The sequence below is a fragment of the Carya illinoinensis genome, chromosome 6 (genome assembly GCF_018687715.1).
Source record: "Carya illinoinensis cultivar Pawnee chromosome 6, C.illinoinensisPawnee_v1, whole genome shotgun sequence".
Taxonomy (NCBI): Eukaryota; Viridiplantae; Streptophyta; class Magnoliopsida; order Fagales; family Juglandaceae; genus Carya; species Carya illinoinensis.
The window spans coordinates 31,887,277-32,124,059 of NC_056757.1; the positions used below are offsets into that span (position 1 = coordinate 31,887,277).

At 36.6% G+C, this 236,783-nt stretch overlaps 24 protein-coding genes, 1 long non-coding RNA gene, 1 other non-coding gene and 3 pseudogenes across 32 annotated transcripts; 12 read left to right on the plus strand and 17 right to left on the minus strand.

The window, feature by feature from the left end:
• Positions 1-4,252: 4,252 nt before the first annotated feature.
• Positions 4,253-6,977, minus strand: LOC122313725 (basic leucine zipper 23-like). Of its 3 annotated transcripts, none has more exons than XR_006243475.1 (3): positions 5,479-6,977; positions 5,226-5,367; positions 4,253-4,655 (listed from the first exon to the last, which is right to left on the minus strand). XR_006243475.1 is itself a non-coding variant. In XM_043128915.1 (2 exons), exons 1-2 carry the CDS (start codon positions 6,266-6,268, stop codon positions 4,627-4,629), a joined length of 819 nt encoding a protein of 272 aa, XP_042984849.1. In that variant the 5' UTR covers positions 6,269-6,976; the 3' UTR covers positions 4,253-4,626. The 3 variants fall into 3 exon arrangements, 1 of the variants encoding a protein (XP_042984849.1); XR_006243474.1 differs by having other exon boundaries at positions 5,226-5,370; XM_043128915.1 differs by lacking the exon at positions 5,226-5,367 and having other exon boundaries at positions 5,479-6,976.
• A 2,570-nt stretch (positions 6,978-9,547) lies between these two features.
• On the plus strand, positions 9,548-15,674 carry LOC122313097. The gene is made up of 3 exons (XM_043127829.1): positions 9,548-9,999; positions 10,411-10,729; positions 14,541-15,674. Exons 1-3 carry the CDS (start codon positions 9,919-9,921, stop codon positions 14,969-14,971), a joined length of 831 nt encoding a protein of 276 aa, XP_042983763.1. The 5' UTR covers positions 9,548-9,918; the 3' UTR covers positions 14,972-15,674.
• Positions 15,675-15,856: 182 nt separating this feature from the next.
• On the minus strand, positions 15,857-19,297 carry LOC122313096 (serine/threonine-protein kinase CDG1-like). Its single transcript, XM_043127828.1, has 10 exons — positions 18,833-19,297; positions 18,648-18,721; positions 18,443-18,561; positions 18,236-18,351; positions 17,590-18,147; positions 17,258-17,506; positions 17,006-17,169; positions 16,689-16,916; positions 16,461-16,610; positions 15,857-16,340 (listed from the first exon to the last, which is right to left on the minus strand). The coding sequence occupies exons 1-10, from the start codon at positions 18,984-18,986 to the stop codon at positions 16,083-16,085; spliced, it is 2,070 nt and encodes a 689-aa protein (XP_042983762.1). The 5' UTR covers positions 18,987-19,297; the 3' UTR covers positions 15,857-16,082.
• Positions 19,298-22,691: 3,394 nt separating this feature from the next.
• On the minus strand, positions 22,692-24,363 carry LOC122313099 (ubiquitin-conjugating enzyme E2 10-like). Its single transcript, XM_043127831.1, has 4 exons — positions 23,748-24,363; positions 23,522-23,649; positions 23,292-23,396; positions 22,692-23,032 (listed from the first exon to the last, which is right to left on the minus strand). Exons 1-4 carry the CDS (start codon positions 23,815-23,817, stop codon positions 22,889-22,891), a joined length of 447 nt encoding a protein of 148 aa, XP_042983765.1. The 5' UTR covers positions 23,818-24,363; the 3' UTR covers positions 22,692-22,888.
• A 416-nt stretch (positions 24,364-24,779) lies between these two features.
• Positions 24,780-29,744, minus strand: LOC122313098 (rac-like GTP-binding protein RAC1). The gene is made up of 7 exons (XM_043127830.1): positions 29,476-29,744; positions 27,918-28,005; positions 27,722-27,831; positions 27,205-27,268; positions 25,629-25,693; positions 25,409-25,474; positions 24,780-25,317 (listed from the first exon to the last, which is right to left on the minus strand). The coding sequence occupies exons 1-7, from the start codon at positions 29,572-29,574 to the stop codon at positions 25,213-25,215; spliced, it is 597 nt and encodes a 198-aa protein (XP_042983764.1). The 5' UTR covers positions 29,575-29,744; the 3' UTR covers positions 24,780-25,212.
• Positions 29,745-33,240: 3,496 nt separating this feature from the next.
• On the minus strand, positions 33,241-43,238 carry LOC122313396 (protein MCM10 homolog). Its single transcript, XM_043128354.1, is given in 13 exon segments — positions 33,241-33,564; positions 33,654-33,726; positions 33,807-33,871; positions 33,960-34,130; positions 34,227-34,273; positions 34,395-34,428; positions 35,214-35,338; positions 35,426-35,523; positions 35,526-35,662; positions 40,238-40,245; positions 41,310-41,376; positions 42,504-42,687; positions 42,953-43,238. Coding segments are annotated over 13 exon segments (1,269 nt in total). The 5' UTR covers positions 43,047-43,238; the 3' UTR covers positions 33,241-33,398.
• Positions 41,306-54,710, plus strand: LOC122313395 (annotated as a pseudogene).
• Positions 54,711-55,208: 498 nt separating this feature from the next.
• Positions 55,209-67,618, minus strand: LOC122313394 (E3 ubiquitin-protein ligase UPL3-like). Of its 2 annotated transcripts, XM_043128352.1 has the most exons (19): positions 67,429-67,618; positions 66,251-67,329; positions 65,902-66,012; positions 65,666-65,782; positions 65,407-65,577; positions 65,108-65,269; positions 64,568-64,816; positions 64,359-64,480; positions 62,828-64,259; positions 61,089-61,184; positions 59,294-60,823; positions 58,959-59,180; positions 58,749-58,853; positions 56,670-56,750; positions 56,503-56,571; positions 56,278-56,406; positions 55,993-56,115; positions 55,648-55,846; positions 55,209-55,413 (listed from the first exon to the last, which is right to left on the minus strand). In XM_043128352.1, exons 2-18 carry the CDS (start codon positions 67,139-67,141, stop codon positions 55,781-55,783), a joined length of 5,676 nt encoding a protein of 1,891 aa, XP_042984286.1. In that variant the 5' UTR covers positions 67,142-67,329; positions 67,429-67,618; the 3' UTR covers positions 55,209-55,413; positions 55,648-55,780. The 2 variants fall into 2 exon arrangements, with proteins under 2 accessions (XP_042984286.1, XP_042984287.1); XM_043128353.1 differs by having other exon boundaries at positions 55,209-55,425; positions 66,251-67,618.
• A 2,500-nt stretch (positions 67,619-70,118) lies between these two features.
• LOC122314171 (synaptotagmin-1-like) lies at positions 70,119-75,562 on the plus strand. Its single transcript, XM_043129586.1, has 12 exons — positions 70,119-70,552; positions 71,006-71,104; positions 71,226-71,276; positions 71,376-71,499; positions 71,871-71,989; positions 72,093-72,194; positions 73,478-73,552; positions 73,849-73,925; positions 74,013-74,259; positions 74,343-74,693; positions 74,886-75,020; positions 75,249-75,562. Exons 1-12 carry the CDS (start codon positions 70,442-70,444, stop codon positions 75,375-75,377), a joined length of 1,620 nt encoding a protein of 539 aa, XP_042985520.1. The 5' UTR covers positions 70,119-70,441; the 3' UTR covers positions 75,378-75,562.
• A 1,072-nt stretch (positions 75,563-76,634) lies between these two features.
• On the plus strand, positions 76,635-81,621 carry LOC122313335 (L-ascorbate peroxidase 3-like). 2 transcript variants are annotated; one of them, XM_043128229.1, is made up of 9 exons: positions 76,636-76,873; positions 77,583-77,707; positions 78,309-78,358; positions 78,540-78,605; positions 78,682-78,730; positions 79,223-79,305; positions 79,397-79,476; positions 79,581-79,683; positions 81,167-81,621. In XM_043128229.1, the coding sequence occupies exons 1-9, from the start codon at positions 76,761-76,763 to the stop codon at positions 81,362-81,364; spliced, it is 867 nt and encodes a 288-aa protein (XP_042984163.1). In that variant the 5' UTR covers positions 76,636-76,760; the 3' UTR covers positions 81,365-81,621. The 2 variants fall into 2 exon arrangements, with proteins under 2 accessions (XP_042984165.1, XP_042984163.1); XM_043128231.1 differs by lacking the exon at positions 78,682-78,730 and having other exon boundaries at positions 76,635-76,873.
• Positions 81,622-83,864: 2,243 nt separating this feature from the next.
• On the plus strand, positions 83,865-85,237 carry LOC122313336 (MYB-like transcription factor 4). The gene is made up of 2 exons (XM_043128232.1): positions 83,865-84,395; positions 84,531-85,237. Exons 1-2 carry the CDS (start codon positions 84,133-84,135, stop codon positions 85,009-85,011), a joined length of 744 nt encoding a protein of 247 aa, XP_042984166.1. The 5' UTR covers positions 83,865-84,132; the 3' UTR covers positions 85,012-85,237.
• Positions 85,238-91,450: 6,213 nt separating this feature from the next.
• Positions 91,451-94,656, minus strand: LOC122312866 (annotated as a pseudogene).
• Positions 94,657-108,108: 13,452 nt separating this feature from the next.
• Positions 108,109-111,634, plus strand: LOC122313145 (amino acid permease 3-like). The gene is made up of 8 exons (XM_043127898.1): positions 108,109-108,261; positions 108,360-108,495; positions 109,536-109,769; positions 109,856-109,949; positions 110,047-110,261; positions 110,375-110,532; positions 110,627-110,854; positions 110,949-111,634. Exons 1-8 carry the CDS (start codon positions 108,214-108,216, stop codon positions 111,372-111,374), a joined length of 1,539 nt encoding a protein of 512 aa, XP_042983832.1. The 5' UTR covers positions 108,109-108,213; the 3' UTR covers positions 111,375-111,634.
• A 1,575-nt stretch (positions 111,635-113,209) lies between these two features.
• LOC122313146 (actin-depolymerizing factor 5-like) lies at positions 113,210-114,525 on the minus strand. Its single transcript, XM_043127899.1, has 3 exons — positions 114,364-114,525; positions 113,988-114,247; positions 113,210-113,570 (listed from the first exon to the last, which is right to left on the minus strand). The coding sequence occupies exons 1-3, from the start codon at positions 114,382-114,384 to the stop codon at positions 113,420-113,422; spliced, it is 432 nt and encodes a 143-aa protein (XP_042983833.1). The 5' UTR covers positions 114,385-114,525; the 3' UTR covers positions 113,210-113,419.
• Positions 114,526-116,223: 1,698 nt separating this feature from the next.
• On the minus strand, positions 116,224-120,053 carry LOC122313144 (CTL-like protein DDB_G0288717). The gene is made up of 3 exons (XM_043127897.1): positions 118,802-120,053; positions 117,259-117,604; positions 116,224-116,638 (listed from the first exon to the last, which is right to left on the minus strand). Exons 1-3 carry the CDS (start codon positions 119,845-119,847, stop codon positions 116,378-116,380), a joined length of 1,653 nt encoding a protein of 550 aa, XP_042983831.1. The 5' UTR covers positions 119,848-120,053; the 3' UTR covers positions 116,224-116,377.
• Positions 120,054-120,880: 827 nt separating this feature from the next.
• LOC122314240 (peptidyl-prolyl cis-trans isomerase CYP21-1-like) lies at positions 120,881-124,551 on the minus strand. The gene is made up of 7 exons (XM_043129714.1): positions 124,202-124,551; positions 123,073-123,151; positions 122,197-122,244; positions 121,890-121,913; positions 121,624-121,806; positions 121,437-121,512; positions 120,881-121,244 (listed from the first exon to the last, which is right to left on the minus strand). The coding sequence occupies exons 1-7, from the start codon at positions 124,301-124,303 to the stop codon at positions 121,082-121,084; spliced, it is 675 nt and encodes a 224-aa protein (XP_042985648.1). The 5' UTR covers positions 124,304-124,551; the 3' UTR covers positions 120,881-121,081.
• Positions 124,552-129,063: 4,512 nt separating this feature from the next.
• Positions 129,064-130,259, plus strand: LOC122314370. The gene is made up of 3 exons (XR_006243692.1): positions 129,064-129,157; positions 129,243-129,335; positions 130,111-130,259. It is a non-coding gene; the product is annotated as an uncharacterized LOC122314370 (long non-coding RNA).
• A 606-nt stretch (positions 130,260-130,865) lies between these two features.
• Positions 130,866-137,471, plus strand: LOC122312505 (protein NUCLEAR FUSION DEFECTIVE 4-like). Its single transcript, XM_043127131.1, has 3 exons — positions 130,866-131,417; positions 131,716-132,557; positions 136,790-137,471. Exons 1-3 carry the CDS (start codon positions 131,067-131,069, stop codon positions 137,322-137,324), a joined length of 1,728 nt encoding a protein of 575 aa, XP_042983065.1. The 5' UTR covers positions 130,866-131,066; the 3' UTR covers positions 137,325-137,471.
• Positions 137,472-138,863: 1,392 nt separating this feature from the next.
• Positions 138,864-142,360, plus strand: LOC122313362 (endo-1,4-beta-xylanase 5). Of its 2 annotated transcripts, XM_043128293.1 has the most exons (8): positions 138,864-139,382; positions 139,487-139,521; positions 139,702-139,849; positions 140,382-140,554; positions 140,634-140,735; positions 140,903-141,049; positions 141,146-141,784; positions 141,963-142,360. In XM_043128293.1, the coding sequence occupies exons 1-8, from the start codon at positions 139,310-139,312 to the stop codon at positions 142,296-142,298; spliced, it is 1,653 nt and encodes a 550-aa protein (XP_042984227.1). In that variant the 5' UTR covers positions 138,864-139,309; the 3' UTR covers positions 142,299-142,360. The 2 variants fall into 2 exon arrangements, with proteins under 2 accessions (XP_042984227.1, XP_042984228.1); XM_043128294.1 differs by lacking the exons at positions 138,864-139,382; positions 139,487-139,521 and adding an exon at positions 139,533-139,619.
• TRNAE-CUC lies at positions 139,944-140,016 on the minus strand. Its single transcript has one exon. It is a non-coding gene; the product is annotated as a tRNA-Glu (tRNA).
• Positions 142,361-143,084: 724 nt separating the features above from the next.
• Positions 143,085-145,574, minus strand: LOC122313363 (thaumatin-like protein 1). The gene is made up of 3 exons (XM_043128295.1): positions 145,171-145,574; positions 144,352-145,021; positions 143,085-143,894 (listed from the first exon to the last, which is right to left on the minus strand). The coding sequence occupies exons 1-3, from the start codon at positions 145,241-145,243 to the stop codon at positions 143,573-143,575; spliced, it is 1,065 nt and encodes a 354-aa protein (XP_042984229.1). The 5' UTR covers positions 145,244-145,574; the 3' UTR covers positions 143,085-143,572.
• An 8,646-nt stretch (positions 145,575-154,220) lies between these two features.
• On the plus strand, positions 154,221-158,178 carry LOC122312529 (auxin transporter-like protein 5). The gene is made up of 8 exons (XM_043127171.1): positions 154,221-154,587; positions 154,700-154,885; positions 155,003-155,115; positions 155,238-155,421; positions 155,575-155,672; positions 156,458-156,665; positions 156,850-157,107; positions 157,725-158,178. Exons 1-8 carry the CDS (start codon positions 154,426-154,428, stop codon positions 157,998-158,000), a joined length of 1,485 nt encoding a protein of 494 aa, XP_042983105.1. The 5' UTR covers positions 154,221-154,425; the 3' UTR covers positions 158,001-158,178.
• Positions 158,179-162,068: 3,890 nt separating this feature from the next.
• LOC122314419 (glycine-rich protein 2-like) lies at positions 162,069-163,126 on the minus strand. The gene has a single exon (XM_043130009.1). The coding sequence runs from the start codon at positions 163,044-163,046 to the stop codon at positions 162,441-162,443; it is 606 nt and encodes a 201-aa protein (XP_042985943.1). The 5' UTR covers positions 163,047-163,126; the 3' UTR covers positions 162,069-162,440.
• A 7,084-nt stretch (positions 163,127-170,210) lies between these two features.
• Positions 170,211-177,722, minus strand: LOC122312771 (annotated as a pseudogene).
• Positions 177,723-185,970: 8,248 nt separating this feature from the next.
• LOC122314140 (chaperone protein dnaJ 11, chloroplastic-like) lies at positions 185,971-186,859 on the minus strand. The gene has a single exon (XM_043129556.1). The coding sequence runs from the start codon at positions 186,467-186,469 to the stop codon at positions 186,146-186,148; it is 324 nt and encodes a 107-aa protein (XP_042985490.1). The 5' UTR covers positions 186,470-186,859; the 3' UTR covers positions 185,971-186,145.
• Positions 186,860-190,429: 3,570 nt separating this feature from the next.
• LOC122314388 (U6 small nuclear RNA (adenine-(43)-N(6))-methyltransferase) lies at positions 190,430-194,764 on the plus strand. Of its 2 annotated transcripts, none has more exons than XM_043129929.1 (9): positions 190,430-190,780; positions 191,362-191,567; positions 191,780-192,128; positions 192,214-192,421; positions 193,040-193,147; positions 193,238-193,387; positions 193,471-193,540; positions 194,160-194,254; positions 194,487-194,764. In XM_043129929.1, the coding sequence occupies exons 1-8, from the start codon at positions 190,551-190,553 to the stop codon at positions 194,219-194,221; spliced, it is 1,383 nt and encodes a 460-aa protein (XP_042985863.1). In that variant the 5' UTR covers positions 190,430-190,550; the 3' UTR covers positions 194,222-194,254; positions 194,487-194,764. The 2 variants fall into 2 exon arrangements, with proteins under 2 accessions (XP_042985863.1, XP_042985862.1); XM_043129928.1 differs by having other exon boundaries at positions 190,432-190,780; positions 191,672-192,128.
• A 1,500-nt stretch (positions 194,765-196,264) lies between these two features.
• LOC122313082 (translocase of chloroplast 120, chloroplastic) lies at positions 196,265-200,539 on the plus strand. Its single transcript, XM_043127809.1, has 2 exons — positions 196,265-196,483; positions 196,830-200,539. The coding sequence occupies exon 2, from the start codon at positions 196,848-196,850 to the stop codon at positions 200,358-200,360; it is 3,513 nt and encodes a 1,170-aa protein (XP_042983743.1). The 5' UTR covers positions 196,265-196,483; positions 196,830-196,847; the 3' UTR covers positions 200,361-200,539.
• A 997-nt stretch (positions 200,540-201,536) lies between these two features.
• LOC122313083 (dirigent protein 23-like) lies at positions 201,537-202,442 on the minus strand. Its single transcript, XM_043127811.1, has one exon. The coding sequence runs from the start codon at positions 202,327-202,329 to the stop codon at positions 201,751-201,753; it is 579 nt and encodes a 192-aa protein (XP_042983745.1). The 5' UTR covers positions 202,330-202,442; the 3' UTR covers positions 201,537-201,750.
• A 1,668-nt stretch (positions 202,443-204,110) lies between these two features.
• Positions 204,111-205,212, minus strand: LOC122312772 (mitogen-activated protein kinase kinase kinase 20-like). The gene has a single exon (XM_043127426.1). It carries the CDS (start codon positions 205,210-205,212, stop codon positions 204,118-204,120), a length of 1,095 nt encoding a protein of 364 aa, XP_042983360.1. The 3' UTR covers positions 204,111-204,117.
• Between the last annotated feature and the right edge of the window lie 31,571 nt (positions 205,213-236,783).

Here is a 236,783-nt window from a genome sequence, read left to right on the forward strand (position 1 = left end):
GTGCTACAGACCACATTATTGTAGCACCTTCATGTTTTCATCAATTGATTCCATAGTTTCATATTTTGTTAAGCTTCCTAATGGGAGCTCAGCATTCATGACTCATGTTGGTACAGTTCATTTAACAAATACTCTCATTCTCATAGAAGTTCTTTGTGTCCCTTCTTTCAATTTTAATCTAATTTTTGTGTCAAAATTGACCAAATCTAACAACTGTTGTTTCCTTTTTTTTTTCTTCTTCTTCTTACTGTTTCATTCAAGACTTACATTCTTAGATCACAATTGGGAAGGGTGACCTACTGCATGGGCTCTACCACTTCAACTGTTCATACGTGCCCCCCACTGCCCTCACCAATTACGTTTCCATTTACAAACACCAATCACCCACTGAACTCACACACTTTGCTTTTGTTGCACAGAATTCTATACCATACAACCTATGACATTCTCGCCTAGGTCACTTATCCAAAAATAGGCTTCGCTTGATTAATTATCTCTATGTAAACACTCACAAATCTCATATTAATGAAATATCTTGCACCTTGTGTCCTTTAGCAAAATTTCACAAATTACCTTTCCCTGATAGTGCACATGCTTCCTCTAGAATATTTGAAATCATCGACTGTGATATTTGGGGGCCTTTCCTAACTATTGCACACGATGGTTCCAAATATTTTTTAACCATTGTGGATGATTTTTTCCATTCAACATGACTTTATTTACTCAAAGCCAAAGTTGAAACTCGCAAGTGCATTGAGTCCTTCTATCATTTAATTGAAACACAATTTAACATGAAACTTAAAATCTTAAGAAGTGATAATGGTGTTGAATTTCAAATGACAAAATTTTTTAACAACAAGGGCATTGGGCATTATTCATCAAAAAAGTTGTGTGGAAACCCCTCAACAAAATGGCATTGTTGAGAGGAAACACCAACACTTGTTAAATGTCACTAGAGCTCTCATGTTTCAATCTGGTTTGTCTAATAAATATTGGAATTATGTTGTCCTCACAACAACCTACATCATTAACAAACTTCCTACACCCATTTTGAACAACAAGACACTATATGAACTACTTTTTGACCAAAAATCAACATATGCTCATATGAGAATTTTCGATTGTTTATACTTTGCTACTACTAATTCACAAGGCAGAACCAAATTCCAACCTAGAGCCCGTGTTTGTGTTTTCATTGGCTATCCTTTTGAAGTTAATGGTTATAAACTTTTAGATATTCAAAACAACACCATTTTCATTTCAAGAGATATTATTTTTCATGAATTTGTGTTTCCTTTTCATAACATTAATTCCAACCTCTCCCCCTCTACAGATCACCCATTACCTTTCAATTCACTTCCTCCACCTTCAACATCACCAATTGATCCTTCCTTCCCTTCTCCTCTGCCCCAACACCACTACAACCCTTCACATTTTCCTAACCCTCTCCCTACCATCGAGACTCAATCACCTACACCTAATCCTGCACATAATCTTGCACCTACCCAAACACTTACAACTACCCCTTCCCCTACACAGTCCAGCCCACCACCTAACTCAGTTCCTTCCACACTTCCTACCACCACCCCATAACCTATCCTTAGAAGATCCTCTCGCCTTAGAACAGCACCCCAATATCTCAAGGATTGCCATTGTCACCATGTCATGCAGCACCCTTATGAGCAATCAAGTTCCAAGCAAGTTCCTGTATCAAATGGTAAACCATTTCCTTTATCTCTTTGTTTATCTTATCATCAATTTAACCCTGCTTTTCAAGCATTCACTACTTCCATTTCCTTGCACGCCGAGCCTCACTCTCACAAACAGGCCATTAAAGATCTTACTTGGTGTAGAGTTATGGAAGCTGAAATTGCAGCTTTGGAAAACAACCACACTTGGATACTTACTGATCTTCCTGTAGGTAAAAGAGCAATTGATTGTAAGTATGTTTACAAGGTAAAATTTCATTCTGATGGCACTTTGGAAAGATTGAAAGCTACGTTAGTAGCTAAAGGCTACACTCAAGTAGAAGGTGTAGATTATGTTGATACCTTCTCACCTGTAGCTAAGATGGTAACTGTCAGATTTTTACTCAGTGTGGCAGCCATTAAAGGTTGGTTTTTACATCATTTTGATGTAAACAATACTTTTTTGAATAGTAATTTAACCAAGGAAATTTACATGAAGAAACCACCCGGATACACTGAGGGTGAACCACATCAAGTGTGCAAGCTTCTTAAGAGTCTTTATGGCCTTAAGCAAGTTTCGAGACAATGGAATTCTAAATTGACCTCCTCTCTACTTGCGTTTGGTTTTGTTCAATCCAAATCAGATTATAGTTTGTTTACCAAGCAAGAAGGTGATTCCTACATTGCCATCTTAGTTTATGTTGATAATATCCTCATTGCTAGTAACTCAAATAGTTCCATCTCTTCCCTTAGAACATTTCTCAATAATCAATTCAAGATAAGGGACCTGGGCTGCTTAAGGTATTTTTTGGATTTAGAGATTGCAAGATCATCAAAGGGAATTCATTTATGTCAACGAAAATATGCCTTAGATATCCTTTCAGATTCAGGTATGTTGGGTTGTAAACCTTTAAAACTTCATTTAGAACAAAACTTCAAACTTAGCAGAGAGGATGGAAACCCTATTTCTAACCCCTGCATTTATAGGAGATTTATTGGCCGCTTATTGTACCTCACAATAACTCGGCTAGATATCAGTTTTACTGTTCAGTTGTTAAGTCAATTCATGGAAAAGCCCATGTCCACTCATTTGGCTATTGTGTACAAGCTTTAGAGATATATCAAAGCCTCCCTTGGTCAAGACATTCTCCTCTCCTCCTCCTCTCAAATTCAGCTAAGGGCATATTGTGATAGTGATTAGGCCTCTTGTCCTGACTCCTGCAGATCCATTACCGGCTATTGCATACTTTAAGGCCATTCACTAGTCTCTTGGAAGTCCAAAAAACAAAATGTAGTCTCTTGGTCTTCAGCAGAATCTGAGTACAGATCAATGGCCACCACCTATTCAGAGTTGACCTGGCTTCGTTATTTATTACAAGATCTCAGTTTTCATCACCCACAGCCTGCATTTCTCTTTTGTGACAACCAAGCTGCTTTACATATTGCTGCCAACCCAGTATTCCACGAGAGAACAAAACATATCGAGCTTGATTGACACTTAGTTCAAGACAAAATCCAAGATGGAAGCATCACCACTGCACATGTCACTTCTCAGACACAATTGGCTGATTTGCTTACCAAAGATTTGCCCTCCTACCTCATGCGGTCACATTTATCCAAGATGGGAATAGTCAATCTCCATTCTCCATCTTGCGGGAGGGTGTTAAATGATAAATGATAGAAAACTACAAGTCGTTTATATTTTTGTTTTTACTTCGCATTGTAGTTTAAGAGTTTATATTTATTTATTCTTGATTCTTTCTTTTACACAACTGTAAATATGAAATTGATTTTATTTGTCTGTTAGTTTGTTACAGAGTAGAGTTGTATATAGGCTACGACCTCCTTTCATTTTCAGTACATAGAGAAAATATACAGAGCAACTTTTGCCTCCATTACTGCTCTCTGCTTCCATTTCCTTTATTTTTCTTTCACTTACACAATGGACTAACAGTGAACTTTCTTACATTTTTACTTTCAGGTGTATAAAGCCTTGATAAACGAAATCAGTTCTATCCCAGGAGCAAAGGTGGAAAATTGGTTGTTCCTCCATATTTTTTCTAATGTAAATTTACAGTAATCTACCAAAAATTTTTTGGACGGAGCTGCAATTACCAGTTTAAAAAATCTTCCCTAGATTTCTTTCAAATGTTAGCGTGAAAATTTTTGGGTAAAGCTATAATTTTTGTATTTATAAAATACAGTACAATTTTTATAAGATCTAGATAAATATTGAATGGGTAGGATGAGAGAGAGAGAGAGATAGAGAGAGGGCGCTTGACGGGGCTGGGGACGTGCGGTGGAGTGCAAGAAATAATACTGAAGTGAATATGTTCTCTATTTTTCTAACGTATTAGATTTTGCTATCCCCTATAATGTGGTTCGTGATATTTAGATGAAGATTGCTCACGTATCTATTTATTATTTGTTGCCATTAAGGGACTGAAACGGCGTAACAGTCCAGAAGAGGGCCTCAAAGGAAAAATAAAGTTTTTTTTTTAATTAAAAAACAAAAATTCTTAATTACAAACCAAAATCAAGAGAAAAGTCAGAACATCAAATAATACCATTTTAATTGACCGACGTATGTGTGCGGCCGTATAGAATATTACTAAAGCTGAGACTGAAGGGCATTCAACTTCATAGAAAATCATAAAGTTGACCTCAACCACAAGTTCCACGAACTACATTATACATCTACTAAACTCTCCACTTTACAAAGCCATAAAGTTACCAAAACACTTGCTAAAACAGCAGCAAGCCCAGCAAATCTCATGCTTGATATAGATAGCCCATGGCACCCCCAATAACCCAACAGTGGGTACAAAATGAAACAGAGAATAAATCACAAAATGACGATGCTGCAGTCCAACAAAACTACTTATTGGTAGACCATATGTACCCTCGAGGATAAACACAATGACAAATAGTCAGCTCTTCAACTTGCTCTGGCTGCCCGAGCTCCTCCTAATAAAACAGACATCATAATAATCAGATCATAAAAAGCTAACAAGCAATATGTTGCAAAAATCATAAAATACGTTCAAGTACATTAATTTCTTAATCAAAAGAGACAAAAAGGATCATGCACAAGGCAAGCTAGACAAGTTCATTGAGCACATACCGCCCTGCCCTCCCTTCTAGCTTCTCACCTTTCCTCATTTTCAGTTGAAGATAAACAAATAGGCCTTTCTAATCTTGCTGTTTAGCCTTTCAAGCATAATATCCTCACACTCTCTAAGGACACGCTCAACCTGATTAGAGACAGACTTCTTCGAACATAGTAGCGTGTCACACATCTCCCCCCCCCCTTCTCTCTCCTCCTGTTCTCTATCTAGATAAGCATGTCTGTGTGAGATAGAGAAGACAAATAACTGCAGAGTTTGGGATATCTTAGCATGCGAGATAATAATGATTCTTTTTACGACAAATCAGGATATTATTGACTTTTTTTTAAGATCTTCGCAATAAATTTATACAACCAAATAACGTCCCTACTCAAAAAATCAAACAATAAGAGCACAACTAAAATTTTACCCGTTACAACTAGCTAAATTGCTTGACCCAATAGCCATCAGTTGATTGCCACAATAATAAGCCCCATGCTCTTAACAAGTTATTAAAGTATTCCCCACAGGGTGAAAACAGACTACACTGCTGTCAGAGTCATCAATTTGCGCTGCTAATAAACAGGCAACAAGTTCCACATCACAAAACTAATTCAAAGAACACAAGTATATATGACATTAAGAGATAATTAATAAAAAAAGGAAAAACAATGAAGTATCACCTTTCCTCTTATTTGTGCCGGATGAATTGACATCGGATACTTCATTCCCAACAGCACAACCAGGAAGCTCCTTGGATACCGAATTCTGATTTGCCAAACACTGGGGATTCTCAAACTCACAGCCACTAAAGCCTTGGCCGTTTAATGTTGCGTCTTCTCCACTTTTGCCATCCGCCACTGGATGAAGACAATAGACCTGGTCTCCACTCTGCATGTTACATGGGTTCATCACATATGCACCAGCCATGTTCTGATTAGGAAAGATGGGGGGGTTGACCGGTTTTTGATATGGGAACGATCCAATCTCCCCTTCGATTCTTCCTCGAATGTCCACAAGCAAACACTTCAGCCTTGCAATCTCCGCTTCCAACGCAGCTTGACCCTGCAACCTCTTCAACAACTGCTGATTCAAACCCCGTAATCTCACAACCTCGTCTTCCAATGATGCAGCTCGAGCCTTCTTCTTCTCACGGTACTTGCGAACCGCTTCCCGATTGCCTAACGGTCGTTTCACTTTCTTCCCTTTCTTTTCGGTGGACTCTGCAGTATCATCCGTCGCAGCCTTTTCCTCACTTGATGCCGGAACAATTTTAGTGTGTACATGAAAGCAGGTGTGGGTATGCGAAGAATCAGGGCCGGGTGGGTTGCAAGTGTGAGTGTGAGTGCAAGCATGGGTGTCCTTGAGAAGTTCATCAAAGAAACTGTCCATCGAGCAACTATTCGGAAGCTCCCCCATATTCGTACTTGAAAACATTTCCTGGTTCGAGAAATCGAGCTCCCCGTCGTCCATTACAATATCAAAACCCACCAAGCAAAGTGCCAAGTCTTGTGGAAAGGTAACAAATTAGTGGTTTTAAATTGACCCAGATGAAGTTTTGAGCCCAAGATTCATTCTTGGCGGGAATTAAACAATAAGCAGGTGGAAAATCGCAATTCCCAACAGATTCAAAAGGCCCAAAATCAAACTACTGAAACATACCCAATTGGCTTTTTGCACCGTTAAATTCAATAACCCTAGAAACCAAATACTCAAAATTCAGCCATATCAGCCATATCCCAGATGAGATTTCATAGCGACGAAGCCTAAAAATTACTTAATCAAGCCAAGAATAACGGAATTCCAGTTGGAAGGAAAAAGGCTCACCACCACAACCACGGAAGATTCAAATCACAGTTTGAATCGATTGACTGGAAATGCGATTAAAGTTCTGGGAATTAAAAAGTGACGAAAAGAATCGAAGAAAGGTCGAGGCTTTATAAAAAGAACATGAAACCCTACTCGGCGGCTCAATACGAAACCCTAGGTGGGCGGCTAAAGAACATTACCTGGGTCCATCAAAACAAAACGAAAAATGGACAATACCAGAGAGAGACAATTGATTTGAGCGATTGGTTCAGAGTTTCCAGGGGCGCTTTCACAGACTCGCAGCCTTGAGGAAAAATTCACTTCCCATTTATACGCATTTGGGAGGGCTTTGGTGCAGAAGATTGAAAAATTAATGAAATTATGCAGTGGGTGAGGAACTACGTTAAGGTGATTATTGTGGGTCCCGATAAGTTGATAAATATCAGTCAACGTATGATCTTGACCGTTAATTGAATCTTAACAAAACACCTATCTTAGAATGTTTGGCCAAAAGTCTTCATTTGGAGTCGTTGTCTTATGTCAGTGCATATTTGAGAGTACGGTGAAAAATATAGATTATAATTTCATAATTTATAACTTAATTAATTAATAAGTTATATAATTAAAAAGTTATTTACTGTTTGGTAACTATATATTTAAAACACTTTTAAATATATTACTTTTGTTTGGAAATAAATTAAAAAAATATTTTATAGAGTAGAAATGACGATTATTTAAATTTTTAAAAATTATGATCATATTCTTGAAAGTTTGAAAGTTTTAATTATCTAAAAATTGTATAAATATTTTTATCTATTCACAGTTTCTTTTTTTGAAATTCAAATTATGTTTTGCATTATCTGAAAAAGTACGTTTGAAAAAAAATATCTAAATGATGTTTTTTCTCAAACGTATTTTTTAGCTTATTTGAGATTAAAAGTATTTTAATATGTAATACTAATTTTTTAATAATAAAAATATCTATTTTTTATTAAAAATTTTAAAAATATTTAAATATTTTTTAAGACTCTTAACGCAACCTCAATCAGGTCGTAAGGTTTTTTTTTAGTCTTATATTGTGGCTGGTTACACCATGCTACTACGATAAGAATCTTGCCACGTGAGAGCCATCCAAAATATGAATCAGCATTTATGCCCTCATGTATAAAATAGAAATAATAATAATAATAATAATAATAATAATAATAATAATAAAAGTATATGAGAAGAAAAAATAAATAATAAGAATAAGAATAATAAAATTGGGGTCCAATTATCTTAGATGAATTCTTTTTTTTTTCAAGAGACTAGGATTTCTTATTCAAGGGGAGATAATATTATATATAACATGTTTATTAGTATGAGAAGCATTCTTTTTATGAATTGTAAAATGTGTTTGAACTAGAAAATTTTACGTAATTCTTATCTTATTTTTACTGTTATATATAAGAAACAAAGATATAAAATACAAGAAGACAAAAGAAATAATAAAATTAAAAAACTATGTACGGTGTGTGGTATGGAAATGACGAATATGATTTTTTAATAAAATACGGGTCTCATTATTTGTGGTGATTATTGAGTTATTTATACCCTTCAACTTCTTTATTTCTTGGAAAACTTGAGTAAATTTGATATATATTCATTAACGTTGTAGAGTTGGAAAGTGGGTTACGAGACCAAGTTTTGGGATTTGGACTTTGGAGCTCTTAAAATTATATCAAACGTGTTCCAAACGGCAAGGACCAACATGCTTTTCAACCATGCATCCTCTCTTATTCCTTGGAAATCCATGTTAATCTTCATGTAAGGATGGCATTTTGGTGTCTAGCATCAAAGATGATATTAGTCAACCAAATCATTTCTATAAAACATGATGACTTCCATTTACTTTTTTAAAGATTAGTTCTTATGGGAAAAAGTCAACAGGGAAAAGTTATATGGAAGTTAGTGGTTTTGTATTAAATAAAAAAGAGAAATATTATAAGGAAGTCTTACACCATATAACTTTATCTAAACAATATTTAATTTATTATTTTTCATATTCTATTTAAATACACATATATTTAAGTATTAAGATAGAATAACAAAAATAATAAATCACAGGTTGATTAAGTAGAAGTGTATGATGGAAAGTTTCTATATATAATTTCTCTTTAAAAAAGGGTAAGATTGGAGCATAATTGTACTCATTATTTCTATATCATACACCACAGATGATTTTTTATTTTTTCTTTTCCTTAGAAATATATGGTGGTGCAAAAATTCTACTTATCATCCCCTATATTACATACTGACATGTAATTTTTTTATTTTTGTCATTCTATTTAAAAACACACATATTGATGTTTAAATTATACGTGTATTTCAATAGAAAAAAATGATAAATTATATAATAATATGTGATGTGAAAATAATAAGTAATATTTTTTATATATGATATAAGGATGATGAGTAGAATAATTTAATTAATTTAATAGAATAAAATTTTAAAAAAATTAAAATATATTTAGTGGGTAGAATATTCATTTTAATAATTATAATAATAATAATATGATCATTTATAATGACATAGACTGATCTAAGAGTATTATTATTATAAGATTTTTATACCACGCAATGCGTACGTGATATAATATGCTAGAATAATTCATTGTACAAATATCACATCATCCATGCTTGGTGGCAGGCTATCTTACCAAACGAGCACCAAAGGGATAAGAACATCTTAGCCGGAATATTCTTCGGATTCTTAATTATGGGTTTTGACGTTACAAATCAGTAAATTCCGTATGAATAGTGAATACTTAGAAGTCACCCGCGATCAAAGCATCCATTTTCGTGCTAATCCGGAAGGCCGAAAAGTAGAGAAAAATCCTGCTTAACTCTAATAAGATAAGATAAACCAGCTGTTCCTTTCCACTTTCTGAATACGAAGACCTAAACCTTTGTCATATTACATCTACATAATGAGTCTGTAACTCACATAACGTGTATATTTTAGATTCCGAATGAATAACGACGAGCTTGGAAACCGAGCTAGAAACGGTAGGGCCCAAGGAGAAATGACCCTCAGGGCGGGGAACTACCCGTGCAAGAAAAGAGTCGAAGTTTAAACAAATAGGCGTCAGAAAGATGCAGAGGGACTCTGTTTCTCATGTTGAAATTTCTGTTGTAAACCATTATTTTGGGATACATGATACATGATGTGGAGTGGTTCGCGTTTGGTATTTTATACTTGGAACCTGAAGTACTTTGAGCAGTTCTAATAAAGGGTGTTTGTTGATCGCATTCAAGTTTTGTCTTTGAGAACAATGTCCCGTTGCATGCCATTCCCTCCACCGGGGTACCTGTGGAACGGTGTGGAGGGCGAGGCGCTTACAGAACTAATTAAGGTTTGTTTAGGAAGTTTGTGCTCTATCGCTACTGATTTTTCAGTTCAGACTCATGAGCTTAATGGTTATTAATATCGTGAAAGTACGTGAAATTTGTTGAATGGTAATTATGTCAGAATATCTTCAATGAAGGGAGGTATAGGGTTCATACTCTTTGCATGTATACCTTTGGAAGAGACCATGTTAAGAGTGTTGGAGTGGTAAAAAATGAATGATTTGTTCAGTTTAAATCATGTAGGCTTAATATTTAGGTTAAGATGATGCAGACTGCAGAGGTTTCACACCTGAGGTGAAGATTGTCTCATTTGGAGACTTCCCAATTGTTTATCTCTCATAACTGCTTTTTTCTTTTCTATTTGGGTAGCTTATTTCAAAATGCTGGTTTTTTTTTTTCCTGCTTGTGTCCTGAAGCTCAACAGAGAAAGGGTAGAGGCGGAGAAGGAAAGGAAGGAGGAGAAGAGGAGGAGGGAGAAAGAGAGGAAGAAAAGAAGGGAAGATGATGAGATTATAGAAGAAATGCAGAGTCGGAAAAGTAGGCACAAGGATGGCAGGAACAAGAGAAGTCGGGAGAAAAGTGACAATCAAAGGAAAAGGAAGCATGAGAACAGCAGTCATACGGAAGAGCTCAAGCAGCCCATGATTTCTTACAGGTCATATGACTCGTCTGACAATAGCCAAAACAGAGTGAGGGAAAAGAACAGATGGTCTGCCAATGGCTACCCTAACCATGGTATGCGTGTTTGCGTTTATCCTCCTTGGAAGTTAATTCGCTACTCTGGTTTATTATCTTTGCTCAGTTTTGTTTTTTAAGCAAGCATTATATATATATATATTGAAAGGAAAGTAACATAGTTATAAGGTATACAAATTTAGGAAGGGGAGGATCTTTCCCATTATGAAAATCTAGGACACATTGTGGAAGTTTAAGAAGGGGTATGCAGTCAAAGTCATTGTTTGTTGCGGCCAATTGTGCCAAATTATGCGCCCTTCAGTTTTGATGCCAATGAATATTTTAAACTGTCCAGTTTTAAAAACCCTCAATACCAAATTTTTCTATCTATCAACAACCATTAAGAAGAGAAGCAATGCTATTGACAATCTCAAGATAGGCCAAGGTACAATGACCTCAGACACAACCATCATTCAGAGTAGGCCTGCACATAAATCTGAACCGGCCAGATTTTGGTCCGACCCGATCCGACTCGCAGGGAAAGGCTCACAAATGCGGATCGACCCGACCAGAAAATTATGGGTCGAGTCGAACTCGTTATTAACTCTGCTTTCGATACGTTGCAGAGTTCCAAAAATTACCTCGTTTCCCACGGCAATGGCTTCGATAATTGTTAATTCTCTCTCTCCTTGCTCTCTCCATCCTCTACTTCCACTTCTCCCCATCCCATGGAGCCGGTCCCTCCACTCTCTATCACCAGACCCAGAAACCTGAGACCTCCTTCGTCGCTTCATTGGAGCACTTCTTCCTCCACCGGTCCCCCAAATCCCCTCCTCCAGCCTACGGGGTCATTGCGACTGACGATGTCATTAGAGACCTCGACGAATCGATGCATAGGATAGAGAGCAAGAGGTTGTGGAGAGACCCGTACTTCCCCGCCGCAATGCCGATTAGGGTTTATGTGTACGAGATGTCGAGCAAGTTCACATACGATCTCCTGTGGCTGTTTCGGAACACTTAATAGAGACACCTCCAATCTCACCTCCAATGGCAGCCCTTCCACCGCTTAATTGAGTAGGTTTTGTCATTTTAAAAATCAATTTTTATTACCTGTTGTTGTTGCTGCTATTTTTTGGCTACCGAGAAAAGAAACAAGGGAAAAGGAGAAAATAGAAAAGAAATGGAAGGAAAATTGGAGAGGATCCTCCTCATTCAACAGAGCTCTTTGCCATCCTCCTTCTTCAGTCAGGTTCAAATGTCGCCCGATATTAGTCGGATTGAAGGGTCAATGAAATCGACATGTACCCAACTCGATTTTAGCGGGTTCAACCCAACAGAGTTGTGTGGGTTGAGCGGCCTAGCGGGTGTTTTGCACAGGCCTAATTTAGAGTACATTCATTGAGTATTTTAAAAATATATTCACCACCTCAAACCCAAACATCCTAGAAAATTTAGAGAACCTGTTCCCTTCCAAAATCTTACATTTGAAAAATATTATATGCAATCGGGAGGGAGAACTGTGGCAGAATTATTGCCCCCGTGGTAAATGAAACAGGCGTTTTGGCCCCATTTTTTCTTCCCTTCGTGTTTTTTTTTTCCTTCATTTTCGTCTCCCTCCCTTCGTATTCAATACCTTATAACTATGTTACTTTCCCTTCATTTTTGTCTCCCTCCCTTCGTCCCAACAGAATTGCTCCCTTCAGTCGAATTTTTTTTAATATATCTCAGCTGATGTGGCCAATTGATTCCCAGGGGGTTCCCTACCCCTAGTTGTCTGTAGCAAGAATTGTACAGAAAATGCCTTCCTAACCTCTATACCAAATGCCATTGAAATAAATAAAAATAAAAAAATAAAAAAAAAAATAAAAAAAAGGCATCCAAAACACTTCATCATCCAAAGCCCCTAACCCAGATGGCTTTATTGGACTGTTCTACAAGTTTTATTAGGAAGTAGTCCAACATGATATGATAAAAGCAATCAAGAATTTCTTCCAAAATGGCCAACTCCTCAAAGAAATAAACCATACCCATATAGCCTTGATTTCAAAGACTCAACCCCTAACTTCTATGCACCAATTCAAACCTATTAGCCTAGCAAAATGTTTACTACAAAATCATATCAAAAATTCAGGCTAGCCATCTAAGGCCCATAATTCCAGCCATTATCTCCTCTTTCCAAACAGCCTTTGTCCCGAGTTGTATTATCCAAGAAAATGTCATAATTGCTCAGGAAACATTCTCTCACATGAAGAAGAAAAAGGGCAAAAAGGGGCTAATGGCCATCAAAGTGGATGTTGAAAAAGCTTTTGACTCAATGGAGTGTCCCCCCTCCTCAATGTATTCAAATGCCTAGGATTCAGTTAAATCTGGATCAATTGGATATGTGAATGCATATCCACCATCTTATATTCAATTCTCATAAATGGCTCACCATATGGTCTATTCAAACCATCAAGAGGTCTAAGGCAAGGGGATTCTCTTTTCCCTTTCCTCTTCATATTGGGTAGTGAAGTTCTTTCTAGGCTTATTAACAGAGATACTAATGCTAATCTTTTTGAGGGGATTAGGATAAGAAAAGATGGCCCCACCATATCACATTTACTGTTAGCAGATGATCTGATTATCTTCAGTAAAGTCAACCCTGAATCAGCACAAGCCATACTCAACTATCTCAACTTCTACTCTGATTGGTCAGGACAAAAAATTCACTCAGACAAATCCACCATTCAATTTAGTGCAAACACTAGTCCAACCACAATCTCTTCCATAACCTCCATCCTTCCATTCAAAAAAACCACCTCACCAATTAAGCATCTTGGCATGCCCCTCAAGTTTGAAAGATCCAAAAGTAATATGTTTGCAGGAATCATTGAAAAAATCCAATCAAGACTTAGTGGCTGGAGTTTAAAGCTTCTTTATCAAGTTGGCCGCCCCACCTTAATAAAATCAGTGGCCACTTCAATACCTTCCTATGTCATATCCTCTCAAATGCTTCCCAAATCTGTCTGTAGAAAAATAGACTCTCAAATCAAGAAATTTTCGTGGGGATTTTATCCACAGAAGCGATCAAACTTCACTCCAAAAGCCTGGCACTCCATTTGTCAACCAAAATTCAAAGGTGGTCTAGGAATAAGATAGTCAGCTAGGGGTGGTAATATGTTACACGATTCGTTAACCCAACATGAACACGATACGATAATAGCGGGTTAGGATTTAGTCTTAATTGGTTCGGGTCAAAACATGTTGACCCGTTAAAATACGATTGCTTAACGGGTTGATAAAGGGTCAACCCGTTATGACACGTTAAAAAAGTTAAAGTTACAATTATACCCTTCTACCCAAAAGTAAAATTGTTAGAATTTTAATTTCGATATTTTTTATTGTTTAGATTGTAATTTTGGACTTGTAGTTAGTTTTATAATTTTTATAGATATTGTAATTTTAATATTTATAAAAAATTATATTAAATTTAATCAAGTCAAACAGGTTAATTTCAGGTCTATTAAGCCGCCTATTTACATAAACAGTTTGAAACAAGTTGTATTGTGTCGTGTCAACCTATTTAGTAATATTCACTAATGGGTCAAAACGGGTTGACACGACACGACACGTTATGTTAATGGGTCATGTTAGGGTTTGAGATTGTGATACGATAAGCTTAATGGGTCAGATTAGGATTTACTTATATGGTATAATATACATATTTTGACACGATACGAACACGACCCATTAACACGATTTGACACCCGTACAGTCAGCTGATTTTAATTCTACACTCATTTCTAAAATAGGTTGGAACCTCACTGTGAAAGCACCAAGCATGTGTCTTCAATTTCTATCTTCAAGGTACTTACAAAAAATAAAATTGCAGGATTCATCGTTCATTTCGACTTTCAATGGCAAAAGCATAAGGATCGAGCAGCACAATCCATCAAACCATTTTGTGCTGATCCTACGTGGATGGATATACTTGTACAAGAGGAGTTCGAAATGGATTTTAGAACCAGAAAAGATCAACTTTGTTCTACTTCTCGTATGCCCACAGCATTTGCCCAGAAAATGGCTTCTAGTGCTATCAGAGATAGGTGCCAACGCCCTCCTCAAATGGAGGTTGTTACTGATCATGAGGAGGCTGAAACAGGTCCAGCATCCAGCTCCTCTGAAAGTGCACTGCAGGTAGAATCACAATATAGAGCATTGATTGTGAATTGGGTTCCCCCTCCCTTACAGACAGACCACCATAAGTTTGATGATCAAGAGTGGCTCTTTCAGAGAACGCAGCCTAGAAGTGACATGACTTGAGAAAATAATGCTAGCAATGACTTCTGTCATGGAAGCTACGTCCTATACCCTTAAGCTAATTGTTTGCCCCAGTATGGCTTGTAGCTTTGCCTCATTTAACACATTTCTGAAACTGTAAATGGAAGTATCTGACCATGAGTGTAAGAAATTTTTTTCCTCTGTGGTTACGTTTGTATTCTTTTTGTCACACCAGGCAGTAATCAAACTAAGAACAGGCTTACCTGCATTTCTTCTCTTGGATGTGATGTTATATAGTTGCATTTGCTTGAAGTGACTATATGAACTTAGGTGTGCTTAATGGCAGATAACGACATTTGGGTTTGTTGCATATGGCTTGCAATAGGGGATAAGGATCTTGATTGTGGATACAGATTTCAACCTCATTGACATGGTGGAGCTCTCATCATACCATCAGAGAAGAAAATGCTTGGGCAGACTGGCTAAATTCATCCATTGTTTATATAAACCTCGGGTCCACTCACCAAGAGTTCCAACAGGGATTAGCTGCCGTGTCTTCAGGAGATTATTTATTTGGTCTAATTTCATACCTCAACTTGAGTTCATAGAATCAGAACAGAATTCCGTACAGTTTCATGTTAGTAGAACTTATTAACATTAGAACTAGTTAGGTTTGTTTGCTGTTATATATTTTTGCAACAGAGTTTAGTGACTGCCACATAATATGATAAAAACTTCTTGGCTATGCCTACATATATGGATGCTGTGCATCTCTGTACCACCCCACCTGAATATTCTCTGGAACCTTGTTAGTTTTGCGGTTAGAGATTTTAGTGCCAATAAATGTTAAATCTATCTAAGCAGATGCATCTATTCAAAATTGCAGAGAAGTATGTTCACCTTTTTTCAGCAAGAACAAGTAGGCTATTAAGCATCACAAGCTCCAGCATATTCTATTTCGTGTATTACATTACATGGGATTTATACGTTTTACATTTGCAAACCACCTCACTGTCGGGTGCCAACATATTTCCCCTCAACTGTACAAGTACAAGCACAAACTACCGATCTGACAAAGTCCACCCTATCATATTTTTGCAAAAAGTAAAACTAGAGCTAATATTTTTCTTTTTCTGTTCAAGTACAACAAAAGCTAATCAAAGCTGGATGATCTGCTCCATCTTCCTTTCAAATATTCCTCTAAAGAAAGACTGTTGCTCTGATCCACACTACTATATGATATGGTATCATCGTCAACATCAAGCAATGCGAGACTCAAATGTGACTCTGTGCTAGATTTTGGATAAACCTCATCGTCATTATTGTCCTGGTTTTCTGAATCCTTTATATTACCATTTCGGGAGTCAACCAATTCTTCGTCATACTTATGCCCTTTTAGAAGCTTCAAAATCTGGAAAAGGAAGGAATTTAAAAATTCAAGCGGCTTTCATTCTAATATTTAAGATAACTTCATTTAGAATATTGCTTAAAACATAACTTCTAAAATTCTACAATATTGAAAATTTAATACCTGACTCATTTTAGGGCGAAGCCTAGCTGACCGTGTGATGCAGAGGGTTGCTGCTAGAACCATTCTCTGCAACTGAACCTCATCATATTTTCCATCCAAATTTGGATCCAATATGCCTTTTACATTTCCACTCTCTATTATTGGCTTTGCCTGCACTAATTGTGTTAAAATTCATTCATTCACATAAATAATGCAAGCCGAAATTCTATTTATGGAGGAGGTTCTTACCCACATGACCAAGCTCTCTTGTCCTTTGGGAGTCTCAGGACCAATTGATTTTCTTCCTGATAACAATTCAAGAAGCACTACACCGAAGGCATACACATCAATCTTGTCACTTACTTTCCCATACATGAAATATTCAGGTGCAAGGTAACCAAATGTTCCAACCACATCGCCTTGAGTAACAAATGATGAATTTTTTGGTCCCCATATTGCAAGCCCAAAATCAGATAACTGTCACACAGCAACAACAATTATTCATATCACATATTTGGGACAATTTGTTTCTTTTAGTTTTCATCCCTATTTGTCTGGTGGAGTACCTGCGGCTCAAAATCATCGGAAAGAAGAATGTTTGAAGACTTGACATCTCTATGAATAACAGGCCGAGAACATTCATTATGTAGATAATTTAGAGCTTCAGCTGTACCTACAGATATATTGAATCTCACTTCCCAAGATAATACAGATTTATCCTTGTTTTTACCTGCACCGCATATTTAACTCATATAAGTATGTTGTCTGATTATTTTTAGCAGGTGAAAATAACTGCATAAATCTCATTTAAACTTTACCATGTAGGTTTTCCTCTAAGCTTCCTTTAGACAGGAAGTCATAAACCGAGATTAAAGCATTATCTTCAATGCAGACCCCGAGCAAGGACATGATGTTTTTGTGCTTCAAAGAGGAGATGATATCAACTTCGAGGGCAAAATCCTTCCAAGCTTCTTTGGTTGACTTCAGAATCTTTACTGCCACTGGCTTGCCGTCTGGAAGAACCCCCTTATATACATGGTTACAACCTCCTTTACCAATCATATTTTCTGTCACAGAAGCGGATATTCATGGAGAGCATAAGCCTGAAGGGAAAAGAGATTTGATGAATTCAGGATAAAAAGGTACTTACCTGAGGAGAATTGAGAAGTTGAAGACTTCAGAACCTCCCGACCGAAGCGTTTGCAACATGAAGAGTCTGTTTTGAGGAAATCCTCCAAGCCTTTTGGTAGCTCACGCAATGCAGTTGCACGATTTTGAGTCCTCTCATTCAAAATGTCGCCAAGATCTCTTTCTGATGGGCTTTCTTTAATGGCTGAATAATGAGGACTTAGCTGTGGGGAACGATCTGGTAAGCTCATTACCCATTGCACCACTGACATTTTTCTTTTAGGTAGGGCTTTTGGAATTGATGAACTATTTCTAGGGAGTAATGGCCAACCAAGCCTCTGCTCTGAAGGGTCTCCTGGATATAAAGAAGTCGATATCAATGAAAGTTTGTTTCTTTCACGAACAAGGTTGAAACCTTCATTCTTCAAGGCTTCACCAATATGTCTTAAACCGTCTGTGGAGTTTTGAATTACTTCAGAAACGGATCTCTCAGACTCTGCCTCGGAGTCACCAAATTCAGATCGGCATTCTTTCGAAGAGAAGTTCCGATTGAAGTTTGGTTTTGGAACTCCTTTGAGACCTGAAATAATCGAAAGCAACATTATCAAATGATATTTGTGAATGATCTACAAATTCTTTAACCAGGACACTGGATAGGATTACGAAACCTGATAGCTGATTATTGGCGAACCTTCTGAAGACAATTTTCCCATTGTGGATGGCCAAAACATCGGTCGTTGCAGGCAGTCTCTTGGTGCAATATTTGGCCATGGAAGCCCAACTCCTGAAAGCGATATCTGTTCAGATTAATAAGAAAAGAATCGCACAATCTACAATAAAGGCAAAAGTAGAGGTTCTGGCCCTTCCACTCCTACCCGAGAGCACTTTGCTTGCTTATCCCTACAACTACGGCCCCAGCAGCATGGCTCTTTGCCTCTCTCACCAGAACCTTTCGGATTGAACTTCCAACGAAGATCTGACCGGAGAGACTAACCTGAAACCATGTAAAGGATAAGCAACCATAAACATTCCAATGGATGAGATAGAAAAGTGAACCTTGAAGCATTACTAAAAACTAACCTTCTTTACAGTACATAGTCCTTCATATACTTCAAGATAATCATCCAACAAGTTCTTGTTTTCCGAAGCCTGATCTGCATTGATAAATCATGTTTTACCGAAGAAGGCACAAGAGTTTGAATTAAGAAAGAATGTGTAGAACAAGATCATGTCGCTATAAAGATACATTTTTCAAAGGGAATTACCAGGACTTCGACAAACATGAACTGCAACCACGCAATCTCCAGGCTTAGCTACTTTCACAAGAGCCCAGATGAGTAGCTCTCTGCCTTGGCTGTCCATTCGAACACCAACCAATACATTCTTCTTTTCAACGGTGTTAACTTCCTCAACTGTCATCTTTTTCCTTCCCTCTAATCAATCTCTTTCGCGCCTTCAAAACATGGATAAATTATGTTCTTTCTTCAACTCTTCTGGTCTCTAACCTTGCCACTTCTGAAATGGATCATTTCCTTCTTCGCATTACAAAGAATGAAACTTCCCAAGAGTCCAAACGCTCTTAGCAAAAGATACACATGAAGGTTAAGAACCGACAATTATAAGGTACCCAAAAGTTGCATGTCTTGTAACCACACGTTGTTGGAGCCAAAAATGTTTTAAATATGAAAATACCGCCTAGCTACCAACTACAACAAATTTCCAGACCCAGAAATTGTATTAAAATAAAAAAGAAGACTCTGATTTGTTTTAAACAATGTCTTAAGCAAATGGGGATTATTTTTAAAAATCAGAAAATGAAAAAGATGACGAAGCTTGTAATCATGGATAAGATAGTGTCGGCAACCAAGTGAATCCCCATGAAGAGTGGGCCAAAAGTCTTTGGTGTCCACACTACACATAGAGTGAAAATAGGGGGTAATTTTTTATTGGGTTCTTCTACAGTTATATAAGAATTCATCTGAAAAAGAACGGTATATTTCATTTTTTTTTAATCATTATAAACATTTTAAAAAAAAATACAACATTATTTAAAAATACTTCTTTAATTATTAAATAAAAATAAAAAAAATTCGAAACACTCATTCGAAACACATTTTTAGGACAAATAATATTTCTATTTTTTATTTCTACACTGAACTTTAAAATCTGGTAAAAAAATTCTCAAAAACTCAAATGCTATTTCAAAAGCATGAATAAAATAAATGGAATATCCGTTCTATCATCCTTATTCAGATAATAATAGAAGGAACAGGATACCGAGTGCCAATCAAAATAAAAAATAAAATAACTCAAACTCTATAAATACGAACAGATTAATTAACCTTGAATATAAGTTTTAAACGAGATTTATTATTCATCATTTTTACATACTATATTTAAAAAAAATAGTTTTATTCTTTTTAAACTAATTAAATTCTTATATTTATCATCCATATATCATATATTTAATAAAAAATAAAAAATTATATGTGATTTATAGAAATAATGAGTAGAATTTTTCACCTAAGAAAGCTAAAATATGATAAAAACAATTATTGTATAGCATAATGCACTCAGCTTTAAAGATTAAACTCAATGGTCTATTGCTTTGTATGTTATCGTAATTGCAAATTCATAATCATGAAAAACACTACACGTGTTCCACTACTATTGTACATCGTTAAAAACTTAACTTTTAAAATTTCGTTGACTGTCTTCTTTCTACACATAAAGGATCAAAGGACCTAGACATCTCTTTTTCTTCTTTTGTCATAGCGTTCAACATTTAAGGCCGAAAGTGATACTGTTTTCTTGTGAATTATATATCTAGGGAAATTTCATATAATATGGGCCATGCACTCATGAGATAATAACAGTACATGAGACGTGTCCACCACTAGCTAGATGAATGATGACCATGTATATATGCATCATGTATGGATACATGATGAAAGATGGCCTTGGATTCTTTGCTTAAGAAAATCAGATGCTTATCAGCTGTACGTTAGGATTTCTATATCTATATGTCATGATTCATGCATGCATGTGTTTGGTTCCCCATTATATATTATATGTGTTGTGAAAACGTGATGAATTATACGTAAAAAAGAAAGTAAAAATAATATAAAGATTTAAAGTGATTCGATAATATATCTATATCCATAAGAGCGAGTGGCTGCTAAAATTTCATTATATAAAATTAGAATTACATCATATGCCTTTTACTAACCTTTATCATACAGGAAATTTTAGAAAAAATGAAAAGGTAAAAGAGATGATTATTTCGGATTTGAAGATGGTATGATTGTAAAAGAATTGATCACAAAGACAATATTATTCACAAAAAGCTATGGCAACTTCAAGGAATTTCAGTTCCTTTCTTCCTCCTGTGCCGGCCACAAACATGAATCTTATCTAAACCCTGTTAGAAGTTAGAGCACACTCAGCACCTATAATGGCATCTATAATTCCTTTGCACCACGCGTAAGTAATTAGCTAGATAGGAACAAGCACTTCATCCTCATCGATTTTATGCTATGTTTGGTTAGTGATACTACTGTTTAATATTTTATTATTATTTTTTTATCATTTTTTTACTAATGTTAATAGATTATTTAAGATCTCGTCACTACTCAAATGTAACATTAAAATTTATTTGAGTACTTCATTACTATTTATTATTTTATCATTACTTTTCACTTATTTTTTATTATTTTTTACTATTATTTATTACTTTTTCATTACTAATTTATAGAGTATCTGATATCACCTAATTACTCAAATACAACTTTAATTGCATTAATTTGCTTTATTCCAAGTCATCTTCCTGTGGATGTTTACTGATATTTATAATTAAGTTTTATTACGTACAAACGAATTTACATACTGATCTATATATCAATATTGTTATCTTCTTATTCAAAATTTAAATTTGTACTATTTTTATTAAAGTTTGAGTTTCTAACCAATTACGTCGGATGGATGTGCATATTGATGTATAGAGTCGTTTACAATCAAATTTTTTCTTTATAATTTTAAAGTGTAAAAAATATTTAGGTATCGTTTAATTATATAGATAAGATGAGATGTTTTAAATAATAATAAATAAAATATTATTATAATATAATTTTTTAATATTAATTTTATGTTGAGATTTAAAAAAATTACATTATTTATTATATTTTATATAAAAATTTTAAAAAATTATAATAATAAAATAAGATAAGATGAGATGAGATAAAATTTTTAATTTTTAATAATCAATGTAGCCTTTATAATTGAAGTAGGAGGAAATGGATAGTCCCTCAGCTAGCTATTGTCGTAGGTGGTACGTCTCTCATAACGTGTTTCCACGTCAACAGTAATGCCACCGACACAAAGGCTAGGGTACTGTGACACATGTACATGATGACCAATAAGGCAATAAGAGAGAGTTGAAACAAAATTATTAACTTTTGCTTGCCTTCTGAATTTGAAATCTGCTTGCGTGCAACTTTAAACACAAATCCCATCTGAGTGCGTGCTGTATTTGGAATTATTTTCTTATATATTTATATATATAAAGAAAATATAGAATAGAATTATTTAAAGAAATAATAATGAAAAGAGGTTAAATTTCTTATTAAATATATCAAATTTTCAATGCTACATGTATTAATCATAATTAACTGCAGTAATTGCGGCAGAGTGCGTTGTTGCGTGCATAAATGATCAAAAATTATGGTACTGGCAGTCCCACTGAAATATTCTTCGTGGCTTGGCTTTACTTGGAGTGGAACGCCATCACTTGAGTGAGCTAGAAGACATCTCATCTGCCTAATACCATTAATGTGACAATCATGATGTCAAAGTTCTGCACTGTTTGTCACGCCAATGGCGTTACGCTAATGTTATGCGCAGAGTGTTAGGACTTGTTTGTATTAGTCTTGTTGAAAACTAGCCTGTTTAGAAATATATTAGATAATAAAAGGTGAAATGAGACAGTTATCAGGAGTCCTAAGAAGGATTAACCTTGAAACACAGATTCCTCTGCATTTGGTAGAATAAGTGCAGAACTTACGAATGAGTTGTCCAACTTTGTAGTTTCCATCAAGCAAAATAAGAATTATCATGAAGATTGGGAGATAAGCTCAAGGGTGGGTTGCCTACCCATTTATTCATGGTAAAAAGATAATCAAATTACAAAATCAAAAATTACAAAATCAAAGGCTGGGTTGGGTTATTCCTATACCTCACCAAGGCAATATGACAGATAGAAGGGAAGGTTTAAAGAGCTGCAAGAATGGATCGAAGGTTTTATAAGTTGTAATAGACATCAAGGTCTATCCCATGGCATACTTTTGTGTCCAGCTCCGAGCAGATGACTCATATTTCAATTTATCATTCTTGCACATGTGGGCAATCTCAGGAACAAGTGGATCATCAGGGTTTGGGTCAGTAAGCAGTGAACATATGGAGAGCAAAACCTGCAAGAATCACTCCAATATATATATAATTTTAAGTGTCAATGGTTCAAGAAAATTTTAAATAAAAAAGGACAGAGTGAGGGATCAAAAATTGATCATTTGGATACAGTAAAAGACATAAATTGATAGCTTTCCTATCAAAATTGAAAAAAAGAGAGACAATGTTGTGATTGAAAGCGCCAGTGTTAAGTACTAGATCAAGCATCTATAAACAATTAAAGAGAGTAATTACTATGATATGAGCCTTCTAATATATCACCTTGGAGATTGTGAGTGCAGGGCTCCATTGTTCCTTGAGTATGTCCAAGCATATATTTCCATTACTGTTTATGTTTGGATGGAAGACCTTGGTCCTGAAGGCGACCTGTAAGCAATTTTACGCAACAGAACATCAAACGTTTTTTCTTGTTCTTTTTCTTTTAAAGTCAGATTTAAGATTTAAAAGATTGTAATCAATGGTAGAGACTAATATTGAACTAAACACTATACCTTTGGGGGTTTGAAAGGATAATCAGGTGGGAAATGGATTGTCACAAGAAAAACACCGCCAGCATACGGACTGTCATTTGGACCAATTATGGTTGCTTGCCAATGGAACATATCCTCAGCCACAGGACCTGAAAACGCACCACCAGCAATCATGTAATTTCTTTTTAATTCAAGAAAAAACTAGTCCTTATTAAATCTCATTTCCATTTTCTCTATTTCCGCTAACCTGCACTGCATGAAGTTGGTGGATCTCTCTGCAAATCCTTGAGCTCCTTCAATATTCTCTTTGATGCCATTAAAGAAAGTTCAGAATTATAATTTCTCAAGCTGGGTATTGAGGAATTGAAGAGCGAAATTGGGTCTGCAAAAGAATGAAAACAAGCTATGGGCACACTGCTGAAGGGAAGGTGCCAGGTGGTGGTGTCTTTAATAGAGGTATTGGAGGAGAGCTGGAAATGAAGAGGTCCAGAACTCCTTTTGGACGGCTGAAAGTGGGCACAGTATAAATTCCATTATCAAGTTGCAAGGAAAGAACTATGAGAGATACTTGCTATGTTGATTTTTCTTTTCCTATCATACTCTGAATTTCTTCGCGTAATAAGAGACCAGCCAGGAGGCTATCAAAGATCCTTCTCTCTTTTAACTACTGCTGTCAAGCATAACTTAGAGATCTTACTTTCTCCCCAACTGTTCATGAGATGAATAAGAGATGGAATCAGTCGACAGAAACTGATGCCAAAACAAGTGCCGAAAGTGATGGTGTTGGAAAGAAGATAATTTTTTTCACAAATAAACAAATCGTGGATTCTAATGGTAAAGGCAAGACTTCTTATTGGATGACTAAATTTTTGGTGAAAGGTCTTTGGGTACTCACATCCCCATCAGATTTCTCGAGAATTACTACTATTGGTAGGCAGTGGATGCAATCCGCGTCCCAAAAATATATTCGTGCTTAGCTCAAAGAGTTGGCACGTTGAGAAGCTGGGGGCTGTACACCACAAATAATTTCAAAATCCATCGAAAGGAAAACGGAGGCAATATTCTGTCCAGAATGAAAATTTCGTATTGTTATTTTTTCATGGTAACTTTTTGACAAGCAAGTTGCGTCTTGTACTGTCATGCTTCAGCAAAATCTCCAAGCAAATGAAGGAGAAAGGCTGAGGAAGAAGAAACTGGACAGTGCTTGCTGACTTATTCGTATTTTATTTAATGTATCAGAAAGCCTTGATACATTACTTGATCCAAGAACTTCAATCCATGAGTTTAAATCCAAGGATGGTTATTAATATATATTTCGATGAAAATCAATACACGTAGAGCTTAAAATATACTCAAAACATGAACATTAGCATGTCTACACGAGGAAACAGTTGGGTTTTAGAGTTAATGCATAAGCTAAATCTAGCCTGAAACAGTAAAGCTGTGCGATATACCAAGCAGTGTGAATCGTTGATATAAAAATCAGCACACAGCCAATAAAATGACAAAGGCAACTTGATGCTTCGAAAAAAGGTCCTACTTCTATCAGTTGATACTACAGCGCAGATTGTTTCTTCCTCCAGGTTTCGAAGTGTTAGAGACAGACTGTGGGAGACTGAAGGCATGCATGGCTGATTGGTGATAACATCTTCGAGGGAACGATTTATTTCCCAATCACAATATATATATATATTTTTTATCGAATTTCCCAATCACAATATGGAGCAGGCCTTATGTACACTTCTCTTCTTTTTCTTCTTCTGCTTCGGTGGCTGAAGAACCACCTTTATGGCCGCATCAAAAACAGCTTTGACATTCTATTTTTACCATAACACAAATCCTGTAAGAAATGAGGCCACACCATGCTTCCCCAAATATATTTCAAAGGACAAAAATAAAATTACTTGCCTGCTGTGTTTTTGAACTGCATTCAACATAAAGTGGAGCCCCAATCAGCTTTCGCAGTTCCTCCCCCTTCAAAAGTTTAAAAAGAAAAGAAAAGAAAATGAGACCTTTAGACCACATTGAATTTGGTCATAACACCAAACAAACAACAAACTGAGAAAGATATATGGTAAATGGTTGCTCAAAAATAGGAGAAACAAACACAGAAAATAGAAGCATATACCTGGGCTGTGGTTATGGGTACTGCACCAGGGTGTTCTATAAGGAACTGCTTATCATCACGAAGATCTACAAAAAGCAAGTTTAGTTACGAAAATTTTGTGCCCAAATTCACTTTCTTCTGGTATTCTTTTTCCTTCTTTGGAGACCAGAGAGTAAAGTATCCATATTATGTAATCAACTGGTCATGCCAAAGCTTCACCAAAATAAAAGATGAACTACGAAAAACTCACAAACCATATATTCTAATTGCACGATGATGATAGTTTCCAAGGTAATTATAACATAGATATGAGTTTCTTATCAAAATTCATGATGAAACAATACTGATAGGCATCAAATTGGTGTTCAACGGGGGAAAACTTTAAACATAAATGTTCTAGAAGCATTTTTGGTTGAGCTAAACTTGGATAAATATGCTGAAGTTTCTTTGTCGAAACCGTTTCCAAGTTTTTTGTGTTGTTTGTTTTTCCTCCAGTCATACTTATCAGGCTCATTAAAACCTACTTAATGGCAGCAAGATATGAAGAATGAGGCAGCATATATCTGAACTTTGGTAAATATATTCTAAAGCACAACTAGCAATCACCAAAATGGTGCCACAGAGACATACATGGCATGCAAAAAATGCAGATCAACAGTGATACTTGAATACGAAAAAGGCTTTTTTTTTTTTTTTTTTTTTGGGGGGGGGGGTTTTTGGGGGGGGGGGGGGGGGGGGGGGGGGGGGGGGGGGGTTTGGGGGTGTTGTTGGATACCCCATATGATAAGTGAAGGTGGTGTATGTGATCCTACATTACTTGGGAAGGAGACGTTCTTATTTTTTATAAGGTTCCAATGGGGCTTAAATTGCATCATTGACTAGTCTTTTTAGAGTATAGGCCATGTAGTTTTGGGCTTTCCATTGAGGCGTTACAAATGATATCAGAACCTATCCCAAACAAAAATGTGTGACTTGAGCTGTGCCACCTACAACGGATGGGCCTTACAAGAATGTCAGGAATTTAAGGGGAGAGACTGTGATATCCCAAATGATAAGTGAGGGTAGGTGGTGTATGGGATCCCATATTACTTTAAAAGGATAATTTCTTGCTCTTTATATAGTTCTAATGGGGCTCCAATTGTATTATTGACTGGTCATTTTGGAGTATAGGCTATGTGGTTTGAGTTTTTCATTGGAATGTTACAGGGGAGGCAATGTAGAAGTAGTTTTTATATGAGTAGTAGTTGGAAATTCCTTAAATCATTAGATACTAAAAACACGAATATAGAGAGAGGGGGGGGAGGGGGGGAATAGTACTTGGAAATTCCTTAAATCATTAGATACTAAAAAATTGGGACTAAAACTAAAATTTGGTATATTATGTGAGAAGGGAATCTCAATCCTGAATGGAAGCAACAGGATTGAATCCCCAACATAAAGATGTAAATAAATGAGCATTTGGAGCAACAGTCTTTCATATACAGCAAAAAGAGAGGGATAATTGAGAAGAAATACCAACTTCATACATTATAAGCAACATCTAGAAACAAGAACATCAAAGTAAAACAAACAAAAAATGTGAGCGTAAGAATCTAACCAAGTTTTGTTCCAACAAGTACAATTGGAACACCAGGTGCATAATGCCTCAATTCAGGAATCCACTGAAAAGTAAGAAAAGAACAAAGAATTTATCAGTAGTCTTTAGAAATAGAGGGGAAAAAAGTATCCACGTAGTAAACAACATTTAGGGGATGCTTGGGAACGAGATGAGATGAAAAATTTGTGAATAGTAATAAGATGGTTTGTGAATAGTAGTGAGATAGTTTGAATTAAGTATTTATTGGGTTTTGAGAAATGAGAAAGAAAAAGTTGAATAAAAAATATTATATAATTAAAATATTGTTAGAATATAATATTTTAATATCATTTTTATTTTGAGATTTGAAAAAATTCAATCATTTTTTATATTTTGTTTGGAAAATTGTAATGATTAGTTTGAAAAAGTTGCAATGATTAGTTTTAAAAGTATTTGTGTTTGAGTGATGTTTGGGAAGGAAATCACTAATGAGATAAGATGGGGATGTGATGAAAATTATTTCCAAACAACCCCTTACTTTCTTTGCAACATTTTCATAGCTAGCTTTGCTTATGAGAGAGAATGCAAGTAGGAAGACATCTGCCCCACGATAGCTCAAAGGCCTCAGCCTATTATAATCCTCCTGGCCTGTTCCATAAACCTAAAACATCAGACTCATGATAAGAAACCCCCTCAAAGTTTACAGAAGAAAAAACTACAGGTCTTGAACTTACCAGCAGTATCCCACAGACCTAAATTTATAGTGGTCCCATCCACAACTACATTTGCGCTGAAATTGTCAAAGACAGTCGGCACATAATCCTGTTCTCCAACATAACGTAAATAAGCACAGAAAGTTACTATCAGCCCCACCCAGAGGCATTCCTATTTATTACTTATATAAGAAAACGAGGCATTCCCATTTATCAAGAGAATAAGGTTATAAAAAGGGTATAACCAGAGATCCATCATAAAATGACCAAATCGTTTCAAACTTTTTTTAAAAATAAAAAATAAAATAAGTACTACTCAAATTTTGGATAAGCAAATGTCAATTCACTTTTTTTTTTTTTTTTTTTAAATAAAGAACATCCTGATTAATCCTGCCCTTGGCAGGGAGTTTCCCACAAGTGAACCTCAGGTAATTCAAAGGAAAAATTTCCTAGTCCGATGACCCATAGGAATTGTTTGCATTTAAGATGGTTCGAATATTAGACTTGGAGGGAGCATACCACCGAGATCAAGGCCTTTACCACTTGAGCGTTGAGTGTCAATTCAAACTGAATATAAGAAAGTTCTTGAGGAAAGCTACAAGCGATGAATCTAGAAACTCTAAAAAAAAATCTAGAAATTCTAAATTCACCAATCCTGCAACCACCTGGCTTGGTTAAGGTGAGCCTTTTCATTTAGTCTAGATTGAGAAACCAATCAAGGGATCAAAAGAACAGATCCATAAGAAAATATTCTCCGTAAAAGTAAAACCCACCCAATGAAAGTGGAGACTCTTTCTTCAAGAAAGAATGATCAAATTGCCATATGATAAGAGACGAAGCCCTGTTCTAGGCAATTAGAACAGTAACAGAAAAGATTAAGAAAAAGGCATCAAATATTCCAAGTTGTCCGAAAATATGTGATTCAAGATTTGCACTCTCTTTTCTAGTCCTCGAATTTCTAGAGAACAAACGAAGGGGATTAATGCATTCCCAAAGTTCTAGTCCTAAACTCTGTTTGTTCGGTATTAAGTTCAGACTTTCATATACTGAAGCGTCTCGCTTAAAAAACGGTGTACTATGAAAGCCTTTAATTGCAAGACAAAAACGAAAAGATAGCATCAGAGAATCCAATTCAATGAAATACACAGACATCAGAGTTTCGCAATCCTTTCTTCCCCTTATCTTCTCTCAACTCTCAGGGATCAGATAGAGTATCAAGAAACTGGACCCCATAAAACAAACTACCTTCCATTCCATTCAGTTCAGAAAGAACGTTGAAGGCCCTTTACAGAAAACCAAATTATAAACGAGAAAGAAATTGACAGACCCAGCAAAGCCCTCAATCATCATTCAAAGCAAGAAAGTACCATCGAAGTTGAAATCTTTCTCGTTTAAAAAAGATGAATAATCAAGTGAAGCAAGCATTTTAAGACAAGAATGTAGTGCCAAATCACATTGACCCACCAAAACCCAAGAAAAAACCAACTCAAAGGAGCAAAACAGAGAAAAAGAAGTAAACATTATGTTTTCAAGTTTTCCATCAATATTTTCGCGGGGACCAAGTAGAAAAGACACCGACCGTAGGGAAAGTGTTGCTTGTGTAGGAGATGAGCATGCAAGTCTTCCCAACGGCACCATCACCGACTGTGACACACTTTATGAACCTTGAAGCACTCATTTTTTTTCCTTATTTTCTTGCTCTTGTTTTTAACTATCAGCAGCTATAACACCCAGGTTTCAGATTGACATTACGTTGCCCCCAAACCCAAGGCATACACACTCGTAGAGAGAGAGAGAGGGAGAGAGAGAGAGGAGTAGGGAAGAAGCTGGCCTAAGGAGCCAACGCTTGCCAGCTATATGTTTTATTTTACCTCAATTACCAATCCCAGGCCACAAATCTCAACCTTGCTGACTGATGCCCCACCAGCATCTGTCAGTGTCACCTTTCCATTCCAATTTTTCAGTAAAAACAAAATTAAAATAAAATAAAAACTCCTTTCTACTCAAAATTTTTTCTATGGATGGACCGTAAACAAAATTTTTTCTCGAAAAATGAAGATGATGGATCTTATAGGATTTTAAAGTTCATTTTCTGCTCACATTTATAAATACAAAAAATTTTTATTTTTTTTATTCTTTTGTTATAAATATAAATGACTAGTTATGTCAAGTTACCTTTAGTCTTCTTTTGAATTTAGAGTTGATCTAAATTTATCTTATTTAATTATTATAATTTTTTTAAATATTTACATAAAATATAATAAATAATTTAATTTTTTTAAATCTCAAAATAAAAATATTAAAAAATAATATTTTATTCAATTTTTAATTTTTAACTTTCATCTCATCCACCACTAAAGCTTTACTTTGTGTATTTAAAGATTAGCCTTTTGGATTCTTTGAGTTATTTAAATTAGCAGTATTGGATTTTATGGGTTTTGAAAATCATTGAAAATCATTTTGTGCTCACATGTAAGCAAAGTCGACAATGGATTAGTTTATGGCAAGTGGTCTATAGAGCTTTACTTTATGTATTTTAAGATTAGCCTTTCGAGTTCTTGGAGTTATCTGCACTATTGCTATATATTAGTTAATTTTGGAGAAATTTACCCGATCATATTATTGTCTATAATTAAGAATAATATATACTAGAGAAGAATCTTTTAAAATGAAAATACCTAATATTGAGAAACCAGAGCACACCTTCAATATAAAAAGGAAAAGGAAAATGTTTTCCTAATTAAGTACAAGATGTTGATATTTCATGTATTATGGTACTAATAATAACAATGCAAAAGGTATTGGTAATTAAGAAATTAAGGAGCACAAAATATATATATTGAAAAGCCAAAAAGATTGAGAAATAGAATAATTTTCTGTTTGACTTGTTCTCAATAGCCACGAAATTATCTATCTTAGCATGTGTATTTTTTTTTAACTGTGAACAATTAACTTTTGGTAATTGTTTTACAATCTAACGTAATGTATTATATCCAAGTACTGTATCAGTTTGTAAGTTTTTTTTTTTTTTTTTCTCGTAACATCTCTTTTTATATCAAAGTATGTCTCATCTTATATAGATCAATCATATTAAATAATATCGAATTATCCTTACAAATAATATATGTTATTAGTCTCCAAACTAAACGTGCGTACTTACTACTTAGTGCTATTGCTCTCGAACCACTCAATATTTATTTCTTAATCATCTCTTGTTTTATAATTAAATTATGTAGTAGATGAACATATATAGTTATTTTATTTCTTCAAACGATATATTTATTTTATTATATATTATTAATTAATGAAAACCTGCTTAGAAAACAAATGTACTAGATGATCGAACATGAAGTAATTAATTAGTGGTTGAGATATCAATTAATTGATTGATATCGATCACTCATGACCTAACTCCCTAAACAACTCGTGCCTATACAACATCAATTGCACACAACACATGAGCAGGCAGCATGCATGCAATCTCACTGGAAAAATTTAGAATTATGAAATATATATATATATATATATAATATAATATAATATCATCTGACTGAATGATGGCTCGCTTTGATGTCAAAGTGACTCTAGAATGCACACTTGAGTATTGGTTAGGCTTGCCTTCTCGAGGAAGCAAATATATATAAATACATGATATCATGTATATAAACATCCTTGATTTCATGCAGGATAAGCCAATTAATAATCATGTAGAGCAAGCAAACAAGATCGGGACTGGGAGGTAGCCGCCACACGATGGGAAATAAGCCAAGTGCATAATTGAAGGAGGATCGAGCAGAAAGTTGATTCGGTTGGTATGCATGGCCCTTAATTTCATGTCGTACGTACGTGGAGAGTTTTGATGATCTAGACCCATCACGCTCAAATAACTGAACCACTACCTAAAATCCTTTTATGAAAAAGAGTGTGCATGGTTGTTAAGAGTGGTTAATATATCGTCCATCCACTCACCTAAGCTCCAATTCGATGCATATTTATTTTCGTGTATATATATATATATATTGGGGTACGCATAATTTTTTAAAACTTGTGTTTTTTCTTTCTTTTTTTTTTTTTTAAAAAAAAAAAGACAATTAATGGAAAATGTCACGACAACATAGGAGACTCGCAGGTAAGTGCCACTGCATGACAGCACATGATGATTTTCCACGACAACACAGGAGACTCGCAGGTAAGTGCTACTGCATGACAGCACATGATGCAGATGCAGATGCAGACGCAGACGCAGACGTAGTGACTACGTACGTACGACGTACGTTCCAATGCATGGGTTAAGCAGGTTGGTTATGATCAATAATATAAATTTATATATAAACTTATATATAATTAAAGTCGCTCTCATGACTAACAACTGTGACCAAACAACTTGTCCGGATCTGCTTGTTTTATCATCTAAGCAACGTGACATTATGTTGGAAACAAGCTGTCCGTGACACCTCGTACGTAGACCAAAAATTTATATATATAATAAAACAAAAATAGGGTAAATTTCTTGCTTTTGATGCGTACAGATAAAGCTTTATCTTTTGATAATCCCAATGTAGAACTAATTGATGTTGAAGTTAAATATAAACAAAAGGTTCATTGGCACATCGAGAGGTAAATACCAACTCCCCGTACATGGATGACCGACTTTCCTCCTCCTACCTCTGGATTCCACAATCTTTGCATCTGGCTCTATCCCTGATTTCTGCCTAACTTCTTTGGCTAACTCATAAGTTAGAGGAAGGAATTTCGTGAACTAAACCAGGTTGGTGGTAAAGAGGGTGCTGGTCTTGAGATTGGACTCTCTTCGAGTTGAAGATATTGTTGGGATATTAAGAATATCTTAAAATATTTATAAAAAATAATAAAATAATAATATATAATTTGTGAAGGAAAATATTTTAATCGTAAAGAAATTACATAAAAGTAAATTTACAGACTAGAATATAAAAAAATAAACCCATAAATTAATATGACTTGATGTGATACGTTATATTATAAATTTATTTTTATTTTAAAATAAATTTAATAGATATTATGAAACTACATCAGTTTGTGACTTTACTTTGTATCATTTTTTTGTATCCGTAACAATTCAATTCTCATTTGTGAATAGTAATAAAAAAGTTTCAAAATATCTTAAAACAGCTAGTGTTCCCAAACAAGTTCTTAAATTGTTGGGTACTAAGTTCTAATAGATTTTAGGAATCATTTTTCTCGGTGGAAAAGTCGATAATTTATTTGATCCATGTGAAGTAAACACAATACGTAAGTCCGAGAATTAATCGGATAAAAGACATTGCATTTGCACAAGTTACTGGTTTCTCGTCATGAAAAAATATAAGCTCTAAACCCAACTCAAAATGATTATTTTAATTTGAAGAATATATTCTTTAAATACTTGAAAATATGAAGCTAAGTATTTGCTAAAATTACTTCGTAAGGACATGTTTTCATGAAGAAAGAGCTTCCTACGAGTTGGAGCTACATATAAGACAGTCACAATTCTTCATCTGAACTAACAATATCTAATTGAATCAATTTTCCTATATCTTGCCTTGTTTTGTCGACCACACCTAGTCCACGCTGCTCAGCTTTCTTTCTCTTCGCATCTGGTTGCTGATTTCCAATTACAGATGACTCTTCTTCCATTGTAGATGATTTCCTGAGAAATGACAGATAAATCTTCAGCGACTTAAAGCAAGCACCAAAGGCCGCCTGTACATCACAATGACTCATAGTGCATTGATTCACCTTTTCTCGGACATGTTAATAGGTTGTTTTGGAACTGTTGATTCTTTATCTGGATTCGTTGAAATCATTGTCCCTGCGATTAAAAAGAAGTAGCTCAGAATGAAATCTCATGAAATCACAATGAGCATATGAAAAAGACCTGAGATCTTAAACCTGTAATTGCAGTAAGGAACCTTATCCCTTGTGAGTATGTTCTTGTCATCACTTTACCTGCATTACTGTTACAATTAAAAAAGAACATCTGCAATAAGTGAAAAAATGCAAATATTTTCACAACAGAAACAATCTATTGTATCCATGTCAAACCTAAGTGTCTTTTTGAGTCCTTCCACAGAAAGTAGTTTTAATGGTTCCATGGGCTTTTTGAAATTCATCCTGTCTTCTAAAGAATCAACCATGCAAATCCCTTCCGGACTGAGGGAATCCCTACATGCAGTTCCTAGGTTCCTGTTAAGGAAACAAACAAGTTGAAGGCACCTGTAGCAAGAAACTGAAGACAATTGAAGCGAGTTTATTATTGAAATAATGCAATTAGTAGATAATGCCCTGAAGCACTACAGACTAATCACCTACCCTCCCTTGAGCTCAGCTCGATTTGTGACACATTTCTCTGAAGCTTTCTGTAGAAATAAAGCAGATGGTAAATATACATAGTAGAGTAGGAAAACAAAAACAGAGAAGAAAACAGATGGTTGGCTTTGAATATAAATTAGTCAAACAGATTGAAGCATACATGCTTACCAATGTATGATATTTACAACATATTCCACTGAGCCTGAAATACAATGAAGACTCAAGATATCAAAAAATTTCATGGGTCAGGGGATAAGAAGAAATATCATGCTACAAAAATACACACAATATCGATAATGGAATTATGGGTCAGCTGCTAATGGGAAGACGAATGATCAAGTTGCCATACAATGAGATGGTGAGTTTGAGAGATGCACATTATAAAAATGCCATGACCTACCTTCATGATATTTTGACCGAGGACCTCTGATGAAAAGTTACAAAAGTGCTTCCTTTGGTTCATTTTCCACCCATGTGCTCACCACACAATCCTTTGAGTGCAGACCAGAAGATGCTACTCACAAACACATGCTCTCATTACTTGACCTATCAACTAAACCTAATTGTACTAATGCTACAGAATATCAGATCAATGGTTTTTTGCATTTCAATTTTCACCCGATATACCCAGAAAACTGCAAACCAGGAAATTTATCATAAAGGGAGAAACTAATCTCAGCAATGGTTGTGTGAAAATTAACCACAGAACGGATGTCCAAGGAGCTCATGGGAAACTCTCCTTTCTGGTGGTGTTGGATTTCAGTCTGTGTTTATCTAATCTTGTTGCTTGTAGGTCTAATGCTCTCCCTATGTTTTACTGGTTGACAAGTACTTGAGAAAGGCTATTCTAGAACCAACTTGTCATGGCAGATGACACACTTATGATTTCACACAACTAGATTTATTTCAAACTCAATTACTGACAGTGAATGTTGTGAGCAGTTCATTCCATAATACAAAGAAATGCAAGGAGTACCCATAACCTACTTATTTATGACTATTGTACAAGGCATCCCGTCCTTCCTTTTTCCCTTACAAACTCCATAATCAACTGCAGTTCCAATCTTTAAAATTTGAGTAGGAGAATACACACTCAGAGAAAACCCTGTACCCTGCAAAAACAGAAAAGGGCAATTTCAGTATATCAGTGAACCTTAATAGACATTTCTATTGACACATGATGAGTTGATAGTTGATACCACTGCATCCTTGCGTACAGCACAATTGAACAATGCAAAGACTGTTCCAGCCGGCTCATTCCAGTTCTTCTGATAAGCATAACCGAACAAGAAAAGAAAACGGTATTTTCATCTAGACATCCCACCTGCCATATACAATAGTTCTTTCCTGTAGAACTGGTCTTTGGAGTCCCCTTCTCGGTCAATACTCCAACAGTTGCCCAACAACCCGACAGAGTGTCCCCTACCCACAAGTTCCTACAACATATCCAATATCTGAAATCACTACCATCACTCCGTTTAAATCAAATTAAGCTTCATGCAACATTTTAAGTGCTTGTCTATAAAAGCGAAACCGAAGAAAATTTGTTTGCTAAAGCAAGAGAATCACAACAAAGATTCCAAATATTAATGCCTATTTATACAATGCAAAGTGCAATCTCATACTTCATAGTTGATAATGTTGCAGATGGAGACAAAGAAGCAAACAGTGCATGGCTCACCGTTTACTATTTTGGCTCATTAGGCACCGTTCGGTGCTTTTGTAATTGTTAGGCACCTCCCCACCTCCCCAAGAATCATGCAGCAAATTGCTGCAACGTAATGATCTGCTCTCCTATAAATAGGAGAGCTTAAGGGTGCAGACAGCAGCGTGCAGTAGAGAGTGCAGAAGAGAAAGAACAGAGGAAGAGAGTGGGTGAGCAGAGATAAATTTTTTTTCTATAAAAATCATTTCATAGTGAAATAACAGCAGCTGTGGACGTAGGCAATTGCCGAACCACGTTAAATTTCGTCCCTCTTTTATTTAGAATCGTCTCTGTGTCAGAACAGCTCCTAACAACTGATATCAGAGCACTGGTTCGAGCTGTCCAAAAATTCAAGTTGTTCAAAATCAATTTTTGACAACTCCAAGGTGTTCCTCGCGTCGAGACGAATCCGTTGCCGCAAACGGAATCGAAAACGGAGGTCGGATGAGGCTACACGCGCCCCTAAAAGATTGGCGCGTGCATCTGCTGCAACTCACGCGCCCCGGAGGTTGAAGACGCGTGCACCACACTCTCCCACGCGCCCCCACGCGCGCCAGAGGTTGAAGACGCGTGAAGGACACGGGCCCACGCGCCCTAGAGAGGTTCGGCGCGTGTGTCACACGCGCCTCACTCTCCCCCACGCGCCACAGTACTGTACGCGGGTGTTCGACACGCGCCCACGTGTTGCCCACGCGCACTGTGCAGCGCGTGCATCTCACGCGCCAGACAGATCAGAACCGTCCGGTTTTCAGATCTGTTTTTGGCTAGATCTAAGCCATTCGGAGTCCGATTTCGACGATCAAATAGTGCTTTCCAACTATTTGGATCATTCCGGACTCATCCGTACGGTCGAAATTTTGAGATTCGGCATCAGAATATTGGATCTGAACCATCCACGTGTTGCAGATCATTTTTGGCTAGATCACGCCAGTTGGAGTTCCATCGCAACGATCAAATAGTGCTGACAAACTATTTGGATCATTCCGGACTCGTTTCCAGCTAATTCGAGTGTTTCGGACGCAACGGTGATCTTTGTTTGTTTGAATTTGAACTCATTTGTAAAGTTATGGCTGGAGAAGAAGCTAAAGGTGTTGGTATCGAGAAATTTGACGGTACAGACTTTGCCTACTGGAGAATGCAGATAGAGGATTATCTCTATGGGAAGAAACTACATCTTCCACTCCTAGGAAGAAAGCCAGATGACATGAGTAATGAAGATTGGAGTTTCCTTGATAGACAAGTGTTGGGAGTCATTAGACTAACACTGTCAAGATCAGTTGCACACAATGTGGGAAAGGAAAAGACCACGACGGATTTGATGAAAGCTCTATCGGACATGTACGAGCAGCCATTAGCCAATAACAAAGTGCATTTGATGTACAAGCTATTCTACTTGAGAATGGCAGAAGGAACTCCAGTTATTCAGCATCTGAATGAGTTCAACACCATCATCAATCAATTAGCTTCAGTGGGGATTGAATTTGATAATGAAGTACGTGCACTGATTGCTCTAGCTCAATTGCCAAAGAGCTGGGAGGCCATGAGAACAGCTGTCAGCAATTCTTATGGCAAAACAAAGATGAAGTATCAAGATATCCGGGACCATATTCTTAGTGAGGAAGTTCGCAGAAGAGATACAGGAGAAGCATCAACTTCCAGTTCTGCCTTAAACCTCGAGACGAGAGGTAGAGGAGCTAGTAGAAGTTCAAATCGGGGCAGATCGAAGTCCCGAAGAGGCAGAAGTAAATCAAGGTCCGGAAAACAAGTACAGTGCTGGAATTGTGGCAAAATTGGCCACTTCAAAAATAATTGCAAGGAAGCAAAGAAGAAGAATGAGCATGACTCTGTTAATGCCACAATAGAAGATCTCCAAGATGCCTTACTTCTTTCAGTCGACAACCAAATTGAATCTTGGGTGTTAGATTCAGGAGCCTCTTTCCACACTACAGCACACCGAGAAATCATGCAGAATTATGTCACTGGTGATTTCGGGAAGGTGTACTTAGCAGATGGTGAAGCGTTGGAAATCGAAGACATGGGAGATGTACCAATCAATCTGCCCAATGGAAGTGCATGGTTGCTACAGAAGGTGCGACATGTTCCCAAACTCATGAGGAACCTGATTTCTGTAGGACAACTTGATGCTGATGGGCATTCGGTACTATTTACCGGTAGCACGTGGAAGATAACAAAAGGAGTTATGGTAGTAGCTCGAGGCACAAAAACAGATACTCTATACATGACTTCAAGTATTAGAGATACTATTGCAATTGCTGATGCAAATGCCAACCTATGGCATCAAAGGCTTGGTCATATGAGTGAGAAAGGAATGAAAGTACTATTATCCAAGGGGAAGTTACCAAAGTTGGAATCAACTGATTTCGACATGTGTGAAGGTTGCATTTTTGGGAAACAGAAAAAAGTTAGTTTCCTGAAAAATGGTAGAACTCCAAAATCTACAAAGTTGGAGTTGGTGCACACAGATTTGTGGGGACTATCCCTAGTCGCTTCTCTTGGAGGATCGCGGTACTATGTTTCATTTATTGATGACTCAAGCAGGAAAGTATGGGTTTATTTTTTGAAAAATAAATCTGACACATTTGATACTTTCAAGAAGTGGAAAGCCATGGTTGAAAATGAAACAGGCTTGAAGTTAAAATGTCTGAGGTCAGACAATGGAGGAGAGTACATCGACGGAGGGTTCAAAGAATTCTGTGCTGCAAATGGGATTAAATTTCAGAAGACTATTCCCAGGACACCGCAGCAGAATGGCGTAGCTGAACGCATGAACAGAACTCTCAACGAACGTGCCAGAAGCATGAGGCTGAATTCAGGATTGCCTGAATGTTTTTGGGCTGATGCAATTAACACTGCAGCCTATTTGATTAATCGGGGACCTTCAGTTCCCTTAAAGTTCGATCTACCAGAGGAAGTCTGGAGCGGAAAGAAGGTAAATCTTTCCCATTTGAAATTTTTTGGCTGTTTATCATATGTTCACATAGATTCTACTGATCGTAATAAGTTAGAAGCCAAATCTAGAAAATGTTTTTTCACCGGTTATGGTGATGAAGAATTTGGCTATCGATTTTGGGATGATAAAAATCGCCAAATCATCAGAAGTAGAAATGTGATATTTAATGAGCAGATTCTGTACAAAGCTAAGTCACAAGCTGAATCTGAGGAACAGCCAAAGAAACCTGAGGTTGTTGACTTTGATGTTACTCGAGTCAACATTGATCAGAACGAGGATCAAGAAAATGATGATACACAGATCGAACAACGTACACCACTCACTGTTACTCGAAGATCTTCAAGGACAATCAGGCCACCACAGCGGTTCTCACCATCTCTATACTACATCTTGCTAACAGATAGTGGTGAACCGGAAAGTTATGATGAAGCTCTACGAATTGAAGATTCGATCAAGTGGGAGAAAGTCATGCAAGATGAGATGGAGTCACTGATGTCAAATTAGACATGGGAGCTAACTAAGCTTCCAAAAGGCAAGAAGGCTTTGCACAATAAATGGGTGTACAGAATTAAAGAAGAACACAATGGTAGCAAGCACTACAAAGCCAGAATGGTCGTGAAGGGGTTTCAACAAAAAGAAGGTGTCGACTACACAGACATTTTCTCTCCAGTTGTAAAATTGACAACGATCAGGCTAGTGTTGGCAATTGTGGCTGCAGAGAATCTACATCTTGAGCAGTTAGATGTGAAGACTGCATTCCTTCATGGTGATTTGGAGGAAGACATCTATATGCACCAGCCACAAGGATTCTCAGTGAAGGGAAAAGAGAATCTAGTTTGCAAACTGAAGAAGAGCTTGTATGGCCTAAAACAAGCTCCACGACAATGGTATCGGAAGTTTGACAACTTCATGTACAGTAATGGATTTACAAGACTGCAGGCTGACCATTGTTGCTATATGAAGAACTTTGACAACTCTTATATTATCCTACTATTATATGTAGATGATATGCTCGTTGCAGGGTCAAGCATCGAGGAAATCAATGAACTGAAGAAGCAGTTGTCAAAGCGGTTTGAGATGAAGGATTTGGGTGCTGCAAAACAAATCCTTGGTATGAGAATTATTAGAGACAGGTCTAATGATACTCTCAAGCTCTCCCAGGAGGAGTATGTAAAGAAGGTGCTCAGAAGGTTTAACATGGATAAGGCGAAACCAGTGAGCACACCCTTAGCTAGTCACTTTCGACTAACTAAGGATCAGTCGCCAAAGACGGAGGAAGAGCAAGAATGCATGGACAGAATACCCTATGCATCTGCTATTGGTAGTCTTATGTACGCCATGGTCTGTACAAGGCCAGATATTGCACAAGCAGTGGGAGCTGTGAGCAGGTACATGAGTAATCCAGGAAAGCAGCATTGGGAAGCAGTCAAGTGGATTTTAAGATATCTACAAGGCTCTTCAGATACGTCACTATGCTTTACAAAAGCAGGTTTAAAACTACAGGGATATGTAGATGCTGATTTAGCAGGTGACGTTGACAGCAGAAAAGTACTACTGGATTTGTGTATACGCTGGGTTGTACAGCTGTATCGTGGGCTTCTAAGTTACAGAAGATTGTTGCTCTCTCAACTACAGAAGCGGAATACGTTGCTATAACTAAAGCAGGGAATGAAATGGTTTGGTTGCAGTCATTCTTGGAGGAATTGGGAAAGAAGAATGAAAAAGGCATTCTGCACAGTGATAGTCAGAGTGCTATTTTTCTTGCAAAGAATCCAGCCTTTCATTCCAGAACAAAACACATACAGTTGCGATACCATTTTATCCGATCTCTTCTCGATAGTGGACAGCTGATACTTGAGAAGATTCGAGGAACAGAGAATCCAGCAGACATGTTCACAAAAGTAGTTACTGCTGACAAACTGAAGCTGTGTATAGCTTCAGTTGGACTTCGTACTTAAAGGCATGACTTGAAGTTGCTGTGATAGTTGCTATGAAGATATGTAGACTCATTTGTCTCCAAGTGGGAGATTGTTGCAGATGGAGACAAAGAAGCAAACGGTGCATGGCTCACCGTTTACTATTTTGGCTCATTAGGCACCGTTCGGTGCTTTTGTAATTGTTAGGCACCTCCCCACCTCCCCAAGAATCATGCAGCAAATTGCTGCAACGTAATGATCTGCTCTCCTATAAATAGGAGAGCTTAAGGGTGCAGACAGCAGCGTGCAGTAGAGAGTGCAGAAGAGAAAGAACAGAGGAAGAGAGTGGGTGAGCAGAGAGAAATTTTTTTTCTGTAAAAATCATTTCATAGTGAAATAACAACAGCTGTGGACGTAGGCAATTGCCGAACCACGTTAAATTTTATCCCTCTTTTATTTAGAATCGTCTCTGTGTCAGAACAGCTTCCAACAGATAACTGAACAAAGCAAACATCTGAAAACAGCTCACCGAGCTCTGCTGCACTGACCAAGCGGTTCCTGATCAAAGGAGGAATAAAAACAAATTAAACGTGAAACGATTTTAAAAACCGTCCAAACTGCTATAAATTTGATTTTACACTGCGTACAATTGCTCAAAAAACTGCACATAAAGAATAAAAAAGTAATCTTGTTTCTCATGTCCCAAGGCTGTTGTTAGGTAAAGTATGTGACGAGGGCAAGGAAAAGTTGGTAAGCGATCAAAGAGGTGTATATGAGAAGCCCAAAAAAGGAAGGTAAGGATGGGTCGAATTAGGTAAAACACACCATTTGGTGAGGTAAAGTTGATAAGCGATCCAAGATGTTTACATAAGAAGCCCAAGTGAAGCAAGGTGAGGAAGGGTAGAATTAAGGAAAAAGTCAAGACCGTTTGGAGAGATCTTGTGAGGGTACCAGGAAAGAGTTTTATTCAATAGGACTTATATCTTGAGAGATCCATGCAGACAAAGCAGGTCCTGCAAAGACACCTCTCACAGAAGGACACTGTCATCTTCAGTGTCGTGCTCAAGGAGAATGGTTCCTTCATGTTGTGCTCCTCAAATCCTATAAATATCAGGTATGCATTGCATCTATCTAGATTTATTTAGAAACTCCTGCCTCTTTCATTGACTTAACTATCAGAGGCATCTCCACTGGAATTGTTTCTCTATTTTGCAAGAACTTATTGTGGATGTTGCAAGTGCTGCTGAGAATTGTCTCAAATGAATTAAATTTCAAAAGAAAATAAAATTCTCGATCGCTAAGCCGTATTACTACCTGACCCAAATTAAAACAGTGCACCAAGCTAAACAATGAAGAGAAAGGACTCTAACCTCAACAACACCACCCACCCCCCAAGAAAAAAGTAACATTCAAAACAAAAATGACAAACGAAATCACATAAACTACTAAACGCTATGTTTGGTTGTTGAAATTCAATACATCTCAAACTAATTATTGATGGGATGCACTACTTTTTCAATTTCCCATAAAAAAAATATACATTTCAACTTAAAAAATTAAACCTATCTACCTACAAAATATTACTATTCACAATTTAACTCAACTCATCTCAACAATCTAACGCAGCCTAAGTATCATACACGCACGCCTCATTTCCATTTTAGGATAAGTAGCGAATCACTAACCTTATTCGCAAGCCCGAAAATTTTTCAACCTCGGTATAGTTGGAGGCCTTCGAGCCCTTCAATTTACCAGCTTTCTGAACCGGCTTGTACTCGTAGTCAAGGAAGTCTCGCACGGTGTCTCTAAAGACGGACATGTCCGACTTCTTCTCACTACGCCTCGGCGATCTATCCTCCGAGAGATATCCTGAAAAGTCAAGACCACTTTTTTAAAATCAAACAGAGACCCAACACCCCACCCCCCCCCCCCCCCCCCCCCCCAAACAAAAAAAAAAAAACCCAAAAAAAAAAAAAAAAAATCCCCAAAACACCAAAGCAGTGCATGATTGGATAAAAATGGCGGCACCCCAATCTATTTTTTGTAAACTAAGTGGAAACTGACAAAGACATAGGAAAATTAGAGAACTTCGATGCTGAAATGTTAAAAGAAAGAAAGAAGATAATATGAAAACCTGGTGAATGGGGTGAAGGAGAACCGGGAGGAGTATCCAAAACTCTCTCTCTGAGGGACAGAAGGAGATCGAGGTCGTCTTTGTGGCTCGACATAGGTGGAACTCTCTCTCAGTGAGACGGCTATACGTTGAGAAAGCTAACAGAGTAATGGGAAGAGTTTTGGTTTGGTCTTTGGAGGGAAAGTTGGAACTTCTTGCCGGAGGAGAGAAGCACTAGGATATAATTATGCACTCCTAATATTATCGTCCATAAAGTTCGATAGATGGAGATTAGATCATTGAAATCGATATTCCTTTATTTGCTACATAATATTATGCGACAGAAAATATAATAATATTCCTATACACGTATGAATGGATAGTTTTGGTGTGTATTAATTTAGAAAGTAATACTATATATATAGTTGTAGAATGAATAAATACAATGCAATCACTTTAAAAAAGAATAGAATTTACTATTAAAAAATTAAATTTTTTTCGTGTACATCTCGTATTTACTCATTTTTTTTAAAAAAATTATATGATATTTGCACGACGCTTGCACAGTTCACGACTGTAAATATTATTTCTCTAATTTAAATATTTGATATTTTTATAAAATAAAGTACTACATAAAATAAAGTTAAATCCCTTTTGCATTTATAATCTTCTTAAATAGTACTACTTTTTATTCTAAATCTTAGGTATTGTTTGGCCATCAAGATTTCTCATTTACAAAATATTAATTTTATCATTACAATTTTTTTAAATCTTCATACAAAATATAATAAACAATTCAACTTTTTCTTAACTTTTTTAAATCTCAAAATAATAATAATATTAAAATATAATATTTTAATATTTAATTTTAAAACTCAAAATTCTCATCTAAAAAATCTCAGTAGCATAACCTTTTCTAATTATATCTATATAAAACATAATTAAAACTATTTAAAATGGACTCAATTTCAATATCATGTACGATGAAAATGGTAAAATATAGGATAAATGACAAGATTCCTCACATCTCTTTTCATATTATAATCACTGTGGGTAAATCGTGGTATTAATTTGCTTTGTTTTTTTTGCAGAATTCCCAAGAAGAGGAAGAATTGCGGCTCTTGTTGGTGGCATAGCAAAGAGTGCCAACATAGAGGCCGCAGAGTAAGAAGCTTCCATGATTTACCCGCCAATTTCGAGTTCCTGTTATGGATATAAGGCAGGCCATCCTCGTATGCCCACGAGTCCGGTTCACATTCCCAGGCAACTCTCCCAAGACTAGCATGAAGACAGTAAAAATATGCTAACAAAAATTCAGAGGGAAATTGGGAAAAAATAAAAATAAAAACTTGAAAGAAACACAAGGCTCACAACTCTAACAAAGAAATGGCCACAAAGAGATCAAAACGGAAATTCAATATACAAGTTCCGAGCTTTCCTCCAAGCCCTCTATATTTACCATTTCGTTGACCCAATAGAGGCTTTTTACATGGAGTTTATGTTTCAGCTTCCGGGTACCTCCTTCTAAGGCGGCTTCCCGAATTGTCTCACAATATATATTTTTTTTTCTTTTCTGTTTTCCGTGGAGTTACTTATCATTCTACTGATCTCCGAACTGGGTTCGGTTTCTAGTTGAGGAGTGGTCACAATGGTGGTGCCAAGCCGCGTGCTCATGCTCGCCGTTCTTTCTCTTTTAGTTTCAGTCGCAGTTGGCGATGGCAGGTACAGGCTTCAGAACGTGACTTATGATGGAAGGTCTTTGATCATCAATGGAAAGAGAGAGCTTCTGTTTTCTGGTTCCATTCATTACACTCGTAGCACCCCGGAGGTAACTTAAACGTCAGCTTATTGAGCTATCCTTTTGTTATTTGTTTTTCTTTCGTTTTTGAGTATTTTCTTGAGGGGTGAGTTTTAAATGGATGAAACTGATGCGTAGTGTTGTTAAACTGGATTTTAGATGTGGCCGGACCTTATAGCAAAGGCTAAACATGGAGGTTTGGATGTGATTCAAACTTACATTTTCTAGAACATTCATGAGCCCGTGGAAGGGCAGGTAAGAAACGGTGTTGCAGACAGAAATTGTTCTGAATTCATCTGTCAGAAGTAAGAACCGGTGTTGAAGGCAGACATTGTGCTGAATTCATCTGTCAGAAAGATTTCTGTGTCTCAGTTTAACTCATCAATGATGTTCCCAATTTTCGGCAGTTTAATTTTAATGGAAATTATGATGTGGTGAAATTCATCAAGATGATTGGGCAGCAAGGAATGTATGTGACCCTCGGGATTGGGCCGTTCATCCAAGCTGAATGGAATCACCGGTATGCCTTTGGTTTCTCATTTTCTTCCTCTTATATGATTTTCTTGCTGCAATGTAACCACTCTCTAAAATTATGTTTGTTGGGGGACCACCCCATGAGTGCCGTCCAACTCATTGGTGCCCATGTGTTGGTGGCGTCCAATTCACATGATTGTGTTCCTCTCATATGCCCATGTGGTGATGTTTCTCACATGTGCCTCCAGATGAATTAAGCTGGTGTCCAGCGATGTAATATGAAGGGAGATGGGTTCAGCCTCTCCTATAAATAGGAGAGGTCATATGAAGGGAAGAATCATCCCATTGAGAGAGTGAAGTGAGAAGTGTGTGTAGTGTGCCATTTGAGATAGAGTTGTTTTGAATATAGTGTTTCCGCTCAGTGGATGTAGGCAAATTGCCGAACCACTTAAATATTGTCTCTATCTATTTTGTGTTTATTTTCAGGGCAGCTCAAGGCACAACAATTGGTATCAGAGCTTCGGTTCGTGCTACCCAGAAAATTGCAGTTGATCGAATCAACTTTTGATTACACCACAACGTTCCTCTCGTCAAGACGGATCCGTTGCCACAAACGGCATCGTAAACGAACATCGGAGGAGCCCACACGTGCCCCTAGAAGATCGGCGTGTGCATCTACTGTATCCCACGCGTCAGACAGATCAGAACCGTCCGTTTTCTATATCCATTTTGGGCTTGATCTAAGCCATCTGGAGTCCGATTTCAATGATCAAATAGTGCTTTCCAACTATTTGGATCATTCCGGACTCATCCGTACGGTTAGAATTTTAAAATTTTGTGTCTAAATTTTATAAATTCAAATGAAAAGATCTGGAAGAGATAGGAGTTCTGAAAATGCCAGTAGCTCTGGACGTCGGTCCACAGTGTCAAATGCCAAGTTTGAAGTTGAGAAATTCGATGGAACAAGCAACTTCGGCGTGTGGCAGTGTGAAGTCATGGACGTTTTGATCCAACAAGAGTTGGATATTGCGTTGGAAGAAAAGCCAGATGATATGACTGATCAGAGTTGGAAAAAGCTTAATACTCAAGCTTGTAGTATAATCCGATTATGCCTTACCAAAGAACAAAAGTATTTTGTCATGAGAGAGACAAATGCTAAGATACTTTGGCAGAAATTGGAGGATAAGTTCATAAAGAAGAGCATTGAGAGCCGTTTGCACTTGAAGAAAAAGCTATTCAGATTCCAATTTCGTGAAGGTAATTCTATGTCTGAACATCTGAATAGTTATAACCAAATTCTTGCTGATTTGTTAAACTTGGATGTTGAAATCGAAGATGAAGATAAAGCTTTACTTTTGTTAAATTCCTTGCCTGATACATATGAGCATTTAATTACTACTCTACTGTATGGGAAGGAAAGTATTAGTTTTGACGATGTATCTAGTTCTTTAATTAGCAATGAGTACCGTAGAAAAAATAAGCAGGTACAACTAGATACATCAAGTGAAGAACTAACAACAAGAGGGAGGCCACAGTCAAGGTATCCCGAAAAGAAAAAAGGTTTTCAATCGAAAACCCGAGCCACATCACGTGGTCCATCAGTCGGAAGAAAGCTCGCCAGAGACGAGTGTTCCTTTTGTCACAACAAATGACACTGGAAGAAGGATTGTCCCAAGCTGAAGGAACAACAGCAGAATCAACCCACCACAGCCAATGTCGTGGACAGAGATGATGATTTAGATTTTTCCTTGACAATTTCATCATCCATTTGTCATTCCGATGAATGGATTATGGATTCCGGATGTACCTATCACATGTGTCCCAATCGGGACTGGTTTACTGACTTCACAAAAATTGAAGGTGGAGCAGTACTTATGGGCAATGACAGTGCCTGTAGGACTCAGGGAATGGGTAGCATTCGGTTAAAACTGCACGATGGCAGCGTCAAGACTCTGACAGAAGTTCAGTACGTTCCGGACTTGCGAAAGAATTTCATCTCACTGGGATCTTTAGATTCAAAGGGATTCAGAATCACCATTGAAGACGGAACTCTCAAAGTACTATTGGGAGTTCAGGTGGCTATGAAGGGCTTAAGGCGAAGAAACTTATACTTCTTGCAAGGAAGTACTGTTGATGGAAGAGCTTCCACAGGCTGTGAGAAGCTAAATGAGACTGATGCCGACACCTCCAGTCTGTGGCATAAGCGTATGGGACACGCAGGAGAAAAAGTTTTGCAAACCCTGGTGAAGCAAGGCTTACTCAAAGGTGCCAAGACTGGTAAACTGTCTTTCTGTGAGTACTGTGTATTGGGAAAGTAGAGGCGGATCAAGTTTGGAATCGCTGTACACAATACACAGGGAATACTTGACTATGTACACTCTGATGTTTGGGGACCTACCCAAAATGCATCTTTGGGAGGTAAACATTGGTTTGTAACTTTTATAGATGATTATTCTCGTCGTGTGTGGGTATATACGATGAAGAATAAAGATGAAGTGCTGCAAATCTTCCTTGATTGGAAGAAAATGGTTGAGACTCAGACCGGCAAAAAGATCAAGCGGCTTAGATCTGATAATGGAGGTGAATACACTTTAGATCCTTTCATGGAAGTATGCCGGAGAGAGGGAATTGTCAGACACTTCACAGTACGAGGTACGCCGCAGCAGAATGGTGTGACAGAACGAATGAATCGTACTTTACTAAAGAAAGTGCGATGTATGTTGCTGGATGCTGGATTCAGTAAACAATTTTGGGCTGAAGCTGTGACATATGCCTGCCACCTCATCAACAGACTACCCGCATCTGCCAATGACAGGAAGACACCCACTGAAATGTGGAGAGGTACACATGCTACTGATTATAACTCTTTACACGTTTTCGGATGTCCTGCTTACTATCACGCTAAAGAGAGTAAGCTTGATCCTAGAGCCAAGAAAGCAAAATTCTTGGGCTTTAGTACTGGTGTAAAAGGGTATAGACTCTGGTGCATAGAGTCTAAAAAGGTGATCATCAGTAGAGATGTTACCTTCAATGAATCTGAGATGCTTAAGTCACATAAGTATAGAGATTCCAGTGAATGCAGCCATGATAGCGAAACACCTGGTGATTCGCAAAAGGTGGATTTTTCCACTCGAAATGATTCAGGAGAAACAAATGGAGAGCATGGATAAGATGAGGTTGATAGTCCAGTCACAGTACCTCAAATACAACCTGAATCAATAGCAACCAACAGACCGAGAAGAGAGAAACGTGTACCGTCACGTTATGCAGACTATGTGACATATGCATTACCAGCTGAAGGGGGTGAGATCCCAACCACTTACAGAGAAGCCATACAGTCCAGTGAACAGGTTGAATGAACAAAGACAATGAATGAAGAGATGCAGTCTCTTCACCAGAACCAGACTTGGGAGCTTGTGCCACTTCCAAAAGGAAAGAAGACAATTGGCTGTAAGTGGATCTTCAATCAGAAAGATGATCAAGCTGATAAGAATGGAGTACGATACAAAGCTAGGTTGGTAGCCAAGGGCTACGCTCAGACAAAGGGAATGGACTACAGTGAAGTATTCTCTCCTGTTGTGAAGCATTCATCCATTCAGATATTGCTAGCTTTGGTAGCACAATATGATCTTGAGTTAACACAGCTTGATGTAAAGACAGCTTTCTTACATGGTGATCTGGAAGAGGAGATTTATCTGTCTCAACCAGAAGGATTCAAAGAAGCTGGCAAAGAAAACTTGGTATGCAGTCTGAAGAAGTCTCTCTATGGCTTGAAGCAGTCACCTCGGCAATGGTATAAGCGGTTTGACCGCTTTATGATGGATCTGAAATACACTCGTTGCCAATACGATCATTGTGTATATTTCAGAAAACTTGCAGATGGATCTTTCATTTATTTGATTTTATATGTAAATGATATGTTAATTGCATGTAAAAGCAAAGGGGAGATAGATCGCTTAAAAACTCAGTTAAGTCATGAGTTTGACATGAAAGATCTGGGAGAAGCTCGAAGAATACTGGGGATGGAGATCAGCAGAGATAGGGTGAAAGGTACAGTTCACCTTACTTAGAAGCAGTATTTGAAGAGAATACTACAACGCTTCAACATCGACTCAAAGACGAAGCCGGTGAGTACTCCAATGGCTCCATATTTCAAGCTCAGTGCATTGCAGTCTCCTAAAACCGATGAAGAACGGGACTACATGAGAAATGTCCCATATGCAAGTGTTGTTGGAAGCTTAATGTATGCCATGGTGTGTATACGACCTGATATCTCCCAGACCGTTAGCTTAATTAGCCGCTATATGCATAATCCTGGAAAGACTCATTGGCATGCGGCTAAGTGGATTCTACGGTATATTTTAGGAACCGTAGATATTGGTTTGAAGTTCGAAAAGAGTGAAGATGGTCTAGTAACTGGGTATGTTGACTCAGACTATGCAGGTGATCTTGACAAACGCCGATCGACAACTGGAAATGTGTTCACTATGGCTGGAGGACCAGTTAGTTGGCGATCAACTTTGCAGTCGACAATTGCACTATCATCAACTGAGGCTGAATATATGGCTGTAACAGAAGCCGTGAAAGAAGCCATTTGGTTACAGGAATTGGTAACAGACTTAGGCTTTAAGCAGCAAGAGATTACCGTTTACTGTGACAGTCAGAGTGCAATTCATCTGGCAAAAAATAAAGTATATCACTCTCGAACAAAGCATATAGATGTCCGTTTCCACTTCGTACGTGAGATATTGGAAGAAGGGGACATTCTACTTCAGAAGATTGGCACTGAAGATAATCCAACAGATATGCTGACGAAAGTCGTCACCGGGATCAAGTTCCAACACTGTTTGGACTTGATTAATATCTCATACTGCTGAGCACCTACGGGTGCATTGGCGCCTTAGGGCGCATTTGGTAGCGGAGATCTCTCATGGCAAATGAACATTTTGATAAAGAGATGAAATCATTAGAAGGATACAACATGTAGTATCCTAATGTGGCACACTTGGGTGGAGGGGGTGATTGTTGAGGGACCACCCCATGAGTGCCGTCCAACTCATTGGTGCCCATGTGTTGGTGGTGTCCAATTCACATGATTGTGTTCCTCTCATGTGCCCATGTGGTGATGTTTCTCACATGTGCCTCTAGATGAATTAAGCTGGTGTCCAGCGATGTAATATGGAGGGAGATGGGTTCAGCCTCTCCTATAAATAGGAGAGGTCATATGAAGGGAAGAATCATCCCATTGAGAGAGTGAAGTGAGAAGTGTGTGTAGTGTGCCATTTGAGATAGAGTTGTTTTGAATATAGTGTTTCCGCTCAGTGGATGTAGGCAAATTGCCGAACCACTTAAATATTGTCTCTATCTATTTTGTGTTTATTTTCAGGGCAGCTCAAGGCACAACAATGTTGTTCTAAACTTTAAACTTCAGAGGAATTCCATATTGGTGCAAATTTATTTTGGGAGATCTAATGCCATAATCAAGGAACTCTACTGAATTGAGTTTATTCCTATTTGCAGAAATACATGAAAAAATATGCGAAAATGATTATAGATAAGATAAAAGAGGAGAAACTGTTTGCTTCACAAGGAGGGCCCATCATCTTGTCACAGGTTTGGTTCCAGTCTAATAATGTTCATTTTCTTCGTAGGAGATCTTACCATCTTATTAATTTGATGCTTAAAATAACTCATAACGCAGATTGAAAATGAATACAATCACATCCAACTTGCATATAGAGATATGGGAAGCAGATATGTTCAGCGGGCAGCAAAAATGGCAGTGGAACTGAATACTGAAGTTCCATGGATCATGTGCAAGCAGAAGGATGCTCCAGATCCAGTGGTGAGTTTGCAAAATCTTTTCATGTAACCTTTGGGATCGAAAGAATTAACTCTGAAAAGATTTGCAGGAATTGAGAACTAAGACAACAACCAAAAAAGTCTTCGTAATTTTGACAAAAAGTACCCACTTTGATGCGCAGATCAATACATGCAATGGAAGACACTGCGGAGACACTTTCACAGGCCCAAACAAACCCCATAAGCCTTCTTTGTGGACTGAGAACTGGACTGCTCAGTGAGTGTACCCCTTGGTGATCTTTAGTGAACCATTAATGGCTAGTCATAGGCTAGTGAACAAGAAAAGAAGGGCATGTCATAAACAAATACACGCACATGTTAATGGCTTATATAGCTGTTTTTAACCTTCATGGAAATGCTAATGGCTTTGCAATTGTTCTTTGTAATTACAGGTACAGAGTATTCGGAGACCCTCCATCTCAAAGAGCAGCAGAGGATATTGCATTCTCAGTTGCCTGCTTCTTCTCAAAGAATGGAACTCTTGTCAACTATTATATGGTAGGAAGATACATGACCTTCTCATTTTTCTCATGGGATGAAGTTTGCTTGAAAGGCTTTCTTCCCTAATGCACATCCCCTTCATAATTTGCAGTACCATGGTGGGACTAACTTTGGAAGAACAAGCGCTGTCTTTACAACAACTTGCTATTATGATGAAGCTCCTATTGATGAATATGGTAAGGATTTCTAGTAATGGGATCTCTGATATCTCAATGATTCTAAGGTTGCCCAAACATATGGGGCCCTTACACGTCTAACGCAGGTTTGCAGAGGGAACCTAAATGGAGCCACCTTAGGGACTTGCACAAGGCTCTAAATTTATGCAAGAAGGCTCTGCTTTGGGGTGAACATGGCGTCCAAGTTTTGGGCAAGCATACGGAAGTAAGCATCCGAATAGAGTAAACAATGTGGCATATAGCTTCCTTCCAATCACTGTTCTTTGATATGTTTTAAGTTGTTCTACCATTTAGGCTCAACTCTACGAGAATCCCGGAACAAAAGTCTGTGCTGCATTTTTGGCCAACAACAGCTCTAAATCGCCAGAGTTAATTTCAGGGGTGAGAAATATTACCTGCCTCCACGTTCCATTAGTATCCTCCCTGATTGCAAGACTGTGGTCTTCAACACACAAACAGTAACTCCTCATCTCTTACATATCTCTTTGTAACATAATTAGCATGGTTTTGTTTCTTCAGTTGTGTATTAGTGCCCCTAAATTACCAGTATTTGGATTTTGGGAATGTCCAAGGGTTTCTTCTCTTATATAAAAACAGATTGTATCGCAACACAATGCAAGGAACTTGAAGAACTCGAAGCTTGCAAATAATCTCAAATGGGAGATGTCCTCAGAACCCATCCCAACTGTTGAGCAATTGCCAGTTGATTCCAAGACTCCCAAAGAGCTCTATAGTTTGCTTAAGGATACCACAGACCATGCGTGGTACACCACTAGGTAAGCAAATCTTAAGCACCTTGTGGGTGAAAGATAGATTGAGTTAAGATCTGTCTAACTGTAGTAAGGATTCTGAACTGGAGCTAACAGTGATGAACCTGTCTGACATGTTTTGTATATTCTGATTGCAGCATAGAATTGGGTCCCTGTGACTTGCCAATGCGGCCTGATATTCACCCAGTACTACGCATTGCAAGTCTTGGCCATGCCTTGCATGCATTTGTGAATGGCGAATATGTTGGTGAGCGCACAATCAAGCACAACATTCTCTTTACTTAAAAAACTTCACATATCCAGCTCATTGTACTTAAGGTTTTCAGGATTGGCGCATGGAAGCCATGACGAGAAGAGCTTTGTCTTTCAGAATGCTGTAAATCTCAAGGCCGGGGTTAACCATATAGCTCTGATTGGCATGACGGTGGGACTACCGGTGAGTAGCTCCTAGCTTTTTTATCATGCACTTTTTTTTTGGGATCTAGACAAGGCTCTTACAAGCTGTTCTTTGCCTATGAAGGATAGTGGAGCCTACATGGAGCACAGGTATGCAGGTCCTCGTGCTATAACTGTCCTAGGTTTGAACACAGGAACTCTCGATCTGACAGTCAATGGTTGGGGGCATCAGGTACTGAGGAGCCTCTTAAAGTTAGTTGCACTTGCTGAAATAGAGAACTTCAAAAGAAAAAATGAATCTGATTATTGGAAAATGACCAACTAGCAGGTGATGTACTTAAACTACTGCCCATTTTGCAGGTTGGTTTATCGGGAGAAAAAATGAAGGTGTTCACACGGTCAGGCTCACACAGGGTAGAATCGAAGAAAGCTGATGGGCAAGGGCGTGCTCTTACATGGTACAAGGTATGCTAGGAGAAACATGTCCCGTTGCAGCTCTTGATAAAGAATTCTAAATCATGGTTATTATTCGACAATTGGCAACAGTAATAACTTAAATTTTCATAGTCAAAGAAACTTCATTAGGAAATTACAAACTGAAGAAGAAAGATACAAGTACATTCAAGAGTGTTGTGGGCTTTCAACAACCTTCACACTTGTATGCATATTCTTGTTGCAGACATATTTTGATGCTCCTGAAGGGAATGACCCTGTTGCTATCAGGATGACTGGTATGGGCAAGTGAATGATTTGGGTCAATGGTAAAAGCATTGGTCGTCACTGGATGTCCTTCCTCTCTCCTCTCGGAAATCCTTCTCAATCAGAGTAAGTAAAGCTACAAGTAAACTACACTTACGAGTGATTGAAATATTCATGAAAAGCAATCTAATTTTCTTTTTCCTCAATTATATTTTTCAATTTTCATCAGGTACCATATCCCGAGATCTTTCATAAAGCCAACAGAAAATCTCCTCATAGTATTGGAGGAGGAGAAAGGGAACCCAGAAGACATTGAAATCCTACTTGTCAATAGAAATACAATCTGCATTGTCATAAATGAGTATCATCCACCCCATGTGAAGTCATGGCAAAGGAAGGAAAGCAAAATCAGACCTGTGGTGGACACCGTGAAGCCAGCAGCTCAACTGAAGTGTCCAAACCACCAAGAGATTGTTGATGTAGAGTTTGCTAGCTATGGTGATCCTTATGGTTCATGTGGAAGCTTCTTCATGGGCAACTGCAATGCTCCCATTACCAAGGAGGTTGTTGAACAGGTAAAAACACATTATTCCCCAAATGTTGCTTTGTCATAATGTCACGTGAAACTATTTTCTTTGATGAGCAAATTCAAACGCAAATTGTCATGCTGTATTGGCTTTGAGCAGAATTGCTTGGGAAAAACTAGCTGTTCAGTTCCGATTGATCGCGAACTTTCCATCAAGGACAACGATGCATGTCCAGATATCATGAAGACACTTGCTATACAAGTGAAGTGCGACCACAAGAAACATTAGAGATGATCAGATCTCATTCATACGAGTGTTTGCGATCATGGATTAGAATAGTGATATTAAGCCCATGGTAGTTTCCAGAGCAAAGTAGAGCCTCGAATAGTAATTGGATTTTAAAGATTTGTTCTTTTTAAATACTAAAACTTTTATGGTTGTATTCACCTTTTTTCTGCATTACCCCTTCATAAGTATACATACGGAATTACCATGTAACACATACACTGGAGATCCAGGTTGCTCTTGGATCAATCTAGCCATTAATTTTAAACACTCCATTTTTCCTTTTCAACATCTTCAATCTTGCCATTTTAATGGCAACATGAAAAAACTTGGAAAGGAGTAGAATGCCTGTACTTGAAAGCAAGCTCACTTTAAAGAAACAAAAGAGTAATGCTGAAAAACTCACTTAAAATGGGACGAGGTCTTTGATCCCCCACGATATTAAGGGGAAGGAACACCATACGCTGCTTTATTTTTATTTTATTTTTAAATACAACGAAAGAAACAACTCTACATAGCCCTAATTCTCTGATTTGTCAGCGCCCACAAGGTTGAATCAAGAAAACAGAAGATATGGTTAGGCTCCCCCCCCCCCCCCCCCCCCCCCCCCCCCCAACAAATAAAAATAAAAACTTTTTAGACGCTGCAAACACCCTAGCAACACCCCCGTAAAAGGTTCATCTATAACACCATATTACTGCCCACAAAGGTTCGGCAGGGGTATACCTAGTACAATCCAGATGGGACAAAAGCACACGACAAACTTTAGGGGGAAAACAAAACAAGAAATTCAGTCACAATAATTCTTCAAAATTATTTATTTTTCCCTTGAAACATTCCATGTCATGTATCCTACCACCAATGTGTTGAACATTGAGGAGAAAAAAAAACAAAAACAAAACAATACAAAGTTCCTGATTATTTACAAGCCCTAGCAGCTGAAAAGGTGCTCTCCAATTTCCTTTACAGCTTCCTGAAAATATGGCGGTCCAACCTGAAAACATTTCTGCTTTTGTTTATACCACCAATATACACAGTTAATGAAGTAAATGGGCGAATTTTTTTAAATATCATTGACAGGAATGCAATGTGGCTGTTTTGAAGAAAGAAATGACAATTCCCGGGAGAAAAACTTCAGTATATGGGAAGAGTATAATGGAAGACTAACTGCAGAGGCCCTAACAACAAAATTTGAGTATACAGGCACCATGAGAAGTTAGGAACTGACCTCCATCGTGCTCTATTTTAGAAAGGTGCCTAAGACGTTGCAATTATTTGACTTCCAACATCAAAATTATCTCAGGCAAGATAATCAATGCGGTGATACAATATACATAGTTCGGTTGGTTAGTCGCAAAAACTCATGACAAATCAAAAGATCCCTGCCCTTCACTGATTGCATATAGTAGTTTCTTGAACATAATCTCCTGTATTACATATTAAACCAATCAGCAGAGATTTTTTATTTTATCCAAAAAAAAAAAAAAGTAATAGTAACTGGATAAGTGTAAAAGATCAGCATTAACATCAATTTGTATTCTATTATTTTCGACAATTTACTGACTATAAATACCTTCGTAGAGTAAGGAGGAAGCTTGAGATAGTTTGCACATGTCATGACACTCGGCAAGTCATCATCCGCTGATTCTGAAGGCCCAGTCCCATTGGCTGCTGTGTTGACCGCAGTTGAAGAATGCTGCACCCAAGATAAGCAAGTATTATTGCTATGATTATGTATATATGCAAGAGGAATTACTAAACAACTTGGGTGATTTCAAACAATCCGTGTCAAATAGCAAAGAATCATAATCAGAACTTCAAAAGACATCCCTTAAATCCAAATCAGCTGTGCTGCTACCTTTCTCACAATGGTCAGTTTAGGATTGAGGACTGCCAGCCCACCAGGTGGAAGCCTAGGCGCACCAGTGACAAACTGGCAGAAAGCCCGCTGCTGCTCTGGTGTGAATTCTCCCATAATCTCCAGTAACTAAGAGCATCACATAAAACACCATAAGAACCATGTAAAACAAGCAAAGGTTCACTTCCAGAGGACTGACTTCTAAATCTAGGAAGAGAAGCATACATTTACAACTGCAGGGCTCTTGGCAGTGTATCCATGATCGAATTTTATATTATCAGCAAGTGTCTCAGCCTGCAAAAGTAAGAAATTAATGTACAACCACAACATTCTACGAAATACATTCCAATCATATCTTGTAATGCAAAAAAGCACAAACAAGAGAACATTACCTCCCATAACTCTCTACGGCCACAAAGCAGGTAATCCAATTCATGTGGAGTAAATATTAGTAAAGAAGAGATGTCAAAGACCTGATTTTCAAGCAGTGTCAGAACAAGTCTGGGTTAACATGAGATCAAATTTTGAAACTCAAATATAGAAGAAAAAGACGAGCAGATCCAGAATCAAGAAAACACATCAGAAGATAAACTAAGATATGTCATAGTCAAAACCCTAAAATAAGCTCTATATGAGAGAGAATTTTTAAAAGTTACTGAACACATCACAATGGAAAGCTTGATGGACAAAAGATCTTAAAAGATTATCTTTTACTTCAACACTTGGATAAACGTTTATCTTCATATACTTGTTCCTAAATATCTCTACCAGTGACTTACCGATAAAAGAAAATATATATCTCTATCACTGACACGAAAGCCCACCTCACAGCCTCTATCTAACACTCCATACTCTTTATCTTAAAATTCTGGAGAAAAGCCCCAGGATGTTTTCCTCTAGTTCTCCAATATCCACAAACAAGACCTTGCCCCAGACAAAGTTTAGCCATCCATTACCATTGCCAGGTTCAAAGACATCACAAAAATATCCAGGCTCTAAAATATAAAAAATAAAAAAAGCAGAGGGCTTATGACTTAAATCATGCTTGAAAAATTGAACGTTATAAAGTACCACTGGTTGGAAACAGAACTTTCAGCTGCTGAAAATTTTCCTGGCAGCAGGTATTTTAGGAAAATTAAGGTTTTCTTGGTTACAATTCGCAGAAGAAACGCTGAAATCTTTGGTTGGTTGAGCTTTATTTATGGAGTTATAAGCTGTGTATGTCTTGGAACCAGCCACCAGAATATTTATCACATGACCATCACCATAGGCACCACCTACAGCTCTTTCACCTAACATCGTATGGAAAATTCCAATTCGGGAAAATGAATAGAACAGAGAGAGAACCTGGAAGAGGTGGGGGAGGGGAAGAAAGGAGAAGGCTGAACTTTTTATCAGCCCAGGAAAAGGTAAGAAATAGAAATTGAAATCAACAAGTCAACCACAAGGGCTACATAATATTAAGCTGAAAGTTATTGTATGCCAGTGAAATTCCTAATGGCGCTGCAGGTTAGCATCACCCTGCAGAATTTGAACCTTACTAGTGTGTGAAATTCCTAATGGCACTGCAGGTTAGCATCACCCTGCAGAATTTGAACCTTACTAGTGTGTGAAATTCCTAATGGCACTGCAGGTTAGCATCACCCTGCAGAATTTGAACCTTACTAGTGTGACAATATGAACCGTATTTATTATGTCTGAAATACAGAACAAATGGCAAAGCACAAGTCCACAAAGTTTAACTGTGTAAAAGATATAGTTGCATAATTTGCATTTGCACGGTCTCCAGGGTTCCTCATCGTCAAAAAAATTACAGAAACAGCTTGTGGCTGTGTACAGGTGGAGTTTCAAAGGGAGTGTATGTGATGTTCAATACAAGTTGGTCTGTTACCGATAAAAAAAAATGAGTTGTTTACTGATTAAAAAATATATTCAAGTGCATGAACAAATAAAAAAAAAAAAATACAAGTACAAAATTATCATAGCAACAGGGAAAAATAAAATTAGATCAGTATATGAGGAGTGTTTAAATTATTTCCTAGTCAATGGACAATGCCGTTAAACAGGTTTTCAATGAATTTACTTGCATAAAATTTAATTTTAGTTGCATTAGGAAACCTTCACAACATAACTCAAAGCACATAAACCCAAATCCAAATACCCCGGTTCTTAAAATTGAAGAATTAAAATAAATAATTTGGTAAAAGGTGTTCAATTAGGGAGAAATGAGATTTCTAATTCCATGAATTGCTATTGGAGGTGCATTTGAAAACCTCCACAAACAAATGTCAAGTCAGATAGTCCAAGCTACATAAAAGCAATGGAAATCGACTTCAATAGAGAAGAACATTTTAATAGACCCAATATTTGACTAACAAAGTGCAAGAAAATCCTAAACAAGCCCATGAATATATAAAAATATAGCAATCTTTGGATTACTAACTCAATGAAGGTTGGGATAGGAACTCAACCTGATTGAACCCTGCTCTAAATGCTTCCATTTGCCGCATTATTCCAGTCTTGACAGTAGCATCAACTACCAAGGAAATATATTCCTCCAAGTTATAAATATCAACCTGGGAATTGGCATGCATCAGATAAACCTTCACTGGAAAAGAAAAAAGACCAAAGAAATGACATGCAGAACATATATATATACTCAAGAAATGTAAGTTGCCTACATTTTCGTCTCCATGTTTCAAAATATACTCTGGGTAACCAGGAAGTGTAAAATCGAAGCAGAGATCTTCTATTGGTGCCCCTCGAAAACGTAAATCCATTATTGCATCACTATTATCACCGCTTGATTCTAGATATTGTTTCCGACAAACAATGACATGCAATTCTTGGAAAGTCTTCCCTAGCTCAGCATCAAAAGTAAGAATATCATGCAAATCAAGCTCCTGAAATGAATTAGAAAGTTATTATCTTAACCAAAACAGAGGTAGACAATAAATAGCAACATTTAATTTTGACCAAGAAAAGGTAAGAATGTCTCATAATGAAATAAGCTTACTTGACCAAGCACAAGCTTGTAAAATGCTGTTGACAGTGGCAGGTCCAGTAACCGTCCATCTTGAAGAGCTTTGGCCATCACACGCCCTACCAACCGGAAATACTCGATGACTTTAGAAAACTGACTACCATCAGAAGCATCAGCATTTGGAGGCCAAGGACGAGGGAACAACCCAAGAGGGGCTTGAACAAGGTCCCCATCAGCATTATTTGTTCTTCCATTTGGTGTCCCCAAGGAAGAATTTGTTCTCCACATTTGAAGTCCAACTTTTTGAAGGTCATGACTTAAAAGAGTGTAGAATTCAAGGGTTGGACCCAAACCCGTGCCAACTTCACCAAAATATTCTACCTCAAGCACAGCCTTCTGGCGAGAATACATCTCCATTACTTTTGCAGCAGAATCCAAAATGTGGTTTCTGGATACACGGACCTTTTGGCGCTGCAATCTCCCAATCCTCCCCTCTCTTTCATTTGCTGATCCATGACCATCAGCACCCTGCTGTTGCTGGAGACGGTATAAAGCGCGAGATAGCCCAAAAGCAGTTGAATAGAAGTACTGTCGCCGGATCTCAAAAGGAAATAAGAAGGGACATGCTTTTGTCAACTGGTAGCACCATGAGGGAAGACTACCACTGCACAGTGCAAGCGCATCTTGAATTTGTCGAGCTAGTTTAGGAGTAAGCTTGCTGTTAATAAATTCCTCTGAAGAAACTTTGCCACAAGTTGTATCCAGCTCATTCAGACTAGCAATTTTTCCCTCAGCAAAATCATCACAAGCTATCTGGCCTCTCAAACGAGGTGCAAGTTGGTTCAAACCCTCTAATACACGCAAAAGAGCCAATATATTGAAAGTAGGATTGGATTTTTCCAGATCACAAGGAAGTTCTCCCTGCAAGATACTGTCTAGAAGTGACATTTGATGTAACTGGGCATCCGAGTTAGAAGTAGAAGCAGAACCAGATTTGGTAGATTTTGATACATTATTAGAACAAGATCCTCCAACAGACGCCCTATCAGCTTGGCTTTCTGCTCTATGATATGTGATAGTGTAAATATCACTCCACAGCCTGCTTCCATCATTAGATATGAGATCACTGCCGGCATACCTGTCATCATCCTCCTCATCCAGTACAAGCTGTCGCTGAACAGCCTGATAGATAGTCAAATGCTTATTGAGCTGCCTCCCGCCAGCTGTAAATATTAGTTTTGGAGGATCATTAAAACTTCCATACTGAGGGCGACCTTGCCTATCTCTGCCTCCCCTAATACCTCTACCATTACCAGCTCCAAGGCCAGCCATGGCAGCAGCAGCAAATGACATAGCACCCCTTGAACCATATGAATTGCCACTCCTAAAATCAGCAGAATCAGAACCCTTAACTGTAGCAGCTCTGCTGCTAGAACCAGACACTGGATTAGTTTGGCTATCACTTGCTGCAGGAGCAACAAAACTATCCTCTGCTGAGTCGCCCAATTTTACATCATGTACTTTATCAGGGATGCACACAGGAAGAGAATCATCTCTTAGCACCTGGAAGAAAAGAAAGACAATAATATAAGCAAAAATCCGCAAATGACTCCACGACATGCGACACTACATACAATAGAAGACTGCTCTGCCAGTTTCACACCTTTCTCCAATTTGAGAACCCCTCCCCCAAAGGAAACAATAAAAAAAGGGAAAGGAAGCTGTGCATATCATACGCTAGTCGAGTAGCATATACAAAAAAATATGAAGTATGCATCCTCTACCTCTGAAGAAAGCTAGAAAAAAAATACAAGATCAAGAAACCTACATCTTCATGGTCATCGTCCTCATCATCTGAGATCTCATCATCCTCAATCACCAATGCCTCGTCGATCTCAACAGGAGATATATCCAATTCCTCGTCCTGCAAGAGAGTTTTAAAAATGTTAATGGATGAAAACTGCTTTTCAGGAATCAGAAGTAATGTATCATAAAGAAATAGACAAAAGAAATTTGAAATATTTTGAACTAATGTAGAAGGTCTGCAAGAACCAAGTCCCAGAAGTTTTGTTAACCAACCATTACAAGTCCCGGAAATAACATTTACACTGATTAAGAAGTACCCCAACCTTATCAGTCCCGCAAAGACATTTTTATTTGTGCACCATCCCTATAATGGAAAATGCCTATCTCTTAGTTCCTAGCTTTAAGCAAATCCTAAAGCAACTACCCTTGTCTAACCTTGCCCAAGATTTTTTTTTTTTAAACCAACCAGAAGCAGCAGCATGTTGAAATGCCTACAGCTCATACAATACCCTGACACTCATTTATTAGATCCCATATTCCATAGGATATCCAAATTGAATTTTGAAATAAGATGCCACAACTTGCTATAATGCACTAAAGGAAGTCTTGTGTGTGGTGCTTTTAATTGTACCAAAGTGACCATTGAAAATGGTACATCCTCTATCTAAAAAAGATTTATAGTTATAGCAAACAAACTATTTAATGTTAGTCACTATTTTCAATAATAAATTATCCAATAATACCTACACATTTTAATTGATAAGCGGATAAAAATCAGATACAAGGAATTATTTGAAAAGATGAACACCTATTAACGGACTGTTTGGAAATAGACAAATTTTGGCTAGCCAGAAAAGAAAATGATCCCATTGTGTATCATGTGGTGCACATGGGCGGAGAGAAATGAGAGGTGTTTCGAAGATACAATGGCGGAGCTTCAGAATTTTTTTATGTGCACTTTAATGCTTTGGTTTTCAGCCATTGTACTTGATGGAACCAATGTTCATAACTTTCTTTCCTTTTTTTTTTTGATAAGTAAGAGATTTTATTGATCCACGTAAAAAGGCAAAGCCCGAGTACACAGGGTTCATAACTTTCTTTCCTTAATCTAGAATGTATTTAAGTGTTCTTTTGTATACTTCATGTGTACACGGACTATGCCTATTTCATTCGTATGACTAAAATTTACTTATTACCTATCAAAAAAAATATATTCTATTATGAGGTACATAACCATAACTATACTTTAAATACAATGGTATGTATACAAATCATTTCGAGCAGGAATAAGAACTTCTCATTCAACAGCAATGATGGAGCTTCTAAGCATACCTCATATTAACATGCTAAATTGTCATGTATATAATTTTTTATCCGAGTTGTCTCTTTAGTTTTTTTTTTTTTGTTGGGGAGGGGGGGGGGGGGGGGGGGGGGGGTTATATTTCTGAATCATCAATACCAGATATGAAGCCACTTTTCATCAATGCCATGTGCCAGATAATTTTTGCAAATATGGACTTCACTTCTTCAAATCTTTTACGTCAATTTTTCTTAATTTTCAATTCTCTTATGTGTACACAAAGAGAGGTCACACTAATAACCTAACATTAGGCACGATAAGGGAAAAAACAAACAGCTGTTAGCACAACCTATACTAATAAAAAAGCAGCATTCTAAACCATTAACTCTGTGCCTTTTATTTTATTCCCCTTCCCCCACGAACAGACAATTTTTTCATTCACCTAAAGGAATAGAACGTACCTCAGAAGTAGAGTCCCCATTTGTAGGTTTCATCGGAGCATCTTTATCTAAAGCTGCTCTTCTACGAGCAGCATTTCTTGTTTGAGGTCCTCTAGCCTCCTCTTGAGCAGGTTTCAAAACAGCTTTACCCTTCCCCTTTGATGAACTAGTGCTTTTCTCTTGTGATGCATCCTTCTTTGACGCATCTCCTATATTAACAGATGATCTGGATCTAGTAGAAGGACGACGAGCGGTGGAAGCAGGTGTAGAAGTAGATGGAGAAGAAGCACCAGCTCCTGTAGGAGTAGTTCCAGACTCAGAATTCCCCGCTGATGCCAAGGACTTCTGACCAGCCTCTCCTCTCTGAACTCGGGGCCAAAGAAATTCTTCAACAGCAGCTAAACTTGCTAACGGATCAATCAGTACAACATTCGATGAATAGTCGCGCAGAGATTTTTCTCCTTGGGCTTTACAGAGACGCAACTTAAAAGGCTGAGACAAAGCACTCAGTCCAGAGGAAAGGCATGCACTTCCACTAGATGACCTAGATGAATGGCTCAACACAACAGGGAAACGCTCCAAGGAGGACAAAGCATTTTGCAGCTTCTGAACCAAGACAGTCATGGGAGCTACACTTTCTTCATCAATGCTGGAAGGAAGTGCAACAATGATAAACGACTTCAGTCTTTTAAGTGCTAGTTGGCGAAGCTTGGGCAGGTTAGCTTCTGAAATTTTCTCCTTGGAAAAGTAGCCACAAGAAAAGTAGTTCAGCAAGGCAGCAATGACACCACTGCCAATGAACTCAAAAGTGGAAACACCATCCCCTTTTCCTAGCTCTGCTAGCATCTCAGCTATAATCCCAACTAGATAGTCTTCCTTATTCACCAAATTATCAGCCAAGCGAGACCCAGAAGCTTTAGATTTTCCCTTTGATTTAGTCTTTTGGTCATCAACACCAGCATTCAACTTGATACAAAGATCCTTTAATTGCAAAAGATCATCCGTAACTCCCACTTCAACAGAACCAGGATCTGAAGGAAAGTACTTGTCTTTAAAAGCTTTAGCACATGAACTGACTGCCATACGAAGATTTGAATTACTAGAAGGAATTTCCACTGAACTTGGAGGCGATCCAATATTTACTGAACCAGGATTCTTAGATTCTTCTGCAGCACTTCCATCAGGATTGGTGTTTCCACTCCGTCGTCTGTAACGCCTAGAGCGTGATGATATTCCAGGGCCAGAATTATTATCCTTCTCCATGGAAGATGCTTGTGCAGAAACAGAATTGGGGTTACCAGCCAAGATAAGTTGGTCCACAGCATGTACCACACCTTCTCTGACAAAAATCTTGGAGAAAGTCCCAGGAAGCTTTTCCATCAGAATCTCAGCAATTTGAAGGGCAGGGATCAAGACTTGTGGATCTTTCCATGCTAACACACCAGCCAAGAAACTAGCAGAGCAAGCAACTAATAATAAGTATTTCTGCACACAGCATGGTGTAAGCTGCAAGCACACCATCAATAAATCATAATTCATTACAGTCATATACCTCGATATGTTTGTTGAACTTAATAGTGACTGAATCATCTCTGCAGGGCTGAAGTACATCAATTTTCCAATAACGGACAAACATTTGTGACGAACAGGACCATTCACGCTGGAACCATATATCTGCTCGACAAGTAAACAAATGCAACTATCAGCTAACTAAACCAAGTAACCAAAAATCAGTAACACAATAGATGCACAAAAACTTACCTGTATCAGAACGGGAAGGAGATCCATTCCGAACTGCTGAAGAAGCTCAGGCTGATCATTCAATAATTTCTCGCGAGCTGAAACCTCAGAGACATTTCCATTTGTGTCTTCCTGTTTGCCAGAACCGCCAGCAGAAGTCTTCTTAACAATGGGTCCTCTCATAAATAAATTGGTGCTAGCTGGGAGAGAAATGGTTCCTTGTGGCAATGGAGGGAGCAGTTCATTTGCCAGGTTGACAATCTCAAAAATCTGGATGGTATATTGAAAATCAGAAAATTAATATTTAAAAGGTAATAGCTAGGTCCCAAGACTCTGATATAAGCGTAAAAAACATAAAATAAATGCATATAAAAAGATCTAATATCAAGGAGAAAAAAATGAAGAATGTATGTTGCTATTTAGATTTTGAATCATGAGGTGTATTAGTCAAGTAGAGTTCCACATAGGTCAAAATGCAGAAATTCCATTATGTTTCATATACCCATACAGCAATGAAAATGACCCTGTCCAGCTAGTGTAAAACGGAAAAAAAAGCAATACCTGTTCGGATGGTCTACTCAAAGCAGGTGAAACTGAGGCATTAGTTGATATGCCCGAACCTACAAGAATATCTTTAAGAATACCACTGATGCCGAGGAGAAGCAAAGTTTTGGCTCCCAACGGAGAGCCACTCGCACAAGTGGACAGAAGTCGTATTAAACCCTGCAAGCCTCAGAGGTCAAAATGAGAAACCTCCAATATACATAGACTCAAATCTTTCACTAAGCCTTAATCCCAATTAAACGAGAAACTTCCAATCTACATAACATCAAAATTGAAAGCTTAATTGCTGCACTTACAGTGTATGTAGGAGCACTGAGAGATGCCTGTCCACCTCCAGAATTGCTGGTTGAAATAAGCGAGGCGGCTTGCGTAACCAGACCGTGATTACAGAGTTCATCTAATTTATCCGGAGATGATGCAAATGCTTCGGCAATTCGAGTCAAACAAACAGAAGCATGTTCCAGCACCTACAGACAAACATATTCGACACAATGAGAAAGAACTAAACCTAGAAGGAGATCGTTTAATTCACAAAATATGAAACATGGCCATTACCTTCGAATCATGATACTGAAGAAGATTAGTCAGAAGGGGGACAGCTTCCATCACAAAGTCAGCTGCATCTGAAGGGAGTTTCTTGCACATGTTTGCCGCCGTGGATAATGCCACTCTCTGAAACAAAGAGTGTGACAAACGAGAATCAGTCGTGCAGATTCAACATGCAAAATGGACCGTCCTCTGTCGGCAAAGTGAACCAACTTAACACTCTGAAATTTCACTAGCTGAGTTACCTGAACTCCTGTAGAGAAGAAATCCAAATATGAAAGCACTGCCATAAGAGCACCAGCTCGCAAACAGTCAGTTGGGTGCTCCTGAGATATCTTCTTCAGAGCTTGTAGAGACTGTTTTACATCATAACGAAGCATGAATATCGCAATGCAACACTTACCAATGTTCCATAAGTTTCATGGGTAAATTTTAAAGGTCATAAATTTGTTCGCTTCCACCTAAAGTAAATGGTTGTGAATATATAACATCTAACGACAGCATTACATCTGTTTCTTCTTAGTACAGTATCAAATTCTTATTGTTGTCACTCTCATTCCCTACCGATCCAGAACGAATAGAAAAGAAACCAACCTGTTCAGCTAAGTCCATGTATTCTATGGTAAGTAACCTCGCACAAAAGCACGAAACCGCACCATAATGCACAACCGCAGCACAAGAGGAAGGAAGCACATCACAAAGATGAGTCAGTGCCCTCGCCGCAAGTAGCATAATATCCGGATTGCTCTCGTGATTGAGCAGTCCCACAAGAACTGGAACGAAGGAATCGACAGAGAATGTACTGAGCGACTCCTCGGTCCCAATTGAGAGCATCTCACAGAGCTGCGTCAACGCCTCAACCTGCCTCCCTTCCTCCCCCTCGGCCCTCAACCCAGACAGAATCTTCTTCAGATGCCCACTCTGGTGCGAAGATGAGGCCGAGCCCATCGCCGATGAAGGCAGTAGATCATCCAACCCCGCCCCGAGCTTCCTCAGTAAACCCTGGAGGGCACTGCTCGCTGAGGTCAGATTCTGATGCAGAATCCCCACGCCACCACCCTCGCTATCATTATCATCTTCGTCGCCACAGCCGACAGTATCCACATTCAGACCCAAGCTACGGTCGTTATCCCTGTCCCTATCTCTATCCCTATCCCTAACCCTAACCTCGTGCTCTTTCTCCTTCCCCTTATCTGAATTGTCTCTATCTGAGTTCCGGCCACGGCGGCGAGACCCAGAGGATTCGGTGGTTGAGTCCATCGGAGCTGGCTGTCGGTCGTGAGCTTTAACGGCAGTTGAGGCAGCCGAGCGGGACCGGGTGGAGATCGAGGATTGAGCGGTGGCGTTGGCAGCTGGCTTGGAGGAGAATGACGATGTGGATGAGAGAAGGCGTGTGCGCTTGGAGGAACGGGTAGTGGGACCGGAGGAAGAAGAAGAAGGCGCTGCTGGGGTGGCCTCCGCCCGCTTCCGGCTCCGAGTTTCCATACAAAAGCCCCAACCCCGAGGTTTCAAGACTCGCTCGCCACCCGTAGTCGGGCGGGGCGATCACGCGCTCCAAGATCGGGTACCCCGCAGCATCTGACCGCAAGATAGATTACGTAGCGATCAGCAGGAAAAGTTCACGATCTTTACCATCAGAATCAGGCGCAAACACCTCTCCCCAATCCGAAACCCTAAATTCCAATTGTTCTTAATTTGTAATACAATTTCCAATCAACCAAACAAGAAGCAACAAAGAAACAACAATCGATATGAGATAGAAGAGCTAATACCTATACAATTACGTGATGCATCAGTGAATTTCAATAAAGAATTGTGAAATTAGGGTAGAATTACAGACACAGAAAGAAACAGGGGGAATGAAACGAAAACCCTACAAAGGAAGGGACGAACGAATAAAAGGAGGTGAAGACCTTTATATATGGGTTAATATAATATGCGCTATTATTATTATTATTATTATTATAAAGATTTTTGCAAGGTGGGGCGAGGAGGTTCCTCGGCGGTGGATGCTTTTCCGCCCGCCCCCCCCCCCCCCCGCGCCGGGGTCTTTGTCGGGTGAGATTGACTTACGGGGTTTGCTACCTCGACTCTAACGTCCGTTATTGCCCTGACGTTTTTCTGTACCGTTGAATCTTCATTGGATGAATTATGAATTATTTTGTTCATAATTCATGTGATTTATTACTTCGGATATGAGTATCATATGATTTTTTTATATTAATTAAATAGATTGTAAATAATAGTGAATTAATTTGTTAATAGTAATATAATAATATGAAAATATTTAATAACAATTATAAGAACCTAAATATAATCAATTAATATTTATGGGACATCATTATCTATTATCGTAACATCAAATGCTACACAAAGATGTAAGTCCAGGGACATCATCATTTGACTTGTATAAACCTCCTCGCATGGAATTCACTCATCTACCCATAGTTTTAAGTGTTATTATGTTTTGGTCAGAATTTTTGGTGTCTAATACATTAGACCACCTTCTTCTGTTTTGTTCCAAAGTCCAACTTGGTTCGGTCTGTTTTAGCATGTTTTTATAATTTTTTGATAATTTTATGATATTTTTATAAATTTTAAATTCAAATAAAATTTTATTTATTTTAAACCCAATACTTAAATTGAAATAATCACTAAAACGGAATTTTAAACATTGCATCCACCTGGAATTATTCATCTTGGACCATACTGTTGAAGTTTTTTTTATTAGGTCAAATTTGTTTGTTTACAATTTAAAATTAGCATTGTTGCTTGATGAATATATTTGTAATAATAGTTTATGTAAGTCTCGACATACTTGTTTTTAAAAAAATAAATAAATATGAGTTTTACATATAAAAATATAAAAATAAAAAGTCATAAAATTGGTCTAACCGAAATCATAAAAAGTCAAAAATTTCAAATAGGAAATAAGAACTATAAAATTAAAAGTAGACGAGAAATATATAAATAAAAAACTTTAAAATTTTTTCTAAATAATTAGTAATTATATTATTTATATATATATTTATCGGTTTGAATCTTATAATTTCATTAATTTGATTAAAAGTTATATGAGATTAAGATCCAACACAACCTCATCTCCTCCAATGCCACAAACGGGAAGGGTAGTAGAACCAAAGAAACAAAAAACAGGTAGAACCCGGGGGCGGGGGTTCCCAGCTGCTGAGCCCATGCCGTTGTATGGCAGTGGTCAACAGGTCCAGGTATTTCAAAACAAACAATAAAAAGACAACATGGATGATTGTGGAACCAATTCGGCATGCATGTCATGTCACCATTCACCTCTTCACATTTATGTGGGTATGTGTAAAACATCCTGCACGCGGCTCCTACTGTCCTACATACGTCCTTTCAAGGGAGATGACCGGTAAAAGATTACTTTCATAAATTCATTATTTATGTCCACACTTACCACGATTGCACGCGGCTCCTACATACGTCCTTTCAAGGGCGATTACATTCATAGGATCTCGTAGTTGATCGTGGTCTAACAAAATTAGTATTGTACGGGTATTATTACTCTTTTATGTCAGTTTGCGTGAATTTTGTACAAATTATTAAAAAAAGAATTGGAACGCATCTAAAATCCATATAATTTTATTTTTCATAATGGCCCCACTTAAAAAAAATTAATAATAATTTATACACATAAAACTGTAGCTAGACAACGCGGTGGCTTGCCAAATGGGGGATGAGAAGGGAAGGATCCGTCATGATTTGATTTTGTAACATGGAATTAATTTTTTATGTGGTGTTGGTTTACAAGAAATGTGATAGATGGTCTAGGTGTCATGTAATAATTCACTGACTATATTTTGAAGATCCTCAGACTGACCGGCCTGTAAGAATTCTCATTATTACTCTTATATTTCAGTTTGTCTGAATTTTGTACACATTATTAAAAAAAATGGAACACATCTAAAATCCATATAATTTTATTTTTCATAATAGCCCCACTTAAAAAAAATTAATAATAATTTATACACATAAAACTGTGTCTTAATATTTAGATGGGCCTAAGAAAGGCTTATAAAAAACAAGTGAATACGGGCCAAGCCTTGTTCTTTTCATCAAAGTGTACAAATGTCAACCTTTTTATTTCTTTAGTTTGTCGGGAATTTTCTGGTCAAACGGTCAACGACAGGATCCAAAAGGGGCCATCGACCCACAGCCCATTCAAAGCTCGAACCAATGTCAAACGCAGACGGTAGACACAAGCACGCAGTGTGACAGAATCACCGCCCAGTCCAAAAAAAGCACCTCGAGATGCCAAGTGGCAGTTCCGCATACTGACGTCACTCCTCGGCCATTAAGACCTCGAGAATCGGCCACGTGTACGATCTCACTGTACGCAACGCATCTGATTGTTTCTTCCCGAGCCAGCTCGACAGGAATTGCGTGAACTTAACCAGAAGAACTAAACTTTCTATATTAAAAAAAACAAAATAAAGATTTGTGCTTTGCGTTGTCCTTCCGTCGATGCACCAGTGCTAGGTGCCACCCATCTGTACGCCATCCTCTATGCATTCTATTTGACCCCAATCGACGACGACAAATAAGCCATTATATTATGTTTTTGCTCTATTATTTTACCTGTTTGTTTTGGTGATCTGAGGAGAATTCGAGGGGATTGGAAGTGGGTTTTTTTTTCCGTTCTTTGTTGGAGTTTTTGTGCAGTTAAGAGAGAGCGGGAGAAAGTTGTGATTTGGGGGTGTTTAATTCGTGGGAAAACTTTGTTTGGATTTTGGAAGGAGGTTTGGGATGGGTTTCTTCAGTACCATATTGGGTTTTTGCGGTTTTGGTGTTGGGATTTCTATTGGTCTTGTTGCTGGGTATTTCTTCTTCATCTATTTCCAACCCAGCGATGTTCAGGTACCCCACTATCTCTTCCTATATATATATATGTATATATAAACGCGCATTTTATATATATATATATTGCTTTGTATGTTCTCATCTATATATATAGGTTCGGAGTTGGAGTTATAGCCTTTTAATGCTCTGTTTGTTTGTCGAGAAAGCAAAAGGAAAGGAAAAGAGAACAAAGAAGAAGAAATAAATTGGATTACTAACACGTGAACTAATCATATTGTATATTGAGTTAGTTATTTGCCAATGTGGATAATTCAGTTTGGTCGTCTTTTTTTTTTTAGTTGATTAGACTACGCACTAAAATAAGAGGGAAAAAGGTGATATAATGCCTAAAGGATAAAATTATTGACCTCCTGCAGTATGCATGTGTTATGAAAGATCGTGTTATTTTTGTTGACTGACTTCGAGTTCTCTTGTTCCCGGGTTATGAATGGTACGGCACTGTCTGATCAGGATCCTGTAATACGTCCCTTGGCAGAGCAAGACTCAGAAACTTTGCAGCGGATGTTTCCTGATATACCACTTTGGTTGAAAAATCCAGACTTTGATCGAGTATGTAAAGTAGTATTCATAAACTTCTTTATTATGCTGCCACATATTCTGTGTTTTAATTGGGTTTTGTCTTGAAAATCGCAATTTTTTTGATGTTCCAATTGTGTTTGTTTTTGTCAAGGTTGACTGGATAAACAAGTTTATTGAGTATATGTGGCCATATCTTGACAAGGTCCAACTGCTCCTGAATTTCATCTGATCTATTTTTATGGCATTTAACTGCTTCTGTATATCTCTTCATAAGTATTTGATACTCTTTATTTTCTCATAGGCAATTTGCAGGACTGCAAGGAACATTGCAAAGCCTATAATTGCTGAGCAAGTTCCCAAATATAAAATCGAGTCGGTTGAATTTGAAGCATTTACGTTAGGATCCCTACCACCAACTTTTCAAGGTTTGTCTATCGCATTCTGGATACATTTAGGGGGCTCTCTTTTTAGCTATGAAATCCTTTATGCTTGTTGTATATATGGAGAGCCTTTCAAGTCTTATTTTATTTTTTTCACAGTTGAGTACCTTTTCACCTCCTTACTCATAAATAAGTGAAAATTCTTTTGTGTTTATAGTATCAAAAATTCTATATGCAGTTACTTTTGCGTACTTTTTGAGCACTCCACTAATGTGATTAGTTGCATCACTTTTTTTTTTAATATAAAATAACTGTTTTGGCCAATTAAATTAGTGAAGTGCGCAAGGAGTACGCAAAAATGTCTATATATAGCAGAACTCTTATAGTATAACTTTCTGCAACTTTTGTTATTTCAGGCATGAAAGTTTATGTCACTGATGAGAAGGAGTTGATTATGGAACCGTCCATAAAATGGGCTGCAAATTCTAATATCACTGTTGCTGTTAAAGCATTTGGGTTGAAAGCAACCGTCCAGGTGATTGGTTTGTTTTACTCAGTGAGGATGATTTTGTGATATGAGAGAAAGGGAGGGAGGCAGGGAGCTGATCCTAAATATTGTTCAGTTGGGATGATTTCAGGTGGTGGATTTGCAAGTGTTTGCTGCACCACGTATCACCTTGAAGCCATTGGTTCCAAGCTTTCCTTGTTTTGCCAAAATCTATGTGTCTCTCATGGCCAAGGTTTGTGATTATAGTTATAGTATTTTTTTAAAGCTTGATTGGGTATAGTTATTTACTGTTGTCCGCATATATTTCCTTGGTTGATACTACATGGATTCTTAAATAGACATGAAGTAGCCTTATCAAATTAGATGTGGGGAGGTGTTCTTGAGTCAGTCTCTGATAGGCATGTTAAAGAAGAGGAAGACTTGAAAATTGTATTCTGGTTGAAGTTTCATGGATAGCTCCTGTTTTTTTCTTTAAATCTTTTCCTGTTGATGGTTTTGAAATGCTTGGTTGACACCAAGATTTTGAGTGATTTCAAAAAACTTTGAGATTTTTTTTTTTTTTTTGATAATTAATAAGAGAAATTTATTTCAAGTAAATAGGCATAACCCAAGTACACAGGAAGTATACAAATGAGAACACCTACTTACTAGCTAAAACAGAAAATAACTAAAACAGAACAGTACAATCATTCCCATTCCTTTCAAGATTCTTCACCCAAAAGCTAAAACAGAAAAACTTTGAGAATTTACTTGTGTCCTGTTGTCTTTAACATCTGGAAAGTTGTGTTAGATGGGTCTGAAGACTATATTACTGCACTTTGCAGTTCACATGCATACTAAAGTCCATGGAACATGGAAACCTGATATAGTTTGGTAAATATTGCTTTCATAGAATTGGTTGATGATTTTACTAAATCACCCGTGCCATTTTTGCATAAAGTTATGGGCCGCCTCAAGTTCCATCAGCAATTGGCTGATGTAAGAACTAAAATCACGTTGCTGTTGGTGGTGTATAAGCCACTTTTTGAATTTTTATAGACATTTTGAAAATCTTATGCCACATTTAAACGTGTTGAGGTAATTTCAAACCACAGCCCAGTGAGCTTTAGTTCAAGATGCAGATTCTGTGGGTTCAGATCCCATCGGGTGTGTGTTTAGCTTACCAATAAAAAATAATTTCAAATATCAGAACTCCATGCTCTCATTCCAAACTATTTCTTCCTAACTGATTTGAGTGGTCAATATGCTTGTCGGTATCAGAATACTTTATCAGTACCATGCAGCATTCTAACTCAGCCAATGTGCCATTTTATAGTAGTTTTGAAACACTACCTATGTATCTCAATCTTACCTTTACCACGCTTTAAACTATCCATTGGTGTAGGCTCAGAAAATCCTGAAATTGGATTTCCAGGAGGGTCTTCCATTTGGAATCATCTTGGTCCAACACAATTAGTATTCGGTATGCTCTATGAGGAATCCTTCTCTCCTGATTATGTTTTCTTCATTTTGCAGCCGCATGTTGACTTTGGACTAAAGCTTATTGGGGCCGATCTTATGTCAATACCTGGCCTCTACAGGTTTGTCCAGGTACAAAACTTTACGGTTTCCATTTCGTTTAGTCCTCCCCATGACCTCTTCTTCTCCTTTTTGCGATCCCAGAACTTGGGATAAAAATTAGCGTCAACATTTTCTAGTTCCTTCCGCTTGAGCAGGGACGAGTTCCTTACTTGCATGGAGAATTTGTGTTTCAAGTCATAGATAGATGAACGTGTGGACATTGTGCCTGCCTAGTGAAGATTTTGCTCATCCATCACAGCTACTAAAATAAGTACTATTTGGTATCATATATGATTTTAACGGTTTCAGAAGTGATTTTTCTGCAGGAGCTCATAAAAGATCAGGTCGCAAAAATGTATCTATGGCCCCAAACCCTGGAAGTGCCTATTTTGGATCCAACAAAGTAGGTTTTTGCATTGTTTTCTATGATTGTATGTCTTCAGATTGCCAATTATATGATTTGGCTAACAAAAATATTGGAATTTTAAAGAGCCTTAAAAAGGCCAGTCGGAATTCTCCACGTGAAGGTAGTGAGGGGCATGAAACTAAAGAAGAAAGATCTTCTAGGTGCATCAGACCCTTATGTGAAACTAAAGCTCACTGAAGATAAACTTCCAGCAAAGAAGACCACTGTGAAGCACAAAAACTTGAACCCTGAATGGAATGAGGAGTTCAATATCGTTGTTAAAGATCCACAAACCCAGTCTTTAGAGATTCGTGTCTATGATTGGGAGCAGGTGAACAATTAAAAATATTTGGACAGAAGTTGTTTTTCCTGTTTCATGCCATGCTTCTGAAGCTTATAATTCACTTTCCGTAGGTTGGCAAACATGACAAGATGGGTATGACTGTAGTCCCTCTGAAAGAACTATCCCCCGAGGAGCTGAAAGTTATGACTTTGGACCTCCTTAGAAATATGGACTTAAACGATGTTTCAAATGATAAATCACGTGGGCAGCTTGTGGTGGAATTGACATATAAGCCTTTCAAAGAGGAAGACTTAACAAAAGGTTTCGAAGAAACTATGACAGTACAGAAGGCGCCAGAGGGAACTCCTGCTGGTGGAGGGGTGCTGGTAGTTATAGTTCATGAAGCTCAAGACGTTGAAGGGAAGCACCACACTAATCCCTACGTACGGATTCTTTTCAGAGGAGAAGAGAAAAGGACTAAGGTATGAAGATAATAGACCATTTATATATTTTTTTGTTCATATGATTCAACTCTGTTTCATGTTGCCTCTCTAGTTTTTGAAGTGAAGCAATGTTCCTACAAGTTAATAACTTTCACCTCGAGAACTGTATGGGTTGGTTGCTGCCTCATAATTCTATGGATTATGATCCGAATTTTTCTTATTCTGGTACAGCACGTAAAGAAGAACAGAGATCCAAGGTGGGAAGAGGAGTTCTCCTTTCCGCTGGATGAGCCTCCCATTAATGATAGAATGCATGTAGAAGTTGTCAGCAGCAGCTCATCGAGAATAGGCCTGCTGCATCCTAAGGTTGGCGATGCAGATGCTTTTATATATATATATATATATATATATTTTCTCCTTCAAGAAAATGATAAAAGACAATTTTTTATTTATTTTTCAACAATACTCCTCTATTACAAATTGACAACATTTTTGTAAAAAAAAAAAAAAAATTACCTCCTTTTCTTCGATATAAACGAAGTTTTTCCTGTTTAGTTTTTGTGCTTAGACGAGTGGCCTGTTATCTTGAAACAGGAATCACTGGGTTACATCGATATCAATCTGTCGGATGTCGTTTCCAACAAACGAATCAACGAGAAGTACCATCTTATAGACTCCAAGAATGGACGTATACAGATCGAGCTGCAATGGAGGACTACATGAGCTTTTTTTTATTTTTTATTTTATTTTTAAAAGTTTCTTTTTATAAATATTTTTTCCCTCTTTATTGGGGGATTTTTTATTATTTATTTTTATATTATATACCATGTCAATTTGTTTGTTCTACGTGTACATGGCTGTACTAATAATTTCCAATTGCGATTTACACCTCCATAAGTTTGATCTTCCGTTAATAATCCCATTAGGAAAATTGTATTTCTTTTGGAAAAAAATTGGGGTCTGTCATTAAAAAAATAATATAAATTTCAAATTTATTTAATTTTTTAAATGCTGTGTGTTCACACCCTACAAATATTTCTCATTCCATTATCTTAGAGCAATGTTTATAAGTAATTATCTTTTTGCCTCTTTTTCAAATCCTATTAGAAAATTAAAAATTGGCTGATTTAGATTTAGAGATGGAATGAGATATTTTAAATGAAAGATAAAAATTAAATAAACTATTATTTTTTAATATTAATATTATTTTAAAATTTAAATAAATTAAATTAAATTTTTTAAAAATAGGTTGTTTATAATATTTTATATAAAAATTTTTAAAAAATTATAACAATAAGATGACACTCTTTTTAAATACACAAACTCCTTTTTTTAATAGGCACTAAATTCTACTGTGAGAGGATTTTCATTAGTTTGGTCAAATTCATTTTTTAAATTAGTCAATATCAACATTTCTTTACATTTGTCTGTTCTATCTAAATTCTATCTCCACATTATATTAATCATCTATTTTTTATATAATAAAAAAATATAATTAAATTAATATTTAAAAAAATTATTTTTATCACATTTTATAATTCTATCAATTTAATATTATTAATAATTATATTATAATTAAATTAATATTAAAAATACATATTTTCAAATATTATTTAATCATTTGAAATGAAAGTGTAGAATATTTTAATATTTTAATTGATGAAATAAAAGTATAAAAATAAAATTATAATAATAAGAAAATAATATTTAAATTTTTAATAAATGAAAGTGATATTCTAAATTGAGGCAATCAATGTAATAAAAATTTAAATTGTTTTAGATATATCCAATTTAATATAAAGTGAATTTTATATAAATTATGTAAATTTTGATCAATTATTCCATTTTGCCAAGTCAACGAGGTTACGAGAGGCTCGGATTGGAAAAATTGGTTAACTATTTGTAATTTTGTAGGCTTGTATTATTGACACGTGGAGAGAGTTGTGACATCATTGGTCATCAAAAGGCTCTGCTCCTTGGGGGCTGTGCTGCGGCTTCTAATCCAAACCAATCATCGTAATCTGCTTCATCCCTCTCTCTCTCTCGCTCTCTCTCTCTCGTTCGCTGTAGTGCCGAGTCGGTGACCAGAGTGCAAGGAGGGTTTACATGGCGTTACCAGTCGTTGACACAGAGTACCTCAAGGAGATCGACAAGGCTCGTCGCAATCTCCGTGCCCTCATCGCCTCCAGGAACTGCGCTCCCATCATGCTCCGATTGGCGTACTCTCTCTCTCTCTCTCTCTCTCTGCGCTTTCTTGTTTGATTTTACCTAGAATTTGCGAGAAAAGGAAGCGAAGCAAAATGGAAATGATAATTGATAAGCATATAGCTGTTTTAGTTTAGTTCATGGCCAAAAAAGAAGTATGACTAGTAATTTATTTAGGTTCGGTTTGGATTTAGAGATGAGATGGTTTTAGATGAAATATGAAAGTTGAATAAAGTATTATTAATATATTATTTTTTAATATTATTATTATTTTAAAATTTGAAAAGGTTGAATTGAGATTTGAAAAAATTGAATTGCTTATTAAATTTTGTGTGGGAATTTAAGAAAATTGTAATGAAAAGATGAGATGAGATGAGATGAAACGTTTTCTGAATCCAAACAGTTTTACTTATATACAATCGAAATGATGACGGCTAATTCTTGTCATGATTTTTATTTAATTTTCTTTACTTCTAATGAAGCAAATATATGTGTTTTTCTGTAAATAATTGTGTTTAATGATTTTATAAGCTGTTACATCTGTTACAATACCGATCAAGTTTCCTTAAAGTTTAGGGTTATGGGAGAATTGATACTTTATCCTAGTATTAGAGGCGGTGGTCCTAATTTTAAATCCCATCTTTTATTTGTTGATCCCGCTCATTTTGTGGGATTATTGTATAATTTGTCATTATGTATTTATATGCATTTTCTTCTTTGTAGGTGGCACGATGCGGGCACGTATGATGCAAAGTCAAAAACTGGTGGACCTAATGGGTCAATTAGGAATGAGGAAGAGTATAGTCATGGTTCTAACAGTGGCTTGAAGAAAGCCATTGATTGGTGTGGTAAGCTTTTTTTCCTTTAAATTCCACAAATTGTTCCTAGATTGATTTATTTGATAGATTAATTGGAAGCGTGTTGAAAAGCTAGCCTTGTCTCCCTGGAGGAATCTCATGTGGCATCACTCTATAAGGCATTTCTCTAATAAGCTTCGTAGAATTAGAGAGGCTTGGATGTCGGGTGCCCATTTCTTATGTTATCACCACGCCCTTTAGGCTAGGCTGTATCTACTTTCATAAGGAAGTTACTTATAATAAGTTGATATTTCCCCATCATTTAGTGATATGCTGATCGTTCTCTTTAACAAGCACATGTTGGGATATAGCTTTCTAGTTAGTTACAAGCTTGAGCTTTTTACATGTCCTCTATTATAGACAGGTACTTAAGACAACTATGTTAGAAGAAAGAAAACTTGTTGAAAAAATTGGAATGCAAATGATTGTATTTGAAGTTATGGGAATAATATTTACTGGAGTTGTGTCAGCTTATAAGAAAACTTTGGTATGATTCTTTCAACTGTTTAACTTTTCTAGAAAGTTGTATCCAAAAATTGATTTAAAAATTTCTTGTTCTTTACATTGACGGGTGTTCTCTTTATGATGTCAGAGGAAGTGAAGTCTAAGCATCCAAAGATTACATATGCGGATCTATACCAGGTGATGATGGTGAAAAATTCATATTGCTTATAATCTATGCTTTATTGATTGGGAGAACTGATGAAGATATCAATGTAGAGCTTAGAAAGAGAGGAAATGTGTTTCTTGATAAATCAGAACTAAAGAGAACCATGTAAGTCTCAAGAGTGAAATGACTTGTAATCAAAACTTGTGTTTTCAGCTTGCTGGTGTTGTTGCGGTTGAGGTCACTGGAGGACCAACCATTGCCTTCGTTCCTGGCAGGAAGGTATATTGTGGCATATCTTAGAATATAGCTTATTACATATTCATTTCTTTGCATTGACAATTTATCATCTTTTTAGGATTCTAATGTTTGTCCCAAGGAAGGGCGACTTCCAGATGCTAAACAAGGTCTGTCCAATACTTAAATAATACTTGCAGCGACTTTAACCCAAAAAAGCATTTGTATGAAGAAAAAAAAATTACTTATAGAAAAAATGAAGAAAAAATTATGAATTCGTTGTTTTCTTTATATGATTCTTGATTGACTTACAAATTCATTTGCAAAGAACTCTTGATGTGAAATCTTGAGTGAAATATACCTAGTAGACAGTTGTCATGTGTAGGTACTTTAGTTCTTCGCTAGCCATAGATGATCCCTACCACCTGTCACGTCCAGCCTAGTGGTCAGATGCACTCTTTTAAGTTGTAAAGTGGCCATTAGCTCCCATTACTGCCCCCCCCCCCCCCCTTCTCTCTCTCTCTCTCCAAGCCTCTGTCATTTGATTAAGTTAAATTTATTATGATGGAGCCTGTCGAGAAGTTTGCTGTGTGCTTGCATGTGTGGGATATAGGGTTGCAAAACACTGTGGAGTTTATGTTTTCCGTGACAATTGGTTGTAGGTGCACCACATCTCAAGGACATCTTTTACCGGATGGGTCTGTCTGACAAGGATATTGTTGCACTATCTGGAGGCCACACTTTGGTAGTTCTTTCCTCGTGTTTCCATCTTTATATTGTTTGCTTTGGTAATATAAACACATGATTATGCCATTTCATTTTATCTATTGCATCAGGGAAGGGCACATCCAGAGAGATCAGGTTTTGATGGTCCTTGGACTAAGGAGCCCCTCAAGTTTGATAACTCATATTTTGTGTATGACTTCTACTAGGGCTTGCAGATTTTTGTCTTCACCTTCTTACAGGTTTTCAAGAGCTGTTGATTTTCTGTCGCCCATTCATAGTTACTCTTGATATCAGGGAACTTTTGGAGGGGGAATCAGAGGGTCTCTTGCAACTTCCAACTGACAAGGCTTTATTGGATGATCCTAAGTTCCGCCATTATGTCGAGCTGTATGCAAAGGTAATTTGCTTATTTCAGTTCAGTAACCAATATACAATTGTTACCCAGGTTATCTTTATGATCGGAAATATACAGTACTTATAGACAGGTTCACATTTATCACGGTACCATCCTGCTACTTAAAAATACATTGGAGTTTATCATTGCCTGTTTATCCTGATGTCATCATACATTGGTGTTCATTATGTACTTGGCATTATAGAGCTTAGGCCTGCCTTCATAGAGTAATCGAATATGGGTCACCCATGCCCTGAAAAATTCCGACCTGCCTACTGAGTACTCACTTGATTCAAGTAGATTCAGGTTGTGAAGGGAAAAAAAGAAGCCTCTCTCTCTCTCTCTCTCTCTCTCTCTCTCTCTCTCTCTCTCTCTCTCTCTCTCTCTCTCTCTCTCTCTCTCTCTCTCTCTCTCTCTCTCTCTCCGAAATCTTGACCCCACACCATAAACCCTAGCCGGAGGGGAGGAGCTCTCCTCCCTTTCCTCCTCCTCAACCGCTACTTAGTTTGTTTTCCAGTTTGTTTCTCTGGCATGTTGCCGGTTTTTTTTTGGTTTTTTCCTTTTCTTTTTCCACTAGATCAGACATGTCCGATCTGTAGCTTTCCGGCCGACAGAATGCCACACGCGCCCTGTCACTGCGTTCACCAGCTGCTGATCACCCGGGTGGAGGATTCGCCAAACGATTGTCACGTGATCCGCATGTGCCACCAAAGCCGTGAGGCTTTCTTATGCACTGGCGCGCTTTCTGGCCTCCTACCACCACACACAGCACAGCTGGACTCCCTACCTCTAGATCCTTTGGACCTCAGTCCCCAAGCTTCATCTGCACGGGCGCGTGTAGCACATACGTTGGCTCTGCCGTGCATACCTTTGAAAGCCTACCATTGACTCGGACTGTCCGATTCTAGCTATCTAACTATGTTACTGCTTTCCCTCACCGAGAATCTAGGGGAAAAGGATGTGAAAACTGTCGTTGACAACTCCAGATCAGATGGTTGCAGTTCCGCTTTCACGGATGCGGATCACAACCGCATTGCCGTTGCAGCAGTTCCCTGGGTTTGGGTCCAATTTATTGGTCCCATCACCCGTTTTTATTTTGTTAGGGTCCTCAACCTCTCTTCTTGTATTCTCTTTTTTAATTTAATGCAAGTTTGATGGAAAAATAAGTAGATTCAGGTTGAGTTATAGATTAAATGTGTCACTTTTATTAATCCCTTCTCACCAACCTTTTACCTAATGTTTGGGTTTGGATCAATTTACGGCAAACGCCCAACTTCCAAATCTGGGCAAAATTGAATCATATATGAGTGACTTCTGTATTTTTTAAGAGTGATGATATATACACAGGCCGTATAGGTTTCACTTTTGTTTTTGTTTTTTTCAAATAAGCTAACATTGTTACTTTATATCTTTGGGCCCCTTTTCATTGGTTTATTAAACTCGATATGATGTTTCTCCTATTTGCTGCTCAATTTCACTTATGCAGGACGAGGATGCATTCTTTAGAGATTATGCAGAATCACATAAGAAACTATCAGAGCTCGGGTTTGCTCCAAGTTCCCCTGGTTCCAAGGCAATTGCAAAGGAGAGCACAATACTAGCGCAAGGGGCTGTTGGAGTTGCGGTGGCTGCTGCTGTGGTGATCTTGAGCTACATCTATGAAGTTCGCAAGAAAATGAAATGAACATGGCTTATTCGACCTTATCTCACACGTTGCAGTTTGTATCCCTATGATTCTGTGGCACTGAATTAGTTTTTTGATACATGCAACACGAAATATGGTTTTTTTTTTTTTTTTTTTACTTTATCTGCTAATAACATGGGCCAGGACTTTACTAAATGCTTGGCTGCCAGATGAACGGGGAGAAAGATAAGAGTGAACTTTTCACCACCCTGAAGTAACCATTAATGCATGCTCTCCAATTTAAATACTTTTCTTCACATCCTCTTGAAAGGTTTCGTTCTTAAACTGTTCAACCAATGAGAAGTGGAATATCTCTGTGAAGGGCTTACAAAATAAGAATTATTTTAGTTAGTGATATGATATTGATCAACTGAATTATTTTTTTCTCTTTCAAAATGCCTCATCAATGTGTTGGTGGAGTATGGTAGAGATCTTGTTGGTTCTATAATGAATTAGGTAGTCTTCTTTTCCTATCAGCTCTGCAAGAATCTTCAACAATCTTCCTCACCAAACAATGTTTTCTAGTTGGGTTTTAATGCATCCTGCTTGACATAAATTGAAGACAAGGGAAACAAGGAAGAAATGATGGATACAAAGAAAGCTATAGGCGAGTTAAAGGGACTGGGACCAGAGGAGAGGCCATTTTTCAGGCTCTATCCACAGTGTTGGGCATGGAATCGGCACTGTGTAATGGTCCATGGTGCCCCACATAGGTAGGGCAGCCGAAGAATTAGGTAAAGGTTTTTAGGACAACCCTACAAGCTTGGTTCCGTACCTAAGCACACGATATTCACGAGCTGCTGCATGTTCTGGCTATCACTATGAATTTCAGATCACTGAGCCGAACCAACCACGTTTATGACGATTTTCATTCTTTTTGCCACATTTTGAAGTTTTGATTCATATTAATGTGTTTGTGTGTGGTTTTTTTTTTTTTTGGCCTTTTTTGCTCATATTTTAGGGAAGATCGGTTAAGATAAGTTCATTAATTATGCTAACAACTAGCGGTAAAGCGACCTCACCGATCGTGACGATTAGTGCCCCATCCGATTGAAACAGGAGAGAGTAGAGGCACGTACGATTAATTAATATTCCTATATATTCATATGATCTTCTTGTCCATTGTTTCCCCAAGTAGTTTTTATATATAAATTTCAACATCAAACATTACTTTTTCCTAACTTTGATGACAAGTGTTGTTTATTTATTCATATTGATGTTTTGAAAGCAAAGTAAGCGTGCAAAGTCCTTGTATAGATGCAAGGATGGTAAGGAAAGGGTTAAATGATGGAATATATTATATAATATACACTTTGTAACTCCAATTTACCATGTTGGCGTGGTATTATCTATTGTTTAGAAAACGAGAATTGACCGAATGGTTGATGGGTAATGGCATTAAATGTTGTATACACCCAAGTAAATTTTACGAGTAGATGCCTCTCCCTCTTTGACAACTTATGCCCGTGATCCAAAGCTCTTACATCCACTTGATCCTTCATGATGTGAAAGAGAGAGAGAGAGAGTGTGTGTGAGAGAGAGACAGAGAGGAGGGGGGGAATCCATATTGTGGTGGTGGTGGTGGGTAACAAATAGCACCACACATTGGAGGGAGATAACAACAAAGAGATTGCGGCCGAAACTTACACCACAAGGTTGGCAAAAAGAAAAGAGGAAGGTGAACCAAAGCCCACATACAACAACAACAACCACAATCATTATCTTTTCCCTAGATCTCCCCTTTTCTTTCATCATCATCCAGCTCCCTTACCCCAACCTCCAACGCTTCTAGAAACACCCCTTCCCCCCAGCTTCTCTCTCTCTCATGCATGATAGTCTACCAATAGAATAAAGATCCACAACTACCATCCCTATACTAAATTAAGCACAGGTATAGATATATAAACCATTGGGACAATCCTTTCTTTAGATGTCCACTGCATCTAACCAATCAAAACTGACAAGATCGATTAGATATTTCCTTGGTACCATAACATGAATCCAACTCATTACATTCGACTCCTGAATTTTTTTTTTAAGGTGTGCTATCTGCAGAGTGATGGCCTGCAGATAATCTACAAACCATAAATATCTACAAATTAACAATCTAAAAACAAAAGAGTGAAGTGAAATCTTAGTATTTTGCTGTAAGGAACAAGGGTTAATTGGCCAAGCAAAGAAAAATTAGGGTACACCTTTACTTTAAAAACCCTAAATATGGGTGCTAGGTCCAGCAACATGATAAAATATAAGTTGTAAATATATTGTGGTACATGTTCATGTCTAGTACTGAGTTAGAGACGCTCATGAGTTAAAACTAGTATATATAATTGTTCTGAAGCTGTCCAGAGACAGAAAAAGGAGAAGGCCAGCTGATATCACACCTTGTCTTGCCCATACTTTAATATACCTTACTTTACACCTACCTGAAGGTAACCTATATTAATTTTCCTTTAACTTATTATATATATATATATATATATATATGATGATGCTAATATATATTATCAAGAGAGAGGGCCACCAGCCACTCCCTCTAACCTGTCTCACCAACTCACATCTAGAAGCAATTAGGGTCACTTCTCTCACTCTCTCTCTCTCTCTCTCTCTCTCTGTCTCTGTGAATAAACAAGTTCACATATAATAAAGCCATGCTGAACTCCCATCAAGCGAGTAGAGAAACAGGAAAAATATAACTCCATTTTGTAAATCCAAGCAGCACTAGTACTACTACTTCTACTCGATCGATCGGTAATTGATCCACTCAAATGGGAAGGTCTCCTTGCTGTGAGAAAGCTCACACAAACAAAGGAGCATGGACCAAAGAAGAAGATGATCGTCTTACCGCATATATCCGAGCTCACGGCGAGGGGTGCTGGCGCTCACTCCCTAAAGCCGCTGGCCTTCTCCGATGTGGCAAAAGTTGCCGGCTCCGCTGGATTAACTATCTCCGCCCCGACCTCAAACGCGGCAACTTCACTGAAGAAGAAGACGAGCTCATCATCAAACTCCATAACCTTCTTGGTAACAAGTGAGTCTTAACATATTCAATCAGCTTATATATGCATGTGTCTAATATCATCGAAAAAAAAAATTAGATTTTTTGTTTCTTTATAAAATGTTATAAATCGGTAGCATCAATGAGGTTTCTTGAATTTTGCTGTAGGTGGTCCCTGATTGCAGGGAGATTACCAGGGAGAACAGATAATGAGATAAAGAACTACTGGAACACCCATATAAGAAGAAAACTTCTGAACAGAGGAATTGACCCTGCAACTCACAGGCCAATCAACGAGGCTGCTCAGGATGCATCGACCATATCTTTTGCTGCCTCTGCGGTCAAAGAAGAAGAAAAAAGTGGGTATGGGGAGAAAGACATAAAAAGATCAGTTCAAGAACGGTGTCCGGACTTGAACCTTGAGCTTACGATTAGCCCTCCTTACCAAAACCAGAATGAGCCATTGAAGAAGACTGGTGTAGTGAGTCTATGTTTTGCTTGCAGCTCGGGGTTGCAGAATGGTAAGGATTGCAGTTGCAGGATATCTAGTATTGGTAGCAGTAGCAGTACTGGTAGCAGTGCTCCTGGTTATGATTTCTTGGGAATGAAAAGCGCGGTGTTGGACTACAGAAGCTTGGAAACGAAATGAGATGGAACTTGGTTTGAATTATTTAACTCAACAGATTGGAGTGAAACGAGACAGATATTCATGCTGTTAATTAGTTCGGGATATCATGTCTGTCTAACTTTCTTTCTTCTCTAATTTGTAATGAATAGTGATCATACAGTACCATTAATGAGTACTTGAACATTATTGGTGAATGTTTTCCACTCATTGGAATGTACGTTCAGTGATTTGGGTTGTTTCTTTTTTATTTCGAAAGGCTTTGTTTCCATCTGTTTAAGATTTCCCTTTTATTTTTCCAGTCAAAAGTTGGAGTTTTTCAGGCCACTTCCAGATCGATCTTCAAAAGGGTGATGTAATTGTTTGTTGCAACTTACTACGAGCAGGTAGATCAGATGAAGAGTTTTTATCCCCTTTTAGAAAGATTATGGTACGTGCAAATTTACATGAAAAGCATATAATATGTTTCTCTTTGATACTATGATCAATCTTTTGATCAGATTTTATTTATTTTTTATGAATAAATTATCATATATATTGCATGGCTTTATTCATGTGATACACGGGATTCCACGTCCTCTTTCCTAGCTTTTTTTCTTTTTTCTCTTTTTTTTTTTTTTCTTTTTCTCCGTCGAAAGGAAAAAAAAAACATTTGATCAGATTCTTTAGGGTTTATCTTTTGGAAAGACGTTTGGATTTTTAAATTTGAAGGTAATGTGGATAAGCAGTGAGAGGAGGAGAAATAAGGAAAAGATGGAGTGGTGGGTAACCAATCTTTTCCAAATTATAATAAAAGCAGATCTAAGAATATACGTACGATATATATATATATATGAAAAGTGTGAAAGAAACTGGCAACTGATCTTCGTGGTACCATCCTCTCTACCAAACTTCCAAGTCCTTAACATTAATTATCAAAGCCATGAGCCAACAAATTATTAACCTTCTACTTGCTCATATACATACATGTAACCCTAATTATTCTTGAGAGAATATCATGATGATCCACAATTTTCAATGGGTCAAGAATGCCAAAAAGAAAAAGTACTGTGAATCAAGATGAAATGCTAGCATGCTTAGTTTTATTGATTGGACGAACTTTATTTCCAGCCAGTATAGTTATTTTGACATAGTTATTTGCAGTAAAAATGACTATCCGTGATGAGAAATAACTTAGGTTACGGTAAAAAATTGTTATTTTCGTAAAAAATAACTTACAGCAAATAAATGTTTTTATTTTTATTTTTAGTGTACATTATTATTATTTTTTTTATATATACAATATATGGACAGGTATATTAAATAATTCAGTCCATTATTCCTTTCACAAGAGGTTACAAACAGATAGCCCAGAAGAATTGAAGATTGCCAAGAGATAATTAAGGGAAAAAAGGTTATGAATTTGGAAGTTTGCTTGGAAAATTATATAAAACTCAAATTATTATACCCTAGAAAAAGTTTGCATTAATGTTTTAACCCAGAAACACAAGTGTGTATATATATATATATATATCTTTCAAACATAGTTACTTAATTCTCTAATTAATAAATGGCAATTATATATGGAACTATTCAAAATGGCTGGGCTCCTCCATCTTCCTCCATTGATTTTCTTTAATATGCTAGACATACATGCAGATTATATTATAATAGCAGTTTTTGAAGATAAGATGGATATAATTATATGCAGAAATTATATGAAAGAATTAGAAAATAAAACAGTGAGTGAAAAGAAAACATCCCAGAGAGTTAGTAGTAGAGAGAGAAATTTCATGCTGAAAAAGCAATTTAGACATATATGGGCATGGGCCAAAAGGACAATGATCGAGCAAGCTGTGATAGCAATGGCCAATGACTCTTCCCGCGTATAAAAAAGATCAGGTTCTTTTCATCATCTCCTTCACCTTCACCTTCACCTTCACCTTTTTCAAAGTTGGTAGGTAGAGCATTAGAAGATTCTATAAGATATTTTCCCTATCTTCATCTAAAAGGAAATTATTGAACAGTGCTATGTTTGTTTATTTATTTGTACTTCCAACTATTACTTCAAAACAGAAAGAAAAGAGAGAGCATTGCTTCATTTCACTACAAGAAATATAATTATTTATGGTAAATTATTGTAAAAAATGATTATTTGTGACAATAATATTTAACTCATTTTAATATGAGATAATTATTTTTATCTTAAATAATATTAGAGGGTTCAAAATTTCCAATTATATTTTAAAATAATTTTAAGATTTTGATAGATGACAAAATTGAAAATTGTGCAAACCCAACATTATATATGGAAAATGTGCAAGGGAATACACCCACAAGGCATCCAAAGCTAGCTGCACTCCTTAATTTGTTGACACCCATTTTAATATGAGTATACTACGTATAATCGTGAAATGTATAAATATCATGCAGATCTATTTTTTTAAAATAATTACACGGCGCTTACACAATTATAACTGTAATTATCATTTCTTTTCTAATATATGGGATTTGAATGTAGGATCATTGTAAATTTTCTACATTTTTTTATGACATATACTTTTTATTATTTAAAAAAAGATAAACATAGCATATAAATTATCTTACAATATTTAATGTTTGAGTCCACAGTACTATATATATTATTAAAAGAAATATTGAGAGCGAAATGCTGGCTAATTAGCTATAAGAAAAATGAATTTTTGTAACTAATTTATTACAACGAAAAGAATACTATTCGCAACTAAATTTTTCTTGTAGTACTATAGTCCCTCAAGTACAATATATATTATACCTAGGGGCTAGGGTTTTAAAATGTGGATAAGTGAAAGACTTGAGAATTAAGGTGATCAGAGGGTAAAATTCAAAAGTTTAGTCCTCATCAGATATTATAAGGAAATTATAGAAGAGTCAATAGTTAAGTTGATCAATGGATGCAATTTTTTTTTTCTTTTCTTTTTTTCAAATGAAGTCGGGATATGGTAATTAAAGAATTCACATTAATAAGTACTTTTATTTTATTATACCTAAACAAGCACTCTGCTGAGGAAAAATAGGGTTTATATATGAATATATCAACTCATCTCATTCAAATAAAAATAAAAATAAATTGGAAAGAAATAAATTATTATACTATCTTATAAAAAGAATCTTGAAAATTTATTTGTAACATTTTTTGAAATTTTGGCCTTTAGTGGGTCCACCCCTTTGAGCAGGGTCGGAAGAGTTAACATGTACAGTTTGGTACTGGGGGAGTAGTATATGGGATAATTGATGAAAGGAAGAAAAACAGGAAGAAACCCAAAAGGATAAGATCATGGAAGATAAAAGTAGGTCATCATGTGTGGCTGTGATTTGTTTGTTCAAATATTTTCAGATATTTTATTTTTAAATATCATTTAAATATAAAATATTTTTAATTTTAAATCTTTAATTTTTTTTTATCTAATTAATACAATTTCCTTAAACTCTCAAACAAAATATAAAAAATAATACTATTTGTTTTTAAATTTAAAAACAATATTAAAAAACTACATTCAAATAATTTTAACTTCTTTTTTAAAAAAATTTAATAAAATATCTTAATTCCAACATTTTAATGCGCTGTTGTTAGGTGATGCATCATCCCGAAGTCGTCCACGCCCATAAGGGTCAACCTCACTCTCTGTTTCTCCCCTTTTCTTATGGTAATTGTTGGGTAGGGACCCCAGCGGTACCCTCACTTGTAATAACTTGAACGTCCTTCCCTGTCCAATCCTTGTATGACTATATTGATCTTAAAGGGCACCTACCCAACATCCTCCACCGTCCTCATTATATTTGTATTTGTAAGTAAAATGCCATTAACACGCTATATATATTATTGACGTGAAAGTTTATAATCACTTTAACAAGGTATGAGCCCATCATTGGAATGAGTCTCGAGACCTCTTCACGTCCAATGAAGGAGAGAGATTTTCTTTAACAAGCATGCCTTATATATATATATATATATATATATATAAACTAAACTGATGTACAATAAGTTCAAGGTGGGTCCTTACCACTTTCTATAGGCATAATTTAATTAAGAATATTAATGAAGGGTATCCGATAAAAAATCATTTCAATTGCTATCTATTACGTCACTGAATACGTATATTAATTTTGTAATTGTTATATTTTTCTGATCTTTCAATTTATTTAAAGAAGACGATATTTGTTGATATCTTCTAAGATCGGTGGTATTTGTCATTGTGGTGAAAGCACTTCATCTATTATAATATCATTCCTTCTAAAATTGATGGCCTTTTTTTAAGATAATTTGTCATTTATGTTGCAATGAAAGATTTTATGTTAAAAACGGAAAAAGATAGGAATAGTTTTTCTTATTAAAAAAATTAAAAAAAAAAAAGGAGTGGGAAAATTCGCAGGCGACTCAATGTGACTCCACGTGGAAAAAAAACTATGATCGAGAGCTTGACTGTTAACTAAATTCAACATTGGATAATTAATGCAAATCTACCCTAACAGTACTCGTCATGAAGAATGCACCCCACCAGTCGAGACCAACTACTCCATCTTCCATTTGATGTTTCTTCTAAAGAAGTAAATTATCGTGATTTAATGTGATAGATACGTTAACTTTATTTTATAATTAAAATAATCTTATAATATGAGGTACCATATAAAATTATATTAATTTTTAAATTTACTTTTTAAAATTCTATTATCTCTAAATCATTTTTTTAATAGTAGCAAGGTCACTTTGGGTTAGCTTTCCTTAAGGTCTTTGGATTATGAAAATATTTCATCTTATTTTGTTTTATTATTATAATTTTTTAAAATTTCCACACAAAATATAATAAACATTTTAACTTTTTTCAAATCTCAAAATAATAATAATATTTTATTCAACTTTCATATAAAATCATTTCATCTTATCTCAGTATACAAACAGCACCCATACCTGTTATCTCTTATATATGGAAGCTTTGGAGGAAACTGCACTACTTGAGTTGAAAATTAAGCAACTAATCTAAACGGTAGTAAGTCCAATCCAAAAAGAAAACCCAAAAAGGTGATCTTCAATTGCCTCTAGCTGTATGGCCTTGACTCTTGTGTATGATCTCATGAAAAGGAATGAAGCTGACTGATCAGAAGATCTTTGCTTGAGAGATATCAACAAAAAAATTTGAGGCATTCTACCTCATCATGCTGGCATTAGACTTTGCCCAATACAAGAGCACATAGTCATACTGGTTATGTTTGAAGAAGGGCTGCAAATTCGAATCATTATTTAGTGGCGTAAGGATTTCAACGCAAATTTCTTCAAGGATTATTGGAGCAACGTATGAGCAAACGTAAGTACAGTTAGGTCGGAAAGGCTTAGAAAAGTCTTGCTGATATATATGGCTAGTAAATATTCTTATTGGGTATTAATCTTTTATTAAATACGCAGTAGTCATAGCCATGCACGTAGGATGATGGGGTTTTATGATAATTTTCAAAGACTCTTTCTTTCTTGCTTGAGAAGATTACTCTGTGATTGCTTCCTGTATTTCAGAAAAGTAAAAATAAAGCACGTGCATTGAAAGAGCAGTTGAAGGCTTGAAGGCAGGTAATTCAGCTATTAATTGCTAACTTTGAGGTCCCTGAGGAATTTCATTCTGTTTGTGACCACAATCTTAATTGGGTTGGACATTTGTTTGGTGGTTGCATGTTGTTTGTTGGAATAATGAAGAGGTAACCTGGAAATTAGGATGACCACATCGACGTTTTTTTAGTATGTGTTCAAGTCACGGGCTAACTGCTTAATTTTTAATGTATTCTAGAAAGAGGAGGGGTTGGGTAGCTCATGAATACGACAGCAAACCTACCCTTGTGATTTAACATTTTGTTTTTGAATGTAATGCGCATCGACCCACAACATGGCACCACATAAAATGCACCAAATGGGTGCAGATGTCACAAGGCTACTGCTTGCAAGTCGATAGTTGACATGATAAGATTTGATTTATAAAAAAAAGATTTAAAATTAAAACTTACAAATTAAAATCATGTTATGTAAGTGAAAAGTATTGGCTAAAACATAAATCATAGGAGATGAATAATGACCATAAATCTTCTAAGATAGCCACCCTTGTGAAGAAAAATTAAAGAAAGAAACAACTTGCGCCGAAAAAACATGAAGATAAAGACCAAGAAATGCACCTTGCCAAATTTGATACCTTCCGGCAGGTTCAAGCAATTTGATAGAGATCGTATTATTTGGGGCATCACTACTTGGATTTTGATGTGAACAGATTGTAGGCCAATGATGAGAACTTGCACCGTTGTTGGGTGAAAATTTCAAGCAGACAGAACTTGAGCTAGACTTCTTTGGAGAGTGGCTTTGATAATTCCTGAACTGATGTTGTTTCTAGTGATTGGATACAACACCTATTTCATGTTCCAGATTCAAGAGTAGTATAGGAGCATAACAGGGTGTACCCCGACTTTCAAATAGAACATGAGCACTATCCATTGCTTGGGAATTTTGTGTTTATGAATGCAATTTTACAGGGCTGTCACTGCATGCTAGCCTTTGTGGTATCTTCCATTTTTCTTTTCTAGGCAATATATCTAGCCCCCAGATAGGGTACAATTATGAGTAACAGTTTGCAAGTAACAACAAAATTAACTACTCTTCAGTATCTCCTAACTACTGTTCAACAATTTCACTAGACACTAGGCAGTGGGGTTTTTTTTTTGGGGGGGGGGGGGAGATTTGAAGCGAAGTATCTAACTCAAGTCGTGATAAACCTAGAAATTAGATCTCAAGTTACAGGAAATAATCATTTATATCAGGCAAAAGATAAATTCACCAGGAAGGTGCAGATGAAATATGAGAACGCAACAGAGCTGGGTCTCTTATGCAGTGACTTTCTTTGCAGCCTCTGGCCCCTGCTGCTGCCTTCTCTGCTTCAATATCAGCAAAAATGGCATCAATTTCAGCTTCGTCAAGCTAGTGCAGTTCATGCTCCTTTGTCAATTGTTATCATGGCAGTTTCTATGTTCTTCCCTCCACTATATACAACCTGATTAATAAAAGAAACAAAAGAGACAAAAAAAAAAAAAAACTTTATTTTGAAAAAGAAAAGAGTTAAATGAGATATATTAGTACCCAACCTTGTACCATGTGCCAAATTTATTCCTCTATGCTAACCCGACAACAAAAATCCAGCACAATCCTAGTCAAACGGGTTGACCACCATGAAAGGAAGACTGGGTTGGTTTAAATCGCTAGCATCAAATATAACCTTTGCTTTGGAGTGATCAAAAGCATTCCATAAAAGGGGAAGTTGTGCTTTGTCAGTTATTCTTGTTTATATGTTTTTTTCCCTTCCATTACAATCTCTTCATAGGCATCCTCTTCCACATTTATATTCCAATTCTTCATGTCTTAAAGTAAGGAACAAATTCATTCTCTACAGGGGAACAAACAACCATTTTATGCACCCAAACTTCTGGCCAATTGTAAGGAAATGCAAACATATTTAAACTAATGCACAGACAATTATCCATCAACAAAATTCGAGCAAGATTGATTGTGATAGCCATTTAACAAGAGATAACCACATAACATGTCATGAGCCAACTAGTCAGGATGACAAAATCACTAGATAAACCATTATGAGCGTGCTGCACCACAATCTTCCAGGTAGCAAATTTATGTCATTCAACATTAATAAATAATGTGCAACTTGCTCAGCTGTTGGATTCAAAATTTATATTTTTTGAGAGGTAATCATTCGTTTTATTAAACAGAATCCATTAAATTTTCTCAACAGTCTCTAGACAGAATTCCCAGGGGTGGCTATGAGAATTTGGAACTTTGATACTTTGATAGAGAAAGGTATCCAGAATGGCATGATTTTGAATGGGTTGAGATTCAAAATTTAATATACACAAATTAACTGAAAGCTTTCATTTTATCCAGTTATCAAGAAACTGAAAATCAATCTCACAATAATATAAAACGCACCTCGTACAGAGTTCCAAGCTCTTTATTTATTTATTTTTATCAAGAAACATCCACAGCCAAATAAAACCGAGTTCAAGAGGAAAGGCCAGTAATATTGGTTGTAGGGATCAGTATTGAGAGCAGGTTATATCAATTGATTGAGTACTGGCACATTGTATGCAATGTCGATTCAAAATATGTAGCAGTCAAGAACAGTTATGCTCGGGTGGTTTTGGTATATACACAGGTAAAAAGTCCAGTATACATTCAGACATGCGCACACAACTCATACACATGCACTCAATTACAAGATAGGGGGAGTAACTTACTCCAAGCAAAGCATGGATCGCCAACTTCACAGTTTCTTATCCAAAAGTTTCTTCATAATTCTTTTCCATAAAGTTCCTCATTGAATTCGAGTTTCTCTCCTGTCACATTGGACTTTCCATGCTTGCTGATAAACAGGATGGAAGTGGATTGAAACCTGTCAAAGCCCAAACAGTCTTACATCCCTACTTTAATTCTGTGGTAAACCCGCTATGTAAGGTGATATCTATTCTTCAGCTACCAGATCTTCAACCTTAAGCCTATGGCTCTGACACTCGATGCATGCCCTGTTTATTAAGACACAGGCATCTGCTTTCAATCCGGCATAGGCCAGCACAACATGATCATCCAATCAACCATCTTTGTAACCGATCTGGGAACAGAAAAAGATGATGAACATGAAGTGGGCAAGTATGCCAGACTAGGGCAATGCAATAGCTTCAGAGTTTTTACACCCCTCATGGACATGAGGAAAAGGTGATGCAGTAACATGACCAATTGCTAATACACAGGGCAGGAACAAAATGCAACAAGAGCATTAGTATCATACATTAGAAAACCAAGTTCCTCGCATAAAGTAAATAACTAACTAAATAAATCCAAAAGCATCAAAAGTTCAAAGCTTATGTCTTGAAAGTTTGCAAGAGAAAGGTGAACCCATTGGCCCATTTGATCCCCACAGAAAGCCAGGTCAACTGTCAAGCTTTAAATGCAAGTATCATCATGTTCATTAGTTGAAGAGACAATGAATTAGCGCTCATATTCATAGAAATCTACTCTCTTCTTCTTCTTCTTCTTCTTCTTTCGTTTCAGTGTCTGACAACATATTAGCCAGTCAAGTTTATCATAATCTCGATTTACAACAAACCTGGGATTGGAATCTAGCGCATTAATTTAGCTATCTAATCAAACTGGAAAAAAATCCCATTACTGAAAAATCCGTAAATTAAAAATCAAGCTAAACTCTGGACCAAATTTAGACAAAACCAAAAAACGCAAACTTTCTTCCTATTCTTCTTCTTTTTTTTTTTTTTAATGGAATTTGTTTTTCATGTATGTGTATATGTATGTACGTGTAGGAGCACGTACAGTCCTGGAGTTTGGGGGTGAACTTTTCGAAGCTAAGAACGACGATGCTCGAGGCGCGGACTCCGACGGTGGGGCGCCTTTCCTTTGCGGACGGCTTCGAGGGCGTACTCGACCTGGAACAAATGCCAGTACGAAGAGAACAGGCCCGTTTTCGCCCGTTCGTACCTCGCCATCTTCTTCTTTCTTCTGCTTTTGATTTAGCTTTTGCTTTCGGCTTTTACGCTTTTCTGTGTGCTACCTGAGAGTGGATGGACGGAACGTAGCAAAGAGTAATGCTGGACACCCTACTATATAATTAGTTAGATTAATTTATTTTTAATATATTTTTTTTTGAAATAATTTATTTTTAATATTTAACCAGTGATATTATTGAAATGCGTAAACCTATCTACACATAAAATTTTTATTTTTATAAATTTAAAATCTTCATATATATATATAATCTTATATTTAATTAATTATTAAATTCATCAAAATAATAATATATTATTTTTTAATAATAATAATTTTAAGTTTTTATAATTGAGAGGGAAATTAAAACTTTCCACTCATGCTCGTGCCTGGCCCACCAAGCACACTTCAAGCCCATGTTTGGGTTCTCAACATTATTTGCATTCTCTAATAGTTAGGAAATAAATGGAAATAAAAAATGATGAACAGAAACCTTTAAATTTGTAGCATTAACAAATGAAATTTTTCCTCTGTAAAGTGCTCATCACTAAAACCACAAATGGACCATTTTTCTGAAGTGCGCTAAAAAGAAAGGTCATTTACACCTCTTCACGGCATCCGAGCAAAGAAATGTCAGTGATTGAGTTCTCAAAAACCCATTTGCCAATCTCCAATGCTCGTGGAAGACCAACAAGAAACAAAGTCTTGAGCGAAAAAATCCAGAGAGATAGATCTGAGATTGGTCAACATCGTTGTGGGTGGGGGAGGCATGACCATTGGGGCTTCGTGGGAATTAGAAGATTTCAGTTTGAAATGAGAGTGGGGGAAGACTTCAAACCCATGCTTGGGGAAGACGAAGAGAAAAAGGGATTTAGCTTCTTAGTCTTGGGGATCTCTATGCTTGGAGAAGACGAAAGAGGTCTATGTGTGACGCCCTCAAATTCCGTTTGGGATCGGACGGACATTTGAAGCGTCGAGACATGCAACACAAGATTACCTGCCCCCGTTCATGATATATAAGATGCAATAATCCTAACATGCATATAACATTATGCAATATTCGCAGCGGATAATTTTTTTCTTTAGCAATACTATGCACCAAACTGAAAATATCCCAATACTTAAAACATACTTCATACATAAAGATCCATTGAATAACTAAGATCACAGCACTATTCCAAAATAGTTATGATCCAAAAGTACTGGAGATGCAACTCCATCGTACAAGTAGTAATTTAACTACTATATTAACATTAACGACGCACCGTCGTTCAGTCGACTGTGTCTAGTTGGTCAGCTCCTGGTCCTCCTTCAGGTCCTGTAACAAGATCTACCATTCGGGAGAAATGGTAGTTGGGACTACCACAGTGAGATTTGATTACAAATCTCAGCAAGTTAACAAAAAACTTCCACACAGACTAATGATGCATGGATGACAGTAAAAGCATAAATGCATAATCAAATTCATAAGTAATTAAAGAAGAACTTAGCGTACAACATAGCATAATTGACATAACTTAAATTGAAACATGAACTGAACTTGACTTAGCATAAACTTGTTCTGAAACTTGAATTAACATGAAAAATACATACTCCACAGTTGTTGTGGCCCCATGTATTCTACGTGTAAATACATACTCCACAGTTGTTGTGGCCCCATGTATTCTACACAAACTTGACTTAACATTAAAAATACATACTCCACAGTTGTTGTAGCCCCATGTATTCTACACAAACTTGACTTAACATGAAAAATACATACTCCACAGTTGTTGTGGCCCCATGTATTTTACGCATCACAATTGTAGTTAAATACATACTTCACAGTTGTTGTGGCCTCATGTATTCTACACAAACTTGACTTAACATGAAAAATACATACTCCACAGTTGTTGTGGCCCCATGTATTCTACACAAACTTGACTTAACATGAAAAATACATACTCCACAGTTGTTGTGGCCCCATGTATTTTACGCATCACAATTGTAGTTAAATACATACTCCACAGTTGTTGTGGCCCCATGTATTCTACACAAACTTGACTTAACATTAAAAATACATACTCCACAGTTGTTGTGGCCCCATGTATTCTACACATCATAATGTACTCAAGATGAAATGTGACTGGAATATGAAAGGACTGAAGTCCTGACGTAACATAACGTGACTTGAACATAACTTAGAATACATGACCAACTTGAGATAGAAACATTTCGTAACATGGCATAACATATAATAGACAACATATTTAATATGATATACTTGCAACAGTGAATATTACATGACTTGACTTACATGTAATGGATGACATACTTAGCATGACGTACTTGTAATGTACAGTAATATATAACAGAATATATTATGTAACAGATAAAAATTGATGACAGAATAAATTCTGTATAATAGACAATTACATGATAACTTGACATGGCATGACACATATGATAACATACATACATACACTGTAGTTCTTTTACTTAGCACACATACACAGTAGACTGCTAGTAAGTTAAAAGCTAACTTACCTCGATCTCCGCGTTTCTTATAAAACTTCAAGTGCGATCACGAGGAACTATAATTAGTAATTCTAAAAGTTAGAACTAAATCACTAATAATTTGAAATATGGAAAATACTAACTTAAAGAGTAAAATTTTCATTTTACTCTCTACATGTGGAAAAATGACCGTTTTACCCATAACTTAAGGATTTTACATACTAACTCTAAAAGTTTCTAAAATTTACATTCCTTATGTAAATTTTATCCTAAACTTAAATATCAACTCAGAAAAATTTAAAACAAAACACAACTATGAAGAACACACTATGGTTGAAACATCCATAGGCCATTTCCCTTTATTTTTGTTGCAATTCCTTCCAACTTCAAAACTCATGCTTAAACCAAAATTTTGCAACAAACATCTTCCAATCCTAAGTTCAAAACCATACTTAAAACATCCATTTAGAAAAAGCTAATAATTAACACCAAACTTTTTTGTAAAAAAATCTAAGCACTTGAATCACAAGTTTTGACCTTAAAATCAAAACATATCCAAGAATTTCAAAAATCAAATCTTACTTCTAACATATTCATAATATCATCCTAACATCAACCATGCTTTAAATCATCAAACTAAAGTCACCAAAATCACAAAATAAAATTTGGAGTTTTTGGTTTTACACTTAGTCCAAAAACAGAAACTTTTTCCTCAACTAGTTTTCATAAATCTCTTGATCTATGACTTATAAATCAAAACATCTCCAAGAATTTCAAAAATCAAATCTTACTTCTAACATATTCATAATATCATCCTAACATCAACCATGCTTTAAATCATCAAACTAAAGTCACCAAAATCACAAAATAAAATTTGGAGTTTTTGGTTTTACACTTAGTCCAAAAACAGAAACTTTTTCCTCAACTAGTTTTCATAAATCTCTTGATCTATGACTTATAAATATATGATCTTCAAACCAAACCATTACATGGTTTAAAAAGATGTCCTAAAACATATACAAGCTTCTAATTCAAGATCACATGGTTAGAAATTAATCAAAACATAAATTTAGCCAAGAATATCCACACTTTGGCTTATTTGAATATCTCTTTGCATAAAATTTCATATCTTTGAAACTAACATTAAATATCTTCAAAATAATAATATAACATGTATATAAGATATTTAGGATCCTCCAATAAAATTATCAAAGTCATTAGAATAGGTTTAGACCACCAAAGAGTTAAACTTTCTCAAAACAGAAACTGTTTTTCCTCTTCCAGTTTCTAAGTTTCTAAATCTAAGAAAATCTTTCATCAAAACCTTTAATCATGCAAAAATCCTCAACCAATAGTCATATATACATGTTAACAATACCCACTAAAAATTTCGGACCAATATCTATCCATTAGCTTGGTCAAAAACTCCAAACTATAACATACTCTCCAGATTCACGCCCAGAATGACCTTTCTATGGTTAAAAATACTTTTGACCGACCAAATGACCATGGAATGATACGAAAAATACATCTACGGAAACTAGACTCAAAGAGGAATAACTTATATAAAGGAGACTTTATGATAAAACACTTACAAAAGCTTCGAAATGAGTGTGCAAAAGAACTCCTAAAAGCTGTCCGAGAGAGAGTGTTTGGTATTCTTTCAATGGAAAGCATAAATGAAGATAATTTCGTGGGGAGGGATGGCTGGAGATATTTGTGGATAAGATATGGAAGAGATGAGGCTGGAGTGAGAGTTAAGTGTAGGACTCTCTTACCCGAAGTGAGAGTTAAGTGTAGGACTCTCTTACGTAATAATATCTACAAAAATCAACTCAAGATATTTTTACCCAATAATATCCACGAAATTAGTTCAAAATATTTTCTAAATGTGGAGTAGACTTGGAAGAGTAAGGTGGTTAAAATCTTTCCATGTGTATTTTAAATCTATGTTCTTAAGATATTTTCCAAATGTGTATTTTGCTTAGGTGTCATGATCTCACACCTTGATTTCCTTCACAATTCCATCTAATGGTTTCTCTTTGTGCTAAGTATCTAATACTATTCATTATGTGTGGTTAAGATCTTGCCAAGTATCCAAATAAAATTTCGCTAATCTAATTTGGACATTTCACACTGTGATTTTGAAAACACTGCATTTAGTACGTTTATCGAGATTACTATTCACTCCAAAAATAAACGTAATAAACTTAGTACTGAAAAATCCTAAATATTCAATTAAGCCTAGTGGTGTAGATTATAATGTATTCTGACACTTCTAACTATCTCAAATAATTAAAATCGCATTTCTGGCACCATAGTGAGTGATAACACTAACTATGTTGACAGGCTAAAACCTATGCGATTAGTCGATTCGTGTAAACTTACGAAATTTTCACGAGGTTCTTAAGGTCAAAAGAAATTCCACAATTGAATTTCTAGCGGGCTGTTACACTGTGGCTGTCTTCGGAGTTAGGAAGATGATGAAGAACGAATCATTTTGAGAGAAAATAGAAACAGTGTCATTTTACTTGGAGCGGTGCTATATACAGTCCTCTCGAGAGGACTGTATTTGCAGTCTCAATGTGTAAAATGACTGAACTGTTCCCATTTTGCAGTAAAAAATTACTACAATACCATTCTTTTCAACCTAAAGCAAAACAGATGAGAAAACATTAGAATTTCTTCTGCAATACACCTCTGCGGCGCTCCGGACCAAATCTCCACCTTCATTGACCACCACAACCCAATCTCTTCCGCCATCGACAAAAAAACCACATCTACCATCAACGGAGTCACATACTCAAAGTTTCTTTTCTTTCCTTTCGATTTTTGGTGTCTTAAGCATATTTTGTTCAGATTTGAACAAGTAGAAAGAAGACTACAAGATGAGAACCTCAAATCTGAACCAAAAACCTTAAAAAACTTGGCTTAAGTTAAAATTACAAAAAAAAAATTTGTTTATTGCTCCTACCATAAATCTGCATCTTTGGAGAGTAGAATAAAGAGTCGGAATTTTCCCCTTGTGTAGCTGGGGTCCATTTGGTTGTATTTTGGCATCTTGCCATCTATGTAGACGAATATGCTTCAAACAAAGACGAATATGCTTTAAACAAAAGAAAGAACACAAGGAAAATGGAGGAAAATTAAAGAAAAGAAAATAAAATGAGATTTATCAAACCAGATAAATGTAGCCGTCTTCATTCAAACCAGATTTATCAAACCAGACAAATGTATTCAAACCAGATAACTCAAACTGTAAGTATTGACAATATTTTCACAAATTTATAAACTGATTTTTCATACAAAGTGACGGTGATGGGGTGAGGGGAGGGCGATGGGGACAGAGTTCTCTAGGTATGTTTTCTGCTTTTGAAGAGAAGGATGGGGTGAGGGGATGCAATGGGGACTTCTGAGATAGGGTGAGGGGAGGGCGTTGGGGGTGAAACGCAGTGTTTCATTTAGGCCTGCAATACAATCCACATCTGTGGACTGCAATAAGAATTTTCCTTTTACTTGTACCATGTGGCCACGATTTCCTTGCGGTTTCCCCCGGCAGTTACATCCAACATTTTTCACAAACAAATGATGTATAGCTTTAAAGTAGGCCTAAGTCCGACTTTTAAGTTCGATATCATACGTTAAAGAGAGAGCCAAAGCTCGGTGTAGTTAAAACAGACTGAGTTTGTCTGGAGAGTTTTAAAATTTAAAAATTACTTTTAATTGTTTAAAAATTTTTTTAAAGAAAAAATAATATATTTGATAAATTTATAAAAAGTATTTTAATTATCTAAAAATATTGAAAATTTACTTTTAAAAAAAGCACCAAATTAAAATTTTTATAAAAAAATTCTTGCAGATAACTGTATATTTAAAAAAATAATAATATAACTAACTTTAAAAATATTTTAGAGACATAATCATCAAATAGTAAATAATTTTTTAATAATAAAACTTATTATTTAAATTATAAACTATATTTTCTATCGTAAATCTAAACATGCACTTAAACTAGCTAGAAATAGGAGGCCGATGCTAGCAGGCTTGGTAAGCCAAACCAAGAACGATTGCAAATCACCGTATATCGACTGAAATTCTTGAATTATAGACTTTCACTCTCAACTCTCTTTTAACATGAAAATGAATTAAAAGGAAAAAAGAGATCTAAAAAATTATAGAGTAAACTCCAATTAAATGGTATCTCACCGATGATCACTACGTATAAAAGGAAATTATTGATGTCACTGTATGCATCATGTGTGTCTTGAATTCTGCTGTGCAAGTATCATATTTCTCTAATACTCCCTCTAGAGTCACCTTGATATCCCCAACGTACAATTCAATCACCGAAAGGGGCTCGAAAAGAGAAAATACAAGCAACCTGCATCCTATGATGTCCAAAGTAGAAAATTACTTACGCCCTCTTCAATTATTAATATAAAAAATAAAAAATTATGAAATAGACACAATAGTTAAATATTCAAGTCCTCTCGAACTAACTAGTTTTTAGAGAGAGAAACTCTCATCTCTCTAGAATTAAAAACCAAAATCTCCTCAGAGGGAGGCGGGAGCTTCGGCTCCTTCCTCCCTTCGGCTCCTATTGTTTTTCTTTTGTTTTGTTAGTTTTCTCTTTTGTCTGCCCAGTTCCTAGTTTTGGTGTAATGGATATAGGGAGACGGTATCTAGTCTCAATGGATATGGCGCTTTGGCACAAGGCGTTGGGGGGTTCGAGTCCAGATGTTTTAAGGGAGCGTTGCCTGTTTCTCGAGGCCTTAGAGCAAGGGTTCGAGGCATGGTTTGATCGGTCCCAAAAGGTCCAGACTTGAGATGGCCCTGCTCTGTTCTGGACGTAGCCCACGGTGATTGAGATGGTGGAGAAGGTTGAAGACGAGATGGCCTACGGCGTTCAAGTCGGTGCTGGTTAGAACGAAGGTGAAAATGCCGGAGAAATGCATGGAGATGGTTTGAAGAGGAATGCCTTGTAGTTTTTTTTCTCTGGCGAGATACCGGAGAGCAGAGCTTTTCTATGGCTTGCGGAGGACCGCTAGAGAGTATGCATGCATCCGGTGTTTTCAGACTATGTGGAGGAGCTTGGAGCCATGAGCAGCCCTTATTTTTAGATGGCAAGGAAAAGCTTGGAGCCGTGAGCTTGGAGGAGTGCTTTCCTTGCACATGGTGTTGATCTGCACCTGTTTGGAGGGAGGGGCACCGGACGGTGAGGGAGCAGCAGCAGAAGTTAGAGATGAAACCCTAAATGGGTTTGTACGCGGGCTGGGTTGTTTTTTGTTGGGCTGAAACCCAACATTTTGGTTGGGATGGGTTGTGTTTTGTTTGGGTTGTGCCCAAGATGTTCTTTAAGTGGTCCTTTTGTTGTATTTCTTTTTTTAATTTGTTTTAGTTAGCAGTAGGAAACATAGTCTCTAGGACCGAGTGTTCGTAGAGTTTGTACTCCACTCTTTGGGAGGGGAGTTGTGTGGACCGGTAGTCTAAGGCAGAGTTTAGTCTCTCAGACAGTTGGTCTGGAGATCTGTCTCTCAGACGGTTAGTCTGGAGGCCTTGGACAAGACCCTGTCAGTTGCAAAGAAATTTGTGGATTGAAAAGTGAGAAAATGTTAGAATTTAACTTGTATTTTATAAGTTAAAAATTATAATTGTCCGCTTTCACGAATGATTGGAATTTCACTTTAAAAATATATATATATTCAAGTACATTAGAGTGTTTTCCATATATTAATGATGATGGTGATTGACCAGCTGGCCATAACTAGTTATGTGTTGCCACAAAAATAAATAAATCTTTAGCGGCGTTCATATGTCGCTATATTGAAGTCAAGAATGGAAAAGAGATTAGTGGAGATATTATTTGTCAAGATATATTTTCGCCAAAAAGGTTTGGTTTTTGCGGCGACTTTACAATTCGCCACGTGCAAAAACCCAGAATACTAAAACATTACCATTTGCGTCTCCAATATCAGAGATGAAGTGGTAGGACCATAGATGGAGTCTTGGAGGAGGTGGTGTGCCTTTGGGTTCGTGCGTGCATGGTCCTGATGGATTATCAGGCCTCAGGGTCAGGTCACCCCGGCCTCGTGCAGCAGCAAGTTTGATGCTAATAATCTATACATATTTATGTTGGCCGGCGCCGGGCAGGAGGCCGCCGGAGGACTACTTAATTATGATAGACTCTTTTTAATTTAATAATTAGGTATTGTTTCCTTTTCACAAAACCAATTATTCCGATCCTGAATCATGATGATCTCTATATGTATCTATCGATTAGAATGCAGCAGCAAGTTGTCACCATTATTATTATTACCTGCTTCAGTGCCAAAAGCACTAAGCAGATTCCTTGTGCTGCATATCTACACACATTCGTGCCTCACGTGTCCACAAATTGGTAAAAGTATAACTTGACCCAGTAAACCCTCATGCTTTTCCTGTTTATAATAATCTGACTTGACTTTTTTCTTTTTATTGACCAACGCTAGCTAGTTGTATATATGGTATACTAAGATGGAGTAAGCTTTGTTAATCAGTATCGAGCTGAAATTAATTGTATGTATATATTGATGGTAGAGGACATGATCATTTGGAACGATGAAAAACAATAGATCGTGCATGTTTATCATGATCTGATGATCATATATGTCTACAAGCCAAATTGCATATATCCAAGATTAATAATTAGCAGGTACCATATATTATGTTAATAAATAAATCTCATATATATTGTCTGTGAACAAAATCTTGAACATATTTATAAAGTTAGAGCAAACATTTTTTTATTTTTTTTAACCGATTTTATGAGATGAGTTAGGTTATAAATTTCTTCATGATATCAGAGTCTGTCATAGGACGAATGAGGATCCACACTACTTACCCTGTGACAAAAATCAGAAAAAACACTAATCTATACGTGAGGGAGGGTATTGAGGAATAAATCCTAAATTGCTTATGAACAAAGTCTTTGACATATTTATATGGTTAGAGCAAACTTTTATTTTTGAACTGATTTTATGAGATAAATACTTAGACCCATGAATTTCTTTATATCATAAAATATTTATTAGGTTATTAAACTCTATTTTTTGTCTCCAATAATAATAGGCAGCTGGCAATTAATTTAATATGACTTTAAAAAATAATATTTGTTTTTAGCTCGGATTCGGATTTTCATTTTACTCACTGAAAATGGACCTACCTAGCTAGGTTAAGACCATAATAATAATTTAAGTGATTAATATATATCACTATCTCCTTAATTATTATATATGCATTTTTAATTATAATTAGTTATTTGAACAATTGATTACTGATCAACATAGCGTGAATAATGATGATCATGATGATGGGGTTGAGGTATTTAAGATGGCATTGGATTTTTCAAGGATGGCGAGTGCATGTTATCAACACATGAGTGATAACATTGAATGTGGTGGGAGATCGGTCAGCGAGCATTAATTTTGGGAGACAACAAAAACCCGGCCCCTCCACGAAAGGCAAGTAGAGCTACACATGACATGGTGATATCTAACTAGAGCAGTGCTCGCTTCGATTCCCTGGCCTGAAGCGTCCAGTGCTCGATCGTTGACACCATGATGATCATGAGGACCCTCCACTTTCCGTGTGTAGTAAACTTTGAATGATATTTATGCATTTATGTATTAAGCATGGGACCACCAAGCCCTCAAATGGGAAAAAGGTAAAAAAAAAAATTTGTGATAAAATATAACTTGGGATGTATTAATTTTGAGTGCCATGTCTCGATCTCCTACGTAGTGGAAACTTAACCATACTCGATCGATCGGGTCCTGTCCGGCCACTTGGGAAACACTCGAAAATGACTGTTGTTTTGGCCGGGTGCTTCTAAGATCGACTATACCCTCTCAATTATATAGGTTGTGGTTCTTGTGCGGTTCCGGTTCTGCCACATGCAAGAAATTATGATTGTCTTTCTTAATATATATATCACGAACCTCATTATAATTTATGTACATGCACAATATTATTGAAAGTATTTAATGCTTTTACCCTCGGGGAATGGTGACCAATCAATTTAATTGTACGTAGTACCTCGAAATGATGGTACAAAACTGAGAAGTATCTCGTCTAAGAAGGTTGTGTATCTGTTTATCGATCATGGCGATTATGTTCTAGAAGAAATTAGTGAACACAAGATGTTTGATAAAATGCTTCAGTTACCGTGAGAGTATTGATCAGAGCCTTTATTGATATTTATATACATCAATACAAGAGGTATTTGACCGTTAATGACAAGGAATTTGTACAAGGAAATTTACAAAATAAAGAAACACACAATATGGAGCTAGCCGCGCGCGGTTGCAAGAGTTGAAGTTGCCATATGTGTGAGCGAATATCTTCATGGAGATGTGATAGCCGTTGGGATTGTTGCCATATGAGGTGAATCTGGATATGGCAAGTCTTCATTTGGCAACTACTTATAATATATCCTTCCCTAATCAATATCTCTCTATCTATATAAGCAAATTCGAGATGCTTCCTATGAAGGCCTATATGACCGTGGGAAGAACCAATATGAATGCATGCATGGTGTATGGTTCGATCCTGAAACAAAAATAGAAACGTCTTAGAGCTGTACGTACGTACAAGGTGGGATCGAGCTTTCGAGCGCGGATGAGTCATCTTGCTGATGCCACAAGCCATTATGTACATATAAGGGGGATTAGGATTACATGAGTACTTAATTAGAGACATTAATCCGTATATATCTTTAGTTGCATATTAAAAGAGTAAAAATAAAAAAGAGAAAGTGTCCAGATAAAAATCCATTTGCAATCAAAATGCAATAAAAGGAACGTTAAAAAATAATATTATATAGGTCAAAGGTCCCATGCATGCAATTCATTTTTTTTCTTACTCTAAGCCTTGTTTGGATTTAGAAAGCGTTATCTCATCTCATCATTACAATTTTTTTAAATTTTCACATAAAATATAATAAACAATTTAACTTTTTCAAATCTTAAAACAATAATAATATTAAAAAAATAATATGATAACAATATTTTATTCAATTTCATATTTCATCTAAAACCATCTTATTTCATCTCAGAATCCAAACTAGCCAGCCCTAAGTAAGTAGGGAGCCATCATAAGAGATGATTTACTTTAGTCCATCAATTGATCAATTAACTCAAGTGATTGGGAATTAATGTAGCCTATAAAGAGGCATTATATATAGTTGACTGTTTTGGCCCTTCCAAGAAAATTCCTCCCCTACTTTGTCTACCTCTAAAGTCATATATTATGAGAAAACTAAGTATATAGTTTGATAATTAAAATCAAATAAACTAAGTATATAGTTTGATAATTAAAATCAAATGATTAGGGTTTTCTAACCGTTGATCAAGGTCATAATGATGCACTCATACTCAGCGAGCATCACGGGACTGGAAGTATGTATAGTACCCATCACTTCAGATATGGAGAGCTACACGTGCCTCGCTAGTATATACATGACCTTTTTTTTTTTTAAGAAAGAGTCAAGATCACATGTCTATGAGTGATTTCTTTTCATTTTTATTCAAAAATCCTCACTTATAGTAGATGAATACTATGTAAAAAACAAGGACCACGAGCACCTAAGTAGTAACAATACAAACAAAAGAATTAACAAAGCACAGGTGCCTAAAATATACCCCAATCTAGACTAGACATCCCACCAACAAACCAAAACCATCAACTCCTGATGGAAGGAGTACCAAGTTTGTCAAGCCGAATAATTTCCCGAATAGTTCCTCATACATAATTCGCACCACAAAATTCATCGTTTAGCCCTTGAATCCCTTTTTTGGCTAGAAAATATATATATATATATATATATGACCTATATTTGTTGAATTTTAAGAATTATTTCCTACAAAAATTGAATTTATTGTTCAAGTACTACTACCTTAGCTTTCATGGTGCTATGCCTTCATATGTGTTGAGTTTGGATTGATTTCCTGCTGAAAATGTATTTTTTGGGACTTGACTTGACTGTTTCTTGATCCTACCTCAACTGTGGTTCAACCTTGGCTCAAGCAAGTTGAGCTCGACACTTTGCTCGACACTCCGCTAGAGCGAAGTGGAACCAAAGAGTTTTACTAGACACTCGCTCGAGACTTCGCTTGAGTGGAAGTGCAACCCTAACTTTCGCTCGACACTTCGCTTGAGCGAATGTTCATAAATCAGGCCCACGCCGTTACAATATAAATATGAATGTTTTAATATTTATTTAAAAGACTTGGACCTTTGAGGCTGCTGTATTTGATAGAGAAAAACAAAGAGCATCTTCTTATGATATTCCTAAGTGTGTTTGAACACTTTGGAAGTGGATTTTGTAATCAATACTTTGTATTCCATCTTTTGTTGATCGTGAAATCATTGAAACCGATCCTGCCAATAGACGTAGACTCACATTGAGTTGAACCACTTAAATCTTGGTGTTCTTTGTATGCTTGTTGTTTATTTTGTTGCTTTTGCTATTATTTACTTCAACTTAACTTTTGTTTATTCGGTCCATTCCCAACAATATGATTGGTACGTAGTGGCATCATATCATCTACAACATATTTACGAGTTCTAAAATAAAAGTAATGCGATATATAAGTTTTGAATAAACAAGTCTCATACAAATATTTTATAAAAAAGTGAGTCTTATTAATAAAGAATAATTTTCTTTTTATACTTTTTTAAAGTAAAGTTCACTTTTTTATTAGAGATTGAATGAGACTTGTACAAATCATTTATTCTGAATTAATGGAACTAGTACATAATTAAACTGTCTTCTTTAATTTATTATTATCTTTTATATATTTTAAGTGCAAATTGAAAGTAAGAACTGAATTATTTTTTGGTACATTAAATTAAATTGGATGTTATCATTTGCACTTTGACTAGAAGTTGGGAGTAGATTTAGGAAAAGGCACTAACAGAGATCATGAGGTCGTGTTTTACATGATCGTGTGAACAAACACCTCGCACCATCTCCTCCATAATAGTAGTTCTATTGATCATCAACTCATTATCTTTATCTCCTGTCCCGTATATAAAACCCCACTCTCCATGCATATTGTCTCATGAAGTATATATCCTTGATCGTCTTCATCCTCTCTCTCTCTCTCTCTCTCTAGCTCATCGTTTTCCACCATTTCAGAACCATGTTGCCAAGGAGTCGTACACTTCCATCCAGAATCCACCATGGCGCCGTAAGACCTGCAACCTAATCCGCACCATCTGGTATTTCAGATACTTGGTTCTCTTCTTATTCCTTACATAATGTCCAACATGTCTCTGTGATGATCAGGTGGAAGAGAGGCATGATATCAGGCATTACTTGCAAGTGGAAGTCCAACCTAAAGCCCCGGGTGAGACTGAAGCCATAAACCCTCAGTCCAACTATTCCAAGTGCTTCGATGATGATGGCCGCCTGAAGAGAACAGGTACATGTTACTTCACTTTGGTATATATATATATATATAAATCATGTCTACTTTCATGGGGAGTATACCATTTTGCATGGCCTTTTTCATATTTATTATAATTTCGTGAGTACCAAACTCATCGCTAGCTTGTAATTAAAGAGTGAGAATGTTAAAGGAAATTAAGGAAAAAAAAAATTATTTACAAGCTTGCTTACTTTTTAACATACGTAATAAACTATATATAAAGTGGGTCTCACAATATTATAAAGATATTAACGTTTCCGCAATAAGTTATATGTTGACACATGATCAGGTTTGAAAATAACAAACCTCGAAAGCTTATGGCCTCGTTTTAATTTAGAAAACGTTCATTTTATGTCATTTTATCTCATTATATCATTATAAATTTTCTAAATTTTCATACAGATAGATTAAACAATTCAACTTTTTCAAATCATAATTCAACTTTTTTAAATCTTAAAACAATATTTTATTCAACTTTCATCTTTTATCTAAAATCATCTCATCTCATCTCATTTCTCAAATTTTGAAAATTTTTGCTACTCATAAATTAGTGGGTAAACAAACTAATTATTGTAGGTCTTATTACAATCATCAGAAAGAATATCAAAATACCAATACTCTTTTATTGCAGTTTATGTGGCGGACTTTCGCATCTGTAGTGTATTTGATATGTCACACCCTACAATCTGTTCAGTTAAAATGTAATGATCATGATTAAATTGCATCATATATTAATTTTATTTGAGAACTGCTACCATGACCCTCTACCGTGGCACATCAATTTGTAAATGGGCACTGTTACATGCATGCTCCAAAAGAGTGTAATGACAATGTTTTTTTTTTCAATATTTAAAAAAATGGAATGCACTATTGGTGCACTCTTTCGGTGTACTGCTTCGGTCTGTTTAATATATTCATTTATAAATTTATTTTTATAAAATTTCATAGGTAATACTTCTTAAAATATATATATATATATATATATATATCTATTATGAGGGACTGCTTATAATTAATTACATGTATGTGAGCAGGGACGTTTTGGACTGCAACTGCGCACATCATTACCGCGGTTATCGGATCCGGAGTCCTGTCATTAGCGTGGGCCATAGGGCAGCTTGGTTGGGTTGCAGGCCCTGTCATGATGATCCTCTTTGCCCTTGTGAACGTCTATACATCGGCCCTCCTAGCACAGTGCTACAGGTCCGGCGACCCAGTTACCGGACACAGAAATTACACTTATATGGAAGCTGTCAAGGCTAACTTGGGCGAGTGATCATGGTTTCTTTCGTTTTCAAGACAGGATAGTCTTTATCTTTATGATTCTAAACGTCATATCCAAATGGTATTGCAGGGGGGAAAAAGGTCATGTTATGTGGGTTGATTCAGTACATTAATCTGTTTGGAATTGCCATAGGGTATACAATTGCAGCATCAGTCAGCATGATGTGAGTCTCCCAAGCTGCATATTCATGATTCTGTCTCTTTTTGCATCTTGATTTCCAGAGTATATTCACTCCTATATTTGTGTTGAGATCATTTCAGGGCAATAAAGAGGTCGAATTGTTTCCATAAGAGTGGTGGGAAAGATCCGTGTCACATGTCCAGCACTGGATACATGATAACATTTGGAATCACAGAGGTGATATTCTCTCAGATTCCGGACTTTGATCAAGTTTGGTGGCTCTCTATAGTCGCAGCAGTCATGTCATTCACATACTCCAGTGTTGGTCTTGGTCTTGGCGTAGCCAAAGTTGCAGGTAAAGACATAAATAAATTCTTTAGAACTAAATTATACTGGTTCTTGCATGGCACCAAACCAGAAACTAACATCAATATCTATGGAACACCACTATTTTTTTAAAATTGGCAGAAAGTGGGAAATTCAAAGGAAGTCTATTGGGTATTAGTATAGGGACGGTAACACATGCTGGAACAGTCACTGAAACGCAGAAGATGTGGAGGAGTATGCAAGCTCTTGGAGCTATTGCCTTTGCATATTCTTTTTCCATCATCCTCATTGAAATCCAGGTACTCCCCAAAAATTTTATCATATATCTTGTGAATCCCAGGGTCAACTTTCTGTTTCGACATATCGAACAACATAAATTGCTTGCCTGCGCAGGACACAATAAGAACTCCTCCTGCAGAACACAAGACCATGAAGAAGGCTACTTTATTCAGCGTCGTTGTAACTACAGTGTTCTACTTACTCTGTGGAGCCATGGGATATGCAGCCTTTGGTGATGAAGCCCCCGGAAATCTTTTAACCGGCTTCGGATTCTACAACCCTTACTGGCTTCTAGATATTGCCAATGTAGCCATTGTTGTCCATCTCGTTGGAGCATATCAGGTATAACCCAAGCTGCAATTAGAATTTACAAATTGTTGTACACCTTTGGCTTGGGTGAGACAACTCAAAAGCAAAATATTCGTGTAAACTGCAGGTCTTTTGCCAGCCTTTGTTTGCATTTGTAGAAAAATGGAGTGCGAAGAAGTGGTCCAAGAGTGATTTTGTAACAGCAGAATATGACATACCGATCCCCTTCATTGGTCTGTATCAGCTCAACTTCTTCCGCCTTATATGGAGGACAATCTTTGTTATTATGACAACCCTCATATCCATGCTCATGCCTTTCTTCAACGATGTTGTTGGAATACTTGGAGCCTTTGGATTCTGGCCACTGACAGTTTTCTTTCCCATTGAGATGTACATTTCTCAAAAGAAGATTGCACGCTGGTCGAGCAGGTGGATTGGGCTTCAAATAACGAGTATGACATGTCTAGCCATTTCTGTAGCCGCTGCAGTCGGCTCCTTCGCTGGAGTTGCTCTGGATCTCAAGACTTACAAGCCATTCAGAACTAGTTATTAAGAAATATTCATAGTTACTTGGATTACATTTTTGGGTTCTAGTAAGGAATAAACCCAAACTAGCTTGAAACCCCCCCACTATACAATTATTGTACAATTGCTGGCAAAAGTCTGCTTTATGCCGTGTCACCAGACCAGGGTGCTTGGATACAGATCTCGATTCAAAGCAACCTGGACTTGAGTTATGAAAGTTCCAGGATCATGTCCATCTTTAATAATCAAGTCTTTGATATATATAAATATATATATATATTTTCTCTATATGGCCAAATTACATATATTTTATTTTTCTCCAAGGCTACATCCACACAGACATGAAAGATTAACCTTGATGGCTTTTGTATGCCTGTGATACCCCGGCATTTGGATCAATACAACTGCTAACGTACTGTAAATTTTGGTGGCACTAACCAAATTGCAGAAATTATCTGACAAAAGCTATATCACTAAACATCCATTAAAATATATTTACATATTTAAGAACAAATAAATACAATGGCTAACGGATATTAAGGGGCTTGGCATCTTGAACAATAGCATGTTCTGCTGTCAAGCCCCTCATTTGGCACTTATGCTGCTTGTCCTCAAACCAACAACTGCTCAAGTATCATTCTCTCTTTGATATTGGTATCGTTTCTTAGGATTCTTTAAAGTTTTTGTCCGAATTTTAGAATTTAAAGTTAGAGACATAGACACCCGAATAAACAATATGTCATTTAATGTTTACCGGAAAAAAAAACAAAAATTCAATAGAAAGAATATAAAGTAATCACTAAAAGGATTGATGCACTAAACAAGGAAAATCCAGAACACAATGAGCCAAAAATGACAAAAAGCTCCAAGATATTTTCTAGTTCCAGATCCAAAACACCACCCTCCCTGTGCTGAACTGGGTTGCTTGAAATTATGAACTGTGCCTTCAGACATACTAAAGAAGCTTAAGGTTTTGCATTTTGGGTTTGGGCTAGGCCTATCCTTGCTACAAAGCACGGCCATCTGATCCACCTATGTTACTGCAGCTTCGGGCTCATTGGGGTTAGGCCACTGTAGTTTCCTTGTAGTTGACTCACATTGTAAGGCTCACCCTACCTTGCACAATCATCGGACTGTGGCTCGCAATACTGCTACAAGCACTAAGGGCAGCATTATGCAACTTCAATCATGTCAATTCAATCGAGATCCTTTTTAAGATTTTATTCAAATTTGAAAGCTTCGAGCAAGAGAATAGCAGTTAAGTCCGCCTCTCGGCTATAGTTGACTTGGGTGTGTTATCATCGCAATGGTGTCTGTAGATGTGTTTTTCTTTTCCCCCGATAAGCGAAAGAAGGGACTGATTTTGGAGTTTATCACAAAGGTGGGGGAAAAAAGGATGTTATATCATTGAATTGTTACACCCAAGATATTATTATTATCAACACCGAGTACTACAGACGACTAACGGACAGACCTAGAATTTCAAAGAGGACAGTAACATCACGACAGCATCTTTGATAGGCATGATGTTATGCAAAAGAATTAGGTGCCGAAACATTATTAAACATGATTAAAATCTGTTCCTGCACATTGAATCTTAATCTCTGTTCCTGCACTTTCCATGATATTTAACACAGTTCATATACTTTATCGGGCTGTTTGCTACCCATTTAGCTTTGATAACGTTTCTCTTGCTCTTAGATTTCAATTGTTTATTTTTTGCATTTATCTTAGCCTAAACATCTTTTCACATCACAATCGTGGCTTTGAAAAGGAATCCTATCACGAAAGAGGCCGAACAACATTCAAATACCACATTGATTATTTAACTTTTTCTACCTCTTCATGATGAAAGGGATCACATCAAAAGGTCCCTCCTCATTAAATTATAACAAGGGGGGCATAATTATTATTAAAGATTAGAAGATTAGGTATTTAGGTCACATTAGTGCTAATTATCTAGAAAATGTGAAAAAGTAACAAGAAAAGTTCATGTGGTTGGTATCATTCAATAAAAGCAAGATGCCATGCATGTACATTACATGGTTTTAGCTATATTCTGATCAAATCGATCTATTTGGCCCTGTCCTTGATGACATCTATCCCCATCTCGGTTGGGTCGGTTGCTTGCAGTTCATAGTGGATGCCTTCCAGCACTCTCCTCAACCCATCTTTTGATGTTGCATACAGCATTTTTGCCCTTATTCTTGATGCTGTTGGGGACCTAAAAAAAAAAAACCCCAAAATTGACACTTTTCATTAACAATATGGTCTAAATGTTAACCCTTTCATTAAAACTTAGCGTTTGTAAGCTTGTATACCAGATTCTTATGCAATAAATAAACCCAAAATGAGCAAAAAGTAGGGGAGGGGGTTTTGGGTTGTCAATCTGGCCCTTAGGCTTCTTCCAATGTTTTCCGTTGGTTACTACTTGAACTATATTTAGGTACTTAAGATGAAATAAATCTATTTGCAGAAAACAATGAGTAGGAGCTGCGCATGCTATCACAACTGATCTCTGCTCAACACTGTAAAGTTCCTGGGATACCATTAATTATCATGTTAATCTCGTATTTAAGTAAAATCACACCTAGTATGATCTAGAGCATGGTATATAGAATGATAAAATAAGGTGACAGACCATGCTATGAAGAAGATCTTGCTCTTCCGGCAATTATCAACGGTGACAAAGTCAAAATCAAACACTGCGTATCGACAATCATCCTCCGGCAATGATGCGGTGAGCTCATCGTAGCCTTCGCCTGGCCCACCGACCTTATCGACGGTGACCAGCCTCGATCCCTCATCGATCTTGAACACTATGTACCTATACACCTTCTTCCATTTCATCTCCATGAAAGAGTTCTTGCACTCCTCAGCCACCCACATCCCAGTCGTGGCCTGCCATCATCATACACCCAGTAACACAAAAATCAGCTGTAAAAACGCACGAATTCCCAAGTGGGGAAGAAAATGAAAAGAGAACAAACACTAGCATACAACTGAATAAAATATACCATCTTGAATGCCATTGCCATGGTGACTAAGAGTGAAAGTTTTATCTGATGTTGAAGGTGTGGCACTCGGTCGGTCTTATATAAAGATTCGAGTCATTGGAATGACATCAATGTTCATATATATTACAGCTTTGACCATATATATGCTAGGTCGATTCAACGATGTGTATAGCTGATGAGGGCAATGACAAAGTTGCCCTGGAATGTGTGCATAATTTGGGCTGTCCTTGGAGTATGCAGTAGATTTACCAAAGTGGCAATGGTAACTAGAAATGAATTGGCTTAATATACGTACGAGGCCCACCCTATGGTAAATAAGCGTAAAGAGCAGCAGAAAACAGTGCGCGTGTTGAAGAAAGTGATGGTATGCAGAAAAGTAAAAACAAAAAGGGCAATGGTGCACTGCAAGATCAAAAGCAAAGGGCTGCATCATTCTTTCATTCACTTTCCCAACCACAAAATATCCTTTCTTGACTTGTATACAAGCAGCTAGCCAGCTAATTAAAAATGACAAAACATGTACAAGCATAAGCAGTGTAACTTAAACTGATGCGAATCATGCGATGGTCCCATCTCGGATCGCACTCCCGCAGCTCCACGACTCTTCATCTCTATCTGTGTTCCCCAAAAGTCTTTTTAAGTTGCGTAAAACTAGCAAAAGAGGATAATGGGGGAACTCAACTCTGCAGAAGCATGAAAAAGATCAAAAGAAGGGAAAGTTCCTCGGTAAAAACTAGTCAATGTTGTATGTACCCACCAGTCCATTCGGGTTCTTTTGCCGTCTTGTTTTATCACTCTCTTTTTAATATCCACAAAAGAATCTTTAGCAGATGTAACTTTCTAGATTTCATACTCCTAAAGGTTGAGCTTTTCCACAAAATTGTCTATGAATAATTATTAATTAGTAGTAGATACCTAACCGTGCATTGTTGCAAGATAAGAATGAGTACGTGGTTGGATATAAACGTCAGAGAGAGAGAGAGAGAGCAATAACACTAAAATCCAGCAAAATAGCAAGCAATAAAATGTAAGCAGGTGCATGGGGAGTATTATCCCTCGTGTGGGTGGCCCGCCCCTTGACAAAATACTCAGTACTTGAGAGTCAAAACTTGTTGGCATGGCTTAGTTGCTTAATTGATTGCTAAAATCTGAGTCTAGAATCTGCAAAAACAAAAAGAAAAAAAATGGTGGCTAGAAAATGTTGTCGGTGGATGATATGTATTCTATCCTCAGATCAATACCAAGAATCCTGTCTGTAGGTAGCTCCTAGTTTCTTTCTGATGGAAGTAGTCTATTTGGTGGTGCAGATTGACCGGCATACTCGATCTCATAAAGTTAATCCAAAAGATGCCATTTCTGAGTACCATTTCATGATTGATATGGGCATTGTAGGAAAACGCGTGGTACTCCTATAACATTCCTACCTTGGGATAATAATAACTTAATGTGCAGCATTACCATCTTGTTTCTTTGAGTGCGGTCAAAAATTGAATTTAAAAAGCTCAACTTAAAAAAAATATATATATATATTAAAAATAATTTTAAATTTTACATAATTTCTCTCAAGTTGAAAGAGTTTTGTGAAAATAGTTGTAAAAAAATTGTAAATTTATTATTTTACATACATCTAGCTCAGCTGACGAACACATAATAAAATATTATATTATAATAGCTTGCTTTCATATGAGGTTATTTATTAATTTCATGTTATTTTTTTTTATTCGTACATAATATCAAACTATAGTAAATACAAATAAGAATCCAAACTAGAGGAGAGAGACATCTCACAGCCCAAAAATCTGGTTAAAATGTAAAAGCCCAGCTTGAAAAATGCACGCATCCATGGATTCTTTGTTCAAGTTGCTAGAAAAATCTTCCTCTTTATTGAAGAAATCTATCTCAAGATTTGTACAAGAACAACAATCACGGGTATGCACAATTTGCCGACTGGCAAGTTTAAGGAACAAATGATTGATCAACAACGACACATTATTTTTTGAGTTCCAAGGATTATTTATACAACCAGAGTTGTGGAGGCAAGAGATGGTCTATGGTTTCTACTTATGGGAAGGTGAACATAAACCTCATGAACCTCCTGTTTACAAACCTCTCCTCTGTCCTTGTCTATGGAATAACAAACATACACCGTATCTATCACGTTGTCCAGCACATGAATGAAGAAACCCAGCACCACAATCAGCAGCACCCATGCCAGAGCAGCCACAACATATGAATCAGCTCCAAGATTGCTCACAGCCTTTAGTATAGCACAGGCCTGCTTATGCACATCCATTAACATCATACGTAAGAAACAGAAAGGAGAGCAGAAAGTAAAAATGGTTTCAAAAAATTGAAAAAGTTCAGCAAGAGATGAAGATCAAATAATCAAAGGTAATTATCGTCCCCGGTCTAATGATGCCTTCTCAAATGATAGTGTTAGAAGTTGGCAACTCAAAACTAGCCTGTATTTGTACGAAGGCAGAACCGGTGTTGCATCTCTGATGATATCCTATGTATACTGCTGTAAACCAACAGAACTCGGCAACCACCCCCATCCCTATTCTTCCATTTTCTTCGACTGTACTCTTTCCCAACTGCCGACAAAGACTACATACAAGTTCCTAGAGCATTATAGCAGGGTACAACCACCACCAAACTCTCTCACTTCCATGTTTTAGGAGCCAGACGCACACATATCAAAATAGAAGGTCTAAACTTGTAATGATTTTTGTTATCTTGTTGCAATTACTACATTAGCAGGGTCAACTGACCAGTAAAGACACAACATATGCAGAAAAGGGATGGCTTCCTCACATCACCAACTCATGATAAAAATTAACTTGGACCAGTAATGATGGAAAGTGAAATGATTAGAGAGTTGGTAGGAAAACGTACCACAATTGCATAAACAGCTGAGAGAACAAAAACAATTCCAGCCAAAAGTCGTGTGGAGATGGTCTCCACAAATACAGCTGAGAGAAGATTACGTTTCAGAAGCTCATATGTCATCCTTGCAGATGAACAGTAAGCTTCACCAGTGATTGCCGCAAAGTTGATGGTAAACTTGTTAAGAAAATCAATGACAGCCAGAAAAGCTTTGACACAGCAACGTAGTATAAGGTTCACTATCCCTGAAGCGTCCTCTTGTCTTGCAGTATCAACAGCAGCACGCACCACTCGCACCACGCAAATAAGTAGACCAGATAAACATATTGTGCCGGCGGACGGGCCGAATGCATTTCTGCAAGTGTTTACAATTAAAAAGCATGAGAAGAAAACCATATCTCGATCACTATTGACATTGTTCTGATTTGAAAAGCATTCGTCTAGCAGTACTACTTTTTTTTTTCCCCCCTATTCTCCTTTTCCTTGCACTGGCAGGCCTGGCAATGTGTCGAAGGGTTTGGCCATACAACTAGAGGGAAAGATGAAATGAGGATAAAAAAATGAAAGGCATGCAAAGCAATGGCTGTCTTTTAATATATACACAGATGTCAAAAGTCGAAACAGATTTCAACGTTAATATAATTAATACATACACAGATTGAGATCGACCACATGATAAACAAAACAGAAATCAAACTAAGATTGAGCTCATCAAAAGCACATGTTACGGCCAAAATATCAATGATGTAAAGTTATACAATGAGATTTTAATATTCAACATCAAGGTCAACGCTGGACATATACGCTGGGTGCAGCAATGTAGGTGGAGATCATAGGGAACTGACACTACCAAGTGAATCAACATCTAGGAACACGTTACCAATAACATCGAAATTATATAAAGTATGCTGGAAGACACCAAAATTTGCTGAAACCACATAAGAAGAAGACATCAATGTTGTAATCCCGTAAGACACTAGATAGCACCGCACAAGTGTTGCTCCTAAAACATGGTAATCTTAAAACTTAAACTACAAAATAAAGGAGGTTCTTGGACTACACAATAAAAATTCCTAAAGAAACGCAAATCTTGTCTCCAATGGAAAGCCTTTGCCAGAGGTAGGCGGACACTCTAGGCAGATCCTATAAGGGCAATTATAAGGGGTGTGCATCTCACAAACAAAGGGCAGAAGCTAGAGTCTAAACTATTGATACCAAAAAGTAGCCAATCATGAACACAGCACACGTTGCTATTATTTACGCCTCCTGTGAAAAAAATGGTCTCCGTAAGAAACTTGATCGTAGCAGTTCTTTAAATGTGTTATGTCTTGATTTCGTTCAAAGTTCCAACAACTAATCCTCCAGGTCCATTTACCCTCAAATACAATTAAGTCCAATAGGTACACACAGCACCTTCAAGTACACTTCGAAACACAGCCATCCAAGTACGTATATCATAGGCAACCATTACTCTTCCAAAACCGACGAAAAGCTATATATGAAAAAGTAATGACTAATACAAGCAAAAGCAAAATATAGCAATGGAATTCACCTCAAAGAGCTTCTTATACTGCGCCGAGGAGTCTCATCCTCCTTGGAGAAATACCACTGCGCAATTATCCCACTGATCACATAAGCCTGCGCTTCCACCATTGCCGCCACAGACCACAACATCGTAAGTATCGCCAGCGCATAGTACGCGGGCACCCAACCATCTTGCTTCCACACACAGGTATACTCCCCGTCGGTTTCCCTGGGCACAATCTTCCCGTTCTGCCTCGCAAACACTAAGAACACCACGATCGGCGCGTAGTAGACCACTAAGCCGAGTGTCAAACAGGGCAGCACTCCGAACAAGCCCAAATTCCTCGACAACGCGTCCGAGGCTACCCCAATTATGCTCACGGTAAGCTCGATTCGGTGCCAGTTGGCCACGAAGATCCAGACAATCACGCCGATGACCAGGAACACGAAGACAAGGACTAGAATCCGATAGACCAAAGGGAACACGTCGCTGCAAGAGGAGCTAACGATGCAGGCGACGAACCAGTAGACATTGAAGAAGATGGGAATGACAATGAAGAAGGGAAGGGACGCGTAGACGATTTGTTTGGTGTATTTCTTGAGTAAGAGAAGCAAAAGGAAGCAAATGGGTATGCTCAAAATGAAGGTAATCACGAGGGTCCATATCAAACTGTACAAAATATTCGAAGAAGAAAAGGAATAGAAGCGAACCCAGCTGGCGGGCAAGAGCTCAGAGAGCGAGCTTTCGGCACAAGAGGTGGAGTTGGAATCGTAAGAGAAGGAAGAGAGGTCGGAGTAGTAGGTATTGCGGTGGAAGATGGAGAAGATGCCGAAGGCGAAGGTTAAGAGGACGAAGAGGAGGAACAGAAAGAGGAAGAGGAGGTCCTTGAAGGGCCTGGGACCGTAGTTGTAGGAGATCTGGAGGAACTGGGTCGGGTCCGGATCGGGAGGAGTGCCGTCGAGAGGAGGAGGAGAAGAAGGCAAGGGAGGCTTGGAGAGGAGGGGATGGGTGGGGGAGGAAGAGGAGGAGTCGTAGAGGGATATGGGTTTGTTGGATTCCTCTGGGCTACCCATTACACATACACACAGAACAGAGGAATGGGTATGAAGGGACGCTGTTGTCGCATTCGACTTGTGTACCTGAGATTAGGCGGCGGAGATGAGAAGCTCTGTTGGGTTTGGCCGCCGCCTGGTGCGTGCAACAGTACTGGATCAGACCAAAAGTTCGCACTTTTTTTTCCCTAAAACGTTTCAAATTTGTCAGACTTGGTTTCTTTTTATTTTTCAAAAAACTTTAATTAATCTAAACATCTTTTATGCTTTTCTAAAGAAAAAATTCATAAACTTTTCCGTCTAAAAAAATATTAAAATCTTACTTCTTAAAAGAAATATATAATTCAGATTTAGGTTTATCTGAATTTAGAGATAGAATCGGTCAACTTGGATACTAGTAAAGGATATTCTCGCACTACTACCTTGTTACGATTTGATTTTATTAAAATTTTGAATTTACAAATTATATTATAACATGTTAAAAATAGACATAAATATAATTTCTCTTGAGGATAACTATTTTATAGTAAATTTCAATGTATAAGAAAATAATTATGTTATATAAAATATTGATCCAAAGATGAAGTGAATCTAAGCATGATTTATGGCATTGAAAAAGTTCATTTACAAATTTATTTATTGACATATTTCATTACATTCATAATTGAAATAGGTTTCATAACAAATGATTGCATTAATCCAGTTCCTTGCTTGTGAAACTAAATAACAAAACTTGTGTGCATAAAATTTGGCTGGGTTTGGACTTTTTGATTAAAACATATTTTAAGAGGTTGTTGCTTTAGTCGGTTGGTCGGTCGGCTTAAGCAATTTACAACTGTACAATTGCTAATGCTACCCATCATTCTATGGAGTCACATTAAAGATGTTTTGAAGATAATATTAAAAAGATGATGAAAATGATTTTTCAACAAGAGAATCCAGAATTTCATTTCCTTATGCTGTCTCTTCCCTGGCATGCATGTATAAGGCATTTCTCTTAAAAAACTTTGCTTTTCAACTCACTCAAACCAGCAGCGTGATGTACATAGCAGAGTAAAAGGGAAACGAATCCATTTCCTCTACAACAAACATGCTTGTGTTAGTAAAATTGGTCAAATACAAGATTTCCAACAAGGCGGTCAGATCTGAGAAGACTCGTAAAATTTCAGACATGTTACAATGGGAAGAGAATTGTGAATCAATTATGTAAATCAGAACTGCAAACTCCAAAAGAGAAAAACTTGCAGTCGTGGAATTATTTTTCTTCATCCCACCGGCTCTTGGGTATCTCTCCGGAGTCAGCAATAACAACCTTCTTTCGAGGCTTCCCACTGTATGTTCCTGCCCCACCTTCAATTGCAAACACTGTGTCCATGCCTTGAATAACCTTGCCAAAGACTACATGCTCCCCATCCAACCTGGACCCACGTAAATAATAGTGAGCCTTATTTTTAGGAATCTGCTTTGATGGTCCTAGAAAAGATGTATTGAGTGGGCAGGAGAAGACTAGATCATTTAGGAATTAAATAATCAGCCAATCAGAACTTCGAGGTATTTGGACCCTAAAAGTCGTGGTCTTTTAACACCGCATCACCTAGAGAATAGCTTACCAGCTGGCTTTAACTGTAGTGATGAAAAACTGAGACCCATTGGAGTCTGGCCCTGAATTCACCATGGAAACAACACCTAGAACAATAAACACGGTTCCAGAGAAAGGATAGTAAGAAGGAAGCTTCCCCAATTCTTCCATCAGTTATTACACAAATCTCAACCGCTAAAAAGGTTTGAAATTGAAACCTGCATGTGAATGTTTTATCTTGAAATTCTCGTCTGGAAAGGTGACACCATATATAGATTCATACCCCCGACCATCGCCATAAACAATATCTCCACCTTGAATCATGAACCCAGAGACTATACGATGAAATGGTGTTCCTTTATAGTGGAGTCTTTTTCCACTGGCACCCTTGCCTTTCTCCCCTGGCATTAAAGGCGAGTTATTATGAACAGCATGATAATAACTACAAACAAACAAGTGACACAAGCAAGAAGACCAAAAATACCTGTGCACAAAGCCCTGAAATTTTCTGCCAGAAGAACAAACAAATCAAATATTACACAGCTTATAAGGCATGAGAACAAATATACTGAGTGTTTGAGTATGCTACTTCATTTCAGTTTGCAATGAACTCAACAGCTTTAATCAAGAAAACATGTCATGTCATTTGAAGGGTTACCAAAAATTTTAATGATTCACCAATCAGCCACTAATTGAGATGATTTTATGTAACTAAAATACCGTACATAAAGTTATTTATCAAAAAAAAAATACCGTACATAAAGAATGCAAACACAAGCTCAAGAACATACCAACAGTTTTTGGTACAACTTGGCCATATAATCCAATCACAATTCTACCTGCACAAATCCAGGTGTAAATTGGCAGCTGAACACATAAAATGGGAAAATATCAAGGCATTGAGCTATTATATAACTGGCACAGCCAATGCTGTATAGTCTATAGTTTAGATCACTGATCTTTTCTATCTAATGGCTCCCTGTCAAAACCTGGATTGGTCAATAATGTAACATCGCATATATTTCCAATCAAACTGTAACAAGATTTAGATTTTACTGATGAAAGCAGCAAGTGCTAGTTCTGATGAACTTTCTTTTTTTTCACCCTCTTTTTTGATAAGTACATAATTAGAGTTGGACAGTGATTAATGATAGCCTTCTTTACCATAAGTGGGTGACAATAGTTTTTGCCACTGATGACTTCAGTATGCCCAAATGAATCTGCACTGTGATTCCTTAGAAAGATAGAAAATACTCAAAACCTTTTGGTTTATCCAGACAACCAACTAAAAAAGAATGACCTTGGAACTAACATTCAGAAAACTCTAAGCATCAACTAAAAACAACTCCATATTTTGATTCACTAAGCATCATTTGAAGTCGTGGGAAAAACAAATAAAAGAGAAGGAAACATTCTTGAAAATGGAAAGAAAAAACATGACGATCCAACCACATAATAACGTCGAAGGCTCCATTATGGATTGTGTTCATGACCGCGAGCAAAGGTTTTGGATAGAACTTCTAGAACAAAAAGTTGACATTGCTCCTTTCCTTTCAGTTATAACAACAATAAGTTGATAGGTATTATTTATCACTAGAAGAAGCATTGAGAGCAGCCAAGTTCTTGATGCTTCAGCTCAAATCAGAGTATTAATGTGAAAGCTGTACCTTGACGTTGTCCATCAATATCAACATCCATGTAAACTCTCTGCGTAATTTCAGGCACCTCCTCTACTTTCTCTTCAACCTACATGGTAGAGGCAAGAAATTAACACATTGATATATATATATATATATGTATATATATATTTCCATTGATAAAAGGATTACTAGTACTCATATTTCACATATCCATATAACGCTCTCCATACAGAATCACAATCTCCATATGTTTGGAAAGAAAAGCAGGTCCAACGGTTACTATTAAAATTATTATCCTACTAACATCCTAATTAAACTCCTCAGCAATGCATCTTTAATTCCTGGGTGCATAGCAAAAGCATCAATCAAGGTTAACGTGCTAAATTGAGAGAAAAAAAGATAAACAAAAAAAGAAAAACAAAAAAAGAAGAAGCACCTGGACACAAGTCTAATCCAAAACCAATAGAAGCTTCGTAGCCCTGATTCCAACTTATGCTGCAGTATGGAAATGCACCCCGTACAATAGCTACAACAGTTGAAGGTTATGGCAAACCCTTCCTAAACATTTTAAATTGCCAAACTGCACGAGAACTTAGTACTTTCTTTTTCTTTTTTAGCAATTCTCCACTAATTCCCCTTACTTATCCTCAATCTTCCGTAACTCAACTTAGAGAAGATGCTACTCATTTTCACCAGTTCTAAATATTGAAATCCTCCACCTGAACTATTCCATCAAAACCCAACTGCAGGTCACTCTGCTTTCTAATTCCTCTTAACGAAATTTAAGCATATCGAATATGTTGATTCAGATATGTAACCACTTAACGAGATTAAAACAATGACAAGGTTTCGTTTTAAACAAAAAAAAAAAAAAAATCGCAATAGCACCTAATTAGGCCCGCCTCAGACAGAATCCAAGTTCAAAACTCCAATTAATTACCCAACCAATAACAAAAACTTAAAACCACCTCATCCATTATTAGAATTCAGGTCACGTAAACCAAAACCAAACATAAAACCCATCAAAAGCATCTTAACAAATTCAACCCTAGGACAATTTAGCAACCAGATAAAGCTCAAGACTCGATTCCACTCCCACAATCGGATCCGTGCACATTGAGAGAGAGAGAGAGAGAGATAGAGAGAGAGAATGTACCTTTTTGGGGTTAGAGTACGCAAAGAAGAATAAAATAAAGAGGACCAGGAAGAGGACGAGGAGGCACCGCGGCTGGACCAAAACTGAGATCACTCGAGGCATCGTTTTGGGATTCTGGGTCTCTGTATCTCACAGATCAACAACTATGTCCACTGGTTTCTTGGTCCTCCATGAGTTATAAACACAAAGTTCGCTATATCTCTCTAGACTAGAAGGGGCAAACCAAAATGCCCCACTCTCAGTTGCCTCTCAGGAAGAGAGTGCAAAGCTGCTCACCACCGGACACTGGGATCTCCGCGTCGGACCCGGTTGCTGCTGCAAACTAGTGCAGAGTGGAATTTTCCCTTTGTATTTTAATTAACAAAAGAGCCTCTAAACAGACAGTGGGCCACTGGGCCTAGCCTGGAAGAGATACTGAACAAGGCTTTTTATGGAAATTCCAGCTCACTAACATCTTATTGAAACCAAATTAATGGAATGAATTGGGCATCCAGTCAAAAGAAGGCTAGAGGTTGGTAGGATATGGAGAAACAAAAATGGTCCAGTCATTTGCCTTTTTGCTAAGATCATATATATATATATATATATAGGAAAAATTTAATTGTAATTGTAATTATGTATTAATATGTGTATTAATATAATATGATTAGTTAAAAAATAAATTTTATCGAAAATACTGTTAATTTAAATTTTAAATGTGAATGAATCAGTATTAGTATGCAGATTAGTGCGTAAATTTGTTTGTATGTAGTAAAACTCATATATATATATATATTGAAAAAAAATATTATAATCACAAATAGATTTTATAAAACTAAATTTATAGATTAATATGGTTTGATGTAATATATTAAATCTATTTTATAATAAAAATAATTTTATAATCTGACTTCTATATCAATTTATAAGTATATTTTTCTAACTAAAATATTTGTAAAAAAAAATGATATTTTTTAATATTATATATATTCTAGAAGAGGCAACAAAACATGCTAAGCAAAAAACCCCCTCACACTCTTCTCTCTTACGATGATAAGTACTTATTTCATAGATAACTCAATAAGACAGGCCTCTCTTATTAGGGCTGGGCAACCGGGCCGGATTTTTTTCCGGCCCGGTCCGGAACCCGGATAACCGGGTTCCGGTTACGGGCACCGGTCCGGAAAAAACCTAGGCCGGTGCCCGATTTCTAAAACCCGGGTTCACCCGGTCCGGGTACCGGATTTAGAACCTGGTACCCGGGTTTTAAATCCGGTACCCGGGTTTTTAAAAAACCCAAATCCAGTGCCAAAACGACGCCGTTTTGGCACTGGATTATATCCCTCACCGAGCCTCGGCATCTCGATTCCCCCCCCAATCTCTCTCTCTCTCTCTCTCTCTCTCTCTCTCTCTCTCTCTCTCTCTCTCTCTCTCTCTCTCTCTCTCTCTCTCTCTCTCTCTCTCTCTCTCTCTCTCTCTCTCTCTCTCTCTCTCTCTCTCTCTCTCTCAGAATCTTCCCGAAACCCTAGCCTCATCCCGTCGTCGTCGTCATCCACTCATCCCGTCGCCGCCATCATCCCATCGTCGCCGTCATCCCATCGTCGTTTCATCTGGTCATCCTCAGAAACACTACAAATCAGGTTAGTTTTTGATAAACTCTTCTTTCATTTCGGTTTCTTTAGTTTATGGTGTGGTGTTTTTAGTGGGTGTGATTTGTTTGGTGTGGTTTCTGATTTGGGTTTGATTTGTTTAGGGTTTCTGATTTTGGGTGTGATTTGTACAAATTTTGCAATTACAGTTGATTTATGTCTTTTATTTGCTTCTGCTTATTGAGTGGCTGAAAGCATAAATGGGAAATTGTGCTGTCGTGAACTATAACCTTTTCGTTTTGCTGCTGAAAAACAGTAGGCATCTGCCCTTGTTTATTGTTAGTTGATTTAAGCTTATTGGAGCTTAGACCCTAATTTTGATGGTGCCGGCCATTTATTTTTATTGTTAAAAAAAATTGAGTCTTTTTTGATAATAACTTGACTTGTTAATCTGACAAAACCATTTATAAAAAGAGATTCACATGAAGCTTTAGATATTAGGGTACTAAGCAAATTAAAGTGTTTAGTTTAATAATAGAGTCAATACTTTCTTTGTTTGCACACTAACATCATTTTCTTTCACTTTCACCTTCTTATCAAGTAAGCTTAATTTCTTTGGAAACTCTTGCACCAACAGCCCAAAATTAAGAAAAGTATGACTAAAAAAATATAGGGCCGGCCATTCATGATGATATCATTAAATTAATTGAATCTGTATTAATGGATCAATTCGGATGGTTTCAAACAAAAATCTGAAAGATTTTTGTGGCTATATATGCATGCTTTGCTTAACGAGGCGGACGTCGTTAAATATGTGATAATCTTGGGCTAGCTAATTAGAAAAAGGGGCCTAAAATTATATGTTAAGCATTCATAAGATAAACTAACAATTAAGTCTATATATAATATTTAAAACTTTAAAAAAATATATAAAACCAAGAGCGATCAAACGAATTTAAATTATAAAGTTATAAACCTTTTGAAAATACTGTCACTAGCTTAAAGCTTCAAAACATCATTTCTCAATTATAAAGCATGCTCCAATTAATAGTGATGAGATCAGCCAACTAAACAAACACCATATCGAAAATCATGTAACTTTGTAATGATTTTTAACCACACCTCAGACGTCCATGGACTGGTTCAGATGCATGGACAACTTGAGCACCGTGCACATAACCTAATGCCTGCAAAAGCATAAGTAGTTCCAAAGAAAATTTAAAAAGGGAAATATTGTGAATAACTGTCTTTAAGAAGGCAAACAGCCGATAAAAAAAAGAGGCAAACAAGCAGATGCATGATCCTTGAGGGGAGAAACACTGACTCGTATCATAACATATTTCATTTGATTACATGCAAAATATAAGGCATAATCCAAGAAGAAATACAGCAGCCAATACAACAGGTCCTTTTTTTTTTTTAATACGTAAGAAGTCAATTTTTTTTTAATACACGTGTTAATCCTGTATATGTGAGTTACTTCTTTTCCCAACGTGGGATTGAGTTATTGAGGTGGTCATGTGCAAAGTCATCGTTCATGTCATCGGGAGGTCTCCATTTGCTTGAATTTTGTCTAAAGTTTTTTTTTTTCCCTACCCTTTTATTTATTTATTTATATGACCAGACTTTTCTCTAAGTAAGAGAGTATTAAATAAAATATAAATAATATTATATAAAACCAGGAAACATCGATTAAGAAAACTCACAAATAATCAACAATAATGTAGCAAGTACATGGTGGTCACACACCCTGCTCAATAGGACCAATCCTTACCCCCTTGCAATTAAATTGGCTGAATAGACACTTCAGTGCAAGTTAATGACTGGCTTTTATTATTAGGTGTGGGTTAGGTATAACTAGACCCATATTTCTATTTATAATTCATTTTTATCATCGTTCTTTCAATATCATATCTTATGGTATTAGATGATTGATCTATAAATTGAATATAATAAATAATTTTTAATTATTTCATACACAACCATATACGATAATTATTTCATGCATCTTCTCAGAGTTAAGTATAATACCTCTTATACATCATACTTCAAAATTAAAACTCTTGGCACCTGGATTGAGTTTTCTGCATGAATTAATTTACTTTTTTGTTGTTGTTGTTGTTGTTGTTATTGTTGTAACTTTAACAGATGGAAGAAGATTCTGTGAGCTGTAATGTCGGTATAACCCAAGAGGTTGGCGAATCCTCTTCTATTCCATTGGATGTAGAGGAGCTTGGGACTCTTCCAACCCCTTCTTCATCCACACATACACAAGAACCTACCCGTTCCATACCACCTTTATCCAAGAAATCCAAAAAAAAACCTAGCAACCAATCTGTGGTATGGAAACACTATACTAGAGTGCAACCTATTGACCACGATAACCCAAAAGCTCAGTGCAATTATTGCGCTAAGCTATACAGTTGCCACTACAAAAATGACACTTTATCTATGTTACACCACCTCCAGAATGCATGTGAAACTTTCCCTCTTAGAATTAAAGGAGTTGGAAGAAGTCAATCCTCTAGTGTTAAGAGGGATGCGGAGGGAAGAGTGTGTAGTCCACAAGTCCTAGTAAAGTACGATGGAGAAAAACTTAGGGTGTCAACCGCTAAGTATTTTATTAGATGCGAATTGCCTTTTAGGCTTGTGGAGCATGAAGGTTTTATTGAATATGTAACGGATTTAGAGCCTCGATTTACTTTGCCATCCCGAGGCACTTTAAAAAGGGATTGTATTAAACTGTATAAAGAAGAGAAGATACAATTAAAAAAATTGTTGGATGGTCAAAGAATTTGTCTTACCACCGATACTTGGACGTCGGTGCAAAATCTGAACTACATGTGCATTACCGCACATTTTATTGATTGCAATTGGAGATTGCACAAAAAAATACTTAAGTTTTGCCAAATTCCTGACCATAGGGGCGAAACCATTGGGAGGAGTTCTAATGTGGCTCAAGGAATGCCAAGCAGCACTAATATAAATATTGGTAATGAGCCAGCACCGGTTCCTACTAAATTTAAGATCATGTTTACTAACTTTCTTAAGGAACGGTGTGTTACGGAGTTTAGATCGGAGCTAGATAGATATTTTTCTGAGACGTGTATAGACGACTCGCTCGGTTTTGATATCTTAGATTGGTGGAGAATTAATGTCGTTAACTATCCTGTCCTTGCTGAGGTAGCACGTGATGTGTTAGCCACCCCCATTTCCACTGTTGCCTCGGAGTCTGCATTTAGTACTGGAGGACGCATATTGGATCCTTTTAGGAGTTCCTTGTCTCCAGAAACTATTGAAGCTCTCATTTACACTCAAAATTGGTTAAGGACCAAACCAATTAACATTCGGGATTTGGAAGAATACATACAGTCGATAGACCTTGAAGGTAAGTTTGAAACGTGAAATATTTTTTTTAATATCTATCTAATTCGGTTTATTATCCATCTAACTCAATTTTTAATTTTTTTTAGACGATCATCTAGCTTCATCTTCAACCGAGACTGATGTGAATCTCCATTCCCATTCATGCTGAAAAGTTTATCCTTGGTTAATCTTCAATGGAGGTAAGAGATTTTGTACAAATTTTGCTCCTATTTTATTCATGTCTAGTGTCTACGTACTGGTTAGATGCTCCAGTATAATTTATTTTAATTGCATTTACAAACAACCAGCTACTTATAAAAACACAGTTTATAACGACTTACTGATGCTTGAAGATACTAAATCCTGTTTGGTGCGTAATTTCACTGGCAGAGGTCTCATTTTGTTGCTAATACGTGTATTAGACTAGTTCCAATCATCTGCTCCTGAGTGACAATGAAAGCTCAAGATGTCCTGGGCAGAGAGGTAACTATATCTGTAATAAAAGGTGAGAAAACAGAGAGAGAGAGTTCTAAAACAATGTGGGTGGATATGGCAATTGGGAAGGCTATGATTGAGTACGAGACTCTTGTAAAAAGTTAAAAAAGAAGGATCTGTTTTACAGATATGAAAAGGGATGGATCAGGAGGATCTTTAGATCTTGAGAAATGAATTGAGTAATACGTTTTGAACTTTTTTTTGTAAGCAGTGACAGAATTTGTTGAGTGTGCGACACCCACTGCATTATTACTGAGAAGAGGCATGCAGCCTTAATGGAAAACACAATCAAAAAGGGCTTCTTTTAATTTTTATTTTTTTAATTAAATTTGCATGCATTTGTTTGTTAATTTGTTTGTTTTTCGGATAACTGGAAGAATACTTGTGAAAATAAGAACTACTACGTGCTTGAGTTGGCATTTTATGTTGGCCTTATTTTCATGCATGGAATTGACTATAAAATCTGTGTCTTTTGTTTAGTATGGACTTTGTGGGCACAAGGCATTTCTTTGAAGTTGATTCCTATCGTTCCATGCATGGACGTGTCAATGATGGGTCAAGAGCGCTCAACTTCTACAGAATTGTTGGTTGGATGCACCGAATTATTGATAAGTAGGAATTTGTAATCTGATTTATCTTCTCATTTTCACTGTGTATGTTTTTGCACGAATTGGCATGATTTTGGGATGATTTTGTAATGAGGAATGTTGATCTAAAAAAGAAAAAGAAAAAGAAACGTTATGTGCAAGATCTGAAGGAACAATATTTTGAAGGAACATTAATAATCAGGCTTTGTTAAAAAAAAAAAAAAAAAAAAAAACAACCTGGGTATAGGCCGGAACCCGGATTTCCGGGTTGTAAAAACCCGGATCAATCCGGGTTCCAGCCCGGGTCGTAACCCAAAATATCCGGGCCGGACTCCGGCCCGGATTTAGAATCCGGGTTCCGGGCCGGGTATACCCAGATACCCAGTCCGGTACCCGGTTGCCCAGCCCCATCTCTTATTGAGTTATTATCCTAATTAAATATCATTTAATTATGAGATGATAAATGACTTTTTATTTTTTAAAAAATAAATTAAAATAAATATTCAATCAACACTATATATAAAACGCAACAATTAATTCATGTTATCCTCGACGTCCTAAATCTAATAAGAAATTTAAGGTCCGTTTTGCTGCAAAATCCATATATAATATCGGTGATGGAAAAGCTCATTCTGAATTGAAAATAGTACATAAATATTTTAAAATGTCGACGTAGGAGCTGTAACTTTTACGATGCGGCCAACTTTCAATTCCTCCGACTATTTTATCCCTTGACAGTATCGCACTGCCTCTGTTTCAATACTTACCCACCTTCCACCCTTCTTCGTCCTCTCTCTCTCTCTCTCTCTCTCTCTCTCTTTGAGAAGTTGTGAGAACGTCGGTAGCTACATGGCATTCTTCGAGCGCTCTTCCCGGCCTGCTTCCTCCACCACCATCGCCACCACCCTCAAATGGCTAGGCTTTGTGACTGCCGTTTGGGTCCAATGCATCTCCGGCAACAACTACACCTTCTCCAACTACTCCGATGCCCTCAAGTCGCTCATGAATCTCACCCAGGTCCAGCTCAACAATCTTTCCGTGGCCAAGGATGTCGGCAAGGCTTTTGGCCTTCTTGCCGGCCTTGCCTCCGATAAGTTACCCACCTGGCTTATTCTGCTTATTGGGTCGGTCGAGGGGCTCGTCGGGTATGGTGCTCAGTGGCTTGTTGTCAGCGAGAAGATCACTCTTTCTTATTGGCAGGTAAAAAATATTAGAAACGTAATACCAAAATAGAAACTGCATTTCGAATGAATTTTTTTGAAGCAGACTTCAAGCAACTGTCCAACCCAGAAATTAACCAAGCGTAAAATATTATTGTTTTTTGCTGTCTCATACGTGCAAGCATTCACATTCTCTTCTGCTCGATTGCGTTTCTCAGTAAACAAACAACGCCAGACAATTTCCTAGAAAATAAAAAACAAAAACCAAAAAAGTTGGAAAACTCGTATAGACTAACACATGTCAAACTGATGCTGATAATGTTTTTACACAACGACAGATGTGCATATTCATGTGCATGGGAGGCAACAGCACGACATGGATGAACACCGCGGTGCTAGTGACCTGTATAAGGAACTTCCGCACGAACCGGGGCCCGGTCTCGGGGATACTCAAAGGCTATGTAGGGCTGAGCACCGCCATATTCACCGACCTATGTACAGCCCTCTTCTCCGATGACGCAGCCTCATTCCTGTTCATGCTCGCCGTCATCCCCTTAGGAGTCTGCTTCATTGCTGCTTTTTTCCTGCACGAGTCCCCTCCGGCGGCCAAATTAGCCGAGGAACAAGAGGAGTCCCGCTACTTCTGGGTCTTCAACGCCTTGGCCGTAGTCGTCGCGGTCTACCTCTTAGCCTATGACTTCGTACCCAGCCCCAGCACCGTCTTCTCTCTAGTATTCGCGGCCATACTGTTAGTTATCTTGGCCTCCCCACTAGCAATCCCGGTTTACTATTTTTTCAAGAACCGGTCTGGCCCTGGTGGGGACGTCGAGGGGCAGGTTCGTGAACCGTTGCTGGTGGTGGAGGAGGAGGTGGAGGAAGGGACGGAGAGTGGGGGAAAGGAGGATGACTTGGCGACCGAGGAGGAAGTGGCGGGGCTGAAGAAGAATCCGGTGATCGGAGACGAGCACACGATAATGGAGGCGTTAAGGACGGTCGATTTCTGGATATTGTTTGTTTCGTTTCTTTGTGGGGTGGGGACCGGATTGACTGTGATGAACAATATGGGGCAGATAGGGCTGGCCCTAGGCTACTCTGACGTGTCCATCTTCGTTTCGCTCACTAGCATCTGGGGGTTTTTCGGCCGCATCATTTCGGGTATTGTCTCGGAATTCTTCATCAAGTAAGTTAATCAAATTTTTTAACAAAATTTAATATACATTTAGTACTCTTTTATATATTTTATTAATATAATTAGTTATATATTAAAAAAAATTAATACAGTCAATCATATTAATAGAATATACAGAGAGTGCATAAAAATAACTATACATAATATTACTCGTTTAAAAATTTATTATACACACTGCGAAAAGATTTAAAATGTAATATTTTTCTTTAATATTCGTATTTTTCATTACCATCTAATTTATACCCATCGTTATTTTAAAAAATAATTCTATTTATAAATTGGTATTGATAATATATAGTAAAATATTTACACGACATAATTTAATTTTTAAAATATTAATATTTAAATTTTATCAATTAAATTTTAAATAATAAAATTTAAATCTTCTTTTAAGAATAAATCTTCTTTTAATAACATCTAGATTTGCTAAATAGGTGACTTTAGAATTATTGATAGCATTGATGAGTGGTGCTACTTCCACATAGGGAGGTCGCTGAGAGAGTCACCAAATGGCTAAAAAAATTTATGTTTTTAAAAAAATTTCTAAAAATTTTTTAAAATTTATTAAAAAATTTTCAAAATATTAAAATTAAAATTAAAATTTTATTAATAAAATACTTACTTAACTATTAAATAAAAAAGATCCAAAAAAATCAATCGACAATCACCATTCTTTAAATAAGCATTTCCCTTATCATATCTATATCTATTAATTAATAATAATTAGAGAGGAAAGCGTCGGAAGAATGTCCACACTTGCTTGCCTTTTGGGTGAGCGTGCCAATAAATAAGGTTGGGTAGGCGTGCCAATGGTACAATATTGAATGCTTAGGGTTTGGTATAAGCTTTAAATATATAAGAATTACCTAAATTTTTTGTGAAAATATAGATTAGAAAAAGTGAATTTTAGATATTTTTGTCTTAAAAAGTCTAATTTTTGAATAATATTATACACTATATCATCATTTTAATTATATATAACGTATTTATTATTATTTAATAATAAAAAAATATATAATAAATAATTATTTAATAATAATAAATATGTCACATCTTATTTAATATAATATAAATATAATAATAATATAATGAATAAAATTTTTCATAAGTTTGTGCAGTTGGAATTTGTATATATAATTTCTTTACTCGAGTTCGCATTTGACCCAAAGATACAATGGGCATACATCCAGATCTCCAGTCTCCTAGCTCCAGGGTAGACTGTCTCTAGCTTTGTTATTTATTATCTCACATATTATACATTAAATTTATTTTTATTTTATTTTTTAAAATTTAATTAAATTATTCTATTAATTATTTCTACATTGCATATTTATTAAAAAAATAATAATAAATAAAAAATGATGTATAAAGTGTGAAGTGAGAATAAAGAATATAATTTTTCTTAATTCCCATTTCCCCGATCCCTAGGCTAGCTTGCTGTTTCCTTTTCATGATCCCCTAAAGGTTAGACAGCGGGAAGTATCCCAGCAGCAGGCAGCAGCTAACTATATAATTCCTTTCTTTACTCTTGGCTGCTTCTCCTAATATAATTTTTGAATGGGAACTGCTAGGTACAGTCCCGAAAAGAGGGTTGCGTGCGGACGAATGGACTTAAAAGTAATTTACTCTCTTCAAATCATGGTGAAATGTCAAAAAGGTCCTTAGAGCTCACTTTGTCAGATCACGCTTTCTTCCCTACCTCTAGCGCCTTCCCTCCCTCTAGCATTCGCCTCAAATTATACTTGTTGACCCACTGTAAACAACGTAAGGTCACCCGATCTAGCAGAGCATCAACTCAGTAGTTGCTCTCTGTTTGTAGGATCCAAACTAGATACAGGGCAGAAATTCCCTCAAGCTGCCTAAATGAGGATGTTAAAACTGTTGTCAAGGGTGGTATTAAAATATATGTTCAGCTTCAAGTATACAGACCTTTGCCTCCCAAAACAATATGTTTACCATAATCCATGACCATTGATGACTTTCAAGAGAGTTTAACCCTTTGCTTCAGACAAGACGAAGAAGAAATTCTAGAGAGAGAGAGCTCAATCGGTTACAGAGAGAGAGAGAGAGAGAGAGAGAGAGAGAGAGAGAGAGAAAAGCCTTCACTTCAAGTTTGGGCGCAAATAATTTGGGATGAAACGGGAAGAGAGAGAGAGAGAGAGAGCAATCGGTTACACAGAGGAAAGATTTCATCTTTACAAGTTGGGGGCAAGTAATCTGGAATGAAACTTTTCGTGCATGAGGAGTCCCCGTTCGGTACTGCACAAAGAATTATTCTTTTTGAATCCCGGCCACTTTTTACTATGTTCATAAAGGAGTTTTGTTATATATAAATAAAATTACGTATTAATTTATATATTAATATTAATTTTTTTATATTTAAAATTTAAATTAATATTATTTTTAATTAAATTAATTTTTTGATCAATTATATTCGATTGGTACATATATATTAATGCATCATTATACTTACAATTAAATTTTTCCTTAAAAAAGATACTAACTAGCTCCTGTATTTAACTCTTCTTCAACTTCAAATATAATGATATCTTCATACAGCTTAATTAATTAGTTGCTCTGCTCTGGGTTGTTGGATCGTCCTTCTTGTCACTATTGCAATTACCACGGCCTTAAATGAGCTGCTACCTCTGTATTGGTGGTCATGCAGAAGTTTCTTATCTATTTCCTTATTGCTTATGGCCGGATTCGAGTTTCTCTGAAAGAAAACAAAGGAAACAGATCTGGGTTTCATGAATCTCTCCCTCTTTCTCTTTTTTATATATAGCTAATATTTAATTTATAGTATACTTGGCATTAGCATTTGTTTAATTAATCCTTCCCAACCAACTCAGCCCTTGTTCTTTATCAAGAAATTATGTTCGTTGTTCCCAAGATAAATGTTCTGTTTTTTGAGATTGGACCTTTTCTATGTTTGCATGTTATATATTAACGAAGTGTTTTGTATATTTTTAGGTCAAACTCTCAGCAATTCGGGTATTCTGTTTAACAGAACCTGTAATAGAGAAAAGAGAATCGGAAAGAGTGGCCTAGATAGTCCGAGTAACCTCCGATACCTAAGTTAATAATGGCTTATTTAGAAAGTAAGAGAAGTCAAAACGAATTCAAAATTTAGTGGAAAGATTCAATTAGAGAGAATGCTGATCACTTTACCTGAAAACTGAGGGATCTTATATAACCAGCCCAAGGGGTCAGATGGCCATACCCTGCGGCTTGGGGGAAAAGGAAATCTTCTTAGAGCTCCCTCTGCCATATTGTCTTTAATGTGGCGTGGTCCTCTGGGATCAGCATATTAATACGGTGTGATTGTCTGATGAACTCATTTAATTCAGCATGATCTTATAGTACTGATCTAAGTTCGGTCCCTTCCTCTTAGTGTGTTTCTTTCTCATTCCTCCGGCTTGGTTTCTTATGCTTCTCCTAGAACATCTCCATCTTGGCCCGAATAGTTATGTCATATTTACATGAGTTATGGGTTCTTCCCGAACCATTAAGAGGAGATGGGATTCTGCGGGTTGGGATCTAGTTCTCTTGGACTATTTGGAATATGGGAAACTTGCTTGATGTTAGGCTTGGTCTGGCCCCAACAAAAATAAACCCCAACATTATGCATGGCAACTTGATCTTGAGATTCTCTTAGACGCCCTAGCATACTCTACTATAGGAAATAATAACTTTATAATTATTTTACAACTTTACAACAAATGAAGGGTAGTTTTGTAATATTAAAATTTATTCTTAATGGAGTGGCATGATTTTATTAGTTGTTTGAAGATGAATTGTAAAATAATTATAAAAAAGTTGTAGGTGTATCATTATTCATATTGATATCCTAATACCCTGTCAACTTTTAATATGTCTATTCATTCTCCCTTCCAATTTCCATACATTTACAAAGCTGGAAACACACCATGCATATATGTAGCTTCAAGAACCTAACACCTCTAGTTGTTGTTTTGTGTCAACGTGTAATTTAAAGTAGTTAAACCTAATTCTGTTGTTAATCAATTTAAACTGTTGATATAAGCAATGATATTTTCATATGGAATCAAAATAGAAGTTTTTGCTTTGAATGATGGTAATCTTATATTTCACTCAATTTAATTCAATATTCTACGTATTGGCCTTCGCGTATTAAACTTACCTTATTTTGTGATTTAACATTTTGAATAGTACTCATGACTCCCCCATTTTCATGCCTACAGGAAAGCTGGAACACCAAGACCTCTTTGGAATGCAGCTGCTCAGGTTGTAATGGCTGTTGGATACATTCTTATGGCCTTGGCTGTGCCTGGTTCCCTCTACATTGGTTCAATTGTTGTTGGGATTTGCTATGGCATCCGTCTGGCCATTACTGTCCCCACTGCGTCCGAACTGTTTGGTCTAAAATACTATGGTCTCATCTACAACATTCTAATCCTCAACCTTCCCATAGGGTCCTTCCTCTTTTCCGGCCTTCTCGCCGGCATTTTATACGACATGGAAGCTACTACCACTGCTGGAGGTGGCGACACCTGCGTTGGAGCACACTGTTACAGGCTAGTGTTTGTGGTCATGGCTGTTGCCTGCATTGTTGGGTTTGGTTTAGACATTTTGTTGTCAATCAGATCCAAGGATGTTTATGCCAACATTTTTGCCAGCAAGAAATCAAATAAATCGTTGCCATCGAATGACCGAATATCGATGAAGATGGATACTGAAGAATGCAAGGATCTGATTGATCGAAATTTGGAGGATTGATCGGTCTTGTTTGTTTGAATTTTATATATTCTCATTTTACGTTTTGAAGTAGTGTTAAGTTATCATTTATCAGAATAGATAGACATAATTATTTAGTTTATATTCTAATATTATTGAGTCTCATGAATAAAAATCAAATCAAGTCAACAATTTTTTTTCAAAATTTTAAAATTGATAGTGTGGTAAGTTGATGTGTTGGGCTATAGTTAGTTTGGGCTCAGACTTTCGGGTGCTTAAATTCCGTGCTCACTGGGTTACTTTGGATATTGAACAGCGCGGAACATCTGATAATGGGGTCTGTCTGCAATGGTTGGGATGCAAGTGAGAGGATTTCTTACAATCTCGGGCGCATGCAACTTCAAAAAGCTCTTTGATACATGTTGCATGGGGAGATTAATTGGGAGCATTTTCTGAATTTGGGTTCTTGAATTCGCAAAATCTTTTCTACTTTCTAAGAATTTTGTCAAAATTTTCCTTCTTCTGGATTTTAATGCTCATTGTGGAGTATATCAGAAATAAGAATTCTACCTTAATCGGGGCAAGAAAATCTAGAAACTTAATTTCATTTAAAATATCAAGGGGAAGGTGTACATAAACCCCCTTGACCAACAACATTAAGAAGTACCTTTCATGACAATTTGGAAAAAAAAAAAAAAAAACACCCTTTTAGCATGATTCCACAAGCTGATAAGGGTAGGTAAATCATGAACTTTTGGGACATGCCTAACGAGTATTGAGTTCTGGTATTTCCAAGACTCGAGATAGTGTCACTAAACAGACTTGCAAATAGATAATTTATTGGTAATATTTGCTGTATGTAAAGCAAGCAAGTCCGAAATTCATGAATGTCGACGTGGTCTAACCATGGTCCCCCTACATTTCCATTATAATTCCCTACCATATTATCATGCACGCGTGAGATCGGACACTCGGCCAAGGAAGGCAAATAGGCAATGCGTACAGGCTATGGAGGGTTGGACTTGAAAGCAAAGCAATCACCTTTCCCTTAAGAAAGCCGTGACCCAAGCGTGACCGTGCCTAGTTTGAAGGCAGTCTCCACAATTCACCGTCCATCTTTGAGTCTTTGTGGGTTGTCAGTACAATTATGTAATACAAAAAAATTGTGCAGCTTTTAGACCCACTCCACCTAATATAAAGATACAGACAAATGGGCCCGCTTTAGGTTGCCGATTGTAGTTGCACCCCTATTTTACATTAACGGACGATCTAGATAACATAGCACTTAGCTGCCCTCCAAATACCCATCAAAGTAATGTCCCTATATATGGGGTTGCCCTCACTGCTCTGGATTTGGTGAACATCGATAAATCCGAAGGAACCGTGAAAAAGTTACTATGCTTCAAATAGAAAGGAACACCGAAAACGTGAATGTGTTTCATTGTTGATGAATTATGGTCAGGATTTTTTATAATTTAGAGAGACATAAACACAGTATATGAGTTTTCAATGTATGAAATGTTTGAAGTCTATACTGTTCGTAGACAACATTTAAGGATGTAGAATCATCTACAGACTATCGCTATCCATATCGTAAAAATACTTTTACTTCTGAATATTGTCTTAATGCTCGGGATACAGCCCCTACTGATGATTTTAGAACTTAAATTCAGCAGCATTAGGGAGCAACGAGCAAATTGCCATAAAACGAAGAGTTAAAGGTTCTCGCCATGTATTGGCCCCCAATTTTGTTCACAAGAAGCTCTCACAGAACATGTGAGCTGGGCACGGGACTACTCAGACCTGCCACTGTTCCCTTGTGAATATCCCCAACTCCCTCCCCCCGAACCTTAAAAACACGCCCTTCCTCTGCCCATTTCCTGTAAAATTGTAACCTCCATTATTTAGGAATAGTACCTGAAGGACTAGGAGCAAGCTTTTCCATACCTACCTAAACTACTCCCATTTACAATATTCCATTAACAATCAATACGGTCAGAACGCTCCGATTTCTAAGCAGACACAGTATGAGGGACACTCTTGCTTTTAGCCTCTGGGCTTTCTTCCTCGTCATGGTTCCTCCCTTGGTCGCTTCATATGGTTCTTTCTCTCATCACAACCCATCTTTCATTGGTTTGCAATACTAGATTTATGGGGTTCAGGTTCTCAAAGCACTTACCTTTCTCTACTCTTCTGTACCGCAGCTGGGCCTTTGTATGATTACACCGCTTACACCGAGGTATGTATAATTAGTGAAGTTTTAACATGGGCATTGTTAAAACTGTTGGATGGACAAGATGTTCTAAACTTATAATGGCAGTGTCCGTTCAAAAACAACTTGGGTAATTTTTCATGTCTGGTTGCGTTTATGATTTCGGTGGTGTTTCTTCTCACGTTGTTTCACATGTTTGTTTGACAGTGTAAAAAACAGCCGGAGGAGGCACTTTACAAGGGAGGGATTCTCAGCAATCAGCCTGTGAGCCGGATTGGCGTTTCTGCAATTAGTGCGTATTCACCGGCCTTGATATTGTACAATCTTACCCAGGGGACTATTTATTGCTTCTCCAGTTGAGTCTCTCTCTCTCTCTAACTTCATAGCACCATTTTAAAAAAAAAATATCACTAAAACAATTTTTGTTCGTAATTTGAGAGGAAAAAAAGTTCCGTTGCCGGGACTCGAACCCGGGTCTCTCGGGTGAGAGCCGAGTATCCTAACCAACTAGACTACAACGGATTTGTTGAAAACACGCCTAGTCAATACATTATATAATTTCTGGCAGTGTCACACAACGTGGGCTCTGACTTTTTAAAATCTGGTTTATGAGTTCATGGCTCTAGGTTAAACTGGGCTAGCTTAAGTTTCCTAAGCAGTATTGCACACATTTTCATCACCAGCAAAACTCAGCCCACCATTACCACACCTATTATACACACATTCACCAGTGTCTTGACAAATGTCAAATTGCAGTCTCATTCTCACGGCTAGTAGAGCAAGTCATGGAATGGCCGTTATTTAAGACATCACCTAATGCCTTTTTGGTGGGTTTGAAATTACTTGCATGGCACACCAGTTTATTTGCTTATTTTTTTGCTTAATAGGTTGGGTCAAGATACAAGGCGCAGAGTCAGCTCTCATAAGGGCAAGCCTAAAGACAGAAGACACGAGCTATGACTGTATAGGGACTGTTTTGGCCAAGCGTGGATGCTGGTCATTTCTCAAGGGTGGATTTGTCCTGAGCTCAACTTCTCATTTATCTATCCTGTTCCTTCAGGTAAATGCCTATTGAAGAAGTTGTCGCCCTGCTTTAGTACTTCATGAAATGAAACTTTTTATTTGTTTTGGTTCTGCAGACTTCGGACAATACGGATATCAATATAGCAATTGCAAGCAATTCAATACAGCCATTTACCAGGGAGCAATGGAGTACAAATCAGCAATATATGATTAACAGTGTAAGCATAGCACATTCCAATTGATAAAGTGATTTAATCGACTGACTTAGTGATGGCATATATGTTGAAGAATAAAATAAGCCGATAGAGTTTTGACAATAAAAATGGTTCTCATTGATGGAATGAATTATTCTATCAACCTTTAAGGGCAACATCTGTTTTGGCAGCAAAGGAAGCGTGCCGTGACAGTCCATGTCTCAAATGAACACGGAGAACGGTTGCAAGGGGCTGCTATTAACATAGAACAAGTATCAAAAGATTTCCCTTTCGGATCTGCAATAGCTAAGACCATTCTCGGAAATCTGCCATATCAAGTATGATTTATAAACTATATTACATGCAAAGTCCTTGTATTTAAAACTGATTAATCCAATACTTTCCTCTGACAGAAATCTTTCATGTTTTTCCAGAACTGGTTTACTAAGCGATTCAATGCAGCAGTGTTTGAAAATGAACTCAAGTGGTATGCCACAGAGCCAAAGCAAGGGAAGGTCGACTACACCATTGCAGACCAAATGGTGGGATTTGTTCGAGCTAACCAAATCATGGCTAGAGGCCACAACATATTCTGGGAGGACCCAAAATACACTCCAGCATGGGTTCTTAACCTCACGGGTCCTGAATTACAATCAGCTGTCAACTCACGCATACAGAGTCTGCTGAGCAAATACAGTGAAGAATTCATTCACTGGGATGTCAGCAATGAGATGCTGCACTTCGATTTCTACGAGCAACGCCTTGGCCCTAATGCCACATTGCATTTCTATGAGATAGCACACCAGTCTGACCCTTTGGCAACACTGTTTATGAACGAGTTTAATGTGGTCGAGGGCTGCAGCGATGTGAATTCCACTGTTGATACCTACATCTCAAGGCTGAGAGAACTCGATCAAGGTGACGTTTCGATGGATGGAATTGGTCTAGAGAGCCACTTTACGGTACCAAACCCTCCTCTAATGAGAGCTATTTTGGACAAGTTGGCCACGCTAGGGCTTCCCATATGGCTTACTGAGGTGGATATTAGCAATGCACTTGACAAAGAACAACAGGTGAACTAGGCACTTGTTACTCTCTCATGTTAAACTACGCATGTTAGCTGTTATAGCATTACCCATAAGAGCCCGGGGGAAAAGATTCTCCCGTGTTCGGGCAAGAACTTGAGGAGATATTGATATGCATCAACTAGCGTGTCTGCCACTGATATAATATTAATCTTTCTGCGTGCAGGCCATTTACTTAGAAGAAGTATTGAGAGAAGGTTTTTCACATCCTTCAGTGAATGGGATAATGCTTTGGACTGCGCTCCATCCCAATGGGTGTTACCAAATGTGCTTGACTGACCATAATTTTCAAAATCTGCCGGCTGGAGATGTGGTTGACAAGCTCCTGAAAGAGTGGCAAACTGGGAAGATTGAGGGTGAGACAGATGAGCATGGTTCTTATAGCTTTTATGGCTTCTTAGGACAGTACGAAATAAGTGTTAGATATGGCAGCAGAAGTGCAAATTCAACGATCTCGCTTGGTCGAGCTGATGAAACAAAGCACTATAACATTCGATTGTAAACCAAAAATACTATTGATCACTATGTTTGGCATGAAAACAATAAAATTTCTGTTAAAGCCTATTTATATACACGCACCAATACTGTATTTGCAATAGAAATTGGGTTAGAAAACTTGTGGTTTCACGTAAGCTATCACATTTGTTTGATGTAATTTGCAATGAGCTGTCTTTGTAAACTCATCTTGTCCTATACGCTGTCCAGTCGACAATTATTGAGCAAGCATAACAGAATTTTGTATTCAACCTGATTTGTCGCTATATATCTCAATCAGAAACGAATATTTATTAATAAAATTGAAGTGTCGTTCTCTTGATTTATAAAAGAAATGCAGCTATGATCTATATTGATAGTGGGATAATGGAATCCACCCTAATATATATAGATCACGAAAACTGATTAGTCTTTGAACTAAGGATTTCGATGTGACGGAGAATCCGAAACTTTTGTTTGATCTATGTAAATCAATAAAACCCTTCTTTACTCTTGCTTGGATTCAGTAAGGTAGAAACAAGACATTTTACAGCTTAATCGTCTACCTCCAGCAAAGTAAATCGACAGACATTGTGTCTGTAGTTTCAATTTGACCCAAACTGTATCTAAGCTTCTCAAGTATATCCCAATAAAAGGGTGAAGCAATTCCCAACATCCCCAAAATACGCAGAGAAATGTGGTATTTTTCTACTTTGGCTTGGGTTAGGGAGAGGAAGAGAGAGATGACACGAATTATAGCAATCGATTAACCAGACCAAAAGGCAAGCTGAAATGATAAGCTGACGCAATAGTCTTCAAGAAATTCCCTTCTTCAACAGACGAAAGACAAAATGCCAAAGCAACATAAAACTTGCAACGCCCGCAAGGCCACAAAGTTATCCCTCCTCCCAGAGACAACAAACCATCCTACTCATGAATTCACATGACACTCTCAAACACCTCTTTCTTTCCTCTCTTTACGACAGATTCACAACCAGAAAACAGCCAACCTCCCTGATTTGTTTTTTTCTTTTTGTTTTAACCCCGGGATAATGATGCAGAACCTAAAAATGTTTAAGTTCGAAAGGAAAAGGAAATGAAAATTAGATATAAATAATACAAACACTTCCAGTATATATATAACGTCGAACTTTTTTCTTGGGGGGACCCTCGGAGTAGAATTGGATGTTTTACAATCTGGAGGAATCTGTCAGCTTTCCCAGCAAAAGACTGCAAATCTGAGACACACTCAGCACAGCATAGCAAAAGCCATGACTTAAGGTCAAGTGCAGCTAAGAGGGGCTACAAAAATTGCAATGAGAGGGTGAGAGACAAAGTAGCCCAGGCTATTAATGCAGATTGGAAGGTTGAAGGAGAAAGTGTTCTTGGTGAGTCTCCCATGGCCAAACCAGCTAACCATGACCCATCTGCGATCGTGGCTTCTCCTGACCCTGAACCTGAACCAGAAACGGAATACCCTGAACCGGTATCTGATCCTTCAGCTGACCCTGAACCGGTATCTGATCCTTCACCTGACCCTGAACCCGAAACAGAGTAATATCCTGACCCGGACCCCAGAGAGGTTGCTGATGCTGTTGGGGTTGGATCTCTTGAAGATTTCTGACTGCACAGCAGAGATTAGCAGACACAATAATAACTCTTGCAGTTGAAGAATTAAATATATATCATTCGGGACTGACCAGAGTGAATTGAAAAGAATTTACACTGAAGGCAACTAAACAACCTCATTTAGCCCTGAAGATCTGAGTATATAATAAGGAAGAAATGCTTAATCGAATCATCAAAAAGACAAATCTTTGGCATTATGGCATTGCCACCATCCCACCAACCCCACACGCTAAAACCAGACAAAGAAAAATGGGCAAGATCTTTGGGCATTGCCAACAAACACCAGTCTACTTACTTTCAGAAGTAGCAACTAAAAATAGAAACTTGAAGATAAAGTTCGTCGGAATTTGAAAGATAGATTGAAACAACTCTCAGACGAGGAAAAAACAGAATATTGATCAAATAAAAGCTTGTGAAACTCGGAAACTAAAGAGTGAGTATGTATCTTTTACCTTGGAGACGAAGGGCAAAACGTCAGCGTATAATCGGCACCGGTACAGGTGAACGTACTCGTAGCATCATCGTACGCGTAGCTATACGATCTCGGACACGCGGACTTGAACATTTCCGAGTACACCGAGGGCCTACAAGAAGCGGGCGTGCCATACTCGCCGATGCAGCAGTACTCGGGGCTCCTGAACGCCTCGCACGCGCTCTTACAGGCGCTACCGTCCCCGACCCTCAGCTCCAAGGGGCATTGTTGGTTCAGATCAGAGACGCATCCGGTCGAATCGCATGCACCCGATCCGCCAGTACCTTCAACGATCATGGGAAGGTTGTACCCGTCCACCAAGCTGACGTCGTAGAAATCCTGCCCACCAGACCCGAGCGTAAACTCGGCAAGAGTGGCGGGCGGGGCGGCTCCAAGTCCATTGCACTCGACTTGTCCGGAGCCGCAGTCGCCAGTGAGGCACGACCCTGATCCGGATCCGTCGAAATTACAATTCGTCCGACCCCAGAACCGGCCGGACCAGCCGGTGGGGGCTTGGAAGGAACGGGAACTATCCTTTGGGAGCTCGAACCCAGTGCTGTCGAGCCTGGGGCTGCCTGCATTTGCGAGAATGCCTGGCCACACAGTGTAATCACATCTGTTCACAAACGTAAATGTAGCACCCGAAACGCCTGGCACGCATGCAAACACAGATTTTTTTTTAGTGTAAAATCGTTAAAACAAAAAAAAAAAAAAAAGAAAGAAAAAGAAAAAGAGAAAGTAAAAAGAGTAGAATGTAAGATAGATCCAGATGACTGCAAAGAAAACCCATCAAACATACCTCTAGTGGTGAGAAGCAGAACAAGAAGACTGAGAATATTGAGAGTGGAAGTGCAGCAGAAGATATGATCCATACAGTAAATTGGGTCGCGTGATGGTTATGGATGTGGTGTGGTTTTAGGCGGTGATTGTGCCAAAAAGAGGAGGAGGAATAAGGTAAAAGATTAGGACAATGCCAGATGCCAATCCCAGTTTGATTGCACAGATGGTAGGGGGAGAGCAGAACTTACAAGTAAGAACTTGAGTAGTGACTACAAAAGAAGTGAAGGGATGGTTTTTGGATTCAATGCCTGTAACGCAAATCGACAAGGATGATACTTGGGGAGAACAGCCAAGGAGGCATGCCTCACACTCTACTTGCAGCGCTCTCTCTCACTCTCTGATCTGCCTAATCTAATATAATTGTGCCTCTGAGTTCTTTAGCCTGTTTCGACAGTGAAATTGATTTTTTATTTCATCTTATTTTATTTTCTTATTATAATATTTTAAATTTTTTTATATAAATATAATAAATAATTTAATTTTTAAAAATTTTAAAATATTAAAAAAATAATCTTTTAATAACATTTTCTTCAACTTTTAATTTTTATTTCAACGTGTAACTAATTATGAAATTAATAGTTTTACAAAAAAAATTTCCCTGTTTCGTTCACTTTGATCTCATCTGTTGAAACGCCTTAAACTTTTCAGAAATACATTAACATTCTCATGCTTTTTTCTTCTGTTCTTTCTGATCACTTCACAGCTCATCTGCTCCTCTCTTTTAATATTTTCCTAATCATGTCATATTGTATTGAATTTATTTTATTATAAAACAGATTCAACATACTGCATTAATTTATCAACTTTGAACCTAATAATTCCTTATTTTTAATCATTGAAACCTTTCAGCCTTTTCACTGCATATAATTTGAATTTCTAAAATTATGTTTGGATAATGAGGTCATCTTATATATTATGTGAATAATAGTAAAAAAATAATAATAAAATATTAAATAATAGTATTAAATTGTAAAAGGTAGATAAAAAATAATAATAAAATAATAAATAGTAGTGAAATATTTTCATAACACTCCACTATCCAAACTATCCATTAATTTTCAATGTAGATGATTTTTGACATTCTATATCAAGAGCAGTCAAGATTAAAACATGGCATTTATTTTCTTTTGGGTGATTCAAAAATGGCCCATTTTTGTAAATTTTTTTTTTTAAAGAAATTGCAGTTCAAATTCTAACAAATATAAACTCCATAATTATTGATGTTTATAAATGTCAACAAGTTAGTAAAATATGAAAAAGGAAAATGATGGATGAAGAGGTACAATGGATGAAATATTATGTTTTTTTTTTTTTTAATGAAGTAATCCTATACTCCATACTTCCATCTTATTTTCATCTCATTATGAAAAATGTGACATATTTATCATCATTAGATGATAAAGAATCATCCATAAATGGATATTGATGAAAGTTTGAAACTTGGAAATCCCACATCTAAAAAAAGAATTACATAAAAATAATCTCACAAACTGATGTGATTTTATTTGATCTGTTAGATCTATTTTACAATAAAAGTAACTTTATAATCTGACAAACCACATCAAATTACATTAGTTTATGAGATTATTTTTATATAATACTTTATGGCTAGAATATTTTCCTCATTTATTTCAAATATTTTTAACGATCGAGAGAAAAATATATACCATATGCAATGTTACAATATTTAATGAATAAGTACTTCACGTTTTGTCTTATCTCTTTTCTAGTTGCAAAACATATTTAAAACAAAGAATTGTGAAGAATCTTATGAGCGGGATATATGATTTAAGGTGATGATGATAGCTCTATACATATCAATAACATCATTTCTAATTTTTTGCATTTGAATTTGGTATATTTAATAAACAAAAAAGGAGAGTTCTTATTTTCAGCCAATAAGTCTTAAAAAAAGGGAAAATAGGCTCCACTGCTTTTCCACCCTCTTAAGCTAAATGATGAATGATCATTATTATTGGTATTCACATCATTAGGGGGTCCATACCCCACGATGGAGGTCACCATTCAAATGATTTTCACAGAGAAAGTGAACGACTTATCTGTTACCTTATTATAGATCATTAAAAGGTGAAGTGAATTTGCTTTTGTTTTCTATGATCATCTCCTCTAATCCCCATTTAGAAACCATGACGGGTTTCTTTTAAGTTAAATTAATGTATCTCGCATCTGCCTCCAACAGTTAATCAATGGTCCGTGACATGTTTTGATTAAAGATCAGACAGATGAAGCGTTATCAAAGATACTCCATCTCCAACTCAACGTACATCGGTTTTGAGTTTACTTCGGTCTTGCACAAAGCGATAGGATCGACGTAAATGCATCGAACTGCCGACACCAACCTACCAGGCAAATACTGCAGGTGCTAAAATACGTTTGGGAAAGTGGAAATGTGGATGAGGGTTTACTCTTCTGCTCTTTTTGAGACAACGAGACTCCTTTATCTCTTTCTTTGTTCCCTCTATTCATCTTTCTTTTCTAGCAAATAAATCCTGCACCAGCACCTCTCTGGCAGTAGTGTTGAGATGGAAACAAAAATAAAACAAAAAACAAAAGTTCTTTCTTCATGTCCCGACCAGATCTTGACATGTAGTTCACTTTAACATGAATCCAATGTCATGTGCTACTTCCTAATAGATCAGAAGCTGTATGTATTAAGGCAGTAGATTCTTTTTTATTTTTTATTTTATATATCTTGATTCTTGTAAAATAAAAAATAAAAATACACTTCTTAGAGATGGGCCTGCTCCATGTATCGATAATAAAGATAACGAATTTGAGAGTCTCGAATAAGAGATAAATACATGAGATAAGACTAATATTTATTGTTGTCTGTGTAAATATCTATTAGTTTATATATCCATTCATCCTCCACTTGATCAAGGTAAGAATTTGATGAGATCTTTCTTTATTAAATGTAGACACATATATAGGGCTGCCACTCATTGACATTTTACTCAGATATCCTCACTGACCATTTTAATTAAAATGGTCTGGGACCCGTTACAGACTTTAATTTTGTTGTCCTCAAACTCAAGGATGGCAGGTGAGGAGGATCCAGCTTGAAAAGAAGATTCATTCCATCACGTACTTTAGCCTAATTTAGCCCTGCATGGAGAGCCTTGCCTCCCATGTAAACTAAGGCCTGCTTCCTGGCATGGGGCACCCATACCTATCTTAATAATGATCTTTGATGTGAAATACAGCTGGTGTTTGGGACTTGAGACTTGAGGATGGACAATCTTCTGTTGGATAGCCCAAACATAACACAAAACCGATGCCCAACAATCTCACAGGCCCAATTTATAATGTTAGGCTCCCCAACTCTGGAATTTTGTATTAGTATTTATAACTAATCATTGCAACTTTGGCACACTCAAGCTTTGACACATCAGACACCACAAATATACATTTAGGAAAACTCATCTGCCTTGATCACACATTAGTGATAATTCGGTTTTTTAGGAAAATTTCTGAGCACATTTTTTAAACTTATGTTGGCTTCTGTTGCTGCAATTCAATAGACAAGTATCATTACCATATATGATCCTTAAATAAGCCTTTTCATCTGTCAAAAATGTTTGTGAAATCATAGATAATTTATCATTGTGTCAACATATTGTTTTTTTTTTCTTTAACCTTGAATGTTGTATCGCTTGTAAGTATGGAATTCGCATGAATGGATTACTTGTTACAAGGAAAATGGGTCGTTTTTATTGGGTAAAGCATGCCTATAGTACTATATGCTCTTTTTCATGTTTTGCAATGTCCAAATGCAGCTTTAGTGGTGTGATCTAAAGGGCACTAAAGTAGAAAGATATATCTTCTTTTAGAATAGGATTCTTTGGACCAGGAAATTGCTCTCAGCATGGAGGGGCATAAAGGCAAACCAGCATGATGGTGTCTGAGGATAGATTGCTGCAAAGTCAATTATATTGCATCAATAAAAATAGGCAGCCAAGTATCAGTTAATGGAGTTGACAACCATGAATTGATGCAAAGCTTAAGACCAAAGGACCCACTTTGTGTTTTTGCAATTCAAGTCAATGCTGGTTTTCAATCCCATGCAGGCCACTTTAGTCCCACAAGAGAGAGGTGTTCCTGATCAACACCAAAAAGATGCCCAAAAACTGACTCAACATGATATGAGATGAAGAACAGCAAAAGTTCTATCCAGTATGGAGCTTTAATCATTGCCAAGGTAATCTGTATCAAACAATCCTATAAGCAGGTCTTTCACCTGATTTAGCTAAAAAATAAAAATAGGAGAGCAAGTTAATCAGCTTTTCTAAACCAATGTCTTGTTTCATTTGGTATTCAAATCATTGAGTGTGTATTTGAATCTGATGAAGAGTGATGAGCAGCATGATGATCTTCTGCTCTGGAGAAAACTAGCTGTTAACTAAAACTGAGATCTTGAATCCCCACCCCAAGTCACAGGATGAGTTAGCTAGCGTGATCTATGACAGTTCCACCTGCAACAGAGCTGGCGTGCAAAAACCTTTACCTTGCTGGATCATTAATTAGTTGCTTGTCTCTGTTTTCCTAATGAGTACGAGTGGTAACATTTTTGAAGATCTTGCTCTTTCTTAATCAAAATGATCAAAATCCAACGTGTCCCTCCCCACCTTAAGTACTCCTAACATAGATCAAACAGACAATATGTAGCACTTAACATGCTTTGTCCGGAAATATAGTAACAGCAAAATTACCCTTCCCTTGCTTTGTGTGCAATACTGGTTTATTACAGAACTAAGTAGCAGACAAGGTGACCTACTAAGCAATGTTGCTAAGAGAGACACCTCTACCGACAGTGAAGTGATTAACATTAATTTTGTGTTATAATAAGATGTAGGAGTAATGAGAAAATCAGTCATCAAAACTACTGATGGATATTTCAGTAGAGACATCATTTGGTTTGAAGTTGCTTCCAAACCTGCACAACAGGAATATTGAGCTAATGATCAAATACACCCAGCAGCTACAAACTTTACCCGACTTTGAAAAGAACATTCTCAATTGATCCAACGGTAAGCATTAAAGTAATAATCACTATCAAAGGTCAGTATGAGTCGATCAAATCCCATGAGTATTGTTGAACAACACCAAAACAGTGCTGCTTGGATGGTGAAGTCATGTTTTTCTCATAATATCAGTTAATACAGTATCAAGGGGTTTTCTTAATTTATAAGAAGACAAAGCCATTATGGTTTATCATCATCATGAGGTGAAAGATAATCAATAATCTCTCTAGGTGACTTGATCATATTCAAAAAGAAGACCCAGACAAAAAGACAGTAATAAAAGAGTGGTGATCATAGGCGCCTTTCAATTAGCTAGCATCGATGCATGCCCCTCATGTTTGTAATTTTGCATGTATATATTTCATCTACTCTTTATTTTAACTTTTATCACCAAAAGCATGTAATATTGCTCATCTAACCCCATTAAAATCAGAGGTAGTCTTTCTAGAACATGAATTTTTGCTTGATCAAAATGTTCATATGGATTTGATCTTTATCTTTGATACTCGGAAAACCCGAATTCACTTTAAAATCACTGTAAATCATCACTTATTCGAAAAAACATAAAAAAGATTTTAGTTTACTCATTCAATATCAGTTCTAACAATTGAGATTTGGTCACATCTCTGCCAGAGAGCAGATAAGTTCCAATGACCCTTAGATTCAAGAAGAGGTGAAAAGATTCTCAATGAAGAAGAAAAATACAAACAAAAAGAAATAAAAGGGAGAGAGGTGGCGATTTCCAAAGGCACATGGTCTAACAATGATCTAAATATATAGCTTCTTATAAATGTTGTGTACTGTGTTGGGGATTAACATATTTGTTTCAAGCTGTGAATAAAGTAACATAGTGTGTAAGAACTTGGAAATGGGGTTTTGGGTATGGGAGAAAACATAGGCCATGTGATAAAAGCAGCTTTCTTCTTTCTAGTAAAAGTGACCACGCCCGTTTGGGTGTAATCATGCGGTCTACTTTGATATAATTTCCTTCACATCTTCCATTGCTCAACATTTCTTTTTTTATCCTTCCTCCCCCCACTAACTTCCACCTTGTTCTTCTACAAAAATTGTTTTTTCCTTTTTACAAACTGTTCGATTAAAACCATTATGTCCCCCACATATAACTTTCCAAATAATGCCAAATCTTTCACTTCGATACTCGTATAAAGTGAGTGGATGTAGGAGTATGTTGATGAAATTTGTCAAATGTATGGCTTAGAGGTGACTGACTGCGGGGTTGCAGGAGTTTAGCCTATCTGTGTCACAATACAAGATGACAAGTACGTACGTGCCTATAGTTTGAATTAATTAAGATCATTTTCAAATGCAGACTGTAGTAAATGTCGTAGAACTCACGTAATATATCTATCTCTCTTGAAAAATAGAACATTCAAGTTAATCATGCAACTGAAGATTGCAAAGTTGAGTATAATTTTGTTAAGAGATATAGGATAGGTATGTATATAGGTATAAGAGTAATGTGAATTTTTCTTGCATTTCAGATATCAATTACGCTTGCATAATCAAGAACATACGGCCTCTAAAACGCTAAAAAGTAAAAGGGGGTCTTAGACTCGTAAGGCTTGACAAAAGAAAATGATCAGATTCGCACACTTATTTTGAAAAATGAAATCAAGTTGTCATCTATTTAAAAAATTTAAAAAAAAAAATATTTTAGCCACATATAGATTATACAAAATTAAACTCACAAATTGATGTGACTTGATATGGTACGTTAGATTGTAAATTTACTTTTATTATAAATTAGATCTAATGGATTTCATGAAACACACATCAGTTTATAGATTTAGTTTGTGTAATCTTTTTGTATCTGTAGCAGTTTTCTAAAAATAAAAAAATTATTTTTTTAATAATATATCCCACTTGTTTAAAAAGAATGTGTATATTTTGCACACGTTAAAATTATATCAATATTACTCTTTAATAAATTGATCATATGTTTGTAGGAATGATCAAAGAGAAATGATAGTTGCAATCTTAAATGTGTAAATGTCACGCAATTATTTTTAAAAAAAGTGAATAAATACGAAATTTAAATTAAAAAAATAAAATTTTAATAATAGAGTTTATTTTTTTTTAAATAATTATATAATATTTATATACTGTACGACTATATGTAACATTACTAATTATGAAATTGGGCAAATTGAGAGCATATACCGGCCCTAAAAATAGGAGATGGCTAGGAAATAGGAAGACCACCAAAAAAAAAAAAAAAGTAAATTCTCGGATCGGGAAACGGGAGACCCGCTCGTGCGAACGGGCTGCTCACGCTCCCTGTTTAATTATTAAGGAAATTAATCATTAGTTTTAGGCTCATGCCTCTTAAAAAAAAAGGCTCTTGTATTTATAGATCTTTTTTTAATCCTTGGGGTTTTATGTTTAAAAAAATGCCCTCTCCGTCTGACAATGCTGACATGGCTAAAAACTAAGAAAATCCAATCATATTATAAAAATTAAAATAACTCAAAAGTAAAATAAAAACGTTATAAAAACACAAATCATAAACTCTATGTTATTATTATTATTATTATTTTTTAAATCATAGACTATATATGTTAATAGAAACTTGAGCTTAAAAAATGGCTACATGGGTCCCCAACTCAAGTTGGCCAAGCCTAGTAGGGCTGGACGGTTTACGCCATAATCGATCGAAACTAGCCACCGTGTTTTGGAATCGGTTGAAATTGGTGATCAATTGGTTGGCCGGTCGCCCAAATTTATAGAAATTGACATCGGCCAGCTTGGTTTTGATTTGAACTAGTTAACCGACTAATATAATATATATTATTTTTATTTTATATAAAACGATAATGTTTAACTCACTTTAAGTTAAAATGATGTCTTTTTATACTTATGTTTAGAAAAAGTAATAAAACGATGTTGTTTGGTTTAATACACAAAATGACATTGTTTTGAATTTGGGTTAAAAGCTTAAAGTCTTAATCCAAGCAATCCATTTTCTCTTTCAATTTCTCCTTCTCTCTGCTTTGTTTCTCTCTCTCGTCTATCAGACCTCTTTTCGCTAATTTCCTTCCAACCTCCATCTGATTGTCTACCAATAAGATCCATCTTGCTCCGACATTGTCTCTCTATCTTATATCTCATTTGTGTGTGTCTCTGTGTGTGTGATTTTGATTTTTCTAAATTTATTAACTTTGCTTTCATATTTGTTTGATTATTAAATTTGGCAATATGAAAATATAATATATTTGAAGTTATACCATATATGTTACTTCCATTTATAATGTTCCCGATCATGTTTAACTTCATTAACTTTGCATCATTTTCTGAATTAGCTAACTTTGCTTCAATATCTGTTTGTTTATCGGAGCGGCCACTTGCAAAACCGACCTATTTAGACTAGAATCGGTCAGGCTTGTTTTCTCCAACTTAGTCAATCGGTTTGGCCAATTTTATACAAAATGAAAATCTGGTTGGTTCGATTTCATCGAGTTTAGTTTTTGGCCCTAGGCCAAGGTTTAAGGATGCTCCAACCCCAGCCACCCTAGCTAGGTATATGGCTGTTGCCCTAATCTTGGGTGATCAAGGTTGCAAAGGAAGGGTTCTTCTCCTAGGATATTTTGAGTCTTACAACTTAGGGTTAACATGAAATATATATTTTTGTTTTTGAAATTATTATTTTTTTTACCTTATTTTTGTTTCAACTTTTGTAATGTTTTTATGGGTTTTCTAATTTCATTTTAATTTAAAAGTCAGTGTGACATATTTTTTTAAGAAGGACTAAACTCAATGATTAATAATTTTGCTATAATTATTATAAATTAAATTGCTCCATTATTATAAGCTGAACAACAAAGTTATTTTAATTACAGAAAAGGACTCGAGAACCAGTGGATTTCGTCAAAGCCCTCCACAAACAAAAGCGAATTCACTCTCTTCCCAAAACCGCTCTAAAATACCTTTCAAACACAGTCTTTCCCACCCTTCGAGAACCCCTCGTGTCTGTATATATACCACTAGAAGTAGAAGCCCCTCTCCATTCCCCATTTCGAATCTCACTAGTCACTTCCTCGAATCCTCATTGCATTGAACCCCCACTATTCACCGTTAGAGACAGAGGAGAAAGAACAGTGGTATAATAATAGAGAGTGAGCGTGGAAGATAGAGATAAAGAGAGTTTGTGTGTGATGGATATGGCATCGGATAAGGTGGTGGAGACTGTGATAGTAGGCAATTATGTGGAAATGGAGACTGAAGGGAAGCCTGAGGATGTGAAAACCAAGCTATCTAAGTTCTTTTGGCATGGCGGTTCTGTATATGATGCTTGGTTTAGCTGTGCTTCAAACCAGGTTCATTATCTTTGTTTCTCCTTGTACAAACAGCAAGCGAATCACTCATACGTTCTTGTGCTTGTCTTAGTTTCCTAATGGTTTTTGGGGTCTGTTTGTTTGCATGTGTCAGGTGGCTCAAGTTCTGCTCACCTTGCCATACTCATTTTCGCAGCTGGGAATGCTGTCCGGCATTCTTTTTCAGCTCTTCTACGGGTTAATGGGAAGCTGGACAGCATATCTCATTAGCGTACTCTATGTAGAATACAGAACCAGAAAAGAAAGAGAAAAAGTTGATTTCAGGAACCATGTTATCCAGGTTTCACTCTTCAACAATTTGACATAAAGAGAGAAAATTTTCCACTTTATTTTGCAATATTATGTTCACCGGTCTGAGGTTTCTCACACAAGTTCCATGTTCTTAATTATCATGTAGTGGTTTGAGGTTCTTGATGGACTCCTCGGAAAACACTGGAGGAACGTGGGATTGGCATTTAACTGCACTTTTCTTCTCTTTGGATCTGTCATTCAACTCATTGCCTGTGCAAGGTACAAATTCTGGCCCTGACTTTAACTGTATCTTAATTTTATCTGATTTTTCCAAAGAAACAAAAGAACCAGAAAAATCTCATCAATCTCAGCGACCGCACTATCTTTTTAATGATATGCAGCAACATCTATTACATAAATGATAATCTGGACAAGAGGACTTGGACATACATATTCGGAGCTTGTTGTGCTACCACTGTCTTTATCCCTTCATTCCGCAACTACAGAATCTGGTCCTTTTTAGGCCTCATAATGACCACCTACACTGCTTGGTACCTCACCATTGCCTCCATCCTCCATGGCCAGGTATCATTCCCCATTTTACAATCTAAGAAAGTTCCAGGAGCTCATACTGCATCAATCATGCCATTATTTTACTGCTATAGTTGAAGACAGATCCACTCAAAAAGCATGAAAGTTTTATAGTAATTAGTTGTTCATGTGTGCTTTCTTCTATAGATTGAGGGTGTTACGCATTCGGGTCCAACCAAGCTGGTGCTATACTTCACGGGGGCCACAAACATTCTCTACACATTCGGAGGACATGCTGTCACTGTGTAAGACAAGCTCCGATTTATAAAAACAGAAAAATGGTGTCTTTTATATTATTTACGAATCTGCTCTGCTCATGTATCTTGCTTCTCACTTGCAATTTGTTTTGACCGAGTCATGGATTGGCGAAGTTATAAAATAAATAAAAACTAGAATATGCAACCAGGGCTTGACGTCATTTTGAAAGTAACTAAACTAAGGTTCTGCAGACATGATCTGGCCATCATGTGAATTAAGAGGCCAATCTCGAAACTTGTTAATTCCCAAATATTCGCATTTGTCATAACAAGTTAGAACAAAGAATCGAACTTCCGATTCGTGGGAGGCAGTGTCATTTTATTTTTGGGAACCCTTTTCTTCCTTTTTCATGTGGACAGCCAATACTCTTTCTCCCCTTACTTTTGCTTTTATCATGAGAAGAGGCCAAGAGGACTCCAGCTTGACCAGCGTTTTCAAGGTCTGTACCAAAAATAATTAAAGAGATTCAATAAAAATCACCCAGATTATATAGATAATAGGGTCGCTTATCATCATGGGCTTTGAAACTATGTAAAGTAGATGACACATATATATTTTTAAATCTAGTGGACGGCCTTTCCCTTCCATAGATGATCCTTACTTTAACATGTATAGCCGTAGTCGTACTTTTGTTGAGGCCATATAGCCTATGCTCGAACAATATGTCAATAAAGTTTATACGACACCAAAAAAAAAGTATTATTATATTTGAGAAAAAAGTTTGAAATGGTGCTCTAAAAATAGCTGAATCTGGTAAATTTTGGTGGGTCAGGGAAATCATGCATGCAATGTGGAAGCCTCAGAAGTTCAAGGCCATATACTTGCTGGCTACACTGTATGTGCTGACACTGACGCTTCCCTCCGCAGCAGCAGTGTATTGGGCATTTGGAGACATGCTTCTCAATCACTCCAACGCTTTTGCTCTGCTCCCAAGATCACCCTCCAGAGACATGGCTGTCATTTTAATGCTTATCCATCAGGTATTATTGCCCACCACATTCTCCCTTTACATACACATCTTCATGTATTGTCCATCTACTGCTAATTATATTTAATCAATCGAATTTTCCTGTTATGTCTAAATTTATTACTTACAGATGATGTGCATTAATTTTTCTGGGGTAGAATAGAAGTATAATGACAATATTTGTGGGATGTGTGCAGTTTATAACATTTGGGTTTGCATGCACACCCTTGTACTTTGTGTGGGAAAAAGCAATAGGCTGCCATGAGTGCAAGAGCCTGTGCAAGCGTGCAGCAGCAAGATTGCCCGTGGTCATCCCCATATGGTTCCTGGCCATCGTCTTCCCATTCTTTGGTCCCATCAACTCCACCGTTGGATCACTCCTCGTCAGCTTCACAGTCTATATCATCCCTGCTCTGGCCCACATCTTCACTTTCAAATCAGCCGCTGCCCGAGAGGTATATCTCCATACTTTATAACTCTTGCTGATATACACAACACCATAACATTACCTTCAAAACTTCAGAACATCTGAGAAAGTATTTTTCAGGAAGCGTTGTGTCAGATGTTTGACCGAACATTTTAGGATTTTATCTGTTAATAACTCATTAAATATTATCATCATTTGGAGACGAAAAGCGTAAAGAATAAGGAACACAGATCGGTAACGTAAGATCATCGTCTAGCAGATCGGTCCCGGCCCATTCTCCGAAACGGGAAAAAAATTTGGGACTTTAATCATCATACTTAGCTTCTACTTTTGTTTACTAAATCCACGAAAGAAAGTTACAGATACTAGCCTGGACGATGTATAAAGGCACGGGATTCGTGCTGCAACTATGATCCACAATATCTGTTCATATCTGATTCCCCGTGTCAAGGAAGGGGAACCCAAAAAAATCTCGAACTGTAATTCTGCAGCTCTTTTCTCTTATGGATGCCATATCTCTACCGTACACACCATGTACAGTAGCATTGTGCAGAAAAGCTACAGAATAATTTTTATTTTTAGATAGTGAAAGTTTATGAACTGTATTATAATGTAACAGTTTTGTCGTGAAATGTTGTGATGCAGAATGCAGTGGAGCAGCCACCGAAGTACGTAGGAAGATGGGTAGGGACGTACACGATGAATGTGTTTGTGGTGGTGTGGGTGCTGGTGGTAGGGTTTGGGTTTGGAGGGTGGGCAAGCATGATAAATTTCATACACCAGATTGACACTTTTGGGCTGTTCACAAAGTGTTATCAATGCCCTCCTCCGCCTCTACCTCCCCACGGCGTTCTCAATGCCACAGCTCCTCCTCCTCTTCACCACCATGCCTACCCCACTCCTCGCCCTCACAGCCCTTGATTTGTATCCCCACGCCCACTTTTGCTGGGTTCCCACTTCCATCCACCCAAAAGCTGGCTTTCACACATGTCGTTGCATCTTTTGCTTACTTAGTCAACGGATAGAGCAGCAATATATGTATTCGGCTAATAACCATCTCCATCCATGAAAGCACACCTACGTACACCTTGTTCTCCTATGTGTATCTCTGTCTCTTTCTTTTAGTTTAGGGTCTTCCTTATGCATTCTGAAAAAATAAAAAAAAAGTCTTAAATATTGAAGTATTGGAGAACGAAGCTGATAAATACCAACATCAATCACATTGAAATAGCATTTCTCCACAATTCGTCAACTATTTTCATTATGTGTCTGTTTTTATGAAGACAGACATGGCGATCGGTCTCTAGCTAAGGGACTGGGTGCCATTAAAATCGCATGCAGTAATGGTTTTTCCCGGCAAAACTGCGTGTAAACCTGCAAGGAAGATAACCGTCGGCTCCAATCATTACTCGCTACTTGCCTTAGGCCTTAATCCTTATCTTGCGGAGTGCAGGATCGGGAACAGCTCCAACCATTAACGTTTCGTAAAAGCAACCTCTACTTTTCTTATAAAAAGAAAAAAGAAAAGAAGAAAAAAGCAAGCCTCTACTTCAATGGTTGAGCAATCCATTAGTAAACTTAAAAGGAAAACGAATGGTGGTCCTGAAAATTTTCAGAATGTAATAATCCATAAATGGCATGGGACCGCATCTACTCCTAGTTGATTGAGTCACATAATTGCAGATCAGGTGAGTCCTTCCTTTATGATGGCGAGTAAGACGAGTAGAAGCAGAATCATAAATTCATTAATACTAACCACCTTTTAATATTCCTTTCCAAATAATCCTGGCAATAAGTATCTATGATCCATCACTAGATGCACATTCCTGGCCTAGTCTACCTTTGTAATCTGCATGGAACTGCCCAGGACGATGAAAATTTCAGCAGCTATCACCAGGCTTTGTTTTGCTATATATGATACATCTACTTATAAATCGGTGAAGAAAGCATATGATCATGAGGATTTAATTTTCTAATACATTTGCCTAATTTGTTTAATAATGATCCTAGTTGATCTGTAGAAATTTTCCTAAAGATCACCTACGATTCCATGCATGGCTTCAACTTTCGGTTCTAAATTTTTATAATGAATCCCCAATGCTCCCGGATTTCCCCTCTGACCGAGGACACAGTCTTTTAGATGATGAACAATGATAGGACATGATGAAGTAAGGTCTTTTGATTCAGAAGGAGAAACTAGAGAGCATCGTTTAAAGCTTCTTTTTACTATTACCATATGTTGTTTTCCCAAGAACCATTCTGTGATTGTGAGACCGGAGACGTGAGTTGATGACAAATTAAAGAACAACCAGACAAACCCCAATAACCAAAGAAAATTGCTGAAAGGATGAAAGTGACGCAAGGGAGTTTGAATGTATTGCTAAAATGTGGGATACCATGCTAGACATTGATGAGAAGGAATATTGTGAGGGAATCTAATAATCTGCCATGTTACAATTTCACAGAGTTGTCCGGTACTACTGCTCCCTTCCTGGTATGAAATAGGATATATGTAACTTTTGTAAGAGCATGCGAAGCCAGAAAGGAAAAAAAGTCCAGTGACTTTTCAGTTAAAGCTGATTTTCTTTCTCCTCCTTTATTCTCTAGACAACAAAATAATGATATGAACGTGGGCGACATGCTTGGAGCTGCTAGCCTCAAATTACCATTTTAGAAACTGTACTGTATATGCAAGATCATGATGGTTATATAATAACTTTCCCCCCCAAAAAAAAGCTGGTTTAATCCTGATTAACATCAAGAGGGGAATGATTTGTTGTTTTCTTCTAAATCATTCCAAGTTGAGAAATTTTCCAAAGATTATTAGAATCAGGCAACGGCAATTAACAAAATCATGACAAGATTAAAAGTATCAATTAAGTTACGTTTGGATGTAGAATATCTAAGATGATTTGTGAATAGTAGTGAAGAGTATGAGATCACTTCAACATCCTGAACAGATATTTGGTTGAAGAAGTGGAGATTTGAGTACTTTTTAAAAAAATTACTTAGTGCTCAAGCACGTACTACATAAAACCAGTTCAAACATCAATTTCTATCGCTTCAAGTCATAGACTTTGGATAGAAATGTTTGATGATATTGATTTGAATGTGCATATATATATGTAAAAAAATAATGTTAAATATTCAGATACACTCGCTTTAAAAAAGTGAGATGTATCATTAAAAAAATAATTTTTTAATATAAATTTTATATTTATCTAATTTTTAAAAAAAAATATACGAAATTTACACTTTAAAACTACAAATATCATTTCTTATATGCCTCAATTTGTCATACGAGCTGATGATGCTGCATTGCTGATGACCCCATTGAGGGCCTAATCTCCTTTCAATACAAGAATAGAGCTCCTATTCGTTCCCTGTAATCATCAATTTTATTTATTTTTTAACTTAACACAGATGATTAGACGATTCAGTTACATTGCATTGAAGAATGGGTAAATCTCCAAACACAAAAATATCGAGGTTTTTGAAGGGTTACTTGTCCTGTTAAGAAAGATGGAACGAGCAAATAATGTATAAATGTAAAATAGCTGCTCTTTTATAATATTTATAGAGGCCTCGGAAACGAAGGGATCGGCAAAGCCAGGAATTTGTCATTGGATGGAATTTATAGATAAATAAAAATAAAAATAATAAAATAATAATAATAAAAGAATCCTTCATTACCATTACGTCCTTTGTCAAATCATTCCTTCGCGTGTCGAGGCAACAGTCAAAGTTGTAGAGTCGATAAAGTGATGTCGCAACAGGATTTTTTATTTTTATATTTGAGAAATGATATTTGTTAAAATGGGTAAGCAGCTTAATCTTTTAAAAAAAATAAATAAATGTGAAATTAAAAAAAAATTAAATTTTTAATAATAAATCTTAATTTTTTTCAAAACAATTACACAAAATAAATAATTTACAATTATATATAACATTACTTTTTTTTTTTTTTTTTTTAAAAGAGATTTACAAGAGCATTTTCTCACCATTTTAAAAGATTAATGAGAGGCACACCGACATCCTGTCGGTACAAGCATTCCAAGTAGTTGGGACCACAGCCTCAAAATCTAACCAGCAATCATTTCACTTTACTTTCAGTTAATTTCAGTTAATGACACTAAAACATAATCCATTATATATCCCACCAATGCTATGGCCCCCTTTCTATGGTATTTTGAGTGAATAAAAAGTTCCGTTGAATCCTTGTTTTACAAAATAATGTTTGGATAATACAAAGATACGATTAGATGAAAATATCATAATCGTTATTATATAACATAGTTTTTCCACAATTTAATATTACACTAAAACACAGAAAGATTAATAATCACAAAACCAAAAAATATTTCCCACCATTTTTACTTACGTAAAGGAATATCACATGAGAAAATATAGACGATCAAGCAATAACTTGAACAGAAAAAGGATTTCTAATAACATTCTTATTTTCTATCTAATAGATTCCTTTTCATAAAATTGTTGGTCAACTTAAATTCCTAAGCATTAAAATGAGGGCCTGATCCCTTGCTCGAAATGTCAGGTCCCAGGCTCATTACTCCACCTGGCGTAGGAGTCCTGCAAACATTTATGATTTTTCTGGTTCGACGGATAAGGGACCGGGAGGGTGAAAAGCATACAATGCTAGCCATATATGAGTCCAAACACGATTCATTTACCTTTAAAACAATCATGATTTCTACCGTATAGGTGTCTCCTAAATTGTGCATTATTAATGTCAGTCTCTATTTTTCCAAACCACAAATGCCCCTCATGGTATATGAGAAGGAATACCATCAAGTTCTAATAACTGGATAATAAATTCAACGATCAAAATGATCAATTCCAAGGTGGTCGTTTCTCCTCCCTCAAATTGAACAGGTAACCCTCAAAAATGACAATCAGTCTTAAAAGATCTCCTACTTTCAAACATGAATATCAACTAGCATCGAGAAATGTGAAGCACAAGACAATGGATTCTTTCTAAAACCAGCAAATATTTCATATAATGTGTGTATAGAAACAAAATCAGAGAGAGTAAATATCAAAATGAGAATCTATTTCACCACTTGCACAACCTCTACTCTGTCCCAGCCAAGACACACTATCAGTGATAACCAAAAACATCAATATAGAAGAGAGACCAAAAAGAAAACCAACCATCAATCCATCTAAGAAACTAATCAGGTACTAGTTAAGCCAAACAGATTACTAAGGAGTGACCCATAAACATGAACGCCAAACCAAAAGTGGGTCATCAAGAAACATCCTCGAAAGAACACCACCTATAAAAAAACAAGTACATTAAAATGTGTGAAAAAAACACACTAGTAACCAAACCACAACCGATCAACGAGCGCTGTTGGGACACTCCCTAGCGAAATGCCCAGTTCCCCCGCAGTTGTAGCAATTGCCGCCGCCGCCACCACCACCGGCGCCACCGCCGCTTCCTCCCTGATAACAGTCCCTTGCAAAATGGCCACTTTCACCACACTTGTAACAACTCCCTCCACCTCCTCCGCCGCCGCCACCGTAGCCACCGCCCCCATATCCACCACCGCCGCCTCCTCTGCCACCCGATCTGGCCCCACCGTACCCACCACCGCCACCATAACCACCACTTCCACCGTACCCACCACCACCACCGTAGCCGCCACCACCGTAGCCTCCGCTACGTCCACTTCTCCCGCCGCCGCCTCCTCCGCCTCCGCCACCGCGGCTACCCTGGACGGGACCTTCAGATGGGCCGGTGACATCAACGGCCTTGGTCCGGCCATCATTTCCAGACTCGATCTGGTACTCAACGGCCTCGCCTTCACCCAGACTCCGAAATCCCTCGGATCGGATCGAGGACTGGTGTACGAAGACCTCCTCGCCACCATCGTCGGGGGTTATGAAGCCGAACCCCTTCTGGTCATTGAACCACTTGACCGTCCCGCTGAGCCTCTCACCCATCACCGCCGAAATAAACCCTAAGGATCACACACCGAAACAAACCCTAAATAACTTGGAAGAGCGTGTGATTTTCGGCTCTTTGGAAGTGGGACTACTTATATGCACAGCCACTGAAACGAAAATTGGGCTGTCAATGCCAGGTCATCTTCATTAATTAATTAATTTTCTCTCACTTTTAAATTAATAAAATACTATCTACTCTTAATAAAGAAAAATTTTATTCTCGAATAGAGTGAATTTATATAAAATATATATATAAATTTAAAATTTTGAATTTTATAAATTAAATCTTTCTATTTAATAAATATGAATTATGCTTTATGTACGGAATTAGTGCATATTTGAAATTATAATGAGAAATATAGATTATAATTTTAAATTTTATAATTTAAATAATAAGTTTTATTATTAAAAATTTATTTATTATTTTGTAACTATATACTTAATTATTTTCAAATATATTATATTTATTTAAAAATAAATTAAAAAATTACTTTTTGAGATAAAAATTATGATTATTATTTTTTTAAAATTTTGATCATATTTTTAAAATTTTAAAATTTGTAATTATATAAAAGTAGTATGAGTATTTTCATCTATTAAGAATCTTTTTAAAATTCAAATTACCTTCTTTATTATTCAACAAAACACGTTTGATGATGCTTTTTCTTAAATGTAATTTTTAACTTATTTGAAATTAAACAATATTTTAATATACAACACCTAAACAATTTAATTTTTCCATTATAGAGTTTTGAAAGTTAATTTAAATAGTTTTTAAAACTTTTAATATAACTCCAAACAAGCTCTAAGAATTGACTCATAATTTTAAGTATATAATCATTGCGTGTCAGCTAGTGAAATGATTAAAATTTTAAAATTCAAATTTTGAATTAAAAACTTTTAATAAAATGAGACAGACATTAAAAACATGTGTGATTATGCATAAAATCATACGTACATTTACTATATAAATATTAATAAAATGATACTTTCACTCAATATATATTATTATGACGAATAATTTTACTTATTACTTTTATACATCATATATTATATTTATTTTATATTTTTATATTTTTATAACAAATATATAATATATGTTATATAGATGGTAAGTAGAAAATTTTAATTAATTTAATAAGAATAAAGTAATAAATAATAATTTAAAAATATATAAAATGTAGAGTGTGGGATATAACAATCATGTGGATAAGATCCTACGGTCTGGATGAGTTTGTACAGAACTGATTTGCACCGTACGATTGAATCAGGTGGGACGGTCAGTTTTCTGTGAAAAAGTAAGTCAACAGTCAACACATGGGGGGGAGAGGAAGTGGGGACGTAGATAATAGACATCAAATGCGGTGACAGGGTGTGGTCCGGGTCGCCCCCTTTCTTCTAAAAAAAAAAAAAAAAAGAAAGAAAAAGATAAATAATATTATTGATTTATTAAATGCTATTCTATTTTATCAAAAATGATAAATCTAATTGGCTATTATTTTATTTAGCTAAGTCACTTTTGTATAATTTTTATGTATTTAATTGATGTGATGGGTTAAAATAAATATTTTATGTTAAAAAATATAATAAAATCAATTATATTAATAAAATATATAAAAAATACATAAAAATAACTTTACATAAAATTTTTATATTTTATTTAACCTTTAATTGACCTATTCCCAACAATTACAATGTCATATGTTTCCTCTACATCATTACTATGCCTTTTATTGACAGATCCCTTTTCAAATCAAGCAACAATATTCTTCATTTTTTGTAATAACATGATTTTAGGAAATTAGCATTTACTTTGTAATTACCATATTCAATTAGTTACCTTAGATAGACTTATTCTTGTATCTATTTATTCAAACAATGTCTCAATGTAAAATTTAAGTGAATGAAATACAAAAGTTTGTATTCTTGGCATGGTATCAGCCTAAAACCGATCCTCCCTTTCTCGTGTTCATGGCTTTCCCTTCCAACCCCTCTTCATCTCCATACCTTCTCCACCCCTCCGATTCTCCTAGCCTTATTCTTGTATCCAGACTCCTCACCAGTGACAACTTTCCCAAATGGCAAAAAGCCATGCCCCGTGCCCTTAATACCAAAAACAAATTAGCCTTTGTTGATGGCACCCTTTCCCCACCCGAACCCAACTCCACAGATTACCCACAATGGAACCAAACTAAAGATATGGTTCTTACCTGGCTCCTCAATTCCATCAGCCCTTCCATCGCCAACTCCCTTGAATTTCACACCGACCCACGAGCTGTATGGCTTGATCTTCAATCACGCTTTTGCCATGGTAACAATGCACGAATTTATCATCTTAAGCGAGAGCTCTCTTCCCTACAACAGCACACCCATTCGGTTCATAAGTATTACAACCAAATCAAGCAACTTTGGGATGAACTCAGCCACTTACAACAGACCAATGATCTCAAAGAAATGCAACAATAAGCTGAAGATGAGAGAGTTTACCAGTTTCTACTTGGCCTAAATGACTATTTTTTCTAACTCAGAACCCAAATCCTAGCCATGGAAACCCTTCCTCCTATCACCAAAATTTTTTCTATTCTTTTTCAGGAAGAACAGCAGTGTCTCCTCCATGTAAGGCTTGCGGCAGCACCAGAAACCCACATCTTCGCCGCTCACTCCAGTGGTCCTCCACGAAAACCCCTGCACTGCACCGAGTGTGGGAAACACGGTCACACCCGTGACCGATGCTGGCGCCTTGTGGGATATCCAGCCGGACGAGGGCCTCGGGGCAAACAACAGCCCTCTCTTCTCGGAAAACCTCCTTCCCCTTCGCAGTTGATGGCTCACCAAGCCTCTCTTTCCTCTTTGATCCCTGGTCTAACATCGGACCTCTACCTCAAACTTCTTGATCTGCTCAAGCCGACTCCCCCTGCTGTAAAATTTGTTGGTAACGTTTCCTCTCTCCCTCCATTTGACAGCCACCGTGACTGGGTGGTGGACAATGGTGCCACCGATCACCTTTGCCATGACCGAAACTTGTTCTCTTCCCTAGTTGCTCACTCTCTTGACCGAAAGGTCACTTTACCCAATGGCCATTTAATTTCAATAAAGGGTGTCGGCACATGTGTCTTAGTCGACCACCTCATTTTGCAAAATGTCCTATTTGTCCCTCAATTTTGTTTTAATCTCCTTTCTGTCCCTCAACTCACTCATACTAATTCTTATATTATTTCTTTTTCTTCTTCAACTGTCTCTTTTCAAGACCCGCACTCAAAGAGGCTGATTGGAGCGGGTGAACTTTGCAATGGACTTTATGTGTACCGGTCAAACCCCACCACGGCCCTTTCTACTCAAATCACTGCGAATAAGCTTTTATGGCACCAACGCCTAGGTCATCCTTCCCGTTTAGTTATTCTTAGTCTTTTTAATAATTCCTGTGTTATTTTTTATTGTGATATTTGTGCTCGTTCTAAGCACACTAGACTACCTTTTCCTATTCATGCCAATAAAAGTACTATGCCTTTTAATCGGATTTTTTGTGATATATGGGGAGGCTATCATACTCCTATTTGTGGTGCACATTTTTTTCTCACTATTGTTGATGATTTTTCTCGCACCACTTGGATTTATCTTATGCGCTATAAATCCGAAGCATACACTTATCTTATGCACTTCTTTGCTCTCATTCAAAATCAATTCAATACCACCATTAAAAAAATTCGTACTGACAATGGCCAAGAATTTCTTTCTCATAAATTTCAACATTACCTTCACGACCACGGCATTATTCATGAGCGTACCTGTGTTGAAACTCCCCAACAAAACGGTGTTGTGGAACGTAAATATCGACACCTCTTGAATGTCGCTCGTAGTCTACGTTTTCAAGCTTACTTACCTTTGAAATTTTGGGGTGATTGTGTGCTCACTGCTGCTCATCTCATAAATCGCACACCTAGTCGCCATCTTCAAAATAAATCTCCTTTTGAACTTCTCTTTAATACCCCACCCAAATATGACCATCTCCGCTTTTTTGGATGTCTTTGCTATGCCCAAACTCTTCATGCTTCACACGATAAATTTTCTCATCGCGCCTCTAAATGTCTTTTTCTTGGTTATCCTAGCACTCATCGAGCCTACAAACTTTACAATCTAGAGACTCAGGCTATTTTTTACTCTCGTGATGTCACTTTTCACGAGCACCATATTCCTTTTCAGGACATCCGTTCTTCTTCTCCCACCTCACTACCTCTCATTTCTCTCCCTGTTCCTGAACCTATTTTACCACCTCTTTCTTCTGCACCTTCTTCTTCAGAACCTTCTTCTTCCACACCCTCTCTTCCCAACCCTTCTTCTTCTTCACTTACTTGTCCCCGTCGCACCATTACTAGACCCGCCTACCTTCAGGACTATATATGTCCGACCATACACACCGAGTCCACTGCATCTTTCTCCACTGCATCAACCTCAGGTACTGCTCATCCTTTATTTGCTTTTCTCTCTTATTCTCGTTTTTCTTCTTCTCATCTTATTTTTTTAAATGCTCTCACTGTTTCTGCTGATCCTTCTTGTTATTCCGCTGCTATTCGTCATGCCCATTGGCGTGACGCCATGTCTACTGAACTTCATGCTCTTGGAGCCAATTCCACTTGGACGCTTGAGTCCCTTCCTCCTGGCAAGAAACCCATTAGCTGCAAATGGGTGTTCAAAACTAAACTCAAAGCCGATGGTTTTGTCGAACGATACAAAGCTCAATTAGTCGCCAAAGGCTATACTCAAGTTGAAGGCCTTGACAATCATGAAACTTTTGCTCCTGTGGCCAAAATGACTACCGTTTAGTGTTTGTTGGCTGTCGCTGCTTCTCGCCAATGGATTATTTATCAACTTGATGTTAATAATGTCTTCTTGCATGGGGACCTTGATAAGGAAGTTTACATGACCCCCCCTCTTGGTTATTGTTCGAAAGAGGAGACTCGTGTCTGTCGTCTCCTCAAATCCCTCCACGGCCTCAAACAAGCCTCCTGCAATTGGTTTTTTAAACTAACTATTGTGCTTCTTCATGCAGGTTTTTCTCAATCTCAGGCGGATCATTCTTTATTCACTCTGGTTACTTCTACCAGTATCACTCTTGTTCTTGTTTATGTCAATGATATCCTGGTTGCTGGCAATGATCACTCCCAAATTGAGGTCTTCAAAAGTGTTCTCTCCACACACTTCAAAACTAAAGACCTTGGTCCTCTTAAATATTTTCTTGGTTTAGAAGTTGCTCGCTCACCTCAAGGCATCTTTCTCAACCAACGCAAATATACTCTTGACATTCTCTCTGATAGTGGTCAACTCGGTACTCGGACTGCTTCCTTCCCAATGAAACAGAACTTAAAGCTCACCAACCACGATGGCTCTCTTCTTCCAGATCCTGCGCCTTATCGTCGACTTGTTGGTCGTCTAATATACTTGACTATCACTCGTCCTGACATTGTTTTTGCAGTGAACATTCTCAGTCAATTCATGCACGCTCCTCGTGCCCCCCACATGCAGGTTGCCACTCGTGTCCTTCGCTATCTCAAAGGTAGTTCCGGCCAAGGCATATTTTTTGCTTCCTCCAAATCTCTCCATGTCACTGTCTACACTGATTCCGATTAGGCCAGCTGTCCCACCACTCGTCGCTCCACCACCGGCTACTTTATTCAACTTGGATCTAGTCCCATCTCCTGGCGCACAAAAAAACAGACTACAGTGGCCCATTCCTCTGCTGAAGTCGAATATCGTGTCATGGCCGTTACCACTTGTGAACTTACTTGGTTGAAACAGCTTCTCACTGATCTTGGTGTCTCTCACTCAGCTCCTTTCAATCTCCATTGTGACAAGCAATCTGCTCTACATATTGCTCATAATCCTGTGTTCTTTGAGCATACTAAACATATTGAGATTGACTGCCACATTGTTCATGATAAAATCCGGTCCAGCCTCCTTACCGCCATTCACACATCCTCTCATAAGCAAGTTGCCGACATATTCACCAAAACATTAGGCCGGGATCTCTTCCATCACTTTCTATCCAAGTTGGGCATTACGGATCTCCATGCGCCAACTTGAGGGGGCATATTGACAGATCACTTTCCAAATCAAGCAATAATATTCTCTATTTTTTGTAACAACATGATTTTAGGAAATTAGCATTTACTTTGTAATTATCATATTCAATTAGTTATCTTAGATAGACTTATTCTTGTATCTATTTATTCAAACAATGTCTCAATGTAAAATTTAAGTGAATGAAAAAAAAAAGTTTGTATTCTTGACACCTTTCTTGTCTTATTAACTTGTATTTATCACTAATTTCGTTCTAATTTCTCTTACACTTTTAGATATTTAACTTTAAATGTTGATCATTGGCTTACAAATATTTATTAGTATGACATGGCTTTTTAAAAAATGACACTTGGCACCCATTTAACAGCAATCAATAAAAACATTTTTTTTTTATTTTCTTTTTAAACTTCGTGTTTTTATAAATAAGAATTAAGAAGTCGTTTTCATTTAATAAAATCCAAAATAAATAAATAAATAAGAATTAAATTAATTTGCTGGGATTGTATTTGTTAAAATGTTTAACGAGTTACATGATCAAGAGATAGAAAATGAACCACTTAAAAATATTTTAAAATTTTTTTAATTATATTATACTTTTATAGTAAACTATATCCGATTATTAATTCTTATCTTTTTACTTTGAATTCCGTTTAAAATGAATACAGAATTCTTGGGAGTATATTGAATAATGATATTTATATAATTATTATATAATTTATTTTATAAATAATTATAATAGCGTTCCATTATCAAAATATTAAGATTTTGTTTTATTTGAATTTTAAACTAAACAAGACCGTCCTCTATTTAAAATAAAATTTAAAAAAAAAATTATTGTATGTGTATTATTACCTAACAAATACTGTGGGATCTTGCTGTGGTTACAGTAATTTTTTCTAATTTATTATTGCTACGTAGTTTACTATAATAGAATGTGTGTTTGTGACAAAAGAATATAACAAAAAATTAATAGAAAATCGCACAGAAAGTCTATTGTGACGGAAAAAACTGTCCCTCAACCGCACAGTATCACCGTCATAAAAAGTTATTTTGTAGCCATTTTACTATTCGACCGACATATTCTTTCTAATGGTTTGTGAATATTTGATTGACCTGATGGAATCCTCTTGGACCTCTCTAGACTGATAGAGTTCCAACCTACATTTGGCTAAAGGTAATAGCGAATCAATTGAAGGTTCTTCGACTAGATGTGCCTCATGCTTTGATGACCACTCAAGCACAATAAGCACATCTTCCTGTGCAAGTCACGTCTTCTCTGCCGGGTACATGTAATGCAATAAAACATAGAAGTGTTTCGCCTTCCGGTCTGTCTAAAAATCACACAAAATGATATTTAAGTGGTTCAACAAATTACCTACGTTCACTAGAGCCTCTTTTATAGAATTTATACGAGATTTATAAAAATCTATAAATTCTTATCTCTCCCTCACGTCCCTCTTATCCTTTGATTTTTCTCTTCTCCCCCACCGCCGCTGTCCCAATTCTGCAATTGAGCTCTCTTCTATTTATAGGAGAGAGCAGCCTACTATTTGCAAGTGTTTCTGACTTTGTTAGAGGGTGGGTGGCCTAATAAACCAAAGCACCAAACGGTGCATGTGCAGCAGGCTACTTGCATTCACACTTGGGTTGACTCAACAATCACCCCTCCACCCAAGTGTGCCACATCAGACTGCTTGCAAACTGATTCATTCTTTAAATGAATGCACATCTTTCTTTAACATGAGAGATTTCTGCTATCAAATGCATCTGCAAGTACGTCTTCAAATGGATGTCTAGATGTCTCTTCAAATGCATCTTCAAATGCATTAACATCATCTACATCCACGGAACTTGCAAGGGATTTTCTTCAGAAGAGACTTACAAGTGCTTTACTGCACAATCTCAACTCTCTAGGATTCTTCTTTCACTCGAGTCCATGAGTCCACACTCATGCACACCTTGAGCGAACTGAGGTTTCCTCGAACCACAGTCGAGGGAACAATCTATCTAGTGCCTTTACAGCTTTCAAACCAGGCTCCATAATCCTACAATCACACCAATCTCCAACTTGGAGACTGGTTCTCAACATGCTAGCCACTATCTCTAGCATGATCCCTTATCATCTTTGCAATTTTACAGCTCATGTCTTCAAATTAGAAGACTAACTAAAGTGATGTATAACTTTAGTTCATCACGTACAGTGCCCTTAATCAACACATCTATATAGGGCAACACATCTCTCACTGCACTGGGAATCAATAGTCTTGCACGGACCTTGATACATATCAGAGAACCTGTTGCTGAGGTCTCCATCTCTGATCTGGGTGACAGACTCCTCATCCTGCTGCTAACATATCCTGTCTTCAGTCGATGCGCCCATCTTGTGTGCAGTTTCTGTTAGCTTTGATTTGCATAATCTCCACTCTTGCAAGATTTTCTTCACACCGTAGTTCACTACATTCATTCAGCAGAATATAGTTTAAGGTAGTAACCACCATGAAGGTCTGATCGTCTTGGTAGTTATGTGATCATCAATTTTAAGTGTAGATATCCCTGGAACATCTGACGTTTTGTTCCTATCTCTCACACCTTTGCTTCATATCGTGGTCTAGGGAGATTTCTTCAAGTTTAGATGAGGAAAAGTAAAACTGAATTCCTTTTACTTCCCCATCTAATTCACACGACCATTACCACGAGCCAAGACCAATGAATCATTCGTGACCTTCCATGTCTTTTTGAGAAAACACTGCTAAATGACTGCTGTCTTCAAGCTGTCTTTAATAGTATTGTGCACTGCAAGAAATGCAACTCCATGCATTTCTTCAGTCACCATATTCACAGCATCATTTTCAATTTTCTCCTGATTTTAGCAGTATCTTGTGGCCTGTCTTGCCACAATTTTTAGCGAGTCATCTGTTGTCCAGATCTTGACTTGCCTATGTCCTTACTATCACATTCAAGACCAACAACTCGAGATCTTGTCAGAATCTCTTCTGCGCACCTTCTCATCTAGGATAAGATCTCTTACATTGAGAAACTTCAACTTCGATTTCTTTTAAGAATTACTCATAGCCATTCTCATGACCTCCCAACTTTTTGACCACAACGCCATATACTATTGGGCAATAATAATACCTTCTGCCTTTTCTGAAGTTGAACTGTTTTTTCATCTGCACTTTGTTATTTGTAACTGGCTTTTCAAAGAAAGCCACAATGAGATCTGTTGCGGTTCTCCTCTTAATAACATTATGCTCCATGAGTTGTATAACTGCAAAAATCTGCTGATATAACAAGTTAATCAGCATTGTCCAATGATCTGAAGTTTGCTCCTCAAACTTCACGATCCCAAAGGGCTTAAATCAAGCCCAAACGAACTGCGTTCGGCAACATTGGACTCCAACTGGCTGACATCAAGCTCCAAAACCAATAAGTCTGGTACGACTCCAACTGGCTGAGATCAAACCCAAAACAAATGAGTCAATCACGACTCCAACTAGCTGCGATCAAGCCCAACACAAATGAGTCCATCACGACTCCAACTGGCTGCGATCAAGCCCAACACAAATGAGTCCATCACGACTCCAACTAGCTGCGATCAAGCCCTAAAAAAAGGAGTCCATCATGACTCCAATTGGCTGCGATCAAGTCCAAAACAAACGAATCTATCACGACTCCAACTGGCTGACATCAAGCCCAAAACCAATGAGTCTGGCACAACTCTAACTGGTTGCGATCAAGCCAAAAACAATTGAGTCCGCTACGACTCCAACTTGCAACGATCAAGCCCACAACTGATCTGCAACTATGAACGGTTCAGATGGAAAGTACCAATGACGAATCTCAACATTCCCACCGTACTGATGAGTCTGGAATGATCCAAATAGTTTGTCAACACTATTTGATCATCGCGATGGAACTCCAACTAGCGTAGATCTAGCCCAAAATGATCTGCAACATGTGGACGGTTCAAATAGAATGTACCGATGGTGAATCTCAACATTCCCACCATACGGATGAGTCTGGAATGATCCAAATAAATTGTCAACACTATTTGATCATCGCAATAGAACTCCAACTAGCGTAGATCTAACCCAAAATGATCTGCAACACATGGACGGTTCAGATTGTACCGATGGCGAATCTCAACATTCCCACCGTACAGATGAGTTCGGAATGATTCAAATAGTTTGTCATCACTATTTGATCATCGCAATGGAACTCCAACTAGCGTAGATCTAGCCAAAAATAATCTGCAACACGTGGACGGTTCAGATCGAATGTACCGATGGCGAATCTCAACATTCCCACCATACGGATGAGTCCGGAATGATCCAAATAATTTGTCATCACTATTTGATCATTACAATGAAACTCCAACTGGCGTAGATCTAGCCCAAAATGATCTGCAACTCGTGGACGGTTCAGATCGAATGTACCGATGGCGAATCTCAATAATCTCATCGTACCGATGAGTCTGGAATGATCTAAATAGTTTGTCATCACTATTTGATCATTGCGATGGAACTCCAACTGGCGTAGATCTAGCCCCAAATGATTTACAACATGTGGACGGTTCAGATCAAATGTACTGATGGAAAATCTCGACATTCCCACCGTACGGATGAGTTCGGAATGATCCAAATAGTTGGAAAGTACTATTTGATTTTTGAAATCGGATTCCGAATGGCTTAGATCTAGCCCAACAAAGATCCGAAAAAACGGACGATCCAGATCATCTGGCTCGTGAGACGCATGCGCGGTAGTGGCTTCTGTGGCGCATGTGTCACACGCGTTGCTGCTGTTGGGCGCATGTTTGCGCGTCTGGCGCGTGAAGGATACGCATGGAACAAGCGCGTGAGAGCGTGTCGGTCAAGCGTCTGCCACCTCTGGCTCGTGTGGGGGCGCGTGGACGCGTGTGACTCAGTCGTCTTCCTCCTCTGATGCGCGTGGGGGCGCCTGAGTTGCAGCAGATGCACGTGCCGATCTTCTAGGGGCGCGTGTGGGCTCTTCCAACCTCCGTTTTTTATTACGTTTGTGGCAACAGATTCGTCTCGACGCGAGGAACACCTTGGAGTTGTCAAAAATTGATTTTGACCAACTTGAATTTTTAGACAGCTTGAACCAGAGCTCTGATACCAATTGTTGCGTCCTCCGGCCTGTCCACTGGAGCCTTTTTTATAGAATTTATACGAGATTTACAAAAATCTATAAATTCTCATCTCTCCCTCACGTCCCTCTTACCCTCTGATTTTTCTCTTCTCCCCCACCGCCGTTGCCACTATTGCCCCAATTCTGTAACTGAGCTCTCTCCTATTTATAGGAGAGAGTAGCCTACCATTTGCAGCCGTTTCTGATTTTGCTGGAGGGTGGATGGCCTAACAAAACTGCTGGAGGGTGGGTGGCCTAATAAACCAAAGCACCAAACGGTGCATGTGCAGCAGGCCACTTGCATTCACACTTGGGTTGACTCAACAAGAAGAATATAGAGTGCAGGGATTTGGACCATTTTTTCACCAAAGTAAATTAATTGAATTTATGTGTTTAGCTCCTCTTGCATCTGTGATGGCTTTGTAGTTATAATCATGGAGGAAATTTTCGGTGCATGCAAACTTGCTCAGTGAAATAGCAGCTTCCATGCAAACCTCAGTAGTCGGGTTCTCTTTCGTCAAGCAGCTTCACCAATGGCCCAATAATTCTTGTCTTTATTTCTCTACCAATAATTCTTGAAAGCAGAGCGTCTTAACTCAGCATTTTGCTCGGTGACTGCCGTGATCTCCATCAATGCCCCTGCTGAATAGGACTGGACATCGTCAAGTATAAAAGCGCTCTTGATTCGGTGATTATCCGACAAATTGATACGTTTCCCTTGCACAGCTGCCCTGGGGCTCTCGCCCCCATTGCCTTCATCTGAGCCTCAGTAGCAGGACCTTCAAACTCCCTCCCCTTAATGCTAGCACCTGATAGCGTAACACGTTGTTGGGGGTGATGATGTTGTTGTCTTGTATTGTCGCGATTGGTTGCAAGGCCATGCAGGTGTTGTGTTTCGTGGTTTTTGTGATGTTTGTGGTTGCGAATGGGCAAGAGTCTTGCTCCTCATAGCCATGGTTTGTAATCACATTGTGCATCTGGCTCGAAGTTTGATCTCCTGTTGGGCGAGCAATTTGATCAGCACAAGCTGTTTTATCGTAGTTTTCATTTTCCTTTTTATCATTTGGACTCGGGCTATTACTTGCCATGACAACTGAATCTATAGGCATTTTTTGTTTGCTTACAATGGCATACTTGTTATGTTCTTAAATAGTCTCAAAGGCAAGATGACTAACCAACAACCGAACTGCATTGTTTTGCGCAAAATGGTCTTGGCATTTGGGGTGATGAGCAACTAGTTCCGAGATTTCCCAAGCCACCATAATTTGAACCTTCATGTGCCCTTCTTTGAGGATTTTCACAAACACAGAGCAAACTCTTGCATTCACAATCCGTTCGACTCTTTCTGTGTCGCGACCAAGTAAGCCAATGGCCCTAGCGGCATTCTCTTGACCTTCCATTTGTCCTTCTTTAGCCAATTTCAAGAGGCCTCCGACAACACCTTCGTCTATAATAAGCTTGTCGTACGTATCGATTGTTATCCCAAGCCAATAACACCAACGAGGCCCAGCCGCATCCAAGCGGTCTTCTAACGAAGATCCATGTGTAGAATAGCAATTTGCTCCCATAGAGAATTGGTTCGGTGGATGCAATTAGAGGAAGACCCAGATACTCATCATCGCGATCATCCGCAGAGGCAGACACTCGAGAATCCATGACACATCACCAGCCTATTGAATTATCGAGTTGCATGGATGTTTTCCTAAACGCTGCAGTAGGGATGATGGTGAAGACTCTCTTCATGATGCCATTGGCGCGACACCTTATCACCAGTGCAAGGGCTTTATTGAGGATCTGCTCCGTGTCATCAATCATGCGATGCGTTGGATGCACATAGACGCGGTGGAACAAGGATCAATCTAAGTTTTTAAAAAAAGAGAACTACTACAAATACAAAGAGATTATATAAAATAAACCCACAAACTAATATGGTTTCATGAAATCTGTTAGATATATTTTGTAATAAAAGTAACTTTACAATTTGACACATTATATCAAGTCACATAAATTTTTGGGTTTACTTTTTTATAATCTCTCTGTGAGTAAAATATTTTTCTTAAGAAAAACTTCATCAAGAATAAATATGAGAAGTACCTAATGATATAAAATTTGTTAAATTTTTATTGTATAATTTGTATAATTATATTACCATATATCAATAAGTGAACCCCCAAAAAAAAAAAAAAAAAACACATGAATAACTAATAAATTCTTCTCAAGAGGAAATAAATTCTTCACATATTCTCTCTATCTCTCTAGAAACTTCTCATAATTCATTTAGATAGATAAATCTGATGCTTTCCCATATGCAAGAATCTTCCGGATTTTTTTAAAATATTAGACAAATTCTCTAGAAGTTTTTAGTAACTGATTTAATATGTGATTAAAGTCGTCTCAAAGGTTGTAAAAGGAAAATTATGTACAGATGATAGGCAATAAACTCAATTATGTACAGGTGATAAGCAATAAACTCAATAAAGTGGAGAATAATCCAGATGAAAAAAAAAATCGTGTAACTCTGTAAGCTCATAAAGATAAGAAAAACTTATATGATATCATTAATATGAAACAAACTGTACAATGCACACCCCAAAACAAATAAAGAAAAATAGAGATCAATTCTTTTACCATTTTTGCTTTTCATGTCTATAGTGTTGGGGTAGACTTATGAGTTATGTGAAATTTTTTCTTGCTTTGCTTCTTCTAAATCTCAAATTTGAAAAAAGAATTATTTTAGCTTTCTCTCTCAAATCCGTTTGATCTGATAAAAGGAATGACATTTGGCTGAATACATGACATAGAGTTAGTCAAATAAGCTTTTTAGCATGTTGTGTCAGTGCTACTCTCTCAAGTTGTGCAAGTGTTACTCTCAAATTTATTTGGTTGTGTCAACTCTCTCAAGTTGTATAAGTGCTTTTATAAAAAAAAAAAAAAATTTAAAAAAATAGTTGTATAAGAGCTTTTCTCTTAAAAAAAAAAAAAAACTTGTGTAAGTGCTACTCTCAAATTTGTTTAGTTGTGTCATGTCACCCTCTCAAGTTCAAATGGTAAAAGTTGAGAGAATAAATTACATCGTGTCATGTGTGAGTTAGATTTTTAAATATGTAAAATCAAGACTATTATATTAATGGATTTAAAGATATTTAAATAATATACTGTGTATTTGAGTCTTCGAAAATAACCTCAAATATTTTAAAAATAATTACACTTAAAATTATAATCACACAATATATAAATTTAATTTTTAAAATTTTTACAACACAATTCCGCCCCTGCTCATAGAGGTCATCAGTAGCTCTCGCCACCTGGCGTAAAAGGGCTGGCTAATCTTGTCTTGACCTTGAGTTCTTAGCAATCCTGTTTGAAAGAATGTGCATTGTCGACTGCCTTGGTTACCTTGTCCGCCAATTGTATTGGTCTTGCCAGTATCTGCTTCACAATGTCCGCCATGGCCTAAGCAGACCCAACGTCGAAACTTCTTCTGATCAATTACCCTGTTAAACAAAACAAAAAATGGTTTGCTTTTGTACGTTTTAAATGGTGACTGAACGTTTCCTTTATCCAAAGAAACCGTGTAGAGTTGTTATCATGTTATGACATCAACAACTAAATACATCGTAGGTTTAGATGTCTATGTTTTGTTTTTTTCGTGAAAGCTAAGGGAGATTAGGTTTGAATTTATCTTTACATTCGTGTCGGTGGTATAAGGCGGTCGGGGGATTCATGAAGGTGGTTGTTTGGGACGGCGGTGCCACCAACATGGCGGGGAGTGGTGGTGATATTGGGTGATGGTTAATCATTTTTTTCTCCCACTTTTTATGCAGACGCTAAAAAACTACCGTTCTTATCTTGATTATATGTATGGCAAATTGGTTGGTCTGAAATCATATTGGGAATTTTAGGAGTAGAGGAAAAGGGAAGTCCTAGCCCCTTCAATATGCCATTAATTATTTTCGTGCAATAAAATCTAAGGGTAATTAATGGTGACGCTTAAGTTCCGTTTGAAAAAAAAAAAAGTAATCATATCACACAACAATTTTTACAATCTACAATATATTTCATAATTACTAGTAGAGGAGCAACATGGAATACACGTTTACTTAGTTGAGTTAATTGATTATTTTAGAGAAAAAATAATATTTTTCATAAAAAATTAATTCCGATAAATATTTTAATATATAGGGAAGAAAATCTTAATTCTACCATTTATTTTTATAACAATAGTTAGGTGGAGTATAATAATTACATGTTTGCACATATCAAAATAGAAAAACATTAGTTCAAATTCAACATAAAATTTAGAACAAACTTAATTCAAGTTTAATAAAAATATCAATTCAAAATGTGTGTTTTTTTTTTTTTTTTTTTATCATCATTCTAGCTCTAGGCCATGTTATAGGAGACCAATCGAGATTACGTTGAAGTTTTTGTGTTGTTGGTTGAACTTGTCTGGGTCTGTAGCAAGTTAAATCATCTAATATTTTTGTGAAACTTGTGCTACAATATTCTCAATATATGGTAAATGCTTCTGCATAATAAATATTTAATAGCATCACATAATTAATAAAGATGTAAAAAATTAAAATGTAGAAAATTGAAATATTGTAAATCAATATAAGTTTTATTATGCAACGCAATTAGTTTATTGAGATTTTTACTTTTGAGAATAAGAGTTATTTTCTATGTTGACTGTCTTTTATGTATGTTATACATAAAAATAACATTTCTTACTAAAAAAGTGATAACAATGGGGTGATGAAATAGACTTTATTTTTTTATTATACACTCTAACAAAATATGACTTTATATGTAAATTTAAAATACGGGCAACGTAAAATAAATTAAAAGGCACATCAAAATCTAAAAGGGAAACCCAACAAACTTAGCTGAATATATTAATAAAAAAATATACAAATCCAAAAAACATAATCAATAAGAAAATATACAAATCCAAACCAAAAAAAATAAATATGAAAGACATACAATCCTCAAAGCACCATCAACTCCAAATTAAAAAGTGCATGTTTCTTACCAAAAAGTGCATATTCCCTGCAAGAAACAAACCAAAAAATCAGATTAACTAAAGGAAAAAAAAAATGATGACATGCAAAAAAATAGAACCTCAAAGCATCATCAACCCCAAACCATACAATGGAAATTACTTTTGTGCTGTATTTTCTTCAACAAAAGTACCCTACAGAATTCTCAATAAAAGAATCTTTCAATTTTTGGTATAAAATAAAATAACAAAATAAAAATAGCAAAATATTTAACTTTTTTTCTCTTCTTATTCCATTTTACTACTTTCATACTGTTCAAGAGAATAAAATTTCTAAAAAAAAAAAAAAAATTGACCTCAACATAATATAACCCATTGCTAAACTATCATAAATAAAAAAACCATAAACTCATAATATAAGATGAACAACCAGAAGCCATCTTTAAACCATATGTAAAAAAAAAAAAAAAGATTAGAATCCTTGTTCTGCCATTTTCCAACCATATGAGAGGCACTTAACCATTCCCAAACAAGAGTATGAAAAGCATCCTCCTTGTCCGTGAGTTTCAACCAGGAAATCCTCCTTGCACTCAATCTCTTCACTCTATTATATCCTACATGGTTGCTTATGGTAGTTAAAATGTGTGATTAAGAATTATCATATAAGATCTATAAATAAAGGTGAAGCCTAATCATTCTGGACAAAGCCAAAACATTTGAGAAACATATTCGACAAACATCAATGGAACCCATAACAACAAAAGCTAAACCTACCCACAGTGCACTGTCATTGACTCTTTTCTATCAAAAGGCTCATTCATCTGCTTTAGACCCAAACGAAAAACAAAAACATTGCTGAGATGAAGCCCAACAAGAGCTTCCATTGCAACCACTATATCGAGGACCCCAACAGAACTTCTGGTCAATACCCTTTTTGACATTTGAGTTCAGTTTCACAAATTCAATGAGAATACAAGAAATTAGACTTAAAAGATGCAAATGTTTACCTTTAATGACCAAAGAAGAGTGCTTTAAATCTTGAATTCTCTGAAATTTTTCGATTGCTTCACCAAAATCTCCTATAAAACCCACCAAACTCAAACTTAATATAAATTTCTGAAACTAAAAATTTCACAAAAAATAAAAAGGAAAAGGGAAACCTTTACAAGAATAAGGTAGACATAGCCAGAAAAACCGATCCCCTCAAGTTTTCAGCATCTGGGACCTCACTTGACTAAGTGAAAAGACACTATTCCAGTATTGGTAGACCTTGTGTGAAGAATTCATCTAAAACAAAAATGGAAGAAGAAAGTGAAACGAAAATGGAAGAAGAAAGTGAAAGGGTAAGTATGAGTACATTTTTCAAGAAACCGCACAAAAGAAATAGAGAAACAGAACAAAGATGAAACCCCCATGAAAGGAATATCACAGACGAACCTCCTACCATGAATCTCTACAGAGCGAAGGAGGTTTGGGAATGAGGTTTAGAAGTGGGTCCCTCACCTCCTTCATCAATATCCACCACGATCTCCTCCGATTCCTCAATCAAAGCCTTCGAATCCGATATATGATTTCTTTCCAGTTTAATTGCTGATTCCAGTTGGGCCACCGAAGACGCCAGTACTGCTTGGGGGTTGGGTAAATCGTACGATGCTTCGCCAATTTCAGCAGTGGATCCCAAGCTCTTCTCCAAGTCATAGGATGAGGAAGTTTTGGTTTTTACTGGCAGATTAGTATCGACTTTCGTGGTTTTCAAAATTGGAGCATTCCTGATTAGGGGTGTAACCGGTCCGGTTTGATCCGGTTTTAGATAAAATTTAAGATCGAACTGGTATGCACCGATTTTGTATTTTTCAAAACCGATTACGCACCGGTTATACTCCTCAACCGGTACTCTGGTTTTACCGGTTTTAATATAGTATATTATAGTATATAATACTATAGTGATAATATATTGTAGCATATTATAATATATATTATAATTGTATTATAGGCTATAATGATATATTATAAAATATAATATAATGATATATTATAGTATATTATAATATATAGTGATATAGTATTAATATAACTATTAATATACACTATATAATATTAATATAACTATTAATACAATAAACAAAATGATATGAGATTTTAAAATTTAATATTATATTAGTTAATAATCTATCATATAATACAAAACTAATTTATATATAGTTATATATTATATATAAATATTATATACAATATAAAAAAAATTAAAATATATATAAACCGGTCCGGTTCGGTCTGGTCCGGTTTTAGAAAAGGAAAAATTGGAACCGGACCGATTTTGACCGGTTTTAAAAAAAATAAAATCGATATCGGACCGAACTAAACTCGGGACCGGACCGATCCCACCGGTTTGATCCGGTCCGGTCCGGTTTACCGGTTTATCGGTTTTTTTTTTTACATCCCTATTCCTGATTGTGAAAATCGAAGCATTCTCGTCGTCGTACTTGACCAGGTGCGATTTTTTCCTCTTTGGTGCAACCGATTCCCAACAAAGACACAAATTTCATCAGTCACTCAAGGAAGAAAAGAATTTCAACTCCAAGAAAAAGAAAGTAATGCGAAAGAGTACTAAAAAAAATGCAATAAGCCATCAAGGCCCAAACTACCCACCAACAATGGATATAGGAGCGACAGAGGAGCTAGAATTCTGAGGCAAAATAGACGATGACTGGGGTACTGCACACAGTGAGTTTGAGATTGGTGATGAGACCCTTGATTTGGCGTCACATGAGGATTTATTGGCTTCTCTTGGGTCGAACTTTATGGAATCGGTGCCCAGGATCTCTTGCTTACGGGGCCCTGGGCCTGCCTCCCCATCTCGTACAACACATCGGCTATCTCTATCTTGATCTCGTCTTATGCTAAGGAGGGCGACTTGGAAGACAATTTCGGCGGCTGTGTTTTGGGACCATTAGGCTTCTACAACGGTAGAGAAACTCATTAATAAATTACAAAATGAATGAAAAAGCACATGAGAATAAAAGGGAAGACTGGAAACCAGGCCCACCATCTTCTTCCACATCAAAGCATTGGAAGATGTCAGTGAAGCCGAAGCTGGTGAAGCGACCGCAGAGTTGTTCTTGAAATCGGAGATTGAGATCGATGGTTTTGTAAATAAACGGATGTGCATAATTAATAGACAACTTTTTCTTTCATAGAATATGGACAGATGTTCATAATTGAATGAAAAGTCAACTAAATTTAACTGTGTTAACCATTTCCACTAAAAACAAAAACTTCCATTTACAACTTTTGTTAAAACAACAATTTCCATTTCATAGCCTCTTTATATATATAAAGATGTTTTAAGATGGAAAAACTTTTGAAAAATGATTGTAAGGGGAATTTTCTCCCTACTAAAAGCTCATGAGGCAAGCCCATGTAAGGGAGGCCTAACCCAACTATATGGCCCCTCAACTTGCTAAGGCCGCCCGACACAAAAAGTTAAGCTAACTTACAACTACAATCACATGAGAAAACCCAAAAACCCTGGGGCAAATATGGAAATGACTCGTCGTCCTTATACCCCCATGACACCTAGCACTCGAGAACCTATGTAGGCAAGTAGACGGGAAGTATGGAGAGCCCTCGATCTTTTGTCAACAAGCATGAAGAGGCTTGACAATGTGCACCTACGAGATAAAGAGGTCAGGAAGTCATGCCGCATTAATGGCGCCGATACTTGAACTCCACACCGCATTAATTGTACCACCCCAAGAGTTACGCTGCATTAAAAGATTCTAACTAAAGTGGACAGTTGAGGGCACATATATACCCTAATGTAAGGTATGTGTTGTCCCCCTTTAGAAACTTAGTATAGAAGTTGATCCCTAGATATGAAGAACTCTCTTTAATTTCTCTAAACTATTGCACAAACTACAAATGAGACATTAAATTAAGTATCGAAGACTCCTCAGCCTCCACCAAGACTTCTAACTCTTTATGTTTTTTTTTTTTTTTTAAGTGTGCAGGTAAAAAACTCAAGACCCAAGTTGTTAGAACCTGGTTTAAAGGCGTGCGAAATACAACGTTAACTTATGTTATTTTTATAAGTTATTTTATAAAACTATTTATCGTCTAAAATATAATTATGTAGAGTGTTGTCTAAATTATTTTCCCAAAAAAAAAAAAAAAAAATACATAAGAATCCGACACGCTAAAAGGCACGTTGAAATAGCTTGGGAGAAATAATATTATTCTTTATTTTAAATTTGTATTATACTCCACATTTTAAGTGGAAAGTCGTTGATCCATTTACAACATGCCAATAGAATCAAAATGAAGTACAAATAATTTCCTTTATGAATATTGTTGGTAGTGCCTCGTGGTTTAGGAGGGTCCAGTAATAATGCCACGTACTTGTCTACTCATTTTCAAGCAATGAATCGAATACCGATTCAATGGCATGAAGAACTCGGAAACGAAAATGAAGTTAACGTAAATATATTTTTTATGAAGTTATATAAATTTATTTGTAACGGTAGAATTTTTAAAATAATATATTAAAAATCAGTTTTTTAATTAGTCCAATTTATACTAAGGCATAGGGGTGTAATAAAAAAACGATAAACCGGTAAACCAAATTGAATCGGACCAAACTGGTAGGATCGGTCCGGTCTCAAATTTGGTTCAGTCCAACACTGATTTTATTGTTTTTAAAACCAGTTAAAATCAATCTCGTTCTGATTTTTCTTTTTCTAAAATTGGACTTGACTGGTTTATATATATATTTTTAATTTTTTCTTGTATATAATTTTTATATATAATATATAATTATATGTAAAATAATTTTGTATTATATGATAAATTACTAATTAATATAATATTAAATTTTAAAATCTTATATAATTTTTATATAATTTTATTTATTGTATTAATAGTTATATTAATAGTATATTACTATATATTATAATATACTACAATATATTATCAGTATAGTATTATATATTATAATATATTATACTATATAAGTACATTAAAACTAAAAAACCAAATTAAAAATCAGAATATCGGTTTAGGAGGGTAACCAATGCGTAATCGATTTTGAAAAATACAAAATTGATGCATATCAATTCGATCCTAAATTTTGTCTAAAACTAGATCGGACTGGACCGATTATACCCCTACTAAGATGATTTGTAATTTTGTGCACATAAAAAAGAGAAAAAAAAAGACATCGTGCTCGTTTCTCACTTCTCGCTACACCACTATCAATCAAAACCAAAAATTTATTACACAATTGTAAAGACCAGACCATAGCGGATTACAAGTTTAATAAAGTTGGTTTTATTGTATAGTATAAGTGAAGAATTGAGTGGATTTCAATTTCCATGCAAGTAGTTAGAAAAAGAAAAATTCTAAGTGCAGTCCGCACTTTGGGACTCCCCACGCACGACTAGAAACGAATCGTTTCATTAATAGTCAAAACGCTATCGTTCTATTAATTGGAGTAAAATACATGAAAGAATCTGGCCCAAAATCATCCGAAATCGTCGTCGCCTTCAGATCGGAAAACCGTCGCCTTCAGATCGAGATCGCTGTCTCCGATCCTTCATCGGCGCGGGATCGTTGTCCCCTTCCTCAACTCGACAGGGCCGGCCCCTTCGATCAGCAAGGCAATCTTCTTTCGGATGAAAGGTTTCAGCTTTCCGTGTGAAAGCAAAAAAAAAAAAACAAACTATAAAGAAATCGACAAAGCCAGCAAAATATCAACAAACGCAATACAAAAAAAAAAAAAAAAAAAAAAGCCATGGAAAACCTATAGAAACCTACCAGCAGAATATCAACTTGCAATAAAAAAAAAAAAGGCAAGTTTTGCCATGATTTATGAACAAAACCAGTAGAATATCGAAGGCAACAAAAAAGAATATCTACAAAACCAACGAAAACTTGAAATCCAAAAAGACCAGCAGAAAACCAAAGGCAACAAAATTGACTTCGTGTAAATCTACCCATGCCTATATAAATAAATCTTCCCAATAAATCCTCACAATTCCGATATAAATCTAAAAGAATAATTAACAAAAAAACAAAAAAGGTTCGTTCAATGTTAGAGGTTTGATGTGGTCGGCGGCCAGTGGAGGAGAAGATGATGTTGACTTTGCCGGACGGAGCTCGAAAAGTGACCAAAGGCGTTGAAGTTTTACGCTGGCCCGTGTTCTGGTTTGGAAGAGAGAGAACTTTGGTCTGTTGGGAGGGAAGATGAAGTTAAGGGTATTTTTGACTTTTGAACAAAATTTTAGTAAAATGACGTAAAAACCCTCCTCGTGCGCACGCAAGCCCCCAATGGGGCCTGTACGTAGCACATCCCTTAGAAAAAAAGTGATATCTATCGTAAAAATTGATTTGTAAAATTATTTTTATTATAAAGTAAATATATATTTAAATAAATAAATAAATTTATAAATTAACATGACTTAAAAATATAGGTTAGAATATGACACTACTTTTATTACAAAATAAATCAATGCATTATATAAAATTACAAAAATTTTATGTGCAGTCCTTTTTGTGCACTCTTTTGTGCACTCCAGTGATATGATTGGTTGGATATTAAAAAAAAATTAATCCAGCTAATTATATCAGTGGAATGCGCAAGGAATACGCAAAAGTGACTGTATCATAAAATTATGTTATGCATTTAATTTTGTGACAGTAACATTAGCTTAAAATATATACATTAAGAGAGAGAGAGAGAGAACGGCAATCTTGCCCATTTCTGACTTTTTGCTATACAGCTTTCAATCAAAACCACAAAAAGTTTATCACACAAAGTGAAGAACAGAGCGGATGACACACGCCTGTACATATATATGGCCTTCTAAATCGAATGCAGCTACCAACACTGATCGGTCTCCCAGTTCCTCTTAGTACATGCGGCAAACCCCGACATCGCCGATGTCAGCTCCGAAGAACCATAATGCCCTCGACGATGCCTATAAATTTCTCTATCGTAACAAGCACGCTTGTCGGGGTCGGAAAGCGTCGAATACGCTGCATGGATCTTCTTGAACTCGTTGGCTGATGTTTCTTTCCGGCCAATTGCCACCACATCAGGGTGACAAATTCTTGCCAGCCTTCTATACGCGGCTTTGATCTCGTGGCAACTCGCGCTCACGGGGATCCCAAGAACCTCGTACAATGATACAGTGGAAGCCATTTTTACCCGTCTGAGGTCTCCTTCACCTACTCCGACCCGTCTCTGTTTCTGCTGCGCCACAAAAATGGCTACGGTTTTGTGTAGACGGAATATAAGACAAGGTGGTTTGTGCAAGGCTGTTGTTTGCTGAAGTGGGAATCGAACTTTGAAGTGAACAATGCCGGTGGGAGTTTACATATCGAGAGAGAGAGAGAGGAGAACTTAGAAACAGGGTGAAGAGAGTGAAAAGGCTGAGTTTTCTTTTTGTACATGAGAAATGTTTTGTTGGAATCCGGATATTGGCCCCGATATGAAAGACAACATTATCCATAGGATGCTGCTCCGATGCCGAGTCAGCACTCTGATTTTATGAATAGGCTTGTAACTTTTTCCGTACCTTATGCGTCCCACTTCACTTCCTCAGTACATAAACTTTCGGAACGTCGTCTTCATCTTCCTCACGTTCTGATCTTGTATTAAGACAACTATGAATAAATAACGTAAAAATATAATTTTTAACTTCAATTTGTTGTTTTTTTTTCTAGGTAAGATCCATTAAGGCTATATTTGGGCAGCGGAGTAATCACTCCTTTATTATTTATTATTATTATTATTTAATATTTTATAATAATTTCTTTTATTATTCTTTTATTACTATTTACAAATATCATTTCAATATTCAAATGTGCTATAAAAATTCAGTTGAAAATAAAATCAGTCCCGTAAGTGTTTCCGAGAAAATAAAATTACAATGTTAAAGGGAGAACCCATGTCTGTGTATTGAAATGTAATTCTCCTGCATATTTTTTTTTATAAAAAAAAAAGTAGAATTTATTATTAAAAGAAATAATTTTTTTACTTATATTTTATATTTATTCAATTTTTTTTTTTTTAAATAGATGAACGAAACTTGCTAACTCTAAAATTGTAAATATTATTTTTCTTCTAAAATAGACACTGTATAAACACTATTGTATTTAAAAGTGGGATATGTTCTCACATACCATATTTGATATTTTGAATTTGTGAGTCTACTGATTATAGAAGCTATTTGAATGAGAAAATTGGAATAAATCTCTATCTTTAATTCATTATTACCAATGATCGCATCTATTTCATAGCAATGAGTTCGTCTTTTTTAAAGTTTACACTATAATTATTACAGCAAAACTGCCGTCGGTTTGGTGAAAATTTCCCAATGATGGTTCTCAATGCTTCTTCACATGAATTCATCATTAATAATCTGTTTTCATATTCTGGTTGCGATCAAATTACGAGAGAAAAGAATAATTATGTATCGTCGTGTATAATCATCGTGTAGTTATGTTAAAAAATAGTAAAATTTATTATTAAAACATTAATATTTTTTTTTTTTGTAGACTTTTTTACTCATTCTGTCTCACATCGGTGGGAAGAAAATAAATGATATATGCCCAAACTTATAAATAAGAGGCTTAGCGTTTTAGTTTAAATATGCCAATTGAAAACTTATTTAATAACTTTTGACTTTAGTTAAATTTCTATATTGACCATTTTGTAAAATAGGAAGATGTATAAAATTAAAATTTTGCTAATGAGGAAGTTTTGTGGGTGTGTTTGGGGTGATGAGAAAAATTATGTGATTGTAATAATTTTTCATATAGTAAATTTTTTCTCTCGATCTAGTGGATTTTCTCCTATTTAGGAGTTTCCACGTAAATATCTTGTGTTATTATTTCTTTATTTTTCTTATTATTCATGCATAGGATCTTAGGGTGGTGAATTTGGGAGGTCCAAATTCCTAATAATTGGTATCAGAGCCACTAGGTTCTTTTTGTGAGGTGGAGTTTTGGTGTGATAGTGTGGATACGTGTGGTAGTGTGGATACGTACAATCTAAGAAGGTTCTGTTTAAGATATTAAAAATTTTAAGTGTGTCCATTGTGACCCTCTAATCTTTCCTGAGAATTTACTTAGTGAGGTACTATTCACTTTTACAATAAATTCATCAAAGCCATGTCAAGAAGTAGGGTTTCAAATCTTATTAAATTTGAGGTGGATAAATTTGATAAGAGAATGAATTTTGGCTTATGGTAAGTACAAATCAAGGATGTCTTGATTCAATTAGGATTATACAAGGCATTAAAGGGCATACCAACACCTGAAGTCAGCATTGGTACTAGTGTGACTGGTGAACAAAGCATATCTAAAATGAGCGATGAAGATTAGGAGGATATAGATTTGAGAACAGCAAGTGTAATAGGTCTGTGCCTAACCAAAAATGTTCTTTCAAATGTGTATGGAATATCTACAGTAAAGAAATTCTCGGAAAAACTCGAAGAGTTGTATCAGACGAAGGGCGTCTCAAATTATGTGTACCTAAAGGAACAGTTTCATACACTGCGGATAAGTAAATGTACTACTATTTCAGATCATTTAAGCGTTCTCAATGACATTGTCGCTGAGTTAGAATCTATTGGAATTAAAATTGATGATGAGGATAAAGTCTTGAGACTCATCTGGTCTCTTTCACCTTCCTATGAGCACATGAAGCCTATTTTGATACATGGAAATGAGAAAATAATTTTTTCAAAGATTATCAATAAAATCTTTTTTGAAGAGAAAAGACTAGATAGTGGAAGTAATGTTTCACTTGAGAACTTAGTAATGATAGCAGCTGGAAATGGGAAGATGAAAAACTTTATGAAGAAGAAAATAGTTTGCTGGGAGTGTGGATAATCTGGACACGTTAAGAAAAACTGTCCAAGAGTTGGAGCAATTTCAGCAAATAGCTCCAAGTTAGTAAATGGAGATATTGGAAATGAGGCTAACGTTGTGTCTTTCTCCATGGAAAACTTTGATCTTTAAAAATAGACGTGTACGTTCTCATGGCATGCCGTTAATTCTCAAAAGTTGTCATGATAGAGGATATGTTAATATTAGTGGGTCCACAAGTTTGTACATATGCATTGGTTTGATATTGATGCAGGGTATGTGGTGAAAATTTATGTCGATGGCTGATGAACTTCCATGAGAGCCAAACGTGAAAGTTACACCATAATTTTTAGCAAGGTTGTTTTTCAACATAGGCCGAAGTGAAATACTTGGAATTGGTTTATTCTGAGTGGATAAGTTTTATATTATGAAGTATGATAGCAAAAGTTATGAAAATCTTCATTGAGGTGGAGCTTAGTTATGGGACCAGTCAAAGTCGTAAGGTGGAAATTATTAACTTGTTTGCTCATTCTTTAGTCCCACACCGGTGGGAAGAAAATAAAGGGCATAGGCCTAGATTTATAAATAAGAGACTTAGCCTCTTAGTTTAAGTACACCAGTTAAAAATTTATATAGTAACTTTTGACTTTAGTTAAATTTCTTTATTGACCTTTTCATAAAAGGGAAAGAGGTGTAGAGTTAAAATTTTGCTAGTGGAAAAACTTTGTGGGTGTGTTTGGGATGAGGAGAAAAATTGTATAATTGTAACAATTTTTTACATAGTAAATTTTATTCTTTGAATCTGGCGGTTTTTCTTCTGTTTAGAAATTTTTACGTATATATATTGTGTTGTTATTATTTATCTATTTTTCTTATTATTCCTGCAAAAGGTAAATCTTAGAGAGATGAATTTGAGAGATCTAAATTTTTAATATTTTTTATATACATCTCATATTTATTCACTTTTTTAAAAATAATTAATAACATTTACACACTCACGACTATCATTTCTATATCTCATTTCAGCCCTCCAGGTTTGGCACGCCGTACCTGCAATATCACTTCCACAAGAGCCTATTATGGCGACTGCACCAAAACTTAAAATAACAATAACTCATACGATTGTCGATGCTACCAAATTCTTTTATTTATTTTTGTTTGAAAAGATAAGACCCTACGCCACAAAATCTTTTGTGGTCATCTTGTCGATTTAATAAGTATGAGCGTTGCCTTTACAGTTACTATAACATGGGATCGGTTTTTTCTGTCAAGTTTATAGACGTCTTCCAATTTCGACGTTAAAAGTTGAAACGCTCACAAAGCCCTCCGTCTGCGCATGTAGCCCCCCGTCCGCGGCAAGGGTCACAAATTCCCAATCCGATATAACGCAAGTCCGTAAACTCGGAAAAATGCCGAGCAAGAAGAAGAGGAGGAGGCAGCCAGAGCGACCCACGATCCATCCCAGAAACAAGTACTCGGAAAACCCACCCGATTTCGCGCTCTTGGCCTCTCTCTACCCTTCCTTCCAGTCCTTCGTCTTCTACACCCGCGATGGTCGACCCAGAATCGACTGGACTGACTTTAACGCCACCAGAGAGCTCACCCGTGTTCTCCTCCTCCACGACCATGGTCTCCAGTGGTATTACATTAATGCGCTTGGATGTTCAAATTTTTGTATGTAGTTTGTTGGAAAGTTCTATTGTTTCTCTGAGAAAACTGGGTTGGAGGGTGTCTTTGCTTCAGTCGCGTTTATTGTTCTTTGTTAACTTTGAAAAACTGGTTATTATGAAATTCTAACTTGAACCCTGCAAACCTTAAAGGCGCACAAGTTATGGTTTTTCTTTCTCTAATGCCATGTCTGTTGCAGTGGAGCTTGCCATTTTTTCTTGGGATAATCATATGCACACTTAATCGGTTACCTGGCTGTGTGGTCACTGATGATATTAAGTGCCCTTTTGTATAAGTGACCAATTCTCCGTGTTTGTGATGACATGTTACCTTGGTGATCAAAAGTAGGATTTTTTTAAACTTATTTTAGCCCAAGTAGTTCTGTCCCAAATGATACATAATTCAGTTTTGAGGTAAACATGTTATGCGGTTTGTTTCTGCAGGCTGCTCTAACTTACGTTGAGGCAATGTTTGTTTTTATGCAATTGCATCAAATGGTGAAATTTCCTTGTTGTACCGGCCTAATTAATTTCAGGTGATTTGCTTTGCTAGGTGGATTCCTGACGGGCAGCTCTGCCCCACGGTGCCCAACAGATCCAATTATATCCATTGGATCGAAGATCTTCTGGCATCTGACATCATTGTCAGGAATAATAACAGTAAAGAAAATGTGAGGGGTTTTGATATAGGAACTGGAGCTAACTGCATTTACCCCCTTCTTGGTGCATCACTTCTGGGGTGGAGTTTTGTGGGGTCAGGTAGTTTTTCTGTTTTTTGTAGTTTATGTCTATTAAATCTGGTTTTGAAAGTTTGTAGAATCTAATTCGTACTTTGTTTTTTTCCCCTGATATTTTGATGCAAGACTTCACCGACATTGCACTAGAGTGTGCTAGGAAAAATGTTAAAAATAATGCACATATTTCACAACTTATTGAAATTAGAAGGGCTGAAAGTTGTGACAATAATTCAGTGGAAGAGTTACACGATGGTGAGTTGCTCTCTTGCGAAAGCAAAACAGAGTCGAGTGCAAGAAAGGTTAGGGAGGAAGCGGTTCCTTTGTTCTCAACTTCATTTGATCCGCTTGCTGATGCAAACAAGAGGTATCATGGGCCACCTGTACTTCTTGGTGTGGTAAGGGACGGCGAGAAGTTTGACTTCTGCATGTGTAATCCTCCATTTTTTGAAACCATGGAGGAATCGGGACTGAATCCAAAAACTTCTTGTGGTGGCACTCCAGAGGAGATGATTTGTCCTGGTGGAGAGAAGGCTTTTATAACCCGTATTATTGAAGATAGTGCTGTTTTGAACCAGTCTTTTCGGTATTAACCTTGTCTATTAAACCCTTATTATTAATCAGCCATGTATCAACATATTCTTTCTTAGGAATTAATATTTTGTTTTTAGGTGGTACACTTCAATGGTTGGGAGAAAGTCAAACCTCAAATCTCTTATATCAAAGCTTCGGGAGGTTGGGGTCACCATGGTAAAGACTACTGAATTTGTCCAAGGCCAAACATGTCGATGGGGGCTTGCTTGGTCCTTTGTCCCTCCAGTGAGGAAGATAATATCACGTCACGTGGCTGAGAAGAATATAATTTCTTTCATGCTTGAGGTATGGGTACCTGGTTTTTCGATTTGCAGAGTGGGTGATGATCTGCTCGCCAAATCAAAGTCACCCCTTCTCTCTCTCCCATTTTGGGTACAAAGAATTAGAAAGTTAAAAAGACTGGGCCTAACCTGGGAGATGAAGATATTATGGTATCATTGAATAAAACTTGAGGAACGCCCTTAGAGATTCATTTAGCCCCATATGATTTTATCACCCTTAGACCATTCCTGAAGATGAAAATGGTGTTTCCTTTCTATGTTTATGCCTGAATGTTGTCCAATCTGAGGTTTTCTGTATCGTTCAATAGGCTCATACAGGAAAACAACATATGTTCTTACAAAATCGGTATGAAAATAGGAACAATCTAAGTCACTTCAGATGTATCTATGAAAGGAAGATTATATTACCATATCTGTATAGTAATGATCAGTCCCACAAATGGTTCAAAACATTTTAAGCCGAGGTATGCATTGGAAAACTTGGTTTACTATGTGCATTTGTGCTTAGGTTGGCATATGAGGTTTTAAATGCTTTAAATAATATCTATGTGGTTATTTCATATTTTATGTTTTTCTTCCTACTAGCATTACATCTGATGCGACATTGTTCTCAACTCCTTAGGGGCTTCAACGCCAATTCAGTGCAATCCATGTCTTGCAATCAATTGAGTCTTTCTTCCGTACTTGTGGCGCATCCTCTGAAATGAATGCCTCCTCATTTACAGTTGATGTAAGTTTATGAATGTCGGTCTATCTTAGCATATGGAATAATTTCTGTGTTATCATTGTTCTCACATGCAGCACAATCTCATTTTGTTAGATTACTGCATCAATTGATCACTGTAATGCAATACTTAACAATGAGTTACAAGCTATTGATGAAGCTACAAGTTGTGAACATGTGCCAGAGACATCTAATAGTTCAAGCAGTTTGCACCCTCATTCATATGGCTTAAGTTTTCGCATTTCGGTATGCTTACTTCTTTGTTTGGCTTGATTAATGAGTTTGACTGTTGGAACACATTTGAAAGTATACAAACTTCATAATAACAGGTTTATCAGCAAATCCCGGGTACATTACTGGTGAAAGGATCATTACAGCATAGAGATAACCCAGTCTCAGGTTCTTTTCCCTCTGACTTCAATATGTATCAAATCTAATTTTTGTCTTCGAAAAGAGGTTTTTATTGAAGCATTCTGATAATTCTATTCAGTCTAATTGTTAAAGATGCTGGAAATATAGTTTCCAAATCAGCTATTCATAAAAACCATCATCTTATCAATAAGGCTCTGTGCATGTAGATCTTTTGCTCTGTCTATTCTGTTCTATTTGGGACCGTTTCTTTTGTTAATCTTCTCTAGTCTATTTCTCACGTTTACAGCCTAGATTTTTTTTTGTCCTCCCCCCAAAAAGCTCGTGACACCTTTCATCTCTGTGCTCTATGCGAAGTGATTGCTGGTCTTTCAGGCACTAAAGTTTACAAAAATTCTCAGCAGCAATCACTATTTTCTTGCATCATCATAAATTTGTGTTTCCCTTTAATAATGCCTATTACTTCTTACAAGTATAAGGGAACCTTTATTAATTGGAGACTGAGGCGACTTACAAAAATGTGGCCTAATAAGACTCCGTAAAATAGTTGTGTACAACGTGAGGCACTATATATTGTCATCCGATGTTGTGGTGCTATTCAAGCTATTTCGTGGAACAATTTATTAATTCGTGGGCTATGTTCTTGCAGGAGCATTCTCATTGATAATTCAAAGATTAGAGGAAGATTTGAAATATAAATTTTGTAGATGAAAGGATACCGTAGATTTTGCCAGTGTGAAACAGGTTGCTACCATAACATTCTATTTGAGGAGCAATGCATCTTGTATATTCTTTTTCTTTTGTTATAAACCGTTGTGCATTGTCTCAATTGTCTTGTTTGTCTTCCCTGACATCACTGTGTTTGGAGCTATATCTTTGATTAGGATTACATTATCGGATTATAACATCCTTTGGATTGATTGATCTGTCATTCTCAAGAGCTACTCTGATGTGTCATTTGTCGATTTATGCACAGGGACATTCATCCAAGAAATTAACCTGAACTCTAAAATATCTCGTTCTGATGAATCAAGCCCACAGTTACTTATGAGACGAAACTTCGAGATTAAGAACGAAAGTGTGGTTGATGTTGATTATTACAACGGGATTGGAACGGGACGGTGTTGCTTGTGGTCACAATGCAAGTCTAGCTTGAGTAATGCGAGATATATCCTCTTTGGTTACATAAATGAGATGAGATATTTTAAATAGTAATGAATAAAATATTATTATAATAGAATTTTTTAATATTAATTGTGTATTGAGATTTGAAAAAGTTAAATTGTTTATTATGTATAGAGATTTGAAAAGTTAAAATGATGAGTTGAGATGAGATGAGATGTTTTGAGTTTTGGTAACCAATCGGGATTCCTTTAGATGTAATAAGTGTTTCATTTTATCTCATTTCATCATTATAACTTTCCTAAATTTTTGCATGAAAATAATAAATAATTTAAATTTTTTAAATTTTTAAATAATAATAATATTAAAAAATATTTTTTTAATAATATTTTATTTAACTTTCAATTAAACTCACTATCCAAACGGAATTGCAGAGTGTGTAAGTCTCCCACTTCTTTTGAAAAAAAAGTATAGTTTATTATTAAAAAAATATTTTTTTCATATAAATTTCATATTTATTCTTTTTTTTTTTCAAAAAGAATGCACACTATGATCCTAGGTAGGCAAATATTATTTCTCGTATAATAATAGACATGGGAGATAGAGTGAACAATTAACCTAATAAAAAAACAAGAGGATGTATTGCAAGTGACTAGGTGAGATTATTACTTAAAAGGAGAAATGCTTTAGTCCTGAAATGATTTTATAAAAGTAAATTTATAAATTGGGGTTATTTGATGTAGTATCTCATTGTAAAAATTTATTTTTTTATTATAAAATAAATTTAACATATCACATCAATTTAAAATAATTTCAAAACAATATATAATATATAATATATTGATATATTCAAAAAATATTTATTTATATTGGCTAAAAAGTGAGCAGATATCTCTTTTCTAAATGTAAAAGTTGAAATACAATAATAAATAACCGACTACTATTTCAAAATAAAATTTTTTAGGTGTATTCATTTTTGTGTACTTGTTACGTACTATATTAATATGATTAATTATATTATTTTTTTAATATAAAATAACTGTTTTGATTAATCACATCAATAAAATATATAAAAAATATATAAAATTAATTGTATATCACAAAACCCTTTAGAAATAGGATTTGGTGAGATATAAAAGAATATTACATATCTTTTGACGAATTTATTTATGCCACCCTATCTGGTGGCACAGGATCATGCGTTGCTCTCAAAACAACACATGACCCTGTTTATTGTTCTAGGATTTGTCATCCTCATCTATTTTATTCCGTACAATTATTAAAACGTGATATTTTTTCATATAATTCTTAAAAGAAAAGATTATGATATTTGTTTAAGAAATTTTATCAAAATCAAACGTATATTTTTCAAATGCATAGCAGAGCATAGAAAATATTATATATATATATGTATGTATATATACAGTTGATTAAATAAGAGTGAAAAAACATGAAAATATAAATTTCGAACTCGTGTTTTGTGCTTGTATTATTTGATTACACCCCTATAGTATGAGACGTACGGTCCACATGCGGATGTGTTCGAAAAACATGCATACTTTGCGGTAGGTGTCCACGTCACCACGAGTTGGCGTCTTTAACGATGATACCAACGCGCCAGTCCTTACCGTCCGATCAAAGTCCCCGCAACAGCCACTGATCAAACTTCTTATCTGAAGTTCCTCAAGGAGTCAGTAGAGATATCATGTGAAAGAAGACCCTCCTCATGCCACTGAAAGGCCAAGTAGTTCTAAGGACGCTGTCTATTTTCTCACTCCCCGCAGTCTCTGCTTAGAGCAGTCTCTCTCTCTCTCTCTCTCTCTCTCTCTCTCTCGCATCGTAAAATAACAGGTAATTATTCTCTGGTTTCATTTTTCTAGTTTTTTTTGTTGTTTCTGAACTTGACCCTCTTTTCAATTGATACAGAACTCTAATAATGACCATGCAAAAAGTTCTTTGAGGATCTGATATTTTTATGCTAATATGAGATAAACTATGACAAAGTAGAAAAATCCGTTGTTTGTGGATATGAGTTTGAATTAAAAATGTTATCTTTTTAATTGTATATTTGATATGCGGTTTCAATTTTAATGCCTTTTATGGGAGTTTGATTGGTATTTTTTTGGGTATGTCTGAATTCTGCTTGCTTATCAATCTGTTTGGTTAAATGGGTTTTTCTGGGTTTTGGTGAATCTAGGGTTTTTAAGCAACAATTATGGATTTTGTGATGGGAAATGGGGTTAATAGTTTTGATGGTTCCCAAGTGGGAGAGGAGAAAAGTGTGGAAGTTGGGGTTTCTCAAGAGGGAATAGCGGAGAGGGTAGTGGTGGGCTCTTCTGAATTGAAAGATTTGGATGATGAAGAGGTCTTTTGGGAGGCAATGAACGAACCAAAGATTTTTCCGGAGCAGCTAGAGGAATCTGATTCCAGGTCTTGTGGTTCTGGTGGTGGAAGCGGGCATGTTGAGTTCATTGGTGAAACGGGTTTGCAGGTGGTTGATGAGAATCCTAATGCTAGAAGCGAGGCTGAGAGGTTTGATGAGGCGAGTTGCGTTCCAAGTGTGGAGGCACTGATGATTATTGAAGATAAGGTGGATTTGGTTGGTGGGAAGATTGTTGATGAGTCTGTGGTTTTTAAGGTAGGGACTGAAAAAGAGGTGGTGACTGACAGATACAATGGGTCAAGGGAGGTTTCTGATAGTGGAGAAAATGGTGCAGATGGTTCGTCTGAGGTTGGTTCTGGTGGTGAAGTGGATATAAGATCTGATCTAGGGATCGAAAAGTCTGGAAATAGGGATTTTAATACTTTGACTTCAGAACAAATTTCTGTAGATGAGAAATCAGAAAATGGAGGGGATAAGGTGGGGGGATTTTTCATTAAATCTTTTCAAGAAACAGAATTGAGTAGGGAGATTCTGAATGAAGATGGCAATGGTGTGCAACTGACGGATGATAACTTGGGTACTGAATGTCAGGACATTGAGAGCAGGGAACTGAAGGATGCTACTGCTGGCATTGCTCTAAACCGCGAGGATGGTTCCAGTGGTATCAGTTATTGCGGTGGGAATGTAAAACAGTGTCAAGCTGGAGTTGACTCTGAGTATCATGTGGAAACTTGTGTGCTGAATGATGATTCAGATGATCAGCACACGCTAATGGAGGAAAGTTCAGTGGCGTCTGTGATTGGAGGCTCACTGTCTGCCGAAAGGTCTAAGACTGAAAGTGCTGGAAATTTTCTGGGTAATGAAAATGATTTGAGAGCAGAAGAAACTGAGGTTTCTCAACTTATGCGTGCTGATGAAGATGATCATGAAGTTTCGAACAACCACGCTGAGGAGACTCCAACGAAGGAAGATAATACCATGCAAGAGGAGCGAAGAGCTCACAGTAATGGTGACCAGGAGATACAGCCAGCATCAGAGCCTACTTCATCTGAAAAATCTACAAATCCTGCTCCTCCTGCACGTCCTGCTGGCCTTGGACGTGCAGCCCCGCTATTGGAACCTGCAGCCCGGGTTGTTCAGCAGCCTCGTGTGAATAGTTCCGTATCTTCTATGCAAAGCCAACAAGTTGAGGATTCCACGAATGGGGAGACTGAGGAGTATGATGAGACTCGTGAAAAACTCCAGATGATAAGGGTGAAATTTTTACGGCTTGCTCATAGGCTTGGACAGACACCCCATAATGTTGTTGTGGCGCAGGTTTTGTACAGATTGGGACTAGCTGAGCAGTTGCGAGGGAGAAATGGGGGCCGTGTTGGTGCCTTCAGCTTTGACCGTGCTAGTGCAATGGCAGAGCAGCTTGAGGCAGCAGGTCAGGAACCACTTGACTTCTCATGTACAATTATGGTTCTTGGGAAGACTGGAGTTGGCAAAAGTGCAACCATCAATTCAATATTTGATGAAGTTAAGTTCGGCACTGATGCCTTCTTCCTGGGTACAAAGAAGGTGCAGGATGTTGTGGGAACAGTGCAAGGGATAAAGGTACGGATCATTGACACCCCAGGGCTGCTCCCTTCCTCGTCAGACCAGACTCAGAATGAGAAGATGCTCCGCTCTGTTAAGCAATTTATTAAGAAAACTCCTCCTGATATAGTACTGTATCTCGATCGGTTGGACATGCAGAGCAGGGATTTTAGCGATATGCCACTCTTGCACACCATCACTGAAATATTTGGACCATCAATATGGTTCAATGCAATTGTGGTTTTGACTCATGCAGCGTCTGCTCCACCCGATGGCCCAAATGGTACTGCTTCTAGTTATGACATGTTCGTGACACAACGTTCTCATGTTGTCCAGCAAGCCATTCGTCAGGCAGCAGGAGATATGCGGCTTATGAATCCTGTTTCTTTAGTGGAGAACCATTCTGCATGCAGAACAAATCGGGCTGGGCAGAGAGTGCTGCCAAATGGTCAGGTTTGGAAACCTCATTTATTGCTCCTCTCTTTTGCATCAAAGATTCTGGCAGAAGCAAACACACTTTTGAAGTTGCAAGATAGTCCCACTGGAAAGCCTTTTCCAAATCGAACAAGAGCACCTCCTTTACCTTTCCTTCTCTCATCCCTTCTTCAATCAAGGCCACAGTTGAAGCTACCTGAGGAGCAGTTTGGTGATGGGGATGATTTTGATGATGATCTGGATGAGTCTTCAGATTCTGATGAAGAATCAGAATTTGATGAGTTGCCACCATTTAAACGCCTTACTAAAGCCCAAGAGGCAAGGCTGTCTAAATCTCAGAAGAAGGAATATTTTGATGAGTTGGAGTATAGGGAAAAGCTTTTTATGAAGAAACAGTTGAAGGAAGAGAAAAAGAGACGGAAAATGATGAAGAAGATGGCTTCTTCAACAAAGGGTCTGCCAAGTGATTTGAGTAAGGATGAAGAAGAAAGTGGTGGTGCAGCAGCTGTGCCAATTCCCTTGCCAGATTATGCGTTACCTTCTTCGTTTGATTCTGATAATCCTACTCATCGGTATCGCCATCTCGATTCATCCCACCAATGGCTTGTAAGGCCTGTTCTAGACACCCATGGTTGGGATCATGATGTTGGTTATGAAGGCATAAATGTAGAAAGATTGTTTGTGGTTAAAGACAAAATACCCTTATCTTTTTCTGGTCAGGTTACAAAGGATAAGAAGGAGGCTAATGTCCAACTGGAAGCAGCCAGTTCAATAAAGCATGGGGAAGGGAAAGCAACTTCGTTAGGTTTTGATATGCAAACTGTTGGAAAGGATTTAGCTTATACTCTACGCAGCGAGACAAGGTTTTGTAATTTTAGGAAGAACAAGGCAACTGCTGGCCTCTCGGTTACTCTATTGGGTGATGCCTTGTCGGCTGGATGGAAAGTTGAAGACAAATTGATTGCTAATAAACAATTCCAGTTGGTCATGACTGGCGGAGCAATGACAGCTCGTGGTGATGTTGCGTATGGTGGTAGTTTGGAGGCTCAGTTGAGAGATAAGGATTATCCACTTGGTCGTTCTCTATCAACTCTTGGGCTTTCCGTCATGGATTGGCATGGTGATCTTGCTATCGGTTGTAATTTACAGTCCCAGATCCCCATAGGCAGATCTTCAAACTTGATTGCTCGTGTCAATCTGAATAACAGGGGGGCAGGACAAGCCAGCATTCGCTTAAATAGTTCGGAACAGATTCAACTAGCTTTGGTCGGCCTCATTCCTCTTCTCAGAAAGCTTCATGGTCACCTTCAACAATTGTCTAGTCAATGATGAAATTAGGTTATACTGCAGCAGCTTCATCGTTGTAGGAGATAACTCTTAGATGGCCATCTGTTAATGGTCCTCATCTGAAGTGAGTGATACTTAGCTGCTTATTTTATCTTTTTCTAAACCCAAAAAAATGCTTCCCCTGATTATAGTAATTTTAGTTTCTCTGTTAGATATCTGCATTTGGTGAATTTTGTTCTCTTTAAGCTGCTGGACCAAGTTTTGAGCCATGTTTAATTATGCTTTTGTTTAAATTCTCTCTCAGTTGGTGCGAGAATTCATTTATATGAACAAGTGCTTAACAACCTGATTTTTCCCGTTCCCACTTTTTTTTACCATGGATATCATTTGCACCTTCTTGAAGTGAAGGATGCGTTGATTCTGTCAACATGTTGAATAGACTTGCGTTGGTTTGAAAAATTGGATTGGGAGCCCTCTGTGCATTTAGAAAATTTAACTAATCACGGTGGCATAGTTGGCCATAAAAATGTATAAAGCTGCTATAGTTCGAGCTTAAACTGGCCACTAGCTTCGGCCTATACTCTTACACCATCTGTTATTCATTGGCCGTAGTATTTCAGCATCAACTTTTGTTTGACAAGTTCAGCATCAACTTTTATCAGTCACAAAGTAATGTCGCATCCTTCAATTGATTTTTCTAGAACGCATTATTAAAGCTACCATACAGAGTTGAAATGATAAGGTCCTTGAATTAAAATGAAATGACAAGGTTGGAACCATTTACCTTACTTCTTCGGACCGTTCAAATGTGTTGTTGCAATGATGGCACGGCCATGCCTGGTAAGAAAAAAGCAACATGACTAGAACTAGCTTTGCCATCCCCTTCTCGCTCAAAACAAAAAAAAATTAGGCCCCAGGCTCTTTAATGGTGGAATAATCAGCATCGATATTTTCTCTATTATAACTACTGTTTTGGTCATGCGTTACCCTTTTCACGAGCCAGGCGATTTCCTGCCCCAACTTTCATAATAGTGCAGCAGATGTCTTGTCCTTATTGAGTAATTTTTAAAAATTCTACCCCACCATTTTGAAATTTTTGAAGTTGAATTCGCCTTGATGTGCTGTAGCGTTGTTCAAGGAATGTAATTTAGCCGTTTGCATCACAAGAGTTACACTTCACTCAATTTTTATGATTTTAGAAATCACTGCGAAGTCACGGATCGAGAAGCCTATTAAAAAGATGGATATAGAGATATATAGATATATATGTAGTCGAATACCAATTCACAAAATTCTATGGAATCAACAAGAAAAAAAGAAAAGATAAACAAAATTCACAAAATCAAATACATGCACCAAAATATTGCAGTTTGGTTTAAAATGAAATGAACATTATGCTCCTGATCTGAAGAGCCTCCAGTACTATTGTTACTCAGTAATGTATAGCCACAACATTATACTCGACGATAGCAGAGGTAAAATTCAGATAGTGTGTCTTTGCTATCGCAAATCCACGTGCCAACCGGAAAACACCAGTCCCACCTATGATTGGCATTTCGCGATGGGTTTGTAACGCTGCATTTCTGCCCAAAATGGTAATGCTGCTAGCATTCAACCTCCCAGCGGTGAAAACAAGATTCATGGCCACCAGTAGACCTAGCTCTTGCTGGCCAGCAGACCCATAAAGCCCCTGAGCTCGACCCACGAGCCTGGAGGTGGGTTCAGGTCCTTCTGTTAGCGGATCATCAAAAATGTTAACCTGTCCAAACAAGGTGGGTGATTTCCCAGTGATTGGTGCCTGTGCTACTCGTACTGCACTGGGGTTTTTACCTGTTGTGGTGTCGTGAAAGTAAAAATGGAGCCGGGATACCTTTGCTTTGGCATATTGGAGTTTTTGGAACCATTTATCCACTTCTTTTGGGTCTTCAAGGTTGCTGTGCACCAGTGGCATGGCCATGCCTAGGGAGAAAATCAAAAGAACTAGAGCTGCTAGTTTTGCCGTCCCTGCCATCTCTAACCAGCTTGATGGAGATTTGAAAATCCTCAACCCAATAATAGCTTGAGGTTGCGCCTTATGTTTTTGTGTGTCCCTATATATATACACAGCTCATTACAGCCATTGTTGCTTTTCATGGGTTTGACTCCTTTACCATGGATAGGCAGCCTATAAAAATACAGATCGATTGACAGTACTACTCATCATGTGTAGATGGTAGGGAGCATAATAATTTTTTGGTTCCACCGTCGCTCATTGTTAATTAGAAAAATATAGTTGCAAGTATAATTGTCTACTAATCTGTACATTAATGTGATATGATTGGTCAAAAAGTAGATTTTATTAAAAACAATGTTAATTTAAATTTTAAGTATGAATAAATCAGTATTGATATACAGATTAATACGCGACTGTACTTATACGTAGCAAAACTCTTTAAATCAAATAAATTGTCTTATTAGGTGTGCTCTACATGTTAGCCTACTTGAAATTAGCAAATTTCTTTATAATGACTAGATCAAATTAATCCATTAGATAATAAAAGTAACTTTATAATATGACGTATCAGATCAAATTATATTAATTTATGAGTTTATTTTGTGTAATTATTTTATTGTTAAAGTATTTTCCTTTTCGTAATATGAACCTCACATAAATATTTAGCGTTGTATTTATCTTTCTTAAAATTAAATCGTCTAATTTGATCAAACGACTAGGAATGATTTCTATTTAATTTTTTCATATAAACTTATACGATTTTATTCTTTACCACTTCAGAATATCAAAATATAGGAGTAACAAGATTGGAAGAACATAATTAAACATACACACATGGTCGACGTTGGTCACCAAATCTCTAGGCCGCAAGCATGCATACAAATTAAAATCGCAAGTAGAAATTAACTCGTAATGATCAATCATCTTTTTTAAGTCTTAATTGAACTACCAGTGGAATGGATCACAAAAACCCAGTTCCATAAGACCAGTTCCATAGCAAGAACTTAACCATAAACTCGATGACACCAAAACGACACTAGAAAATGTTAAACCGACACCCCAATAGATAAAAAAGACCATGATCATATTATTACTAGATAATCTTTAGATCTAAGAGAGAGTTGACCACAGTCCTGGATGACCACGGACCATCGATCACCTTCCCGAACACGACGTAATGATCAATCATCATTTTCAATTTCAATGGCAAATGTGAGATCCCATGTTTTGCAATTTGCATGCATCAATATTGGCTTAATTTTCTGGTCAAGATCCAAATTAGGTCTCAGCGCCTTTTATATATAATAAGATATAATTAATGATAGGCTTACTACCTTCTTACCATCCATTTACAAATACAGTTTATTTAAATTTTTTTTATTATTTTCTTTTAAATATATTTTTTAACATCCTTAATCATTAAAAAAAATTAAATAATATAAAATTTCACTAATATATAGTCATTTTTTAATCATTAAGGTAAAAAAAATTAAAAAAGATTGTAGGAGAGTACGTAATAAGCATATCATTATTTTTCACAATTTAATGCAAAACTGTGTAGTGCCAAAAAAAAAAAAAAAACACTCAAAAGTGCAAAGAGGCCGGCGCAAGGCTAATTAATTAATTGCAAACAATTAAAAAAAAAAAACCAAACTTTTATTAATGAATCCAATATTCATGAAACAAATTGAGAAATGAAAACAAATTCAATAATATACAAGAAAAATGTTTGTGATCTGGTCGATACAATTAAACTCTCCCTTGTTTGACTCATCATTCCGTACGTGCAGGGCCTGTTAATTTGTTTCAGCTAGGAAACAACCGATATGGCTTGATTACACCAGCTGATTGTTTCATGGGACGATCAAATGCAGGGATAGTGAACATGTTTGTGTTAGATTGGAGCCACAAATTAGTGGCCGGAGCTGGCGGAGGTAGCTTTTCTGGAGACGGCGGCTTCTTCATCTTCAATGAAAACCCGGGAGGAGGAGGAAGAGATTTTTTTGAAGCATGAGGTTTCATTGAAACTGATGAAGAACAACCAATTAGAGCAGATGGTCCTGCAGATGGAGAACCTTGACAACCCTCGACCAGGAAAGGATGAAGCAGTAGCAACTCAGCTGTCAACCTCTTCAAAGGGTTCTTCTCTAAACACCCCCGCAAGAAATCTTTCCCAAGCTCTGACATTGTTTCAGGTATCTTTGGTGGGTTTCCACAAGCAATTTCAAGCATTAACTCGTCGATGCTTATACTTGAATCCCATCCCACGTTTCCAGTGACCATCTCCACCACTACGCATCCCAGAGACCATATATCTAACGCGGGAGTGATTATGCCCCACAAAACCGATTCTGGAGACATGTAATTGGGAGTACCTCGAAAGGAGAACCTTTTTCTCATGATCTCATTCTCCTCCCCGGGAATCTTCGAAAGCCCAAAATCGGTGATCTTTACCTTGCTTACACCCCCTGATCCAGTACTAAAAGCAAGAATATTGGCCGGCTTAAGATCACAATGAACGTACCCTTGTTTGTGGAGAGCACGAAGCCCTTTCAGAATCATCGTAGTATACCTTCGAACATCGTGCTCCTCCAGCTTTCCTCCACTTGATCTTTTGATTAGATCTTCTAGAGTACCTCCCGATGCATACTCGAGTTGAAGGTTGTAGTAACATAGCCCACATTCTATGCTCAACTGAGCCCCTAGACAACGAACAATCTCAGGACATCCAACAAACCGACTGAGAATTCTTCTCTCTTTCTGAAGCGTCGAAGAACTCTCAAGACGAGACGTCTTGATCGCAATATAATATGAAGGTCCAAAATTAGGGTTCGTGGGTACCCCTAAATACACAGTGCCATACGATCCGCTCCCCAGAACTAGAGCTTTCTGCCACTGCATGGTAAACGTTGCTGCAGTAGTACTAGAACAGGAGATCGATCTAGAGTTGCTCATGATGATTCTTTATCGACGAACAACAACAAGACGAGAAGAAACGATTTTGAAGAAGACGATGTTTATGAGAAACAATTTGATCAGAACTCAGAAGAGACTTTTGCATGCAGATATAATGTTACAAGGTTTAATTTCAACCAACAATACGTATAAATATATATTGGCAGGCGGAAATATATGATCTATTGACGACGTATGTTCACTTCTGCTATACTTCAAACATCAGAGAATGTTAGGTACGAGTAGGATTATTGTTTGGTCTCTCGGTTGCATGCATGCATGCTGTTTCCGACTGGGATTGGGTTACCTCATGAAAAGCTAAGATCAGATTTACATCAGTACTAGTAATCCTATGCCAATAAGGATTAATATATCAATTCATGAGGATTAAAGTGCAAAAATAATGTATTAATTGAGATATATATATATAGGATGGAGGGAGTTCTATTACATGATATATAGTTTGTTAAATGATTAACTTCTAATTAAGAACGCCAGAATTGAAGACCCTCTCCAATTAGGATTGGGAAACAGCTAGAGAAATTAAATAAAATTTCACTTTCAGATAATTAAAAACAAATTAAAAAAGAAAAATAGAAAAATATGGAGGCCAGAGTTCTTATATATACATATATATATATATATATATAGTAATTTGTTGATTAATAACTTCTAATTAAGAACGCCAAAATTGAAAACCATTTCCTATTAGGATTGGGAAACAGTGAAAAGAGAATTTCACTTTCAGAAAATTATAAAAAAATTAAAAAAGAAAAAGAGAAAATGGAGGGAGTAGTTCTTATATATACATACATAATAGTTTGTAATCGATTAACTTCTAATTAAGAACGCAAAAATTGAAAAGTGGAAACCATTTCCAATTAGGATTCGGAAACAGATAAAATAAAATAATTTCCACTTTCAGAAAATAAAAATTAAAATAGAAAATTGAGCTAAAAACACACGATATATATATACGTATGTATGTACTATATATATTTCTCTTAATTAATTTGTTCCTCTTGACGGTACTTGAATAAGGAGTACTCAAACAAATTAAAAACTTTATATATATATATATATATATATATATAATTGGAAATTTTCTTATAAGGCTAAGGTTTGAAAATCACACACACACATATATATATATAATAGTAGTTGGGCAACGTCCAAGGGACGTTCGCCCAGTGTATAGAAATATTATTTTTATTAAGGAAAGATTTTTGATTAATAATGTAATGCTTTTAGAAAAAAATAATATAATTTCTAATATCAAATAGTAAGATACATTTAAATCGATTTTGAAGCATTTAGAATTAAAATCTAATTATTTACTACTGTATGTGCTCTTGAATACGACTGTAAATAATAAATACTTGAAAGATAAAGAACTTTGAACCAAAATTATACATTGCAGGAGACAAACCATTAACAGTAAATAACGTGTATGTACGTTTTTTTAGTTTAATAAAGCGATTATTTTCAAAAAAATGATATAATTTTTATAAAGAAATAAAATATTAAGGTTTTTATAAAATGTTATTACTTTATTTTAATTTTTCATAATGAATTTAAATTGATAAATAAGTAATATTTTATCGAAATAATTGTATTCGTAAATGTAGTTGGTAAATAGATTTAAACTTTATTATTTTGCATTTCTCTTTGTTTATATAAAGAATGAATAGAAATTTTAAATCACATATATTAAAAGAATAAAATATAGAATATAGATTTATATAATTTACATAGATATATTTTTAATAGAATATATATATCTAATATACCTTTTAAATAAATGATTATCAATGCATGGGCTCTAAGATCGATGCATGAAATTTGGTAACTATGAATTTATTCATAAGTGATTGGGGAGATAATTAAAAAAGTAAAAACTTTTAAGAAGAGAAAGAGCCACTTTAATTTATTAATGCAACTAACGGCGTTAATTTTAACGGTAAAATAACAAAAACCGTTAAACCAATAAAATTTCGTTAGATATATAGCCACTTTATATATATAAAGATATATATATATATCTAATACATACAATCGAGAATTTAATTAATTATAACCCACGAGCGTTAAATCTGCATCGATCTTTATTAATGCTGAGGATAAATTAGGCCTAGTCTGTTTGAGGATTATTAATTAATTAATGTTAATGCATCATTAGCTTTGTAATTAATAATTATAATTATGGATAAAAACAATAATTCAGTTCAACTAATTAATAAACGTCTATCCGGCTCATGATAAAATTAAACTCCATTAGTTCTGCAGGGTTTAATTTGCAAATTTCTAAATTCTAATAGCTCGATGATCTCTATTTCTTTTTTCTTTTTTTTTTTGTTGAAAAAATCGGTCTTTTTTGTATAAAAAGAAATCCAAAATGGTTCCTCTGATATTCCATCAATTTTTTCCCATCACATGTATATGAGTGTTATATATATCTATTATATTATAATAATTGGTTATTGTTATCTAATTGTGAATAGTAATTTTTATTGTTTTTTTCATTAATTTAATTTTGTTGTTTTTCGGTTAAATCATGTTTTACTAAAACACCCTTTAGACCTTTAATTATTTGACGTGTAGCTCTCTTATAAAATTTAATGAAAGATCTTGTTTTACCAAAAGACTCTTAATTAATAGCCCCATGGTGCACATGAATTAAAGTCTATTTTTCATATTCTTTTTGTTCTGACAATGTACTCATTTTCTTTTCTTTTTATTTCAATTTTTTTAAATAAAAAAATTAAAATGACTTTACTCTTTACAGCAGAAACGCTTTAGAGTATTCTTATTGTAAAATTTAACTTTAAGTAAATTTAACTAATAAAATACTTAAAACACTTAATATACAATATTAATTATTAATTTAATTAGAATATAATTATTATTAATATTAATATTTAATATTATTAATTTGATTAGAATATAATAATTATTAATATTTTAGTTAGTAGAACTATAAATTGTGATAAAATTAAAAATTAAAAAAATTATTAAATTAATAATATTTTATTATTGTATAGAGAGTAAATAGATAATTCAATATGGATGCAGACCAATACTCATATTTTGCTGAAGTTTAGATTTTTATTTTTTTATCTTTCTTTAACCTTATATTTTCTTTTTCTAGATAAATAAATTACTGACTTTTTTACTTTTATTTATTTATTTAAAACATTATGTCAGATACGCTTCCGGAATAAAGCACCCGAGACCTTTCTCTAATACATATATATATATATACATATGTATATATACCATAAAAGCGTCCTTCACACGCTTTTATGGTATCAGAGCCATCTTCTGGTTCTGGTTACTAACAGCTTTGTTATTTCTTTATCTATTTCTTATCTTGATAATTTCTGGAAACACTCTAAGTTCATTCTGTTTCTAGTTATTTTCTCTCTTTCCTGTTGTACACCACCGCAGTCGAATAGGCCCTACGAGATACCTCCGGAGTCCTTGTAGTCCGTATTAGCCGGGTAGGCGTGTGAAGGACATTGAAGGGATATAGAGGTTGTGTTTTGGTCTTGTGGCCCTCCGGTATGTGTGAGTCCTGCAGTTAGGAAAACGAAAAGACCTAGATTTAGGATGTACCCAAGAGTTTTGTTTCAGTAATTACCAAGGTGAGTAAGATGTTTAGATCTAACTCATCTGTCAGTTCCCAGTCAGGTATGCCTCCTGATATTGTTAATGAAGAAGATTGTGAGATTTCTGAAAATGATTCAAATAGTTCTGATCAATGGCATATGCCAAAGATCAAAATTGATTCTCTTTATCACCGCACTTGGATTCAATCTAAAATGAAAAGTTTATTTCATGTCAAAACAATAGAACAAACATTTCCTATTTCCAGAACACAAGAACATTGTGTTCTATTTGAAAAGAAAACAATAAAATCTTTTCAAGAAAAGGGTTATAAGTTTATGCATATTGCATCTGTTCAAATTGCAGTCGTACCTTTAGTAAGAAAAGGTATTGATGCTTGTGTTCTTTTATGTTTACGTGATGGTAGACATTTAAATTACAATAATAGTATTTTAGGGATCATTCAAACATCCCTAATAGACGGACCAGTTCATTTTAATTGTTATCCTGATTTAACTGTCGATTTGTTTGATAAGAATGTTTTGTCTTCTCTAACTTTGAGTATTAAGACCTCTGGTTTTGATATGGTTGAAGGCAGCAGACCTATATCCTTAGTTTACCGCATCTATTACAGAGTCTTAAGTACTAGCCTTGAGCCAAAGGCTAAGATTAAGTCTCCAAAAAATGAGACCGTTTTGATGTATAGTTCAACTTCGAACTCTAACATCACAACACCCAAGATGCTCTTTTGGAAAGATGTAACTCTTCCAAATGAATGGGTACTCAAGCAGGAACTTCCTCCCAGGAAGATACCAGCTCAAAACTCAGACCTTAAGATCATCCAACAGTATCTTGATGGTACTGTAAAGATTTCTTTTGACCAGTCTGAAAGGAGAAATTCTTTCGCTGGTTCTAGGTCTTCTTGTAGCTCGGACCAAGATCTAAGAGATAAAAATCTCGAAAGATTCTTGAGGGATCGCGAAAATCCCAATCGTCCGATTCAGATTAGGGAACTTCATTCAAAAGAAGAACCCTCAAGCCAAGACATAAAGTTGGAAGGAATTTCAACTTCGTCCCAGGTTACCTCTGCTTATTATTCAACCAAGGAGGATCTTAAATCCAAAGGTAAATCCATAAAGGAAGAAGTACAAGTAGAAGATGATGTTGAATCAACATCTCCTACAGCTTCTGATATGGTTGCTCCAGTCCATTCCAGCTTAATGGTTTTGGATAAAGCATTGAATGATTTAGATTCTGAATTGTTTGTAATTGATATGGTTAATTTACATGCTGATTTTATGTCAAAAGAAAACCGTGATAAGCGAAAAACTTATCATAGGATTTATTCAGTTTCTGAGAAATAGAAGATTCGAAAAGAATGGAAGAAAAAGATGTACAAAGATAGCAAGCACATCTTATTCTTCGACTTCCTCGAAAATCATTATGTTTCAAAGAAATTTTTGAATGTTTTAAAAACCAGTTTTACTAAGGAAGAAGGCAGGAAAGTTGTGAAAACCAGCCATCCTCCTTTAGAAACCATCCTTGTTTCTGTCAAAGGGATTGAGGTGAAAGCTTCGCCCTTCAAAATCTCGGATCCAGGTCCGAATGAAAATGTTTTTGCTGAAACCAAAAAGATCATAGAACAAAACAATTTCGTCAACCAGACCCTCCATACAATCGGTCAACAGCTCGACTGTATAGAGGAAAAAGTTGAAAAACCTGTTTTCGAAAAACTTGCTTTAAAGAAAACAATTGAAAAACCTTTGATTGTCCTACCATCTGATAGGTCAAAAATCCATTTTGGAGTGACCAATACAATGGCTAAACTTGATCAAATGCTTGCTGAAATTAAGCAAGAAAAACCCTCCTGTTCTGTTATTGACAGAAACGACCCAGGGGTTAGTTTTGATGATTCTTTTTCTGTGCATACTTGGAATGATTCTGATGATGATGTTTCTTTGTCTGATAATTCCTTAGTTCAGAAAATTGATTTACTTGAAAAAGAATTTCAGGGTCTTCAAGTTGAAAAACCCGAACTTGCCAGGATATATTCGAGAGACATTAAACCAATAGGTCTCACGAAAAACTGGTATTCTAGACCCACACCTCCTGATTTACAGTACGAAGAGAGAGGTTCACACTCTCAGTTCTCCGTATCTGCTGACCAAATGTATGAATGGAATATTGATGGATTCTCTGAGCAAGAAATTCTCAATACTCTGAATCGTATGTCCATGGTTGCTATTGCTTACTACAACAACAAACTCAGTCAGACTGAGATTGTTGATATCCTGACCAGCGGATTTTCAGGGATGCTTCGTTCTTGGTGGGATAAACATCTCACTACCGAGGATAGGGAAACCATTCGTTCTGCTATCAAAAGAGACACAGATGGTTTACCCATATTGCCACCCGAGGAAGACCGAAGGGAAGGAACCCATGGGTCTCCTGATGGTGTCAATACCCTGATTTTTACCATAGTTAAACATTTTGTTGGAACCCCTTCCAACATCACAAATAGAGTTTCTGATTATCTGAATAACTTACGATGCAATAAAATGTCTGATTATCGTTGGTATAAAGATGTTTTTATGTCTCGTGTTATGCTTAGAGAAGATTCTCAAAAACCTTACTGGAAAGAGAAGTTCATTGATGGATTGCCTCGTTTGTTCGCCATTAAGGTAAAGGACTCACTTACTGATATTACGGGTTATCTGAATTATGATAATTATACTTACGGTGATATTGTAAGTATTATTCAGAAACTTGGTATTAGTATGTGCAATGATCAAAGGATGATTGCCCAACAGATGAAAGATAGAAAGAAAGCCAAATATGAGATGGGAAACTTTTGTGAACAATTTGGCCTTCCTCCTATTGCTCCATCTGTGCAGCGCAGAAAGAGTTCTAAAAAGTTTTCAAAACCTCGCAGGAACTATAACAGATCCCGTGAGGAGTTTTATAAAAAATCTGTTTCAAAACCGGTTTCAAGAAAGAAACCATTTCAGAAAAAGGTTTCAAAAGCCCCTGCAAAGGGAGCATGTTTTAATTGTGGCCAACCTGGACACTATGCGAATAAGTGTACAAAGAAGCCACAAGGTTTTAAGAAAAAGCTTAATGAGTTAAATATCAATTCCGTTGATCAAGAAGATCTGTTTCGTTTACTCGAACATGGATCTCCTACATCCACGGATGATGATGAACTTAGTTCAAGTGGATCTGATTACCACTCGGACTCTGATCATAATAACTCACCAAATATCAAGTTTGGGTGCAATGATTCCTGTTGTGCTTCTAAAGTCAAAACAATCAATGTTTTAGACGGAGGAAGAGAACAAGGAACTGTTTTGAGTAAAGAGCAGGAACATGAAAACATGCTCCTCTCGATTATCTCACAAATTCAAGACCCTGAGCTTAAAGAGAAATATCTCAGAAAGCTTAAGGAAACGATGACTCGAAAAGAACCATCGACTTCCAAGGGCAAGATTTCTTTTGAAGAAACTTTGGGACGTTTTCAAAAACAAAAACCCAAAGATATTTCATTAAATGATTTACAACATGAAGTATCTCTTGTAAAAAGAGAGATTACTGAACTCAGAGAAGAGATCAAGAATCTCAAATCTGAAAATGCATCTTTTAAACAAGATTTAGCATGTTTAAAGTTGGATAAAGAATTTGATCATGAAAGTCCTTCTGGTGATGAGTCAAACCAGTCAGACCATGCTGAACCCTCTAATCCAACTAAGGAATGTTGTTTGATTCACCGTTCTGTCCCGCAAAAATGGTTTTGTTTAGTAGAAATAATTGTTAATCATGAATACAAATTCTCTGCTGTTGCTTTAATAGATTCAGGAGCGGATCTTAATTGTATCCGAGAAGGCTTAGTTCCTACCTCCTATTTCGAAAAGTCCGAAGAGAATTTATTCTCGGCAAACGGATCTAAGATGAAGATTCGCTATGAGTTGAACACAGCTCATATTTGCCAGGACAATGTCTGCTTTAAGATTCCTTCTGTGCTTGTTAAGAATTTGACTCATGATGTTATTCTTGGTATGCCCTTTCTTAACATGATTTATCCATTCCTTTCTGAAGCCGATGGGATCACCACTGACCCCTTTGGACAGAAAGTTAAGTTTAAATTTGCTTCTAAGTTTGAACGTGATACTGCTAGAAGATCTGTGTTTCTGCTCTCTGCAAAAAGAAAACATTTAGATTTTCTTAAACAAGAAATTAGATTCAAACGTGTTTCTGATAATTTGCATGATTCCTTGCTTAGATCTAAAATCGAAGATTTTCAAAAAACTTTGATTTATGAAGTCTGCTCGGAACTTCCTAATGCTTTCTGGCATAGGAAGAAACATGTTGTTTCTTTACCTTATGTTAAAGATTTCTCTGAAAACTTAATTCCAACCAAAGCAAGACCTATTCAAATGAATAGAGAAACTTTGGAGTTTTGCAAAAATGAAATCCAGGATCTTCTTGCTAAAAATATCATCAGGCATAGTAAGTCACCCTGGTCATGTGCAGCTTTTTATGTTCAGAAAAATGCTGAGATTGAGCGAGGTACACCCCGTTTAGTCATTAATTACAAACCTTTGAACAAGGTGTTAGAGTGGATTAGGTATCCCATTCCTAACAAGAATGACTTGGTTCATAGATTGAGTGATGCAATTATTTTCTCCAAGTTTGACCTTAAGTCTGGATTTTGGCAAATCCAAATTAGGGAGTCTGACCGGTACAAGACTGCTTTCACTACTCCATTCGGTCACTATGAGTGGAACGTCATGCCATTTGGGCTGAAGAATGCTCCTAGTGAATTCCAAAATATTATGAATGATATTTTCCTATCATTCACTGATTTCACCATCGTCTACATAGATGATGTTCTTGTTTTCTCCAAATCTATTGATGAACACTGGAAACATCTCAGAACGTTTCTTGAGATCATCAAAAGAAACGGACTTGTTGTTTCTGCGAAAAAGATTAAGCTATTTCAAACCAAGATCAGATTCCTTGGTTATGACATCTTTGAAGGCAAAATCAGGCCCATCCAAAGAGCCATTGAATTTGCTGACAAATTTCCTGATGTCATTCTTGATAAAAACCAACTTCAAAGATTTCTTGGTTCTTTAAATTACATTTCAGATTTCTACAAGGATATGAGAAAACAATGTCGCCCTCTCTTTGCGAGATTGCGTTCTAATCCTTCTCCGTGGACTGATGTTCACACCAACGTAGTCAAACAAATCAAGACACATGTCAAAACTCTTCCATGTCTTGGGATTCCTACTTCAAATAGCTTCAAAATTGTCGAGACTGACGCCTCAGACGCAGGCTATGGCGGCATCCTGAAACAAGTTGTTTCACCAGGTTCTTCTGAACAGATTGTTCGTTTCCATTCCGGAACCTGGAACCATGCACAGCATAATTATAGTACTATTAAAAAAGAGATTTTGTCAGTAGTACTATGTGTTTCTAAATTTCAAAGTGATTTGCTTAATCAGCATTTTCTTTTACGCATTGATTGCAAAACTGCTAAAACTGTTTTAGAACAAGATGTTAAAAACATTGCATCAAAACAGATTTTTGCACGATGGCAAGCTATTTTAAGTGTTTTTGATTATGATATTGAATTTATCAAAGGTTCTGATAATTCGATCCCTGATTTTCTTACCCGTGAATTCTTGCAGAAAACATGAGTAAGAAGAAGAAACCGGTTTCACCGATTACTTCACCACCTCCCAGACCAGTCTTACCAATGCTTATGCCTCCAGCATCTGCATCAACCATAGCTTCCTCCCCACTGGAGATAGCCAATAGATTTACCAGTCTAGGACAAGTTCCTAGGCCAATTCCTCCCAGTTCATTTGCTTCTACCTTAGTCACTCCATACGATGCGTATGCGAGTCCCTTAGCTACGATAAACCCCAGATTTCCCTCTGCCAACAAGGCAGAATATTTCTTAAAAGCTTGGTTCCAGAATCTGTTTTACATTGAGAAATCAGTAAAAACAGATCCCTTCCAGATTGCTTCTGATTATTTTCCCCGAGGTTTCCATTGGATCCCTGAGGATCTAAACAAAAACCTCAGCTACTATCTTGGAATTTTGGTTGGCACCGGTTCCATTTCAGTTAAACCCATTTACTGCAAAGTTGATCCTGCAAGGGTCATCTTTCACAACTGTTTTATCATTTCAGTCATAACCGAAGAAGAATGGGAAACCCACCCATCTACCTTCAAAACAATCAAGGATTCTAATGCTCAGTATAATTATTATGATTATATTGAAGCTTGGTTAAGATTTCCTTTGTTTCAAACACCAGCTATGCAGCACTCTTGGTTTTTCAATTTCAACAAGAACTGCAAGCAATCATTTCCTTTGTGGTTTCAAAAATGGTGGCATTTCTTTGGCCCCATTGATGATTTGTTTCCTGATAGTCTTCAGAAGGCTATTAAACATTTTACTGTTTCCAGTGTATCAAAAATGAAAGGACGAGACATCTTGCTCCCACCCTTACTCCATTTCTGTGCCAAATACAAAACTCCTTGGATTTGTAGATGGCAATACACTAAAAAAGATTACATGTTAATTCGACAATATTTTGTCAAGTGGTGGGATAAATTTCCTCACACTAACGATATTGTCTCAAGAATTTCAGCTGATTTTCCCCTTGTTGTTCCTAACCTCAAGGATAAACAACAATTCCCTTCCCCCACCCCAAATCAAGCTTTGGTTACATATCCAACCATTCCAGGTTCAAGTGATCAAGCTTCAGGTTCAGGGTCAAAGAATTCTTCATCAAAACAGAAGAAAAAGTCACCTTCCGGCAAAAAGAAGAATTCTACAGCTTCATCCTCTTCTCCAAAACAGAAGAAGCAGGATTTACTTTTACAACTTGAACTGTTGAAGAAGTCCATTGAACAGACCTCCAACAGTGAAGGTTCGGATAAAGAGTCAGAAGCTTCGTCAACAGAGTCGACGGCCTCTGATCCATACAGCAACATTTTTGGACATGACTCGGAACACTATCCCCCTAGGCTGGGAGATAATTAAATCATGCCCAAACGGCTGCCCTCTTCTCAACCCCGGAGTTTCAACTTTTTGGGGGTGGAAAGATGGTTCGACCATTACAAACGGACAGCACATTGAAGACAGAAATGCTTTCGGTGCTTTAGTCATTTCAGTTTGCTTCGATCATTACAAACGGACAGCACATTGAAGACAGAAATGCTTTCGGTGCTTTAGTCATTTCAGTTTGCTTCTCATTACAAACGGACAGCACATTGAAGACAGAAATGCTTTCGGTGCTTTAGTCATTTCAGTTTGCTTTCGGCACGATCAGACAGCACATTGAGACAAAGATGCTTTCGGTGCTTGGAGTGCAGGAAAGAATATTGTACTTTCGGTGAAAGAAGACAAGACCACTTTCGACGAGTGCATGCTTTCTGAAAAGTGAATAGTAAAAAAAAGTCACTGTTCACTTTTACTGTTCATCCCGTGATTTATGGGATCCTTTGATTGTAAAAGAGCTTCCTTCATCTATAAAAGGGCTCTTCGTTTTATTGGAAAAGGCAGAACTTTCTAGCCGAACTCACCTTCAGCAAGAACTGCTTCCCATACAAGCCAAATTCACCTTCCTTCTCTTCTTCTCTTTATTTTAAGTTTGTGTAAGTTTGTTTAAATATCTACTTTCAATTAATAATATTTGAAAGTTTTAGTTTCATTATTTCTTTATTTTTCATATCAAGCATATCATGCATCGGCAGTCTACTACGACTCCAAAGATATCTGTTCATATTTAAATTCTTGTCATTTATCTTCAAACTCTGTTATTTCATTTTCCTTCTATCATACACTTGATTCCGCTTTTATGGTATATATATATATATATATAATTGAAAATACTAATATTCATGGCACCATGCATTAACCTGCCAGGTCAACGTAAGCCAATGATATAATGACACTTGTTGCAGATACACAACCCACGTCGATGTGCATGATCTCAACATTAATGAAAAAACTCAACTACACGTATAAATACCTAAATTGGAAAAATATAGAAAAATAAGCTAAAATAAGAAACTCAACTAAATTGGAAAATTCACTTTAAATGAGAAAAAGAAGACAATTTAAAAAAAAAAAAAAAAACTTATATTAGAGAAATTAGGAGTTAAACTTAATTGATTTAACTTGAGTTTTATAAATATATATATATATATATATATATTTAAAACAACTGCATGCATGGCCAAATACATGACCGTGGCCAAATCGGCCACTACATCGTCAATTTGCGCGAGGGAATTACCATTGGCACTACAACAAATATGGCTTTTAGTGACAGATTATAAATAGTGACGGTTTCCAAACTGTGACTAAAACGTATTTACTGTGACGGTTTGTGAGAACTGTCACTAAATGTTGGGCAAGAATTTCAAAACGTTCGGACGTTTCCCATAATACGTTCGAACGTCACAGTAACGTTCGAATGTTATGTATATTTACGTGCGAACGTAAAAAAATTAGCGCGAACGTTCGAACGTTTTAACTATTTACGTGCGAACGTGAATATATTAGCGCCAATGTTCGAACGTTAATGTGATAAAGTTCGAACGTTATATGTAAAATTACATAAATTAACCATAATATATATTTTTTTTAATAGTAAGGTTGAGTAACGTTATATTAAAAAAAAATTAAGAGTAGAAATTAAGCTACACAATACATACATTAAATATTTGTGTCCATTACATATGTCGAAAATAAAAAACGTTCGAATGATAAATTTTTACAAATCACTTTCAGAACTGCTGGTTTACAAAAGATCGAAACTCTTCAGTCAATGTCTCAACCTTATTGTTTAGCACATCTACATGATGTGCAAGATGTGCGACAGCCTGATCTATATGTGCAATCTGTCTATCGATCTGTCGGTCTATATGCGCCTTCATATCTGTCATCATTGTCTCAACCCAAGCAGGTCGCACATCCCCAGCAGATGTAACTCCCGGCTGCTGACTAGTACTCGCCGACGGGCGAGCAACATCGGCCCCAGACTCAGTCGGGGGAACAAGATCTGGCGTAGGACCAGACTGACGCCGAGCCGAGCCTCTCCCCTGTCCAATGCTCTAGCGGTGTGTGGTTATGTCGATAGGGCTCATCTGGTTTATCACCATCTCCTCCACCTGGAGTGGCACTCCCCGGGCTAGTAATAAGCGGCTGATGATGACTCCGTACGAGAGATTATCCGTGGTAACGATGCTGGCCTCGTAACGGATCCGCTCAAATATAACAAGGGGCAAGTCAATGGACTCACCACGTGCCAAGCCAATCAGGAACTGTGCACGAGCCCGACTGAATGTGCTCTTATGTGCCACTGGGTCTACATTTGTTGCAACAAAAATGTGCAACATGCGAAAGAAAGGCAGCAGCTGATTCTGGCTGAAGGAGTTCGGCCTATCGAGCTTTGTGCGGTCCGTGCCAGTGAGGATGTAGAAATCCTGGTCCCGCTCATTGTCACCAACCTCAGCAGCAATAGGATCGCCCTCGGGTCGATCTTCTTCATGACTGGGCATAAACTCAACAGGGCCCGAAGATGAAGCAGAAGTAGCTGGATCTGCCTCGAATATGCCCGGGGAAAATGCAGCTGCTATGTCATCAGCCTGAGCAGCTGTCGACTCAGGTAGCATACGCAGAATCTGGAGCAAGTGGGTGAGAACATCCGCCGAGAACTGAAACTGTACACCGCGTACACTGAGAGTATGGGATGATGCATCGTTAGGCATGGTGGCCATCCCAATGTAAAACTCTCGAACCATTGTGGGGTAAATCTTTCCCCTCAATGTGCATATGGGGCCCCAGCCTCTGGTGACGAAGACGTCTCTCAGCGTCTTTCGCTCCCAGCTGAGCTCATCAAACTCATTAATGAGGATTTCTCGTTCCCCCATAACAGTTCGTGCCCCCAGTCGAGCGATGTCCGGATTGCCTCCATCCCTCCCTCGCTTCCTTGTCGTCATATACTGAGCCATATCCTGAAAATAAAAAAAAATATATAAGTTATAACATTTTAAAAAAATGATTATAATCACAGATACATACGTATTATGACATATATGGATTATACTAAAAATTAAAATATCATCCTTATAAATTTACATAATTTTGCGAGTAAAACTTTTAAAGAAACTCACTTTTTCAATATATAAAATAATAATACCTAAAAGAAACATTATAAAAAAATTTTATATTGTAAACGTTCGAACGTTAATACAATGTACGTTCGCACGTTAAAATACGTCCGAATATACAAAGATGAAACGTTCGGACGTTTTTATCGAACGTTTCATTCAAACGTTCGATAAAAACGTGCGAATAAGCTCATTACGTCCGAACGTATTACCTAAACGTTCGGACGTAATGAATTTGAATCGTCATACGTTAGGACGTTCTTACTAGTCGAAGAAGACCAACGGATTACGTTCGAACGTTTTATCCAACGTTACGTTAAAGCGTTGGATAAAAACGTTCGCACGTAAAACTAATACGTTCGCACGTAACAATATAACGTGCGAACGTATTGAATACAAAAGGTCACACGTTCGGACGTTGTGTCGTGACGTCCGAACGTTACGACACGGAATCGCTGAGTCGACTCAGCCATTACCGAAAGCTTCGAAACGCATGTTTCGAAGCCACAAACAACCAAAATATGAATTTCAAAAGATGGGAAATGTTTCTACGGTCCTATTCTATCATTTTACTGCGAATGGTGGCCGGAAATGCAAGTTTTATAACCGGGCTACGGTGGGTTTCGAATTTTTGAAACCCACCGATTAAAAGCAAGGAAATAGAAGAGGGAGAGGGCACATTACCTTTTAGTGACGGTTGCGGTGGCGGATGGCGACGGTTGCGGCGGCGTGCGTGGCGGAGAGGATGAGAGAGTTTGAGTTTTCGGACCGGTTTCGTACAAGTTATGGCTTGGAAACCGTCGTGCCTGGCCTTATATACAGTTAACGTCTGAACGTTAATTAATTAACGTTCGGACGTTAACTCCACATGCGAACGTTATGTATATCACGTTCGGACTTAAAAGCATACGTGCGAACGTGATACTTTTACATTCGGACGTTGTGTTAACATGCGAACGTGCGTCTATTATGTTCGGACGTCAATCAAAACGTCCGAACGTTTTGGTTATAACATTCGAACGTTGTTACACTATATATTATATTATATATATATTATATAATGTAATATATATTATATTACCTATATATTACTATATAATATGATATATAATATATAATATTATATATTATATAATGTATAATATTATATACGTATAATATACGTATATTATATACTATATAGTGTTATACTATATAATATATAGTATATTACACTTATGTTCTATATAGTGTATACTATATAGTGTTATAGTGTATGTAGTTTTAATACGTATATAGTGTTATATACGTATTATTGAAACCGTTATTATATAGTATATATTATATAGCACTTTATAATGTTAATATATATAGTATATATTATATAGTAGTATTATATAGTTATTTAACACTATCCAATACTATAGTGTATATACTATAGTATCTATATAATAACTATAGTATATTATATAGTAATTATATAGTCTATAATATATATATAGTATATACATATAAAGTATATGTATAGTATACTAAGTATTACACTATATTTGTAGTATATATATTATATTATATACAAGTAGTATATATAACATAGTACTAGTACTATATTATATCTATAATATATTTACTATATAATATATTATACGATATTATATAGTTATTATATATAGATAACATACTATATAATACTTATACTATATTATAGACTATAATATAGATAATATAGTATATAATACTTATACTATATTATAGACTATAATATAGATAATATATTATATAATATTTATACTACATTAGTATATGACTATATTACTTTAATATAGTTATTAGATATACTATATTAAAGTATACTATACTAGGATAATATACAATTTTTCCAATATAATATATTATAATATACTTGTTATAACTATAATATATAATAAGTATATTATATATTATAGTTATAATATAATATATATTTTATATATATTATATTTATATAAAGTTATAATATATATATAGTACATTCTTATATAATATTTATGTTATATATTATATAATTGGTACAAATTATATATTAATTAATATTGTATAATTTATAATTTAATATATAAGTATATTATGAGGAATATACTAAATATATAATATGTAAATAATAATATTAACGTTCGAACTTAAATTATGACGTTCGGACGTTATAATAAATTCGGAGGGAAATTTCCCGCTTAAACCAAATTTGCACAGTACGTTCTAACGTACTATTTTAACGTTCGAACGTTACTGACGAATACGTTGGATGGACGTACATACGTGCGAACGTACTGTATAATTATTGGGCGGGATAATTTTACGTTCGAACGTTAATGCATAAACGTTCGAACGTAAAATCAAACGTTCGAACGTTAATTGCATAACAAGCAGAAAATAAAACTTTCACGCACGGGAAAGCAGATTCATTTCTGCTTTCCTCCGTGGGTGTTAGAGTGAGAGACAGAGAGAGTTTTAGAGAGACGGAATACTAAAGGAAGTGGAAAGCAGTGGGGAGAGAGAGAGTTTTAGAGAGAGGAAGAGAAGAAGTGGAGGGTTATAGTGAGTATATGTTTGCAAAGGTATTTTTTTAAGCATTAAGGTAAATGGTTTTTCTCATTTTTTATTTGTAATATACATGATAATTATCAATGTTTTATTTCATATATATTTAACTAACTAGTATTGTGTATTTTTTGAAGGATCATTTGTTGTGAATTGTTGAGAAGTTGTGATTTTTGAAGAAGAATTTATTTAAAGCACAAGGTATATATACTAAACTCTATTGTTATATTTTATTGTGGATATAATTTGTGATTAAGTTTGTGTTGTTTGGATGAATTAAAAAGAAAAATTATTGTTATTGAATATGTTTATTCTTAATGTGATAATGTTTTAGTATAGTGTATGTTTTTGAATAATAATTATTTGTTAGTTTATGTGTCTATTTTAGTAATTTGTTGTTATAAAAGAATATATATAACAATTTATTTAATAAATAAATTGTTATATTATTTGTGTAAGAATAACAATTTTGGTATATAATTTATTGGATGATCATAATTATAAATTATAATATTACAATTATAACTATTATATATATAATTAGTTAAATAACTAATATAATAAATTATCACATGACCCTAAGTATCAATTATAAGGCATAACTATTTAGTATATATAAAAAATCGTATTACTAAAATTATAATATAAATAAGTATTATAAAATAATAATACTTATTTATCTAATAGCTCAATAATCCTAAATATTTTATCTAATAATATATAGTATAGAGTATATTAGTATTAATCCATAATAATAATTATCATGTAATGTATAGTATAAAAAAATGATTAATAAGAAATAGATAAGTAATTATAATAATAGTTACTTATTTAATAAATATATTTTATTATAATAATTATAATAATTTTGGCAATAATAGTAATAATTATATAATAACTGATATTGTTTAAGTGTTATCAATAATAATTTTGGCAATAATAGTAATAATTATATAATAAGTGTTATTAGTAACTTATATTTGTAATTATAAGATATTTTATAGTAGTGTTATATATTATATAGATGATAAATGACATATAATATAATAAATAAGGAATTATATAAGTCTACAAATAATTTCTAAGTGTTATCAATCATTAATAATATAAATATTATTAGTACATCGGTATAATTCAAACAATGTGCGCTAATTTATTGTTGACTTTTTTGTTAGATATTGTATAACATTGCATAAATAACCTAGACCCGTTTGGGAATTAGTGTACATTTATGTGTACATTAATTCTTGAATTGTCCAGTGTGGACAGTTTGAGATTATATTATCTGTATTGCACATAAACGTTATTCATACTTTGAACGTTTAGTATGAAATTTCGGTGTCTTCCTCATTTGTTCTTTGGGTATACTGTTCTTAGGGTCATAATCCCTATATGTGAACATGTATACTTGGAGAACTATGGGGAAGTGCTGCCGAAATTTTTACTAACATTCAAAGTAGTAGAGTGACGGGAATTGTGCAATATGGAGAATATAATCTCGAATGGGATAAGACCAACTACCTTGAGAAAGAGTACTTTGAACATGATGTATCATGACATGCATGTGTATTTAACTTTACCTTAATTACTAAAAAATTAGATGTTTTTAGAAATGGATAAAAGTTGGATGCGTCTACGCGATAGACTTGGAAAAGATTACATACCCTATGCGCGTGGAGTAAGGGCTTTCATTGATTTTGCAAAGGCGTCTGCTGATAGTCGTGGTTACATTAAGTGTCCATGTCGAGGTTGTAAAAATTTGTGTGCGATCGGATTGGATGAAGCTGAAAGTCATATATTTGTGAATGGTATGGATTTGGGCTATACTCGATGGGTACTGCATGGTGAGCCGTATGCTGAATCAGCGGATGACTTATTCAGTCAGCGGGAAAATTTGCACAACGTGGATGATGATTATGAGCGAGATGAGATGAAGGAGATGTTGAGTGACATTGGAGCTGGGATGTTTATGGATGAGGTTGACGACAATGGCTCAAGTGGGCGACGGAATGATTCAGATAATTTTCCAGAAATGTGGGAAGATGCAAAGCATGAGCTTTATCCAGGTTGTACAAAACATTCTAAAATGTCATTTATTGTGCGGTTGCTTCACATAAAATCATTGTGTGGAATGTCAACCAAAGCAATTAACATGGTATTAGACTTATTTAATGAAGTGCTTCCCGAAGGATCTGCATTGCCGAAGAACTTTTATGAAGCGAAACAGTTGAGAAAGGGATTAGGATTTGAGTATAAGTCCATACATGCGTGCAAGAATGATTGTGTTTTATTTTGGAATGAGAACGAGGAGAAACAAGTATGTCCTGTATGCGGAGAGTCGAGGTGGAAGAATAAGAAAAGCGTTCCGGTTAAAGTATTGCGATATTTTCCATTGAAACCCCGGTTGCAAAGATTATACATGTGTAAGAAAATAGCTCACGATATGAAGTGGCACAAAGAGAAAAGAGTTCAAAATGATGGATTTATGAGGCACCCTGCTGACTCACTTGCGTGGCAATCTTTCGATAATCAGTATCCAGAGTTTGGGATAGAAGCAAGGAACGTGCGTCTCGGACTCACAACTGATGGATTCAACCCTTTTGGAAATATGAGTACAAGTTATAGCACTTGGCCTGTAGTGTTGATTCCGTACAATCTTCCACCATGGAGGTGCATGAAGGCGCCCAACTTTTTGTTAACTTTGCTTATCCCCGGCCCGAGATCACCTGGGAATGACATTGACGTATATTTGCAGCCGTTGATTGAAGAGTTGAAAGAGTTATGGGAAGCAGGCGTCAGAACTTATGATGCATCCACATCAACAACTTTTCAGATGCATGCTGCGGTAATGTGGACGATAAATGACTTTCCGGCATATGGGAATCTTTCTGGCTGGAGTACTAAAGGAAAGTTAGCGTGTCCGACGTGTAATAAAGAAACTACTAGTGAGTGGTTAAAATATTCTCAAAAGTTGTGTTTCATGGGTCATCGACGTTATCTACCAACTAATCATGCATGGAGAACAGAATCCCCTAAGTTTGATGGACGCGTAGAAGATAGAATTGCGCCAAATGAGTTGTCTGGGGAAGAGATCCTGGAACAATTGGTACATGTGGCAGCGAACAATTTTGGCAAAGGTCGGGGAAAGAACAAGAGAAAACGAGGCGTAGCAGAATTGAATTGGACAAAGCGTAGTATTTTTTTTGAGTTGCCGTATTGGTCGTCCTGCATGTTGCGACATAGTTTGGATGTAATGCATATTGAGAAGAATATTTGTGATAATATACTGGGTACATTGATGAGCATCAATAAAAAGACGAAAGATACGATTAAGACAAGGAAAGATCTTGAGAGAATGGGAATTAAACATAATTTGCATTTACGAGTGGATGGTGAGAGGGTGGTCATGCCGCATGCATGTTTTACAATGACAAGGGAGGAGAGGATGGACTTCTGCAAATGGTTGCAAGGTGTGAAGTTGCCAGATGGTTATGCTTCAAATATCAGTAGATGCGTAAGTCATGATGACTGGAAAATTGGTGGATTGAAAAGTCATGACTGTCACGTATTTTTACAGAAGTTATTACCGGTGGGAATTCGTGGGAAGCTAACATCTCCTGTACGTGTTGCCATAACTGAACTGTGTATGTTTTTTAAGGATTTGTGTGCTCGGGTAGTGAAGCGAGATATGCTGCAGAAACTGGAAGAAGACATTGCTACTATACTATGTAAATTTGAGCAAATCTTTCCACCGTCATTTTTTGATGTCATGGTCCATTTAGCAATACATTTACCTCGGGAGATCATGTTGGGTGGACCAGTACAGTTCCGTTGGATGTATCCAGTTGAAAGATATTTAGGTCGACTGAAGCGCACTGTTGGGAATAAAGCCAGAGCTGAGGGTTCAATAGCAGAGGCCTATATACACGATGAATGGTTAACATTTTGCTCTTTATATCTTCGTGGTGTTGAGACACGATTTATTCGTCAAGAACGAAATGCTGATCTTGCTGCTCCGCCTTCTCGTGAGCTATCAGTGTTTTCTCAGAATGTACGACCTTTGAGTGCACAAACGGGTTACGATTTACTTGATACAGAGTTGGGTAAAGTTCGGTGGTACGTACTAAATAATTGTCAGGAGATTGATCACTATCTCAGGTATGTCGTTGTACAAGGTTTAAATAATTCTAAAGATTATATACAACTTTAACTATTGTTATGTAAAATAATATGATAATATATACTATACAGTGAGCACATGGACAAACTTAAGATGGAAGGCGTCGAGGATATAGTGGCAAGACACGAGTCAGAATTTTCTAGATGGTTTGAACAACGTGTATGAACTAAACTCTATACTATATGTTACATGATGAAAGTTTTAACTCTAGCTAATATTTAATAAATGACATTATTTAAATTGTTAGATATTGGAACAACGTGCTCGTGATCCCGAATCAGTCTCTTTTGAATTGTATGCATTGGCCCGTGGTCCATCAAACAGAGCACTTCAATACACTGCATGCACAGTTCGAGGTTATAGATTCCATACTCTGGACCGTGAACGTAATAGAAAAACTCAAAACTGTGGTGTCTTGGTCGAGGGGAGTCATGGAACAGATGATATTGATTATTATGGTGTCATTCGTGATATTATCGGATTGAAATATCTGGTTGGGTCTATAACATATGTCTTCAAATGTGATTGGTGGGATCTAGGCGGTGGTCGGGATTCGATATATAGGGATAATCATTTTACGAGTGTCAATACTGCATCTAAATGGTACGAAGATGATCCATTCGTACTGGCTTGTCAAGCTACTCAAATCTATTACTTGATTGATCCAATGAAAAGTGCTGATGAAGATAGTGGAGAGATAACTTGGCGAGTTGTATAAAAATTTGTCCCTCGAAATATATATGAAGTAGGAACGAGTGCAGATTACGATAATAGTGGAGATGAAGATGACACTCTAAATGTAGAGGCCTACCAGGAAGATGGAGGAGAGGGTATTAACTTATTTGTTGACCTCGGTGCACTCGAGTTGCTCCCCTTATGTAGAGATGACGTCCCACTCATCCATCTCGACCCGTCTTCATTAAATTATCACTCAATTGAAGAAAGTGAGAAAAGTACAGAAGAAGAGTCAGAAGAAGAAGACGAACAAGAATCCGGGGGGGAAGTGGATAAGGATGACGAACAAGAGTTTGATGATGATGACGAAGATGTTATACAGAGACATTCTGAAACAAACATGGAAAATACATCCGAAGATGAAGACTAAAAGTACTAAAAAGTTTATTCATATACAGCCATTATAGAATTTTATAATAAATATAAATTTATTCTAATAATATTTTTTTGTTATATATAATCATTTCCAAGTATGCCGCCAAAAAGACAAAGGAGAAATGTGCCTCCTCCACCGAGTCCAAGTCCTGAACCCATTGAGGACTCCCCACCTGAGGAGTCTGTTCCCGAAGATGAAGTTAACATTACAGAGAACGATGCACAGTCGACACCTACCGGTAAGGAATGTTTACGTTAATACTATATATACTTGAAGATGTTTGTTTCAATAAATAATATATATAACCTTCAAAATTATACTATCATCTATTAGTTGATGAACAATTGGCTCGTCGCGGTCGTGGCTATACACGCGGCATCTCACTTGAGAAAAATCGAAGGCATGGTAAATTGAAAATCACAATTCCTGATAATTCCACTGGAGGAGTGAATGATAGTGCAGCAGCGCTTTCCTCCTATATTGGCACAGTAATTCGAGTTTACGCTCCATTTTATGTGCGCTCCTGGAGAGATGTGCCGAATGAGATTAAGGAACACATTCGGAGTCATGTGCTGGTGAGTTTACTTATTATATCATTTTTTTCACCTACATTAGTTTATTATATTTTTAACGTTCCTAATTTATAATTAGGATGAATTTGACCTCGACTTTGGTCGTAGCAAGGATTTGAGAACTGTGAATGAGTTAATGGCTACACTATTCCGACGTCACAAGGGACGATGTCACGACCATTTCAAGAAATTTGAGACGTTTGAAGAGGCTGCACAGTCCCCTTTCCAGCAGATGAAATTAGATGACTGGATAAAGTGTTGTGATCTTTTTGCCTCTCCAGAATATCAGGTATTCTAGAATTATTTTCTATAATTATTTACATTTATATTTGTTGTTTATATTATATGTATCTACATATATTACAATTAACGGTGAGAATTATTTTTGTAGCACTTAAGTTCTACAAATGCAAATAATAGATCTGCTCTGACTATTCACCATCGTGCTGGTTCAAGATCATTCCATCGTCTTGCTGAAAAAATGGTAATTAATAAACGTAATAATTCATATTTTTTCTTATTATTCTTTTATATAAGTACTAATATTGTCTTTTTCAAATTGCTAATGTCATTTTCTTAGAAACGTGATGATCCTGAAAACTTTTCCCTCATTCATGTCTATGCTGCTGCTCACACTAATGAGCATAGTGAGTGGATGGATCCTGCAGCTGTAATTAATTATGTAAGCGGTGTTCCTTTTGTTGAATAAATTATGTAACATGTGATTAAATTATTTTTTATTTGTATTTCTTTTAATATGTTACTTATTGTGTGTTTTGATCTCTCAAACTGCAGGGAAAAATGATGGAGATGCAGTCAGCTTCTGGGGATTCCTCTCCTAGTGACTTGGACATTTTTTCACAGGTGCTTGGGCCCAACTCTAGTATGGCAAGACGTTTGGGACGATCTTTCAAGCATTCCGGTTCATCTTCCTCAACCTCATCGACATCACAAATTAATAATCTTACCAAAGATTTAGAAGCTGCACGACGCGAGAATGAGTATATGAGGTCTAGACAGCAAGAGTTGGAGTCCCTCTTAGAGCGACAGTCTCATTTAGAGACGCGTTTGCAGGACCAACAAAGAGAACATGAGGAAAGAATCCGTAGTGAGGTCCAAGAGCAAGTGCAGCGGGAGATGATGCTGCAAATGGAGCGTGTTATGTCATTGCAACAGAATCGTGCTGGGCGAGGAAAGAAAAAGAAATGAATCTTATTTCTGGATTACGTTTTTTACATCTAATTTGAAAACAGTTTCAAACAATATTGGTTGTGAAATATGTACTGTAATGTGAAACAATTGGTTTGTTTATTAAGTGGATGAGTTTAGCATTTCTGATATGTACGTTCGAATGTAAAAAAAATACGTTTCAACAGTATTAAACGTTCAAAAATACGTTCGAACGTAACCTTACAAAATAGTAACAAAACGTTCGAACGTTTAACCCAATTTAAAAAAGCGTTCGAATGTCAAAAAAGTTTAACGTTACAACATCCGAACGTACACTTTACGTTCGAACTCTACTCACTTAACATTCGAATTAACGTCCGAATGTCATGATACAAACGTTCGGACATTATTTCATTTTCGTTGGATTCGAGATTCGAACGTAACGTTCGCACGTATAAACGTTCGAACGTTTACATTATACGTCCGAACTATAATCAACTAACGTTAGCTTTTCTCGTTCGGATGTCAGCTCCTCCTTTTTACGTTCGAACGTATAATTTTAAGTTCGAACGTTATATTCTGTGACGGATTCTAACCGTCACAGAAAATCATACGTTCGAACGTTATTTCAAACGGCACATCTCCAACCGTCACTAAAAATATTTTTAGTGACGCTTGTACAGTAAACTGTCACCAAATGTAATCCGTGACGCACATTACGTGACAGTTGTTGTGACGGTCAGAAACCGTCACTAAATATATTTCGTGACGTTTTTTGCATTTCTTGTGACAGTTTCATCTGTCACTAAAACCTATTTTTGTTGTAGTGTGGTACCAAAGGTACGTATGACCACGGGGGTCACGGCCGATTGCTAGCTTCTTCATTTTATTTTTTTAAGTTTCACTTTATCTAAGGTTTTGATCTATATTTAAATTTTATTTTTTATAATTTTTTTTCGTTTTTAAATTCAATATTATTAAGTTTCAAATTTAAAGTGCCTTTTAATTGATTTTATAATTCTATTCATTTTAGTTCTCTTGTTTCTATTTTATTTTATTTGTTTATTTTTATTTTTTGAGAATTTGTTTTTAATTTTTGGTACTATTTTCTAATTTGAGTTTATGACTCTCTCTCTCTCTCTCTCTCTCTCTCTCTCTCTCTCTCTCTCTCTCTATATATATATATATATATTCTTTTTAAGTATTTCTTTTCCAAATTTTAGTTTAATCTTCTCTATTATATATATAGTTTCAGTTTCTTCGATCTGATTTGGCATGTTGATTGGTTATTTTTATTTTTTAAACCACTGATCATTATGCATTTTGACCTATGTAATCATTACATTTGGTTTTTCACTATAAAAAAAAATGACTTTTTGTGTCACTTAAATTAAAGTCTCTTTTTCATATCGTTTTTTTTCTTTGGTATTTGTCCTTTTAATATTTTGATGTTGGATTGTTTGGGAAGAAATTTATTAAGTAATAAATCAATTCCAAAGAAATGGAAGAGGACTTTCTGAATAAATTTGTAATGAGAAATGCTTTATCTATAAAATTATATCACTCATTTAACACTTATATGTCAGAATGATTTATTGTGATTTATTTTATCATGAGTTGGCTTGATGTTCCGAGAGATAAGTGGGAGGTGAGCAGTTTGGTTGATAGATAAGTGGCTAGAGAAATTTATTCTATGATTTTTGCATCAATAATGTGGAGAGGGTGTTCTCGGGTATCGATAGACTTATCGTTTGCTTATGGCTGTGCAAAAGCCAGTGTACCCTACCCGATTGATTTGTGATGCAGTTTTATCCATTGTTGAATCTTACTGGATCTTCCAAGTATTGTAGAGAGAGACCCTTTTCACTCACTCAACCTCACAGTCGTAGAAAGAGACCCTTTCTAAGTGTTGAACTGATCCCATACTTTTTCATACATAAATGTCGAGAATTCCTAGCCGGGCATTGAGTGTTCGCTGTTTTTATTATTTAAAAACCAGTGGGATATGTGCTCTTATCATTGAACAAAACCTTAATAATAAAACAGAGCAGGTACTCATCAAGTACTTATGCTTTCATTCATTGAACTACTTACTGTATGTTCACATACTTTTCCAACCCCACTAGTTATATATGTTTTGACTTTTTCTTATGATTTGGCTGTTGGGATAAAACCTAAATTCATGTTGCTTGTTCTTGATTAGGTGGGTTCTTTTGCCAACCAAATAAGCTAAACCTTTTAAGGTTCTTTAGTCGCTATTTCCTTTAGTAGGTTCTTGATTAGGTGGGTTCTTTAGCCAATCAATTAAGCTAATTAATCCTTGTAAGCTAAATCCTTTTAAGGTTCATTTAATTAATAGATGTAAAGTTCCATTCATGCTCGAGGGCTTTAGGTGGGCTGTATATATTTTTCAGAAAACAGCTTTCTCTGCACAATAAAACCACGGATTAATTAAACTAAAGGGATAGTAGTAGATGAATAACTTCACAAAAAGATATATGTGCATGCTAGTACCTAAAATTAACAATCATTCACTTTGGGAAAATATACATTATGAGTACTTGGCATGCATTGGACTGCATTTTTCTGCAGTTTTATTTCTTTGACATATATACTTATTTTGTAGATGGACAAAAGTTGGATATTAATCACCGATAAACTTATGTCTAGGGAATATGCCAATGGTGTTAAAGAATTCATTACTTTGGCCCAATCTCATGCTAATGGCAGTAATGAGATGATCTGTTGCCCATGTACCCTATGTTCAAATAATTATTTCCGGCCTATTAGCGAGGTAGAGAGACATTTGTTCATTAGAGGTATTGATCAAAATTACACGACATGGATATTTCAGGGTGAGGAGGAATATTTATCTTTAAGTGATGATGATGATCTTGACGATTCCCCACAAGATGATCAATTTATTGATGATGTTGATGTTATGTTAGAAGACATTCAGGCTGGGATGGCGTTTGGTGTTCCTTTAACTGAGTCATTCGATGGTGAGGGTTCAACCTCAGTCGAGGTCGAACCTGAACCAACCAAATGTTTCGACCAGTTGTTGGCTGATGCCCAACGTCCTCTTTATAAAGGTTGTAAGAAGTATTTGAAACTTTCATTTCTTGTCAAGTTGCTGCACATTAAGACACTTGGTGGTTGGAGTGTGAAGTTGTTCGACATGCTTCTTCAATTGTTGAAAGGATCTTTCCCCCGACGCTCTTTTACCTAACTCATATCAAGAGTCATGTAACTTGTTGCGAGGATTAGGCTTTACTTACACCAAAATACATGTTTGTCCAAATGACTGCATACTTTATTGGAAGGAAAATGTAGATAAAGAAGAGTGCCCTAAATGTAAGGTGTCAAGGTAGGTATTCAGCAAAAGTAAGCAACAACGTATTCCTCAAAAGGTTCTGTGACACTTCCCATTAAAGCCAAGATTAAAGAGGCTGTTTATGTCAAAGAAACAGCAACTGAAATGAGTTGGCATAAGGACATGCGCGTCAATTAGCATGGTGTTCTAAGGCATCCTGTCGACTCTGAGGTTTGGAGGGCATTTGATCAAGAGCATGCTTGGTTTGCTCAAGATAGCTGCAATGTTAGGCTTAGTCTAGCTAGCGACGATTTCAACCCGTTTAATAATTTGAGCAAACCATATAGTATATGGCCAGTTATTCTTGTCCTTTACAACTTGCCCCATGGTTATGAAAGATCTATTTTTCATGACTTCACTACTAATTCCTGGACCAAGATCACCAGGCAATGAGATTGATGTTTACTTTCAGCCCCTAATAGATGAACTAATTGATTTATGGGAAAATGGTATTGATACTTATGATGCAAAGACAGCCCAGACGTTCCGATTACATGCTGCTTTATTTTGGACAATCAACGACTTTCCTGCTTACAGAAACCTCTCTGGATGGAGCACTAAGGGGAAGATAGCATGTCCATTTTGTAGGCAAGAAACGGATTCAATGTAGTTGACACATAGCCAAAAGCATTGTTACATGGGTCATTGTCGATTCCTGCCATCATGTCACGTTTGGAGGAAAAAAAAGAGTATTTTTAATGGGAGTATGGAACATCGTGAACCATCTGAACACTTGGTTGGAGAAGATATCATCAATGAGATTCAAAATATTCCATTCAATGTAGATTTTGGTAAAGCAAATAAAAAGAGAAAGCGTACCACTGAAGAGTTGAATTGAACAAAAAAAAGTATATTCTTCCAATTGCCGTAAAGGTCACGCCTAAAGATTAAAAATAATTTAGATGTTATGCATATTGAGAAGAATATATGTGATAACATCTTGGGAACATTGATGAACATCATGGGAAAAACTAAAGATCATGTCAACTCACGCCGTGACCTTTCTAATCTCAATATAAGGAAGGAATTATATCTAAATCAGTATGGACAACGCATCACTATGCCACATGCATGTTTATCTTGTATGGAGGTTAAAGGACAAGTTTCTATAATTGGTTGAATGATGTTAAATTTCTTGATGGCTTTGCTTCTAATATTACGAGATGTGTTAGTGTTGTCAATTTCAAAATCTCTGAAATGAAAAGTCATGACTGCCATATTTTTATGCAACGATTATGTTGCCCAGATGACTAACACAAGAGGGGGGTGAATTGAGTGATATTTAAAAAAATAACAATTATAAATCAAATATACAATATAAAATATAAACAAAATGCGAAACAGTAATAAATATAAAGAGTAAGGGTAAGAGAGAAGCAAACTCAGTATGTTAACGAGGTTCGGCCTCACTGCCTACGTCCTCGCCTCAAGCTACCCCTTGAGGATCCCCAAATTCACTATTCAACCTCCTTCAGGTGGAGATAGAAACCTATTACACTTTTGAACAACACCGTTACAAAGGATCCGTGTAGAACACCCTCTACACTTGTAATCACCTTACAAGTGGTGATTCAACTATTCCTCGTATAGAATACTTTCTACACGCACAAGGGTTATACACACCTTTTTTCTGATACAAAAGCTGATAGTGGGTAGGTTATCAGAAAACACTCCTCAATGAGTGAAATAAGAATAATACAGCGCAAACTGTATCTCTCAAAATGAATAAGGATTAAGGCTTAATGCTTAGAGAATAGAGAATGAAAGTTTTGAATGAATGTTGTATGCTCTGGATGTTGTGAATGTGAAGCTCTCAAATGATCTATTTATAGGCATATGAGACTTCATATTCAAATTTAAAAAAATTCACATGTCAAAGACAACATCATTCATTTTTTCAAAAAAATTCAAATAAAAGGTTCTTCTTTTTCAATTGTCAAAGACAACATCATTTATTTTTTTTCAAAAAAAATCAAACCTAATCTTTTACTTTTGGCATATGACAAAATGAGCACACTTTCTTTTTCAAAAAAAATTCAAACCTAATCTTTTACTTTTTGTATATGACAAAAGGAGCACACTTTCATTTTCAAAAAATTCAAACCTAATCTTTTACTTTTTGTATATGACAAAATGAGCACACTTTACTTTTCAAATTTTTCAAATAAAATCATCTACCTTTTGTATAAGTCTAAAAAAGCATCAATCACTTTTGAAAGTATTCAAATAAAACATGCACATGTGAAAGATGACAATCAATCATTTTTAATATTTTCAAAATTCAACCATTTAATCAAGGCATGCACATGTAAAAGATGACAATCAATCATCTTTCAAAATTTTCAAATTTAATTTTTAAAAATATTCATGCACATGTGGAAAATGTATTTTAATGCTTTATGATAAAATATTAATTTTGAACATTAATCATAATTTCGAATTTTAAGAGATTTACAACATTACTCTATGACTTTAATGTGAACTTGTTTCCTTCTTGCTCATACTTGGTTCTTTGATGTGCTTGATTCCATTGTGTGGACAACTTGAGCTTGAAACTCCTTTATTCTTTGAATTCATTTGTTATCATCAAAATCCATGTATAGATTTATAATCACATGTGTGATGACCCGCTTTTGAGTGTATTTTCGCTGAAATAATTGTTTTTATTTTAATTAATATATTAGTTTAATTATTTTAATTTATTTGCGTTTTAAAATTAGTTTTTAATTTATTTGATGTTGTGTTCTATTTCTTTTAGATGTTTTGTGGTTTTAATCCCTTTTCGGCGGTTCGTTTTGTTTTCCCGGAGTGAGGATTGGACCTCATCCTTTCCCTGCAGCTCTTTCCTTTTTCTCTTCTTTTTCCTTTTTCTTTTTTTTCTTTTTCCTTCTTTCCTTTTTTTTTTCCTTCCTTTTTCTTTTTTTTCTTTCTTTTCTTTTTTTTTTCTTCTCTCTTCCCGCTCGAGCCCCCCCGGTCTCTCTCTCTCTTCTCTCTCCTCACCCACGGACGGAGCTGTTTTCAGCCCAGACCGCCGCCACCGACCGGCGTGGCCGACACAGCCACCGGCGTGGCCGACACAGCCACCGGCGTTCGGTTCGTCCACCTCCGGCGCACCTCCCCACCGAAAACCACCCCCATCCGGCCGGCCGTTTGGCCGGAAAAGCCCTCCAAAACCTCCACGGTTTTTCCTTCGATCCGCCGCCGTCGCTCCACCTCCGGCCACCATTTCTTCACCACTTCATCACCGGTCCCTTGCCATCCTAACCCACCCATTTCCGGCCTCCAACGACCACCGGAACAGCTCCTACGAGCTTGCTTTCCGTTTTGGGTAATCCGGCCTCCCACCGCCATTTCTGCCGCCACCCACGGCCAACCACCACTTTCAATAGCTTCACAATCATCCCTAGACCATTCCCTACCAATCCCAAGCCCTAGTTTGTCCCCGTTCAAAAGTGGGTTTTTCACAACCCACGGCCACAGTGAATTTTCATTGTGACGTTGCTTTTTCGCCGCCGTTTGCAACGCCGCTTGTTTTTTAAAATTGCCATATAGCGCTGTAAGTATTTTCCAAACCCTATTTTCAGATTTAAATATATATTGCTCTTTCAATTATTTTATCTGCTGGTTGGTTGATTCCGGACTGAGTCCGAGGAGTTCGGGGGTCGGATGGATGGAGGACGGAGTTGCCTGTTTAATTGTTTTATGTTGTTTGATTATTTTATTATGCATTGTTATGGCATTGCATGGTGCATGCACGTGGGTTTGTGGAATTGTGTGAAAAGCCTATGTATTGGCGTAAGTGTATTACGGGTGCGTGTGTATCACGAGCCCAAGCCGGGATGAGTTATTATCTCGGTGGAGCTCCTCTGGTCACTCGGGAGCGGAATAAACTGAGCGATGTCCCCTGAGTTGTCGCTAGACGACGGGAGCGGGACTGGGGGATGCTTGGCTACGAACGCGCCGGGGCGTGGAACCGGGCATCGCCCCACTCACCGACTCCGTGGCCTTTCGCTGGCGAGGGCTAGAGGATGCTTGGCTACGAACGCGCGGGGCGCGGAACTGGGCATCGCTCGTTAGGTGTCACATGCGTAGTGGTACTCTGCGGTGTGGCACTGGAGCCAGGGTGTGCGGATGACCCCTAGGGGAGGTCATGGTGCATACGGATAAAAAATGTGATTTTGGCGTGTGTGGAAAACTGTGTCTTTGGATTTTGTGCATTGGGCATGGTTCATGCATATTGTTTGAGTTCTATATGTGTTATTATCTGGTAGTGTTTGGGTTTTGCTTACCTGCGGTACCATTTTTGGTTCCGTAGCTTTTGGTGCAGAGTTCGAGGAGGAGGAGGAGGAGGTTGAGCCCGAGGATGCGGCTCCGCCGGGTTGCTGATGCTATGTTTTATCTTTGTTTAAAACGGTATTTGTGTTTTTGTAATATTTTATCTATGTACGTTTTAAACAGCTTGTATTACGTTAAGAAAAATTCTGGTACTTAGTTATGACTTTCGTTATCCGCTGCGTGTTCTTTCGTGCACATTTGTTGCCTTTGCACACACTCGGCACCCGTCGATAGGATGGTGACCCGAGTTGTCACCATCCGGACGTCTCGATTTTCCCGTGTTCGGGCGTGGGGATTTGGGGGCGTCACAACATGAAACTTGAAACCTTGGGTTCAACAATCTCCCCCTTTTTGATGATGACAAATACTTGATAGAACTTGAAACCTGTATTAATACTTAAGCTCCCCCTGAAAATATGCATT

Bases quoted from the DNA above. Each gene is read 5' to 3' on its own strand.
- LOC122312772 (XM_043127426.1), bottom strand. From the start codon at position 205,212: ATGCAGTGGCAGAAAGCTCTAGTTCTGGGGAGCGGATCGTATGGCACT.
- LOC122313362 (XM_043128293.1), top strand. From the start codon at position 139,310: ATGAGGGACACTCTTGCTTTTAGCCTCTGGGCTTTCTTCCTCGTCATG. The intron at 139,383-139,486 runs GTTCTTTCTCTC...TCTGTACCGCAG, and splicing joins TCCCTTGGTCGCTTCATATG to CTGGGCCTTTGTATGATTAC. The intron at 139,522-139,701 runs GTATGTATAATT...TTTGTTTGACAG, and splicing joins ATTACACCGCTTACACCGAG to TGTAAAAAACAGCCGGAGGA.
- LOC122314140 (XM_043129556.1), bottom strand. From the start codon at position 186,469: ATGGCTTCCACTGTATCATTGTACGAGGTTCTTGGGATCCCCGTGAGC.
- LOC122312529 (XM_043127171.1), top strand. From the start codon at position 154,426: ATGGATATGGCATCGGATAAGGTGGTGGAGACTGTGATAGTAGGCAAT. The intron at 154,886-155,002 runs GTTTCACTCTTC...ATTATCATGTAG, and splicing joins TCAGGAACCATGTTATCCAG to TGGTTTGAGGTTCTTGATGG. The intron at 155,116-155,237 runs GTACAAATTCTG...AATGATATGCAG, and splicing joins CAACTCATTGCCTGTGCAAG to CAACATCTATTACATAAATG.
- LOC122313097 (XM_043127829.1), top strand. From the start codon at position 9,919: ATGTCCCGTTGCATGCCATTCCCTCCACCGGGGTACCTGTGGAACGGT. The intron at 10,000-10,410 runs GTTTGTTTAGGA...TGTGTCCTGAAG, and splicing joins CGCTTACAGAACTAATTAAG to CTCAACAGAGAAAGGGTAGA. The intron at 10,730-14,540 runs GTATGCGTGTTT...ATAAAATTGCAG, and splicing joins CAATGGCTACCCTAACCATG to GATTCATCGTTCATTTCGAC.
- LOC122314240 (XM_043129714.1), bottom strand. From the start codon at position 124,303: ATGCCTCGAGTGATCTCAGTTTTGGTCCAGCCGCGGTGCCTCCTCGTC. The intron at 122,245-123,072 runs GTACAGCTTTCA...GGATTTGTGCAG, and splicing joins TATTGATGGACAACGTCAAG to GTAGAATTGTGATTGGATTA. The intron at 121,914-122,196 runs GTATGTTCTTGA...TTCTTCTGGCAG, and splicing joins AGTTGTACCAAAAACTGTTG to AAAATTTCAGGGCTTTGTGC.
- LOC122314171 (XM_043129586.1), top strand. From the start codon at position 70,442: ATGGGTTTCTTCAGTACCATATTGGGTTTTTGCGGTTTTGGTGTTGGG. The intron at 71,277-71,375 runs GTCCAACTGCTC...ATTTTCTCATAG, and splicing joins TGTGGCCATATCTTGACAAG to GCAATTTGCAGGACTGCAAG. The intron at 71,990-72,092 runs GTGATTGGTTTG...GGATGATTTCAG, and splicing joins GGTTGAAAGCAACCGTCCAG to GTGGTGGATTTGCAAGTGTT.
- LOC122313145 (XM_043127898.1), top strand. From the start codon at position 108,214: ATGTTGCCAAGGAGTCGTACACTTCCATCCAGAATCCACCATGGCGCC. The intron at 110,262-110,374 runs GTAAAGACATAA...TAAAATTGGCAG, and splicing joins TGGCGTAGCCAAAGTTGCAG to AAAGTGGGAAATTCAAAGGA. The intron at 110,533-110,626 runs GTACTCCCCAAA...TTGCCTGCGCAG, and splicing joins TCATCCTCATTGAAATCCAG to GACACAATAAGAACTCCTCC.
- LOC122313363 (XM_043128295.1), bottom strand. From the start codon at position 145,243: ATGGATCATATCTTCTGCTGCACTTCCACTCTCAATATTCTCAGTCTT. The intron at 145,022-145,170 runs GTATGTTTGATG...CATGCGTGCCAG, and splicing joins TCTGCTTCTCACCACTAGAG to GCGTTTCGGGTGCTACATTT. The intron at 143,895-144,351 runs GTAAAAGATACA...TCTGCTGTGCAG, and splicing joins TTTTGCCCTTCGTCTCCAAG to TCAGAAATCTTCAAGAGATC.
- LOC122314419 (XM_043130009.1), bottom strand. From the start codon at position 163,046: ATGGGTGAGAGGCTCAGCGGGACGGTCAAGTGGTTCAATGACCAGAAG.
- LOC122313394 (XM_043128352.1), bottom strand. From the start codon at position 67,141: ATGGAAACTCGGAGCCGGAAGCGGGCGGAGGCCACCCCAGCAGCGCCT. The intron at 66,013-66,250 runs GTTGGTTTCTTT...GATGTAAAACAG, and splicing joins ACATGGACTTAGCTGAACAG to TCTCTACAAGCTCTGAAGAA. The intron at 65,270-65,406 runs GTAAGTGCAGCA...TGAGGCTTGCAG, and splicing joins TCAGTGCTCCTACATACACT to GGTTTAATACGACTTCTGTC.
- LOC122312505 (XM_043127131.1), top strand. From the start codon at position 131,067: ATGGCATTCTTCGAGCGCTCTTCCCGGCCTGCTTCCTCCACCACCATC. The intron at 131,418-131,715 runs GTAAAAAATATT...ACACAACGACAG, and splicing joins TCACTCTTTCTTATTGGCAG to ATGTGCATATTCATGTGCAT. The intron at 132,558-136,789 runs GTAAGTTAATCA...TCATGCCTACAG, and splicing joins GTCTCGGAATTCTTCATCAA to GAAAGCTGGAACACCAAGAC.
- LOC122313144 (XM_043127897.1), bottom strand. From the start codon at position 119,847: ATGGGTAGCCCAGAGGAATCCAACAAACCCATATCCCTCTACGACTCC. The intron at 117,605-118,801 runs GTGAATTCCATT...AAACACTTGCAG, and splicing joins AGTATAAGAAGCTCTTTGAG to AAATGCATTCGGCCCGTCCG. The intron at 116,639-117,258 runs GTACGTTTTCCT...GTGCATAAGCAG, and splicing joins CAGCTGTTTATGCAATTGTG to GCCTGTGCTATACTAAAGGC.
- LOC122313336 (XM_043128232.1), top strand. From the start codon at position 84,133: ATGGGAAGGTCTCCTTGCTGTGAGAAAGCTCACACAAACAAAGGAGCA. The intron at 84,396-84,530 runs GTGAGTCTTAAC...ATTTTGCTGTAG, and splicing joins CATAACCTTCTTGGTAACAA to GTGGTCCCTGATTGCAGGGA.
- LOC122314388 (XM_043129928.1), top strand. From the start codon at position 190,551: ATGCCGAGCAAGAAGAAGAGGAGGAGGCAGCCAGAGCGACCCACGATC. The intron at 190,781-191,361 runs GTATTACATTAA...TTGCTTTGCTAG, and splicing joins CACGACCATGGTCTCCAGTG to GTGGATTCCTGACGGGCAGC. The intron at 193,541-194,159 runs GTTCTTTTCCCT...ATGTTCTTGCAG, and splicing joins TAGAGATAACCCAGTCTCAG to GAGCATTCTCATTGATAATT.
- LOC122313146 (XM_043127899.1), bottom strand. From the start codon at position 114,384: ATGGCAATGGCATTCAAGATG. The intron at 114,248-114,363 runs GTATATTTTATT...TGATGATGGCAG, and splicing joins TGGCAATGGCATTCAAGATG to GCCACGACTGGGATGTGGGT. The intron at 113,571-113,987 runs GTCTGTCACCTT...TTTTTTTTTTAG, and splicing joins AAGATCTTCTTCATAGCATG to GTCCCCAACAGCATCAAGAA.
- LOC122313082 (XM_043127809.1), top strand. From the start codon at position 196,848: ATGGATTTTGTGATGGGAAATGGGGTTAATAGTTTTGATGGTTCCCAA.
- LOC122313083 (XM_043127811.1), bottom strand. From the start codon at position 202,329: ATGGCAGGGACGGCAAAACTAGCAGCTCTAGTTCTTTTGATTTTCTCC.
- LOC122313335 (XM_043128229.1), top strand. From the start codon at position 76,761: ATGGCGTTACCAGTCGTTGACACAGAGTACCTCAAGGAGATCGACAAG. The intron at 77,708-78,308 runs GTAAGCTTTTTT...TTATGATGTCAG, and splicing joins GAAAGCCATTGATTGGTGTG to AGGAAGTGAAGTCTAAGCAT. The intron at 79,477-79,580 runs GTATGACTTCTA...TCTTGATATCAG, and splicing joins TTTGATAACTCATATTTTGT to GGAACTTTTGGAGGGGGAAT.
- LOC122313725 (XM_043128915.1), bottom strand. From the start codon at position 6,268: ATGGACGACGGGGAGCTCGATTTCTCGAACCAGGAAATGTTTTCAAGT. The intron at 4,656-5,478 runs GTGATACTTCAT...CTGTTTTATTAG, and splicing joins CGGCACAAATAAGAGGAAAG to GAGGAGCTCGGGCAGCCAGA.
- LOC122313096 (XM_043127828.1), bottom strand. From the start codon at position 18,986: ATGACAGTTGAGGAAGTTAACACCGTTGAAAAGAAGAATGTATTGGTT. The intron at 17,507-17,589 runs GTAAGTACCTTT...CTTCTGTGACAG, and splicing joins AACTTCTCAATTCTCCTCAG to AAAATATGATTGGTAAAGGA. The intron at 17,170-17,257 runs GTAAAGTTTAAA...TATGCGGTGCAG, and splicing joins CTTAGAGGAAAACCTACATG to GTAAAAACAAGGATAAATCT.
- LOC122313099 (XM_043127831.1), bottom strand. From the start codon at position 23,817: ATGGCATCAAAGAGAATATTGAAGGAGCTCAAGGATTTGCAGAGAGAT. The intron at 23,650-23,747 runs GTTAGCGGAAAT...GTGCGTTTTCAG, and splicing joins ACCAACTTCATGCAGTGCAG to GTCCTGTGGCTGAGGATATG. The intron at 23,033-23,291 runs GTGATATATTAG...TGATTCTTGCAG, and splicing joins CTGCACTCACAATCTCCAAG to GTTTTGCTCTCCATATGTTC.
- LOC122313098 (XM_043127830.1), bottom strand. From the start codon at position 29,574: ATGAGTGCTTCAAGGTTCATAAAGTGTGTCACAGTCGGTGATGGTGCC. The intron at 27,269-27,721 runs GTAAGGGGTTGT...CTTACTTTTCAG, and splicing joins ATGAAAATGTTGCAAAGAAA to TGGATTCCTGAATTGAGGCA. The intron at 25,318-25,408 runs GCAAGTAATTTT...TGGTAAAAATAG, and splicing joins GCAGTTCAAAAACACAGCAG to AATGTCAAAGCTGTTTTTGA.